Here is a 288,358-nt window from a genome sequence, read left to right as displayed (position 1 = left end):
CCCTGATGAATGAGATGGAGGGTGTGTAGGTGGAGAGAGTGGGACACAGCGATAGAGGACGGCAACGGTCGAGGGGTGGATAGGAAGGAGGACACCAGAGGGTGGGGGGATCAAGTCTGCAGAAAGTGTAAAGGATGCAGATATGTTGGACAGAAAGGAGGAGATGGGGAAAGGGGATGAGGTCGTACAGGAGCTGTGTGGGGAACAGAAGGTGTATATGCCAGGCAGGTGGTGCCATTAGCATACTGGAGGATTTGCACAGTGGATACATGCAAATATTTAACTGTACTGAAACAACCACACATATTCAGTAACCTTCTACATTAAACCTGAAAAGAAAGTATATCAATATATCAGATTACTAACAGCACACACGAATGTACATTACTAACCATTGCTATCATGCTTTATCCATGAGCGCATACACTGCTGAAATAAAAAATTACTACACCTGGAAAGTCGACATCGATTTTAATCTGATGACAGCATATGCCACCTGGAAAGTCGACATCGATTTTAATCTGATGACAGCATATGCCACCTGATGGATAGCAGATGTACTAATAATGGTTTCAACGTCGTCCATCAACAGATAGTGTAGTGGCACAACTACCAGAGCGCCATCTGTGTCTACCCTTTAATAGGGAACGCTCACAGCCAGAAGACTATGTGGTGCAAACGTGTGAAGCAAGTAGGCAACCATGCCATGGAGAGGCACTCGTGCTTCCTACAACCAACTGAGCGAGTTTGGAAGGGGTCAAAATGTGGCTTTCCGAGAGGTGGGATGGAGAATTGCCACACAATTGGAATTACTGCATGAGTTGTGCCACGATACTGGTATCAGTGATCACGTGAACATTCTCACACCTGTAGACGAGGTTCTGGACGTCCAAGCAGCACAGACACCCGCCAGAATCGTCGTATCATAAGGGCAGCAGTGGCAGATCGTAAAGCTATCATGTCACAGGTGTGGGAACATGTGATGCCAGATGTGTCAACACAAACTGTTGCGAACCAGTTGCTAGCAGAAGGACTATGGGCATGCAAACCTCTAACCTGTGTTCCACTCCCACCACAACAGCTCGACTGTTGCTGTCAGAGGATCACTTGGAAGATGGATTGGTGCGCACTGGTCTTCAGCGATGAAGTCAGACTCTGTATGCTCATGGGTGATGGTTGTTTGTGCGTATGACGTAGACCTGGTGAGAGCTGTCCCATAGAGTACAGCCATACAAGCATACAAGGTACACTGCAGCCCCCCCCCCCCCCCCCACTCTCCCCCAGGCCTTATGGCCAGGCGTGTGATAAGCTACAACTGTTGTTCACCTTTGGTGTTAGACATTTTATTTTGTCGTTCTTTCCACAGGATGACCTGCCAGGGTAGCCAAGAGTGCTAATGTGCTGCTTCCTGGACTCGGGTAGGCGCGTCGGTCCCGGATCGAATCCGCCTGACAGATTAACGATGAGAGCTGGTATGCCAGCCAGCCTGGATACGGTTTTTAAGCGGTTTTCCACATCCCGCTAGGTGAATATCAGGCTGGTCCCCACGTTCCGCCTCAGTTACATCACACACAGAAATCTGAAGACGTTTGCACTATTCCATGGCTTACACTCGATGCAGACAGCTGGGGTACACTAATTTGTCCTGGGGGGGGGGGGGGGCGGGGGCGGGGTTCAGGGGGGCGGCAGGAAGGACATCCAGCCACCCTCTGCAACTAACACTGTCAACATTCAGCCAACCCCACGATGCAGTGGGACAAAGGCCGCAAGAAAGAAATAAAAGTATAGAAAGCAGCTGGACAGTGCAATAGCAAGTTGTATTTGGCAAGTCCTTCAGAGAGACAGACAACACAATTTTAAACGCCATTCTCGACCGCCTATTGAGCATGCAATCGACTGAGCCTTACTTCAATTCTCTAGAACAGACCAGTAGTAGAGACGGCCAAGACTGGAAAAAAATTACGGTCCTCGACTTTCTACATCACGAATTCCTTACCGTAGAGAATTAAAGCCGTTTAAGAACCCTTTATTATCACTTTACAGCTTAGGTGATCACAATTTTGGAAAAAGCCCCCCTCCTGCCCAAAAAATATCATTGTATCTCGATTTTGAGGAGTTATACAGACAGAGTATTTTACTAGAAATAGTAGAAACTTCAGGAGCTAGTTGTAAGTTCCTATTGGGTTCATTTAAACGTATGCGCAATATCTGGATGAATTTCAGTGGCTATGAAGATATACGCACTCGAATTTTAGACGTACAGTTGCGATATACGCATAGAAGTCTGAAATAGATGACCAGCTCACTCTACACATTATGAATATTCCAATGTATGCCGACCTTGTTACGGAAATTGATCTTGATACTTGAGAAGGATATCGTTATTGGTTTCTCACCCACAAAATTGCAGATTCAAGACCATTTCGTCATATTTTAAACAAATCTCGCAAAATTGATTAACTCTAGAGCCGGACGCGGTGGTCTAGCGGTTCTAGGCGCTCAGTCCGGAACCGCGTGACTGCTACGGTCGCAGGTTCGAATCCTGCCCCGGGGTATGGATGTGTGTGATGTCGTTAGGTTAGTTAGGTTTAAGTAGTTCTAAGTTCTAGGGGACTGATGACCACAGATGTTAAGTCCCATAGCGCTCAGAGCCATTAACTGTAGATTTACCTAGTTCTTGCGAAGTTGTGCCGAATCAAACGACTATGAAGGTTAATTTAGTCTGCAGTCGATAGAACGAAGCCTCATAACATGCACGAGAATAGGAAGAAATGACGACTATTTCGTCACAATGCCTTTTAGCCTCTTAGTGGTCAGCGAGTGCAAAATCTTCATATATGGTATAAAGCTCAAAATTGGTATTTTAACAATAGAGAATTGCTAATTGCCGATAAATACCATTATTATCATTTACTAATGGAACCACTTTCGCTTGGGATGAATTGAACAACATCCGTAACTCACATCGATGGTGCAACGAAAGTCTGTATACTATTGTAGAGATTGATTTTACACATCTCTGCTATGTAAACATGTGATGTGTTGTAACAGGAATATGGTTATTTAGACCTGCTTTCCTACCAAATCGTCTTACAAGGATCGAAAACGGAGATTTTTTTACAAAATTGGTGGTCACTGTAACTGAATGATTTCCCTTTTTTTACAAGACTGGACGTGTTTTTGCAACCTAAAAAAGAAAAAGTTGACTGACTTACGGATCAGCTACAGTTGGCTCAGTTACATTACTGAAATAAAAATACTGGAGCCAGGCACATATCCGTTATTGTTTTGTCTGTATACAAACATTTTCCGCCTTTCCTGCTGATCGTCCGTTACAGTGGTTTCGGAACCATTTACCTTGCCGCGCTCCCCAAATTCAGTGTCCGGAGAAAAATGAGAGAAATACTAATAGAAAAGACACATAGAATTAAAGAAATATATTATATCAGACTCAGTTTATCTAAAGTTAGGTTGCACGAAAGAAATTTTATTTATTTTATTTTACTGGACGTTTCGTTACGGTAACAACTACTGTAAAAGGCTCACAACCTGCAATGGAAAACACAAGGAAATAGCTGACAAACTTCCATTACCTACTGATGCTACCTGGGTACGCTTTGGCTCGTCACAGAATATACGCAGTGTGTTTAAAGAATTCCAGCAAACATTTGAAGACTTCATAGACTGGACAATCTAGAGACAAGCGTTTGTGTTAATATGTATCCACTTATTCCTTAGGTTCGAAGTCCACAAGAGACGCAACTTCATGACAGACAATTTCAGCTTCTGAAGGGGTGGGAGGGGCTACGACGGAGAGGGGTGGTGAGTAGGTTCTTCGTGTTCAATTATGATGATGGCAGTATTGGCGGTAGTGTAGCTACTGACACGCTCGGCAGGGATGGAGGGGCCTTAATAGAGTAACCAAAGTTAATGCATTACGTTGTCAAGAACTCAGTGATCAATACAGTGACTGAACCGAATAAGAGGTAGATTATTTTCCACAGGCCTGTAAAGGCTATCATTCCAAAGGAAAAAGACCATCTTGAATAAGAAACACACTGGTCCTCCAAACTGTAATTTCTGGCGAGCCCCACTTCAGAGAAAGAAATTCTTTACCTAATATTCCCAAAAAAGCCTTGAATAAGGACGAATTAAGCCGGAAACAGACAGCACCTCACTAAAAGATTGAGATTTGGAACAACATCATCCAGGAACCTGCCACGAGAGCAGACGATGTATTAAGAGTGATCAAAACTTGAAATCTGGATACTCTAGGGTTGCCTGAAACGAAGAGAAACTGTAACATCACTGACAAGAATTGTGTATACACTATGCGATCAAAAGTATCCGGACACCGCCAAAAACGTACGTTTTTCACATTATGTGCATTTTGCAGTTACCTTCTGCCAGGTACTCCATGTCAGCGATCTCAGTAGTCATTAGACATCGTGAGAGAGCAGAATGGGCCATGGGCTTCGAACGTGGTCAGGTGACTGGGTAGCACTTGCGTCATACGTCAGTACGCGACATTTCCACACCCGTAAACATCCCTAGGTCCGCTATTTCCGATGTGATGGTGAAGTGGAAACGTGAAGTGACACATACAGCACAAAAAGCGTACAGGCCGACATCTTATGTTGACTGACAGACCGCGACAGTTCAAAAGGGTCATAATATGTAATAGGCAGACATCTGTCCAGACCATCAAACAGAAATTCCAAACTGCATCAGTATCCACTGAAAGTACTACGACAGTTAGGCGGGAGGTGAGAAAACTTGGATTTCATGGACGAGCGACTGCTCATAAGCCACACAAACGCCGGTAAATGCCAAACGACGCCTCGCTTGGTGTAAGGAGCGTAAACATTGGACGATTGAACAGCGGAAAAACGTTGTGTGGAGTGATGAATCACGGTACACAATGTGGCGATCCGATGGAAGGGTGTGGGTATTGTGAATGCTCGGTGAACGTCATCTGCCAGCGTGTGTAGTGTCACAGTAAAATTCTGAGGACCGGCCGCGGTGGTCTCGCGGTTCTAGGCGGTCAGTCCGGAACCGCGCGACTGCTACGGTCGCAGGTTCGAATCCTGCATTGGGCATGGATGTGTGTGATGTTCTTAGGTTAGTTAGGTTTAAGTAGTTCTAAGTTCTAGGAGACTGATGACCACAGATGTTAAGTCCCATAGTGCTCAGAGCCAAAATTCGGAGGCGGTGGTGTAATAACGTGGTCGTGTTTTTCATGGAGAGGTCTAGCAGCCGTTGTTGTTTTGCATGGCACATTCACAGCACAGGCCCGCATTGAAGTTTTAAGCACCTTCTTGCTTCCCACTGTTGAACACTGTTTCATAGAGAGGTCTAGAAGCCGTTGTTGTTTTGCATGGCACATTCACAGCACAGGCCCGCATTGAAGTTTTAAGCACCTTCTTGCTTCCCACTGTTGAACAGCAATTCGGGGATGGCGACTGCATCTTTCAACACGATCGAGCATATGTTCCTAATTCACGGCCTGTGGCGGAGTGGTTACACGGCAGTTACATCCCTGTAATGGACTGGCCTGCACAGAGTCCTGACCTGAATCCTATAGAACACCTTTGGGATGTTTTGGAACGTCGATTCGTGACATGCCTCACCGACCGATATCGATACCTCTCCTCAGTGCAGCACTCCGTGAAGTATGGGCTGCCATTCCCCAAGAAACCGTCCAGCACCTGATTGAATGTATTCCTGCGAGAGTGGAAGCTGTCATCAAGGCTAAGGGTGCGCCAATACCGTATTGAATTACCGATGGAGGGCGCCACGAACTTGTAAGTCATTTTCAGCCATGTGTCCGGATACTTTTGACACATAGTGTACATTCATATCTACTGTGGTGTAAAAAAGACGGGAAGGATCCGAAGCGCCTTATTAATGGCTATTCATAAAAACTATGTAACAGAGGCATAAACATTGCAGCTAAATAGGCAAAACAATTCTGTTGGTGCAATTGAAAATATGCACTCACACAGAAGTTGCTGAAAGTACTTTATACACCAGCTGACAACACAAAGACGCTTATGCTTATCCGTGAGAGGGTGACTTTTATACAGAGCTGACACGAGTACTAGAAAAATAAGTGCTGGAAATAAACAGATTTAATAGATGAATAACCGTATTAAATGGACGGTTGGCGTCTCAAGAATATTACGGTAAGGAGAAAGTGTGTTAAATAGTATTAGGGAAATACTGATGAAAATGTTCCTGTAACCGTCTCTAAGAATAGTGTATGAACGATGAAGACACAATGAACACACTAATATACGTAAATAAAGTCGAGATATAGCTTGCGGTCAGTTACCGGTTTCGTAATTATGGGACAAAGAACGAAATGCCAACTTGTGCGGGGTAACTGACTCACTAAACAGCAGTCCCAGAGACAGGGACGCGTCGGGGGACATGCTTGGCCTCCTGTCGCAGGGCGGCTGGAAATTATGTTAAGCTGGAATGCATCCGGCCAGAATCAACACGCAACGCCGCCCGTGGATAAAGCGAGGCCGCCCCACCCCGCCGTCCACGCTCGGCCGCCATCTTTAATCCAGCAACTTCGGTCACGGGAGCCCTTATAATGGGAATGTCAAACTGAGGAGGCGGATTAATTACATTTTAATGCCGCAGGGACGGCGTGGTGACGAGATTGTGAGATGCGAAGGGTTCGGAATGTGTTGGCTCTGTCACCCGTCTCCCTGACGGCATTGAAACGGTTTCTCATTGAGAGTGCTTTGTAGATTCTTCGCGCCTCGTCGTACCGTTTCCACGATTAAAATTTTCTTCTTTTCTTGCGTTCGTAAATTTCTACGTATAAGAAATTTGAGAGACGTTGAACGATAACAATGGTGATTGTACCATATTTCTGTGATATGCAGTTTTTAACAATTAGTGAAATTGAACAAAACAAGGAAATATAATTAAGAAAAAGAGGTAGCAAGGTTTTGAAAAGTAAGTTTTCACTATAATCATTTATAGCTCTCAGTGTTGCGTACCTACCATGTAACTACTGCTACGTACTTCCACTGAAATTCTCGCAAACTGGAGCGTTTAGCTATAAAATGTGGCATTGTAGCAACAGCCTCCGACCTATTCTCTGTGCAAGTATTCAAATATTTAAAAAAGAGATTTTATTATTGTATAACGTACAAGAAAGAAAATATTATCTGTGTCTGCTTGGTCCCGGCGGAGGTTCGAGTCCTCCCTCGGGCATGGGTGTGTGTTTTTGTCCTTAGGCTAATTTAGGTTAAGTAGCGTGTGAGGTTAGGGACTGATGACCTTAGCAATTTAGTCCCATAAGATTTCACACACATTTAACATTTGTGTCTGCTTGTCTATCCCATGTTGTCTTTTCTCTCATTTTAAAGAAGATGAGAACTAAAACTTTCATAACCATGCTCTTCTCACGTATCAAGTTTCGACGTCTGGAGAACGAATAATATGTTATCCTTGTGCAGTATTTTTGTTCAGTTTATATCTTTCAGCAAAGCTATTTTAGGTGAGTGTCCCTTGTATATATTGCAATAGTCATTCATATTTATGAAAAAAATGGCTCTGAGCACTATGGGACTTAACTTCTGAGGTCATCAGTCCCCTAGAACTTGGAACTACTTTAACCTAACTAACCTAAGGACATCACACACATCCATGCCCGAGGCAGGATTCGAACTTGCGACCGTAGCGGTCACGCGGTTCCAGACTGTAGTGCCTAGAACCGCTCGGCCACCACGGCCGGCCATATATTTACGAAGCCCACGATTCTTATTCCGCCCTGGGTCAAGTACTCGTCTTTGGTTTCGATGACTGAAAAGCTTTCAAGTCCCACCAGTTAGAAATGAGTACCTACAAGAAAATGCGAGATCTGTGATTCAGTTAGAGTTTTTCTGGGCTGAGGTATCCTACTGCTTCCTCTGATATGAAGAGGTTGTCACGGATCACATACTTTTCGCTCTCCGTCACAGCGTGGAATTCCACAGTCAATACACTGCGAAGCGTTAAATGAAGACCCTGGCATGTCGTATTTTGGTTCTTGGAGAGGAGCGCAGCCCATGAGATGCTACATCTATTTAACGTCACAAGCATAACTTGAGGGACGACGTATTGCATGGGGTTAAACCCCATATTTGGTGGGTTTTTTCATTATAGAGTACGAGGTATGAATATACAGCAAAGTGTATGAGAACATCTGTATAGTGAGTAACTCTCGAAAACGCTTCGTTTTGCGTACCCGTACTGTTTGTTATCATAAACTGAAAGCAACTACATATTGATAGTTAAAGGGTTCCTGAATTTGATGCTTTTAGCGTTATGTCTTGTGTGTTATGCAAGTATAACGTTTCAGTGCTACGGCACAGTGATGATCTATTAAAAACGCTTCGTTCTGGGTCAATCTGCCATAATTCAATACTAAATAAATTTTTTAGCTACGGCAGTATACAATGTATACGTATAACATATATCTGAGGATCATGAACTTTAAACAGAAAGCAAGTTCACGTCTAGCTATGTCCAAAACTTTTTTCAACTTTCGTTTTCTAAAAGATTCTACGTCTTCCTTAATAATTTATTAGAAATATTATTAGCAATAGGCCACGTTCTTTAATATAAAGAATGTACAGGGTGATCAAGAAGTCAGTATAAATTTGAAAACTGAATAAATCACAGAATAATGTAGATAGAGAGGTTCAAATTGACACATGCTTGGAATGACATGGGGTTTTATTAGAACTAAAAGGAATACTAAAGTTCAAACAATGTCTGACAGATGGCGCTTCATCTGAATAGAATAGCAATAATTAGCACAACAAAGTAAGACAAAGCAAAAATGATGTTATTTACAGGAAATGGTCAATATTTCCATCATCATTCCTCAACAACAGCTGTAGTCGAGGAATAATGTTGTGAACAGCACTGTAAAGCAGGTCCGGAGTTACGGTGAGGCAATGGCGTCGGATGTTGTCTTTCAGCATTCCTAGAGATGTCGGTCGATCACGATACACTTGCGACTTCAGGTAACCCCAAAGCCAATAGTCGCACGGACTGAGGTCTGGGAACCTGGGAGGCCAAGCATGACGAAAGTGGCGGCTGAGCACACGATCATCACCAAACAACCCCTGGTGGTCTCGCGGTTCTAGGCGCGCAGTACGGAACCGCGACACTGCTACGGTCGCAGGTTCGAATCCTGCCTCGTGCATGGATGTGTGTGATGTCCTTAGGTTAGTTAGGTTTAAGTACTTCTAGGGGACTAATGACCACAGCTGTTAAGACCCATAGTGCTCGGAGCCATTTGAACCATTTGAACTAGCTTTCTGTGTCTAGTATTATGTGAGCTCCACTGCCCGCGAGAGATCGTTCACGCGTCTAGCAATATGGGATGGTTCTAATAAAACCCCATTTCATTCCAAGCATGTGTGTCAAATTTTACCTATCTATCTACATTATTCTGTGGTTTATTAGGTTTTCAAATTTATACTGACTTTTTGATCACCCGGTATTTTCTGCCGTTCTCGTTGCATAGGCCAACGCCTGGAATGTTTCCCCAGTGGTGAGAAATCTTAATGTGACTTCCAGTCTATGTGGGAAAGTAAATACAAGGTAAACAATGGAAGTTTTAACAATTATGAAACAATGTATTAAAAATATATACCTCTCTCTGGATTTTATGACCTCCCTCGTGTTCATATCTTGCCCGTAAATATCTGTTTCAATGATGTAGAGCAGTTTCAAAAACATCACATTTTCCATTCGAATGAAATTACTATTGAAACTTACATTAACGACGTCACTTCAAGTGACGGTACTGAAAACAACGCCGAGAATGCGGATATTATGCACGTGCAAACTGATATTAGACGCAATACTCTAACTACACTCCAGGAAATTGAAATAAGAACACCGTGAATTCATTGTCCCAGGAAGGGGAAACTTTATTGACACATTCCTGGGGTCAGATACATCACATGATCACACTGACAGAACCACAGGCACATAGACACAGGCAATAGAGCATGCACAATGTCGGCACTACTACAGTGTATATCCACCTTTCGCAGCAATGCAGGCTGCTATTCTCCCATGGAGACGATCGTAGAGATGCTGGATGTAGTCCTGTGGAACGGCTTGCCATGCCATTTCCACCTGGCGCCTCAGTTGGACCAGCGTTCGTGCTGGACGTGCAGACCGCGTGAGACGACGCTTCATCCAGTCCCAAACATGCTCAATGGGGGACAGATCCGGAGATCTTGCTGGCCAGGGTAGTTGACTTACACCTTCTAGAACACGTTGGGTGGCACGGGATACATGCGGACGTGCATTGTCCTGTTGGAACAGCAAATTCCCTTGCCGGTCTAGGAATGGTAGAAAGATGGATTCGATGACGGTTTGGATGTACCGTGCACTATTCAGTGTCCCCTCGACGATCACCAGAGGTGTACGGCCAGTGTAGGAGATCGCTCCCCACACCATGATGCCGGGTGTTGGCCCTGTGTGCCTCGGTCGTATGCAGTCCTGATTGTGGCGCTCACCTGCACGGCGCCAAACACGCATACGACCATCATTGGCACCAAGGCAGAAGCGACTCTCATCGCTGAAGACGACATGTCTCCATTCGTCCCTCCATTCACGCCTGTCGCGACACCACTGGAGGCGGGCTGCACGATGTTGGGGCGTGAGCGGAAGACGGCCTAACGGTGTGCGGGACCGTAGCCCAGCTTCATGGAGACGGTTGCGAATGGTCCTCGCCGATACCCCAGGATCAACAGTGTCCCTAATTTGCTGGGAAGTGGCGGTGTGGTCCCCTACGGCACTGCGTAGGATCCTACGGTCTTGGCGTGCATCCGTGCGTCGCTGCGGTCCGGTCCCAGGTCGACGGGCACGTGCACCTTCCGCCGACCACTGGCGACAACATCGATGTACTGTGGAGACCTCACGCCCCACGTGTTGAGCAATTCGGCGGTACGTGCACCCGGCCTCCCGCATGCCCACTATACGCCCTCGCTCAAAGTCCGTCAACTGCACATACGGTTCACGTCCACGCTGTCGCGGCATGCTACCAGTGTTAAAGACTGCGATGGAGCTCCGTATGCCACAGCAAACTGGCTGACACTGACGGCGGCGGCGCACAAATGCTGCGCAGCTAGCGCCATTCGACGGCCAACACCGCGGTTCCTGGTGTGTCCGCTGTGCCGTGTGTGTGATCATTGCTTGTACAGCCCTCTCGCAGTGTCCGCAGCAAGTATGGTCGGTCTGACACACCGTTGTCAATGTGTTCTTTTTTCCATTTCCAGGAGTGTATATTAAATTTAAAACCGACAGTGAGGTGGCTACTCTAACGAGTTAGCACATAACTTCTGCTAGTATGTATCTCAGATCGTCTAATAGCATTATGAAGTTTTCTACCAGCAATTTGCTTTTCAAGCCACCGGCAAGTCCAGAAACTTGTACGCCATTTTCTCCGTTCTTCTTCGACAGTCGCTGACAGAGCTAACGCAGCTATTTTCGCCCGTCAATATCCGAAAAGAAACTGTCATCTGCGAGCCACATGCAGCCAAAAACGGCCGCTGGATAGTGCTGCGGTTGGAAATCACGATGAGGAGAACGTTCCGTCCAGTGAGACGTAAGTCGTATCAGACCGTGCAAGAAAGGAAGGAAGACTGGATTTAACGTCCCGTCGACATCGAGGTCGTTAGAGACGGAGCACAAGGGCGGATGGTGTCATGGATGGGGAAGGAAATCGGCCGTCCCCTTTCGAATGAACCGTCCTAGCATTTGCCTGGAGCGATTTCAGAGGATGCAGCAACCACGACGGACACCACATCTGCCGTGCTTCGCAATGAGAAATACGTCTAGTATGAGGGTGGCTAAAGCAGGGGGAAAGCAAGCTGGACCAGAAAAACGACCCTGTTGATCTATAATTGATCGGGACCGGAGCAAGTGGATAACTACTACTCTGCTACGAATTCTCATTTAAGTTGAGGCTCATGAGATGTGAACTCATTCAGATGCAGTTAGCGATTTTAAAGTTTTCTGTCCTAATTTTGTTTACTCTGTGCTTTTCGCGATCTTATTTTTCGTCAATTATGAATGTGCCTTCGGGTTTGCAAGCACGTATGGTCATATAAGGTCTACGATATCTGGCATTTCCCGACAGATTTTTGGAGTCCCCCCATACTCGATGTTTCTCTTATTCCTCGATCTACATTTTTGCTTTATAACTCAGTTACCTTTATGGTAAGAGTGCACGTGTGCTGCTTAGAGTCTTGCATAGTTTCAAGTCCTTAATTATTGCACCATGTTCTTCCCTCTTTTTAAATAATTTCCTGGTGCACACTACCTACCACATTCGGTCATTTTCATCCGTAAATTATTAAAATTAAACGCGTTTTGTGTGTAATGTGTTGCACGTGGCATACTGTAGCAGGCAAATCACTTAGGTTTCCATATAGATTCGCCACCGGTTCGTTGATGGTTTAAGATAATCAGTATTCCAAATTGAGTGGTTTCTAGAGATCGCTCCTCACTTTATTTTATATTTTAATGAGAATCCTTTGTCAAACTGGCACACGCGGTGCGAAGCAGATTTCCGAGTCGTGTTACTTATTGTTATCGAGTCATTAGTATTTGCTCATTTACAAATTTAGTAACGTTCGTAATAGCTCACTTGCGAGAAACTATTTTGTGGGTTTGCTCCTGAAAACTGAATGGTTGGCCGAATGAAGGAAGCTAGTAGGAGCACGTGCGGTAAAACACGTCGGTACTGCGATTAAAATTATAGATGTTTACTATAGGCAAAAACAAGTTAATAAATGGTTACGTACCCTTGCACATAGTTGCGAAGCCGTAGACCCGTAGCGATGTTTCTAGGCCGTCTGCTCTTGATGACATGGGAAGAATCTGGAACGGAGCTCGTAGAGCTCTGCCGCTCCGGCTAGAGTGCGCTGTCGTCGGTGTCTATCGTAGTGCCAACCTAGTAGAGCGCACCTATGTTGTGGCATCGTAGCTATCGATATCACAAACTACAAATGAGTGTCATACGTTTTTCATGATATTATCTTTATGTGACCACCCACATGGGACAAATGATGCCTACCACTTACTTCACCAGTAGTGTGCTTCTCATTTCTACCGAACGCTCATCCTCTTCTAACAGTCTGTTCAGTGCAGTTACTGCCGTAGAAATAAGTGAATAAGCAAGCCATACAACGCTCCTTTTTGTCATATGGAATCCAGTACCTCCTCAAGTTAATTACTGATATCTCTCGTTAAGTCTGATGAATTCTTGTGTGGCGAAGAAGTTAAATATGTATAACCTGCGCCCGAATAAATGGAAATTATTTGGAATCCCTTTCTTAGACAGTGATCCCGTTTCCTTTATTTAACAACAAAATGTGGTATTCTTGTACGAGGGCTTATAAAGTTGCGCAATTTTCTGATGATCACGTACTTGAATAGCAGGGAGCGATCTGGTTACTGCATTGCCCAAGCAGTCCCACATACAAAAGATGACATGCTAGAGCTTGCACAGCCTCTTGCAAATCCTGACCATCGATGTTTTAAACTATGGGGCGTTTATAGCTTGTACTATTTAATTGGGCATAAGAGGAACAAGATTCGGCGTCACATTCCCTAGGCCTGTTTTTAAGGTACATTGACACTGATTTTCAGACACTTCTTAAACGGAATGAAGGCAAAAAAACAGTCGTGACTGAAGAATTATAAGTAATGTTCAGTGGTTTACAAAACTAACTTAGCATGGAAATAATTGAAGGCGAACCAATTTTTTCCAAATATTTCCACTCTCCAGCAGCAGCTTCCCTGGATGTACTGACTATATAGTGCCTATATTCTCTAAGGTAATTTCTGTTCCCATCTTGATGAAAAATTTATGGGAAGTTCACTACTGGCCATTAAAATTGGTACACCAAGAAGAAATGGAGATGACAAACGGGTATTCATTGGACAAATATATTATACTGGAACTGACATGGGATTACATTTCACGCAATTTGGGTGCATAGATCCTGAGAAATCAGTACCTAGAACAACCACTTCAGGCCGTAATAACGGCCTTGATACGCCTGGGCATTGAGTCAAACAGAGCTTTGATGGCGTGTACAGGTAAAGCTGCCCATGCAGATGCAACACAATACCACATTTCATCAAGAGTAGAGACTGGCGTATGTGACGAGCCAGTTGCTCGGCAACCATTGACCAGATGTTTTCAGTTGGTGAGAGATCTTGAGAATGTGCAGGCCAGGGCAGCAGTCGAACATTTTCTGTATCCAGAAAGGCCCGTACAGGACCTGCAACATGTGGTCGTGCATTATCCTGCTGAAATGTAGGGTTTCGCAGTGATCGAATGAAGGGTAGAGCCACTGGTTGTAACACATCTGAAATCTAACGTCCACTGTTCAAAGCGCCGTCAATGCGAACAAGAGGTGACCGAGACGTGTAACCAATGGCACCCCATACCATCACGCCCTGTGATACGCCAGTATGGCGATGACGAATACACGCTTCCAATGTGCGTTCACCGCGATGTCGCCAAACACAGATGCGATCATCATGATGCTGTAAACATAACCTGGATTCATCCGAAAAAATGACGTTTTGCCATTCGTGCACCCAGGTTCGTCGTTGAGTACACCATCGCAGGCGCTCCTGTCTGTGATGCAGCGTCACGGGTAACCTCAGCCATGGTCTTCGAGCTGATACTCCACGCTGCTGCAAACGTCGTCGAATTGTTCGTGCATATGGTCGTTGTCTTACAAACGGCACCCTCTTTTGACTCAGGGATCGAGACGTGGCCGCACGATCTGTTACAGCCACGCGGATAAAATGCCTGTCATCTCCACTGCTAGTGATACGAGGACGTTGGGATCCAGCACGGCGTTCCGTATTACCCTCCTGAACCCACCGATGCCATATTCTGCTAACAGTCATTGGATCTCGACCAACGCGAGCAGCAATGTCGCGTTTGGATAAAACGCAATCGCGATAGGCTACAATCCGACCTTTATCAAAGTCGGAAACGTGATGGTACGCATTTCTCCTCCTTACACTAGGCATCACAACAACGTTTCACCAGGCTACGCCGGTCAATTGCTGTTTGTGTATGAGAAATCGGTTGGAAACTTTCCTCGTGTCAGCACGTTGTAGGTGTCACCACCGGCTCCAATTTTGTGTGAATGCTCTGAAAAGCTAATCATTTGCATATCACAGCATCTTCTTCCTGTCGGTTAAATTTCGCGTCTGTAGCACGTCACCTTCGTGGTGTAGCATTTTAATGGGCAGTAGTGTATATCCCCTGTAGCTAATACTGAGTCGTTTATGTTACTAGAGGAAAAAATTCGTGGTTTTTTACCTAACATGTGTTTACATAGTTTATTTTCTTGTAGCTAATGTGAATGTTTTGTGTATCTACGTTTCAAAAGGGAGTCATTTACGTGCACAACGAGTAGCTACCACGTGCGTAAGTCCATAACTTCCTGTTTGTACAGCTGCTAATGAAGTATTTCTCACTTAGTCTTACTTCCTGATTATATTAATCTTAAAAATGGCATTAGGAAACTTAAAGCCGACTAATGCAATAACATCTGCATGTATTAGCTGTAATACAAACAACTTAATTTAAAAGCAAATCCTCAGACTTCACTGTGTCAATCGGAAAATAAAAATAAAAGGAAGACCAACTCAGTACACCACTTCAGTTACATTCAGTATTAACTGAACAACATGTAAAAAAGTGGAAACTAATAAAAACTGAATAAAACTTCCTTAGCGCAAGACACTAATCGGCAATCCGTCCTCTACTTCATAATTTTAACAACATGTATTTAAATAAAATGATGGTTACTGTAGCAAGACACAGATAGAAAACTGGTTCGTAAAGAAATATATGCAAGTTCACGACAGCAACCACTATATTTTTTATGTCTTTCATTCTCAATACGCGAGAGCGATTACGCAATGCAAATACTATCGCCATTTCAAAGTGTGCTCGTTTACAAGGCTGCGAGAATCATATGTACGTATTGACGATACATCAAGAGCGTATTTCACACAGCAGTGGTTTAGCGTTCCAAAGGTTTCAGTTTATTTTCACATGATATGAAACTATAAAACCACATTCGCTGTACTTAATTCCCTGTAAAATTAATAAACCGTAATTCTTTGTGTTCTGCAGCATATACTTCAACACCAAATTAATGTTTATCTGCAAATAAAAAGTTCCACTAACAATACAAGCTGTAGGAATAGTAAAATGTCTGATGAATACAACATATATCAGCAAGTTGCCAAGGAACAATAAGTAGGACAGAGAAAAAGAACAGCTACTGAGCTGTAACACAATTCTTATCATCACAGAGCCTACTACAGGCCACATGCAACAATGGCCGAAAGCTTGGTTCATTTTATAACACGAGAATCAGAACACTTTTATGAGAAATTACTCAGGAAACGAAAGTCTGTGAACATACAAATGATATTCACTGTAGTAATACTTCAAGTAGCCATAACAATTAACAGTTTTAGTAGTAATTCGAAACCAATAATTCATTAAATCACTGTCATATGTAGATTCGGCTTTTGTTTTTCTTTAAGTAATGACCGCCGTTCGTCCTCTGCATAAAGTTTTCAACAGCGCCAACTTTAACTGTTGCTTATAGGCCTTTGGAGAGAAGAGAACCACGTGTATGAATATCAAGAGCTCAGATGGCAGCCCAGTTCTAAGCAAAGAAGGGAAGGCAGAAAGGTGGAAGGAGTATATAGAAGGCTTATACAAGGGCGATGTACTTGAGGACAATATTATGGAAATAGAAGAGGATGTAGATGAAGATGAAATGGGAGATACGATACTGCGTGAAGAGTTTGACAGAGCACTGAAAGACCTGAGTCGAAACAAGGCCCCCGGAGTAGACAACATTCCATTAGAACTACTGACGGCCTTGGGAGAGCCAGTCATGACAAAACTCTACCAGCTGGTGAGCAAGATGTATGAGACAGGCGAAATACCCTCAGACTTCAAGAAGAATATAATAATTCCAATCCCAAAGAAAGCAGGTGCTGACAGATGTGAAAATTACCGAACTATCAGTTTAATAAGCCACGGCTGCAAAATACTAACGCGAATTCTTTACAGACGAATGGAAAAACTGGTAGATGCAGACCTCGGGGAGGATCAGTTTGGATTCCGTCGAAATGTTGGAACACGTGAGGCAATACTGACCTTACGACTTATCTTAGAAGAAAGATTAAGAAAAGGCAAACCTACGTTTCTAGCATTTGTAGACTTAGAGAAAGCTTTTGACAATGTTGACTGGAATACTCTTTTTCAAATTCTAAAGGTGGCAGGGGTAAAATACAGGGAGCGAAAGGCTATTTATAATTTGTACAGAAACCAGATGGCAGTAATAAGAGTCGAGGGGCATGAAAGGGAAGCAGTGGTTGGGAAAGGAGTGAGACAGGGTTGTAGCCTCTCCCCGATGTTATTCAATCTGTATATTGAGCAAGCAGTAAAGGAAACAAAAGAAAAATTTGGAGTAGGTATTAAAATTCATGGAGACGAAGTAAAAACTTTGAGGTTCGCCGATGACATTGTAATTCTGTCAGAGACGGCAAAGGACTTGGAAGAGCAGTTGAACGGAATGGACAGTGTCTTGAAAGGAGGATATAAGATGAACATTAACAAAAGCAAAACGAGGATAATGGAATGTAGTCAAATTAAATCGCGTGATGCTGAGGGAATTAGATTAGGAAATGAGACACTTAAAGTAGTAAAGGAGTTTTGCTATTTAGGAAGTAAAATAACTGATGATGGTCGAAGTAGAGAGGATATAAAATGTAGACTGGCAATGGCAAGGAAAGCGTTTCTGAAGAAGAGAAATTTGTTAACATCGAATATAGATTTATGTATCAGGAAGTCGTTTCTGAAAGTATTTGTTTGGAGTGTAGCCATGTATGGAAGTGAAACATGGACGATAACTAGTTTGGACAAGAAGAGAATAGAAGCTTTCGAAATGTGGTGCTACAGAAGAATACTGAAGATAAGGTGGATAGATCACGTAACTAATGAGGAGGTATTGAATAGGATTGGGGAGAAGAGAAGTTTGTGGCACAACTTGACTAGAAGAAGGGATCGGTTGGTAGGACATGTTTTGAGGCATCAAGGGATCACAAATTTAGCATTGGAGGGCAGCGTGGAGGGTAAAAATCGTAGAGGGAGACCGAGAGATGAGTACACTAAGCAGATTCAGAAGGATGTAGGTTGCAGTAGGTACTGGGAGATGAAGCAGCTTGCACAGGATAGAGTAGCATGGAGAGCTGCATCAAACCAGTCTCAGGACTGAAGACAACAACAACAATATAGGACGATTCCTTTCTTACAGATAAATTTTGTCCAAATACTTGTGCTAAATTTGTAACTGAATCAATTAACGTCGGACTTAACGATATGAGGCTATCTGACGCTATTGAACTGTTGTAGACTGTCTACGACTTAACCCGCCCAGATCGGGTCGAATCCGCCCGACGTATCAATGACGAGGATCGGTTTGCCGGCAAGCAAGCTAAAGAAGAAAAAAGAAATATTTTACCAATTTATTTACATTACTTCACAATTATAGATGACATTCTGCCTTAGTTAAGCCTGCTTACCGTGCTATTTTCTTGCAGTGCTTAGTATCGTAAAAGTCGGCAACTTTGTGACACTTCCGGCACTTATTGCATTATGACACTATTACACAAATACAATGATCAGCCAGCACATTATGACCACCGACTTGCTATCAACATAAACCCGTCCAGGCGATAGCAGCTTCACCTGGCGAGGAATGACTGCTAGTCGCACATACGCATGGTGCATGTAGAATCTGTGAGCGTGCTGTCCGTGCCGAGTTTGACCGAGGGCAGATTGTGATGGCCCGGAGGCTCGGTACGGGCATTTCGGAAACGGTGTGACATGTCGGGTGTTCGAAGAGTGCTGTGCTGAGTGTGTTCAAGACGTAGCGAAACCAACTTGAAACCACGTCCAGACGTCGTGGGGTTGGGCGGCTACCCTTCATTACAGATGTCGGACGTCTTAGGCTGGGCAGACTGGTAAAACAGGACAGGATGCGAACTGTGCCAGAACTAACGCCAGACTTTAATTCTGGGCAGAGTAAAAGTGTGTCTGAACACACAGTGCACCGAACACTCCTAACGATGGGCCTCCGCAGCCAACGACCCGATGTGTGCCAATGTTAACACCACATCGACAACTACGACTCCAATGGGCACATGTCCATCGACACTGAAGGTTGGCGCAGCGGCAGAGCGTTGCAAGGTCTGACGAATTCCGATACCTTTTTCACCACGTCGATGGGAGGGCGCGAATCCGTCGTCTTCCAGAGGAACAACGCCTTGATAGCTGTACTGTGGGACAGTGACAAGCTGGCGGCGGCTCTATAATGTTCTGGGAAAGATTCACGTGAGCATCCATGGGTCCAGTGGAGCTCGTGCAAAGCACCATGACGTCCAGGGAGTACCGTACATTGGTTTCAGGTCACGTACACCCCTTCAGGACGATCATATTTCCTGACGGCAGTGGCATTTTTTAACTAGGAAAGCGCCGTGTCACAAGGCCAGGAGTGTGATGAAGTAATTCGAGGAACACAGTTGCAGTTGTTGTGCTACCCACCAAGTCACCAGATCTGAACCTGATCGAACACATCTGGAATGTGACTGAACGTGGCGTCAGAGCTCATCACTCCCCTCCCTGGAATTTACGGGAATTAGGTGACTTGTGTGTGCAGCGTAGTGCCAACTCCCTCCAGCGATCTACCAAGACGTCACTATTTCCATGCCATGATGCGTCGCCCCTGTTATCCATGTGGACATTCCACCTCTCAGTTATGTGCTCATAACGTTCTGTCTGATTAGTATATGCGCTGGGGTACATGGAAGGGGCCTCGCCGAAGGTCGCATCATGAGGAAGATACGACACACTATGTCATCACCAACGATCGGGCGTACCCTGACGAATGTTGGGAGCAATTCCAACGGCAAATTCTTCCACCACCAGAACATTACACCAGGTGTTACAATAATATCCATAAATACAGAAGGAATATGAGTATAGAAAGAAGTATTACTATCCAATATATGTAAGACAAAGAACTGTGATCTCCTACTCATCCAGGAAACCCATAGAGGTCCGAATGACATAAGGCCGAAGATAAGTGGAATAACCTCAATCACTGAGAGACCAAGCGCACAGTATGGCAGTGCAATATTTGGTAAACCAGGTCTGAATATCTCGTCCACAAATTTAACTGTACATAACGACACAGAAATACTGATTGTAGCAACAGAGTCGTATACAGTAACATCTGTTGTAAGCAGGCTGTTTAGGTTTTTTTATTGGTAACGCCACGTAGCGCTTTGTATTAAAATCACTGGCTGTGCTGTGTGCAGTCTGTGGCTAGTTTGCATTGTTGTCTGCCATTGTAGTGTTGGGCAGTTGGCTGTTAACAGCGCGTGGTGTTGCGCAGTTGGAGGCGAGCCGCCAGTAGTGGTGGATGTGGGGAGAGAAATGGAGGAGTTTTGAAATTTGTAAGACTGGATGTCATGAACTGCTATATATATTATGACTTTTGATGGTATTAAGGTAAATACATTGTTTGTTCTCTATTAAAATCTTTCATTTGCTAACTATCCCTATCAGTAGTTAGTGCCTTCCGTAGTTTGAATCTTTTATTTAGCTGGCAGTAGATTTTTGTGATGTAAGTGATTTGTGAAACGTATAGGTTAATGTTAGTCAGCGCCCTTCTTTTGTAGGGATTTTTGAAAGTCAGATTGCGTTGCGCTAAAAAATATTGTGTGTCAGTTTAAGCACAGTCATGTATAATTTTTCTAAGGGGACGTTTCATACTGTGTACAAACCACCAAATAACGTATTTGGTTTCAAAGAACCAGATAATTTCTACTCACAACCAGTGAAGTTGTTCATGGGAGACTTTAACTGCCACAGTGTACCATGGGGTTACAGAGAAACAGACCAAAGCGGAGAAGACCTTGAAAACTGGGTAGAACGTGCAGGCCTGAAACTAATACATGATCCAAAGCTACCATACTTCTTCAGGAGTGGAAGGTGGAGCCGTGGATATAACCCAGATAATATGTTTTCAAGTGAAAATGTTGCCCATCAGGTGAAGAAAGAAATGGGAGACACAGTCCCAAGGACACAACATCGACCAATTATTTGTACTATAGAAGCAGTCATCAAACCTAACTGTACCAACTCCAGGAGAAGGTTTAAATTTCAACGAGCACAATGGGATAAGCTTGCTGAGGAACTCCAAAATCGTTGAACTAAATCCTTCTCCATAGGAATACGATAGCTTTATAAAGCTGGTCAAAGCTATGTCACGTGGGTGCATACCATGTGGATGTACAACAACTCGGACCAGCAACCAAGAAGTGGATCCTAGATATGATGAAGATTGCAAATACCAAAGAGCTGGAGGAAAACCAAAGTTGTGGCCCTACTGAAACCTGGGAAACAGCCAAGAGATGCAAAAAATTTCCGACTGATATTACTCCTATGCCATCTATATAAAGTTTTAGAGAGAATGATGCTCAATCGAATCTCGGACCAAGTTGACCAAATACTGATCAGAGAACAGTCTGGTTTCCGCCCCAGGAGGTCGTGTTGTGCACAGATCTAGAACCTGGCACAACACATAGAGGATGGATATGAGCGTGGGCAGATCACCGGTGTCGCTTTTGTTGGTCTTACTGCAGCATAAGCCACTATCAGTCATAGGAAACTGTTCACAAAGATCTATGCCACCACAAAAGACTTCCACCTAACACAGTTTTATGAGACGTCTGCTACAAAACAGACGTTTCTTTGTTACTCAACAAAACAAGAGGAGTCGATGGAGGACACAGAGAAATGGTATCCCCCAAGGAAGTGTGGTAGCCCCATTTACACTAATTACCAGCCAGTTAGTCCTGTTACCAGATCGTTCTTTTACGCAGATGACACAGCACTTACTGCGCAAGGTAGAACTTTTTAGGAGGTGGAAGGAGAAACTACAACAGATCTTAAGGCACTATCTGACTATGGTAGCAACTACCTGAAGCCAAACCCTCCAAAAACACAAGTGTGTGTGTTCCACTTCCGGAACAGAGAGGTTGGAAGGAAACTGAGAATAACCTGGAGAGGTCAACAGCTAACACACTGTGACAGTAAAGTTGGACCATTCCCCCACCTTCAAAGACCACTGCACAGATACAAAAATGAAAGTCTGTGCTAGAAATAACATTATTAGGAAACTGACCGGCAACGACTGGGGAGCACATCCACATGTCCTCCGCACATCTGCCCTTTCTTTGTGATCCTCCGCTGCTGAATATACAGCACCTGCATGACAGAACTCCAGCCACGCCAAACCGGTAAATATTGCCCTATATGAAACAGGATAAATTGTAACCGGCTGCTTGTGGTCAACCCCTGTCAACAAAGTCTACTATCTCATGTGCGTAGCACCTCCAGACATCAGAAGGAGAACGGCAGCTGGAACAGAAAGAAAGAAGCATGAGACGGACCAAAGACACTCCCTGTTTGGAAGAGAACATCAACCACCAAGACTCAAATCGAGAAAAAATTTTCCTCCAAACAACGCAACCAATTCGGAAAACACCTGCAAACCGTAGGATACAACACTGGCATAGCTCATCATCAGAGAAATGTTGAGATAACCCCAAAGAAGAACTTGCTGCAGGTCATCACCTCCCCTACGAGACGTACAGGAGCCTCAGTAGACTGAGAACTGGAATATCTCGGTGTAAGGTGAATATGGGGAAATGGGGATACATCTCAGGGGACGAACTGTGTGAGTGTGGTGAACCTCAAGACGACCAGCACCTGCTCAACAGCACGAAACTATCAGAACCTGTTTTGATGGACGATCCGGTTGCCGCCAATGATAAGGCAGTCCGTGCAGCGGAATTCTGGGCAGCACATGAAATATAAATATGCACATATACTTTGTAGTATATATATATATATATATATATATATATATATATATATATATATATATATATATATATATATATATATTCTGTTCTGGACACGTATAAATAAATAAAAGTGTATGCGCTGCGTCATTTAATACATGGAATATTATGATCTTTAACCTTTAGTTTTCGCACCAATAAGATTTAATGTGCAACGGGATATATTAATGGAATATTAATTGTCACAGAACTGCCCCGAATTCAGGACAACGTTGTGATATACACAAAGAAAAATAGTTGCCATGAAGTTTGTCACTTTGGTGAGATTTATTTTTCTAATTTTCTTAACATCCTATTAATTATTGCCTGATCCGCATCCAAACTAAACAAGACTGAAAGAAACTGCATTAAGTAAGATAAAACAAAACTCTTATGCACTTATTTAGGCATATGTTCAATGGAACCTTATGAGAAAGAAACAGATCATAGCATAAAATCCTATGAGCAAGATAATCAGTTCAGTCTGTTAGACACAAGTTCTGGAATATGAGAAAAAATAAAGCCATGACACATTCAATAGAATATGCTGATGAACTGTATGTTATGTTTAGAAACAAAGTTGTAATGCATAATAAAACTGAGTTTTTTTATTAAAGCATTCTCTGATATCCTTAATTCCATTAATGAGACATGATTTCTATAATATCAATTGATACACCTGTTTCTACAGGTATGCGTAGAAATAGCTTTCACCGCTCTCCAATGGCTGAAGAGGTTTCTTCTTTCCGTTTTCAAAATGATCTGGAGATATAAGTTTCTTGTATCAACTTACCTTCCGCTAGTCATCTTTTCAAAGTTATCAGCACTAGCAGAACGTTTCCAAGAAATCTACTATCACGTTTTTCCATCTTACAACAAAATAGCTTTGTGACCAGTTCAGATACGATGTACGTATGTGTAGCTTCAATCGCTGATGGCATTGCTATACTAGGACACTTTCAATGTTGCTCCGAAGTAAATTATTTAAGAATAAAACACTGGAGCACGACGTTGTCACAAAATAATACCTCAGTCGCAAAATTATCCACTTTTACAGTACTTATAATATTACATAAACTGGATCACATAAATAAATTAAATCTTATAATACCCACAAACCGAACAAAAATTTTACAGTCACAGTTACAGAAGAATGGGAATCGGGCTTCGTTGTTCGTGAATCCGAATCCGTTATCTTAATCTAGTCCCTTCTCGCCCGATGGGACAATATGCTTATAAGCAAACGCAAGTGTGGGCCACCAGAGCGGTCTTCAGTTACTCTTCCTGTCGCCCTAGACTTCATTATGACAACGCGCAAGTGACGGGCAGCTAATCCCGCCCACGTAGCCGCTGTCATGTGTGCACATAGAGCTCAGACAATGAAGTGACTCAGTACCGCGAGCTGGTCAGGAGAGTTCTCTCATCGATGCGGGGGCGGTGGGGGTGGTCGGGCACAATGCGGGCGCAATAAGCGCGGGGAGCGAGGGCAGCGCTCTCGCCGAGCACAAAACTTGCCATTGTGGCGTGCGTGATTGATGCGCTATGAAGATGCGTCCTCCACCGGCTTCCTGCTCGCCTTTTTGTGATTTATGGCTTAACAGGAAGAACCTAATGGTGTGAGGAGAGCGTATAGAAACATCGCCGTCTCTAATGAAAGGTTGGCGAGGCGCCACCACACATATGCCGCTCGCTTATCGGAACGCCGCCCACTCCTCTCCTGCACACGCTATTATTTTCCCTACCGCTGGCCCAGACGAGAATTCCGTACGTATCAAATCTAGGCGTTCCAATGTTGTTGCTGTCTGTGCTGCGTTCATATTAGCGCTAATTTACTCGAGCCGCTAGATGCGAAAGACGCACACATTAAATGCACTGTTTTCCACAGGACAAATGTGTAAATAGGTTTGAATAGGTCGATTTATGACGTGGCTGCTAAGGAAATATATCTGGCCAGGTGGTGCAGTATCCAGGAGCAGCATGGTTCAGGTCCCAACACGGTCATCGAGTTTAACGGCTTCCCGTGGCTTCCCTTCAAGTAAATAGAGAAAGGGATCTTTCAAAAATGTCCCAGCCTGTTCTCGCTTCCACTCTTACCCAACGGTTTTAGTACATCTTCAGTGCTAAAAGAAAGGTGAATCAGTATTCTGTTCGGAGTGTGGCATACAGATAGATAAAACTTTTTTCTTGGTTAAGAGTGTCGAAAGCGAATCACTCACTCACGGGGACGTAAGTACAGACTTTAGGCATACGCACATAGGCCACGTAGATAGATGTACAAGAAACTTACTGACGGGAAACCTTACAGTACGTAACAGAAAACATATCACGAATCTGGAAGGCCACCAGAGACCGTTGAAAAAAGGACGAAACGCAGGGGTTCAAGGTCTCATCGACGGGGAGGAGTTTAGAGGTAGGATACAAGCTCAGACTGGATAAGGGTGCCAGCTGACTAATTCATCTGACTTCAACGAAGACATTCAGAATTCTGATACCGACATTGCCATCTTACGTGTATATGCATGTCTTTGGATCCATCATTACGGTGCGTTCCCACACTGCACATCTTCAAACGGACGCAGTGTCTTGTGCCTTATCAGCACTTGAGGTTGATCAACATTACTGTTTCTCATTCGGCTGAGGCCAAATATAGCTACGTCGAGTATCTGAGAATGTTTATCTCTGTTAGTGAGGTCGTGGATCTACAGTTGTGTGTAACACATTTTTCTGAATCGCGAATGAAAATGGCACAATAGCTAAAACACTGGACTTGTATTTGGAATTAGCGGGGACCAATTCCCTGTCTAGCCATTAACGCAAAACCCACTATGGTTGTTTTGGAAAAGGGCATTGCTGCTTTCCTTCGTCATCGTTGTCCTGTCGGAGCTTTTGCTTCGTCTCTAATGCTAACACTGTTGGCGGAATTTTGAATCCTCCTCTTCACCCCTTGCTTCCCCTTAACGTATCTTAAGAAAACCTTTGAAGCCATTTCTATTTCAGATTATCCTTAAAATTAAAGAGCATCCTTTAGGGATTATTACTGTCAGAAATCTAACGAAACATCGGTTCCTTTCTTTACGGATAGGTTCGTTGAATCGGGCTTGGTTATTTTAAAAGGAGATGAAAGATTGACCGTATTGGACGTATGCTTGTGTTCGCCTTCACTTCCTTTCCGTACATCTCCTGTTATCAGCTTGGATCGTCCTCTTAGCTCCATTCACGACAAATTTAGTAAAATGACATTCAAACGTGGACCACTTACATTAATTCATATTAATTTCCATTAGCGGCCTCGCTAATATTCGGAAGAAGCGCTTTACGGATTTCTCCATAAGAATGCTTTATTATAAGGTATATGACACATCACTCCCAAGGTAACTTAAAGTTTACCAAGTGAGAACGAAGGGCATTTATTCTGGATGTATTAGAACACCTTCGTTGATCCAGTTCAGTTAACCGGGGTTACATTTTTTGTTTCAATGTTAATGAAAAATTATGAAGCACGTTAACAGTATTATAAATATGTCAAATATTGTTAAACTTGTAATCATGGGCAATAGATGATGCTCGATAAGTCTGTTTTTACAGAGTTTCTTTAAAGATGTAATAGCGTACAGCTCAATGGCTGACGATAACGACTTACACAGAAGCTAAAAGAAAAGTCCGAGAAAGGAAGGTAACAAAAAAGTAGCAGTGTTGCCACCTTAAAACAACATTAACATCGTACTACTAACAATGTTGTCATTAGATAATCCAGTCAGCTCTTTTATTTATGACATTTACTCATATGATCGATTTCGCCGTTATACAATTTCATCTTCAGATGTGTTTATGGCAGCCCAAAACTTTTCGTTGGCCAAGCATGAGACTTCGGTTACTATATGTTTGGTTTTCATTTTGTGCACACACAATGAGTGCCATATTTTATGTCTACAGTAGCGCTACTAATTTTCACTGTGGTTGCGTTTTGGATCACTTTATGCAATTCAATGTTTCGGTTAAATTGGACTGCCACAGCCACATCTAGATATGAAAATGCATAATTTCGAGATCTATGATGTGAACTGAATACCATAAAGAAATCAGCTGAATGGATCACCCAGTGATACTATATTAATGAAATACAGCTGAATGCCCCTTCGATCCCACCCAGAAGATGAATTAGATATATATAGTCTTCAGCCCGGAAACGGGTTTCATACAGCAGCTCTCCACTCTAACCTATTCTGCACAAGTGCACAAGCTTCATCATTTCTGATATACAGGGTGGTCAACAACGGTCTGGAAAGCTTCTAAGAGTGTTGAAGGGTAGGTTGTGCTCAGAAATAACTGTTGAGAAAAAAATTCGATGACGTGCGCCGTTTCCGAGCTAATTAGCGTTGAAGTTAGGCAATCAGGCTCTTGCACGCGCAGTTTCAAACGGCCTGCCAGAGACGGTGTCGTCAGACGTGTTCTTCGTTTAGTTTCCAAAAATCGAGAAAGATAGAGACACAAAAATTGGAGATTAGATGTTAGCAGGGACCGAACACGACGCAAAGGTTGAGCAACATACATTTCGCGTAAGAACCACCAAGATGAAGATAAGAGAAATTAAAGCTCATACGGAGGCATTTAGACAGTCGTTTTTTGCTCGCTCTATTGGCGAGTGGAACACGGAAGGATATGACTGGTAGACCTAACGGTACAGGGCTCACCTCCCCCACGCACCGTACGGAGGCTTCCGGAGTATGTATGTAGATGTAGATTGCCCATTTTTGATAGAAGAGAGGTTCAAATCACCCCTTGTTCTCTATCAAATAACATGAAAATCTTTAAAAAACTAAGCCACTGCTGCTTCCTTCCCCATTTCTTTCTTGCTGTGCTCTTCGCCACTGCCTAAGAAGAAAATATGGTTCACCTTCCCTTCTTTTACGTACGTGCTGTCTTTGAAAATCCGTAGAGGGGTGAAATAAGGAATGTGGTCAAGGGTTCCGTAAAGGTTCTTCCAGTAAATTCTCCATAATCTCCAAAAAAAAAAATTTCACCTTGCTGCAGAATGTGCACTGACATGAAATATCCTATAAGGTTAAAACTGCGTGCTGGAGCGAGACCCCAACTCGAGACCTCTGCCTTTTGAGGGTAAATTCTCTACCAGCTGAGCACATACATCGCTGCAGAGCAGAAAATTCGTTCTGGAAACTTCCCCCAGGCTGTATCTAAACCATGTCTCCGAAATATCCATTTCTTTCTGGAGTGCTTGTCCCGGAATTTTCTCAAGAAAACTTCTTTGAAGTTTTGAAGGTAGGAGATGAGATACTGGCGGAAGTAAGTTGTGAGAATGGATTGCGAGTCGTGCTGGGGTAGCTCAGTTGGAGCGATGATAACGCGCAAATTGATGCAATTATTCGGCCATATAGGAAAGTCTCATTTTTCGACACCGCCATGAAATCGTACGGGGACCCGTCCCCTTGTAGGGTTGGGACTTCGCGATATAAAAGTAAGGCTTCAATATTGTTTATACGGCGTAACGTCTTAACATGTACTCGAGCTACTTATTCAATTACATCTCGCTTATTAACGTGTCTTCGACCGGCCAGTCTGACTCCCTTGCACATGTTTGCCGGATCAATTCTAAATTGCGCCACATAAGTGAATTTCATATTATAACACGTTTTCTGGGGGCCGACATTTTATCAGTGACATACCTTACTACCAGATCTTTGCTTTTCCATTGGGGAGAACAATCATCCCTCTCCCCTGTTGAAAAGACGGCGCCATTGATATGCTGGAAAGCAGAGTGTGGTTTCACGATAGTCTTCCTATTATTCCTATGGAAGTCGCCTCAGCGTAGTATAGGACCATTCACAATCTAATTCCAACCAACGGACACCTCCATCGCATTGATCTTCGTCCAACTTTGCGACACATGTTATCAATCTGATACATTACCACACAGGCTTGTCTCTTGCGGACGAGAACACTGGCCCTGGATTCGACGACAAATATCTTTCCTTACCCGATTAAGTGAAGCTGCTTTCTCGGTTGAACTTCTTCTCTGTCCGGACTTTTTTATTTTCTTCTAATAATTCCCGGGTATGCAGCCGGATCCCGTCGACATTCTGCCACGATATTTCGGCCCAGAGACGTCCGGCCATCATCAGGTGAGTACACAAGTACTGAAGAGCGCAGGTGCAGTCGCGGTATTTTTGCCGAGTCTCGCGCATGCGAAATATACTGGCATCCTACGGCGCATGCGTCAGGTGTTGACATGCGCTGCATAGCCGAATTGGCAGCCGGCACGGTAGCTCAGCGTGTCCTGTCACAGGGTTAACTGCCTCTGTAATAAAGACACTGAGTTCATCGGTCAACAACGAACTTAAGCGGAGGTCTTACGACGTTCGCCCCGAGCAGATGCAACGAACAAAAGCGAACAAAATGAGATTAGAAAAAAAAGTTGTTCGTGCTGTCCTCGGTGGTGAAAATAAAAGATCATCTAGTCATTGAGTATCGAATGACGTTGTCGATTCCGCTGTGACTGCATAATTTTAATAACAGGATTCCAATTTTTATCCAGCTGAAAGCCGTTGTCACGATTTATAAGATTGTCGGCAAGACGTATTTCCACTGATTCTTTGATTACGGAATCTCAAAATCCGGAAACCGGAGCTAAAATTTTTGTTTCATTGTATTCCATTGAATGTCCCAATGAAATACAGTGTTCTGCTACTGCCGAGCAGAATGCCAACGGGATCCGGCTGCATACCCGGAAATTATTAGAAGAAGAAATGCGGCGGGAAAATTTCAGAAGTCAAATCAAATACCTTTTTATTTTCTGTCGGAACAAGACTAATTCTATAGTATGGTTCCTCGGACACTACACCCTCTACGTAGTTGGGCGTGACAACGGTTCCGACCCCGTGTTCTTCGTCAGTATATGGTGAACGCGCATTGGAAATGGCAGAGGCTTCCACATTATCGTGCTTTATTTGCAAATACGTTGCACGCCGTCTTCAATCGTCAAGGTATTGCATAGTTTTCCTCCCTTGTTCTGGGGCCTTTCCTCTTTGCGTTCTTCCTAGCGAAAAAAATTATTTCTTTTGATTCCCGAAATTGTGTAATTTATGTCTCTCAAGTTTAATTTAAAAAAAACCAGGCCAGTGTCATGTGAGGGACCAGCGCAGTGACTGGGAGGGACGGGGGACGCGTCGTGGCCAGGTCTCGGGGTTCGTTTGGTTAGAAGCCCATCGGTTTGGCGGTCGATTGCGCCTTAAAAAAATTGGTTAACGTCGCGCAATGTAGATAATAAATTTGTGAGTTCGGGACCATTGGTTACCTTATTTTATAAACCGTATTTTGGGTGGCTGCTAAAGATTATCTCGAAGATAATTTTGCTTCACTTCCTAACCAACCAGAAAAAAAAATGTTTGTAGTGAACTTCTCCGCCAAAGGCAAAGGTCCCGAGTTCGAATCTCGGTGTGGCACACTGTTTTAATATGCCAAGAAGTTTCAGTCCATAATCTCAGTTGCAGGCTGTGATCATTTTATTCCAAGTTCTTTTCTCACAAGCTTTCTCGTTAGTGTGGCTAGAAATGCCATTCTACTTCTGTCATTGGTATGTGGCACTGTATTTTTTTCTATAACAAGTGTGAAAGAAAATACGGATAGTGTAGAAGTTACGAAGAGTAAGTTTAATAAAAGAATGAAGACATACGTATAACTAACATCGCTCCGTAACACATACTATTACAGACATTGTTTGAACAGATGTTGAAGATTTTTATCTTTTTTGTGGAACTCTGTAAAGGTGTACTAACTGCAGACCTACCTAACATGATAATAAATTTTGCCTCTATGAATGTTAAAATTACGAGGTACTGCGAAGAAAGGAGGAATGTAACCAGAAGTTTAACGTTCCCACATGGATAAGGTCATTAGACACAGAGACAAGCTCGAATAGGATAAATGTTAGGAAGAAAATCAGGCATGTATTTTGCAACGGGTATCAGGGCAAAATCTTAATCTGGGTGGCTGGACGGTGCTTTGAGTTCAGAAGCTCAGCCACAGAAACGTTCGCTCTGTCTACTAAAGATACCGTGATGTCGACGGTACCTCCTTTACCCACTAACAGGCCCTCAGTTATATTTCGTGAGTTGAACATTCCTCGCGGCGTAGGAAGATGTTACAGGAAGATGAAGACATCCTCTGCTTCTATGGGGAAGCATTAACGGAGAATACCTCACGAAGTCCTGCCATATATAAGATAACCGTAAAAGAGAAGATCATTTGTTAGCTGTGAAAAAAGCGATAGAAGTTGCTATTGCCAGGAAAATGACCTGACATATGACATGGAAATATAGAACTAAATAAATAAACAAGCAAGTAAATGACAAATAAGTCTTATCTGGTGTACGGCTCAGCGGTCTCGGTCGAGTGCGTGGTTAATCCGGTGCGCTGGAGCGAGATTGAAGCAAGACGAGCGTGGCGCCTGGCAGCCATCGCTCACTGTCCGGCACGCGGCCGCCTGAATTAATGTGGCCTCGACAGCACGCATAATCATGCGCCGCGGCGACAGGTGTAAATACACGACAGATATCGATCGCATCGATCCTACCGATAGGTCCTTACAGCCTCCTACGAGCATACGACCTAGCGATTACCGTCGAATAGTGTCATTTTGTCTAAGCAGTAAAAGCTTATAATAAGTTCTGAAAGAACACTGTTTGCACTCTAGTCTGAAGCAGATGTTGCTTGGCCCTTCAAAGACGAAAGTGTAGACGTTTCATTTGAAAGAAACGTATATTTTAACGTAAGTTCGTGTGATGCGATAGTTTATCAAGATGAAAGAACCTGAATTGTTTCACTAGACCACTCCGATTAATCAATGGAAACAGTCTGGGGCGATGTAAGGTGGCAGAGCGGAAACGTCCTTGGAACAAACTTTCTATGGGTATGGAAATGAGCGTTTGGCCCCTTACGGGGCAGGTCCGGCCGCCTTGATGCAGGTCTTATTACATAAGACGCCCCATTGGGCGACCTGCGCGCCGGATGGGGATGAAATGATGATGAAGACTACACAACCACCAGTCCCTGAGCGGAGAAAATCCCCGACCCAGCCGGGAATCGAACACGGGTCCCTTAGGATTATTCAGGTATCGGAGTCGACACTTTCTAGGGGTGATAGATCACGTCATGGGGAGCAAATTTTGTTCCTGACAAAATGTTCTGTGATGCTTCCTGTCGACACTTTGCTTCTTTTAGTATTCACTGGTCGGGTAATGATGAGATTTCACCCAACTAGCAGGGTCTATTAACCAAGTGTACAGCATACTACCTACCTCAGTAAATTCATAGAGTGATTTTCAACAAGAAAATCGTGAGAATGAGTGTCTCTAAGCGGAGAAATATATTTTAGAAGTGAACCAGGAACTTCAATTTTGCTAGGCCTACTGCCTTTGGATGACAGACAACACACATTGCATACGAACGCTGCAGAATGCTTACACCCTTCCACCCTCAGGGTAAAAACAGTCTTAAATGACACGTAATTTCAGAAAACTATTTGTCTCTAACAATCCCGATGTCCCCACGACACGGTCTATCGACCCTTGAAATTTGGCACAAAAACTTTGAAATCCGCTTTATAACGCAGTGTGAAAAAGAACACCGCCAACAAAATTTTGGAACTTGTTCAAGGATTTTCTCATAGCTCTTGTATTTTGGTTTAAGAGAACTGCCTCATTACTTAATTACTGTATTTCGTTTGAAGTGTTACCCCATTCATTTTTGTATCTGTATTGGCCTCCCTCAGGCTTACTTTCTGAGTAGATGTATAGAAGAAACAGGATCCTTCAGTTTATCGTGATTGCATATTAAAGGCTTTTTTGCACTGTTGTGAAGGCAGCTTACAGAAACAGAGGTAATTGTGGTAGCAAACAGAATAAATAATTTTGTCAACAAAGTTCAGAATCACCCTTTCGACGTGTGTGAAGCATATTGGAAGCTACATATCTTATCGCTGGTATCGGCGTGCAAGCCGTGGCAGTCGACACGTAGAGACGAAGAGTAGGAATCCTCTGTTAGAGAGTACCTATGAGCGGTTGCCTCACTTGTCGGAGCAATGGAGTGCAATGTGACACCAGAAACGTTCAGCTTTTTATTTAAAAGTAGTTATTGATGATGCATGTACGTATGTGTGCCACGTAATACCACCGACGGTACGGTGATGCAGAACTTAAGCCTAATCGTGCACGATATAAATTCACAACATCCGCGTACATCTACCGCGCCGCGTCGACGGAACCGTCACATTTTAATTATATTTACGTATAGACATACAGATTGGGTGGCTGACTGCGAAAATGACCCAGATTCCTTTGTAAAACCAGTGTGTGAACAGTGCAGTCTCAAAAGGAACTACTTGCTAATATAGTGTCACCTCAACTTGTACGAGGTTCATCCAGAAAGTGAAGAATGATTGCGTACCACACCCAGTGCCGATTCCCCACCACTGCGATCGTAAAGATGCCAGTTACTCTCTTCCCCAGTGTCAGTGTGAGCAGAGTTTTGTTGGCGAGCGACCATGTCTCTTTGTTCTGTAACCTTTCGAAATAGCGGCGCCCGTTAGAAATCCTACCAAATGCGGCGTTTTCTGATGGTGAAAATTTTGAGCCTAACAAAATTTATAGGCAAGTAAATGAAGTTTACAGTGATTGTGCACTGAACGAGTCTTCACTAGCGTGGAATGTTGTCGGCAAACGTGTTTTCGATTCATGATAATACGCGACCTCATGCATCAGCTCGAAAACTGCAAGAACTTCAACGTCTTTAGTGGAAATTTTTGAACATCCTCCTTATAACAGTGACTTGGCACTAAGTGATTTTCACTTATTCCTGAAACTAAGAGATATTTGGATGGAAATAAGATCGTAAACTACGAGGTCCTCAGGCAAGCAGTGACATCCTGGCTCATTATCCTTGGCCGTAGACCAGCATGACATGGGAAAAATTTAGGAAATTTGTGGTAAGGTCTTATGGGACCAAACTGCTGAGGTCATTGGTCCCTAAGCTTACGCACTACTTAATCTAACTTAAACTAACTTACATTAAGGACGACACGCACACCTATGCCCGAAGGAGGACTCGAACCTCCGACGGAGGCAGCCGCGCGGGCCGTGACAAGGCGCCTAAAGCCTTCGGCACACGGACTGTGCTGTCGAACGGTAACGTTGAGCGTGCCAAGTTCAATGCGCTCCTGAACGCTCATGAACGATGCGACTTGTGCATACGCCACGTGGGCCCCAACGTGGTATACGCGATCGCAACGCACTCCAGCGGCAGGTGAGGGATGTTTCTAGTTCGTAAATCACACTGTTTACTCAACGGGCGCGCGTAAAATTCCCACGTTAGCTGTACTGAAACGTACATTTCGTACATCGTCCACGAAAAGGAAAGTACCAAGGCCATTACAAATAGTGCGGTGCAAATTTGGAATACTTCTCCGCCTAAGGTAAACATTATTTCATCATTCCCACATTTTAGTAAAACCCCAAGGTCAGTGTTACTTGATCACTGTTCCTACCCAGTAGCAGATCTTTGCAACATGTGAACTACGAAGCGTGAAAGGAGCAAAATATCTTTATACAAGTAACGCAAGCTGTCCTGCTGATTAAGCCAATCGAACAAAGTCACCCCTCAAAAAAGATTAACTTATATTTACATAACATCAAATATTATAGTATATACCTATATTAAACTAATAATAAAGTATCAGAACCTCATAAAAACGCGAATGATAAGAAAAAACATTTAGCAGTGTCGAAACGCGAACCATTGCCTCGACGAACATTTCTACAAGACATTGACTCAACTCATTAAGCTAAACAAATGACACAACCCTCACGTGTATTCAAATTATGTTACGCCTTGCTGAAAACCTTAATCGTAGATACGTTACTAATTGAAATTTAATTATAACAAATTGTACCAAGAACAATGCGTTATGGGTGGATCTTAATTGTGTCGCTATCTTCAAATAGCCTACTCTCATAATACGCAAGTTACAATAATCTTTTGCCACGAATATGATGTTTCTCATTATTTTATTGGAACGAATTACACAGTTAACGAAAGGTTTTCCAGTGATTCTCAATTTGCTCGCGCTCAGAAACGGCATATATACATATACGCTTGAAGTGAATGCCAATATGGCGCCTCACAACTCTGTACTGAAGGGAGACGGCGTGCGTGTGACGTAGGTGGCGTTGTGCCATCTCATTGGTCAACGCTCAGGCGCACGCTCAGGATATCTGACATGCCAGATATTGCTCTGCACGTTCGGAAAGACTCCCGAACGTGCTATTCCACGCTATGACGTCAGAAACTCGGCACGTCAACGCTCAACGTTCGGATGCACGGTCCGTGTGTCGACGGCTTTAGACAACGCGGCTACCCAGCGTGGCTATGAATGGGAATTGAAAAGTTTGTCGCATGTTAAAATAAGTGTCTTGACAGTTATTTCGACTACATAGAAAAATAGAGTAAGGCACCGTAATTTAGTAAATAAAGTTTTGTGTTGATATCTTTCGTTTTTATTTAGTTGTGCCGAAACGTTCTTTACTTCCTAGACGATCCACGTATTACAGCTTCCGGTTATTCCCTCCATATTGCACCTTATATTGCAACATTTGAGTACAGCTATAGAGACGGTGCCACGGAGGAAATAGCAGCCTCTGCAGGTAGGTGGGAAAGACACATCAATACTCTTCCTACGTAATACTTCCATATAATGGAGCTGGGCCGCTTACGGTGTGTCACACATACACTTAGGAAGAATCCCAAGAAATCATAATTCATTCACGACAGACATCTCTCGAAAACCTCCCTCCTGATGAATTCTTGAGTAGTATCGCCCTGCCTGGAACACATATTATGTTCGAGTAACGGAAAAATATGTGGAGCGCCTTACAGGATCTCCGCGAAGTAATTTATGCTAATAAGACCCTCACATAGGAAATTAGTGGATTTGACACCATACAGTGTTATACTGACAACTGCTCTGCTCGTTCCCATTAGCTAGTGGAATAGAATGAAGCGTTAGGGCTTAAATGGTACTAGCACATTATATGCCAACCACCACACACTGTGCGGTGCTTTATGGAACAGTGATGTCGATGTAGAAAATTTACCAACAAATAAATACTTCTTCGGGACGACTTTAGATGAACCACTCAGCTGCATAGTATAAGACCAGAAAACTAATCTGATATTAACTGCAGTGAAACCAACAAATGTGTAGAACAATCCGCACTGCGCTGAAGAAACAGATACAACAGTAACACTGAACATATCATTTTTTTTACAGATGCTCTGAGGCCGGCATAGTAGGGAAGTTACTCTGGCGGTGAAATTTTCGGAAAAAAATGTGCTTTGAGACGATAGTTTTCAGTAATTGTGTTCTTCTTCTTTTGCCTTGTCCTGTGTCTCTATGGTGTCGGCATGCTGTATCGGTTTGCAACTTCAGTGTAGCTTGTTACTGGGTGCAATTCCTAACCCAATCCGGGTCAGAATTTGTGTATGTAGTCTGTTTGCGACTAGAGTATATCTCACATTGGGGGGGGGGGGGGGGGGGGCAAGACGTTAGGATCATGGTTTTACTTCAGACTTTGTACGCTTTTAGAAGCCAATTACGACAACATGATGTGCAAGTAGCACACGTACTGCTTAGGCGATTTCGAGAAAATCAGAAAAGAGGTTTTACGCGTCAGTCATGTACCGGTGCGCTGCAACACTGAGGACGACATGGCGGCGGTCATGTGCTGAGCGTTCAATCTCCGTAATCGGTGGATCGCTGGACCGAGTCCCACACATGTTTTTTCTTAATCTACATTTTTTTCTATACTAATCACATTAATCGACACTAGTCATAATATTTCATGTTTATTACGTTTGAAAGGTAATATGGTGAAAAGACACGGGTATTTGCATGAGCTTTTATTGAATTTCCAATGCTACTTGTTTCTTTGCAAGTTTCCATTATCACAACAAACGTTATGTTACAATTATCGATAAGTAAACGACCAAACGCATAATTTTTTCCTGAAAATATATGTCTGTTGTGATTTCCGAAATCCCTTAGACCTGCAATCTGTTAAGATACCGAGAACTGCTTTGCACCTGGACACTTACGACCTCCAGACACAGGTTTCAAGGACGAGGGACAGGCTTGGAAAACTGAAGTCAAACATCAATAAATAAGTGTGTAAATAACTTTATTCAATAATACAACGAGCTGCTATATGCCAGAATATGAGGGCAATGTACGTTGAGTAGTCGGATGTGCTTTTTTCATTACAAACTGCAGGATGATATTTTTTGTACAGGCACGGTAAAAGGAAATTAAAACGGCATCTACTACATTGAATGAATCCAGTTTTCCCGCATGCACAAAGAATCTTCAGAGTTTCTGCGGAAAAACAATATTCGCTGTCATTTTGAAAAATTTCTCTTTCTTTCGACAATTTGTATGCAAAATACGTGTAACGCAGCATTTTCGTTAAGTATCTGTGCCGACAATTGGCGATCTACGATTGAATGCATTTTAACAGAATCTTCATGACAAGTAATTTCTTGATCATTGTGAATCAAATATGGACAAGTTTGAACGCTCTTAATAAAGTTTTTAATTGTACACTCCTGGAAATAGAAAAAAGAACACATTGACACCGGTGTGTCAGACCCACCATACTTGCTCCGGACACTGCGAGAGGGCTGTACAAGCAATGATCACACGCACGGCACAGCGCACACACCAGGAACCGCGGTGTTGGCCGTCGAATGGCGCTAGCTGCGCAGCATTTGTGCACCGCCGCCGTCAGTGTCAGCCAGTTAGCTGTGGCATACGGAGCTCCATCGCAGTCTTTAACACTGGTAGCATGCCGCGACAGCGTGGACGTGAACCGTATGTGCAGTTGACGGACTTTGAGCGAGGGCGTATAGTGGGCATGCCGGAGGCCGGGTGGACGTACCGCCGAATTGCTCAACACGTGGGGCGTGAGGTCTCCACAGTACATCGATGTTGTCGCCAGTGGTCGGCGGAAGGTGCACGTGCCCGTCGACCTGGGACCGGACCGCAGCGACGCTCGGATGCACGCCAAGACCGTAGGATCCTACGCAGTGCCGTAGGAGACCGCACCGCCACTTCCCAGCAAATTAGGGACACTGTTGCTCCTGGCGTATCGGCGAGGACCATTCGCAACCGCCTCCATGAAGCTGGGCTACGGTCCCACACACCGTTAGGCCGTCTTCCGCTCACGCCCCAACATCGTGCAGCCCGCCTCCAGTGGTGTCGCGACAGGCGTGAATGGAGGGACGAATGGAGACGTGTCGTCTTCAGCGATGAGAGTAGCTTCTGCCTTGGTGCCAATGATGGTCGTATGCGTGTTTGGCGCCGTGCAAGTGAGCGCCACAATCACGACTGCATACGACCGAGGCACACAGGGCCAACACCCGGCATCATGGTGTGGGGAGCGATCTCCTACACTGGCCGTACACCTCTGGTGATCGTCGAGGGGACACTGAATAGTGCACGGTACATCCAAACCGTCATCGAACCCATCGTTCTACCATTCCTAGACCGGCAAGGGGACTTGCTGTTCCAACAGGACAATGCACGTCCGCATGTATCCCGTGCCACCCAACGTGCTCTAGAAGGTGTAAGTCAACTACCCTGGCCAGCAAGATCTCCGGATCTGTCCCCCATTGAGCATGTTTGGGACTGAATGAAGCGTCGTCTCACACGGTCTGCACGTCCAGCACAAACGCTGGTCCAACTGAGGCGCCAGGTGGAAATGGCATGGCAAGCCGTTCCACAGGACTACATCCAGCATCTCTACGATCGTCTCCATGGGAGAATAGCAGCCTGCATTGCTGCGAAAGGTGGATATACTCTGTACTAGTGCCGACATTGTGCATGCTCTGTTGCCTGTGCCTATGTGCCTGTGGTTCTGTCAGTGTGATCATGTGATGTATCTGACCCCAGGAATGTGTCAATAAAGTTTCCCCTTCCTGGGACAATGAATTCACGGTGTTCTTATTTCAATTTCCAGGAGTGTATATAGAAATAAAAGTCTCATAATATTTGTTGTAATATTACAAATTTGTAAACAGTGAAATGACACTGGAAATTCAATGAATGTTCATGCAAGTGTTTTCCGTCGTGTTACCTTTCAAATCTAATATGTACGAAATAAATTGATTAGTGTCGAAAAATATATAAATAAAAAAGATGAACGGGACTCGGCCTAGTGATCCTCCGAATACAAAGCTTGAATGGTAACCGCAATCCCGCTCACCGGTAGATCACTGACGCGTAAAAACGTGTCTCACGATTTTCTCGAAATTGTGTAAGTGGTACGACATACTACTTGCACACTATGTTGTCCAAATGGACTATTAAAGGTGTAGAAAGTCTGAAGTAAATCCGTGATCCGAACGTCTTTCCTCTTCTTGAGAGGTTTACTCTAGTTGTATTTTACTCTAGCGTACTTGCTTAATAACTGCCTCCATTTGAGGACTTCATTGGTCTTTGTCATTGCCATTGAGAATGGCAGGTTTCGCTTGGGGACAGAAGATGACGCTCTTTGGAGTCGAAACTGGTAGCATGTGTTGAGTAAAAGACGTTGGATTCGAATTCAGCTGTTGGTTTTAACTATATTTATTCTAGTACATCATGTACGGATGCTATTCCACTTTCGTTGATGGATTACTAGACACTTAGAAGAATCGATCGTAATTTTCATGGCTTCCCTGTGAAAGCTGATAGCTTTGAACGAGACTACTATAAAAGACATTTGTGTCTAAACTGTAATATGAATTTGTAAATGATTTTTGTATAACATTTTTGAAAACAATTTATTTCTGAGGAAGATAAATGTGTTAAAATAAATATTGTCAACTATAAAACTGAGTCATTCTGAGGATATTAGAGATGTGTAGCCGAAATTTAAAAGAGGTAAAAGTTCCCGTCTCAAACAGAATGGAAAGGCGAGAAAGAGAAAGGATGGAATGACTTTATGCTCAGCATGAGAGTGGCTTACAAATCAGTCATTGCTTAAGTAGTCTCGGATGGAAATTGCCCAAGTAGTCTCGAATGAACCAGTAATTTTTTTGTGCTTTTAGAAATACAATTTGTTGCTATCACACACTAGTTCAAAGAACGTCATTTGCCTAAGACATTACTTAGACCGGATCCTGGTGAAACTGATTCTGAGTATCCTAAAACTACAAAGAACTATAATTTCACGAACTTAATGTAGTAAAATATTTTCGTAGTGTTTATTATATAATCAGTAAGTGTTGTTTGTGGAGCACTAAATTTAAATTTTTCTGGAAGTTGCAATTTTCAGTGTTCCATATTCTGGTCATCTACATGTACATCTACATCTACATCCATACTCAGCAAGCCACCTGACGGTATAAAGAGTATACTGAAAGTGGTTACAGTAAAAGATGCAATACGTATGTATCTAGCAGCTTAAATCCATTGGTATAATCACTGTAGAACTTAATAAGTTAGATCTATCTTATTTTTCTAACAGTGTATGATGAAGATTTCATAAAATTGTAATTTTTTACCATTCTCACACAAAGTACAGCTAAAGGTCCATCATTTGGTTAATTGTTGAGCTGGACCATAAATGAAAGAATGATAATTCCAAAGTATGTGTTAATACTGAGTTAGTATCATAACGTAGCAATTTTGTTTAACTAACTTGGAATAATGACTAGTTCTTCAAATCTCAGTTATAGAGACCCCTCAATGCCGATTCTTCTTTGCCTACACTTGCGCGTCTACGCAAAGAATAGAGAAAGTCTTAATGTATCTGGGTGCTGTAGTATAATTCCTCCGGTGTTGACAAAGTAACAGTGAAAGTTAGTTGCTGTGCTGTACACGAGAAACTAGTTCTGCTTTCCTAAGTACAGTAAGGTATATACAGAATAGCAAATCACAATCACACTTCTGAATGACCCACTGGACGTAACTTTATGCCTAATTAGGCTAGCTCCCGTTCATAAATAGGCTTGATCACATAAAAGGCCTGAAACTAAAAGTACACTGGTTCCATCCCTGATTATCCGTAATATTACTCCAAACTGGAATCCCTTCAGGAGGGGAAATAGTCATGTGATACTTGTCTCTATTATATATACACTACATGATCAAACAGTTTTTTAAAATTCCTGTATAAAGGGGTAACTGTAGCTTAGGGAATGTTCCTTTGGGAGCAATTTTTACAGGAAGGTACGGCTTCGAACATTCCGAAAGAAGATCATGTTTAGAAGAGAAACATGTGAGTAGTGCTATACTTTCCAATGTGTGACAGGACATTTTAAAGTTAAACGTGCTGTTTTCCCTGGACAGTGCCAATAATACTAAAAGAGGTAAATGTTATAGGTCCAGATGCTTCGACAAATTTTAAAGTGGGAAACAGGTGCTTTATGTATCAAATGACTTCGTGTGACAGTACAGAAATAGGAAACAGGGATCATATCTCCACTGCAGGATCGCATTTCACTCACCTAAGTGTAAAAGTCGGTATCTGGTAGAAACTAAATAGAACTACTCGTCTTTTGATGAGTTTTGCAGAAAATCTGTCAAAATGAGGCAACACTGGAGGCACTTTATTGGAGTTACGTTTGCACGTTGTTTGATTAATATCCAGTCTGTTTTACTTTTGATGCTGTTATAATCGTCCGTAAAAAAGGTTTTTAACTTTTTATTTATACCACATTTGCTCTTGGCTCTACAGTATGTCAGCTATAGAGAATGATGTGAAGAACAGATTCCATCGGAATCTTGTGACTGTAAATATGAAATGTAGTACCCACGCAATAGCGAGATGCTTCATTACCTTTTACTGTGATGAGAATGTACCTTTTCATTTCTCGGGCTGAAATAGCAAGTCAGAGATTAGTTCAATATGCGCAGTGACGACTACTTTACACACATAATGTCCAAAGACGAATTTTTTGTGTTTTTCTGATTAAGACTGCACCCTCCCCCAAACGGTATTAATGGATGTAAATATGCGTCCAGTAAGTTCATCTAGCGTTGTTACTGGAGCTGTATGCAGAGAATCCGTCGAGTACCTGTACAGGAAATTATTCATGAAGGACACGCGGTGAAACAATTTTGTTCTATTAATTAGCTACTTGAAACTACTTATTTTTGAGGTTATCACGTATTGGATTTTGGAAACGGTGTCAAACTTATCGTATAATTCCACATTCTCTATAAAGTTCATGGCCCTCAACTAAAGTTAGTAATAAATGAATATGATAAATTTCGTTAGCTGCTCATTCGTTACCGTTTATTATGTAAAGACAATCACATTAAATTAGATCTATCACTTAGCATCTGTACCTGCTGACAATTGATAACCCGTACTGCTCAATGGATATTGTTGACAGACTCAGACTTGCTCATCATACAAAAGCTGCTGGAAAATGTATCAACAATTTAATCTTCGTTACATGAACGGTCACGGTGTAAAAGCGAAGGAAAGATCCAACTAACATGTAGATAGTGCTGAATGAACTTTTTGATTTTATTCTCGCTGTTCGTGTTGTTCTCTTCTCACAGGAGATAACTCCAATTAAAAGTGTATTTGTTAAATCAGTCGAAAACTTTTAAAATGTTTGTGAAAACGGGACTGAAAATGAATATCCGTATAGTTCTGAGGCCCATAGTGTTAATGATTCGAGTCTTTAATTAAAATCGTACATAATCTTAAACAAGATTACTACAGTGCATTGCACGTTTTAATAAAATAACCATTATAAACTACAGCAACAGCTCTTGTGTGTTCCCTGCATTAATAAACTAAATTTTACAGGGCCACGGGTAGTACATAAAGCCCAGGAAAAAGTGGACTGCAAGGCAAGTAGTAGGTTTCCCCAAAGGACAATCTGTACTACGTAGCTTCCGGAGTTATCATTTAGAGTAGTTCGCACGAAAGTTTCATCAGATTCTCATGAAATCATAATTTCTAAAGCAGTGTGGTTAAAACTCTTTCTAGATATTATGTCATGACTCAGGAACGTAAACGAAAGGTCTCTGAGGTTTCGTCTCATGTATCGTTACTTCTACAGGCGAATCAAGAGGGCAACAGAAAGACCCAAGTACAGTTTTTAGTATCTTCCTGATTCTTAATTTTATCAAATAGTTTCACTTGCAGTCTCTGTTTTTAAGTCTGTGTATTTACCTTTATGTATATGAGAGGCAAATTAGGTACGTACCCGTTGTCAGCATTTTAAAGACTCGATGTAACTTTCGTCTTTTAATATCCTACATATGAAAATGAAACGAGAAAATCCACATAAAGAATGTCATAAAACACGCAACATACATGGCAATCTGTTCGCTTGGCTGGCATATTGTTGCACTAAACGGTTCTAGGAATGGTGATCCGATGAGAACCACTGGAACATCAGTGTAATACGCCGAAATATAGAAAAAAAATGATGTTGACCACAGGTTTAAAATTAATCACTTCGTATCCAGTGTCCAGTAAAATTTATAACTAGTCATTTCATGTAAGATTCCAGCTGTTTAAGCTTTTGTAACGTTTGTTAGACACACTGATACATTCATTCAAATTGCTTCTCGCTTGGCCGCCACGATAGAAACTGTTGTGCTTAAAGAACCACTTCAAAAAAAAATACATTTCACACATTTGACGATTGAACAATCCCATTATCGGAACATTACTGATATGTGAAAAATGCGAGAGAGGAGATCGTTACAAAGCATGACGGCAGCAGTGACCGACACGTACCATTTCCGCTGTTTCGTTTTATTCCCGGCTTTTCATTTGCATTTGCGAGTGCTTTGTTTCGCAGTTCATGAGCGCAGGTCGGTAATAATTCATTATCACATTCCTACTTTTTACAGCGCATCTCGTAGTTACGAGCGAGCGAACCCCTCGCTACAAATATGTTTTTATGAATTCGTGGAGAGGGGTAGGAATCAAGCTGGTATTCGGCAGCGTCGGCCATTTGGCCGGAGTTATGTCGGAGCACTGCGTCACGGCCGCTGCTAGCCGCCTGGTGACTTGACTTCTATCCAAATGAAATGAATTGCCTTCTTGCTCGCACCGCAGCGAGGCTATGTTTACCGCATGATATCTCTTTACATCAATCTTTTCGCCTATTATTACACAGTCTTTTAACGATAAAGTTACAAACTTGAGCGGGGGACACAAACTACGTCGAAACTGCTTCTACACGGATATAGAGTAATATGAATGTTTTAACTTGGTTTCTGTGCCTATGAGAGGAGCAAATACTGATTGCCAATCAGAAAAGCAGTAATATTATACACCTTGGAGTCTATGAAATACCTTTAATTTAGAAGTTATGTTTGGAATACGAACTAAATACATTTACTACCCACAGCTTGATACAAACGTTCTAAAACTTCAGCGTGGAATACAGTCTTCAGCTATACTCATCTGTGTTTTCTAATGTCATCTATCCGCCTATCTTTACGTCGTCACATCAATCTTTTCTTAGCTCTTACAATACAACAAGATACTTTGATGATTCACCTACCATCCATTCACGTGCATGCAATGGCTCGTTGCCATACACACAAACTTGTAATATGCACTGACTTAACTCTCCGTTTCAGAAAGTTTAAAGACTTAATTTGAAAACTCTGTTTCGGTTGCCAAAAGCATTCCACATCAATGGTGCTCTTCTGTTTATTTCTTTTGCTATCCACCTAGTCGCTTTTTTCAACTACCCTAAATATAACTAGTTTTATGAACCCGCTCTTAATGTTTATTATTTTCTATTTGATATGTTGGTTATAGATTATTTTAGTCCTGTTACAAGATATTTTCAGATCTTCTTGTAAACTTTCTCTGTTAAGCTCGTAATCTGCTATTCCTTCTGAAACTACACACACGAGTGCCCACAAAAGGTCATGAGCAGATTTTAAGCCCTCAAATATATACCCCGCCATTAGCACCATTGAATAATGAAAACTGCGAACAACATACTACACAACTTGAAAGAACAATAAATCACACCTTGTAAGTACGATTTGTGCATAGACTTTTCTTTTTGTCGTCTGTTGACTATATAATCTAATAACTTTGACACACTGAGCACGTGTTTCGAATGCAATGATTTGCATTTACAAAATCTCAGCAGCAGATATCTCGGAGAACTACATCAGTGTCAGCTTATCTGGACTGCTGAAAATTTCTTACAAAAAATTAATACCAGCGGGGCACGCATGGGTAACGTTACCGCTAAGCAATTGCAATGTATGTGAAAGAAACATGTTTCCCCATGAAATCAAATTTAAAGATTCAAACTTCGAGGCAAGTATACGTATGATGGAGTTTGTAGTTCCAGGTTCAAATAGCTCTGAGCACTATGGGACTTAACATCTTAGATCATCAGTCCCCTAGAACTTAGAACTACTTAAACCTGATTAACATAAGGACATCACACACATCCATGCCCGAGGCAGGATTCGAACCTGCGACCGTAGCGGTCGCGCGGTTCCAGACTGAAGCGCCTAGAACCGCTTGGCCACCACAGCCGGCTGTAGGTCCAGGAAAAAGGTGTAAGATAATTAATCCGCGAAGTCAAAAGGCCTCAGAAACTGGACATAAGTTACAAGCAGGTTAGATATACAGTATGCTCCATTGATTGTGACCGGGCCATCATCTCACAAAATAAGCGTCAAACGGAAAAACTACAAAGAACGAAACTTGTCTAGCTTGAAGGGGGAAACCAGATAGTGCCATGGTTGGCCCGCTAGATGGCGATGCCATAGCTCAAACGGATATCAACTACGTTTTTTATATAGGAACACCCATTTTGTATTATATATTCGTGTAGTACGTAAAGAAATATGAATGTTTTAGTTGGACCACTTTTTTCGCTTTTTGTGATAGATGGCACTGTAATAGTCACAAACATATGACTCACAATTTTAGACGAACAGTTGGTAACAGGTATGTTTTTTAAATTAAAATACAGAACGTAGGTACGTTTGAACATTTATTTCGGTTGTTCCAATGTGATACATGTACCTTGGTGAACTTATCATTTCTGAGAACGCATGCTGTTACAGCGTGTTTACCTGTAAATACCACATTAATGCAATAAATGCTCAAAATTATGTCCGTCAACTTCAATGCATTTGGAAATACATGTAACGACATTCCTCTGAACATGCATCGACGCGTGTTGTCAGGCGTTGTCGGTGGATCACGATAGCAAATATCCTGCAACTTTCCCCACAGAAAGAAATCCGGGGATGTCAGATCCGGTGAACGTGCGGGCAATGGTATGGTGCTTCGACGGCCAATCCACCTGACATGAAATATGCTATTCAATACCGCTTCAACCGCACGCGAGCTATGTGCCGGACATCCATCATGTTGGAAGTACATCGCCATTCTGTCATGCAGTGAAACATCTTGTAGTAACATAGGTAGAACATTACGTAGGAAATCAGCATACATTGCAACATTTAGATTGCCATCGATAAAATGGGGGCCAATTACCCTTCCTTGTCGCAGCCGTCGTGGATTTTCCGTTGCCCAATAGTGCATATTATGCCGGTTTACGTTACCGCTGTTGGTGAAATACGCTTCGTCGCTAAATAGAATGCGTGCATAAAATCTGTCATAGTCCCGTAATTTCTCTTGTGCTCAATCGCAGTAATGTACACGACGTTCAAAGTCGCCGCCATGCAATTCCTGGTGCATAGGAATACGGTACGGGTGCAATCGATGTTGATGTAGCATTCTCAACACCGACGTTTTACAGATTCCCGATTCTCGCGCAATTTGTCTGTTACTGATGTGCGGATGAGCCGCGACAGCAGCTGAAACATCTACTTGGGCATCATCATTTGTTGCAGGTCGTGGGTGACGTTTCACATGTGGCTGAACACTTCCTGTTTTCTTAAATAACGTAACTATCCGGAGAACGGCCCGGACACTTAGATGATGTCGTCCAGGATACCGAGCAGCATACACAGAACACACCCGTTGGGCATTTTCATCATAATAGCCATAAATCAACACGATATCGACCTTTTCGGCAACTGGTAAACGGTCCATTTTAAGACGGGTAATGTACCACGAAGCAAATACCGTCCGCACTGGCGGAATGTTACGTGATACCACGTACTTATACGTTTGTGAGCAATACAGCGCCATCTATCACAAAGCGAAAAAAGCGGTTCAACTAAAACATTCATATTTCGTTACGTACTACACGAATATGTTATTAAAAGCCGGCCGCAGTGGTCTCGCGGTTCTAGGCGCGCAGTCCGGAACCGTGCGACTGCTACGGTCGCAGGTTCGAATCCGAACATCTGAGGTCATCAGTCCCCTAGAACTGAGAACTACTTAAACCTAACTAACCTAAGGACATCACACACATCCATGCCCGAGGCAGGATTCGAACCTGCGACCGTAGCGGTCGCGCTGTTCCAAAGTGAAGCGCCTAGAACCGCTCGGGCACAATAGCCGGCTGAACCATTAGTCACGAGCGTTGTGTAGAACCCGTTGCCAGCGATGTGGAAGGCGTAGTGTACCGTTAGCAGAGCCTGTTCTGTTGATGGTGCGAATGGAGCGGTCTACTGCCTATGAATCACTGGAACAGTTCTGAAGCGAATGCCACGAAGTGATTCCTTCATCTTTTTACTCTTGCTCTTATTAGTTTATGATCACGTGAAAATTACACTTTATTATCCTGTGCAAATTCCTTAGTGTTTAATGGAATACAGTTATTTTCTTTTTGAGTACATTTAAGTATATTTTATTAAACAGTAAGTAAATCACAGACTATAAAATATCACATGTATGAGAAAGGATAAAACAAATACAGATAAATAAATTTGGAGATATTCGTGCACGAGATTAGCCCAGTGCCAATGAGGGTTGTCGCATAGAATCTACGTGTATCGGAATGTTATTTGTACGATTTTTATCGGTCGGTTCGACATGGGCAAAGGAAAGAAGGAAGATTATAGTTAACGTCCCGTTGATTGTGAAATCATTAGAGGCAGAACAGAAGCTCTGATCTGGGAAAGAAATTGACTATGTTCTTTGCAGAGAAACCATGTCGGCATTCGCTTCAAAAGGTTTACAGAAGCTATATATGGACGGTGAGACGTGCAATTGAGCCGCCGCCCACCCGATTGGAAATGGAAACTAGTGCAGGTGAATGTGTAAAACCGCCTGAAGTGCGATCAGATTCCAATCACCACAAACCCGTAGATCCCGAACAAACTTGTAATGACTATTTGCTCTCACAATAGCGTAACATACAAATTTCCGCACTTGGATAATAATTAATTCTTTTTCCAGTTACACACGTAACCGAAGATCTCATCTAATAGCCTTTGCTGTGGAAGCCATACTATACGGGGTATTCAAATGAAACCCGGTCACTAGTGTAAAGTAACAAATTTATTAACTCAAATATGTAGTTATACACAGTACACATACTCAGCAATCGTCTCCAAGACTGTTGGCACATTTATCCCATTGCGACACTGACATGGAGATTCCATCGTTGAAGAAGCTAGTAGGCTGCTGTCGGATCCACATGATCGACAATGTACACATGATCAACAATGTACACATGATCGACAAAAGGGATTTGTAACAACTTTAGTTGAGGCTGTTCAACACATGGGTAGCTCCACTCACAGGGCGCTACAAGAGCGTCTCCCCATGTGAGGCTATCGGCCTACTCGTTCTCTCCAGAAATGGTTATGTGTTGATTTTTTGCACTGTTCCCCACCTGGTACATCATAGTAGAATTCATAGGAAAAAGTAAATCTTCATCAGTGATCAGAAGTCTAATTACGATACTGACGTGTAAACTGAAACCACCTTCGGAGACACAGCTTTGGAACAATGCCCATCGTTTTCCTACGGACTAATAAACGCAAGTGATCCGCTTACACATTTTTCAAACACAACTCTTATAGACCTCGAATTAATTATGAGAAGTGTCAATAATCTTGGCTCAAATTACCGATAGTCACCTATTTTCTAAAGTCGGGTGGTTCATCTCTAATATTCATGACAGCTTTAGGATCATTTTTTTTTTTTTTTTTTGCTCTACTTTGGAATTAGTTCTTAGACAAGGTACCGCATTACATCTGGCGGGCAGAGGACGGTTATGTTGAACTACCTAAGACCACAAGTCTGTTAAGTTCTGGATAAATTAATGGGAGATACTACCATAGAACTCTTAAGCTTACTGCATCTAAACAGTATTGTTAAACAGACGAGTTTCTTTTTTATTTGTGAAGCATCTTCTGTGGCCATTCCGGTAACATGGAAACATAATACGGCTCTGCATTTCGGTAACGTATATACGGAGTGGAAACAATATTTCCTTCTAAAATTGGTGTAAAATTTACACACAATGGTTTTGCCTCTTGTTTACACATTCTGCAATCCACTGCTTTTCCCTTCGTTATTAGCGCAATTTATGGTCGAAAGAAACTTGGTTGCACATTCACTTCTCAGAACTTTTCACGTTTTCTGAACCCACTTTTCTTACTTACATTGGTGGTTTTCTCACTTCATTTTACTTTTGTAAGACATCTAAAGTGAAATAGTACTGCAATTTTGCGTGTTCCGTACTCAACACAGAGTTTACAAACACACATACGCGGAGAAAAATATTAGAAAAAAATCCATTCACAGACTGGCAACACTCACAACCTACACGGATAACAAATGAATAAATATAAACACAGTTATGTGCGCGAAACACACGAAGCTACAGTATTACGTCTCTTGTGAAGTTTTACAAAAGTGCGAAAACAACTACCAATGCAGCGTAAGAAGAAGTAGGTTCGAATAAGGAGAAAAATTGTCAAAAGTTAGTGTGCAACCAAGTTTCTTTCGACCCCAACCTCCGCTAAAAACGAAGGAAAAATTAGTAGTTCGCATAATATGTAAACAAGATGCAAAAACACAGTGAGTAGATTGTACATCAATTTAATAACGAAAGAATGTTTTAAGGCATAAATACGGTACCAAAATGTAGATACTTATTATTTATCTATAATTCTGGAATGGCCACAGAAGATGCTTTATAAATAACAGCGAATCGCATCTAGCCCAAAATACTCTGTACCTGTAGTAAGGCTAGGACGGAAAAATCAATAACAATTGAGAATACAAAAAAAAAAAAAATGCCCCTGCAAATGCGTAACTAATGTCTTACGAGATCGTACTCTGCCAGGGAAAGACAAATGTAAAGCACAATCGTGTAAATGTTGCAACATTTTTTATTGTTAATTTCACCACCTCAGTCGGTGTACAGCGTTTGAATATGATATAGTTAGACAGACGCCTACACGGACGATCGATGAGCGCTGGAGGATTCTCACAGAAGCAACCGGTGGCCCGCTGGCCGGATTCTGGCAGAGATTGGCTCCAATCCGGCCCACGGAAGTAATTCGCAGGAGAGAGAGCGAGGCGCTCACACTTTACTTCGACCGGAACGCATTTCTGAATATTTTATCTGACGCTCTGTTCGCATTTGGTTTGCAGCTAATGGCGCAGTCCAGTGAAAGTTCGCATTTTTCCGTTTGCGTTCTGTGTAATACAGCCCACGTATGTAAAGTTCAAGCGACGTAGACTTTAAACTTTTTGCAATGAACAGATAAATGATGGATTAATTTATTCGGTGTTGCAGAAGCAACCCAGGCCTACGTGATAAGACATCAAAAAAATTGTTGGGCAGATGCTTAAAAATGCTTGCTAATACTGCTTCTGAATATTAACACACTAAATTTCAAACACTGGAATAACCTGCCTGTGCCCAAAAATGGCGCAGTTTTTCTTAAGTGCTTGTTGACTAGAATTGCCTGTCATATGCGTAATTTGTTTTTCTATTCCTTCTCGTAATGACATTAGTAAATAATTCTTCTCCGTTGTGGATGTAATAGAACACAGCAACTGTTGAAACTGGGGGTAATATATAAGGAATTGGTTGCAACCACTTGCTTTTAAAGGCTTCTGTTTTTATGTGGGGACATTTCGAGACGCTTGCTATTCGCTCTTCCGATGTTTACATTTATTTATTTGTTGCGAACATTGTTTCTTTAGTAATGGCGTTGCAAGTTTTGCAACAGAAGCTTTCAAGACAGCTATTGTAAAACGTACGTAAAGAAACAATGTTCACGACAGATAAATAAATGTAACCACGAGAAGATGGGCTGAACATAAAATTAATGTACTCTCAAAAACGCGTCCTTGAGGTAGCACTGCGGGAAAAGGGTGCCTTTGATATCTGTGCCTTGTTGTATAAACATTAACGTCACGGACGCTATAGTTTTGACTTCGGTAGGAGGGATGCTGTCACGTCACGTAACGAAACAGCCCGCGAGCTGAATTAAATCTCACAGTACAAAATATTATACACGGCTTGAAAGAGCACACTACTCGCTTTGGAGCACTAGAGATGATGCAAAGTATCAGCGGCCGCCGCGCGCGATTAGCCGAGCGGTCTCAGGCGCTGCAGTCATGGACTGTGCGGCAGATCCCGGCGGAGGTTCGAGTCCTCCCTTGGGCATGGATCTGTGTGTTTGTCCTTAGGATAATTTAGGTTAAGTAGTGTGTAAGCTTAGGGACTGATGTCCTTATCAGTTAAGTCCCATAAAATTTCACACACTGTACCAGCGGTCATCTAGCCCTCCATCATGGCAGCTAGCGCGTGTATATGTGCTAGCCGGTTGTATGCAAACAAGAAAGTAAGATGGGTCGGCTTGCGGACGTAACAGCATGGCAACATGAAACTATCAGTTTTGGACGTAGACCTAACCACATCGTGAATTAAGTTGCCCGATTTGTTAGCATATCTGCGTCGACTGTCCGATGTGTCTACAGTAATTGGTGTACCACTCGAAGCTATCTAACGTCACGTAATAACAGTGCTTAATAAGAGCCTCTACGGGCCGACCAAAGAGTTTCTGTTCGAGGGTATTGCTATATCCTATATGCAATGCAGCGCGACTAAAACGCAACTACACTCCTGGAAATGGAAAAAAGAACACATTGACACCGGTGTGTCAGACCCACCATACTTGCTCCGGACACTGCGAGAGGGCTGTACAAGCAATGATCACACGCACGGCACAGCGGACACACCAGGAACCGCGGTGTTGGCCGTCGAATGGCGCTAGCTGCGCAGCATTTGTGCACCGCCGCCGTCAGTGTCAGCCAGTTTGCCGTGGCATACGGAGCTCCATCGCAGTCTTTAACACTGGTAGCATGCCGCGACAGCGTGGACGTGAACCGTATGTGCAGTTGACGGACTTTGAGCGAGGGCGTATAGTGGGCACGCGGGAGGCCGGGTGGACGTACCGCCGAATTGCTCAACACGTGGGGCGTGAGGTCTCCACAGTACATTGATGTTGTCGCCAGTGGTCGGCGGAAGGTGCACGTGCCCGTCGACCTGGGACCGGACCGCAGCGACGCATGGATGCACGCCAAGACCGTAGGATCCTACGCAGTGCCGTAGGTGACCGCACCGCCACTTCCCAGCAAATTAGGGACACTGTTGCTCCTGGGGTATCGGCGAGGACCATTCGCAACCGTCTCCATGAATCTGGGCTACGGTCCCGCACACCGTTAGGCCGTCTTCCGCTCACGCCCCAACATCGTGCAGCCCGCCTCCAGTGGTGTCGCGACAGGCGTGAATGGAGGGACGAATGGAGACGTGTCGTCTTCAGCGATGAGAGTCGCTTCTACCTTGGTGCCAATGATGGTCGTATGCGTGTTTGGCGCCGTGCAGGTGAGCGCCACAATCTGGACTGCATACGACCGAGGCACACAGGGGCAACACCTGGCATCATGGTGTGGGGAGCGATCTCCTACACTGGCCGTACACCTCTGGTGATCGTCGAGGGGACACTGAATAGTGCACGGTACATCCAAACCGTCATCGAACCCATCGTTCTACCATTCCTAGACCGGCAAGGGAACTTGCTGTTCCAGCAGGACAATGCACGTCCGCATGTATCCCGTGCCACCCAACGTGCTCTAGAAGGTGTAAGTCAACTACCGTGGCCAGCAAGATCTCCGGATCTGTCCCCCATTGAGCATGTTTGGGACTGGATGAAGCGTCGTCTCACGCGGTCTGCACGTCCAGCACGAACGCTGGTCCAACTGAGGCGCCAGGTGGAAATGGCATGGCAAGCCGTTCCACAGGACTACATCCAGCATCTCTACGATCGTCTCCATGGGAGAATAGCAGCCTGCATTGCTGCGAAAGGTGTATATACACTGTACTAGTGCCGACATTGTGCATGCTCAGTTGCCTGTGTCTATGTGCCTGTGGTTCTGTCAGTGTGATCATGTGATGTATCTGACCCCAGGAATAAAGCAATAAAGTTTCCCCTTCCTGGGACAATGAGTTCACGGTGTTCTTATTTCAATTTCCAGGAGTGTACATACGCACTGACATGTAGGTAAGGAATTAGTCTAGAATTCGTGTCTTTCCGATGTGCATGCGGTAAATGCTGCAACATGACCTATGGCAATGTTATTACCAAATTCATCCAAACAAGACAAGACGTACGTGCTATTATTCTTTCTTGGCTGCCGAAGGACAAACACAGCTAGACATCAATCGGAGAATGAAGAAAGTGTACGGGGCAATATTTCTGTCGAAAGCCACCGCTGTGGAATGGTGTGCTGATCGCAATCCGACACAAGATGCCAGTCGATCTGGGAGCCCAGCCACATCTATTACACACGACACTCGAGACACTCGATCCTGATCTCTTCCCATGCCTTTATCATGCCTTCGGTCCCCTAACAATGTCTTGAAGGGTCGAAAATTGCAGTCGGACGGGGGTGCGCAACAAGATCTGGGAGGACCACCTTACCCATTACACTCGGCACTCGAGACACTCGGACAACTTTCCCATAGTCCTGATCTCTCCAATGCAATTATCATGCCTTTTGTTACGGCGTAAAGACAAGCGCCGGCACCCGTCGGGAACGACAAGGAAGAGATAGCTGTGAGAAGAAGTCAGCCAGTCGCACGCTGACCGACCTCTTTTCCAGGACGACAAAGCGACAGCAGTGGCCTCTATGTGAAGAGGACAGTGCCGCGCCCGACTGGTGGCGGCCCAGTTCGATAGCAGTTTCAATATTAGCGACTTGGATAGCAGTCTCAACGTTAGCGACTCTGATACGACTTCAGACAGACTTTCGTCAGTCAGAGGTCAGCAGTCACTGCAAAGACTGATTGTTTCGTATGACAAGAAGGCACAAACAACATACCGATTGCACCCAGTGTAAAGCACATGTGATCTGTAACAAATGTAATATAACAGGAATATAAATACACATCTTGAGGTGTGGCGACTTATATCGCTCCTGTATGAATTCTGTGTATCGGGAGAATGACTCATGTGTGCACAGTGACAGATGGACTGAAACGAGTTCAGTCGAGAAAGTACTTCTACATTTTATCTGCTAAAGGAGAGTTCAAATGGTTCAAATGGCTATGAGAACTATGGGACTTATCTGCTGAGGTCATCAGTCCCCTAGAACTTAGAACTACTTAAACCTAACTAACTTAAGGACATCACACACACCCAAGCCTGAAGCAGGATTCGAACCTGCGACCGTAGCGCACAGAACCGCTCGGCCATTCCGGCCGGCGCTAGAGGACAGTAGTGGAGAGGACTAAACAGCAAGAAATATAATGTAGTTAAGAATTTGGACCACCAGAGTCCAGTAGTGCACAGACACATTCAAGAAACAGGTGAGGAGAATGTTTTCGTGAATTATTCTGTTAATTTCTTGAAGGCTTTTTTGTTTATTTATGTCTGTACAGTTTTGTACACGCTTTTAGCAGTGTAAATGATGCGTGAATGTGGTCTAAAGTAAATATCTAGACCCTTGTTCTACTGATGAACAGCCGGCCGGAGTGGCCGAGCGGTTCTAGGTGCTTCAGTCAGGAACAGCGCGACCACTCCGGTCGCAGGTTCGAATCCTGCCTCGAGCATGGGTGTGTGTGATGTCCTTAGGTTGGTTCGGTTTAAATAGTTCTGATTTCTAGGGGACTGATGACCTCAGATGTTAAGTCCCATAGTGCTCAGAGCCATTTGAACTGATGAACGCTGTACGAAATAGTGTGAGAAAGTTTTAAGACAGTGTGAATGCAGACGACGGGGAATTTTGTATCATAATATGTTAAGTAACCTTATGGTAACAGGAAAGCTAATTCAAGTTCAAATGAAAATAGTTAATAACGTAAAGTATAAACAAAATATCAAAATGTTAAATATTTATTTGTGCAAAAAGTACAGTTCGAAAGTGTGTTATTTGTTGATTGGTTAGTCATGAAAAGCACGGACTGACGCGGAAGAATAATGTTTTCCTATTGGCCGTAAAGAAAACTGAGCAATCACAGCGGAGTATTCTTCGCACGTCTTTTCTCTTAAAGATACAGAATGCTCACTGCAGTCTAAGGGCGTAGGAGCCCAGTCTTTCAATGGTTCGGTCGTGTGTACTATGAAATGCGAAGTAAGCTATAATTTGCCAGTTTTAGTTTCGCTACATATTTCAAAAGTGTTTTAAAGTTATGGCATATTTATTCCGATGTGTTTTTTTGTATTAGACACCGATATACTTCCCCCCATGAACCATGGACCTTGCCGTTGGTGGGGAGGCTTGCGTGCCTCAGCGATACAGATGGCCGTACCGTAGGTGCAACCACAACGGAGGGGTATCTGTTGAGAGGCCAGACAAACGTGTGGTTCCTGAAGAGGGGCAGCAGCCTTTTCAGTAGTTGCAGGGGCAACAGTCTGGATGATTGACTGATCTGGCCTTGCAACATTAACCAAAACGGCGTTGCTGTGCTGGTACTGCGAACGGCTGAAAGCAAGGGGAAACTACAGCCGTAATTTTTCCCGAGGACATGCAGCTTTACTGTATGATTAAATGATGATGGCATCCTCTTGGGTAAAATATTCCGGAGGTAAAATAGTCCCCCATTCGGATCTCCGGGCGGGGACTACTCAGGAGGATGTCGTTATCAGGAGAAAGAAAACTGGCGTTCTACGGATCGGAGCGTGGAATGTCAGATCCCTTAATCGGGCAGGTAGGTTAGAAAATTTAAAAAGGGAAATGGATAGGTTAAAGTTAGATATAGTGGGAATTAGTGAAGTTCGGTGGCAGGAGGAACAAGACTTCTGGTCAGGTGATTACAGGGTTATAAACACAAAATCAAATAGGGGTAATGCAGGAGTAGGTTTAATAATGAATAGGAAAATAGGAATGCGGGTAAGCTACTACAAACAGCATAGTGAACGCATTATTGTGGCCAAGATAGATACGAAGCCCACACCTACTACAGTAGTACAAGTTTATATGCCAACTAGCTCTGCAGATGACGAAGAAATTGAAGAAATGTACGATGAAATAAAAGAAATTATTCAGATAGTGAAGGGAGACGAAAATTTAATAGTAATGGGTGACTGGAATTCGAGTGTAGGAAAAGGGAGAGAAGGAAACATAGTAGGTGAATATGGATTGGGGCTAAGAAATGAAAGAGGAAGCCGCCTAGTAGAATTTTGTACAGAGCACAACTTAGTCATAGGTAACACTTGGTTTAAGAATCATGAAAGAAGGTTGTATACGTGGAAGAACCCTGGAGATACTAAAAGGTATCAGATAGATTATATAATGGTAAGACAGAGATTTAGGAACCAGGTTTTAAGTTGTAAGACATTTCCAGCGGCAGATGTGGACTCTGACCACAATCTATTGGTTATGACCTGTAGATTAAAACTGAAGAAACTGCAAAAATGTGGGAAATTAAGGAGATGGGACCTGGATAAACTGAAAGAACCAGAGGTTGTACAGAGTTTCAGGGAGAGCATAAGGGAACAATTGACAGGAATAGGCGAAAGAAATACAGTAGAAGAAGAATGGGTAGCTCTGAGGGATGAAGTAGTGAAGGCAGCAGAGGATAAAGTAGGTAAAAAGACGAGGGCTGCTAGAAATCCTTGGGTAACAGAAGAAATATTGAATTTAATTGATGAAAGGAGAAAATATAAAAATGCAGTAAATGAAGCAGGCAAAAAGGAATACAAACGTCTCAAAAATGAGATCGAGAGGAAGTGCAAAATGGCTAAACAGGGATGGCTAGAGGATAAATGTAAGGATGTAGAGGCTTATCTCACTAGGGGTAAGATAGATACTGCCTACAGGAAAATTAAAGAGACCTTTGGAGAGAAGAGAACCACGTGTATGAATATCAAGAGCTCAGATGGCAACCCAGTTCTAAGCAAAGAAGGGAAGGCAGAAAGGTGGAAGGAGTATATAGAAGGTTTATACAAGGGTGATGTACTTGAGGACAATATTATGGAAATGGAAGAGGATGTAGATGAAGACGAAATGGGTGATACGATATTGCGTGAAGAGTTTGACAGAGCACTGAAAGACCTGAGTCGAAACAAGGCCCCCGGAGTAGACTACATTCCATTAGAACTGCTGATGGCCTTGGGAGAGCCAGTCATGACAAAACTCTACCAGCTGGTGAGCAAGATGTATGAGACAGGCCAAATACCCTCAGACTTCAAGAAGAATATAATAATTCCAATCCCAAAGAAAGCAGGTGCTGACAGATGTGAAAATTACCGAACTATCAGTTTAATAAGTCACAGCTGCAAAATACTAACGCGAATTCTTTACAGACGAATGGAAAAACTGATAGATGCGGACCTCGGGGAGGATCAGTTTGGATTCCGTCGAAATGTTGGAACACGTGAGGCAATACTGACCTTACGACTTATCTTAGAAGAAAGATTAAGAAAAGGCAAACCTACGTTTCTAGCATTTGTAGACTTAGAGAAAGCTTTTGACAATGTTGACTGGAATACTCTTTTTCAAATTCTAAAGGTGGCAGGGGTAAAATACAGGGAGCGAAAGGCTATTTACAATTTGTACAGAAACCAGATGGCAGTCATAAGAGTCGAGGGGCATGAAAGGGAAGCAGTGGTTGGGAAAGGAGTGAGACAGGGTTGTAGCCTCTCCCCGATGTTATTCAATCTGTATATTGAGCAAGCAGTAAAGGAAACAAAAGAAAAATTTGGAGTAGGTATTAAAATTCATGGAGACGAAGTAAAAACTTTGAGGTTCGCCGATGACATTGTAATTCTGTCAGAGACGGCAAAGGACTTGGAAGAGCAGTTGAACGGAATGGACAGTGTCTTGAAAGGAGGATATAAGATGGACATCAACAAAAGCAAAACGAGGATAATGGAATGTAGTCTAATTAAATCGGGTGATGCTGAGGGAATTAGATTAGGAAATGAGACACTTAAAGTAGTAAAGGAGTTTTGCTATTTAGGAAGTAAAATAACTGATGATGGTCGAAGTAGAGAGGATATAAAATGTAGACTGGCAATGGCAAGGAAAGCGTTTCTGAAGAAGAGAAATTTGTTAACATCGAATATAGATTTAAGTGTCAGGAAGTCATTTCTGAAAATATTTGTTTGGAGTGTAGCCATGTATGGAAGTGAAACATGGACGATAACTAGTTTGGACAAGAAGAGAATAGAAGCTTTCGAAATGTGGTGCTACAGAAGAATACTGAAGATAAGGTGGATAGATCACGTAACTAATGAGGAGGTATTGAATAGGATTGGGGAGAAGAGAAGTTTATGGCACAACTTGACTAGAAGAAGGGATCGGTTGGTAGGACATGTTTTGAGGCATCAAGGGATCACAAATTTAGCATTGGAGGGCAGTGTGGAGGGTAAAAATCGTAGAGGGAGACCGAGAGATGAGTACACTAAGCAGATTCAGAAGGATGTAGGTTGCAGTAGGTACTGGGAGATGAAGAAGCTTGCACAGGATAGAGTAGCATGGAGAGCTGCATCAAACCAGTCTCAGGACTGAAGACCACAACAACAACAACACCGATATACTTAATAGTTTGGCGAGATTTTTCATTTATGAACAATTCGTGCTTAGTAGCTGTTTAGATTTCGGGAAATACGTTACCATAAACTTGGTAACGTAAATGAAAGGGTTTGTGCATGACTGTGTTAAGATTACCTCGGGCTTGGCAGTGAACGTGTACGTTATCAAGGTTCAGAATAAACCGAAGTTTTGCCAGTATTTCCAACTTCTATTAAAAATTAAGCCCTTTTCCCGATTCTTGGAATAGTTACGTTGTATGCAGCCTGCTGCGGGTTGCAGTACGGTAGGTTTCTGCTCGGCTTTCCTACTGGCAATCTGTTGCAACGAGCTCACAGGTAGCTGCACGTAATGGACGAAAGTAACCGCGGCGCTGCAGTCTGTACACACAAATCCATCAAATGAATATTAAAGATATATTTTGTGCGCTACATCGAATGTGACAGGCTCGATAATTTGCCGAGCCCTCATATCCGAGAGAAAAAAATGGTTCAAATGGCTCTGAGCACTATGGGACTTAACATCTGAGGTCATCAGTCCCCTAGAACTTAGAACTACTTAAACCTAACTAACCTAAGGACATCACACACATCCATGCCCTAGGCAGGATTCGAACCTGTATTGCATTATAACCTGATATATTAATTTTAGGGCGCATGTGAAGATACCCTTCAATGAGATACCGGAATTGAGCAGTATAAAGTTCTTTAATTCACTTTTTAAAACTAAACCAAACTCCGACCCAACAGGTCAAGAAGGCCAAACGACACCGACCGGCCGCCGTGTCATCCTCAGACCACGGGCTTCACTGGATGCGGATATGGAGAGCATGTGGTCAACACACCGCTCTCCCGGCCGTATGTCAGTTTACGAGACCGGAGCCGCTACTTCTCAATCAAGTAGCTCCTCAGTTTGCCTGACAAGGTCTGAGTGCACCCCGGTTGCCAACAGCGCTCAGCAGACCCGATGGTCACCCATCCAAGTGGTTGCCCAGCGCTTAACTTCGGTGATCTGACGGGAACCGGTGTTACCTTTAATACACTTTCACATAGGACAAAATAATTTTGCTAACTAGTCTGACTAGAAATATTATTCTAAGAACCTTTGATCTTACGTAAGGCCAGTAAACAGACGGAAATCGTCTGTTCGGTAGGACAGTGATCATACTGGCATAGAAACGGAAACTGACACAGAAAATGCCGTAATATTGAATTCGGTATTTCTCTGCGGTACATCGTAATATAGCCCATCCTTCCAACCATTAAACGAACACGTCAATGGTAGATACTGAGGTACAATACTGAATAACAGAAAATCAACTAAAACTGCTGAATAAACAAACGACCTGGTGTGATTCCTGTAAGATTGTAAACGGATTACGCGAAAGGACTTTCTTCCCATCTAGCAGCGCTTAATTTTGGGTCTTGGAGCAACAAAGTGTACTAAGCGATCGAAAAAAAGGCGTAAGTCATTCAGATTTTCAATACGAATTGTCGGGCAAAAGCACGTAATTTCGTGCTTAAATCACTAACGCCAGTGTTTCGCAGCATTATGGATCATGTTTTATGATCACACATTATGATGTTTTTGATGCACGAAAATTTCCTCAGTAAAAATTAGCATGACTTCCACAAACAAGGGTCTTGCAAAACGCAGCTCGCTCTCTTCCTCCGGAGACTCTGAGAGTAGTGCACAACGGCGCCCAGGTAGATAAAAATATCCTTTGTTCCGGATGGCATTCGGTTTAGGGATTGTGTTCAGAGTACGAAATACCAGTTTATCAAGTATGAGACCAGTTTTGCGAGGTGACTCATTACTTTTCGCTATATACAACTCAACCTGTCGTTCTTATCGAGAAGAAGTCAACATGCAAAAGTAACTTCGCTGGTACTCTAAGGAAGCGTTATGGGGCCGTTAATGTTTACAGTAAAATAAAAGAAGTAGTGGATAACGCGAAAGCTTCTTGTTCCAGTCGGCAGGCGAAACTGTTTTCTACAGGTAGGTTACAACGCCATAAGACTAGCGAGATGGAGGAAGACATTCAGAGTACAAACGATTGGTGTAAAAACTGCCACTTGAACATGAACGTAAATAAACGTAATGTATTGTGCACGTATAGGCGAAATGGTCATTACTGTTAAATTATGCTATTTGTGATTTACCTATAGAAACAGTAACAACGGTAAAATACCTAGGAGTAACGGCACGAGGTCATCTTGAGTGGAGCGACCAAGCAAAAACAATTGAAGGCAACGCAGATACCAGGCTGCTATTCAATGAAGGAATCTTAATGAAGTTTAATACATCCACGTAATAAGTAGATTACAAAACCCACTTTCGGCAAGCAACTGAGTAATGCTCGCCAGTCTGGGAGCCTCACCAGGATGGATTAATAGGGGAGACATGGATGGTCCACAGAAGAAAGGCGTGTTTCGTGATGAGATCGTGTAGTAAGCGCGAGAACATTAAGGATATACTCAACAAATTTCAATGGAATATGGTACAAGGAAGGCATCTTTCACCACCGAGAGATCCGAGAGATTTATACACTGCCCAACCACATTAATGTGACCACTTGTCGAAAGCCTTTGCAACATGGACTTCTGTGAGACGTGCAGAAGGAGAGTAACTGAGGTTCTGGAAGGTCCCGACAGGGATTTGCAGCTATGCCGACTCCAGCGCTGTGGCTAGCAGCCCTAGGTTTCTCGGCTGAGGATCCATGGCAGGAACAGGCTGATCGAGTTGGTCCCATAGATTCGCGATTGGGTTCGAATGTGTTCAGTTTGGTGGCCAGGGGAGTCCTTTAAACCCATCTTGGTGCTCTTCGAATCACGGACGTAAACTGCGAACTGTGTGACACGTTGCATTGTTCTGCTGGTAAATGTCATCGTGACGAGGAAAAACAAACTATACGTAAGAATGGACTTAGTACAGAAGGATGTATATTTATGTTGAGCCAGTGTGCCTTCCAGAATCTACAGCTACATCTACACCTGACGGTGTGTGGCGGAGGCTACCTTGAGTACCTCTATCGGTTCTCCCTTCTATTCTAGTCTCGTATTGTTCGTGGAAAGAAGGATTGTCGGTATGCGTCTGTGTGGGCTCTAATCTCTCTGATTTTATCCTCATGGTCTCTTTGCGAGATATACGTATGAGGGAGAAATATACTGCTTGACTCTTCGGTGAAGGTATGTTCTCGAAACTTCAACAAAAGCCCGTACCGAGCAACTGAACGTCTCTCCTGGAGAGTCTTCCACTGGCGTTTCTCTATCAACTCCGTAACGCTTATGGTTGCATTTCCTTAGGATTCTTCCAATGAATCTCAGTCTGGCATCTGCTTTACCGACGATCAACTTTATATGATCATTCCATTTTAAATCACCCCTAATGCGTACTCCCAGATAATTTATGGAATTATCTGCTTCCAGTTGTTGACCTGCTATGTTGTAGCTGAATGATAAGGGATCTTTCTTTCTATGTATTCGCAGCACATTACACTTGTCTGCATTGAGATTCAATTGCCATTCCCTGCACCATGCGTCAATTCGCTGCAGACGCATTTGTGATGACACTTTGAAGTTGGTGTATTGTATGAGTTTATTCGCTACTGTTGTGTGTTTTGCTTATAACATCTCTGAAAATGAAATTGTATAATTTCGAAATCTATTGCGCGTGGTCTCGCGGTTCTAGGCGAGCAGTCCGGAACCGTGCGACTGCTACGGTCGCAGGTTCGAATCCTGCCTCGGGCATGGATGTGTGTGATGTCCATAGGTTAGTTAGGTTCAAGTAGTTCTAAGTTCTAGGGGACTGATGACCTAAGCAGTTGAGTCCCATAGTGCTCAGAGCCATTTGAACCATTGGAAATCCATTGCGTGAATCAAATATCATAAATAAAACAGCTGTATCCAGTATCGATGTACAGTATGTTAATAAATCGGTAAAGGCGAATCCTGGAATGGTTGGATAAAAGAGTACTCTGTCGATTTTCTTCCCCATCGTCATCCGATCAGGATCTTGTGTGCCATCTCTGATAACCTTGTCGTCGACTGACCGTTAAACCCTAATCTTCCTCCCTTTCCGTCCTACAGGAACCACCGTTCATCAAATTTCACAGACGCCGAGCTGTCGAGCTTTCTGGTAAATCTTCTGCCTCGCTACACGCATTGGCCTTTGGCCCGCTGTCCTGCTCTTTTTTGGCCTAACGCGCGCTTCAAACAAAGATGCCCTGGGGCAGTCACGGCCGTCGCTTCCCTCCGCACAGGGGCGTGTCCTCGCGGCCGTGCTGGCGTGCTCCCCAGCGCCACCAAACCACCGTGATTGATTAAGTACTTAAATCCCCCGGATTGGATACGCATATTTAATTTTCGTCCGTGGTGGCGGGGATCCTACTCTCGCCTAGCCTTCCGGGGCGATAAATCAAAAACCAAACTAATTACAAGTGGTGTCGCACGGCCGAAGACAATTCAGCACGGCATTCACACCCCGCTGCGGCTGTCTCCCGCCCAGATAACGACCCTCCTGTCACTGTGAACGACTGTGACGAATTTCACGCCGTTGTGCCTATTTCCCAAATGGGAGGCTCCGTGTGCGACAGTTTTCACTACACCACCTAACTAGAGATTAGTGTTCCTAGTTCTAAGAGACACTCCTCTGATGTCAAAGACGTGGTTAGCATTTATTTCCAAAGAACTCTACAATGTATTTCCAGCTGAAAATATCGGCTCGCAAAGTAGCAGATGTATCGAGTTGAGATGCGGCCACACATTGCATAATGCTGATGCTGTACTGCCTACGACGATCAGCGATTTCTTCCGCTGAAGGATTACAACGTTTTTTGTCATATAGACGGTAACGAACAGGAAAATCGGAACTCGTAAATGCGAAGTTTTCGTGCAGGGCCAGTTCTTGAACAAGCAAATGAGTTAAAAAAATTGAAAGAAATCTACCAAAAAGGCAGTAAAGGCATTTGACAGGAATCACACACACACACACACACACACACACACACACACTCACACATACACACGTACGCACACACAGAGACAGAGAGAGAGTGGCAGCGGAGGGGGGGGGGGGGGGCGGGGGGTGAGTGTGACAATGAGACGTTCAAATAAGGTAAATAGTAGGGGTTCATAAATTCGAGTGCCATAAAAAAAAGGTACGTGTGATTGTGTACGACTTTTTTTTCACGTGAGGACGATGTCAACGAAATGGAAGACGCCAACAAAAACCATTTAAAAATTGTTCAGAAAACATCGTTTCAAGCTCACTTTCTACAATTTCTAACTATTTTAATAAACAAAAAACGGTTGCAGATTACAGGCCATGCAGTCAAAACGAATGAAGTGTTCTGTAACAAGAAATAACGACTAAGGCACGAAATGGAAAACAAACAATGGTAACGTAGGAAAGAGCACGCCCAATTTTGCATTCAACTGATATTGTTCAAACTTTTTTTTCTGGTACATAATATTATGGTCACAGCCCACTGTGAGATTTAATGCCACCTAGCACCGTTGCGAGCGTGTCAAGTTGAAAAGAAAGTATAGAAGTGGATCAGAGGTGAATGGGAAATCATTCTACAGACGATACGTGCTGGAAATGGGGAAATCCTCCGACATAAGCGACTTCCGCAAAGGGCAGATTATTATGGACTGACGCGCGGTAACGGCGAAACTGGTCGGCTGTTTGCGTGCAACCGCTGTGGGCAATTATGGAAGGTGGTTGAAAGACTGCGAAACCAAGAGTAGGCGATAAGGTGTTTCACGTTCACACATTATCAAAGAATGAAGAGATCGAAGGCTTGCCGACTCTGTAGAGCAGGATAGGCGGTGATCTGCGGTAGATCTAACGACACAGTACAATGCTGGTGCGGGCACAAGTGTATCGCTAACACCCCACAGCGCGCATTGTTCAACACGAGCCTCCTCAGCAGATAAGCCGTACGTTACTCCACCTTCATCCAACTGAATTGTCAGATAGACTGCAGTGAAAACTTGCCGCCCGGTCGGATGAATCACGTGTCTTGTTGCACTATGTCGACAGTCGTGTTCGGATAAGCAGCCATCCGAGCACCGCATCACGGACGCAGGATGGTGGGGATATTATTATGCTGTGGGAGACATTCAACTGTTGTGATACCCTGTCAAAAGATGAAAACAGTGGAGCTCCTATGCAGCTTCACGATAAACGGCGTGCGGAAATATGTTCAGCAGCGACAGAGGAAAAAGCAGGCGGGTGTGACCTCAAATGAGTCCTTCCTCGATTGCGTCCATTGTTGACTGAACACATTCGAAAGTACACACATTTACCGTATCAGTCTCGTTTCCTTGTACCAGACCTCGTAAATGACGTTTATTGAGAGCTGTTCCTTAGTAGTGGAAACGGCCTCGATTCGTTGTTTTAAGAGCAGTAAAATTTGAGTGCTTCCCAACGATGTGGTACCCCGTACGAAAAGAACACTATAGGAGCTTCATATGTTGTAAACTGAACAATTTTCACGTTACTGTTCTAAACATTCATGGTGGTGTCTGATTATACTATATCGTGTCTCCCTACCACTTTCGCGCAACGACGCTCTGAGCGTGTTTTTTAGGGAATTGACTAGTTTGAACCTGGGGCTGTTGCTGGTAAGGAGACGCCAGACCACACATGACATGTAGAATTCAGAAGAGTTCAGTGAGACTAGCGATGATATAACCAAAGACTTAATGATTTCAGCGTCAGCTCCACTGCACTCCCTGTAAAATTATCTTAATACTAACTAAATTTAGTGGAAGGGGTTCAAGGCTTTCCTATTTTTAGTTAGCTGGTAAATTAACGTCGGAAAAGCACTTAAGTTTACCACTGGAAATTTTATTCCACTCACAAAACATTATTTATAAATTGCACTACTGATAAAAGTAATTGCACCTGTTTTAATACAGGATGGTAAAAACCAACTGCGTTCAACAAAAATGTAAATGAATATTCCCTGAATGGGTTTCCAAGTTCTACAATGGATCGAAGGATGACCTATGCCATATCACATCTATAACCTAGGTTTAAATTAAGTTCCACAAAAGAGAAAACTATCAAAATGGTCTACAGTGACCCTCAAATATCTTTAATTACTTATCTAACTTGTCGTAAATTACAGTGGCTGATGTGACTTCTCAATAATTATATAACAGAGAAATCATCGCGTTTCTGATTTTTACCTCAAGTGGCAAATGTGAACACCATGAGCTTTAATTGACGATCGACACTAGTATTACGCAAAAAGGGGGCGTAACAGATGAGACTTCTGCAGTTCTGTGTGAAGCCTTATGCGCTCAAAAATGCGGCATCGCGTGCGTTCATTACCTTGTCGGTGTTTAGGCAGGGTCAGGGCAGCGGCGGGCAGCACAGCTCCGCTCACCTCGCCATCTCGGAAGCAACTCTTCTCCTTACTACCATTTACCAAAGTTGGTTTAAAAAAAAAACTATCTGGATGTGTTTTCATCTGACCAATCAGGGTCTCAATGTTAACCTTAAGCTCCGCCTACAAAAATTCTGTCTATCCAATGAGAAACCTTATACTTTTCATGGTGGGGCAATGTTTTTAAAGTTTGCAACGTAACAGAGACGCGAAAAAGTCTCACGCTAAAACTTGCTGGTGTGGTACTTTTAGCGTTATCGTAAGATCTATACTGTTCTTCTGGAGGGCTCTATCTTTTAACATGGGCTGGGATGTGGTCCTTGACATAACAAGACGCGAAAATGTCTCACGCTAAAACTTGCGGGTGGTGCCGTACTTATGGTTAGCTGGCGACGTGGGTGTCCAGTCCGTCCCTTATCGTAGGGCCTTCTAGCTTAATACGGTTCTGCTCTCGGCTTCTCTTTTCTCGTTTCTCCCCTCGGAACTGCGTCTGTCTCACGGTGTGAAGGTACAACATGCATTTAGGCATTCTTGTGTTAGTCTGTGGTATTCCATTTGCTCACTCGTTACTCGTATTACTTTGGTTAATTTAATGTCACGATTTATTCGGAGCTATGTGACATACTACTGGATTTGCTTATTATGTCAGGGTTTTCATGGAAGGTGTTGGATTTGCCTGACACCTTACACTGTACTCACTAGGCTTCATTCTTTCCATGCATCTTAATTATATTTTGGCGAGGGAAATACTCGCTGAAAATTCTTTTTAGAAAATTACTCAGGTCGTATTTTATAATTTACATGAAAGTGGTGATCTTGAGTTGGTATCTCGTTGAGAAATTAGACGTGTTTTACTGATGATTATTTCGAATAAACTAAATTAAAGCTCTCTCGTAAATGTTGATGTTCGACAAAGACCATTACCGCTGCTTCATCCTCCACAGTATGTGTAATTCCGATATGATTTGTGGTAAGTTCCTATGGGGCCAAACCGCTGAGGTCATCGGTCCCTAGGCTTACACACTACTTAATATAACTTTCGCTAAGGACAAAACACACACACACACACACACAAACACACACACATGCACGAGAATCTCCGACTGGGGGAGCCTCGCGAACCGTGGCGAGATGCCCTTGTCCTCGCGGCTGTAAATCCGAGGCGTTAATGTCAGTTCCGAATATGAGCCTCTATTTTCACTTCAAGTAGCTACTCACCTGTCTTTGCGAGGCCAAGTGAGGCCATTCCAGTCGTTATACAGTGCTGTCAGCCCACCGGATGGCACTCAGGTCCCCATAAATCTGTCAGGCACGCCGGCCGCCAAGCTAAGGAATGAGCAAAAATTTGTAAAAATTTCACTACCTAAACTAACTTTTCACGTTAAACTACTTTGTATTCCCCTATTACTAACATTTATTGGTTGCAGTAATTTTAATTGCATTTTTTTACATATGCGACTGTGTCTGTCAAAGATCGGTATTTCAGTGAGAAAATGGCTCTGAGCACTATGGGACTTAACTTCTGAGGTCATCAGTCCCCTAGAACTTAGAACTACTTAAACCAAACTAACCTGAGGACATCATACACATCCATGCCCGAGGTTGGATTCGAACCTGCGCCGTAGCGGTCGCGCGGTCCAGACTGTAGCGCCTTGAAGCTTCGGCCATTCAGGCCGGCATTTCAGTGAGAGATGAGAAAATTTACATAGCAAAAGAAGAGGATCAGATTGTCATAGAACTCTCCGAAACAAAAGTTAAATAAATGTTGTGTCAGAACTTTTCCTCTCTACTTGAACTTTCCTACTGGGGCAATAAAACTCCTGAGCGCCAGCAAGACAGACAAACTGCGTCAGCGTAAAAGAGACGGGCCTTGGAAATTGAATCTCCCGGATCCGGTGACGTCATTCTTGGAGAAATTTCATTTGGTTGTGCAGCTGATCTAGTTGACACTCTGCAAATCGTTTTATACCGGGCGGTTGGCGGCGGGAAGCGGGAAGCGGCTCATGTAGCACTGTCGGCCACCCTCCTGCCGCCGGATGCAGATTGGGGTGGACGGCTGATGAAGCGTCGTCTATTGCTGCCTCTGGGGAAACTTCGCCTTTCAACAGTTCTTTTGTCGGATTTTCCTCAATAATTCTGTCCTGTCAAGTTACGACAGTGGAACTTGTCTTTTTTTCTAGAAGATTTAGCACTCTGCTTTAGGCTAATGACACACGAAATGTTCAAAATATTCCGGACTATTTTTCTCATTTAGCATTATGAAGACTACCTGTTAACCACTACAGGTACTTCATTGAACTCATAGTACAAAACCTACTCAAACACTCGTGAACAAATACAAGCGTACTGAGTATAGGATCAGATTTACGTTTAGATTCATAATTTACTTCCAAATAGAGCTCGACAAGTCGCTCTTAATGGAACAAATTCGATAGTTGTTGTTGTTGTGGTCTTCAGTCCTGAGACTGGTTTGTGGCAGCTGTCCATGCTACTCTATCCTGTGCAAGCTTCTTCATCTCCCAGTACCTACTGCAACCTACATCCTTCTGAATCTGCTTAGTATACTCCTCTCTTGTTCTCCCTCTACTATTTTTACCCTTCTTCTTTTCAAGTTGTGCCACAAACTCCTCTTCTCCCCAAATTTATTCATACCTCCTCATTAATTATATGATCTACCCATCTAATCGTCAGCATTCTGCTGTAGCACCACATTTCGAAAGCTTCTATTCTCTTCTTGTCTAAACTATTTATCGTCCATGTTTCATTTCCACACATTGCTACACTCCATACAAATACTTTCAGTAACGAGTTCCTGACACTTAAATCTATACTCGATGTCAACAAATTTCTCTTCTTCAGAAACGCTTTCCTTGCCATTGTTAGTCTATATTTTATGTCCTCTCTACTTCGACCATCGACAGTTATTTTGCTCCCCAAATAGCAAAACTTCTCTACTACTTTAAGTGTCTCATTTCCTAATGTAATTCCCTCAGCATCAATTCGACTACATTCCATTATTCTCGTTTTGCTTTTGTTGTTGTTCATCTTATTCGACAGATAGAATGGTAATTTCAATGAAGTGCGACAAAACTGTCACTGTTTACAATACACAATTAGTACATCTGGAGAAACGTCGCCGATTTTGATCCGATAACGGCATATGCGACGTGGAGGATAGTAGATGTACTGGTAATGATCTCAACGTCGCCCGCCAACAGATCGCGTAGTGTCATAGCTACCAGAGCGCCATCAGTGTCTATCAGCGCCATCTGTGTATACCCTTTAATAGGAAACATGGACAACCAGAAGGCGCAGTGTGGTGCAAATGTATGAAGCAAGCAGACAACTATGCCACGCGCTCATGCTTCCTATAGTGAACTGAGCGAGTTTGAAAGGTGTCAAATTTAGGCCTTTGGAGTGACGGCATGGTCCTTGCAGAGAACTGCCACACGAGTTGGACGTGCTGCGACAGTTGTGCAACATTCTCACACCTATAGACTAGGTTCTGAACGTCCATGCAGCACAGAAGCCCGCCACGATCGTCATATTGTAAAGGCAGCAGCTGCAAATCGTGCAGCTTCCACTGCACAGATAAGAGAACTTGTGAGCCCAAACGTGTCAACACGGACTGTTGCGAACCGGTTATTAGCAATGGGACTACGGGCACGCACACCACTAGCCTGTCTTCCACTCACGCCACAGAATCAACACGCACGGCTCGACCGGTCCCGCCAGATGGAATGATGAGCCGCGGTCTTCAGTGATGAAACCAGAGTCTGTCTGAACGCAAGTGATGGTCGTTTGAGCTTACGATGTAGACCTCGTGAGCGCTGTCTCGTAGAGCGCACTCCCCTAACACTGGCCCCTTCCCAGGACTTACGGTCTTACGTGCAATAAGCTACAGCAATCGTTCACCTTTGGTATTTCTGGATGGGACGCTAACCAGCGCTCGGTTCATACAGAATGTTGTTATACCGACTCTTTTGCCGTCCTTGCAACAGTAAGGTGATATGTTGTTCCAACAGGATAATGCTCGCCCACACACTGCCCGTGAAACTCAACGTGCTCTGCAAGACGTGTAGCAACTTTACTGGCCAGCACGATTCCCGGACGTGGCCCCAGTCGAGCGAGTGTGGGATATGAAGGGACAAGAAGTGACTCGTGCGAATCGTGTACCGACAACTCTTACAGTACTAAGTGAACATTTCGAATAGGCGTGGCATAACGTTTCACGGGACACTATTCTCCGTCTGTACGATCGACTGGATGCCAGGGTCAGCACCAGCATTACTGCCCGTGCAGGCTGCAGCACGTACTAATGTGTGTTTCAGCTTGTGTCGATACCTGGTACCTCAGAACCACTTGTGCAGTTGATCTGTAAACCTAGTCATTTCATGTACTCCATATGCACTGTTGAAGCAACATGCATTGTTGCAGCAATAAATCTTATGCTGAATTGTAAAGCTTTAAAAGAGTGTATTAACTTTTTCCGGCAGTATGTGAGGGGCAGTCAAATGAAAAATGAGACACACTATACTAAGTGGTCAGAAACAATCCGAAAAACTTGTAATGGGTTTGGAGGGCGGGTTGTACTGACAAATAATTGTTAAGAAAAAAATTGGATACGTTGCGCCGTTTGTGAGTCAATTAGCACTGAAGTCAACCAGTAAAGTCGTTGCGCTCGCAAATTCAAGCGGTCCGCCAGAAAGTGCGTCGCCAAACGTGTACTTCGTTTTGTTTCTTAAAACCGAACAAGAGAGAGGTACAAAAATTCGATGCTCGAACGGTACTAAGTAACGATAGCTGAGAATTCACGAGCGGTATCATCGAACATCGAACACTTACGCTATCTGTCGGGCCTCTTGAACTTGCACGCGCGAAGGCTGTAAGGTGTCAGGCAAATCCAACACCTTCCATGAAAACCCTGACATGATAACCAAATCAAGTAGTATGTCACATAGCTCCGAATAAATCGTGACATTAAATTAACCAAAGCAGTACGAGTAACAAGTGAACAAATGGAATACCACAGACTAACACAAGAGTGCCTAAATGCATGTCATACCTTCCCACTGTAAGACCCACGCAGATCCGAGGGGAGAAACGAGAACAGAAGCCGAGAGCAGAACCGTGTTAAGCTAGAAGGCCCTACGATAAGGGACGGACTGGACACCCACGTCGCCAGCTAACCACTAGGGCCACACAACCTGCAAGTTTTAGCGTGAGACTTTTTCGCGTCTTGTTACGTCAAGGACCAAACCCCCCACCCATGTTAAAAGCTAGAGCCCTCCAGAAAAACAGTATGTATCTTACAATAACACAAAAAGGGCCACGACCACCCGCAAGTTTTAGCGTGAGACTTTTTGGCGTCTCTGTTACATTAGGACCACCCCCTAGCACATGTTAAAAGATAGAGCCCTCCAGAAGAACAGTATAGATCTTACGATAACGCTAAAAGGACCACACCAGCAAGTTTTAGCGTCAGACTTTTTCACGTCTCTGTTATGTTGCAAACTTTAAAACATTGCCCCACCACGAAAAGTATAAGGTTTCTCATTGGATAGACAGAATTTTTGTAGGCGGAGCTTAAGGTTAACATTGAGACCCTGATTGGTCAGATGAAAACACAGTCAGATAGTTTTTTTTAAACCAACTTCGGTAAATTGTAGTAAGGAGAAGTTAGGAGAGAGTTTCTTCCGAGATGACGAGGTGAGCGGAGCTGTGCTGCCCGCCGCTGCCCTCACGCTGCCTAAACACCGACAAGGTAATAAAAGCATGCCATTCCGCATTTTTGAGTGCATAAGACTTCACTCAGAACTGCAGAAGTCTCGTCTATTACACCCCCTTTTTGCGTAATACTAGTGTCGATCGTCAATTAAAACTCATGGTGTTCACGTTTTCCACTTGAGGTAAAAATCAGAAACGCGATGATTTCTCTGTTATATAATTATTGAGAAGTCACATCAGCCACTGTAATTTACGACAAGTTAGATAAGTAATTAAAGATATTTGAGGGTCACTGTAGACCATTTTGATAGTTTTCTCTTTTGTGGAACATAATTTAAACCTAGATTATACATGTGATATGGCATAGGTCATCCTTCGATCCATTGTAGAACTTGGAAACGCATTCAGGAAATATTCGTTTACATTTTTGTCGAACGCAGTTGGTTTTTACCATCCTGTATTAAAACACTTCCTTTTATCAATAGTGCAATTTATAAACAATGTTTTGTGAGTAGAATAAAATTTCCAGTGAAAACTTAACTGCTTTTTCGACGTTATTTTACCAGATAACTCAAAATAGGAAAGCCTTGAACCCCTTCCACTAAATTTAGTTAGTATTAAGATAATTTTACAGGGGGTGCAGTGGAGCTGACACTGAAATCATTAAGTCTTTGGTTATATCATCGCTAGTCTCACTGAACTCTTCTGAATTCTACATGTCAAGTGTGGTCTGACGTCCCCTTACCAGCAACAGGTCCCACGTTCAAACTAGTCAATTCCCTAAAAAACACGCTCAGAGTGTCGTTGCGCAAAAGTGGTAGGGAGACCTGATACAGAACAAATAGACTCCACCATGAATGTTGAGAAGGCCTCATTGGCAAATTTCGATAGTATTTACCTTAATTAACTCGGAAACGGCACAATGTATCGATTTTTTCTTAACAATCATTTCTCGGAAGAACCAACACTGCAACACCATTACAACATTTTCAGACTGTTTCTGGGCACCTTGTAGAAGTAAGAGTCCTCTATTCCGAATCCGGAGGATACAGCGCGAACGCCACCGCTGTCCATTTGTCTGTTTGGCGCCTTCGACGTGAGGTCAATGAGTCGTGTGCGAGTCCGACTTTAGTATGGAGGCCGGAAGATAGGAAGGGGTAGTTGTAGTACGGTTTTTGATAGCGGAACGACTATCAGGACATGAAATTCTTTTACGAATGTCTGTTGTGTATGGTGAACAGATTAGGTTACGTGCACGTGGAATAAACGATTTCAAGAAGGTCGGTGTCATTGGAAGACAGTAGCCGGCCAGGACAGCATCATCGTGTCGTTACTTGTCGTTGCGGCGATGTATGCTGCCGACAGAAATGACCGATGGTGGTCTGTGGGACACATTAGGCTCATGATGCACATCAGTCACGGTACCGCTCACGCCATCGTGACAGAGCTTCTGAAGTTCCGGAAAACCTGTGCGCAGTGGATTCCCACTGATAGAAGAGCAGAAGCTGAGCAGAATGTCTGCATCAGAACAGCACCTGGGATGGTAGGCTGTCGCGACGAGGAATATCGTTTTGAAGCAAAGCAAGCGCTGTATCATGTATAAGATACAGAGGCGAGCGAGTGCACGGGACTTACCCTAGTTCACTGCTAGTAGCGTCACGTCATCGTAACGCGCCTGCATATAGTATTGCACCACATTTAACATAAAAGTAAAAATTAAGATTTGTGTGTAAAACTTTGTTAAAGTATAGTTCTATGTAATAATGTTTCAGGTAACAAATCTTAATGTTATAAAATTAGTAGTTTACGTAAAATTCACGTTTTGAAAGAAAAATAGGAGGCGCTAAATAATGACGCTAGGAAGCCAAAATTTGGTGAGAAGGTGCAGTAAGAAGTCATTAATGAGTGGTGCTGGTTTCCAAAACCATAAAACTAAAATTGACTCCAGAATCCGCGTTTTTCGGAAAAATCAGAGGCGCGAAATAATAGAGCTACAATATTGAAAATTGGTAGGATGCTTCAGTTCACCCTAATAATAGTAATGGAAATACCACAATCAGTTACCTCTTCTAGTTTTTTAGTAATTTAGTAAAAACTACTTTTGTGAGTAAAATGTACATAAGCATTATAGATTAAGTACTTTAAATTTTAATGATAAAACAAATTCTTTAAGACCAATGATCAGATAGGACAATTAACAAAGCTACACCAAGTTTTAGTCTTGTAGCATAATTAACAGCTGATACAAGTCTTGATAAAGCTATGGTTCAGAGGTAACAATCTACCGTTAGTTCCATTGTAAAAATTCTAGAGAGTAAAGTTTTAATTTTAGCGGGCTGAGATTTTCTACGTGCTTCTGTACTGCTCAGATGTATGTATACAAAAATTGAGAAGTTTGTAAAGCTATTATTAAATGTGATATTTAAGATTATGTGCCTGAGATAGCGATCATTTGGAGGCTGCAGGCATCTGCATAGGAACGGAAAGAACAGATGCTCTCTTGGCGGTACGCGCCGGAGCTATATAAAAAGAGCGGCAGAGGCAGTAGGAAGCTCACTCCGCATTAGACCAACGCCTACTCCACGCGAGCTTAACGTCCGATCGCGCCTCGCCTCGGGTGACGTCATAGCGGGCTGTGACATGCGCGTACTTAGCAATGTAAACGGACATTGAAAATCGCGAGGACTGTACACCGTCCTGGATCGTTTAGACTTCGGTAACAAACTGTTATTGTGCCGTCCGTGTGAAGTATAATTCCGCGTGGCAAGTGGTGACTAACTCCACTTTTAAGGCGAGCATTAATCTTTTTTTTAACATTATTGCGAACTATTAATAGAGCACCGTTAGTTAGAGTAATGAACTATTCGGGAGGAACTTGCTGTAGAAGTCGCCTCTGAACTATTAAACGATTGGCTGAATTAACAATATTTAATGTCTTTAACATTTTCAGAAGTTTCGAGTAATTTGTGTGAGCCTTTAAGATAATAAAATCTTGTTTGGAACTTTAAATTTTATTGAAGCAGCCCTAATCCCGTGAAGAACTATGGATATTTTTCGTTTAGCTGGGCTGTACAGGAATGTGGCCGTGCAGACTGGGAACTAAGGTCAGTAAGTTTCCCTTCGCTTTCTGACTGGCCACCAAATTAGTTGCCAGGCTCGCGTGATTTAAGGTGGCAATGTTCAACTTTCATTCAACATTAAACAACGACTTCTTCGCCGTCCCACATATGTTGCATCGGCAATAGTCTGTTACGTGAAATGAACATTCAAACAACTCATTCGACAACTTCTTCGCCGCCCCACATATGGTGCTTATCGGCCGGGAAAACTGAATTAAAAGCAAATAAAAGTGCTCGATGTGTGAAAGCGATTGGTATAAATTAATGAACTCGGTAGGCAATAACAGGACACTGAATTGAACTAGTGTGGGAACAGTGTTACCAGTAAAGGCGGTAAGTGTCTACCGCTGTACGTTGGTTAGTGACGATGGTGAGGAAGGCGACGATGCTGGATCGCGGCTGCCGACGGCGCTGAGACTAAAGGAAGACGATGCGTCATCGCGGAGCTGCGCTGATCTGCGAGACAGCTGCCGGCTGCGCCGAGCGTCAACGGTGCCTTGCTGCCCCCCCCCCCCCCCCCCCCCCTGGAGCTATTGCAGTAGGCGATTCCTGTGGCGGTACTCGACGCTACAGCTGCTGCTGCTGCCTTCAATACGTCGCGACGCGTCGCATCACGATTGCTGGTACACCGCGACGACATCATTCGTCGAAATCAAGCATTTAAGTTAAGTCAAAGACTTTTAAAATATTTATTAACTGCTGCTAACAAACTAAAAGATATGGAAAGTAGTGTACATTTCAGAAGGGAACCGGTCTCTGACCAAGAATCCTCAGGATCAGGAATTGAGTTTAATGAGGATGGTTCCATTAATCCGTCAAATATTGAACTAGAACGTAATTTGTCACCAGTAAATTATGACTTTAATTTAAATGAGAGTGCAGGGATGCAATCAATAAGTGAAATAGAAGTCAAAAGGGAGCCAGTAGAGTTGCTAACTTTGTCAGGTAGTGAAACTGAGCTCAATATATCTCCAGCTCAGTCAAGTCAAGAGATACAAAGTATCAAGGTAGAAGCTCCGGATTGGATGCAAATACTGTTTGCCAAACTCGAATCAAACCAAAATAAAATTGAGGCTAAAATTGAAAATAGTAATAAGGAACTAAAAGAAGAACTGCAATCAAAATGGAATAGTTTGAATTATAAGATAGATGCTATTCATCATGACATTCAAGTAAAAGTAGGGCAACAGTTAACTAAAATGCATAGTACTTTCAAATGTGAAATAGATCAAATTCAAAAAAATTATCAAGAGGCAGATGAACTTTTGGAAGTGAGGTTGTCCGAAAGATTGAGCAACGAGTCCAAACTTTGCTCTGACAAAGTTAAAGAGGTACAAATTAAAGTAGATACTTGTCAGAAAAACATTGAGAAAGTAAAAGAAACCTGTACCGAAATTCGTGGTGCAGTGGAACAAAGATGTTCTGCCAGGATAGAAGCAGTAGAGTCACAAGTAGAGGAATTAAATACTAACATTGCTAACCTAGAAAATAGAGTAACCTCTGTTAATTCTAGTCATTCTACTGTACAGCATGTGACTTCAGTTGACGCCGCTTTTATAGGGTGTCGACAGTTTTTGCGCTTTGATCCTGATAAGTACATTCACCCTCTTGAATTTTGGAATGACTTTGAGGATGTTCTCCCCAACACTTGGTCAGAAAGAGAAAAAATTTCATTTATAAGAAGTCATTTGTCAGGTGATGCTTTGCGATGGTCAGCGGATGTAATGATCAAATGTAAAACTTTATCTGAATTTAAGTCTGCATTTCTCAACGAATACTGGTCACATAACAAACAAAATGATGTGTTAAGGGAATTCTGGAGTGGTAAGAAGTTTTTCCCAGGGCGTGAATCAGTAAAGGATTTCGCTAGGAAGTGGGTTTCAAGACTGTCACATTTGACAGAAAAGATGAAGCCAGATATGATCATTATGGGTTTAGAAGGTAAGCTGCCGTGGTACTGGCAGAAGAGGATCATTTCCGCCCCTAGAGATAATATAGACAAATTTATTGAATATCTGGAAAGAGTGGAAAGAGTAGCTGCTGCTGAGGAGCAGGTGCAGCAGAATAACAAATCTTCTAACAATCACGTACAAAATAATGGAAACGTGAACGTTAGAAATATGGAAGTTAGGCACACCAAAACAAACTATCGAAACCAAAGCCGTGGCAGAGGAAGAGGGGGTAGATACTCACCACGCTTTCGTAACAACTACTATGACGAAAGTGGAGAAGTAAATACTATGCCATTAAGACAAGAAGGGAGTCATGATGCTACTATATCTAGTGGTGTCACAGATGAACACAACAGGCCGCGTGTGGGAAACTAAATCCCGTCTATGAGGAAACTGGCGCTCACCAGGCGGTAACAGTAACACAGCCAGTAACGGAAACACAGACAATCAGCCAACATACACAGACAGACAACATGGATGACGAAATAAATACAGATAATACCAGTGATGTGTTAAGCCACTCTCACAAAATAGTGGATAGTATTTTGGATACACTAGAAAAATGGGTCAAGGAGGAACAGGAACTCAAGGTAGATAATGGGGAAGAAATAGATAATGGGTTTGAGTCTGATGGGAATAATGATGAAGTAAAAGCTTACATCTTCGATGAAAATGGCAATCTAAAAGCTGAAGTAGAAGTAGCAGAAGTAGAATCAGTACTGCAAAACTTTAGAGAGGAGGAAATGATGAATGAAGGGGGTAGAAATAGTAACGAGGTGAAAGAATCTAGTAGCTGTGTAAACGTGCCACAAATGGTTGAAGGTGACGACATTCTTATGAACAGCAATATTGCGCAGGGACGCAGTTGCTCAGAGTTAGAGGATAGTTTGGCTGATGTGCAGCAAACAAAAGTAGAAAAAGTCGTCAGATGCTTCGATTTAAAGTTAGTGGACAGATTAGAGAAAGCAGCTAAGATTATAGAGCATGATGAGCCCCAGGATGTAAATGTAAATGTAATTGCAACTGATCAGAATTACTTTAGCTGGAAGAACATAGAACGAGATTTATTAGACGAGGTGTGTGAGCAACCTGTTCAATATAAAATAACTCACCCTGTTATCAAAGTAAACATATCAGGAGTCACTGTGCGTTGTCTGCTTGACAGTGGCAGTGAAGCAAGTGCTTTATCACAAACATTTTTTGACACCATACCCAATAAAGAGAAGTTAACAGTTATGAAAGTAAGTGGCTTAAAGATTGTAGGTGCTACTGGAAAAGTCTCTAGACCAGTTCAACACGAAGCTTTGATACCCATTGGTATAAATGACGTAGTAATAGATCATCCTTGTTTGATTGTGCTAGGCTTAAGTGTTGATATGTTGATTGGTACTGATTTCTTATCAAAGTACCAGGGAAAGATCAATTTTGATCAGAACAACTTAATTTTAACTTTACCTGACTCTAAAGTGATAAGAGAGTCTTTTATAGGAAGTCATATAGGCGGTAGTAATGAAACTTGGGAACTGCCTATTAGAGTAATAAAGAATAAAGGATACTTGCAGGAAAATTTGGTTTTCAGTGAGAATGAGGAAAGTGCTAAGGTTGAAGAGAGACACATCCTAAAGGAATTTAAAATTAACAGTAATTAATTACTGTAGGGAGTCTGCCACTCTTTGGCGGATACACGGTTTGGCGTACCGTGCAGTCCCAGCTGGGTTAAACTTTATTTCCTTTTCAAGTTTCATTCCCTTCTTCTGGTCTATCATAACAGGTAAGAATCACATATGTCTTCATGTTGTATATATGCTGTTAGGTTTTAAGTATTCTTAGTAAGGATCTACCTAGTGAATGGCAAAACAAAAGTCTGAGTACCAATAAGAGGCAAACATGGCTAAAATAAATAAATTAAAATATTTCATATAATTGTAAAGGGTTAGAAACTACAACTAAGAGAGACACTTTGCAGTATACGAAGTACGGTATGAATATGAATAATCCATGAGATTATGCAGAAGGTAGTATGTTGCTAGAAATAAGGTTGTCTGAAGGAAAACAGCGTAAGAAGGTAATGCTCATAGAGGCAAGCAATGGCGTTTTAGAATTAAATAAATGGAGATGTGTGGAAGTGGTGTGAGGATCGCACCAAATATATAGAAACAGGACGTCAATAGGCTGACAAAAGGAAAAGGGAGAAAGAAGTGGAGAAATGAAGTATTTTGAATCTGGAAGAGAAGGGAGAAAATGAATAAGGTGAAGAAGTGAAGTAAGTAAATTGAAGTAAATGATGTAGGATTAAAGAATAATTCCCTCACGTCTCGTGAAATGGTGAAAAACGCTAAATCTTGCTTGAGGCAAATAAATAGTTAAACAGACAACAGAAACACACAAATATTGGAAAATGCAGAAATTTGGAATCGGTATACTGAAAATAACTAATTTCTTTAGTAATTCATACAATAAAGCAAAGTGCTGGTCAGCAAATGACTTCTTTGATGAACTAATCCATACGATAATTAAGCCAGAGTACATTAAAACTAAAAGGTTACTCAATTTTCTAAGTTGAAGCAAGATCTTAATATATTAATTTGCTACAAGAATTTTCACTATTTAGGAACCTAAAAGATTATTTATGAAAGAAGAAAGTAGGAGCTATTGTATCAGATACGACTTAGTGCTAAATGTCTTTCTGACAACTTCACAATTAGTAAAATAATGCCAGAATATAAACTATAAAATGTACTTTGTCCTACCTTAGATATAAGTTGAAAACAGAAACTTAGACTGTATTGTCTGTTTCTCAGGGACATGCAGGCTGCATGAATGACTGACAACAAGCGGTAGGGAGATTGGAAGTAGAGACGCAAACCACAGTGAATACAATTTCCTCCCACAATTTTGTCAATCAGTGAAATTAAATGAGTGTTACAATAGGACACCCACCACAGTGCCGAGTATTATAGTAAAAGAAAAATGTGAGTGCGTTGCAGTGATAAAAGTCGTGTGTATTTTCTTTTTCAGGAAGAGACTGATTTTAAAGAAAAAAAATAACTATTTTGTAACCATTGAAAAATTTATATTTCCATGTAAATGTATGTAAATAATTTGTGAATGTCTTCTGTACTAGGTTTTCTATGTGTATATGAGTATGGTTATTTTGTGTATGTAGTAATAAGGAATTTCCTAAGAAGAAGCAACTTAAGTTGAAAGAGGTATACTAAAGTAATCCATCGCTTGTTTGTTCTTTTAGAAATTTAATTTTGTTCAAAAATAGATTTTCACGAAAATTAAAAAGGGGGTGATGAAGCAAAGCAAGCGCTGTATCATGTATAAGATACAGAGGCGAGCGAGTGCACGGGACTTACCCTAGTTCACTGCTAGTAGCGTCACGTCATCGTAACGCGCCTGCATATAGTATTGCACCACATTTAACATAAAAGTAAAAATTAAGATTTGTGTGTAAAACTTTGTTAAAGTATAGTTCTATGTAATAATGTTTCAGGTAACAAATCTTAATGTTATAAAATTAGTAGTTTACGTAAAATTCACGTTTTGAAAGAAAAATAGGAGGCGCTAAATAATGACGCTAGGAAGCCAAAATTTGGTGAGAAGGTGCAGTAAGAAGTCATTAATGAGTGGTGCTGGTTTCCAAAACCATAAAACTAAAATTGACTCCAGAATCCGCGTTTTTCGGAAAAATCAGAGGCGCGAAATAATAGAGCTACAATATTGAAAATTGGTAGGATGCTTCAGTTCACCCTAATAATAGTAATGGAAATACCACAATCAGTTACCTCTTCTAGTTTTTTAGTAATTTAGTAAAAACTACTTTTGTGAGTAAAATGTACATAAGCATTATAGATTAAGTACTTTAAATTTTAATGATAAAACAAATTCTTTAAGACCAATGATCAGATAGGACAATTAACAAAGCTACACCAAGTTTTAGTCTTGTAGCATAATTAACAGCTGATACAAGTCTTGATAAAGCTATGGTTCAGAGGTAACAATCTACCGTTAGTTCCATTGTAAAAATTCTAGAGAGTAAAGTTTTAATTTTAGCGGGCTGAGATTTTCTACGTGCTTCTGTACTGCTCAGATGTATGTATACAAAAATTGAGAAGTTTGTAAAGCTATTATTAAATGTGATATTTAAGATTATGTGCCTGAGATAGCGATCATTTGGAGGCTGCAGGCATCTGCATAGGAACGGAAAGAACAGATGCTCTCTTGGCGGTACGCGCCGGAGCTATATAAAAAGAGCGGCAGAGGCAGTAGGAAGCTCACTCCGCATTAGACCAACGCCTACTCCACGCGAGCTTAACGTCCGATCGCGCCTCGCCTCGGGTGACGTCATAGCGGGCTGTGACATGCGCGTACTTAGCAATGTAAACGGACATTGAAAATCGCGAGGACTGTACACCGTCCTGGATCGTTTAGACTTCGGTAACAAACTGTTATTGTGCCGTCCGTGTGAAGTACAATTCCGCGTGGCAAGTGGTGACTAACTCCACTTTTAAGGCGAGCGTTAATCTTTTTTTTTAACATTATTGCGAACTATTAATAGAGCACCGTTAGTTAGAGTAATGAACTATTCGGGAGGAACTTGCTGTAGAAGTCGCCTCTGAACTATTAAACGATTGGCTGAATTAACAATATTTAATGTCTTTAGCATTTTCAGAAGTTTCGAGTAATTTGTGTGAGCCTTTAAGATAATAAAATCTTGTTTGGAACTTTAAATTTTATTGAAGCAGCCCTAATCCCGTGAAGAACTATGGATATTTTTCGTTTAGCTGGGCTGTACAGGAATGTGGCCGTGCAGACTGGGAACTAAGGTCAGTAAGTTTCCCTTCGCTTTCTGACTGGCCACCAAATTAGTTGCCAGGCTCGCGTGATTTAAGGTGGCAATGTTCAACTTTCATTCAACATTAAACAACGACTTCTTCGCCGTCCCACATATGTTGCATCGGCAATAGTCTGTTACGTGAAATGAACATTCAAACAACTCATTCGACAACTTCTTCGCCGCCCCACAGTTTCCTGTTCCGTATTTTAGCGGGAGGTGCAACATTAGTGTCATTATTTTGAGTCGGAGAGCAAGTGTCAGAGCCAACAATGGAAACACATGGATTCGTCTCCTGTCCCACCGAAAGATCCAAAGCTTTACTCGCCACCTTGGAAAAGTCTTGATGACCTTTTTCTTTAACTACAATGGCCCGCTGCTCACTGACTTTGTGGAACACGGCGCCACAAATAACGCACAGTTGTACTTGGGCACAGGCAAAAATGGAAGCGAGCCGTCAAGGAATGTTGACAGACGGCATCATTATGTTGCAGGATAACACCTCCCCACGTGTTCGCAAGGTTGTTTCAACTAGGCTGAGGAAGTTTCGCTGGGAATCCCTTACACGTCCTCCATACAGTCCCGATCTCTCCCCATGCAATTTTCACACATTTGGAGCCGTGAAGGAAGACATCCGAGGCAATCGAATTGCTTCGGACAAGAGGTGGACGCCTGGGCACAATCCTCGTTCCGTAGGCAACGGCAAGCATTTTTCCATGAAGACACTCGCCGTTCTGTCTCACAGTGTGATAAATATATTCAGAGTTACGTCGATTATTTTGAAATAATTTATAATATATTACAATATAGTATAATAAGAATTTACTTACTTTTATGCCTGAGTCCCGTTTTCATTTGACTGTGATTTGCATATGAGCACTCTAGCGGATAACTTTGGAGGCTCGACTCCATGAGGCTGTTCACAGACCAATAATGTTCAGCCGATAACGGTCGTCTCCAAAGAAGCACTCACCTCAGTCCACACCCGTCTACATTCTTCCATGTTCGCTGTTGCAGGTATGTATAAGAAAGTAGCAACGCCAGAAGGCTCTAGCGAATTGCAGGAAGCCCTGCTAAGGATCGATGATTGGTACTGAGGCTGGCAGTTGCATCTGAACGGAAATAAATGTAACATACTGCACATAAATAGTGGAAGAAGTCGGCTATTGTACGATTACAGTATTGGTGATATCACTGTACATAATAAAGCGATTTGATCATCAACTAGCAGACTTCATTAAAATTTATGTTGCACTCCACTCGTTCTCGGACAGCTACGCGTCGACCTGGTGTCTACAGATCTTGTATAGTGAGACACCGCATGGAATAATGCTGAAAGATTGTCGAGGATTGATGTGCTGCTCCATGCCCCCCGAGTCGACGATGAAGGCTTTAGCCGGCCGTTGTGACCGAGCGGTTCTAGGCACTTCAGTCCTGAACCGCGCTGCTGCAACGGTCGCAGGTTCGAATCCTGCCTCGGGCATGGAAGTGTGTGATGTCCTTAGGTTACTTAGGTTTAAGTAGTTCTAAGTCTAGGGGACTGATGACCTCAGATGTTAAGTGCCATAGTGCTCAGAGCCATTTGAACCATTTTTGATGGAGGCGTTGTGGCCCGTCTACAGGAACTTCGTTGTACTGAACCTGGATACGTTTCACAGTTACCGCTCACGGGGTTCCAACATACATTTTTGTCAGCTGCTCCTTGCTTCAGTAGTCACTCGGTGTTGTGGGTTTTACAAAATAAACTGATAGCAATTAAAGCTTCCAAATAACCGAACTTTTATTAGACGTCCTTAGAGACGGAGAACAAGGTCAGATTGAACATTGTCATCCTGCGTGCCTTCAGTAAATTAGATAAGCATCGAAAATCTTAAATCTTGTTCACCGGACGGGAATCTATAACGCCCCCTTCTGAATGCGATCCCAAGGGCCATGGCGAGTCTTTGCAGGGTGATATGTAATTGCTACCGTTTTGTTATTCCACTTAAATAACGCCGTCTGCAGAACGATAGGCATTTTGTTGAGTATACTTATCATGCAGACGGCCACGAAGATGCTTCGGAGAGTCGCTCACTTTCGTAGGGAGAAGAGGCGCAGTGGTAAGTCACTAAACTCTCATTCGGAACGATTTGGATTCCACTCCCCGTTAAACCAACGGGATTTAGGTTCTCCGTGCTATTATTAAAGTAGTTCAGGCAAATTATGAGACGTATCCTTCAGTAAGGCTGACTTCCTTCCTTTTTTGTCTAAGTCACCATAGTGCCCCATGCCTAATCGAAGGGAAGTTAGACCCTAACTCTTGCAGAGAGACGTAGTGTTGACGCGCAGCTACTCGTGTCCAGTGAACAATCTCAACAGTCGCGACCGGGAGATAATCTCCAGATTGTTAATCATCACTGAGTAAGTGTCAGAAAAGAAATAAACAGACAGGCAGGTAAGCAACAACAACAGACACTAACGTATACAGTTCATTCCTGCAAGCCAGGAACGCATATACACATAGACATGCTTCATATAAAGCGCTAAACAACAAAGCCGATACATTGCCACTTAATACAGCTGACTACCAGGCGGAATACAACAGTCAGCAGTTTTGCTCACACATTTGTAGACAGCTTCATAAACGTAAAATTACCTGTAAAATGCCAACTGCGATACATACTACTACAAAGAAACACATTTCTAGGTGAGAAGTTGTGCTAAATTGTTGTAATATTCAGGCCAGAGAACATCAATATTCTTTCTTATGAAAAAAAGAAATGAAGAACACACGAGGTACACATACAGCAGATAAAACAACAGCCAGCAAATTGTAAATGAGTCCAAGGGAAAGAAGTGGAAATTCTTCACTGCTTCCCTGGGCAAGTTTATCATGTTGCTGGTATACGTTTTTTTTTTCCTCCGACCTCTTATCCATATCAAATGTGTACCTACATCGTGTGGATAACTGTAGTGATTGCTTCAGAGTTTTATTTGCGTTGCTACATATAAAAGGCAGAGAGGGGGTGGAATCCAGTACCCTACTCTTGTCAAGTAGTAGCAAGTCCGAAATCGAGCTTAACGTTTCCATTCGGAGGACGGATCACTGTAGACAAAATAACTTGCTGTCACTTCATTAGACACTGGAGAGGCATCTGATAGTTAACCATTTGCATGGTGATCTACTAGTGGACGCCACCATTTAATTTCCGCTCGCCGGCAAAATATTAGTGATCAATATATCTTTCATTACCAGAATTAAATGAGCTGTATTGGGCATAAACAGGTGGAAAGACCCATCACATCTGGCAACAAACAACAAAAAACAACAAATGTTGTAAATTATCTAGTAGTATCTGTCTTGAATGGCCTAAGTAATTAGTAAGTAAAAAGCTGAACCTGGCCTAAGATTCATTGGAAGAATCTTCAAAACATATTTCTTATTCGCGAACGAAGTGGTTTATAAAGTACTCATTCTATCGATAACTTGCAAGTACGGGACCCTTACCAGGTAGAATAAAGAAAGATGACAGAAAAGATCCGAGAAAGAGCGGCGAGTTTAGTGATGGATTCATCCGCCATGGGGATCTCTCTCTCTCTCTCTCTCTCTCTCTCTCTCTCTCTCTCTCTCTCTCTCTCTGTCACACACACACACGCGCGCACACGCACACGCTATGTCTTCAACTCAGCAGTTATCTCTAATTCCCTGATTCAGTTTCTCGTAAGTGTATGTGAGTGAGTGTTATTGGTGTAGTTTTCATCGTTCTTTCATTCATTATGACTGAAAAGCCGTAAAACTGCGTACTGGCCGCCATTCCAGTTGGTCTGGGAGTCAACAGCTGATGAACGAAGGGATAGCGTTGTTAAAAAAAAAGCTAGGACCTGCTTCGATTGTACGTGGAGTAGGATCCTTCCTACATGTCCGTCAGGGGACCGTTGTGAAACGCCGAAACTGGTGGCATAAGTAAACTAAAATTTGAAATATAGACAGCTGAAGGTGTTTTTGATTTGACATTTTGTACTGAACAGGCGAAGTTCCTCAGATAACCTGTATAAAGATGAACTTACAGAAGTTATAAACTGTGCCGCTGTGGTTAAAGTATATCGCGCACAGTAAAATGGCGCTATCCGAAACAGAAAACTAGGCAACTGTGGTGCGTCACAGGCCATAGATAACAGGGGTGAACGATGGCTTCGGAGAGGTGTTCAGGCAAATAGACGTGCAAATGCTGAACAAGTGACCGCCCAGGTGGACTAAAGGGGCTACCAACAGTGTCTCCTCAACGATCGTTCAGTGAACGCTGTTGCGTATGGTCCTCGCCGGTAGGCGTCTGGCTGATGCACCCATAGTGGCTGCCGTTCATCGGCGACTAAGGCTGGAATTTGCACGCCAATAGCGCAACTAGACGTCCAGTGAATGACGACAGGTGGCCTTTCCAGAGGAATCACGTTTTACGCTCCATCGAACAGACAGCCTTAAAACATCTGAATGAAGACACCTTGAATGCATTATGGTCCCGGTGAATGTTTTCGTGGAATTCTCTTGGTGATTGAGTCATTCTGGAAGGCACAATGGGTTAACGCAAGTATGCATCTATCCTCTGGGACCATATCCAGTCCTAGACGCCGTTTGTTTTTCCTCAGCACGATGGCCTCTACCAGCTGGACAATGCCACGTGTCACACAGCTTGCAGTTTACGCGCATGGTCCTAAGAACACCAAGATGGGTTTATAGCACTCCTCAGGCCACCAAATAGCCCTGATCTAAACCCAGTCGAGAATGTGTGAGACCATGGCTCTTCCCACCATGGATCCTCAACCGAGAACCCTAGTTCAGGTGGCTACAGCACTGGAGTTGACATGGTTCCACATCCCTGTCGTACCTTCCAGACCTCACTGACGCTATTCCTGCACGTCTCGCAGCAGTCCGCTGGTTACTCAGGCCTTTGGCATGTGGTCACATTAATGTACTGGACAGTATACGAGTATATGAGACGTCATTGAGCTCGATTCGCGTGCTTTGAACTAGTCTCTTAACAATCTCCATCAGAGGAGACCGTGGCCAATGGGTCACCTATCAGGACTATTCCTCTGTTCTCTCGGTGTCTCGATGTCCCGTGAATGTGATGCCACGACGCGTCGCTACCGTCGTCAGAACAAAGTGGGTGCTGCTACAAGCCACTAGGCAACAGCAATGCTGATCGTTGTAACGGAGACTGGTCAACCATGACCTCATTAAAACCATAGGGTATTTCATCAAATGAAAAAAAATCATGACGTGGATTCAAATGCAGCATTTCAGATCTTCATCAGTGACAAAACAGATGAGAATAAGATACCTAATGACAGCAGAACGTAACCTAGACGATTTTTACCAAATTATTTCTCTCGAATTCACTGCTTATTTCTTGAATTTCAAAATATTACTCTATATTTATCGCTGGTATAATGCACATATGTGTGCATAGTAATATCTGTGGAGATAGTGAAGCAGTATATCAATTTCTAATAAGTTTCAACCACTCGAACGTGATTACTCACATACAAAGCGTAAGCGGTAATTTTAGCTGTTAACGTACCAGGCACACCCAACAAAAGCATCAAGCATCAGAAGAGAATGCATCACACAGTACAACGTGGACAACATGCTGCTGGAACGAGTCTTGTCCAGTTACGTGGGTGAATAAAATTAAATGGAACAGGAACCGTGTGCAATTTTGTCAGTTTTGTTCGGTAGTATCTGACCTCGACTAACTCCATTGTGATGTGTTTTCGTGTAGCCTCGATAGCTGAGTGGTCAGCGTGGCAGAAGACCATACAAAAGGCCTGCGTTCGATTCCCCGCTGGGTTGAAGATTTTCTCAGTTCGGGGACTGGGTGGTGTCTCGTCTTCATCATCATATCATTTTCATCGACACAATGTCACCGAAGTGGCGTTAACTAAAAGACTTGCACCACCCAACCGGTCTAAGCGACGGGAGACCCCAACCACCCGACATTTCATTTCATTACTCTGCACTACTTTGTACCAATGAGATCTTCAAGGACTGTGCACGCCGATACAATTCTGTCTTGGTCAACAGTGTGCTCTGCTATCAATTACACAATTGATTGCCACTTATTCTGTTTTAAGCTAAAGACAAGTCGAAGTCAAGTGCTTTGTCGACCACTATTCATAGCAGTTGAACCATTACTTGCCTACCCTCAAGAGTTACTTATGAGGACAGTACATAAAGATCCGACGAGCTGCACCGATTTTGTGACACCCGTTCTGAGCCACAGAACCATCACTAGCTGCATTTGTCAAATTTACAACAAGGTTTCTCCCACTCTCTGTATACAGAACTGCCCGGATTATTTCTCTACCGCTGTTGGTGTTAATCCTGTTGCAGCCTTAACCTGTTGGACTTTACTAGAATTCTTAACTCTCATTTTTGTGTCGATTGAGTGCATGGTGCCGCTCCTGTGTTTCTGTCTTTATTTTCATATCCATAACATCTTGTGTTTTTTCCCACAGCTTTTTTGTGATTTCATCTCGTTGTTGTGTGTTTCCACACTTGCAAAGTGTCCGGTCTACTCGTATGTAGTTTGTCAGTCCAGTGCGCGCGTATCTTTACGTTTTAATAGGCGCTTTATATTTTGTAACCTTTTGATTATAATATTTCTCTTGTTTCAAGTTTCTGTATTCATAATTTCACACTCCGACACGGAAGGTAGGGCTGTCGGTGAAATTACTGCTCTTCAGTCTAACTTAACAAAAACTAATTTTCTAATAGATCAATGTGACATAGTTATCGGAACACTGGACTCGTTTTTGGGAACAAGACGATTCAAAACCCCGAACAGTCATCTAGGTTTAGGTGTTCTGTGATTTCTGAATACCGCTTGAGGTTTATGTTGGGATGGTTCCTTCGATAGCGCACAGATGATTTGCTTCCCCCTTCAGTCCGTAATCCGACCTAGTCTTCCTTCGTTCCTTTAGATTTTCTACAGTTACAAGGGTTAAAATGATTATAGTAATATACTGTACAGCAATATTTATTCAACATTTACGAAATTCGTGATAAATCATGAACTTAGATGATATGATAGGAGAGAATTGATTTGTATGGCACAACATGCCTAAAAGACTGGATAAGTTGATGAGGCATATTCAATTTTATTAATTATTGTCAGTTTGGTGACGGAGGGAAGTGTGTTTGTGTGTGTAGGGTGGGAGGTGGGGTGGGTTGGGGGGGGGGGGAGGGGGTACAATTTTAGAGGTAGGCCAGAGGTAGATTACAATGATCAGGTTCAGATGGACGTATGTTACAGCAGTTACGCAGAGATGAAGCGGTCTGCACAGGATACAACAGCGTGGATAGCTGCATCAGACTAGTCTCCGGACTGGGGACCACAACATAAAAGAAAATGGTGTGGGTGATTTTGCGATGTGAGAATATGATTATTGGTGGCGTTTGGGTGATGAATATCGTTATACATGATGATCTGTCCCTGGAAAGTGTGGGACGAAAGTTGGAGAGAGGTGAAAGAATTTAGGCAGTGTGACGCCTGGTGTATGTGAGTGTTGTTGAATATAGAGGGCAGCCTATATGAAAGCTGGAAGGAGAAATTTGATGGTGTAGATTGAAAGGATTGAACCGTTAAAACAGAAGGTGGGGTGGGGTAGTAGATCTATGATCTATGGAGAGAATAAAAGGGCTATAGCATTAGTTAGTTTAACCGGGACATATAGGCACGGCGTTCTGGGCCAAGAAGAGGTCGTATTTTGATGTTGATCTTGGAAAAGAATATAAAGAGCCTGAATATGAAGGGTAATAGAAAGAAATATGTTTATATAGCCATAGCATGTGCCCAGCGTTGGAAAATATTGAGGAAAAGACTTTTGGTCTTCGATTAAGTTCGAAGAATTGAGGAGAGGAGCGGTTGGTTGCCAGACAGAGTATGCAGATGGGATATATCTTTGTATATTCGACACCTGTCATACAACCCTTCTTCTCCGTCACATCTATCCTTACTGTTTGTTCAGTTCTGTGGGAGATAAACTGCTGTTATATTTTCCCTAACGAGCATAAGAAATGCATTTGATGGCAAATGTTCCAGACTTGCTTTGAAAGCAATTCACGAATTGTGTGCATCCACCGCGTAAGATATCTCAGCTGTGCGCTGCGAGTATGACTGATCGTATGCGTGGTATCGAGATGGCTTCCATTATCTAGGATCTAAAGTTCAGGCTGTCAGTAAAATTCAATGTTCTCAAACAAGTTCCACTTCTACTTTCCCTAAACTGATGACCTCGTACGTCTTACATGCTACTCTGGCCGCCGCCGTCCTTCATCATTTCTGAAACTCAATTACATACATTATCCGAACTTTCTTCCTAATAACTGAGAGCAGTGTGAACAGAAAGTGCCGTATCGGTGTCACTCTACAGCCAGAGGTACTGTCTCTGCTTAAGGCATAACAACAGGCTGTACACTGAGGTGAGAAAAGCCATGGGATACCTCTTAATATAGTGTCGGACCTTCTTTTGCCCAGTGTAGTGAAGCACCGGGAGGTGGCATGGCCTCAACACTTAGCTGGAGTCCCCTGAAGAAATATTGAGCCATGTTGCCTCTATAAGCGTCCATACTTACGAAAGATCTGGCGGTGCAGGATATTGTGTACTAATTGACCTCTCGATTATTTCCCATAAACGTTCTGTGGGGTTCATGACTAGCAATGTGGATGGCAAGATAATTAGCTTGAACTGTCCAGAAATGCGAAGACATATGGCCCGGTGACAGGGCGAAATGTCGTGCATGAAAATGAAGTGCATGAATGGGTGCAAATAGGCTCGAAGCAGCCGAACATAAACATTTCCAGTCGATGGACCCAGTCTGTTCCTTGTAAACACAGGCCACATCATTATGGAACCACCACTGGCTCGCACAGTGTCTTGTTGGCAACCTAGATCCATGTCTTCGTGGGGTCTGCGCCACACTCGAACACTACAATCAGCTCTTACCAACTAAAATTTCGGCTCGTCTGGCTAGGCCACTGTTTTCCTATCAAAATGGTTCAAATGGCTCTGAGCACTATGGGACTTAACATCGGAGGTCATCAGTCCCCTAGAACCTAGAACTACTTAAACCTAACTATCCTAAGGACATCACACACATCCATGCCCGAGGCAGGATTCGAACCTGCGACCGTAGCGGTCGCGCGGTCCAGACTGTAGCGCCTAGAACCGCTCGGCCACCCCGGCAGGTGCAATATCTGACTCTGCGATCATAATTGCAAACACACTGGCGTTAATCATCTGCTGCCACAGTGCATTAAGGCCAAATTTCACCGCACTGCCCTAATAGATTCGTTTGTCATACGTCCCACACTGATTTTTGAGGTTACTTCACACAGTTTTTCTTGTCTGTTAGCATCGACAACTCTACGCAAACGCCGCTGCAGTCTGTGAGATGACTAACAGGCAACTCGCTTCACACTCGTCTATCAATCATGCACTGGTGATGCAGAGTGCAATATCGTGCATAACGCATAGAGGGAAATTCCCTAAGAACATGTCCAGACCTTTTTTGATCCCATCCCGCGATATTTAGAGGCTCCGATTGCCGCACAGAGGCCGTTCTCACCATATTGAATTCTAATAATTAAATATTATGTGCAGTCCGTTATTCTTTTAATTTTTGTACTTGATCTTTCGTACAGCATATTTTTCATTTCAGTCACATATCTTCCTCTAAGTGTTATAATATTCAAAAAACATTGTATATTTTGGAAGATTATTGTGGCTGCATTGCAAAACGGTCTTTGTGCCCTTTGCCTGTTGTTCTACGTTGACTAGAAAATGAATTAGAGCACCCGATTGCACCGTTTTTCTGAAAAAAAAGAGCAGTTGTACTAGTACAAGAGACACTGCAGTAGCGAGAATCACTTAGTGCTCAAATAATTTGTTGTTATCCCAAATACGACTTCTACTTTGTCATTAATATTACGAAGTGCTTACACATTCAAGAAGACTTCATCAAAGCAACGGGAGATAACAGACACAGAAGCTGTCAGCAGTTAAATATGGTTCGCTGGCAGGAGGAAATTAGAAAGCAGGTCTCAGTGACAATAATTTATGGTGCCCGCTATCGCTCAATTAACGAGTTAGCTTATCGCAGCTGCGACTGATGAAGCGGTCCCGGGCATCCTTGACGGAGCCGCATCATCTCCACACCTCTTGTGCGTTTCCGCCTCGCTGTCTGCATTTCCGAGAGTTATTCGTATTTCCACTGCGGGGCGGCTCATCACCGCTGGCCATCGTCACAAGTGTTGCAAGCTTTTAATCTCTCTTATCAGTGCCGAGTCCTCTCAAGTTCTTCTGTTGCAAAATTTTTACTCCGCTACAGAAGAGTATGATGTGATTAATGGTGTATAAAATTTGCTCAAGTTAACTGAAGAAGTTTCCTGTATTAAAAGTTAGGCAAAAATTGTGGTCGTTGGGCAGGATATTTTTGTGACTTCACAGAGGCTTTCAACTTTAAATACCATACAATTCTGTCAAATAAATTGCAACGTTATTAAATTAAAGGATGGTCGTATAGTTGGTTTAACATTTATTTTGGCAGTAGGAAACTACGCTAAACGCTTAGAACGCATAGCTCAGATGAAGCTAATTTGTATCTGACTGGGGCTCTATGACTAGAGTCAAGGCCACTAGATTTCTGAAACTAGGAATGTTCTCCTAGTAGAAGCATACTCATGACCCGAAAAATTGGAGTGCGGCGAAAATCTGTGATCATAGTTTTCCTTAACATACTTCCACTGCATGTTGTTGTTGGGGATAATACACTGACAGGGGAAAAGTCACAATACCAAGAAGAATTTGTGCGACATAAAGGGAAGTTGGGAGGAGTTTTTCTACATCTGAAAGACGATGTCTATTAAAATTTAGCGTCAGTTATAGCTTCACTAAGAGGATACAAATCAGGTTTGCTTTAACTACACGCTGTAACGGACGTGAGCGTTAGTTACTTTTGAGATGGGACGAGGCGACTTGAGGTTAGTGAAAAATGCCTTTAAGACGAAGAAGACGCTGTTATCAACACTTCACCGAGTTTAAACCAGGACTTTTCTGGAGACTAGAAATCTACTCTGTAGGAATCAGCATGGGTTTAGAAGAAGGCGATCGTGTGAAACCCAGCTCGGGCTATTCGTCCACGAGACTCAGAGGGCCATAGACGCGGGTTCCCAGGTAGATGTCGTGTTTCTTGACTTCCGCAAGGCGTTTGATACAGTTCCCCACAGTCGTTTAATGAACAAAGTAAGAGTATGTGGACTATCAGACCAATTGTGTCATTGGATTGAAGAGTTCCTAGATAACAGAACGCAGCATGTCATTCTGAATGTAGTCTTCCGAAGTAAGAGTGATTTCAGGTGCGCCACAGGGGAGTGTCGTAGGACCGTTGCTATTCACAATATATACAAATGACCTTGTGGATAACATCGAAAGTTCACTGAGGCTTTTTGTGGATGATGTTGTAGTATATAGAGAGTTTGTAACAATGGAAAATTGTACTGACACGCAGGAGGATCTGCAACGAATTGACGCATAGTGCAGGGAATGGAAATTGAATCTCAATGTAGATAAGAATAGTGTGCTGCGAATATATAGAAAGAAAGATCCTTTATCATTTAGCTGCAATATAGCAGCTCAGCAACTGGAAGCAGTTAATTCCATAAAATTTCTGGGAGTAGGCATTTGGAGTGATTTAAAATGGAATGACCATATAAAGTTAATCGTAAGTAAGGCAGATGCCAGACTGAGATTCATTGGAAGAATCCTAAGGAAATGCAGACCGAAAACAATGGAAGTAGGTTACAGTACACTTGTTCCCCCAATACTTGAATACTGCTCACCAGTGTGGAATCCGTACGAGATAGGGTTGATGGAAGAGATAGAGAAGATCCAACGGAGAGCAGCGCGCTTCGATACAGGATCATTTTTTAATCGGTAAAGCGTTACGGAGATGATAGATAAACTCCAGTGGAAAACTCTGCAAGAGATACGCTCAGTAGATCGGTACGGGCTTTTGTTGAAGTTTCGAGAACGTACGTTCACCGAGGAGTCAAGCAGTATATTGCTCTCTCCTACGTATATCTCGTGAAGAGACCATGATGATAAAATCAGAGAGATTAGAGCCCACACAGAAGCATACCGACAATCTTTCTTTCCACGAACAATACGAGACTAGAATAGAAGGGAGAACCGATACCCTGTCAGGTGGCTTGCGGAGTATGGATGTAGATGTAGATGTAGATGTATAATAGGGCTACGAAAAGCTGGATGTTCTTTCTGCTATATTGTAGAAAGAATTTTTAGGAATGCAGCCTCTGTACATGATTCCCAGTAGCGGTACTCAAGAGAATGTAAGGTCTCAAGATATCCGGGCTCCGGACGGCCACGTGACGCTACTGAAAGGGTAAAAGGGAAGACCATCGTGTTCGGTGTGTGGCTCTGGCGCATCGTACTTCGTCTGCGGCAGCAATCAGAGCAGCAGTTGGCACCACAGTAACACAACGAATTGTTCTAAAACGATTACGTTTTTGGCGCATTCAGTGTATAGACAAAGTCCGGATGGCACTAGTTGGAGTCAGAGTTCACAATGAGAAATTTTCTAAGTTCGGCAAAGCCGAGTTAAACACAGTCACTGAAAGATTACAAGTTCGCTGGTCTGTCACCACGTCGGGGCAACTTCTTCTGCACTGAACGTTCCAGGACCCGGAGGCTGGCTGGGCCAGCAATGACGGCGTTGCGCTGACTGCAGAGTGAGCTCCCGATTGAAGAAAAGCATAACAAATGGTTCAAATGGCTCTGAGCACTATGGGACTCAACATCGGTCCCCTAGAACTTAGAGCTACTTAAACCTAAGGACATCACACACATCCATGCCCGAGGCAGGATTCGAACCTGCGACCGTAGCAATCGCGCGGTTCCAGACTGTAGCGCCTCGTTGAAGTAGTTACTTTCCTTTGTTCCACATTTAAGTCGAGTTCTGTAATTGGAATTCCGTTCGTCCAATTTACGAACAGTCCAAGCCCAACAGCAGCAATGTATGTCTTACAGATTAATCTGTATTGGTCGTGGTGTACAACACTCAACAAACTTTTACACACACTATGCAACAGTGACCCTCTCATATTTTTCTTATTATTTAAAAAGTTCCATAATACCCCACTGCCCATTTTGATCTGATGCAGAACATCTGACCTAATGGGTTCTTCATCTACCTTATCTTTAAGGAATAAAGTCGTCTCTGTCAAATGCTTTTGAAGTGCAACTAACCTAAGGACATCACGCACATCCATGCCCGAGGCAGGATTCGAACCTGCGACCGTATCGGTCGCGCGGTTCCAGACTGGAGCGCCTAGAACCGCTCGGCCACTCCTGCCAGCAAACGCATAACCAATCAGTGCGTGGTCTAGGAAGCCCACTCGAAATGAAATAATCTCTCAGGGCCTCGGCGCCAGGATGCGGTCAGCTGTGTTTTCTGTAACGTGACCAGTGTAGGAAAGAGATCTATGGGACCAGCGACCATAGCGCAAGTTTCCATCGCCGTCTGGTGGCCATGTATAGCATGCCAGCTCTCGAATGTCGTCTATAAGGAAGCTAACTGAGTACAAACTCAGATGTGATATGTGTTGCTGACAGAGTAGGCATAAGCCCACGATACAACATACCTCCACTCCCCCCTCAACGGGAGTGAGAGATTGGAGACCCATGCAAGTCCTGAGGCGGCGTCAGGCTTGTGGTGACTGCAGAGGGGGCAGAGGATGCAAAGTACACTTCCATGGGTGTCGGAGATGGCAGCGCATGTGTGTTCTCAGGGAACACTTCAGCTGCATGGGAGTAGGCCCCCGATACAGTATACCGTCTCGCTGCCCCCCACCCCCACCCCCGAGAAGGAAGGAGTGGTGGGGACCCATCTCAAGGTCCATGGAGAAATGGAATCCAAGCTGCCAGCAAGTGGAGCAGCTGAGAGCCTCCCTATCCCCCTCCCCCCTCCTCCCCCGCCACCCTCCGCAGTAGTCGGCAGACGAGAGCCAAGCCTGCTGGCGGTATCCAAGACGGCCAACCGCTGCCTCCTTGTGGCTCATGTGGGTGGACACGTAACAGCCGGTAATATTGACAGCAGCCGATGAATTGGTTGCCTGTTGGAGACTATACAACATAAACCAGAGACTGGACGGAGAGAGTAGAAAAATTTGGGACTGGAGATGGAAGAATCATTGTGAAGGAGCACTAACGATGAATTTGTATTGTTCTAATAGAGATGGCAATAAAAATTTATTTTGTAAAACCACATGGGATGAAAGTTTGTTGTACAGAAGGATGTAGGATGAAAAATGGTTGTGGGGATGCACTTTGAAGGGAAACTTTTTGTGCGGAAGCACTCGCGAGGGAAATTGCTTGCTCAAAAACACTGAGGATATAATACTGTTGTACGAAAGCACTGGGTATAAAAGCTTGTTATGCGAAAGCGTGTAGGATAAAAGAGTGTTGTGTCGAAGCAGTCGGGAGAGAAAGGGGTTATGCGGACGCACTTGGAAGGGGAATTTGACGTGTGAAAGCGCTGGGAATAGAATGTTGTTGTGCGAAAGCACTGGGGATAAATTAAGGTACTGAGTTCGTGAATGACTCAAGAAACGGGAAATTGGAAGACATGTGCAAGGATGAGACACCATAAGTAGCTAGTTTTAAATTTTTCAACTCAAGCAATAGCTGATATAAACTTTTAAACATTGGATTGCCGACCTCAGAGAGCTAACTAGATATTCTAGGTTTATGTGTCCTTGCCGACTCAGTTATGGCGATGTCTCGTTTCATGATGCAATCATTCATAATTTGTCACATGCACATATTTGCGCTGTTGTTCTCAAATTGCCAGAAAAAAATTCTGTCTACTGTACAAGTTCAAACTGTTGTGGATACAGCTGTAGTTGATTTGGAGGCTTCGTGAGTTCCTGAAGTTCAAAGTACATATGACACTCAATCTAAGATTAATGACCGAGAGAGGTGGTGTAGTGGTGAGCACACTGAACTCATATTCGGGAGGACGATGGTTCAGACCTGCGTCCGGCAATCCTGATTTAGGCTTTTCGTGATGTCCCTTAATGGCTTTAGGCAAACGCCGAAATGGTTCATTTGAAAGGGCGCAACCGATTTCCTTCCACATCCTTCTCTGCTCCGATGGGACCGATGACTATGCTGTTTGGTCTCCTCCCCTCAAATCAGCCAAGCAGTCGAGGTTAATGTTAATGTTAAAGTGAGTAAAAATAGGTCTCAGACAAACAATAAATGTAGAGATAATAACTTTGTCTCCTGGTACATGACATTTACTACGTGATACCGTAAGAAAGTCTTGACCTCAATGCTTTTCGAATCATGAGCGGAAAGCTGGTCATTGTCATGAAGTACAATTTGTCCAGTGTGGAAAGCAAGGTCATATACAAACAGCATGTTTACAAGGCAACCCAGGCGCAAGAAACAACCAACGCCGTGCGGTGCACGCCAGCGGCAAAACTGTCAACAAGGTCATTCTGTATTGGCAAAGACATTGATGCCAGGGCAAGTAACGGCTTGTACTTCCGCATTGTGTAACTCTAATGCTGCAGGAGAACAAACTTTTTGTTCAGTGAAAGGACAATTAAATTGCGGTTACACACAAATACATCTGTTTCCCATGTGACAGGATCGGTAGCCAACAACTTCAGCAGATTACTTTTTTTTTGTGTGGATACAACGTACACGAAATTCTAGTACTTGGGGTGTGCAGTTTGCCAGAAACTTTTCGTGGAATTACGAAATGTTTATCGTTTAATGTACTCCATTCTAGAAACAGTTTTGGGCTGGACTCATTTGGTTTGTTCAGCCTGCGTACACAAAGACGATGTGTTACAGATCAGTGTTTCAGTGCCTCACAATAATCTTTCTGACTTGTGTAACAAATGCAAGGACATTTTTGAAGGTTTACGAAGGGCTAAATACTGTGCAACGTACTTTACTGTTAAAGACAAATCACAACTGCGATTTTTCTGTAACAGCTGTCCCTCATGCAACATGTGAGCAAGCTGCTCAGGAACGGCAAAGATGTAAAGACAGTGGGTTAACCAGTCCGTTTCTGCAAGACAATAGGCATCGCGCTTGGTCATTTTCAAAATCCTTCGAGTGGTTTACATCTGTGTGCCGACTTTAAAGCAACAGTAAACCCACAAACCGTCAGGGATTCTTTCCCTCTCCCATGACTGGAGGAAGTAATGGATAGACTGAGACAGCGAAGATTCTTTTCCAACTCTGACTTATAAGAGACATATTTAGAGATACCGCTGGACTAACAGTCCAAGAAATTGAAACCTCCCCTTAGAAAAATTTATGGATTACTGTGCTGACAAACCTATTACATTATCTGAATTTCAAACAGCTGAGCAGAACTGAACGTACTCAGACATTTCGCTCTTTACTTATTCTGATCAACACTAAACTGACACACAATATGTTTAGCGCAACGCAATCTGACTTTCAATAATCTCTACAAAAGAATGGCCCTGACTAACAATAACCTATACCTTTCATGAAGCCGGCCGGAGTGGTCGAGTGGTTCTAGGCGCTTCAGTCTGGAACCGCGCGACCGCTACGGTCGTAGGTTCTAATCCTGCCTCGTGCAATGATGTGTGTGATGTCCTTAGGTTAGTTAGGTTTAAGTAGTTCTAGGGGCTGATGACCTCAGATGTTAAGTCCCATAGTGCTCAGAGCCATTATTGAAACTTTCATGAATCACTTACCTCAGAAAAATCGTCGTTACTCAAACTACTGCAATACAGCGTGCGCCAATACTGCCAGCTGATTAAAAGATTCTAGCTACTGAAGGCACTAACTACTGATAGGCATACTTAGTAAATGAAATATTTTGACAGTGAACAAACAATGTATTCACCTTAATAGTGTTCAAAAGTCATTATATATATATATATATATATTACTGAAGGCACTAACTACTGATAGGCATACTTAGTAAATGAAATATTTTGACAGTGAACAAACAATGTATTCACCTTAATAGTGTTCAAAAGTCATTATATATATATATATATATATATATATATATATATATATATATATATATATATATATAAGTTCATGTTCATGACATCCAGTCCTACAAAGTTACAGTCTCTGATGCTCTGATGTACTCACGTCCAGATCATCCGCTCTCAATCCTCTGCCATCTCTCTCCCTACATCCACCACTGCTGACGGCTCACCTCCAATTGCGCAACGCTACGAGCTGTTCACATCCAACTGCCCAACACTACAATAGCGAATATTACAACAATGCCAGTGATTTTCATACAGAGCGCTACGTGGCGTTTCCAATATACAGGTTGTTTCAAAAATGACCGGTATATTTGAAACGGCGATACAAACTAAACGAGCAGCAATATGCTTGGGACAACAGTACATTTTCAGGCAGACAAACTTTCGAAATTACAGTAGTTACAATTGTCAACAACAGATGGCGCAGCGGTCTGGGAAACACTATAGTACGATATTTTCCACATATCCACCATGCGTAGCAATAATATGGCGTAGTCTCTGAATGAAATTACCCGAAACCTTTGACAACGTGTCTGGCGGAATGGCTTCACATGCAGATGAGATGTACTGTTTCAGCTGTTCAATTGTTTCTGGATTCTGGCGGTACACCTGGTCTTTCAAGTGTCCCCACAGAAAGAAGTCACAGTGGTTCATGTCTGGCGAATAGGGAGGCCAATCCACGCCGCCTCCTGTATGTTTCGGATAGCCCAAAGCAATCACACGATCATCGAAATATTCATACAGGAAATTAAAGACGTCGGCCGTGCGATGTGGCCGGGCACCATCTTGCATAAACCACGAGGTGTTCTCAGTGTCGTCTAAGGCAGTTTGTACCGCCACAAATTCACAAAGAATGTCCAGATAGCGTGATGCAGTAATCGTTTCGGATCTGAAAAATGGGCCAATGATTCCTTTGGAAGAAATGGGGGCCCAGACTAGTACTTTTTGAGGATGCAGGGACGATGGGACTGCAAGATGGGGCCTTTCGGTTCTCCATATGCGCCAGTTCTGTTTATTGACGAAGCCGTCCAGGTAAAAATAAACTTCGTCAGTAAACCAAATGCTGCCCACATGCATATCGCCTTCATCAATCCTGTGCACTATATCGTTAGCGAATGTCTCTCGTGCAGCAATGGTAGCGGCGCTGAGGGATTGCCGCGTTTGAATTTTGTATGGATAGAGGTGTAAACTCTGGCGCATGAGACGATACGTGGACGTTGGCGTCATTTGGACCGCCAACACGGCGAACGGAAACCTGAGGCCGCTGTTGGATCACCTGCTGCACTAGCTGCGCGTTGCCCTCTGTGGTTGCCATACGCGGTCGCCCTACCTTTCCAGCACGTTCATCCGTCACGTTCCCAGTCCGTTGAAATTTTTCAAACAGATCCTTTATTGTATCGCTTTTCGGTCCATTGGTTACATTAAACCTCCGTTGAAAACTTCGCCTTGTTGCAACAACACTGTGTTCTAGGCAGTGGAATTCCAACACCAGAAAAATCCTCTGTTCTAAGGAATAAACCATGTTGTCCACAGCACACTTGCACGTTGTGAACAGCACACGCTTACAGCAGAAAGACGACGTACAGAATGGCACACCCACAGACTGCGTTGTCTTCTATATCTTTCACATCACTTGCAGCGCCATCTGTTGTTGAAAATTGTAACTACTGTAATTTCGAAAGTTTGTCCGCCTGAAAATGTACTGCTGTCCCAAGCATATTGCAACAAACGGTGTATTTCTATCGCTGCTCGTTTAGTTTTTATTGCCGTTTCAAATATACCGGTCATTTTTGAAACACCCTGTAAAAACCTAAACAGCCGACTTACAAAATATTTTGTGATAAATACTAACAATGGCTCTGAGCACTATGCGACTTAACAGATGAGGTCCTCATTCCCCTAGAACGTAGAACTACTTAAACCTAACTAACCTAAGGATATCACACACATCCATGGCCGAGGCAGGATTCGGACCTGCGACCGTAGCGGTCGCGCGGTTCCAGACTGAAGCGCCTAGAACCGCTCTGTCACCCCGGCCAACTGAGAAATCCTCATCAACGTTTGTTCTTGTTACAAAGACTACCGTTCAGAAGTGTTTCAGCTTGTGCTGTTTTCAGCAGTTCGTGGAACAAATAACAGCAAAAGTCCCCTCTTGTACAAACTATTTGAGAGATATTGTGGTTGCATGTCATATGCATTCTAAACATTTGGCAAATTTAGAGTGCTCGTTTCAAGTTCTTTCTGCGGCTGACTTCAAGTGCAACAAGGATAAGTGCTGTTTTTTCTAAGAAGAACTTGACTATTTAGGACACGTTATAAATTCACAGCGAATTCATCCTGCTACTTCGCACTTGTCTGTGATAAAAGGTCTGCCAGCACCGTTAATATAAATAATAAGGAGGTCCAAACTGTCATTAAGAAGCTTACCTGTTATATCTAATTAATTAAAAACGCTGCACAAATTGCTGCTCCGCTGAACCGGCTGCGCCAGAAAAATGTTCCCTTCGTGTGGTCCCTAAAATTTCAGCAATTAAATGATGCATTATTAAGTCATTGATGTTTCACTCATTTTGTACCAGCGAAACCTGTTTTATTAGCTGTGCATGCAACTTCTCATAGGATTGGATCAGTCCTCTCTTCGCTCCGCTGTCACTGTCGCCACCGCCACCGTTGCTAGTCTCACCGACGTCTACGCTCGTCCTGCAGCCTAAATCGATGTGTGTTGAGCCTTCGGTTGACCATAATGTCACCACAGAATATCCGTACCCAAAGACTGGAAAGTGGTACAAGGCACACCACTACCCAAGAAAGGAAATAAAAGTAATGTGCTAAATTACAGACCCATAGAACTAAAGTCGATTTGCAATAGGATTTTTGAACATATACTGTGCTTGAAAATCAAGAATCACCTCAAACAAAACGATTTATTGCCAAATAGCCAACACGGATTCAGAAAATATCATTCTTGTGAAACAGAAATAGCTCTTTATTCTCGCGAAATAATGAGTGCCATCGACAGCGTACGTCAAACTGATCCCACATTTTTAGGTTTCCAGATGGCTGCTTCGCCGTTCCTACAAGCGACTTCTAATTAAACTGCGTGTCTATAGTATATCGTCTCAGTTGTGTGACTGGGTTCGTGATTTGCTCCCAGAAAGCTCACAGTTCGTAGTAACTAACGGAAAGTAATCGAGTAAAACAGAAGTAATATCTGTTGTTCCCCAAGCAAGTGTCAGGTCATCTTTTGTTCCTGATCTACATGAACCATTTAGGAGACAATCTTAGCAGCCCTCTTAGAGTGTTTACAGATGATGCTGTCATTTATCGTTCTGTAAAGGCATCAGATGATCAAAATGAATTGTAAAATCATTTAAACAAGATCTCCGTATGGTGGAAAAAGTGGTAATTCACTATAATCATGTAAAGTGTGACGTAATTCATATGAGCACTAAAAAGAATCAGTGAAATAACAGTTACACGAGAAATCACACAAATCTAAATGCCGTAACTTTAACTAAATACTTAGGGATTACATTTACGAATAACTGAAATTGGAACAATCGCAAACCGAAGACTGCGATTCAGAGGCACAACACTTCGATAATGCAATATGTCTGCTACAGATACTGCTTACTCTACGCTAGCCTGCCTCTTCTTTGTGTGTGTGTGTGTGTATGTGTGTGTGTGTATGTGTGTGTGCGTCTGAGTGTCTTTGGAACTTGTAGGGCCGGCCGCTGTAGCGGAGCGGTTCTAGGCGCTTCAGCCCGCGTGACTGCTACGGTCGCTGGTTCGAATCCTGCCTCGGGCATGGATGTGTGTGATGTCCTTAGGTTAGTTAGGTTTAAGTAGTTCTAAGTTCTAGGGGACTAATGACCACAGCAGTTGAGTCCCATAGTGCTCAGAGCCATTTGAAGCATTTGAACCAATTGAACCATTTTTGAACTTGTAGGCTCTCAACCCAGAGGTTATCAGCGGCCTTACATATATTAAAAGACACGTATGTTTCTAAAGAGAACGAGGAGGAAACCTACAAAATGTCACTCGTTCTCTCAATCCCATCTCACTCGCGTTAACCACACATTCACTCTGTCTCATAGGACTTAATACAACGGAAAAAGGTGAAGGTGCTACACATGAGAGTAAAACATAAGTAAAACCACAGAAAAGCTAAAAAGAAGTCACAGGAAAATGTGACTGGCTGACCACTCAAAAAAAAAAAAAAAACATGGATGAGGCAGTCGCCGGTCTGCTGGAAAATCTGCTTCTGCCCTCTGGTCTGACAATAAACACAGGCTAGTAAAATGTGGCGCACAATGACCTGTACGCCACAAGCACCGCACACACACATTGGAGGGTCATTGCGCCCGAGTAAGAAGCCATGCTTTAGAGGACTGTGGCTTATGCGAAGACGAGTAAGAAGGAGGACCTCATCGCGTCCTCGTGGCTTTCCAAGGAGGTACGCCTACTTCCCTGCTACATCTGTCCTTTCGTTACCCGCAGTACCCTTGTGCTCTGGTACCCAAAAGACAGACACTTCCTTCCCCAGCCATTGTAGTTGGAGGAGTGTCCTGGATATTCTGATCTTCTGTATCTGATGGGTACAAGTGTTGTAGAGAGTGAAGTGTACTCAGAGAATCGATACAGACAAGGAATTTAGCATTTGAAGCACATCTCATCTGTTCCAGTGCCCGCAAGGTCGCATATAATTATGCGTCGAAACAGCAAAGTAGCAAGTCAGAGGGATAATGAGGACGTGATCAGGGAAAACAACACAGCAACCAGTGGGGTCCACCTGTTTCCACCCATCCGTAAAGACAGCTGTAGAGTAGTGGTACTGAGTTAAAATGTCATAAAATAATGTATTAGAAACGTATGTAGGAATAAATCTCTCGTGTACTGTCCCAAATCCAAAATTATTCTGGGCCTCTACAAAACCAAGGTTACAGGTGGTTAAAACCCTAGATTTGGGGCTGTAAGTGCTCCACACCAAGTGACTCCAGGAAACGTCATTGTTGCTCGTGGACGATTGGAGAAAAGGCATTAGAGAGGTAGATGAGCAACAGCCACCATGAGGAGTCGCCGCTGGATGGTGAATGGAGGTTCCCAAGCCTCAGAGCATATAATGGGCATTGGGCTGGTCCTGTAAGCACCCGTGACCAGCCATATTCCCTCATTGTTGATGGCGTCAATAATCTTCTGGTATGGAGTCCTCACTGACGCGTAAACGTGCACCCATAGCCTAGCTACGAAAGCCATATAAAAATGGAGCAGACGAGACTTGTCTGCGCCCCACGAACTGTGGCTGAGGCACTTTCTGATATTCAGTGCCTTCTGGGTTTCTGGCTCTCAGGTATCTCAGGTGTGGTAACCACGACAGTTTGGAGTCAAAAGTGAGGCCCACGAACTTCACTGAGTCTTTAAAATGTCAGGTAAATTAAGAATTCGACGAAAACGATTAAAATGAATACACCCACACACTCATCTGCAGAGAACTGAAAACCCGTCTTTGCAGCCCACTTCTCTAACCTCCACACTGTTAATTGCAACTGATGAGTCACAGTTATAACACTGGAGGAGGAACAGAAAACAGCAAAATCGTCCACAAATAAGGAGCATTGTACGGGACTCCTTTCCGTAGATGTGATACTGCTTATGGCTACGTCAAAGGGGGCAGCATTTAAAACACTGCCCTGAGGGGCACCACTCCCCTGCTCAAAACGATCTGACTATATGTCACCAATTCTACACCTAAGAAACCGCTGGAACAGGAAAGACCGTATTAAGATGGGGATGTGGACACGAAAGCCCCATTGACGGGTTTGCGGGAGAATGCTTTGTCTCCAAGTAAAATCGTATGCCTTACTGATATCAAAGAACACCCCGAGACAGTTATGTATACGTAGGAAAGCCTGCTGAATAGCTGCCTCCAGCAGGGTCAGGTTATCGACAGTGGACCAAAATCTCTGGAATCCACACTGAGAGCAGCTAACGAGTTGCCTGGTATCAACAAACCAGACCAGACGACGGTTAACCACTTGGTCCAGGGTCTTTCCTACACAGCTCGTTAAGGTGATACTCTGGTAGCCGCTGGGACATGTGCAGTCCTTTTCTGGTTTTAGGAGAGGTATCAAAATTGTCTCTCTTCACGAGTCGAGGAATTGATGTGACTGCCATATCATATTAAATCATTCGAGAAGGATTTCCTTTGACATTGGTAGCAAATATCGAAACATGGAAGGCAAGAAAGAACGAAGACTAAATTTAACGTCCTGTCAACATCGAGATCATTAGAGATGGAGCGCAAGCTCGGATAATGTCAAGAATTTTGGAGGAAATCGGTTGTGCCCTTTCAAAGGAACCATCCTAGCTATTGCCTGGAACAATTTACGAAAATCACGGTGAACCTAAATCTGGATGTCCAGACGCGAGTTTGAACTGTCGTCCTCCAGAATGCGAGTCAAATGTGGTACCCACTGGGCCATATTACTCGGTCGAAGCATGCAGTACCGGATTTGGTAGTGATTGTGTGTAGCATCACGAGTCTCAGACAGTGCTGATTCCATTTATCACACGGGGAAGAGTAGTTGTAAGACTGAGAATTGTTGGATCTGCAGTCCAACGTGGCCCTCTCTACAGTTCCACAGTAGTGACGAAAGGCCGGACCCTGGCTGGCATTGGCAGTAGTTTTCGCAAAATCCTCTGCCATCGTCTGAGTGATGTCTCCTGGCGTTGTTTGGAGGCACCCCTGCTTCAGAACTGCTGCTATTGATAAACGTCTATGTTTTCCAGAAGTCCTTCCCTTTCTTTTGTAGAACATGTGGAACAGTTGAGAGCATACAAGAACGCTTGCCCAGACATTTCTTTGCTCTCCTTAATTACCCATCGAGCCTTGAATCTCACGACCCAGAATGCTACGAGATTCTCTGCTGCTAGGCAGTACTTGACCCATTGAAGTGTCACACGCCTGTTCCATGTGGGAAGTGGTCACTGGAATCAATGTCGTCAATGACTTCCAACTGAACAGATTCTGTGAGGGCTGATGAGCGGAAAGAGAGTTCGATGGCTGAGAACAACCCAATAGCAGCACAGAAATGAGTGGAAGTACCTGTTTCAAGAATGCACAGCCTGTGAGAAATCACGAGGCTCTCCAAAACCCGACCCCGAGGGCAAGTAGGGGTCGAGACCAACGAGACATGATGAGTACTGAAGTGTTCCATTAGGAGAAACGAGCAGAGGCGTTGTTCCATAAGATCCGTAAGTGCCCATTGCATCTTGCGGAGGCAGATACAATGAATAAACAGTGATCTTCTAACACACGCGAATTTCAGTGGTAACTTCTTGCAGTTCAGTAGCCAAGGAGAGAGCACAGGAATGGTGCACACTATTGAGAAACACAGTGACCTTATTCTTGGCCCCATCCCCAGTCAGGTCATCGTTGTGATAAAGTATATAGCCTGTAGTACAGGGGCATCAGACACTTTACGTTTGTTGCAAACACAAGCAGAGGGTGCATTCCTGTTCGAGGAGTTTAAGTTTCTCCACACGTGTCCTGAACCCACTAATGTTCCACTGTAGTATGGGAGCCATCCATGGGGGTACCACTTTCATCCTGACTTTCTGCCAGGGAGAGGAGTCTTTAATGGGTGGAGGCTCACTCTTTAGGCGAGATAAGTATCCCAGTCCAATATCAAGGTCAATCGCCTCTGAAGGAGATTCGTGACAGACTTCAGAGAGGATGACAGGGACGTCGTCAGACTGTGTACTTCGAGTCTCTGTCAGTGGCCGATTCTTCGCCCTCAACTTCGATTTTGTTGTCTGAGGAGTCTTTCGATACACAACCGTGGAAGAAGTACTGACAGAGCTGGACGGTGGGCAAGAGTGCATCTTTGGAGGGGCAGGGAGTTCCACATCGTCAGCAACCATGGCCTTTTCTGAAGTTCTGGGGGGAGGGGCAGGCTTCGAGGTAACTGCAGCAACACAAGTGCAACAAGTTCATTGACAAACGCAGATACTTGTGCTGCCACTATCAACATCCGTTTGTGTAGAGGCATTTATTTTCTGGGTTGGCTGAGAACGGAAACAAAGGAGGCAGCGAACATGGGAGGCTGCATAGCCTTCTATAGCATTTTGGCTTCACCATACGAGGTGGACTTCGTCGTTTTTATCACCTGGGTCTTCCGTTCTTCAAGGAAGACACCACAGTCCCTTCTCCAGTCAAGGTGATCCCCAGAGCAGTCAACACATTTCGGAGGAGAGGAATAAGCAACTTTATCGTGGGCAGTTTTACCACATTTTCCGCAGGTGGCTTCTCTCTTACAGCAAGATTAGTGTGCCCGTAGTGCTGGCGCTTAAAACAGCTCGCTAGTTTGCGGAAATAAGGGCACAATCTTAGACAAAAGAAATGTGCCCTGAAATGCTCTGGAAGATTTGTGCTATTGAAAGTCAGTACAAATGAGTCTGAGTTCACTAGATCGCCACCCACCCTTTTCCTTACGTTTTGCACATCAACAATGCCTTCCCGGGACCACTCGGCTTTCAGTTATACTTGGAGAATGTTAACTAGATCGCTGCAAATCACAGCCAACACCTCTGCTGTAGTTCAAGGTGTTGTGCAGTTCAGTTTCTATTGCATACTCCCCGAGACTTTCCGGAGGTTCTTCATTTGCTGGGAACTAGACGTTTCAAACAACAGGATCGTATTTCGGACAAACCTGATAGCTTTTATAGCTCCAGAAGTGTCCTCTAAACATTTTTGTAGAATAGTGAAACCTTATCGAAGCTGCTTTCTTTTCTTTTAACCATTATAAACACATTCTGACAAACAGCTAGCATTCTGCTACCATTGACTGAAAACTAGCTACCCGAGTCCTCTTAAGAAGTACAGAACAAACATTTGTCTTGAACTTAGGGACTACAGCACAAGTACTTGTGTTTCCTGTCGCCGAATACTGGTCTCGAAACAGCAGTAATATACGAATGGATGAAACTCGAAAGATCCAGAGACTTACCAATTCATCAAACATTGCTTACCACGTACCCAATTAAAATCTAGGGAAAAAGTCTGGGAAAACAATGGTCAACACGCCCCAGAAAGCCATAATGTAGGAGATGAATTGAGAAATCAGTGGATGTCGTTCCCCGGTCATAATATGTTAGATAAACTAGACCGACCATCCAACCCCCAGGGGTGAACCAGCTGCGAAAAATATGCAGCTCCCTTAGCCACATCAGAACTGGCCTCGCGGTGATCAAAGCAACGCTACACAAGTGGAGAATTGCCGATAATGACGAACGTGACTGCAGAACATCGGAACAAACACTGAAACACTTTTTGCAGGACTGCCTGAAAAGATAATTCATTTTTACCTGAAAATGCTTCATAGACGCAATACCTGCAGCAATTAACTGGCTAGAGTCTTTGGATATCCAACAACGATGGAAAATGGGTATCTCAACTTCTTTCAAGTACTACCGATTCTGCAGCGTTCTGTATTACCTATACATGCATGTACACAGATGTATCTGTTTGTACTAATTCACATCATTAATCTTATCTAGTATCAACTTAACATAAGTACTTGTAACACATAATTGTACAAGTCTTACGCTGAATAAATACATGACATATTATGTTTCATTTTTTATACTTGTTTTTCCATTTATTAACAGTCCGCCAGTCATCTTTTCACCACGGCAAGTGAGGCACACAGTCTAAAGGTTACATTCAGTTTGCGCGACTAATAATTTTCCGATGTTTTCTGGAGACTGAACTCAGTCCTGTTGTGGTACACCTCGTCAAACAAAAGAACTCATGCCGTCACGCCACAAAAAGTACATATCTGATTTTTCAGTGTAAATTTTGCCGTTTTGCAGTTGTGGAACATTCGAAAGTAAAGGAACCAATGTTTTTTCCATTACATAATCATTCCATTATTATAATAGCATATACTACGTCTCAAAGATATTTAGAAATAGATATCAAATTATTAGGTTAGTGTGAGACATGTTTTCAGTGCTAAAACACTATACAATTTATGGATTTGTATTATCCGACAGAAACATATTTGTTATTCCACGTGTCACTATTTGTACCATGTTTTAATTTTTTTATTTTTGTTGAAATGTAGACACTTCATGTTAAGTAAACAGCATGTACATTTACAATTCAGATGATAGGGTTTTCTTGCGGTTTTACTCCTCTGTGGTGAGTGTTAGGGGTCAGTTCGATACCGCCGATTGCGTCAAGACCAGGCGCCCAGGGACACATAAAATAAAGATGCGACCTGTTTCCTCGGAGAAGTAAACGTCCGAATGATATATCTGACCCTCAGGACAGCGGGCTCGAGCCTCTCCAGGGCTTACGTGGATAAGGCTTTCAGATCGGAAATGGCTGCTGCTTCTCCGTTCCCCTATGGATCACCAACACATTATTTTCCCAACGTCTAGTAAGATTGTCTCCACAGATCACGTTTTATAAATACGTTATTACTCATCTGTTAAACTGTGTACCATCAAACGATATTCTGCCATGCTTTGAACAGGAACATTGAATTTTTTTTTTTTTTTTAAGTAATGCGTAAGGGAAAAATCTCAGGCTAAATGAAGGAAAGAACACCTCTGTGGTTTCAACATTAGACTCCATTTTACGAAAAGCTTACCACAGTAAATGTTTATTCTTAAATTCCCAAATAAGTAGTTTATATTTAAAATATAATTTGGGTGTCATCTTTTTACAGCGCCTTAACCGTAGAGTTACGATTATTTTGTGGTACTGTAACTGCTTTGTGCGCAACGTAATTTGTCACATTTGCTATTCTCGATTGAAATATGAATTAATTTCGATAGAAATACTAATTTTGTGCACTAGTGCTTATTTAATAGCACAGTAAAATGTTTATCGTTAGAAACTGGTGGAAACAGGACCACGCTTCCCGTAAAAACGACACGCGTTTCATCACACTTCTTGCTACAGTCGGTATTATGTACAAACAAAAGAACGCTTGCCGTCAAGCCACAAAAAGTTCATATCCGATTGAAGAGTGGACATGGAAAACCCTCTAAGTGCCATTTTTGTAAAAAACCATATTGTGTTCTCGGTACTCTGTTGCAAGTCCCTAAACTTGTCCCAGGTGTCAAATCATAGAAAAAATGTTTCAAACATTCATTACTAGAAGGTCCTTGTCTTTGTGCCAAACAGCGCTTGCTTCAGGAGTTCCGCCAACTAAAGCTAGGAACTCATTCCGTGTAATTCCAGTGCATCAATGACCTCTTTGATTTTAAAGATGTTGTTGTCAGTGCAGGCTTGTAGGATTTCAGGATGCAGTGCTGTCAAAGTGTCTCATGCTCATCCATTTCAAATGCTCGTAGCTACTAAAAGTTCGTACTCTGAAACATAAAAATGAAAAAAATGAATGTATTCAAAAGAGGAAAGACCGTGGTGGTTATATCTCATGCTGCAGTTCATCTGAGAGACCATTCATCAGCTGCAAAATCTAAAGACCTTCAACAGCACAAACAGTTTACAGAAAACTACACTACATCTGATCCCAAGTTGGGAGTTACGCACAAAACGGAAGTCAATATTGAGAGATGTTTTTTCATTACTTTAATGCTGTTATTCTGTTGTAAAAACGTGAAAGGAATGAGTTACAGTATTACTGCCGTATTTCTGTATTTCCATTATCACAAATAAAATGTAGTGAATCTGCATTAATGACACTTGAAATAAAAACATTCTTATTGGCACTCAGAACCTGTAAGTTTCCTGATATGGCACTTACAACGTTCTTAATAAATTAATTATTTTCTAATTTGTCTCATTACTTTTTGCTGTGATGAGATGGACAGCATAATTCTGTGGTACCAGGTTACCTTCTCAAATTTTTGGATAAAAATAAGTTATGTACAAAAAGAGAAACCATGTCTTTTGATGCTCCGGACAAATGTGAGATTTGGCACTTAGAACGTTTCCCACTTCCACTCTTCAATCTTTATCTTATTCCGGTGTGGAATTTATATTTCAAGTTTGAAACATGTTTACAGATAAGACTATAATAGCTCAAATCCAAAAGCAATCGTAATTGCAATGCATACTTATGAAAGTATTTGTGAGTAAACACACGTGTAATACACACTTCTGAATGTGTATGAAAGTAAACACTAAAGTAAATTGCTCCCATTTGTTTAATCGAAAATCACATAACAACAATAGCTCACGAAAACATAAAAGAATTGCCTTTAAAGGTGAGTATATTACTTAAGCCTTCACAGAGTTGCCACATGCAAACTAGCGACGCTGCAGACGTTTTCACCATCTGCTGGTAATAGTCAACTTCGAGTTTTAGAATAGAATGTCAGTTGGTACAGGTGTTGTGAATGGGCAGGGATGGGGTAGAGGCGGGATATGGGTTATATCGTCAACAACTTGTTGCGGTGTGCGATGCACTGTTTAAAATCTCCAGCGTTTTCTCGTCAACATTATCCAAAGACCTGTCCTTAAACATTTGTAATAATTAGCCGATGTGTCACGCTATGTCCTCTTGGTAACCCATTACTGTTCTCTCAACGCCGTGTATTTACGAAGTTAGAATTCGACTTTTTTATTAGTGATGGTCCTACTGGGGTGGCACAACCTGCCTTCCTCTAACCACTGATTCATATCCAGCAAAGTAAAGAGGGATGCACAATTAAATTAGAATGCGGATCGCTGTGAAACTTGGTACTTTAGACATGTCCAAAACATTACGACAAAAGTTACATTACTAATAAGAAAGATTCTTCTCGTAACCTGAACTTTCGTTTTGATACGCTACTACTTAACCTCTGAAGCATGAACCCGATTACTTCGACTAATAATGATCTGAAGTCGAAAGTAAGTGGCGAAGAATACGTCCACATTTACGTATTATAGGATACTCTCCTATGCTGCCGACTAGAAGCCTCAAATTAAAAAAAAAAAAAAAAAACAAAGAAAGAGGCGTATGGCATTGTTGGACAGCTTTATAATCGGAAAGAGTTTTCTTCCTCGGTGGTTATGAGAACTGTGTCACTAGTGTATCTGCTGCGTGTATCACACACTCTCACTACAAATGATACTGTGAAGTGGTTTCAGACCAGAACACTGGTGATCAGGAAAGTTACGCCGCCATCTCTTTTCCCATTTCCGGTCAAATACTGATGCTAAACATGTTTTCCACCACCAGGATTCGAAACGACTACCTCAGAGGCTACCGCTAACGCACAGTCGTGGGGTAACTACGACCGTGCCACTAAAGCGGACTTACTAAACACGGTTTCCTGAAATTCCCTCATTAAAGAAGACGAAGTAGGAAAGTAAGGGTCCGAGCAGGCACACAGGGGAAGAGGTTCACTAGTTACCGGGTGCTCCAACGTTAGGCGCATTATGGAGCCCCTTAGGCAGATAGCGTTCAGGGCTGGAAAAAAAGTCAGTATGCACTCGGTATGTCTGCACAGATTGGGGGGGGGGGGAGGGGGGAGGGCTCATTCGAAATGTGGAGACGGCCTTGCTTGCGGCTGTCAAGCGTGCAGGGTGCAGTCGTCTGCACGTTATGGCTTACGTTTCCAACTGGACATACGGCTTCGGCTTCGGCCCCCTTCAGCCAAAAATCCCAACCTTAACCAAACCTTCGGCTTCGGGCAAAATATGCCGAAGTGGTGGCCAAAGCCGATGGTTTCTAGCAAGCGCTGAAATCCAGCTAATTGTTAAAACTGGGCATGCGAGGTGGACACACGACAATTAAACTGTAACAGTCGCGAAGCTCTCACATACTCAGCGTGGACTGTTGTACAGTGTGTTGCGTTAGTACAGTGTGTTGCGTCGGTCTGTAGCCATCGCCAATAGATACAACTTCGCACGTGAATTAGATTATCTACTTTGGTGTTTTATCACACATTTTTATCTGACCGGGAAGTAGAGAAGACTGAGTTTGTGAAAATCACATAAAAACTAAAAAACGTAATATTGTTTTACAATATTTATTATGTTATTTATTCCTCAATAGTACTTCAAGCGTTATCCGTTGCTCTAGGCACTGCTGCCAACGAACGCGATTTGCAGTGTGCGACATTATAATGAACAGACGTTCGTGCGCAGTGGACGTGTAGTGATTGCGATTGACTTGTTAATGATTATATCCGTTCTGAGTATTAAAATAATTATGTACATGGTTTTCAGTGTCTCACTCCTTGGATAGTTGTGTCTCAGCAGGATTTACTTATTTCTACATTTCATATAATATAATATAAAATGTACCACATAATATATAATATGTACCACATCTTACGGTTCACGCTTTCAAGAAACCTGTTCTTAAAAAAAAAAAATACATTCGTCCTGTTTACACCACAGCAAGTGAAGACTTCGAAGTGCAAACGGCGCACGTGTTGGCAATACTGTGAGGAAGCAATTCTGATGTTAAACAGCATACTTTGCTTTTGCTACCCCTCAGCTCAGGGAACTAGAGAAACTTTAAAACGTATATTCGTTAGGTTTATGTATGTGCGATGTATCTCGAATTTGGAGACGTGATTTTGATTGTTTCAACTCATATTATATTCGCTCGTTACCGACAATAATGACAAAGAAAGATTTTTTTTACGTATTTTAGAAACAAATCTCAAAAAGTGTGCTGTTTGATCTTTACCAGGAAAAAATACATATTAATATTTATACACTTCCGATTTATCACACGGACGACACTCATTCCTCGCGCCAGGATAAGGCTGGATTATGCAAGTGTTTTGCCTGACTTTTTTTTATTTTCAGTTAAACTATCTCTAACAGAAAGTGTACAGATCAGTATTCTAAATGCTACGAATTTTCGCGTGGCCGGCGCTCGTTGTTTGCAATCGATAGTCACATGTATTCGAGATAACTCGTATGCATATGGGTGCGCACCGATGTTCAGGAAATCCACAATTACTCATTTTTACTTCCTTAGTTGTGTTTCAATTTAAGGTCAAAGTTATTTATGCCTTGCTGTTGGCCCTGACACTAAAGAAACAACGATGTTCGCCGCCTTTTGGAACCATAATTTTCGATTTATTGCTACGTATGTTCATCACTGTTCTGTAGTCGTCAGTAAGAACTATGTTCTATTTAATTTCTGAAAATAAATGCATTTTTATGTACGAGCTGCTCAAAATTTTCTTCTTGTGTCCCTTTACGTTTATGTATTGGAAGGTTAGGATCTTACGTCATTGTTCTCTTCAGGAATGAAGAGTTTTAAGTCCTAATACGACAAGCCATTTGCAAACTAACGAAAAAATTGTTAATTTTAAACCGAAGAACATTTATTTGGTTAGATCTGGGCTTGTATCTGACAAATATATGTCATTGCGTATTTTACTGCTCTATATACCTGAAGAACCAAACTACGAAGTTCTGTTTTTCTTCATCTTTGCATACTTGTCTGTTAATGACGGTAGTCTTTGGCATGTTACACACTTTTATTTAGTCAGAACTTTTGGCAGTATGTGAAATGGCGTATTTGTTCGCCTCACATGTTTTCTTTTTGAAAAAACAAGTGTATTTTTTTTTTCAACATCGTTGGCTGCTGTTTGTGAGAATTTAAGGATGCACAATAAATTTGCAAGGCATGCAGGCACTTCCTGGCACAGTGAGCAGTCCGAGAAAGCAATAATAATAATAAATGATATTAGTAAGAATAATAAATTAAATTTTCAAATTCCCAAGAAATTATAATTTTAGAGAAGCTGAAACAGCGCACAAGATTCCTGCTTTTTGTTTCAATAAAAATAATTTCGCCGTTACGAATGTTCTTGCCTTTATTAATCTGTATTTTAGTGTAAAACTTGCTAAAAAAACGTTGTGGAATATCCGTTTCGTAAACTACATTCACGGAAACCCGTGTTATCGACCAAGCACTGTGACCACCCAATCGGCCAACGATATCGGTCGACGTCTGTCGAAAACCATCTGACGGTTGCATTGTGACCGTACCCATATACGTGGACGGATTTTCTTCTTAACTAGTCAGAAGTTCGTATTCGCGACCTTCCTGGTCTAGTGGTTCACGCACCGAACTGCTAAGCCGAGGGGTTGCGGTTTACAATCACGCGGGTAAATGTGGGTGTGATGAGTGGGAGCATTTAGCAGTACTGTCTAGTCGCCATAGTACAAGCTTCGGCTTAGTTTGAGGCTAGAGATGGTTGGTGCGATTGTTGAAAGATTTATTTGTTGATTATCTTTTCTCTCAGGTACATAATGTGAGACTGAATCCCACCTGAGAATATTTTTGGAAAAACAATGATAAAGCAATTTATAAAGTATGTAGTAAATCACTGTCTCTTGGTAGTGCCTTACCAAAACAACAGACCATTACAAATATTAAATATCATTTGCCAAGACTTCATAAAAGAGAATGGGTGACTTATTATAAGACAAATGAGAAACACCAGAGCAGAGGTTGGAAATACCGCTTCTGTTGTAAATTTCTTTATTTTCACACACCCTGTTTCAGACTGTTATAAGCCTGTCGTCAGGTGTCGTAGCTGTGCTGTGGTCCCCGAGCGCAGCGTGTACCAGACGCTGTGTGCTGCCTAGGCAGCACACCACACTTGGTACACACGGTGCTCGGGGACCACAGCACAGAAACGACACTTGAAGATGAGCTTATTACAGTCTGAAACCGGTCGTGTAAAAACAAAGAAATTTACAACTGAAGTGGTATTTTTAACCTCTGCTATAATGCTCAGTTGCGGATGTCGACGTTCTTCCAACAGGACTATTTGTAGAAAACACCAGAATTTGAGCAAAACATAAAAAAAATAAAAGAGAGGCATCTAAATCTTCGCAAGACAAAGAAGTAGTCAAACAATTTTCCTAATTTTCTTTACAGGCTATAACCGAGAAAAAAGTAACTCCGCCGTGGTCTGATAATCATCTGATATCGTTGCCAGTCGATAAAATTATCACGGATCTCATTACCGTCGGTATGTGTCATACAACGTTGTTGAAGGAGATGAATTTCGTAGGCTCAGTTTGACTGACCCTGACACTCCATCCAGGTACAGGAAAAAGTCTCAGAAATACCTTAGAACCGAAAACTCAAAAGGAAAAGTCGTACTTCTTTTAGAAAAGGCTGAATGGGTCAGCTTTATCCTTGACATATGGAGAAATCCAGCAAGGACATATTCATTGCTGAGTTGGACAGACCACTTCATTAAAGACCCCGGAAGGGAAAAGGTTATACGGCCAGTGTCCTGGTACTAGATTATTCAGGGCAGCATATTTTAGAGAAACTTAACCAAATTATTGGCGAATTTAATTTAACAAATAAAATCCACATGTGTATCTGCGGCAATCCTTTAAATATGCAAGCAGCCATGTGCTGAGGAAAGTTTGCTTACATCGGATGGGTAGCTCATAAGCTGCAGGTAGTTATTCATGATGTATATACAACGACGCTGCTGCAGTGGATATAATAAGAAATGTCGCATAAGTGTAGGACATTTTCAACGAACTGGGCAAACTTCCTGATATTTAAACAAGTTTCAAGAAACATGCGACATACCCAAAGACGTTTTGATTGTTGATGTCGAAACCCGCTTGAACAGCACTTATTTAGTGTTGGAAAGACTCGTTGAACAGTGGTGCTATCAGTTAATACATGGCAGAACGCGGTAGGATAACAGTCCCAACTGCAGAAGAATGGGTAAAAATAAGTAACAGTATAAAATACTTAAGTGCTTTCATCAAGCACCACTTGAAATTTCAAGCGACTCTTCATTAGTATTCTTAATAATACCATTGATCGTCATGCTTAATTCAAAACCAACTACAAAAGATAAAGATCCCGAAACTGTAAAACTGCTCAAAACCCAATTGTGCGAGTCTGTTAACAGGAGATTTTCTTACGCAAGATATACGATTCATTTACTGATTCCAACTCTAATAGATCCCCGTTTGAAAACAAAGTACTTGACTAACGATGAAACAGAAAACACGAACACGAAGACTGAAATATTATGATTTCTACGCAGAATGAGTCTCGGTCAAGTCAAACAGCTCGTATGAACCCAGATGTTGATGAACCTACACCTTCCTGTTGAATGTCAGATGCAGATATCGAAAATGCATCCTCAACAAATGATGACAATTTATGTGATACACATAAGCTTGCATTACCTGTCAAAAGTGGTAACGAGTTTGATTTAAAACTTCACTATTCTCCTTTACAAGAACATCTGATATGTTTTTAGAAGAACCATTGCTTCTGAGGAATGCTGACATTTATGAATACTGGGCTTCTAGTCCATATACTTACCTACACCCATTTGCATTGAAATATTTATCTGCTCCCTCTACTAGTGTTCCTTGTGAACAACTGTTCAGCGCCGGTCGCTGTGGCGGAGCGGTTTTAGGCGCTTCAGTCCGGAACCGTGCTGCTGCTACGGTCGCAGGTTCGAATCCTTCCTCAGGCTTGGATGTGTGTGATGTCCTTAGGTTAGTTAGGTTTACGTAGTTCGATGTCCAGGGGACTGAAGACCTCAGACGTTAAGTCCCATAGTGCTTAGAACCATTTGGACTGCTCAGCGCAGTGGGACAGATGTACGCAGATCTAACTCGATTGGTGACGATGTGGACAAATTATTATTTTTAGCTTACAGCATATGACAATATGACTGTGATAATGACTTCTTTTTCATTGATAGATATCAAAATGCTAATGGAAATTTAGGATTTATTTGGCTTCTATTATGTGTTTTTCCAGTTGTCATTGTTGAAATACTTTTTTAAGTAAATTAATATTATAATTGAATTTATTTTGAAGTGCTGTTATTTCTGACAACTTGCAACATAATTTTAATCAACTCGTTCAACTGTTTATATTAAATATTTTTTAAAATCTTTATTTTGTCCACATTTTGCCAATCTTGAACGAAATTTCTCGGGGCTGTTACACCTTCGGCTTCGGCTTTGGCCGAAGGTTAGTGCGATAGCCGATTAATGGGCTTCGACCTCGTCTTCGCCCAGAAATCAACCTTCAGTCGGACACTAGTCGGCCCAACGACGCCTGTCTCATGGGTTCCGAGGCTATCCCCAGTTCATACAGGCGGCTCGCTGTAGTGGTGAAGATTTCTGACCTCACATGTGGGGTGAAAGCAGAGCTGACAATTTGCAGCATCATTTCCAAAGTTGACTGGAGTCTTTTGGTTTGGAGCTGAGTGGAGGGTCTCAAACAAAGAATTCGTCGAGTCTGTGACGGTCTTCTCTGTAGATTTCTAGACCTTGTAATGCTGTAGCATTAATTTGGTTAGTAAGCGGTGCTGATAGGCAACAAAAGCGGGTTGAAATCTGTGAGCTATCTCAGGAAGTAAACGTTGCATTACTGAGCAACTGTTTCACCAGGTATCCAGTCTAGCTTACCAAACTTCCAACCAGACTAACATTAATTATAATCTTTTAATAGTCATACGAAAACCGGTGATACATATATAAAAAAGAGAATTTAAATAAAAAGAAATAAATCAGTTTATATTTGGAAATTTATTTTAACATTGATCATTGAAATTTCAGCATATTAAACTTGAGTCATAATTAAGCTGGTGCCTTATTTAGGATTATGAAAATGTGAGTTTGTAATCTTACGGAACACATCAAATAGGGAGCCAAGATTGGGAGACTGCATACAACACTACATTCATAAAATAACACACGAAGAACATTGAAACATATGCAAGAGGAAGTTAACCACAACCAACCGATTCAATTTTCACCTAAAGAAGTTATATTCGTAGCGCAATCCTGTCCGTCATGTAATTACCACACACTGGTATACTAAATTCATACTAACTCTCTGTGAAATCTTCCCGAAAAGAATAGCTGAGGGCTACTTTGATGATTACATCACATGCTTGACGTGGTCAACTTGGCTTACACAAAGAGTGCCACTCCACAATAATTCTGATAATTAAAATAAATTACATCGAAAAACAATTTACAAAAGAAAAACCTTGAACTGGTTACTATCGTCTTACTATTAACCTGATGGGTCAAACAATTGTATAAGCACGTGGTACTGGTATCACAAAGTACACCCCACGTGGGTTGAACATAAAGAAAAGTTGATATATTGAAAAATATTGTTAAGACGAGACGTTATAATCTCACGCACATTTGTATTTATGATTGATGATCTTAGTTAGAGTTACTGATCAACACGTGGTTCCACTTTACTCACAAAGTAGTGACAAAGCAACTACTGGAAGATATTCTGAAGTTCACACTCGAAATACACTGCGTTCCAATTTAAGATAACGTTAGATATTTTTAGAGCTAAACCTGAAATAAAGATGATTAAATTTTCAGTTAGGCTGAACTTAAGAAATCCATTGTCCTGCGGACTTAGCAGACACGCGCTTAGCCGGAGATCTTACCACTTCAGACGCTCGCCGCGGACAGACTGACCTGCGCTCCTACCAAGGGTGCTTCCGTATACAAAACGGAAGTGACCAGAGGGGCAGCTTCCTATACCAACATGACAAGAGACGGACAGGACAGTACTAAGGATAGAAACCTCTTTGCTTCTAGAAAGCGTAGTTACCTGTTCCGACGTTGGTCCTACTGCTCTCTAGCAGACACGCTTGTCTGCTACCTTCAAGCATGCAACTAGAAATACATTTGCTCATTCATTCTTTCACACAGAAGGGAAGGGGGATGACAGTATCTTATCATATACAGTATATAAAAGAAAGCGGATGTAGATTCCGTATGAGACTGTGTGACATGAATTACATATATGAATTAGATATAAACTGTGCTTTAAAGTGTAGTAGTGTGACAGATCGTTCTTGTTTATGTGTGAAAGTAACACGTTCCACTGCTCAGTCTCCTCGAAGATGGAAACGCCACAGTAAATTTAGAAGAGGAATTTATGCCGTAAATGACAACAGATTCAAGAAATTAACATGAAAGGAATCCAACAGAGACCTTTCAACCTGCGTTATCGGTTGTGGATTAGCAGGACTCCCCTAGATAGGTCAGGGGTGGACTGCACAAAGGAAGAAGCTACTCGGGTACCGGAGTATTTGTGGAGAGCACATGGTTTTTTTTTTAAGGCTAAGCGGTAGTTTGTGGTACTCTTATGAACACTCGCCAGTCGATACACAGCAAGGGAAATCAGACTGCATTCAGCGTGAAGAAACTTCGACTGTAAAAATATTATCAGTAAACTGTCTAAGTATTCGTAACAAAGTTCCCGAATTTACTGCCCTCCGCGAAATTTCTCGCGTTCAATTTATTCTTGGACCAAGAGCTGGCTCAAATCCAAAGTGGAAATCTCTGAGATATTTAGCGAGTCATGTAAAGCATACCAGACAAACAGATTAGAGGGTCCAGGATGGAGAGTGTTCATTGCAGTTGACAAAAATAGAGTCTCTAATGAGCTCAAAGTTGAGTGTAAATTGGAAATTTCTGATAAGCTCTTATGGGACCAAACTGTTGAGGTCATCGGTCACTAAATCTACGCACTACTTAATCTAACTTAAACTAACTTACGCTATGGACAGCACACACCTCCATGCCCGAGGAAGGACTCGAACCTCCGACGGGGGGAGCCTCACGGACCGTCACAAGGAGCCCCAGATCGCGCCGCTACCCCGCGCGGCAAAGTTGATTGTGACAGTGGAGTTATCTGGCCGCGTATAATTGGTCTAGGTGAAACCAACTTAATTACTGGGTGTTTTTACCGGCCACTCGATTCTGCTATGACAATTCCAAAGTCATTCAAAGAAAGTCTACGGTCAGTAGTGTATAAACACCAAGATCATGCAATACAAGTTGGAGGCGACTTTAACCCACAGCGTATAGACTGGGATATCTATGGATTCATTGTCGTGGATACAGACAGACAGTCGTGTGAAGTACTTCTAAACATTTTTTCTGAAAAATGTCTTAACAGCTAGTTCTGCAGCCCACACACAGTGGAAATATCTTAGGCCTTTCAGTTACAAATAGGCTGGAGCTTATTGACAATGTCAGTATAGAAACGAGCATTGACCATCATGATGTCATTATAGCAACTATGGTTACAAAAGTTAATAAATCAGATAAGAAGATTAGGAAAGTGTTTCTGCTAGAAGGAACAGATAAGCAGCTGTTAAAATCGTACTTAGACAGCGAACTGGGACCACTTAGTTCCAGTAAGATTGATATAGAGCAATTGTGTGGACAACTGAAGCAGATTGTAAATCGTGGTCTGAAGAATTATGTACCTAGTAAGTGGATTAAGGACGGAAAAGACCTACCATTGTTTAATAATGACATTCGGAAAATACTGAGGAAGATCAGGTTGTGGTACTCTCGGTTCAAAAGACAACGCGCAACTGACGTCAAGCAAAGGTGCGTCTGCGAAAAGGTCTATTGGCGAAGCGTACAACACTTACCAACGTCATACCTTAGCAAAAGATCTGACAGATAACCTCGAGCAATTAAACAGAGAACCTACTCTTGGTGATAACATTTTGGACCTACTGATAACAAACAGACCCGAACTTTTCGACTCTGTAACTGCAGAACAGGGACTCAGTGATCATAAGGCCGTTGCAGGATCCCTGAATATGGAAGTTAATAGGAATATAAAAAAAGGGAGGAAGGTTTATCTGTTTAGCAAGAGTAATAGAAGGCAGATTTAAGACTACCTAACAGATCAAAACGAAAATTTCTCGTCCGACACTGACAATGTTGAGTGTTTATGGAAAAAGTTCAAGGCAATCGTAAAATGCGTTTTAGACAGGTACGTGCCGAGTAAAACTGTGAGGGACGGGAAAAGCCCACAGTGGTTCAACAACAAAGTTAGGACTCAAATAGTTCATATGGCTCTGAGCACTATGGGACTCAACTGCTGTAGTAATTAGTCCCCTAGAACTTAGAACTACTTAAACCTAACTAACCTAAGGACATCACACACATCCATGCCCGAGGCGGGATTCGAACCTGCGACCGTAGCAGTCGCACGGTTCCGGACTGCGCGAACAAAGTTAGGAAACTACTGCGAAAGCAAAGAGAACTTCACTGCAAATTTAAATGCAGCCAAAACCTCTCAGACAAACGGAAGCTAAACGATTTCAAATTTAGCGTAAGGAGGGCTATGCGTGAAGCGTTCAGTGAATTCGAAAGTAAAATTCTATGTACTGATTTGACAGAAAATCCTAGGAAGTTCTGGCCTTACGTTAAATCAGTAAGTGGCTCGAAACAGCTTATCCAGACACTCCGGGATGGTGATGGCACTGAAACAGAGGATGACACGCGTAAAGCTGAAATACTAAGCACCCTTTTCCAAAGCTGTTTCACAGAGGAAGACCGCACTGCAGTTCCTTCTCTAAATCCTCGTACAAACGAAAAAATGGCTGACCTCGAAATGAGTGTCGAAGGAATAGAAAAGCAACTGGAATCACTCAACAAAAGGAAAGTCCATTGGACCTGACGAGATACCAATTCGATTCTACACAGAGTACGCGAAAGAACTTGCCCCCTTTCTAACAGCTGTCTACCGCAAGTCTCTAGAGGAACGGAAGGTTCCAAATGATTGGAAAAGAGCACAGGTAGTGTCAATCTTCGATAAGGGTCGTCGAGCAGATGCGCAAAACTATAGACCTATGTCTCTGACGTCGATCTGTTATTGTTTTTGTTCGAGTATCATGTCGTTTTTGGAAACCCAGAATCTACTCTGTAGGAATCAACATGGATTCCGGAAACAGAGATCGTGTGAGACCCAACTTGCTTTATTTGTTCATGAGACCCAGAAAATATTAGCTACAGGCTCCCAGGTAGATGCTATTTTCCTTGACTTCCGGAAGGCGTTCGATACAGTTCCACACTGTCGCCTGATAAACAAAGTAAGAACCTACGAAATATCAGACCAGCTGTGCGGCTGGATTGAAGAGTTTTTAGCAAACAGAACACAGCATGTTGTTATCAATGGAGAGACGTCTACAGACGTTAAAGTAACCTCTGGCGTGCCACAGGGGAGTGTTATGGGACCATTGCTTTTCACAATATATATAAATGACCTAGTAGATAGTGTCAGAAGTTCCATGCGGCTTTTCGCGGATGATGCTGTAGTATACAGAGAAGTTGCAGCATTAGAGAATTGTAGCGAAATGCAGGAAGATCTGCAGCGGATAGGCACTTGGTGCAGGGAGTGGCAACTGACCCTTAACATAGACAAATGTAATGTATTGCGAATACATAGAAAGAAGGATCCTTTATTGGATGATTATATGATACCGGAACAAACACTGGTAGCAGTTACTTCTGTAAAATGTCGGGGAGTATGCTTGCGGAACGATTTGAAGTGGAATCATCATATAAAATTAATTGTTGGTAAGGCGGGTACCTGGTTGAGATTCATTAGGAGAGTCCTTAGAAAATGTAGTCCATCAACAAAGGAGGTGGTTTACAAAACACTCGTTCGACCTATACTTGAGTATTGCTCATCAGTGTGGGATCCGTACCAGATCGGGTTGACGGAGGAGATAGAGAAGAACCGAAGAAGAGCGTAGAGTTTCGTCACAGGGTTATTTGGTAACCGTGATAGCGTTACGGAGATGTTTAGCAAACTCAAGTGGCAGACTCTGCAAGACAGGCGCTCCGCATCGCGGTGTAGCTTGCTCGCCAGGTTTCGAGAGGGTGCGTGTCTGGATGAGGTATCGAATATATTGCTTCCCCCTACTTATACCTCCCGAGGAGATCACGAATGTAAAATTGGAGAGATTGGAGCGCGCATGGAGACTTTCAGACAGTCGTTCTTCCCGCGAACCATACGCGACTGGAACAGAAAAGGGAGGTAATGACAGTGGCACGTAAAGTGTCCCTCCGCCACAAACCGTTGGGTGGCTTGCGGAGTATAAATGTAGATGTAGATATATTCTGGTCTTATGTAAAATCGCTAAGAGTGTCTAAGGCTTCCATCCAATCACTTGCTGCCCAGTCTGGTGAGGCAACTGACGACAGGCAAACGAAAGCCGAAGTTTTAAACATCACGTTTATGCAGGAGAATCGTACAAACATACCATCGTTTGACCATCGAACACTTTCCCGTGCGGACGACATAGTAATAAGCATCCCTGTTCTAGACAGACAACTGAAAGAGCTGAAAACAAATAAGTCACCAGATGCGGATGGCATCCCAATTCGGTTTTTCAAACAGTACTCTGCAGCAATGGCCTCTTGGCTAGCTTGCATTTATAGTGAATCTCTCACCCATAACAAAGTCCCAAATGACTGGAAAAAAACTCAGGCAAAAGAACGGAGCTGCAAAATTAGAGACCAATATTTCTAGAATAGGTTTGTGCAGAATACTTGAACACATTCTCAGTTCGAATATAACAATATTTTTTTGACACCGAAGATCTTATGTCCACGAATCAGTATTGTTTTGGAAAGCAACACTCGTATGAAACTCAGCTTGCCCTTTTCTCACATGATATACTGCGAACTGTGGATGAAGGGCAACAGGCAGCTTCAATGTTTCTAGAGTTCCGGTAAGCGTTTGACGTGGTACCCCATTGCAGGCTGTTAAAGAAAGTACGAGTATATGGAATAGTTTCACAGATACGTTAGTGGCCGGAAGAGTTTTTCAGTTATGGAACCCAGTATGTTGTCCTCGTCAAAAAGTTTTCATCAGTGACAAGGGTGTCGTCAGGCGTGCCCCAGAGAAGTGTGATAGTACCACTATTATTCTCTATATACATAAATGATTTGGCGCACAGGGTGCGCAGCGATCTGCAGTTGTTTGCTGATGATGCTGTGGTGTAGGTAAGGTGTCGAAGTTGAGTGACTGTAGGAGGACACAAGATACTTTAGATAAATTTTCTAGTTGGTGTGATGAATTGCAGCTAGCTCTAAATGTAGAAATATTTAAGTTAATGTGGACTCGTAGGAACAACGAACCCTTAATGTTCGGATACAACGTTAGTAATGTCGATTAAATATCTGGGCGTAACGTTGCAAAGCAATATGAAATGGAACGAGCATGTAAGGAGTGTGGGTAGGGAAGGTGGATGGTTGATTTCAGTTTATTGGAAGAATTCTAGGAAAGTGTGGTTCATCTGTAAAAGAGACTGCTCATAGGACGGTAGAGCAACTTATTCTTCAATACGGCTCGAGCGTTTGAGTTCCGTATCAGGTCAGATTAAAGGAAGACATAGAACCAGATCAGAGGTGGGATGCTAGATTTGTTACTGGCAGACTCGCACAATACTCATAAAATTTAGAGAATCGTCATTTGAGGCTAATTGCAGAACGATTCTACTGTCTCCAACATAAAATGCGTGTAAGGAGGACGAAGATACGAGAAATTGGGACTCATACAGTGGCATATAGGCAGTCTTTTTCCCTCGCACCATCTGCAGGTGGAACAGGAAAGGAAATGACTATTAGTAGTATAGAGTACCCACTGCCGGCCCGCCCGGCTAGCCGTGCAGTCTAATGTACTGCTTTCCGGGCGAGAAGGCATGCCGGTCCCCACCACGAATGCGCTCGGCAGTCCGATGTGCCGGCCCGGCCAGTCTGTGGATGATTTTCAAGGTGGTTTTCCATCTGCCTCGGCGAATGCGGGCTGGTTCCCTTTACTCCGCCTCAGTTACACTATGTCGGCGATTGCTGCTCAAACACTGTCTCCACGTACGCGTACACCATAATTACTATACCACGCAAACATTCGGGGTTACACCCGTCTGATGTGAGACGTTCCCAGGGGGTCCACTGGGGCCGGAACCGCACAATAACCCTGGCTTCGGTGTGGAGCGGAGGTGGGGTGAGTGGACTGATGTAGCCCTTTGTGGGGTTGTGAACCATTGAAGACTACGGCGGGGACGAAGCGTCTCCGTCATTTCTAGGTCCCCAGTTCCATACAATACAATTCAATACAATACCCTCTTCCACGCGCCGTTCGGTGGATTGCGGAGTATCGATGTAGATATAGATAATGTATTACTATCTGATGGAAATTAACTATACTACCTGTTCAGAAATATCTTGACACCTATTAATGGATTGCAATATAGGATGTGCCACACTTTCACGTTTATGACGGCTTGAATTCTGTTGGGGACACTTCCAGTTAAGTGCCTGAGTACCTTTGGAGGAATGGAACTCCAATCTTCCTCAGGAGCTGAAACTAGAGAACGCAGTATCGTTGGACTCGGGGGTCTAGCGGGAAGTCGTTGTTCTAACTCATCCAAAAGGTGTCCCGTTAGTCCATTAAATTTTTGGCATGCAGCCACGCAAATAAAATTGCTTCCACTGGTATTTCGGACGCGTATGGTCCGGCCATCCTCAGAGTGAGTCTTGACTTCGGGCTGAGGATGGCGACACGATACTCGGCCAAAATATCAGCGGAAGAAATTTTATTTGCGCGGCTGTATGCCCGCAATTGAATGGACTAGTTTTACGCCACGAAAAGTTGAAAGTGTGTAAAATTAGTTCATGTTCTCTCGCATTCAGCGTTCTCTTAATCGCCGTAAGCGGACCACACGAAAAACACCACCTCCTCCACACATCACTGTTGGCACTACACAAGATGGCAAGTAACGTTCTCAAAGAATTTGCAAAATCCAGACTCTTGATTGCCGTAGGGTACAGCGTGATTCGTAGCTCGAAATGGCTCGTTTCCAGTGATCCACTACCCAGTGGCGTCGCTCTTTACAGCAACTCAGCGTCGCTTAGCCTTGACTACAGAAATGTGAGGCTTATGAGGAACTAGTCGACTATTTTAACTGCCTACACACATTCGTCGTGCTAGCTGGACTGCTGGTAGCACCTTGGGATTCACAATTGATTTCTTCTGCTGATATCATGTAATTTTTTGCAACCACTCTTTGCAACGCTCGATGGTGCCTGTCAAGCAGTTCATGAGATCTGTCTGTTCTTGGTTTAGCAATGGGTATTCCTTTGGGTTTTCACTTTACGATCACATCATCACCAAAGTCGACTCGGGCAACTTTTTAATGGTCCCAGTGTCCATCATTGACTAGTTACTCAAGTTAAATCCAAAGACTACTCGACGATCCAAGTCACTGAGTTCTCCTGACAGAGCCATTCTGCTGTTATTGCTTCTCTATTGACAAAACAATACTCCTACATCTTTTTACACTGGGGTGTGCGTCTCTCATGACATATAGTTGTCAGTTCCGCCTTACATAGAGGTATCTGAATTTTTTGATCAGATAGTGAACTGTAACTGAAAAGTGTTTGCTTGTTTCTATAGGTTACAGAAAGAAATCACGACAGGTCCTACTCAGAACATTCGGGCGATGTGGCGCACCGGTTCAGACACTGGACTTGTATTCGGGAGAAGTAGAGGTCAAATCTCCTTCTGACCATACCGATTCAGGTTTTGCATGATTTTGAAACATGAATTGGGTGGTCTGTTTCATGATGTCCCATTCGCTGCACAATCCAACTCATGGTTTATGCATGAGGGTGCCCCTGCATATTTCAGTTGGGTGGCAAGAGAGTATCTCAATGTTGCTTATCCCGATAAGTGAATAGGTCATGCACGACTAGATGGTTGGCCCACCAGATCTCCATATCTTAACCCCTTGGACTTCTACATTTGGGGTCGTCTGAAGGAGCTCGTGTATGGCGTTGCAATTGAGAATGTAGCACAAATACAGGAGCGAATTGAAAACAGCTGTGCAGCTGTGGAGAATGAGACGAACAGAGCCTGCAACAGTGGTAAGAAATCCAGCACATCACTGCCTTCGTCTAAATGGATGTAATTTTAAACGAGTCCTGGGGAGATATTCAGTACATAGCTGTGTTGGATTTCTGGTACCTTTGTGTCATTGCTTTCTCAGATGAATTAATTTTGTGTTCTTTTTGTTTCACTTTTGATCCCTACTGTACTGCGTAACTCTGAAACAAAGCAATTTCAGACCAAACTTTGACATTTTTCTCTGGTTTGGTTCATACATTACATCCATGAACTACATAGCGTTGCTTTTCAATCACCCTCTATAATGAACTCGACATCCATGAGAAGTTAACTCTGCTTCTACTTACGGAAGGAGATTTGTATCCCATTTCTCCTGAATACCAGGAGCCCTCCCCAGCATTATGACATTTAAAACGATTTTTGTCACTTTATTAATATCTTTGCCATAATTTAGAAAAGAAATACCGGTGGTTTGGGAAACCTGCCAGTAACAACGGTCACATGTGGAAACTATAGAAAATTATAGGCATTAGATGGGATCAGGATTCTAATGACAGTATGACAAGAAGCTCAGGATTTGAAAAGTTCGTTCAACAGAAAAGGTTACTGATCTCAAATAAAGTACAAGACGTTGGCTGTTTGTAGTGTACATGCCTTTCTTATTCAAAATAGTCTCCTTCTCAGTCAATACACAACTGGCACCGTTGAAAAAATCATTCAAAACAATTGTGATTGCCAGCAAATGGAATTGCCTTCAGGACTGTTGTCGTAGTCTTCTGGATATTGGAAATCATGTCGAAACGCCGTCCTTTCATCCTCTTTTTAAGTTTGGGAAAAAGCAAGAAGTCGCACGGAGCCAAATCCTGAGAATAATTATGGTGGGCAAGCAACGATACCGTTTTTGAGCCAAGAAACGGCATACGATCTTGCTTTTGTACACCGGAGAATTGTTGTGCAACGAACACCGTGTTACTTGATTGCAGTATTCAGGTCTCACCAGAACAGTCCTCATCCATAAATGAGTTAGAACACCCAAGTAATAAAATACATTCACCATTTCACCTTTATGGATAATTCCTTTGGAATCAAAGAAAACTGTGGGCATTGTCTCGACACCACTTTTCTGCATTCGCACTTTTTTTCGGTTTCTTAAGAGGCTCGTATGGAAAACACCATGTTTTTTCACTTATTACAATGCATGACAAGAAATCTGGGTCCCCATTGGGCGACTGTTTCATGTCTCTGCGGTGTTCCACTCTTCAATATTTTTGATAGTCCGTGAGTGAGTGAGGTACACAGCGACAACAGATCCTTTTACCCAAAATTTCAGTAACAATGCGATGCACAGTTGTTTTAGGAATTCCAGTGAGCTCCTTAGTTACCCTAGTAGGTGCACAACGATCATTTCGAGGAATTTGAGCCGCTTTTAGAACATTTTCTTCGACTCGAACTGTTACTGATGCCGCTGGATGTCGATCGTTTTCAATGCTCTCTCTGCCATCACGAAATCTTGCAAACCACTTAAAAACGTTTTTATGAGTCACTGCTTCACTACCATAAGCACATTATATCATTTCAAAAATGTCTATGGCACTCTTACACACTTACGCACGTTGCTCCATTGCTCTTTTCACAACCGATGTTCAAGACAAACTGTTACAAATTTGTTTACTAAGAGGAGTCTCTGATGCTTGCGCGTTAAAACGGCAGGTAGTCGAAACAACACGCTACTTAATTAGTGCATCAGATCACAGATGGCAGTAGTGGTTCAGTGAATACAAAACCAGTCACTTTTTCTCTGGGACGTATTGTGTATAATCCTCTACACACATCAGTCCTGTTCGTGTCTTCTCCATCAACGTAACAGACGTCACAATCATTGACAAAATATTAATTATGGTTGAAAGTGTAGCTGTGTGAGGCAGTATTGTACACTTTTCCCCCTTTTAAGTGTAACAATGCTAAAGGAACTAGAAGCAGATAGGAATGTGTTACGTTCTACCGTCTGCGTCAGCAGGCCCTCACGACAAACCTATTAATTATTGGAGAACAAGAAAACAATAGTTTAAGGGAATGTCTTCCCGTGATTTTCAGCTCCATCTACCCTAAAAATAATCTTCGTAGCGATCCTTTAACCTAGGACTTACGAGTTGTGATTTAAAAAGAGCAGTCAGAACAAATGGCGACGCGTTACGCCGTCTCCCGGGGAAGTGCTGCTTAATCGTGCAGAGGGACTTGCATAAAGATAATTACCTGCTTTCTGCGAGACTAATTGCGAGTTAAGACGAGAGTAATTGGCCGTGAGGCGGCCGGCGCCACACACTGCAGCTGCGATTACACTAATGCACCGACTCCCCGCCTCAGACTCGAGTCGCAGGCTAGTCATTACCAGTGCCGTCACGTCGCCGCTAGCGAATTTCTGTGGTTCTACAACTCTCAGTCAACACCAAATTGCGATTCTCGAGCAAATGCTTCGCACTGAAACCTTGTAAATAATCGATAAAAACAGAGTAGTCATTTTGTAGTACTGAAAGACAGAGCAAGATGGGGTAATGTCAAAGCATTAGGGTCGTGTTCAACAGAAGCTGCTTACAAAATCCTGTCTCACAATTTCGAGCTAGGTGTTCTGTGCATGCGTTATTGGTTGAACATGTGAGCGGAGTAGAAACGAGACTCCCTAGAAATTACACGTTGGATTTTTATTCGTATTTACATTGTGAAACGAAGAGTGGGAAATGGACAAAAGATGTGTCAAACTGACTAGCGAAAGGCCTAGTTTTGCAACAAAATATTTCATTTCTTCAAAGTAATCAGAGTAATCGAAAAAAACTTAGTTGTGATTTTAGGAAAACTGAAACCTTTCACGAAGAGTTGTTGTTAGCTACATAAATGAACTGTCAAAAAGTTCATCTCTTAAAGGCTTTGCTATCTTGCGCATAAAAAGTTACCTTGGTTTGTGATTTAACAGTCAACAAAAATTTGAAAGAAAAAAATTTCAAAAAAATGTGACATACTTTCCAAACGATTTATGTAAAAGCAAGAAATAAATTAAATTATAGAAACATTTCATTGGCCTTTGGATGATGTTCGAAACCATGAACCAGTACAGGAAATGGGGTGACGATAGAGAATTTAAAGCTCAATGTTTAACTTAAAACCTTCGAATTCTAGAGAGTAGCGTATTTGGAGGATTATGTAGACTGCGCAGCTTCATTTGCTGCAGATGAGTTCGGGTGCCAATCAAAAGCGCTTCAGATATTTTTCTAATTTATTTGTTTATTACTTTCAAACAAATCATTTCGCAAAACATTTGGCCGTTTTTTTTTCAATTTTAACGGTTCCATACCTTAGTCGGTAAAAACGGAACCCTTGCAGGATCACTACACTGTCTGTCTGCCCGTCTGTTAAGACCCCTTTTTCTCTAGAATGCGCAGAGATATCGAGTTGAAATTTTCGCCAAATACTACGGTCTACTGTCCCTTGGCGGAGTAAAAAATATAAGCTTGTCAGTCAAAGCACTCAAAGGATACGGCCACTTATGTCACATATTTAGATACTCACAAACTCCCTCACCAAAACCTGTAGATTAACTATCTGTACACATAACTAAGTTTGTACTAAACCCTCAGAGTGTGAGTCCTACTGGCACGCATATGGGTTTTTTATATCGTATATTAGATTTCACTGCATCCTCCAACCTCGTCAGAACTGTCTTATTACGTCGTTTGTCTCTTTCTCAGTTCACGAATGATCGTTCCCACTATCAAGACTAAGCACGAAAACTGGCCCTCCCGTCATGTTTTGGAACAATTAAGTACACCATCTTTCCAGTAACTTCCGTTTTTCATTCGTACATGCATTAATCTTATCTGATTTCCTGTGTGTGATCATATTTGTAAAATTCTTATGCATTGTGGTCTCTAGTTCTACATCGGTAGAAGTCGGAAAGGCAGAGTATTTTGCGTCCAGTCAATGACGGTATTACCCACTTACTATTACAGAGAACACAATGATTCAGCTAAGCCATTCGCCTCAATTTTTTCCGAAATACTTTAAGATACTGTATTTTGGTTTTCATCCCGATGAACTGTACACTGATGCGCCAAAACATTATGACCACCTGTTTAATAACGTTTTGTACCACTGTTCAAACACTGCACAACAAAGATTATGCTTAGCATGGATTCAACAGATTCTTAACAGGATGCCAGAAGTATGCTCACATAGGACAAGGAATCAATGTGAGTTCACTATAACGCCCCTCAAACCACTGTAGCAAGATTCTGATCTTGTCATATGGACAATTATCCTGCTGGAAGCTGTCATCGCCATAGGGGGGATTCAAGCATAAAGCGTTGCAGTTGTTCCGCAATAATGTTCGTGTAGTTCACTGTTCTCATGATGCCTTCGATTACCATCCAAGATCCCATGGAAGCCCAAATCAGTGTACCCCAGAGCATAATTTTGCCCTCACCGACCCCCATCTGTGGCACAGTGCATGTTTGATTCAGCCATTCGCGTGGATGATGGCGTTTAAGAATCCAACAATCGACCTGTTTTAACTAGAAATGCGATTCATTCGACAGGCGACATGTTTCTATTGATCCATAGTGAAACTTAAGTGACACAGTGCCCACTGCAATCTTAACTGACGATGTCGTTTGCTCAACGCTGGACCACACAGTGGAGGTCCATGTTCAACAATGGCCTTTAAACGGTGTGCAGTGGAAAACTTGTGCCTGCACCAGCATTGTAATTTTGTTGTCAGATCTGATAAAGAATGCTGCCTATCCTGGATAACACAGCAGGGGTCCTCTGACCTCTACGTTTGGTGACGAGACATGGTCGTCCAGTAGCATTCGATTAACTCGTTATTTCACCACCCATCAATCACTTTCTGTAGGTGCCCACAACAGTAGTACCCCAACAGGCAAACAGCTTTGTCATTTCAGAGATTTTAGTTACTAGCCACACCGCCACAACAATTTGCCCTTTGTCAAAACAGCTTATCTCACTGGATTTCCGCATTAGCGACAATATGTTTGCTATAATGACTGTTCATTCATCTCTTTCCCACTTACAGTCTATCCTTGCTGTATCACGTGTCTGCAACAACAACCAGGAGGCACTGAACCTCCCAGTGGGCAGTGGTCACAATGTTTTACCTCATCAGTATAAGGAACTCCACAGTAAACAATGTAAGTAGCGCGATTAAGCCGATAGCAGCGCATTTTATTTGTGAGGGTTGCATACATTCAGGGGTAAAAGTAATTGATTTGTGCCCCGTTCCTCTCTCCTTAACCTATTGTTCTGCTAAGTGGTACATGACTGCTTGGCGATTGATTTATGACCCCCTGAGGATAATATATCGTTCTGTGAAACCACCCTCCCCCCTCCTCTCCGCCTTCCTCCCTCAATTCAATTGTCATCCCTCCCATCGCCGAAATACCTGTAAGTATACTTTCAGGCCTGAGTTATTTGAGTAGTTCTCTCCCACTCTATCAGTTTGACTGACTAATAAATTAATCGATAAATTAATTAACCCCTCCCCCTCTGGTAAATCCCCCAGCCCTTCCCTCGCACCCCCAACCCTCACCAAGAAATTAGTGGGTCCCTGGTTGAGAGCAAGGATCTCATCGGGAAATTAAATCACACAGCAAAGGACATAAGTTTATTTATAAAATTAAGTTTGCTGAGGTTGGATCCATCTTAATCATAATTCCCTCTTGTATTGAAAGATGCAGATCCTGTAAAATTCATCAAAAGGAAGTATTTCAATAGATCGTTTTTTTTTATTCTGATCATGCTAGGAATACTGTCATAAAGCATTTATCACACGAAATTACACATTTAAAAATCTTTTGCACAGCGAGTAGGGCATTGTGCTCCCGCACTGGCCAGTTCACCAGGACAGCCGATTTGCGTATACCTGAACCCCAGTCTGCACTAAGCCTACTTGGGCCCTGCACCATTGTAGGCTGTTGCATGCCCAACTGACCCATGCGGCGTACAAACCATATGTTGCGCTAATCCCCGAACAAAACATCACGTGACGGCAATCCTTTGATACTGATACCTGAAAATTTCCTGTCCAAACACCTGCTCTCTCTCTCTTCCTCTCTCTCTCAAGCGGATGCTTCCTATTTGTGTGAACTATCATATGCAAACATCCACAGACCAATATGTAATCCCCTCACCACTCGGCCCTTACATACCCCTCCCCTGGCCCTCTTGGAGGCAGCTGAACATTTCAAATTTGAGCTCATTTGCATGCTATGTCCTTAACCAATTTTCGGGAGGGGCTGGACAGATGCGTGTTCGCCGTAAAACTACCAGAAACAATAAATTTAGCAATGGGGAATTTGATTTTGCAGTTGAGTTTTTAAAGCACTGTAGAATTCCTAAATTTGTTCTCTCTTATACATTCAGAGGGAGAAGGAGGAAGCGCATACTGCATGATAGGAGAGAGGCAACAGCAAATACCACTGCAAAACAGAGTCCCCCACAATGTATTGAAACCACTAAACATAACACAATTAAATTGCAACCCAGTCGGTAGCAGTAGGTGTCATGGCTATATGTCGGAAATCACTGAAAAACTCGCACATCCCGCACGCTTATGTCCCTATGTCTGCAGTGAATCTTCTCAATTTTCCATGGAGAATACTCACAGTACATGCTATCGCGACCCAATGCATACTGAGTATTACTTCGTTCTTCAGCTATCCAGAGGGCGCTACCACCGGGACTTGACCGTGCAGCTGCTGGCAAGAACCAACTACACTCCTGGAAATTGAAATAAGAACACCGTGAATTCATTGTCCCAGGAAGGGGAAACTTTATTGACACATTCCTGGGGTCAGATACATCACATGATCACACTGACAGAACCACAGGCACATAGACACAGGCAACAGAGCATGCACAATGTCGGCACTACTACAGAGTATATCCACCTTTCGCAGCAATGCAGGCTGCTATTCTCCCATGGAGACGATCGTAGAGATGCTGGATGTAGTCCTGTGGAACGGCTTGCCATGCCATTTCCACCTGGCGCCTCAGTTGGACCAGCGTTTGTGCTGGACGTGCAGACCGTGTGAGACGACGCTTCATCCAGTCCCAAACATGCTCAATGGGGGACAGATCCGGAGATCTTGCTGGCCAGGGTAGTTGACTTACACCTTCTAGAGCACGTTGGGTGGCACGGGATACATGCGGACGTGCATTGTCCTGTTGGAACAGCAAGTTCCCTGGCCGGTCTAGGAATGGTAGAACGATGGGTTCAATGACGGTTTGGATGTACCGTGCACTATTCAGTGTCCCCTCGATGATCACCAGAGGTGTACGGCCAGTGTAGGAGATCGCTCCCCACACCATGATGCCGGGTGTTGGCCCTGTGTGCCTCTGTCGTATGCAGTCCTGATTGTGGCGCTCACCTGCACGGCGCCAAACACGCATACGACCATTATTGGCACCAAGGCAGAAGCGACTCTCATCGCTGAAGACGACACATCTCCATTCGTCCCTCCATTCACGCCTTTCGCGACACCACTGGAGGCGGGCTGCACGATGTTGGGGCGTGAGCGGAAGACGGCCTAACGGTGTGCGGGACCGTAGCCCAGCTTCATGGAGACGGTTGCGAATGGTCCTCGCCGATACCCCAGGAGCAACAGTGTCCCTAATTTGCTGGGAAGTGGCGGTGCGGTCCCCTACGGCACTGCATAGGATCCTACGGTCTTGGCGTGCATCCGTGAGTCGCTGCGGTCCGGTCCCAGGTCGACGGGCACGTGCACCTTCCGCCGACCACTGGTGACAACATCGATGTACTGTGGAGACCTCACGCCCCACGTGTTGAGCAATTCGGCGGTACGTGCACCCGGCCTCCCGCATGCCCACAATACGCCCTCGCTCAAAGTCCATCAACTGCACATACGGTTCACGTTCACGCTGTCGCGGCATACTACCAGTGCTAAAGACTGCGATGGAGCTCCGTATGCCACGGCAAACTGGCTGACACTGACGGCGGCGGTGCACAAATGCTGCGCAGCTAGCGCCATTCGACGGCCAACACCGCGGTTCCTGGTGTGTCCGCTGTGGCGTTCGTGTGATCATTGCTTGTACAGCCCTCTCGCAGTGTCCGGAGCAGGTATGGTGGGTCTGACACACCGGTGTCAATGTTTTCTTTTTTCCATTTCCAGGAGTGTAGCAGTCTGGCCATAACTTTTCTTTGCACTCGCTACTCGCGAGACCCTTAAGCTGGAAATGTCCATTCATTCTAGCCACAGGCTACCCCCGCCATGCGGCCTGCATGCCAAATGGTGTAATCCTAGGAGACCATCCACATATGTATCACTGTAATTCCAATTAAACATTACGATTGGAGCCACAATCTGGTGACATTCGACAATGAGCGAAGTACGGAAATTCATCCTCATTACTGATGTGGCTCTGGAAATATCAATAGCTATACCCCTCTTACACTGAAGCACTAAAGAAACTGGTATAGACATGCATATTCCAATACAGAGATATACAAACAGGTAGAGTACCGCGCTGTGGTTAGCAACGCCTATTTAAGACAACAAGTGTCTGGCGCAGTTGTTGATAAGTTACTCTTGCTAAAATGGCAGGTTATCAAGATTTAAGTGAGTGAACGCGCAGTTAGTGTCGCCGCACGAACAATAGGACACAGCATATCCGAGGTAGCAATGAAATGGCGATTTTCCTGTACGGCCATTTCACGACTGTACCGTGAATATCAGGAATTCGGTAAAACATCAAATTTCCGACATCGCTGCGGCCGCAAAAAGATGCTGCAAGAAAAGGGCCAACGACGACTGAAAAGAATCGTTCAAATTGACAGAAGTGCAACCCTTCCGCAAATTTCTGCAGATTTCAATGCTGGGATACCAACAAGTGCCAGCGTGCGAACCGTTCAACGAAACATCATCGATATGGGCTTTCAGAACGGAAGGCCCACTCGTGTACCCTTGATGACTGCACGACACAAGGATTTATGCCTCGCCTGGATCCGTCCACATCGACATTGGACTGTTGATGACTGGAAACACGTTGCCTGGGCGGGCGAGTCTCGTTTCAGATCTATCGAACAGATGGCCGTATACTGGTACGGAGACAACCTCGTGAATCCAAGGAACCCGCATGTCAGCAGGGGCTGTTCAAGCTGAAGGACGCTCTGTATTAGTGTTGGGCTTGTGCAGTTGGGGTGATAGGAACCCCTGATACGACTCTAACAGGTGACACGTACGTAAGCATCCTGTCTGATCACCTGCATACCTGCATCCATTCATATCCATTGTGCATTCCGACGGACTTGGGCAATTCCAGCAGGACAATACGACAACCCCCACACTTCCAGAGTTGCTACAGAGAGGCTCCAGGAACACTCTTCTGAGTTTAAACACTTTCGTTGCCTACCAGACTCGCCAGACATGAACATAATTGAGCATAGCTGGGATGCCTTGCAACGCGCTGTTCAGATGAGATCTCCACCCTCTCGTACTCCTTAGGATTGATGGACAGCCCTGCAGGATTCATGGTGTCAAGTCCTTGCAGAACTACTTCAGACATTAGTCGAGTCCAAACCACGTCGTCTTACGGCACTTCTGCGTGCTCGCGGGGCGCTACACGATGTTAGGCAGGTGTACCAGTTTCTTTGGCTCTTCAGTCTATCCCTCGACATAATTTTCCACTTAAAATCCTTCATCCTCCTTACGGTTACCGGTGCACCGAAACTGCAGTCTCACCCATCAATTGCATACCTCCCTCACGACCCGACAGTCATTTTCTTTGCACCCGTTGGATCAATGACCACAGTAATCTTACACTCTAACACGAATTTCATATGCCTGCTGGTCACAGAGAACCTCTCACACATCCCCTACTAAGTATAATACTTCGCCAATATCTGAATGCTGCTGTCACTAAACAATATTGAGCAAAAACCCATAATGGATGGACATTTCTCATTTGTTTCTCTTGCAAGTGGTACGAGTGGGTCTTAGGAAGAAAAACTTAATCGTGACGAGATGGTAAAAACACGATCGCAGCGAACCTATTACTGTAATCCTGCATAAAAACCGGTCTTGGTTCTACAGGCACACACAAGTACTGTTAACGATATTCATGTTAAAAACTACACATGCTTTAGAAATCGAGGTATGGTATAGTTTCCGAATGAAGTGATCATCCACACAAATACCGCAACATCGAATGTAGACGGGCACCGCAGGTTGTGTATCAACAGGCCGAAAGTGCGTGTGCACATCGCCAGTGATGTGAGCTCGTAATAAATTTACCCTTATCACCGATTTAAGAAAGTGATTCGGTTAAGGAACGTGGTTGTTGTTGTTATGGTCTTCAGTCTAGAGACTGGTTTGATGCTACTCTCCATGCTACTCTATCCTGTGCAAGGTTCTTCATCTCCCAGTACCTACTGCAACCTACATCCTTCTGAATCTGTTTAGTGTATTCATCTCTTGGTCTCCCTCTGCGGTTATTACCCTCCACGCTGCCCTCCAATACTAAATTGGTGATCCCTTGATGGCTCAGAATATGCCCTACCAACCGATCCCTTCTTCTAGTCAAGTTGTGACACAAACTTCTCTTCTGCCCAATTCTATTCAATACCTCCTCATTAGTTACGTTATCTATCCACCTTATCTTCAGCATTCTTCTGTAGCACCACATTTCGAAAGCTTCTATTCTCTTCTTGTCTAAACTATTTATCGTCCATGTTTCACTTCCATACATGGCTACACTCCATACAAAATTTTCAGAAACGACTTCCTGACACTTAAATCTATACTCAATGTTAACAAATTTCTCTTCTTCAGAAATGCTTTCCTTGCCATTGCCAGTCTACATTTTATATCCTCTCTGCTTCGACCATCATCAGTTATTTTGCTCTCCAAATAGCAATACTCATTTACTACTTTAAGTGTCTCATTTCCTAATCTGCATCACCCGATTTAATTCGACTATATTCCATTATTGTCGTTTGGCTTTTGTTGATGTTCATCTTACATCCTTCTTTCAAGACCATGTTCATTCCGTTCAGCTGCTCTTCCAGGTCCTTTTCTGTCTCTGACAGAATTACATTGTCATCGGCGAACCTCAAAGTTTTTATTTCTTCTCCGTGGATTTTAATCCCTACTCCGAATTTTTCTTTTGTTTCCTTTAATGCTTGCTCAATATACAGACTGAATAACATCTGGGAGAGGCTACAATCCTGTCTCACTCCCTTCCCAACCACTGCTTCCCTTTCATGCCCCTCGACTCTTATAACTGCCATCTGGTTTCTGTACAAATTGTAAATAGCCTTTCACTCCCTATATTTTACCCCCGCCCCCTTCAGAATTTGAAAGACAGTATTTCAGTCAACAGTGTCAAAAGCTTTCTCCAAGTCTACAAATGCTAGAAACGTAGGTTTGCCTTTCCTTAATCTTTCTTTTAAGATAATTCGTAGGGTCAGTATTGCTTCACGTGTTCCAACATTTCTACGGAATCCAAACTGATCTTCCCCGAGGTTGGCTTCTCCCAGTTTCTCCATTCGTCTGTAAAGATTTCACGTTAGTATTTTGCAGCTGTGACTTATTAAACTGATAGTTCTGTAATTTTCACGTCTGTCAACACCTGCTTTCTTTGGGATTGGAATTATTGTATTCTTCTTGAAGTCTGAGGGTGTTTCGCCTGTCTCATACATCTTGCTCACCAGATGGTAGAGTTTTGTCAGGACTGGCTCTCCCAAGGCTGTCAGTAGTTCTAATGGAATGTTGTCTACTCCCGGGGCCTTGTTTCGACTTAGGTTTTTGAGTGCTCTGTCAAACTCTTCACGCAGTATCATAGTTCCAATTTCATCTTAATCTACATTCTCTTCCATTTCTATAATATTGTCCTTAAGAACATCGCCCTTTTATAGACCCTCTATATACTCCTTCCACCTTTCTGCTTTCCCTTCTTTGCTTAGAACTGGGTTTCCATCTGAGCTTTTGATATTCATGCAAGTGGTTCTCTTTTCTCCAAACGTCTCTTTAATTTTCCTGTAGGCAGTATCTATCTTACTCCTAGTGAGATAAGCCTCTACATCCCTACATTTGTTCTCTAGCCATCCCTGCTTAGCAATTTTGCACTTCCTGTCGATCTAATTTTTGAGACCTTTGCATTCCTTTTTGCCTGCTTCATTTACCACATTTATGTATTTTCTCCTTTCATCAATTAAATTCAATGTCTCTTCTGTTACCCAAGGATTTCCACTAGCCCTCGTCTTTTTACCTACTTGATCCTCAGCTACCTTCACTATTTCGTCTCTCAAAGCTACCCATTCTTCTTCTACTGTATTTCTTTCCCTCAGTCCTGTCAATTGTTCACTGATGCTCTTCCTGAAATCTTTACAACCTCTGGTTTAGTCAGTTTATCCAGGTCCCATCTCCTCAAGTTCCCAACTATTTGCAGTTTCTTCAGTTTTAATCTACAGTTCATAACCAATACATTGTGGTCAGAGTCCACATCTGGCCCTGGAAAAGTCTTACAATTTAAAACCTGGTTTCTGAATCTCTGTCTTACCATTATATAATCTATCTGAATCTGTCAGTGTCTCCAGGCATCTTCCATGTATACAACCTTCTTTTGTGATTCTTGAACCAAGTTCAAGAATCAGAAAAGTTATGCTCCGTGCAAAATTCTACCAGGCGGCTTCCTCTTTCATTTCTTCCCCCCAATCCATATTCACCTACTACGTTTCCTTCTCTCCCTTTTCCTACTATCGCATTCCAGTCACCCATTACTATTAAATTTTCGTCTCCCTTAACTATCTGAATAATTTCTTTTATCTCATCATACATTTCATCAATCTCTTCGTCACCTGCGGAGCTAGTTGGCATATAAACTTGTACTACTGTGGTAGGCGTGGACTTCGTCTCTATCTTGGCCACAAACTATATAGGTGCTAATCGGATATTTCCAACTCCCTCTTGCCTTTGCTAGATATTTTCCATGCTAACAAACAGTATTTGTAAGGTATTTTATCTCGATACTATGTGTTCAGTGTAAGAGGCTAATGCTACAACATCTAAACGAACGAAATAGGCATCTCACACTGATAACAGCTTTACACTAAATTCACACCTTGTTGTGCTAAACTGATGAAAAAAATGGTCTGGTTGTCGTACGTAATGTCAAATACCAAATCCAAAAACACTGATCATCAACATTTCGCCGACAGCCTGGAGGAAGTATGGCAAGCAGACGCGGCTTGTTGTGTACAGTGAAGCGCTCAGACAGAGCCGCTCCAGACCGGGGTAAACACAATATTTTGCCTCTGTTGAGTGCGATATCTGATGGCTCAGAGCACTATGGGACTTAACCTCTGAGGTCATCAGTCCCCTAGATCTTAGAACTACTTAAACCTAACTAACCTAAGGGCATCACACACATCCATGCCCGAGGCAGAATTCGAACCTGCGACCGTAGCGGTCACGCGGTTCCAGACTGTAGAGCCTAGAACCGCTCGGCCACCTCGGCAGGCGCAATATTTGACTCTGCGATCATAATTGCTACAAGCAATGACAAAACCTAGAGTACTGAATTGAACTAAAGAGAGGACACCTAATCCTAATAACTGAAAAATAGAACCGATCAAAATTAATCAAACAGTCGCTCAATATCATGGGAACTGGTGACAGTGCTTAGAGCAAACTACATTGCCATTTGACAGCTATTCCCAGAATAAGTGAATAATTACAATATACAGTTTCATAAATAATTACAGTATGAGGTAATTATGATCTCAGAGAACGATTATAAGTCATTAATAACGTATTTACAAAGGATCCAGTGTCTTTGAAAACTTACGAGAGCTAAAGCAACGAAACTGGTGTTTATAGTATGATGCTGATATTTCAGGCGAGCTGTGTTAAACTAGTTGTGACTATTTACAATGGAATTCATAGCTTTAGCAACGCACAACTATCCAGTTCAGTTAATTTTAGTTCTTTTATACATTCAATAACAAGACCACGTTTGTTGTAACTGATTTTATTTTGTAGTCGTGATCACTTTACATGATCAGGCTTAAGTGTTTTGTTGTATTATATATAATTACTTCACAGTCACCGGTTGGTGTGGCCGAGCGGTTCTAGGCGCTACTGTCTGGAACCTCCGACCGCTACGGTAGCAGGTTCGAATCCTGCCTCAGAGATGGATATGTGTGATGTCCTTAGGTTAGTTAGGTTTAAATAGTTCTAAGTTCTAGGGGACTGATGACCTCAGAAGGTAAGTCCCATAGTGCTCAGAGCCATTTGAACCATTTGAACTTTACAGTCGATGTATAATAAATCGTATGGCGTTATCAACGTAATGATGATACAGCTATGTGTAACCACTTCTATATGTTCTCTTCCACTGTAAATAATTTAAGCTAATTCAACATATCTCGCTTGCGGAACGTGACGGCCGGGAGGAGGTGGTGCAGTGGTTACTCGTATATTTTGAGCGGTGTCCATAAATCACAATAGGTAAACGCTGAAACTGTTTCTTTCAAAAGGAAAATGCCGATTTATTTTCCTGACCGGGACGTTCAGCTGTAACACACCTTCAGAGTTTTACGAAAAAAAGTGCGTCAGTCTACAGTTAGTCCAAATGATTTGTCACTGTTAAAAAGCAGTCGTAATTACAGTGTTTTTTTAGTCCGGTGCGTTATGATCGTGTTTGCTTAGTAATAAAATACAATACATTTAAAACAGATTTATCGGATTTCTCAGTATTGTACTTCTATATGAATAGACACAAATTTTAACTGACGCATGGAACTACGAAGTTCATATTTTAAAAAGAATCATCCGATTTTACAATAGTATATCTTTTACACGTATGCACATACATCCACAACGTACTTTTCATAATTATGTATAGTATCAAAATTTTCATTTACCTTTCACAAATGTTCACGGAACACACTACAAATATCCTGATGATAGTCCAGCTCGTCCCACAAGCATATATGGAGCTGCTGCATTCACGTTTTTTGTTATGCGGGATTAGAGTTCACCCAGAGTTGTTGAAGGGAAGGCACATAGACAGAGTCTTTCACAAACACTCAGAAAGTAACCCACAGACCATGAGATCAGGCGAGCTTGTTGGTCAATGACGCAATTCGAGATCTGCATGCCTTTTATTTTCGACGCATCACTGAGACCACTCAGTGTTAAGAAATGCTCTTACATGTAGTTGCCAGTATAGTGGTGATATGTGTTATTGAAAACTGAATTTTTCGGAATTTTCTCGCAGCTGTAGAAAAAGTCAAATGTCCAATATCTCCAAGTACATGTACGACTAATGAACGAGCGATGTGGCTGCACCAGAGAACACAACCGATAATCCCATGAAGAGGCAAGATACAGCTGACGCTGAGGCAAAATTTTACTTTCAGTGAGTAAGTAAATCTTCATTGATGTAAAAAACAGTTTATCAAATTGGATGAATTGTTTTAATAGACCATGTATTTAGAGTTCATCACTTTGAGTATTTTTATCTAGATATGTCCTGGTGCTGGTGCACCATTTTCAGTTACTTAGTTTATTGTTGTCAGAGCTGTTTGCATATGTTGAAACAAGACTATATTGATGTGAATATAGCCATCAAAGCTTTTGTGCTGAAATATTTGTAAAACTCGCAACTTATTTTTGGATTTATCAACTTACGTTTCTCTCTGCCTCACCTAAAAATGTTTCTTTTATCTACAGTTTGTCACCAGGAGCTACTTTTCACACATTGCCCTATGATTATTTGAATCGGTGCATAATGAGTGCCGTGATTTTTTTACTTACTATTTGTTCAATCAAACTGCTTTTCAGTTTCGTGTGATCAGTTTCTCTCTCGTACGTGAACACGCAAATCTGTGTTTTTACAAAGGGAAAATCGCTCGCCCGAGTGTCCGTGCTTTGAGTTAAAAAAAAAGAAGGAATTTACGGCTGAATTGGTGTGCTCTGCAAGTTAGAAACACATTCTTAGGTTTTGCTTCATTTTACTTTCACTGGTGTGCGTTGTCTGGGATTGCGGAGGTCGCTGTTTCGGGTTTCGTTTCGGGCAACGATGCGAGTATTCTACACTGCTAAAATGGAATTATAAAAAGATGAGCGTGTATGTACCGGATGCATTCCAGTGAAAGAATTGTTTGAGATAACATTTTATAGAATACATTGTAAAATACTTTGGATCCAAACTTCACTTGTCGACATTGGTAGAGGAGATGAAACTGAAGACTAAATTTCACAACAGATAACAGTTATAATAATCGTATTCGGAAAATATATTGTTTTTAGTTCTGTTTTTAAGGTGATAAGTTGATACAGTTTACTGTGCATTAACACTACACTCATAATTGTCAAACACGTATTTATGAATTGTTGAAATTTGTACATACATGCAAGTAAAGTTTTCAACCTTCAACAATACTACTTCTGTACCAATAATAAGATTGTAAAATCGTCGTGTCAGCCTGTTTGTCTTTTTGAACACGCTAATCTCCAAAACTACTACACGAATTTTCATGGGGTTTTAACAGGTAACTTGAGCGTAGATTGCGGCAACATACAGGCAAGATGTTGCAATTTAAAGTTTTATCTAAAAGTGTCTGCTCAGATTAGTCGTTCGGATGTTTAATCATCACTGCGTAATACACCAAAGAACCGAGAGAATAAACGGAGAGCGCTGTTAGCTTTTTAAATCACAGGGGAAACTCCCCACCGCAACACCCTCAGATTTATCTGAAATGGTTCAGTTCACAGCCCGTCGAAAACTGAGCACAGATAAAGCATGAAAACGGAAGACGGTGAACTAAAGTGTGTAAAAAGCAAAATAGAAACAGAACGGACCATGTTCAAGATGTTCAACTTAGAGCGAATTGCAAGAACCATGGCGTCGTGGTTGTGTGGTCACCGTATTGGAATGAAAAGCAGGAGATCCGTTTTTAAATCTCCCAGGCGTCCCATTTTTTTCACAAATTCATGAACTCTCTGTCCGGTCATTGACATGTGTGTTCTCCTCCTGTAGTCTTGGCAGTTGTCATACTATACATTGGTTATAGAACACAAGTCATCCGGTAAGAATATATTACCACCAGCAAGTCAATGTGATGAATAGTGAGAGCATTCGAGATGGCGCATAGGCCTTTCACAACAAATAAACAGGTGTCGCCTATGTTACAACAAAGGAATTAGATGGCCAAAACTTCGAAAACGGAACGCAAAAGTAATAACATGTGGTACTTGACTAGAACAAATGGAAGGTGCGTACGTCTGGAGGTCCTTACACCTCGCTGTGGCAAACGGACCATACTCCACGACACAGAGACAAATCTGAATTCAGCGAACAGGCACGTCAATGACCGGACGGACAGTTCATAATTGTGTGTATGAGGGAGATTTGAACACGAATCTCCCCCTTCGCAGTCCAACACCGCGACCACATAACCACGACGCCGGGCTATCCAAATTCGTTCGATGTTGCGCATCTTGAGCTTGGACCGTTCACTTTCTATTTTGCTTCTTTTTTCACAGTTCAGTACATTTTCTTCCTATTTTCAAGCTTGGTCTGTATTCAGTTTTTGCGGGGTTATGCACTGGACCACCTTACGACTAACGCTGAGGGGGCTGCGATGGGGAGTTTCCCTTTTTAGTAACAGATGTATTTTCGAAAGTTTAAGTTAGTGACAGAATCAAAGAGTGTAGTCTAATTTTACGAATACAAATAGCGAATTTACTTGGCTGGAACATAAAGATTTACTGATTTCGCTTTGGTATTAAAAAATTAACTACATTGTTTTGCTTCTCTGATGAGTTTTATTTATATTCTCTGCTAAGAAAAACTAATTTATTAAGTTTGCTTTGTGATTTCGGCGCCTACTCATTACATTTGTATTTCGTTTTGTTTACGTATCAAATTACCTAGAAAACGCTTAAGTTTTTCTGAATACACGAGAATGGCTAAAAGAATGCAGAGTATGCAGTCTCCACAACCCAATGAAAATCTTGAAGCGAGACTCTCTACAACTTGAGAATATTAGGGTATAACTCACTTTTTGTGAACTCCTCCAAAAACCGAGGCACGACGTGACTGTTATCGAGAGCGTCGTGCATTATATCGCTCTTCAGAACCCTTCACTCACGAAGGTCTTCAGTTACTTTTCTCCAACGTAATATCGTTGATGCCCAAATTTTGATTGGACGTCACAGTAATTTGCCATTTCGCTTTAAGTCTGTACAATTCTCGGTGAGCTTATGTTATGCTGTGACCATAAAAAACCACAAGGCCAGACGCTGTGTGTCCGTTGCTTTGCACGCGACCAGCTCACAGTTGTTGAACATAGTATCAATGTCACGGTGTGTTGGTCTGTGATTCATGCTAATAAGGTGCTCTGCAATTGTTGAGTGCAAATTTTCACATTAAAAAATAAAAGAAGAAGAAGATTGCGAGTATGTTATCGACAGGTATGTCTTTGGAGATGGTCATAAGCTAACATTCGAAGAGGATGACGACGGAGGACAATGAAACCGTTCCAATATTCTTCTTAACTGATTTGGGGAAACCGCCGGAAATGTCGATGGCCGGCCAAGGATTTAAATCCGTCATCGTCCTACTGCGAACCTAGCATCTTAATTACATCACTAGGTAGCTGGGATCTTCAAATTTCTGCTCTTATGGTAGGTTCTGATCCGCAGTTTTGGCAGGTGCGTCGATAATTGGCAATTTACTGTATTTCTCTATGGCGAGATGCCATATTTTCAGTTTTCTTGTATTAAGTTGTTAGTTTAGCAAGCTACCAACAAATTTTCAGTCCAGTTTTTTGTGCCTGAAAAATAAACATATCACGAACCACTGAAACGATACGAGTACGGCGAAGAATATAGCAGGCTCAGTCGGCTGGAGGGAGATCACTCGTGCTTCATGTTTCTTGTGTGGAAATCCTCAGCTGTATATTTCACGTTTATTTACGACAGCATCAGTGTAAAGGTTTCCTCTTGGACGTAACAAACGTAGCCCAGTAGCGAAGACCGTCATGATATCCTGAGGGAAACTCAAAGCCCGCCTACGACGAGAAGCTGCGACGCGTCTCCGGTAGGCGCCAGGACCCAAAGTGGCTAATTCAGCGGAAATGTAAGAAACCCGCATAGAATGAGCGTCCTTTGTGCGTTCCGCACGCACTCCAGCAGTGCGTAACACCATGCGTCCCTGCTGCCTCTGAGCGCAAGCATCTTGCTCCGCCTTCCGTAAATTATCCAGCTACACAGCCTAAGCAGGTACAAAGTTGTGGAACGCCACTGAGAGCGCCTCACACTCCATTATCACTGCTAGTGTTGCCGCAAAATTAACCACCACACCTATTCCGCAATGCAACGTGTAATCTCAGATTTCCAATTCTGTCAACAAAACGACTGCTACCCTCTGCAGTTTAGTACTTGCAGGTCTGTAGTAACACTGCAGTAGAATACAAATGAAATATTTCCGTTGCAGTTGTTTTACTGGTACTTGTCTTCTCTTTCTCTCTCTCTCTCTCTCTCTCTCTCTCTCTCTCCCATTAGTATTTTTATTTTATTTTATTATTACAATCTGACCAACTCAGGACCACGTGATCAGCGTATTTAGGTCATCATATTCTTTCTTTTTTCTTCGTCTCCCCATATATCTTCATTTTTACCCTCTGTTGATCTCTTATTTCTTTTTTCCATGTCCCTCTTCTCTTCTTGTGCGTTTTCTTCTGGAAACGCTTGACTTTTTCTATCCTTTCTCCTAAATCTATGTCTGTTATTCACAGCTTCTGTTGATCCTTTTTAACTTCTGTAAACCATGAACTTCGGGTTTTTGGATTTTTATCAAAGACGTTGAACATTTTTTTGTCAGCCTCTTGTTATCTATTCTTTTTAAGTGGCCACAGCATGTGATCTTCCGCTTTCTCCTTGTCTGTTTTACATTCAAAGTTTTTTCATACAGCTACTTCTTGCTTCCCAGCTTGAAAAATCCTATTTTGAAACTTTGGACCCAAACTTTTTGTATTAGTCTACTTTCTTTCTTCTTAAATTATTTAACTTTTGGATGTGTTTATGGCGAGGTATTCTGAACTCTAAAAACGTCTTGTTTTAATCGCCACATTGTAATGCCTCAATCTGGTATTAATAGATAAACATTTTTATTGTGCATGTTTTTTATTAAATGGAATGCCAGTTCCATTTTCCTGGCTCTATTTATGTAAGCTGGCTTGTCCATAACTCTTGGTTGAATTATTCCTCACAAGTATTTATACTCAGAAGCTTTACTATTATTATCATTATTATTATTATTATTTTCTCTCTCCCTCCCTCTTTCTTTGTGTGTGTGTGTGTGTGTGTGTGTGTGTGTGTGTGTGTGTGTGTGTGTGATTATGTGTGTGCGCCCGTGCTTGCTTCTTAGAACTGATAATACACGCTATTTATCTAACACTCGATCATTATTCATGAAGCCAGTGGCTCTAATGCTGGACGTGATAGTTTAATGGTGCTCTTTCATATGCTCAACTGATTTGATTCCATTTTTTGCACCATATTTCAAAGACTGACGAAGTCGTTATCTTCAGGTATTGAGAGCTTTCTTATTACGCCTACTCTCTGCCTGGACTCCAACCAATTAGGCTTTAGTGTAAAATGTTTGACTTAGTCCACATCTTTCAGGACAATTCGACTTAGGATCTGTGGATGGGAAATCAAGAGACGAGGAGGTGCTGAAACGCAGTGTCTACGAATTTCATACGTGAAAACTCTGAAAAATGAAACAACATTATTAACATTTTTGTGGTCTACATATTTGCAGCCCTTTGCCACTAGAGGGCTCCGAGTTGTAGCTTGTAACATACTGGTGTGAACTGTAACTACTTCGGTACATGAGAGTCAGCATGCTGTAATCGACTTTCGAATTCGAAGATTTTGTTCTCACACGGAGCACGCTCTCCTTCAGCATGACAATTCCAGACCGCACACTTTCGAGGACTTCTCTTTGATATTGATGAAGCGATGCATGCAGAGAGGTGAGGCTGTGGTCCCATCTACAAAGTGGAACATTGCACATTTCACATAAAATATTCGGGGGCGATACTTTTCCGCACGCCCTCGTGTTACCTTCTTTCGAAAATATGTAGTATATATTTTTGTTTTTCATACACATTTGAAATTCTCGAGGATTTCCTGTCACGGATCTAATTTAACATGTGGTGTAGAACACTCTCTGGGTGCACTTCTCTCAGCAGTCCTGAGAAAGGAAATGAAAACGGAGCTCACTAGAAATCGTACCTAAAACAGTGATGGGGAATTCTCGCATTATGCCCAATGCTCATTATGGAAATGCCTCGGACTTGATATTTTTGTTCTCAGAAATGATTTTTCACGAAGTTTTTGTCAGCGACAAGAAAGTACTATAAATCTTCGGATTCAAGTGCATGCTAAGCTACAGTGTTATTGTATACAGTTAGTAAAGTTGAAAGATACTTCAAAGTTTGATCGATATCGAGGCCATTAGAAGGAAGGAGCGAAGATTATAGTTTAACACTCGTTGACGAGGTCTAATGACGGGCAATAGCTGGGATAGGACAAGGATGAGGAAGAAAATAGGCAGTGGCCTTTCGCAAGAAATCATCCAGGCATTTGCTCTGAGTGGTTAAATGAAATCATGGGAAGTCTAAATCTGGGTGGAATGATGGGGGTTCGAACCACCGTCCTTCTAAATCACCATTATGCCACCTCGTTTGGTCTACCTTATTACATATAGAGCATTAGCTAACTTTTACAATAATGGAGAAAAAGTCGTCGTAGCTTCAATGAAAGCTTCAGCGTGACACTTGAGTGAAATGAGTTCCCAGTATATGTAAACGAGGATTACTTGGTAGGGTTTAAACCTCGCTTTCGCAAAGGACAAGGCATGTGATTTAACTTGCTGGGCCAACTCGCTCGCTATGCGTCAGTACTCATCCTAAGGAACGAGCTGTAGCACTACTACCGGTCTTGTTCAAATGTTCAAATGTGTGTGAAATCTTATGGGACTTAACTGCTAAGGTCATCAGTCCCTAAGCTTACACGCTACTTAACCTAAATTATCCTAATGACAAACACACACACCCATGCCCGAGGGAGGACTCGAACCTCCGACGGGACCAGCCGCACAGTCCACGACCGGTCTTCAATGAAGTTATAAAACAGAAAAGAGAGACTATCGTGCACCATGGACTCGCCTCTTTCCCTTTCTTCGACGAAGCGTGCGTAATTTATGGAATAATGTACCGTTGGGAGCTTCTCATATCAGACACATGCATTATGTATACCTCCTGCATGGAAACACAATACTCTGGAACAAACGTGAGCACAATTCTTGCTAATATAATACGTCCGCAGTAGCACTGGAAACGTCTTTCGTACTAAATATTTTACATATATAAGTCAATGGTTTGTCATATTTGTAACTGGAATACTATAATATGTAACACTTGCTGCATGAAGTTCAGTTATTGCAGAAGACGGATAGGTGAAGTATAAAGAACTGAATTCTTCTCTGGTAATACCTTAAAAACACAGACATATAGCTAGAGTTTTTAGGTTTGGAAGCTGGATCGGTTGTTTGGATTAAGGTTTTCGTAATCCATAAAGAGCTTTGAGCGAATACACTATAATATTTCTTGACGCCAATGACTGCTGCTTTGTTGATGCACACATTTTCCAACCACAGTTCACAGTCACAAATACTTCACAGCTTTTGTTGATGATGTATGGTTTGTGGGGCGCTCAACTGCGCGGTTGTCAGCGCCCGTACAAATTCCCAACCGTTGCTCAGTCCAATCTCGCCACTTTCATGAATGATGATGAAGTGATGAGGACAACACTAACACCCAGTCACCTCGAGGCAGGTGAAAGTCCCTGATCCCGCCGGGAATCGAACCTCCGCTTTTGAGACTGTAGCTCAAAACATATGATATTCGTAACTTAAAACTACTTTTATCGTACAACAATACACGAATGAAAAATTCTGTGTATGGTGGTCACAGACGTCCGTTATGTGCTTTGTGTCACGAAAACATTGTGCAGCCCTAAACTGACTATTTTGTTTCAATAGTGCGTCCAACGTAAAACCATTGTAATGTTATGCAGCCTTGTCTAAATTAAGGAGACTTTTAATTCCCTTATGAGGCTCTAAGTAAAAGTATCACTTAATTAACAGTAATATGCGTCGCTATGAATGGTAGTGGACGAAGTCACATCGTTAGATGGGTGCAGTACAGATACGAACATCAGATTCGCCTGTAAACGAATTTTATATAACAGAACTAGAAAGTAACATAGAGTCCAGTGCTATAAAGAGGTTACACCGGAATAAATATATAGCTAACGTTCCTCTATTATAAAGTGGTCAGTTTTATGGAACACTGAGTAAATAAATGATATTGTAGCCCGAAATTTTAATTCAGTCACATGTCTGTACGCTTTCCATCATCACCGACAAAATCACAAAATGTTGCAGTTTAAATCCTCAGTGGGACATTACACACACGTAAGAAGATGTCACCGCGTTCACACAAAGCGTAAATACGTAGATAACACAACGCCGCTGCAAGGAAAAACGCTCCAAGTTTTTACGCAGTGTGTCACTCATAGATATACAGTTACGATAATCGTGTTTACGACTGTAGGATACATAATTATAATAAGCATAAAACGTATATAAACATTTTTAAGGGCCACTCTAATTAACCAATGAACAATAGATCATAATTAACAGTGTGAGATTTACAAATAATAAATATAAACTGCAAAACCTCGGGAAATAATGTAGCTCCTTCCAGTATCGCGAGAAAAACCGCCAGAAAAGGCTGCACGTATGCTGTTTCACCAACACAAGCCACAAGTAAATCGAGCGAATGGACACAGGAATTTTCTCGTAAAAACAACTCTGAGGTGATTTCTCATACACCTTACCTTAACTGGCTGTCAGACATTTTTAGCTTTCTCCAACGCTGAAAGGCACACTCCGTGGCCGCTTTTCCATCAGCGATTGTCCAGTGGTCAAAGCGGACTGCAACGAATCGTTTACAGCAACCACGAAACGACAGTTCGGCGCTGTGAAAAAGTATTTACGGCTGCAGGGAGATTACATTGAGAAATGACAGAAGGTTCAAACTTACTGTGAGCCTATGAAAAATGAAGTCGGTAAACTTAGAAGTTCTATACACATACTCGTAGTAAGTGGCAAGTTATAAAATGTGTGGCAAATCCGGACTTGAATAAACGACTACGATTCACATCTGTCTCAGAGGTCATAGAAAAATTAAACTCCTTCCAGAGCATAGCTGTGGGTATAGGAAGAAATGGGAAGAAACCTGTCGCAGTTGGTCTGAGTAGTACTTTTTCCTGGGGCATCAATCAACGCAATGCAAGTCCCTGGATTCTAATCCAGGACCAGTTCTCAATTTTAACTTATCGTATGTAATCTAACTAGTATCACAATAACATTCGAGTACCAATATGAATGTATGTGACAGGTTAGCTATGGGAGAAAGCACAACAGGTGGAACTACAGAATTGCACATTATATCTGTCATTGAGAATCCAGTAGGGTTTGAGCCTCCAAATACTGAAATCAGATCCTCTAAATGTCACGCTATGGACTCAGAGACCCTCTGTCATTTCCCGGGTAATGTCTCTCCACACGGTTTGTATGTGAGATTTCTAAATATCTACATTGTTTCCTGAAGAACAGTGACTAACCAATTTCCGACCAACCTTATATCCGACACGTTCGATGGTCGATAAGCCTGGTGGATGTGTAGGATAGGCAACCAGTGGTACGTGCCGGCCGTCAAAGAACTAAGGATGATTATGGTTTAACATCCCGTCGACGACAAGGTTACTATAAACGGAGCACAAAGTCGGATTAAGAAGTGACAGGAGAAGAGAATCGGTCACGTTCTTCTCGAAGGAACTGTCCCTCATATTCTATGAGCGATTTAGGAAAACCAAATCTGGACGCTGGATCTCAAGCGCAGTCATCCCGAATGACAGTCTTGTATTTTAACAGTGAGCTCCTCGCTCTGTTTCTTCAAAGAAGGCTGCCAAGTATTCTACTACCAAAATATTGGTACCTATATCTGCACTAACGTGAGGGAAGTGGAAGATCTTGAGTTCTGGAACCTCACTGTTTGTTACTGTTCAGATTGCCTTGGAAAAGTCGAAATCTCATGTTGTATCCAATGGTGCCCCAAACCACCACACTTGTAATTTCTCCATTAGGCTGCTAAACGGTGCGGGCTTCCAGACGGCGCTCACCGAGACAGAACATTACACGTATGCGACCATCGCTGTAGAGCAGGTTAAAGAGGGACTCGTCCGAAAATTCTACCATTTGGGCAGTTAGCACCCCAGCAATGGCAGTGCAGTACTTTCTGAAGTATTTGTTCTATCCGTAAAATTCAAGCAGATACAATTGTACTGAACCACCAGCCCAGTCCGCAACAGACAGCGTTGAACAGTAGACTCTGGTGACTGCACACCCACTGCAGGGATCCAGCGTAGACCCAACAGCTTTACTGTCTATCCGTACATGTGGATGGGATACCATGCTTTGGTTACACTACATCGACCTGTATCTGCTCCATTATTCCTTATCATCTGCTTGCAAACATGCATCAATGCTTTTATATGAGAGACTCTCTAGGAAAGACGAAAAAAAGAAACATTACAGTTTACTGTCTCGTCTAAGACGAAGTGATTTGAGATTGGCCTCTTGTAACCCGTTCCTTCCGAATGCGTGCCAAATGTGCAAACCACTGCGCCACCTCTTTAAGTATGGCTACAAATTTTACCTCAGTAAGATGTGGCGGTGATGTGGAGTGAGCATTATCTGGGGTTTCTTCTATCGACTACAAATTTTTCTTTAGCTCTCTCGAATGCATCTCAGTAAGGGCGAGACTACACTGAGGTGACAAAAGTCGTGGAATAGCGATATGCAAATATACACACGGTAGCATCGCCAACACAGGGTATAAAAGGGCAGTGGATATGCGGAACTGTCATTCGTACTCAATGAAAAGGCTTCCGAAAGTGATTATGGCCGCATGTTGGAAATTAACAGACTTTAAGCACGGAATGGTAGTTGGAACTAGACGAATGGGACATTCCATTTCGGAAATCGTTAGTGTATTAAATAATCCTCGATCCACAGTCTCAAGAGTGTGCCGAGAATACCAAATTTCAGGCATTACCTCTCACCACGCACAACGCTCTGGCCGACGGCCTTCAATTAACGACGGAGAGCAGCGGCGTTTGTGTGGAGTTGTCAGTGCTAACAGACAACAACACAGAGTGAAATAACCGTATAAATCGATGTCGGACATAAGAAGAACGTATCAGTTACGACAGTGTGGCGAATTTAGCGTTAATGGGCTATGGCATCGGACGAAAGACGCCGAGTGCCTTTGTTAACAGTACGAAATCGCCTGCAGCCTCTCTCTTGGGATCGTGACCATATCAGTTGGACGCTAGGCGCCTGGAAAAGCATGGCCTGGTTAGACAAGTTGGTAAGAGCTGATGGTAGCGTTCGAGTGAGACGTAGACCCCACGAAGCCATGGACTCAAATTGTCAACAAGGCACTGTGCAAGCTGGTAATGACTCTATAATGGAGTTGGCTCTGTTTACATGGAATGTACTGGGTTCTCTGATCCAATTGAATCCATAATTGACTGGATATGGTTATGTCCGGCTACTTGGGGAAAATTTGCTGCCATTCATGGACTTCATGTTCCCAAACCACTATGGAGTTTTCATGGATGACAATTCGCCTAGTCACCAGGCCACAGTTATTCGCTATTGGTTTGAAGAACATTCTGGACCGTTCGAGTGAATGATTTGGCCACCCAGATTGCCGACATGAATTCCATCGAACATAACTTTTGTCCCCTCCGTGTACAACTGTTATAATTTTAATAAAATGGCATGGTTGTCTGCAAGGGCACAAGAGGCAGGTTCAGGCACCTAATTGGAGTAGCTTTTCCTATCCTTCATGCATATTGGCACCTTCTCTTCACGAAGTGTCATATTCGTCTGATGAGTGTATCTAGTATGTGCAGCGGACAGTAATGGATGTTCGTCTAGCGTGGTGTCGTTTATGATGATGAGAGAAGAGAGAGGGTGAAGGACTATGCCGGCTCATAGCCTACTCTTCGCAAATAGTTCTAAGGCGGCCGCTAAGCTTAACGTCCCCGACCGACGGACGCATCACCAATTACAGTGTCACATGCCCTCACTCCATGAGACACTGGGGATAGGTTTGGAATTTAGTCCAGGACATTGGTGCTAAGGCTAGCGCGCAGGAACTTAACCTCTCTACCCCATCCCCACCCACTCCCTTTGCCGTAAAGGTAAAGGAAAAATTGCTAACAGCACGTGAAGTAAGAATATTTGCATTTACATAAACTCAGTAAACGGATTAGACGCATCTATCTACTCGCTCAGTGATCATACCGATACTGCAACGAAAAATGATTGAGGATGCTGAAATACTCAATTCGATCTCACGAAATAGTTTCTAAGGGAAAGATCGTATATGGTACCTTCTTTCAGGCGCAACACGAATGCATATGTAGCAGATACTAAGGTACGTGATCACTAAATAGAAAGTCACCTAAAATCTCTGAACAGAAGAAAGACATCTGTACCTAATGAGATATTTGTACAATTCCATACAAATCTTGCAAAAGAAAGTGTTTCCTTCTTGTGACAGGGCTCCAACCTTATAGAGAAAAAAGTGCAGCTCAGTCCTATTCTCATGAAGGATCATCGGACAGATAAATCGAATTATAAGCCTTACAGCGTTGACATCAAGATGTTGTAGAATTATGGAGTTTGTTTCATTTTCGGCAGACGTTACCCTTTTGGAAAACGAGAATTTGCTCCAAAGGAATCAATATGGATTTCGGAAACAGAGATTGTATGAAACAGCTTACTGTGTAGGTCCACGAGATCCCAAGGGCCGTAAGTAACGGAGGTGCAGTGTATGTTGTGTGCCTCGATTTGCCAAAGGCATTCGACACATTTTCACACTGCCGCTTAGTAAGCCAAATACGAGCTATGGAGTACCATCTTTGTAAGATACGTAACTTCCTGGGAGATAGAACTCAACATGTCATTTTAACAGCATACAGTCATCAGAAGGTCGAAAGAACAGGAACACGCTTCGTCTTGGGTCTGTTCGGAAAGCTGGAGAGCGTTGTGGGAAAGCATCGAGCACCAGTAGCAGACGCTGAAAGGGAGGCTCAGAGGATCACTGTTGCAGTCTGGGAGCCTTCGTTCTAGGAAATATCACGTAGCGTGTTATTTAGTCCCACATACGTCAAGAGAAGTAATCACGACGAGGAAATCAAAGAAATTACAACTTATTCGGAGACTTTCCGACAACCGTTGTTCCCGCTCACCTTACGTGAACAGAGGAGGAAACTACAGTTGTACCAGAAGAACCCTTCGCTACAGACCGTAACGGCGTTTAGCGGAGTATTTATGTTGATATAGCTCGATTTTTGCAGTAATCGTGTTCATTCCCTAACAATAAAAGGAAAATAAATAGCGCTCCATAGTAAAACGTGAAACGTGACGTCAGGGTAGATAAAAATCTGGTGGAAAGTATAGATGTATGTAATTGTAAAGAACGGAATAGATATGCAAGCAAAGAATGCCTTTCACACTGATATTACTTTCACTTCTATTCTTCTCGTCCGTTGCCTCACGGCTGCACAGCCATCAACAATCCAACAGCATATGGAGAGTAACAAGAAATGTAATTTGCGCCTGAGGGATGGCTTGTTAGTGAAATATATGTTTGTTGATCGTACAATGTCAACACCATAGAGTGGAAACCTGTACCGCTATATAAACGTATCAGACGGGACAGATAAATTTAACAACGCTGCCGTAAAAATACCATAATCACCAATCACCTCGTGTTTAAATATGTCGCGGGTTCAAAATAATGTCGAGTACTAAACTACAATATAACAGGAAATAGCAAAAAAAAAAAAAAAAAAACTTGGCTCTGAACACTACGGGGCTTAACTTCTGAGGTCATCAGTCTCCTAGAACTTACAACTACTTAAACCTAACTAACCTAAGGACATCACACACATCCATGCCCGAGGCAGGATTCGAACCTGTAACCGTAGCGGTCGCGAGGTTCCAGACTGTAGCGCTTAGAACCGCTCGGCCACCCCAGCCGGCAGGAAACAGCAATTCCATTACTCTCAATAAATCATTGTAGACTAGAGTGTAGCGTTTCATAACGTTTGCGCAATATTTGCATCGTCTTTGTAAGGTTCCCCATTTTAACATCAAATTTTAGATTTCTGGGAGGCAACTTTGTTACGATGACGACAGCCAGGTTCTTTATCAAAATGTAGTAGACTAGGACGACAGAAGTAAAAATATAACAATGAACTGTTACTAAAAACCTCTGAAACAATGCATTAAATCTTTTTTAAATCACATAGGTTTTTTGTCATACGTCAGTAAATGTTAGAACGTGTTGATCTGTGCAGCACGGCAACGAGAGTTCAAATTTTTCTCGATATTTCGACTACACATTGAACCTTTCTCACAGACTTATTTCATACTTTTCTTCACCTTAATGTATAGGTGTGCTTAAAAATTTAAATTTTTTAAGAGGTTACAGTTTATAGAAAATTTTAATTTTGTCACTTCAATGTAGACCTTTTACAGAGGAACAAATTTAAGCGAGCTGTATTCCAAGCACTTTAGGTATGCAGGGACCGCAATTAACAAACGAATTACTACCAAATTTTATTATATTACGTATCAGTAATGCCTAATGATGATCTTCTCGTGTTTTTCTCCTCCTATGGAAAGGTTTTTCTTTTGCACTTGAAGAATATGACATTTGTGAAAGAAATGATTCATGAGTAATCACTTACGGAAGAATAGTGGACATACCAGTTGACATCACTTTATATTTCGATATTCTAAAATCAACAATCTTTTACAATGATGATATACCAGTGACACTGCTCTTCGTACGAGTCTTATTATGTAAATCATAATGAGCTCATTTCAGCATATTACCATCGTCAGGTGTTCTATAAATGTGTTAATAGGTGATAGTGTTGACATTGTAAACTGCAACGAAGATCGTAAAGGCATTATACATTCGATTGGTGCTTTTACCTTACGTGTAATATCGATGCTGCGATATGCTGTCTTTGTTTGAATTTGTATTTAGGCGTTACTTGAACGTACTGTTAATTCTGAGGTTCAGATCTGGAATAATAATCCTTCTGTCTAACAGTGTGCAGTACCGCATATTATTGCAACCTGGACTTCTTCAGCTCCTATCAACTCGGCCTCCTACTTATTTGCATTTAGTAACGAGCTGAAAATACCCACGCGTTTTGTGCCTCTAAACAGTGAGACACAATATTTTCATCCCTATAACTACCTACGTCAAACGACTACATGGCGATCGTGATTTGAGATTATGTTAATGAACTCCATTTCATGTCCCAGTGCTCATTATCTGCGAGTATCAACCGTAACACAAATATCGGGGCATGTAATTAAACGCCACCTTAACACTAACGTACCACTTCCTTCGTATCCAACGGGAATTGCAACACATGTCCTAAGACATCTGAGCCGGCCGCGGTGGTTCTAGGCGCTCAGTCCGGAACCGCGCGACTGCTCCGGTCGCAGGTTCGAATCCTGCCTCGGGCATGGATGTGTGTGATGTCCTTAGGTTAGTTAGGTTTAAGTAGTTCTAAGTTCTAGGGGACTGATGACCACAGATGTTAAGTCCCATAGTGCTCAGAGCCATTTGAACCATTAAGACATCTGATGCCATGATAAGAATTAAGGACGTGGAATGCCAGAAGATACAGTTAGTTAAGGCGGTTCCGAGCAGCCGTTCGCCTTAATGGCTGTTAATTTCTATCTTTAAAGGAAAAATGTAATTATAAGATGCGTTTTTCGAGCTCTAAGTACATTCATTGTGTTACGTCTTGATTAAAATAGTGATTACATTTTTACCACGCAAATATTACACAAACTTGGCTACAAATTAACCTACTCTGTTTATAGTGCTTATTTTACAACACTGAAAAATGAAGCGAATATCTGAGAACAGTTCCATTGTTTTTGTTTAAAAAATTACACTCCTCAATCAGTAATCGATGAATATGTTTTAGAAACTCTCCCACCTGCGGTTTTAAAGCGGATATTGATGACGAACCGGCACTAGAAGCTAAAAAGCAAGCACGCCATCTCGAAAGTCGTCAAGAGGCCGCGGCGCACGCGAATCGATAGTTGACGTTTATTTCAGTAGTATAGCGAGGAGGTGGCGTAAAGCACGAATCCGTCTCGGTTTTACTACCAGCCTTTATTTATCATTTTATACGCCTCCCTTTCAGGGAGAAATGCAGATAAAGCGCTTATGTTTGTTCGCCTGGAAGACTACTTTTTAATTCTCTCACATAAAGAGAAGTCTAAGGCTTGCGTGAACAGCCATTCTCTAGCTCGAATAGATCCGTAAAATAAATAACGCCCCCGGAAATAGCATTCCTTTGTGTCTTCTGACGCTGCCTACCTATTCTAACTTCTCTCTCCGAATGGTATCTGACGCTTCAGAATCTCAACGTAAGTTAATCGTACGTGTAGAAGCAGTATATATGGAAACGGTATTCACACCAGTGATAATTTACCGGAAATGTAATGAGACTCTCATGGCGACAAAAAACCATTCGACAACATTCCGAGCAGTGCTAATCCGAAACTCAGAACTTGAGGGGCATTTCCTCAAACTCATGAACGTCGTTATCGCTACACTTAATAGGTAAAATTTTAATTTGCGAATATTAAAAATAAAATTCACGTATTTAATAAAATATACAAATAATTGTGGACTCCGACTTATTCGTTGAATTATAGAGTAACAGAAAATCTTACAAAAAGAGAGTTGCGCCTGTGTAATAATGGTACAAAAGAGAGCACACCACATATAAACGTTCTGCTTTTGTTTTAGGGAGAAGCACATGTTTCTCTTCCGCACTTAACATTCATTTGCTGACGCTTACGGGCTAACATTTGGCAAACCATTTAAATTTACCTTGCGTTGTTTGAGATATCTAACCCAGACAATATGATCAGCACTACAGTGTAATTCGTGTAACCACGGTGCTCACATGTTCCTCTTTTGAAATCGTATGTTTGGGAGATATTCGTAATAACAAGATATGTGGTTCCATATATGGCTGAGAGAAACAGTTATACATAAATGACCAGCCTGCTAGAAGATGACCGAGTGGATGACGCTGTCATTCCTGAGAGTCTGATCTCGAGCGTTTGTCTATCGTCTGTCATGGTGCTATGGTTGCTTCCTTGACTTTTCATTTATCGCCAACGTAATAAAGAAGATTTTTGAAACTATTGCCAACAGCTAAACCTTGATTTCCCACAAAAACGTAGCATTAACTTTCACTTGGCTGCTACTTAGTATTAATGTGAATGCTAAGGGCAATAACAAGAGAAGTAGGTTACTGACCATGAGAGTGAAGAAATTAAAACTATTACAGCAGACACCAGGATCTGTTTTAATGCAGGCTTAGACTTACGCAAACGATCCCTAGCAATACTCTAAGCCATTAAATCTAAATGAAAAAAAAATTGCATTTTCCAAAGATATCGTTTTTTTTTTCTCTTATTTTAAAAGTGGTAAGTTGAACTCCACATATTCACTGTGCCTATGATAACATATTTTACACGTTGTCAGCTGCTCTTCAACCGGCGTTAAATCCTCTTTCACAAAAATGAAAGGCAAACACGTAGAGTATTCATCTCTTTCCGTTGTATGACATGGTGAACTGGAAGAAAGAGAAAAAAGTTACTTGCAGTCACTCTTAAATGAAAACCAACCCAATGTCTTTTCTTCCTTTACTCTCCAGTGTATTGCTAATATTGCTGTTAACTATTAACGAGCCGCCAGCAGGGGTGGCCGAGCGGTTCTAGGCGCTACAGCCTGGAACCGCGCGATCGCTACCGTCGCAGGTTCGAATCCTGCCTCGGGCATGGGTGTATGTGATGTCCTTAGATTAGTTAGGTTTAAGTAATTCTAAGTCCTAGGGGACTGATGACCTCAGAAGTTAAGTCCTATAGTGCTCAGAGCCATTTGAACCATTAGCGAGCCAATCACAAAGCAGAGTGTAAGATACCAAATAAAAAGTGTTACAATCCATTGGCAAATATAAATGTTAGATCTGTGGTGTTTAATACTGGGGTTGTTGTTGGTGGAGGGGTTTGGGGAAGGAGACCAAACAGCGAGGTCATCGGTCTCATCGGATTAGGGAAGGAAGTCGGCCGTGCCCTTTTCAAAGGAACCATCCCGGCATGTTCTCAATAAAGTCAGGCGGGTACCACCGTGGATGTTCCCACATTGGGATCCTTACAGGGACCCTTTGCCGTTTTATTCAGGCATGTGTCAATATTGCAGCCCCTCGTTATAATTACGCCACAAGAGGGGGCGAAAGAGGAAGGCTATAGTTGTATATGCAGTCATAGCTGCTTGGGATCACGTTCAAATGTCGACTGATAGTTCTGAATGGTTTCTAGTCGTTACAGTCTGTACACGAGAGCAAAAACTGCGGTGGAACTGCACTCCAAACGGATGCGATCATGCTGAATTGGGGACGCAGCGCCACAATGTCCTCAGAGAAGGGCTGAAACGTTCGGGGGTGTCAACAGTGTCAAAGGTTATCAGAAACGTTGTCCTGGTGCCCATTGCACTGCAAACTGTCGTTTTTTTATGGCGAAATGTATGGGAATCATTCTCCAAGAAAAGGGCTGGTTTCATTGAAGTCCTTTATGCAATCCCCTGAGCCCTTTCCGAGTACATTCTAAGCGGCGGCGCGTTCTCGGCTACCTATAAAAAATATCCGTCACTTCAACGCTGGCCATCGAAGTTCTGACCTTCATCGCGGACGCGTCAGAAAGAAGGGGTGAAATGTGGGTAAGACGGGGTGGAACAACCTTCCCATCGTGTGACAGATCCACGGTGGCGCTGGGTAGAATTGTGATGAAATTTGGTGTCAATGTGATATCATTAACGCACCTCATACGTCACGTGAACGTCAGCGCTCTGGCCTTTTTCTTCGTATGTGTCGACAGCTTGCTGTATGCAGCGTCGCCGAGCCCGAGGGTGATGTCGAATGGCGCCTTGCTTTTGTTCCTTTACAGAGGAAGGTTTTAGTTTTCTCTGAGACAGATTTCAAACTTCTGTCTCACAGTGGGAGGCTATTACAGGTTTACGAAAAATTGGTCCTTTAATTGTGTTACACAATGTAAATACGAGTAATGCAACACAATTTCCATTGCCCACCGCGAAGATGAATGCTTTCTGGTGGTATTGCGAGCACGTGACGCAGTAAGGAAAGAATGTAAGCGGAACAGAAACGAAAGGGCAGTCATCATAGCCAAGATACGGGTCGCAAATGCGAAAATTCACTGTTTAAGCCGTTTTCACAAAAAGGGTACATTGCTGTGTCGCTGTGGCTGGAAACGAGAATCTCTGAAACGTCGTGGTGTAGTCAACGACGGACCTGGGTGCACGAATGGCAAAAGTCATTTTTTCGGATGAATCCAGGTTCTGTTTACATCATCATGATGGTCGCACCCGTGTTTGGCGACATCGCGGTGAACGCACATTGGAAGCGTGTATTCGTCATCACCATATTGGCGTATCACCCGGCGTGATGGTATGGGGTGCAATTGGTTACACGTCTCGGTCACCTCTTGTTCGCACTGACGTCACTTTGAACAGTGGACGTTACATTTCAGATGTGTTACGGCCCATTGCTTTACCCTTCATTCGATCCCTGTGAAACCCTACATTTCAGCAGGATAATGCACGACTGCATGTTGCAGGTCCTGTTCGGGCCTTTCTGGATACAAAAAATGTTCGACTGCTGCCATGGCCAGCGTATTCTCCAGATCTCTCAACAATTGAAAACGTCTGGTCACAGTACGCCAGTCACTACTCTTGATGAACTGTGGTATCGTGTTGAAGCTGCATGGACAGCTGTACCTGTACACGCCATCCAAGCTCTGTTTGGCTCAATGCCCAGGCGTATCAAGGCCGTTATTGCGGCCAGAGGTGGTTGTTCTGGGTGATCATTTCTCAGGATCTACGCACCCAAAATGCGTGATAATGTAATCGTATGTCAGTTCTAGTATAATATATTTGTCCAATGAATAGCTGGCCGGTGTGGTCGTGCGGTTCTAGGCGCTTCAGTCTGAAACCGCGTGACCACTACGGTCGCAGGTTCGAATCTTGCCTCGGGCATGGATGTGTGTGATGTCCTTAGGTTAGTTAGGTTTAAGTAGTTCTACGTTCTAGGGGACTGATGACCACAGATGTTAAGTCCCATAGAGCTCAGAGCCATTTGAACCATTTTTTTGTCCAATGAATACCCGTTTGTCATCTGAATTTCTCCTTGGTGTAGCAATTTTAATAGCCAGTAGTGTATATGGAACAGGTGAAATGGCTTCAGACATAAAGTGGAGAGAATTTATTGCAGTTCCAAAGAAGGCAGGTACTTAAAAATGTGAAACTGCCGAGCCATCAGTTTATTTACAGACGAATGACTAAGGTGGTACAGGCTGATCTCGGTGAAGATAAGTTTGGCTTCCGGAAAAAATGTAGCAACACTACGACTTATCTAGTGGGATGAATCGAAGACAGGGTACCCGCTTAGGTTTATAGCACTTGTGTGTTTAGAGGAATATTTACACAATGTTGATTGGAATACATTCTTTGAAATTGTGGTGATAGCAGTTATAAAATATAGGGAGCGAAAAGTTATCTACAGTCTATACAGAAACCAAATGGTAGTTATAAGACTCGAAGAGCATGAAAAGGAATTCAAGGTGATAAGGGGTGAGACAGGTTTGTAGCCTAGCTCCAATGTCATTAGCTAAGTACATTCAGCAAGCTGTAAAAGAAACTAAGAAGAAATAACAGAAAGGTAAATAAAACTCAGAGAAAAGAAATAAAATGATTGAGATTTGTAGATGGAATCATAACACAGAGAAATAAGAGCTTGGGAGTTCAGTTGAACGGAACGGATAGTGTCTTGCAAAGAGGATAAGAGGTTGTAAGATGAACATTGGGAAAAGTAAAACAAGGGTAATGGAATGCAGTCGAATTAAATCAGGCTATCCTCAGGGAATTAGATTAGGAAATGGGACACTAAAAGTAGTAGATGAATTTTGTCTTTTCAACAGCAAGGTAACTGACAAATAGCGAAATAAAGAGGATACGAAATCCAGGTTGGTAATAGCGAGAAAAGCGTTTCTGAAAACGAGAAATTTTCTAAGGTCGAAAATAAATTTACTTGTTAGGAAGTCTTTTTTGAAGGTATTTGCCTGTCGTGTAACTTTGTACGGAAGTAAAATGTGGACGACATACAGTTCACAGAAAAAGAAAATAGAAGCTTTTGAAAGGTGGCGCTACAAGAGAAAGCTGAAAGTTGAAGGTCCATTACATAGATCGAATGACTAATGAGGAGGTACTGAATCGAACTGGAAAGAAAAGAATGTTATGGTAGAACTTAACCAATGAAAAGGATCTGTTAACAGAACACACCCTGAGGGATGAAGGAGTAGTTAGTTTGCTAACGTAGGTAAGTGGGAGAGGGGGCGTAAAATAGTTGGCAGAGAATAAGACTTGACTGAAATAAGCAGCTTCGAACAGATATAAGCGCCAGTACTTAACGCAGACATGAAGAGTCTGAACACGGGATAGACTGTAGTAGAGATCTTTGGACTGAAAAACACAACATGTTCCAGGTAAGTGACATGTAAGAAAAGACATGTTTGTAGTTAAATTCTGTATACATATTTCAAAAAAGGCGTTAATGTAGGAACGCGATCACCGGGCAACACCATTTTTATGGTGTTTTATGACGTTTACTAGTTGTAGCAGATGTGTACCGATACCCAAGATGCTTAAGTGACCACGAAGTCTCACTTTAAAGGCAGCGACGTAATCAACGTCTTCGTGTCCACCACTCACAGGACGTTATATAGAGCAAATAAATTCTCCGGAAAGACACATTAAGGTAACAGATTCTTGTAAATATAATAGTAAGCTCGTGACTAAATTCATTACGTCTGTTAGGATTTTGTGGACATGTTCTGCAGATCTCGAATTCTTCTACATCTACATCGAAACTCTGCAAACCACTGTGAACTACATGGAAGGGGCTACTTCACATTGTAGTAGTTACCGGGAGTTTTTTCCTTTCCATTCACGTACGGAACGCGGGAAGAAACGTTTATTTATAAGTCCCTGTGCACTCTGTAACTAGTCTAATTTTGACCTCGTGATACTTACGGGAGCGACACATAGGGGTTGTTGTGTAACCATACATTTATCATTTAAACCTGGTCCCTGAAACGTTGTAAGTAGGATTTCTCGGGATGCTTAACGTCCGTCTTCAAGTGTCTGCCAGTCCAGTTTCTTCAGCGTCTTCGTGATGCTCTCCAACGAGACAGACAAGTCTGTGGCAATTCGTTCTACCCTTCTCCGTACATGTTCAGTGTCCCTTGTTAGTACTATTTGGTATGCGTACCATACACTTGAACAAAATTATAGAATGGATCATACGACTGTTTTGTAATCCATCTCCTTTGTCGACTGATCTCAGTTTCCTAGTATTCCACCAATGAATCGAAGCCTGCCACCTTCTTTACATATAACGAGCCTATATGATCGTTCCTTTCCATATCCCTACTAACTGTTCCATCTAGGTGGTCATTGTTGGTTTAACATTTCGGAACATTTAAAGCAAGTTGCCCGTCTTTGCACCGCTTTGAAATGTTATCAGAATCACACTGAATACAGTTTTCTCAAAGATGACTTCAATACAAATAACTGCATAATTTGTAAAAGTCGGAGGATACTATTAACATTTGTGATTTGTCGTTTTCGGAATCCAAGCTGGTTGACATGGAGGAGGTCATCTTGTTCGAAATACCTCATTACATTTCAGGTCGCAATATGTTCTAAGATTCTACACCAAATGGATGTCGAGGGTAATGGGCGGTAGTTTTGTGGATCACTTCTGCCAATCTTCTTGTAGACGGAATGACCTGAACTTTCTTCCAAATACGTGGCGCCGCTATTTGTTCGAGGGCGCTACCGTAGACATAGTTAAAAGAAAGGTTAAATTATCCACAAATTCTGTACAGCTTCTGGCCATGGAGCTTTATTCAATTTTAACCATTTGAGACGTTTCTCAACATCCTTGACATTAATATTTATTTCACTAATCATTGCACTGGTGCGAGAACTAAATTATGGCAAGACACAGGAACATTTAAAACGGAGTTCAGCGTTTCTGCTTTTACGTTGCCACCCTCGTCTATGATTGGCTGGACCTTAACTTTGCCGGCCGTGGTGGCCGAGCGGTTCTATGCGCTCCAGTCCGGAACCGCGCTGCTGCTACGGTCGCAGGTTCGAATCCTGCCTCGGGCATAGATGTTGGTGTTGTCCTTAGGTTTGAGTAGTTCTGAGTCTAGGGGACTGCTGACCTCAGATGTTGAGTCCCATAGTGCTCAGAGCCATTTGAACCATTTTTTGAACCTTAACTTTGGTTGTTGTTTGTTGTTGTGTTGGGGCTTATGGGCGCTCAACATCGAGGTCATCAGCGCCCTGACACACATTAAAAGGAACGAACGTGGACAGACCTAAGAAAACTAAAGCACACACTCAAAGAAAGCAGGAAAAGAAGGAAAATGTTACATAAGAAAGTAAAACCTAAGGAAAGGGGAAACATAGCAACAAGAATGTCACAGGAAATTGTTATTGGCTGCCCACTTACATAAAATATGGGCTAGCTTGTCACACACTGAGCAAATTAAAATCCTCTCCCTAAAATCTTTGTAAAAACATTTGACATGTCACAGAACTTTAAAACTTGAGCCACATTCGTCCGAGTGTTGCCTAAAAGAGATGGCAGGTCCGCTGGCAAGTCAGCTGCGGCCCGCTGGTCAGAAAATAAAACGCAATCCAATAAAACGTGGCGCACAGTGACCTAGACGCCGCAAGCACCACACATTGGAGGGTCCTCTCGCCGGAGCAGGTAGTCATGCGTCATAGGGCTGTGGCCTATTCGAAGCCGAGTGAGGAGAACCTCGTCCCGTCGATGGGGCTGAAAGGAAGTACACCACACACGCTTTGTGGGCTTGACTATACGAAGCTTATTGTCAGTCACTTCCAGCCACTCATCCTCCCACCGACGCATAACCCGTCAGCTCAACAGCGAGGTGAGTGCGTGCAAGGGGATAGCACACTGAGATACTTGTGGGGCGAGACACGCCTCCTTGGCTGCGAGATCTGCCCTTTCATTCCCAGCAATGCCGACATGCCCCGGAACCCAGCAGAAAGCTACAACCTTCCCCAGTCGCTGTAGTCGGAGTAGGGCATCCTGGATGGTCTGGACAGTTTTGTCTGCCGGATACAAACGTTGCAATAAGTGAAGGGCACTGAGTGAATCGGAACAGACAAGAAATTTAGGAGAGGAAAAATGTCTCATGTGCTCCAATGTCCGCAAGATCGCAGACAATTCTGCATCAATGACAGCGAAAGTCTGAGGCAGGCGGACCTTGAAGACACTACCTGGAAAAACAACTGAGCAACCAACAGAATCCACTTGTTTCGACCCATCCATAAAAACAGCTACATAGTCGTGGTGCTCAGATAAAATGGCAGAAAATGCTGCATTAAAAACGGTGGCAGGAGTGCAACCTCTCTTGTACTGCAATAAATCTAAAATCACTCCGGGCCTCTTCAGTAGCCAGGGTGGCAGGCGGTTAAAACCCTGGATTTGGGGTTGTACCGACTCCACACCGAGAGACCCTAGTACACGTTGCACACGGATCCCAAACGGCAACGTAGCCCGGGGACGGCGGGAAAAAAGGCGGTCCAGAGGTGGATGGGCAACAAGATGGTGAGCAGGCGAGCTGGGAGCTGCAAGAAACTTACAAGCCTGGCGCACTAGCAGGAGCTGCCGCCGGACGGTAAGTGGCGGTTCCCCAGCCTCAGCACAGAGGCTGGGTATGGGACTGGTCCGATAAGCACCCGTGGCCAGTCGAATCCCAGCATAGTGAACAGCGTCAAGGATCTGCAAATAAGAAGGCCTCGCTGACCCATATAGTGTGCACCCATAGTCCAACCGTGAACGCACGAAAGCTATGTAAAACTGAAGGAGACGCGCCCTGTCCGCTCCCCAAGACCTGTGGCTGAGGCACTTGAGGATGTTGATTGCCTTCAGGGTTCTGGCTTTCAAGTCACGTAGGTGTGGCAGCCATGACAACCTGGAGTCAAAAATTAGGCCCAGAAACCGCACTGTGTCTCTAAAATGTAGGACAGTATCCCCCATATGCAAGGCAGGCAAAGTAAAAAGACGACGAGAACGATTAAAATGAACACAAACACACTTATCGGCAGAGAACCGAAAACCCGTCTTTGCAGCCCACTCCTCTAACCGCCGCACTGTTAGCTGCAACTGACGGCTCGCGGTTGCAACACTGGAGGAGGAACAGAAAACAGCAAAGTCGTCCACAAATAAGGAGCACTGTACTGGACTCCTCACTGTAGACGTTATACTGTAGATGGCTATGGCAAAGAGGGTAACGCTTAAAACGCTGCCCTGGGGGACACAGTTCTCTTGCTCAAAGCGATCAGACAGTGTGTTACCAACGCGGGTCCGAAAAAACCGCTGAGACAGGAAAGACCGAATGAAAATCTGGAGGCGGCCACGAAAGCCCCATTGATGCAGTTGTGCAAGAATACAGTATCTCCACGTAGTATCATATGCCTTACTGATATCAAAGAAGATACCAATACAGTGATGCTGACGGAGAAAAGTCTGCTGAATAGCCGTCTCTAGGAGGGTCAGGTTGTCGACCGTGGACCGAAATTTTCGGAATCCACACTGAAAGCGGCTAAGGAGCTGTCTGGTCTCTAACAGCCAGACCAGACGCCTGTTAACCATCCGTTCCAGGGTCTTTCCGACACAGCTTGTCAAGGAGATACTACGATAACTACTGGGACATGTGCGGTCCTTTCCTGGTTTGAGGAGAGGGATGAGGATTGCCTCCCGCCACGAGGTGGGGAACACTCCTGTCTGCCATATGAGATTAAAACATTCGAGGAGGATTTCCTTTGACGCCGCTGGCAGATGTCGAAGCATGGAGTACCGGACGCGGTCGTAACCCGATGCAGTGTCAGATGTCTCACTAAGAGCCGATTCAAGTTCCCACATGGAGAAAGGGGAGTTGTACGCCTCAGAACTGTTCGACCGAAAGTCCAAGTTCGCTCTTTCGACAGTCGCCCGGTAGCGACGAAACGCTGGATCCTGATTTGCAGTGGCAGTACTTTGTGCAAAATGCTCTGCCAGCGTCTGAGCAATGGCTCTGGGTGTCGTTTGGAGGCATCATTGTTTCAGGACAGCAGCTATCGGTAAACGGCTATGTTTACCGGAAATCCTCCGGATGGCTTCCCATACTTTTGTGGAACAAGTGGAACGGTTGATGGAGTCCAGGGACGCCTGCCATGACCTTTTCTTGCTCTCTTTAATGACACGGCGTGCCCTGGCTCTCGCGATTCCAAAAGCGGTAAGACTGACCGCTGTTGGACGGCATTTAAATCGGCGAAGAGCCGCACGCCTGTCCCGGATGGTTGAACGGCACTCTTCTGTCCACCAAGGCACAAGGTGCCGCTTAAGAGTGCCAGAAAACTGTGGTATGGACAGATCAGCAGCATGATGGATCACAAGCGTGATGTGATCCACCCATTCTTGGATGCTATTGTGGCGCTCAAAGACAGCCAACAGAGTGAACAGTGGCCAGTTAGCCCTGCCAATTATCCACGATGGTGGCCGCTGCTCCAGCAATACACCATCCAGGAGATGAATGCGAATAGGGAAGTGATCGCTGGAATGAAGGTCGTCAATGACCTCCCAGTGAACAGAGTCGGTGAGGGTTGGAGAGCAGAAAGATAGGTCAATGGCTGAGAATGACCCTGTAGCAGGAGAGAAATGAGTCGGAGTACCTGTGTTGAGGATGCACAACATTTGAGATGTTAGGAGGCTCTCTAAAATTCGACCTCGAGCGCAAAGAGAAGTGGAGCCCCACAGGACATTATGGGCACTGAAGTCTCCCAGGAGGAGAAATGGGCGGGGGAGTTGGGCGATAAGATCTGTGAGAGCGTCTAAGGTCATTGCATCCAGAGGGGGTAAATAAAGGGAGCAAACGGTAAGCCTCCGAGGTGAATAAATGTCAACTGCAACTGCTTGCAGGTCAGTATCCAGGGGGAGAGCAGAGGAGTGGTGGTCATTATTGACAAACACAGCGACTCCGCCTTTGGCCCTTTGTCCAGTCAGGTCATCTTTGCGATATGACGTATAGCCCCTTAGTACAGGAGCATCAGATGGTTTTAAATGCGTTTCCTGTAAACACAAGCACAGGGGGCGTTGCCGTGCGAGGAGGTGCAGTTCCTCCACATGTGCCCGGAATCCATTCATGTTCCACTGTATAATGGGAGCCATCTATAAGGGTGGGAGTACCTTCATTCTCACTTTCTGTCGGGGAGGAGAGCCCACAACAGACGGAGGCTCAGTTTTGGGGCGAGATGAGTGCCCCAGTCTGACATCAACCTCCATCGCCTCTGAAGAGGAGTCGAGCGAGACGTCAGAGAGAAAGACATCCACATCAGCAGACTGTAGAATGTCGGTCTCCTTTAGCGGGCGAGTCTTCACCTTTGTCTTTGGCTTCGATTTTCTGGCCTGAGGCGGCATTGGTGCCAAAACCTCAGAAGCAGTAGGGTGTGTAGCAGCGCTGGGCAATGCACAAGACTGGACCCGGGAAGGGGCAGGAAGTTCCATGACGTCAGCTACCACGGCCTGGTCAGAAGGCCGGGGGAGAGCAGCAGGCTTCACAGGAACGGCAGCAGCACACGTACATTTACAAACGCAGGTGCTAGTGCTGACAGTAGCAACCTCCGTTTGTGTAGTGGCATCGGATTTCAACACTGGCTGTTTGAGAACGGAAGAAAAGGAAGCAGCGAACGTTGGCGGCTGCATAGACTTGTAAATTTTCTTCGCCTCACCATTCGAGAGGCGTTTTGTAGTTTTAAGTTCCTGGATCTTCCGTTCCTCAAGGAAAACTCTGCAGTCCCTACTCCACACAGGGTGATCCCCAGAGCAGTTGACACACTTGGGAGGAGAGGACCAGCCAACTCCCTCATGGGCGGCTTTACCACGTTTCCCGCAAGTGGCTTCCCCTCTACAGCCGAGAGCAGTGTGTCCAAAGTGTTGGCATTTAAAACACCGCATGGGGTTGAGGTAATAAGGCTGTACACTGAGACGAAGGAAACCGGCCTTCACATGCTCTGGCAATTTGGTGGTGTTAAATGTAAGGATAAACGAGTCAGTCTTTACGAGAGTACCATCCACCCGTTTCATAATGTGTTGTACGTCAACAATTCCTTCCCAGGACCATTCAGCCTTCAGTTAGTCTTGTTGGAATGTCAACGAGATCTCTGCAAGTCACAACACCCTTGCTGTAGTTCAAGGTGTTGTGAAATTCAGTCTCTATCGCAGACTCCCCAAGAAATTGCACCTTCTGAAGGTTCTGGGCTTGCTGGAAGCTAGATGTTTCAACCAACAAGGTGCCATTTCGCAAGCGCTTTACAGATTTTAGAGTTCCAGCAATGCCTTCTAAGCCCTTCTGGATATATAATGGTGAAACTTTCGCGAAACTCCCATCTTTTCTTTTAATTACAAGAAACACATTCGGCGAAGCAGCATGCGTTCTGTTACGACTACCTGAATCAGGAGGACTGGCTACACGAGCTCTCTTGTTAGATTGGGTGTTAGAACCTACCAGCGGCCCACCCTCTCCGCTGGGAGGAGAAGAAGAATAGTTCGAGGGTTCCATCTCGGTCCCACGAGCAGCTAGGGAACTAAGAGTCTACCTAGACAGAGCCCCGCGTGCCTAGGTAATCCTTATACAACTGAGGTGCGGCAGGTTCCCCAGAGGTTGCCCGCTAACGACTGTTCCACCTCAACAGCCATGCATCTCATCGGCGCGCAGCACACCTTGAGATTGAGGGGTTGTTTATAGAGGTTTATTCCATCCTCGCGACCCGGGCGGCCAAGCCAAGATCCCCACTCCCTGAGACACACAACATTCCACTGCCGCGCCGAACGGTGGTCGTTGAAGCATGCCCAGAGCTTACTGTGACAGGGGACTGGCGGCGCTTACCAGTCCCCAGTTCAGGAACCACGGCGTCACCAAGCCCGTACCCACCAAATGAATGCTGAGCCCCTGGGGGCCCTTAACTTTGGTACCAGTAACCACCTTTTCAGATGACATTTATTTCTTGGGGTATTGTGGGAGATGTTTCAATAAAGTTCAATTACTATAGTCGTTGAAGGCTTCACTCACTATGCTCTTGACAGCCAAACGCGTTTCATTCAGCTTCACTCTTTTTACACTCCTGGAAATTGAAATAAGAACACCGTGAATTCATTGTCCCAGGAAGGGGAAACTTTATTGACACATTCCTGGGGTCAGATACATCACATGATCACACTGACAGAACCACAGCCACATAGACACAGGCAACAGAGCATGCACAATGTCGGCACTAGTACAGTGTATATCCACCTTTCGCAGCAATGCAGGCTGCTATTCTCCCATGGAGACGATCGTAGAGATGCTGGATGTAGTCCTGTGGAACGGGTTGCCATGCCATTTGCACCTGGCGCCTCAGTTGGACCAGCGTTCGTGCTGGACGTGCAGACCGCGTGAGTCAACGCTTCATCCAGTCCCAAACATGCTCAATTGGGGGACAGATCCGGAGATCTTGCTGGCCAGGGTAGTTGACTTACACCTTCTAGAGCACGTTGGGTGGCACGGGATACATGCGGACGTGCATTGTCCTGTTGGAACAGCAAGTTCCCTTGCCGGTCTAGGAATGGTAGAACGATGGGTTCAATGACGGTTTGGATGTACCGTGCACTATTCAGTGTCCCCTCGACGATCACCAGAGGTGTACGGCCAGTGTAGGAGATCGCTCCCCACACCATGATGCCGGGTGTTGCCCCTGTGTGCCTCGGTCGTATGCAGTCCTGATTGTGGCGCTCACCTGCACGGCGCCAAACACGCATACGACGATCATTGGCACCAAGGCAGAAGCGACTCTCATCGCTGAAGACGACACATCTCCATTCGTCCCTCCATTCACGCCTGTCGCGACACCACTGGAGGCGGGCTGCACGATGTTGGGGCGTGAACGGAAGACGGCCTAACGGTGTGCGGGACCGTAGCCCAGCTTCATGGAGACGGTTGCGAATGGTCCTCGCCGATACCCCAGGAGCAACAGTGTCCCTAATTTGCTGGGAAGTGGCGGTGCGGTCCCCTACGGCACTGCGTAGGATCCTACGGTCTTGGCGTGCATCAGTGCGTCGCTGCGGTCCGGTCCCAGGTCGACGGGCACGTGCACCTTCCGCCGACCACTGGCGACAACATCGATGTACTGTGGAGACCTCACGCCCCACGTGTTGAGCAATTCGGTGGTACGTCAACCGGACTCCCGCATGCCCACTGTACGCCCTCGCTCCAAGTCCGTCAACTGCACATACGTTCACGTCCACGCTGTCGCGGCATGCTACCAGTGTTAAAGACTGCGATGGAGCTCCGTATGCCACGGCAAACTGGCTGACACTGACGGCGGCGGTGCACAAACGCTGCTCAGCTAGCGCCATTCGACGGCCGCTTTGTTTCTTTAGAGGTTTCTTTACAGTGACTGTGTGTCACGAAGGTTCCTGCCTATGATATACTCTTTTGCTACGCAAATGCATATCAGCTGTTTCTCAACACCATCGACACTGATATTCATTTCACTCATCTTCGCAGTAGTGCGAGAACTACATTATGGCAACACCCATGGATTTTCCTTCGTAAAGGAAGATCTATACGGGAGTTCTTCTACATGCCCCTCTCCCGAGCTAAATATTTCGAGTTTCTTATTGAGCCGGCCGGGTGGCCGAGTGGTTCTAGGTGCTACAGTCTGGAACCGCGCTACCGCTACGGTCGCAGGTTCGAATGCTGCCTGGGGCATGGATGTGTGTGATGTTCTTAGGTTAGTTAGGTTTAAGTAGTTCTAAGTTCTAGGGGACTGATGACCTCAGAAGTTAAGTCCCATAGTGCTCAGAGCCATTTGAACCATTTGAACTAGCTTTCTGTGCCTAGTATTATGTGGGCTCCACTAGTTTTCTGGAGCTCCTGGCACTTTGTTGCGAATGATTCATCAGTTGATCTACTTATACTGACAGATAGTTACCTAATTCTAAAAAAATCTAAAGAACTTTCTTTTACTACGTCCTGTACTATCTTTGTACGATCTCAAAGTACCGGTTGATGTTAGTAATTTGGATATTTTGTGCGAGCATTTATGAAGCTAGAATATATGCACGTTCCACTATGTGGATTTCGAATATTCACTGGTCTGTCCAATATGCCATTTGTCTCAGTTATTGGACATAATTCTATTGACTTCTGAATTAAGGAACTTATTTCTCAAGTGTTGAAATCTTATACTGACCTCAAAATCTTGAGCTGTCATTAGTTTTTTTTTTCAGAAGTAACGTCCAATTTTATCAAACGCATTTGCATTGTACCTCCTGCTGACGTATTTTACACCATTACTGACTATATGATGTGGAATACACATTAATACATTTGCTGTGTCTTTGAGAATTTTAACGTTGATTAAAAAGCTTTGTATGATTCCATATAGTTCTCAAATTGGAATGGAAAATAAACCGATATCAGCAATCAAGAAAGTCTGATCGACAGTAAATATTTCGTTCAGCTGCTGTAAATTACACAGGAATTCAGAGCATGGTGAGACACCACTAATGGTCAGCGGTTATACCATGTTGCAGTGCATCATAATAGTCGTAGATCAGCAATACCAATCTCTAAACCACATTCATTTTGTTGTCTAAGGAAAACAGCTTTCTGTATTTCTTTTTTTTTTTAAAAAAAATACGAAGTTCTGAATACATCTCCAAGTACACAGAAACATTACTTTCTCCTCAGTGGAAGGACTGTTGCCGTATTAGATCAGGATCTAGTTTGGAGACTGAAAGATATTTCTCGCTTTTCAAGAACTAAGTATGAAAGGTATTCACACAGAGATGAACTGATGAGTCGTTGATGCGCTGTCAGGGTAGCTTTAAGTTAGTAGAGTCCGGCTTCAGTACTATTTTGCCTATCCAGTGACAAACAGCTTGAGGATTTCTTAAATGGTGTATTTAGTTGCCGTTATATTTTCTACTATGGCTTTCAGATAAAATTTCAAGAACTAAGTATGAAAGGTATTCACACAGAGATGAACTGATGAGTCGTTGATGCGCTGTCAGGGTAGCTTTGAGTTAGTAGAGTCCGGCTTCAGTACTGTTTTGCCGATCCAGTGACAAACAGCTTGAGGATTTCTTAAATGGTGTATTTAGTTGCCGTTATATTTTCTACTATGGCTTTCAGATAAAATTTAAGATCGTCCGCATGTAGACAGTAAGTAGCGTGAGAGTATCGAATATGAGCAATTCATGTACATGAAACAAATCATTCGATCCAACACTGTTCATTGAGGGGCATTATATGTTATGTCTCTTAACTGCGCCTTTTGCGTTCCCTTCTTTAGTTTCTGGTCGTTCTTGTAAGGTATGGTTACAAAAATTATGACAAGATTAAACTTTTGCAGGTGTTCACAATTTCGTCTGAAGTTCCATCCTGACTGAGTAAAATGAAAATAGTTAGCGCATGATGTGAAGGTACTATGCTATGCTTCGGTTAGGTATGGGGAAATAATTAACTCTATGGCTCTACTGATCCTATAAGATATTGCCTAACAGACCACTTGCTACGTCCTTTGGCTAGGAAATCATTGCACGATATTAGTGGAGGGGCATTTGGTCAGGAAATCATTTTCCCGATCATTAATGTCGGCTTTCAATACCGAGGCCGCAACATATTCTTCAAATGACTTGTAAATACTGCTCGCGAGGCAATGTGTGTTAGGTTTCCAGCTTTTCCACTAACAACAGAAGTACCCCTGCTAGAACGTCTAAATCTGACTGACCCTTCAGTTGAATAAATCTTTGTACCAGTGCTAGTCAACTGTAAAACTACGTCCTCGGCCGCTAATGCCACCTGAAGATCAGTGTACTGATTTACCCTACTTTTATTTTGTTAATCTAATAGTCATTGTTTCATTTAAAACAGTGTAAGTCTGCACAAAAATACGCTTCCTAGATATTATTACAATCTCTTTATTGGGTAAAAATACGAGCTGTTGACTTTCGATCCATTCTGTGAAAACCGCACACCAGTAGTACTTTTCATTTCTGTAATACTCGAATTTGCGGTGCAGGTCTTAGGTGATTCACCCTGTATTCAGACGGCACAATCATCTAATGAAGACTTCAGAACATTGCAAAAATGTCGAAATAAATACATCACCTGCATTTTGTTTCAACGTGTCAGACTTTAAAATCTTCCTACATGTATACACGTCATCGTCAAAAATAAGCCTTTTCACTGTACAAATACACTAACATCAAACGGATGCAAAGCTCTGTACATCGTGAAATGATTTAAATTTCGTGAACTGTTAGGAATGTTGACATCCTTCACATAAAACGCTTCAAATCAATGTTCTAACACACTGTGTACATGTGAATTGAGGCCGTTGGCGCGAAAAATACGTTGGCAAGACAGACTGTCTGTGCACTTATTAGAGTTAGTATATTCCAGCGATAACATCTTTTTACATCTATTAACAACATATAGCTTTCTAGAAGTTAATCACATTTACAATAGTCATAAATCAGGTGCTATTTGGCGAAAATCTGAACCATTGCTTGGCACAGTACATTTTAACAAGTGCACTACGTCTAGAGTCATTTTCTTTTGTTATTTGCGCCCGAAGTAAAAAAAGTGCCGTGTTTTTATGAAGTAACTGAAACATAGTGGAATGGAACAGTGTGTACACCTGAAACTTCCTGGCAGATTAAAACTGTGTGCCGGACCGAGACTCGAACTCGGGACTTTTGCATTTCGCGGGCAAGTGCTCTACCAACTGAGCTACCCAAGCCCGACTCACGCCCTGTCCTCACAGCTTTACTTCTGCCAGTATCTCGTCTCCCACCTTCGAAACTTTACAGAAGCTCTTCTGCGGACCCTGCAGAACTAGCACTCCTGAAAGTTGGTAGAGCACTTGCCCGCGAAAGGCAATGGTCCCGCGTACGAGTCTCGGTCCGGCACACAGTTTTAATCTGCCAGGAAGTTACATATCAGCGCACACTCCGCTGCAGACTGAAAATCTCATTCTAGTATGTACACTTGACAAACGTAACTGTGGACACGACACATCATTTTCGGTGTATCATCACTACAGGAGTCCAACATCAAAAGCCACTGTTAATGTATTATAAAAAGCTGCAACAGGGATATCAACTTCATAATCAGATCTTTGGCAAGTCTTTGTTTAAACATCTCTGTAGCTCGGTGACGGAAATTGGTTGTACATAACAGAGAGATTTAAGAAGAAATATTGGTTATAAAACATGACCCGTTGTTCTTCATTTTCCGAGCGTACAAAGCTAACATTACTTCGGACATGAAGTCTGCACTGTCTAGAATTATACATTCGGTGGCTGGCAATATTTAACTGTCCTTCGTTCCTTTTTAACATTATATCTTTGGTGGGAACATATTTTTCAATAAGACTGTAGTCTTTGTTTCCTTACAAGTAATCGCAAAGTGATAGACGTCTCTGACTAACTTGCTCACAACCGACCGAATATAAATAAAAAGCTTTTCATGCGCTCTGTAGTCATTTTTCCACTTTTACTCGCTTCAGTATGGATGTTCCTTGGATACAAAGCCGCTTGTTTCTTTATAACTTGCGCCTCCTGCAAACAAATGTAAAGCTTATTCCCTGGTCTACAGCCATGGACTCTCCATACCGGTGTAAATATGTGTAGACCTATGAACTGACTGTACCACGCTTTCTGTTGCTTTCTGCTCTCTTTGTGATAGTGTTGAAAGATACAACACTTCATAAAAAGTTATCTCTGTTCGGTACTCAACGCTTTTGCATTATAATACGGTCGTCTTCCATCTCTTTGCCAGCCATGTCTATAGTAGCATTCTAGAAGAAACGTTGCAATCTTCTTTGGAGGCCCTGAATAAATGGAAAGAAGTTATAAAATTCTCCAGAGCAACAGCTCTATCAGTTTTCAGGGCCCATGTTTGGATGTGCCAATAGTGGACTCTTAATTCATTGTGTCCGCTTCTGTCAAACTTGAAGTTCTGGTTCTTGTCTTTTACGAGTTGCACAGTCGAAAATTACCTTGCAGTTGGGTTTCGAAAGTATTCAGCTACAACCTTTCTTTACTTTCTTATAAGAACTGTTTAAACGGTTATGTTGATCCTCTATAAATATTATTAAATCTTGAGTGACGAATATTGCGTAGCACACTTGCTGCTGATATTTTGGAGCGAAGGTGTGTATTTCCTTTTATTTGTGGTTCCTTCAGTCGTTGGACATGATGTTTTAGAACTACTGTTAAGTCCAGTACGTCATTGTGTATTTCTGCTAAATCCCCACAGTTTTTTGGTATAATGGTACGCAACATGCTTATAAAGAGCTCATTGTTGTCTCCAATTATATCCTCATTATCTCGTATGTAGATTCAACCTATCTTTTCGCGCAGTTTACACAGCATTTACTAGCTGCTGCCTGATACTGCCTACCGATAGTGCTTGCACTTCACTACCAAACACAGCAAAAATCTCACTCATACTTTGTGAAAAGCAACGACGCAGACATACACTGTTTTAAATGAAACAATGACTATTAGATTAACAAAATAAAAGTAGGGTAAATCAGAACGTCAGTAGTGTTTCTTGTTGGACTCTGGTGCGAGTCATTTAGTAGATAAGAAATGGTTCAAACGGCTCTAAGCACTATGGGACTTGACATCTGAGGTCATCAGTCCCCTAGACTTAGAACTACTGAAACCTAACTAACCTAAGGACATCACAGACATCCATGACCGAGGCAGGATTTTAACTTGCGACCGTAGCACCCGCGTGGTTCCGGACTGAAGCGCCTAGAAACGCTCGACCACAGCTGCCGGCTTTACCCGATATATCCTGAAACGTTTCCACACCGATACTTGTACAATCCTTATGGACTCACACAATAAAAAACAACACAAGTGCATACACTAGTAATGTGGATTATGACCGGTAACATGGCAATTGATCATCACAGGTTGTGTTCAAAATGACCACCGGCAACGGCAATACACGCTTTCAGTCTGGTATCGAACGACTGCTGCACATGTTGTAGCATTTCAGAGGAGATATCCGAGCAGGCTGCAGTAATACTTTGTTGTATATCATCGGCTGTAGTTTATATGTCCTTGTAGGCAGCGTCTTTGAGCTGTCTACAGGAGTCAAATCTGGTTAACAGGCCGGCCGAGGTACAGGTCCTTTGCGTCCAATCCAACAATGTGGAAACAATTAGTGGAGGCATGTTGTAGTACTTGTGGGATGGACACTTCCCTCCTAGTCTGCAGAAGAACGTCTTCTAGATGGTCCGTTAGGAGGCTGCGAAACTTGTGAGCGCTCACTGTTCCGTCTATGAAACACAGGCCTGTGGGCTGCTGATTCACTATCCCACGCCACACGTTTATACTCCACTGACGCTGATGTTCCACCTGACGAAGCCAACGGGGATTGTTAACTGAGCAACAGTACATGTTTCGGCGGTTTACCTAGCCATAATTAGTAAGTGTGGCTTCATCACTAAACAAGATACATGACACATATGGAGTATTCTGTCTTAATGGCCAGGTATAGAAGTTAACACGATTATCATAATCGTTTCCATGCAGCTCTAGATGGAGAGAGATGCGATAGGATTGGAACATATGTCAATGGAGAATGCGTGGAACACTTGTCTGAATCATGCCACTTCCTTGTTCGATACCGCGGGAGCTTGCGTGCAGATCATCTGCAACAGCAGCCAGTACATTAATTTCCCTCTCATCACTTCTTTCCTTATGTTACGTTTTGTAGGCGTTACACTACCACTTTCACTTAATTGGTGGAAGGGGTTGATAAATATTTGCCCAGATAATTGATGTCTATTGGGATATATTGCCGCATACACCATACGAGAACGAACTGCATTCTTCCTACACCATCCATACACGATGAGCATGTCGGCTTTCTCTGCACTGATAAATCTCATCGTCCACTCACGACCTACTGGTTGGATTATCACACACTAACTGACTAGCAAGTCGCAATGCACTCAACAAACGCACAAGCACACTGTAAGTAAACATAAAAACATCGTTTCTAGCAACTACGCAGGTTGAATGGCACAAACAATTGTCGGAGTGTAAACTTTTCAAAATACGATACCTCGTAAATATGGCGCACACGAATCATGCAACAAATGCCACTGACATTCTAGCTTATCCTAATTTTAGTCCGTTAATGTTAATAGACGTTGTTCCATTTAACACAGTGAATGTTTGCACAGAAAATACGATTTCTAGGAACTATTACAATCTTTTCATTGGCTAACAATACGATCCCCTGATTATCAATCCATTTTGTGAAAGCCGCACAGCAGTAGCACTTCCAAGTTTTAAGTAATTCGCCCTGTATAAATTCTGTGCTTCATTTTTGTATTTTTTAGCTTTTGCAGTACCACTTGAAAATTACTCGAAGGCTGATATTGCAGTTATGAAATAAATAATTTATTCAACCAACACCGAATACGTTGCCCTTTACCCGCGGTGGACTCGCGGTTCTAGGCGCGCAGTCCGGAACCGTGGGACTGCTACGGCCGCAGGTTCGAATCCTGCCTCGGGCATGGATGTGTGTGATGTCCTTAGGTTAGTTAGGTTTAAGTAGTTCTAAGTCCTAGGGGTCATGATACTATGCATTGCAAGGTGTTGTTTCTGGGCGAATTGTTCCTCTATTGTTTTTAGATCTTTTATCCTTCAAACCTCGATTGTACACAAATGCACAGTTATACAAATAAATGAGCTAGACAAATAGTAGAAATTACACATGTCCGTGTCATTTTTGTTCGGTTTTAGCCGTTTGACCGTCGTATTTGATTACGAGGGCGTGTTGAAAAGTAATGCCGCCGAATTTTTCATGTGAAAACTCTTAAAGCGTTTTAAATAAAACAAACGTCATTAACATTCTACATTTTTATTCTTCATGTCTACATATTTGAAGCCTTCTTTCGAGTATGGGAATTGTAAATGACTGATTACTTGGAAGGAAAAAGGAAAGGAACCAAAAGAAATGGACCACAAGCTCCTGTGGACAAAAACCATCCCTGGCTCTGCTGAAGTATGGCACAGAATTCGCGGAGAACGATTAAAATGAGTAACACAAAATTAAAATGACGACGTTCGGCTGGAAATTTTGATGCTGCACTTCTATAATGCAAACTGATGGAATAACGCAAATCAAAGTGTTGTGGAATAACGCAAAGCAGTTCCGTGTCTATGAGTTTCGCCAGGACGCAGTAGTCGAATACACCTTGAATACAACGAACAAATGGTGCAAAATTGAGAACTATTCACCTCTGGTACTTTTGCATTTAGTCGATCTATGCACAATGCCAATCATTTGGTTAGGAATCCCCTTTCGTTCTTAGACACGTACGACCGGCAATCGAAATTATGCTGCGAAGCTACGTAGCTGTAAGAAACTACTGGATATAACGTCTACCAGAAATTGCGGCTTTCACGCTCGACAATCAACTTCAAACAGAACGGCCTCTAAAACTGGAGGCGAATGTAACGCAACCAAATAGCACTGGCCAGTTTCACCTCTTAATAGCTCATCACATTTCCTGCCGACGCCCGCATAACAGGTTTTCATTTGTGTTATACGCGGCTGTTACGGGTCGGGAAATGACGCTTCTGGAGGCTTGCTGTTTTTATAGGCGGATTTCTTTCCGCTGACAACTGGATGCGCTGCAATGAAGCGCTAGAGCCAACCTTACCCGCAACAAAGCTGACGTCTTTGTCTCTTCGGGCAGTGCCGTTTCTTCGAAGACTATTTATTATAACTTTTAACCCCGTTTTTGATATTCCGCTCTTTGATTCTTTGGGAATTACGTCAAGCCTGTGTTTTGTATCAATATATAGACGCAAAATGTCACATACCTTTGAAAAACAACCTTTGCACACCCATGTACTCTTTGTGATGTAGTATGGACTATCCGTCCTGTTCATAACCAACTATTAAATAAATATTATTAGTTCAGTTTTAATAATGCATCTGTCATGATTAATCACATATGCATCTTGGCTTCCAAATATGGATAAACTCAGTAGTGGAAACTGCAAAATGAAAACATCTATGTGTGGCTGGTCCCGGTGGAGTTTCGAGTCCTCCTCGGGCATGGGTGTGTGTGTTTGTCCTAAGGATAATTTAGGTTAAGTAGTGTGTAAGGTTAGGGACTGATGACATTAACAGGTAAGTCCCATAAGATTTCACACACATTTGAACATTTTTTCGAAAACTTATAAACACTTCATGTATAAGCGCTAATTTGCATGGAATACAGATCTTTCGTGAGAGAACGAGCAGCACCTCGAAGGGAGGAGCGTAATACGTCGAGTATAGTAAGTAGTGATCCTGCAAACAGTCGCGATGCCTTTCCTAGAATCTTCTCCGGCACCAAAAATTGTGGTGAGTAGTGTGGCGCCACGGGAACGTGCTGTGGCACATTCCAGAACACATATAATTATGCACACATAACTTTATGGAGTTTTCTCTGTAATTTTCGTTTAAACACTTAACCCGTATGTGTTTATCTGCGTTTATAATCTTTATTATGATAATTTTTTCTGTTCACCATAAATTTATTTTTTTAATTTTCATTTTCTTTACTTTTAGTTGTACACACTGACAGAGAAAGTGAAGCATCCGGAAGGGAGGAGGAAACGAAATGAATCTTCCGGAATTGACAGGATATATGATGTTTTTTCAGCCATTACAAAATGGTTCAAATGGCTCTGAGCACTATGGGACTTAACTTCTGAGGTCATCAGTCCCCTAGAACTTACAACTACTTAAACCTAACTAACCTAAGGACGTCACACACGCCCATTCCCGACGTAGGAATCGAACCTGCGACCGTAGCGGTCGCGCGGGTCCAGACTGTAGCGCCTACAACCGCTCGGCCACCCCGGCCGGCTCAGCCATTACAAAATAGAGTCATCTTTTCAAATAAGTTGGCAGTTTCAGCCCACTTATCAGTATGACGTTGCACCCATTCTGGCCTCGGTGCATTCAGTTAGGAAAGCTGTCAGAAAGCCGTAGTAGTATCTCCTGAGGCAAGCTGGCCACAGCCGTCTTTGATATCACGGATTCTGGCATTGAGGCGGAGTTGACATCCGAGCTGATCCAGCGTGTATCCTGTCGGAGACAGATCAGGAGATCTGGCGGGTCACGGAACTACCTCAGCGTCACCAGACAGTTCATAGAGACACGTGTCGTGCACGAACGAGCATTGTGGGGTTTAAAAATGGAACCACTCTACTGTAACATGAGAGGCAACACGTGTGGACACAGTACATCTACATCTACATAGACACTCCGCAAGGCACCGTAAGGAGCGTGGCGGAGGGTACCCTGTGTACTTGTAATTTCGTTTCCTGTTCCACTCGCAAACAGAGCGAGAGAAAACGACTGTCTATCTGATTCTGTATGAGCCCTGATTTCTCGTATCTTATCTTCGTGGTCCTTACGCGAAATGAATGTTGGCGGCAGTAGAATCGTTAGGTAGTCAGATTCAAATACTGGTTCTCTAAATTTTCTCAATAGCGTTTCCCGAAAAGATCGTCGCCTCCCTCTAGCGTTTCCCATTTGAATTCCAGAAGCATCTCCATAACATTTACATGTTGTTCGAGTCTACCGATATCAAATCTAGCAGCCGCCTCTGAATTGCTTCGATGTATTCCGTCAATCCTGGTACGGATCCCAAATACTCGAGCGTCCTATATGCGGTCTCCTTTACAGGTGAACAACTCTTTCCTAAAATTCTCCCAATAAACCAAAGACGACCATTCGGCTTCCCTACGACAGTTCTCACACTCTCCTTTCATCTCATATCGCTTTTCAACATTACACCCATACTCGACTGTGTCTAGCAGGACACTGGTAATACAGTATCCGAAAATTGCAGATTTGATCTTACAACTCATCCTCATTAACTTACATTTTTCCACATTAAGGGTTAGCTGCCATTTATCACACCTACTGGAAATTTTGTCTAAGTCATCTTGTATCTTCCTAAAGTCACTCAACTTCTACATCTTACCGCACAGCACGGTATCACCAGCAGAGAACAGCAGATTGCTGTGCACCCTGTCCGCCAAATCACTTACGTATATGGAGAACAAAGTGGACCTGTCACACTTTCTGGGGCACTCCAGATGATACCCTTACCGCTGATGAACACTCGCTGTCTAACACAACATACTTGGTTCTATTATTTAAGAAGGCTTCGAACCACTCACATATCTGTGAACTTATTCCATACGCTCGTACCTTCGTTAAGAGCCTGCAATGGGGTACCCAGTCAAATGCTTTCCGGAAATCTAGATATATGGAATCTGTCTGTTGCCCTTCATCCAGAGTTCGCAGTGTATGATGCGAGAAAAGCGAAACCTGAGTTTCACACGAGCGATGCTTTCTAAAACCACACTGATTCGTGGACATAAGCTCTTCAGTCTCAAGAAAATTTATTTATTATATTATTTATTATATTAGAACTGAGAACGGTCCGTTTTCTGAAATTCCGTACTGCACTGGCGCACATACGCTGATCTGACAGAACATTATGATCAACGATCTACTATCGATATAAACACGTCTAGCCGATAGCAGCGTCACCTGCCGAGGAATGACTGCTGCTCAGACACACGCACGGTGGATGTAGTATCAGCAAGCGTGCTGTCCGTGTATAGAATGGGGAAGGCGCGGTATCTCTCTGTTTGACCGAGGGCAGAGTGTGGTGGCCAGGAGGCTCGGTACGAGCATTTCGAAAACTGTATGACTTGTCGAGTGTTCGAAGAGTGCTGTAGTGAGCGTCTTCAACACGAGGCGCAACCAAGGTGAAACCACGTCGGGACGTCGTGGGTTTGGACCACCACCCCCCATTACAGATGTCGGAAGTCATAGACTGGGCAAACTGATAAAACAGGACAGGCGGCGAACTATCGCGGAACTAACATTAGACTTCAATGCTGTACAGAGTACAAGTGTGTCTGAACCCACAGTGCTCCGAGCACTCCTAACGATGGGCCTCCGCTACTGACAACTCATGCCTGTGCCAATGTTAACTCAACAACATCGGCAACTGCGACTGAAATGGGCATGTGATCATCGGCAATGGACTTTTGCACAGTGACAGAGTCTTGAATGATCTTATGAATCTCGATACCTTCTTCATCAAGTCGATGGGAGGGCGCGAATCCGTGTCTTCCAGGGGTACAGCTGAGTGACACCTGTACTTCGGGAGGGAGATAAGGTGGTGGCGGCTCCATTATGCTCTGGGGAACATTCACGTGCACATCCAGGGGCCCAGTGGAGCTTGTTCAACGCACCTTGACGGCCAAAGAGTATCTTACAGTGGTTGTAGACACGTACACCCCTTCATGTCAATCATGTTTCCTCATCAGCGGCACTTTTTAAGAAGATAATGCGCCACGTCACAAGACCAAGTGTGTGCTGGAGTGGTTCGAGGAACACAGTGGCGAGATCCAATTCATGTGCTGGCCCCCCAACTCGCCAGATCTGAACCAGTTCTATCTGGGATGTGATTGAGCGTCGCGTTAGAGCTCATCGCCCCACTCCCCAAAATTTACCGAAATCACGTGACTTGTGTGTTCAGATTTGGTGCCACCTCCCTCCAGCAACCTACCAAGGCCTCACTGCTTCAATGCCACGATGTGTCTTTGCTGTTGTTCGTGCCATAGGTGGACATACCGGCTATTAGGTGGGTGGTCGTAATATCGATCACGCCAGGTCAGCGTCGACGAGTAGAATCCGCGTAATTAACTGACGCTTTAACAATGACGTCACAAGCCATCATATCAAAAGAAGCTGCGTCAACTGAAAGCAGACAACGTATGGCAAACAGTGTCAAGGGGACCTTCGCTCGAAATGATTTTATTTTGGCCATGCTTACGTCAGTCGTCTTATAATATTTAACCAATGCGCGTACGAGTCACTCGTATATTTTTATTGAGTTGCACGTGTAAGATGAGCAAGTTTAACACAGAGTTATGTTCGATACTCGTTGGTAACATTAAAATAACCTCAAACATCAACAGAAGCCATGGGCTGTACCTCTGGATAAAAAAAGCAACATCAAAACGATAAGTAGACTATATCCACGGCAGCTGTGAAACTGGTAATCTAGAAAATATTTGCCTCAAGGAGAAAAGCTAAGTTACAATTAAAAGTGGGTAACGCTCACCTACACACCGCTGTTTTAACTCAAGATGCTCTACGGAATATCGACACGTTGCTCGATCACCAGGGCTGTCTCTAGTCGAGCACATGTGGGACATCATCGGACGACGGCTCCAGAGTCATTCACAAACAACAGTAACCGTTCGTGAACTGAGCGACCAAGTGCAACGGGCATGTCCAGCCCACAAACACATCCGATTCCCGTGCAACGTAATGCATGCATGTTTACATGCTTGCATTCAACATTCGAACGATTACACCGGTTACTAATGTACCAGCATTTCACATTTGCAATGGCTTATCTCGTGCTGACATTAACCTGCGATCTTGCAATGTTAATCATTTAAATATCTTACCTAGATGAATGTATTCCCAAAAGTTCATTACTGCACATTATTTTTTGGTGTTGCGATTTTTTCTGTCAGTGTATATTACACGAGACGAAATGCATTTCAGGTTAAACAGGTAAGGCAGGAAGTCAGAGTATAAACAGGGATAATCTGTGATGTTGTGGTATGCAGTTACAAGTGACAACGCGGTGCACTTGAAAATGTTTAATATGTGAAAGACTAATAACACATAAAACAATAGGCCTTAGTGTGACGTAACAGAAACAATATTGCCATTTGCAACTCCTCCCACAACACTCATAGAACATTATCTTTCGTTTTCTTAACATTAATCACTATTGTTATTAAATTTCGAAGTCAGCATATCGTAAAACTCTTTTGAGACGTGAGGTACATTTTACATTTTTTATTCATTCTTTAATGAAAGGCAGTTCGCAAATTTTTTTTTCCAACTTCCTTCTTTTACTCGGAATCCTAGGCATATTTCTAACGATCCCTCCATACAACGTGACCCTTGCTGCACAGTCCCTCCCCACTGACATTCAACACGATCTCCGTATATCGTAAATATTATGCCACCGTAACGCCGGCGCTCTCCATGAAAAATACTTCCGAAGTTAGCACAACGCAGCTAACGCGTCTCTAGAGCTGAATGCTGGAAGATAAAGCTACACATTTCCCGTATGAAGTCGACGGCTGCGGGCCCCGCGTAATCCCCGTTACAAATGGAATCTGATGATCCTTGCCACCACTATGCAAATACATGCTAATGTCGGCGCTCTCTAAACAGATAAAAAAAACTCACCTGTCTGTGTGGCCACGATTGATACCGAGCTTACCGAGCTGATGACGCAGCCAGATCCGGACACTGATTGGTCGCCTCAATATCCGTTGTCCCTTCAGCGAAATCATGGTGAAAAATGAGCGGACATTAGAGAGGGCGTCCTGTTGAGCGGGCAACGGGCGCCGTTATCCTCGTGCTGACAGCACAACGCGGAGCGGACAAAGCGCCACTGCTCTCTGCTTTTTACGCACGACGACGCTGCATTCTGTCGGATACCAACTCTTTACAATTTTTCCTGAAACAACAGGAAACGATTTTCGTTCCTGAATTATTTCAACCGAGCAGTTCTCTCTTACGTCCAAAACAAACAATTTTTGGTTTACCAACATTGAAAAACTACATACGCAATCTCCATCCCACTGACATCTTAAAAAAAGGTCATATTTTCAATATGTTAGAAAATAAATTTTATGTTTAATAGACAAGTATTCCGATATCTCCCTTTTTTGTGGAACGTGTAAACGATTTAAAAAAAAAGAAATAAATTTCCCTACAGAATACGTTAGTGTTTGTATTTAGAATTGCATTATAATCAGCCTGTGACGAAACTGAGTTACTGAAGCATACACACATTGTCTGTTATAAAATTCCTCTATGGCACAGAAGATATTAACAGTTAAAAAACGGCACGAATTAGCTTCAAAAAACGTTTTATTGCCTATGCGCATTTTTAAATCACTGGCTATCGACACTTATATTTTTGTAGCTGAATAATACTTCAGTTTCTTGGGGCGGAGTGCTCTGACTGAAAACTTTCTTAAGCAAATAAACCTGTTCTGAGACTACTCTTCATTAAATTAGTCACATTTACTGTTGTCTACAGAACATTTGTGGATCTAAACTACATGCAACAGTTACTACCGTACACTTTTTTTTTTGCTATGGCTTCCTTGTGCCTAAGTGTGGTGCCAAAATTTAATTTCATATTATGTGAATGAAACTACACAAAGCAGATTAAATTTAAGACATTTATGTCACCAAAATTAGCAACTAAACGAAGAATAAAAGTTGTGGAAATCAAATGTGTAAGAACATCTATAATATGTGATTTCTGACTCAAGTTTTTATTAGTATGTTCGCCTAGAACTGCTTAACAGTGTCTTTTCCTACTTTCTAATGTTATTAATATTCTTGCCTTATGCCAAGTAGTATCAACTATGCTTTTCCTAAGTTTAGAGACAGTTCATTAGAAAAAATCAAATCAATCATTTCAGTGGGAATTTTATACATCGCTCCTGTTGCTGTAACTCCATTGGTATTTAAGATAATGTGTTAATCACCGAAGATAATGTACTTAATTTTTCAATATCAGATGGGATAACGTTTGTATAAACAAAATTCAATACAGAAATCTCGGACACTTTGGCATAACGGTAGTTGTTGGTTCACAGTTGGAGGGTTATTTTTACACAAACTGGTGTAGCTTCTTAAGAAATCTCCACTTTCTTTTTATTAAATATAAAGTAAACGAATTACTACCTTCAGTGCTATAATATTAAAGTTAAACCAAGAGGTCTATAGCTTTGTGTATGGATCCTGAGTCAAAAATTTCGCTGATGGCTGTTTATTTAGCGTTAATTTGCGCTGCATCTTTTTACAATATTTTTTTGTGCGGAAACACATAGTGCACAGCTTTAATCGTCTTCAACAAATGAGAATTTACATACATAAAATTAAAGAATACAAATTTATATTCAAAATCCAAACATATTGTTTTCAGCCACAGTTACATATGTGATTTTAAGGACCTGCACTGATGTTTTCTTCTTAGACCTACGTTGCACATACAGTACTTTTATGCGCCCTATTATGACTTCCATCCTAATATCTGAAAAATGGGAGATATACCCCCAACCGAATCCTATGTCATACTGTCTTTCACATTACAAGTGACGGGATGAGCACGCTTGCAGATTTGAGGAATGCGAGGGGATACCAGGTCGAACTGCATCATCCTTAGTAAAGCAATGTGCTATTCATACCAGCATTGGGATTAATGAGAGCTTTATTCTTTTTCTCAAGGATTAATGACAGTATATTAAATAAACAGAATAATTTCGCATAGGCTGGTGGTGTGAAGTCAGAAGATGGTGAGAAGATGACTGAACCTCTGTTAACATAAGAACGAAGTAAGAAGTGTAGCCAGCGGCCTTGCAGCATTGGTAACACTGGTGCCCGTCTGATCACTTAGTTAAGCGCTGTCCGGTTTGACCAGCACTTGGATGGATGACAGTCCGGATCTGCCGAGCGCCGTTGTCGAGAGGAGTGCACTCAGCATTTGTGAGGCCAGTTGAGGAGCTACTTGATTTAGAAGTAGAGGCTTTGGTCACGAAAACTGATAGCGGCCGAGAGAGCGATGTGCTCACCACATGCCCCTCCATATCCGCATCCAGTGAGGCCTATCGGCTGAGGACGACACGGCGATCGGTCGGAACCGTTGGGTCTTCCAAGGCCGGAGTTAAAAAGAGTAGACTTACGGAACAAAAATTATGAGTAGACATGAAACAAATACACGCAGTCCTGTCTAAGATTAAATGAATATCCTTCTGCTGGAGCGTATGTAACCCTGTAACCCGGATGCTAATACCGAAGTAATTCTTGTCGCCGGCCGCGGTGGCCGAGAGGTTCCAGGCACTTCAGTCCGGAACTGCGCTACTGCTAAGGTCGCAAGTTCGAATCCTGCCTCGGGCATAGATGTGTGTGATGTCCTTAGGTTAGTTAGGTTTAAGTAGTTCTAAGTTCTAGGGGACTGATGACCTCAGATGTGAAGTCCCGTAGTGCTCAAAGCCATTTGAACCATTTGAAGTCTTGTCTCAAAACCAAAATGTGCTTTGTAAAACTGAGTAAGGGCTAACAGAATAGTACCTAAATTATGAAAATAGTCTGCTGCGGAAGAAAATCGCTTTTCCTCACAAATAGTCTTAAGCCACTGTGTTTGACGTGTACATACGATTTTGTGAATAAAATGAAACGCCTACTACATTTTGTGTAACGGCTCTGAAACTGTGGGTACTTTAAAACAGAAGCGTGTCTTTACAAGAAAGTAGCTGTCTGCTAGTTACTAATTTGTTATATTACGGGAATAGGACTACTGAGGTACAGAAGCCCATGACGAAGAAATAGACCCATTATCTTTGGAATGCATGTCAAAGTCCGTGTCATATTTGGAGTAAGAGTTTTAGAGCAGCTGTATCCGTTCTCATTTTTATAAACGGAAAAGGAGGTACTACACGGAATAATGCACGTACTGAAGTACTATATTGCCTCTTTTACAGTCATAACCAATGGATAACTCGTGTGTAAAACCTTCCAGTAATAAATCAAAGTGTCTTTCCCTGAACTGAAATTTGTCGTATTATCCCAAATTTCTGCATTACTGGTTTCCATAAGGGATTCCCATACAACGATATTATTAGTTCGCAGATAGCTGTTAGTGTATTTGAACTTTTAAAAAGCCCGTTGTCGTTATCTCATTTGTGACATCGTTAAGAAACCAATGTGCTTGAAACTTGCATGCATGAAAGAATTATACATAAAAATTAATTAATTAAATCACTAATTCACGACTAATATGAGGCATTACGCAGCCGTGTTCCTGCTTATAATCAGTGTGGAGGATATATTCAAGCATAGGGAAAGTCAAAGGGAGTAGAATTACTATGGTAGTATAACTGATATGTGCTCCTGCTTGACTAATAGGGGGGGGGGGGGGTTGTTTCGGGGAAGAGACCAAACTGCGAGGTCATCGGCCTCAACGGATTAGGGAAGGATAGAGAAGAAAGTCGGCCGTGCCATTTCAAAGGAACCATCCAGGCATTTGTCTGGAGCGATTTAGGAAAACCTAAATCAGGATGGCCGGACGCGGGATTGAACCGTCGCCCTCCCGAATGCGAGTATAGTGTGCTAACCACTGCGCCACCTCGCTCGGTGCTTGACTAATAAATCAAAACTCGTAAGTCGTGCATTTCATGACTAGAGGCTGGATTTTTATGCAGAAATAGTACCTTAAGAATATATTCGTTATGAACCAAATACTCAATAATATGGACTTTAAGTAACACACAAAATTCATATAAAAGGACCTCTACCTCTTTGCGTTCAACGTACAGTCGACTGCGAGATCATTAGAGACAGATAAGACAAGGAAATTTGGGATGGAAAGAGGACATATTGTTTTCAAAGGAACCGTCCCAGAATCTCCCTCTGAAGGTTTAGAGAAAACAAGAAATATATAAATATGAATGTTCTGACTAGGATTTCTATACCATGCCTCCAGAATGCGAGTCCAGTCTCTTAATTACGGCAACATCTCTGTAGGTAGTAATCCCCGTGGACCACCTAAAAATATTTTTTTGATCTTAGTAACTTACGGAAAGTTATTGTAATCATATTTTGTTACCTATTCCCCTTTGCTGCAGTTCATGACTTTTAAACGGTACCCGTGTTTCAAAGTAACTCAGTACTTAATCTCTGGTAAAATGAATAACAGGATGAAAATAACTTCTCTATACTTCTCGGGAATATAGGTGTAGATTTAAAAACGCAGCAGCGCAAATTTGCTTGTATCTAAAGTCTTTTGGAAGAATGGTTTGTTTTTTTTTTTTTTTTCTTGACCGACTGTATGTGTGACAGAGATTAATTTAGAAATAGCAATTCCAGTGAAATGGTATCAGTTGTGTGACCGCGTGAATTATTGTTTTGCAGACAAGCGTTTCGGGCACACTGATCTACAAAACCTCATGAATACACGGTTACACAGCAGAAATAGGTTTATTGAAGCTGATAACGGCAACGGAAGCCTACGCTCTCACTTAGAGATGGTAGGTTTCCACACTGTTAATAAATCACGCAAGTAAAATTTCCTGTCTCCAATGAAGTAATCGCAGCAGGAAAATGACAGAAATTAGTATAAACGAAGGAAATAATAGCATCTTCTTCTGTGTTTCTCAGCACGTTTTGGACAATCCGAAATAAGGAGGCACTCTGAAGAGTAGATGTATTCAAAACGCCCAGAAGAGATTTTGCGTATTTCATACGGAAAAAAAGCTTCATGCACTCATCTGGACGAGAATTCTAATTAATTGTAGTGAGTTCTGCTTTGGAGACCTGTTTTTTTACATACAGATTTAAGAAACGCCTTCATCACAAAAGATCTGCATTGATCATCAGGCTAAATGTTTACACTAATAGAATCCGCCACGTGATGCAGCGCATGGGCCAGTCGGGTACTTCTTTCACTCATGGAATTATAACTTCGAAAGCTCTACCGACTCTGAACGTGCAGTTTGCAGCGCCTGTTACAAAAAGAAGAAAGCACACTCTTACTCAATCTCATTCAGCCGTAGTAAATCTAAACTAAATGGGGACACTACGTAGCTATGTCGTCTGAGACAATTTTACTAAAAGTAGGTGCGGCGTGGACTCTTCATTCTTCTGTGAAGGCTTAATTGCAGTATTTGTAATACTGTACAAACTCACTTTTCGTTTATTAAGATTTGCTAACTCATACCAGTTAGATACAACACTCTAGCGCTTTTCGCACGCAGTATACGCACAGGCGATTTGTTCGTTCCAGTCGCCAGAGGTCATACAGTATATTTACTTGTATACTATCACCTCTTAACGTATGATTGTTTGCAAGTTTATTCACTTACCGCGAATTCCTCGACAGAAGCTGCTACTCAACAGACGTGTGAAATTTGGCACGGACTTCAATGCGAGATGCCTGTAATAGGTTCCACAACGAAACATTGTCTCGAAATTTGGTAGAAAATCCTAAGAAATTCTGGTCGTATGTAAAGTACACAAGCGGTAAGACGCAGTCAATACCTTCACTGCGCAGTGCCGATGGTACTGTTACCGACGACTGTGTCGCTAAAGCGTAGCTATTGAACGCAGTTTTCCGAAATTCCTTCACCAGGAACTCAAATCGCTTGATACGGGCAAGTCTTCAGGTCCAGATTGTATACCGATTAGGTTCCTTTCAGATTAGGCTGACACAAAAGCTCCGTACTTAGCAATCATATTCAACCTCTCGCTCACCGATAGATCTGTACCTGCAGATTGGAAAATTGCGCAGGTCGCACCAGTGTTTAAGAAGGGTAGTAGGAGTAGTCCATCGAACTACAGACCTATATCCTTGACGTCGGTTTGCAGTAGGGATTTGGAGCATATACTGTATTCTAACATTATGAATCACCTCGAAGGGAACGATCTATTGATACGTAATCAGCATGGTTTCAGGAAACATCGTTCTTGTGCAACGCAGCTGGCTCTTTATTCGCACGAAGTAATGGCCGCTATCGATAGGGGATCTCAAGTTGATTCAGTATTTCTAGATTTCCGGAAAGCTTTTGACTCTGTTCCTCTCAAGCGACTTCTAATCAAGCTGCGGACCTATGGGGTATCGTCACAGTTGTGCGACTGGATTCGTGATTTCCTGTCAGGAAGGTCGCAGTTTGTAGCAATAGACGGCAAATCATCGATTAAAACTGAAGTGATGTCAGGTGTTCCCCAGGGAATCGACCTGGGACCTCTGCTGTTCCTGATCTATATAAATGACCTGGGTGACAATCTAAGAAGTTCTCTTAGGTTGTTCGCAGATGATGCTGTAATTTACCGTCTAGTCAGGTCATCCGAAGACCAGTATCAGTTGCAAAGCGATTTAGAAAAGATTGCTGTATGGTGTGGCAGGTGGCAGTTGATACTAAATAACGAAAAGTGTGAGGTGATCCACATGAGTTCCAAAAGAAATCCGTTGGAATTAGATTACTCGATAAATAGTACAATTCTCAAGACTGTCAATTCAACTAAGTACCTGGGTGTAAAAATTACGAACAACTTCAGTTGGAAAAACCACATAGATAATATTGTGGGGAAGGCGAGCCAAAGGTTGCGTTTCATTGGCAGGACTCTTAGAAGATGCAACAAGTCCACTAAAGAGACAGCATACACTACACTCGTTCGTCCTCTGTTAGAATATTGCTGCGCGGTGTGGGATCCTTAGTAGGTGGGATTGACGGAGGACATCGAAAGGGTGCAAAAAAGGGCAGCTCGTTTTGTATTATCACGTAATAGGGGAGAGAGTGTGGCAGATATGATACGCGAGTTGGGATGGAAGTCATTAAAGCAAAGACGTTTTTCGTCGCGATGAGATCTATTTACGAAATTTCAGTCACTAACTTTCTCTTCCGAATGCGAATATATTTTGTTCAGCCCAACCTACATAGGTAGGAATGATCATCAAAATAAAATAAGAGAAATCCGAGCTCTAACAGAAAGGTTTAGGTGTTCGTTTTCCCGCGCGCTGTTCGGGAGTGGGATGGTAGGGAAATAGTATGATTGTGGTTCGATGAACGCTCTGCCAAGCACTTAAATGTGAATTGGAGAGTAATCATGTAGATGTATATGTAGATATGAAAATCTGTGCCAGACCCGGACTCGAACCCTCATTTCCCGCTTATCGTGAATGGTCATCTGAAATACTTCGGCTATCCTTGTACGCTACCCATACTTCCACATGTCATACTGTCTGCATTCTTATATCGTAGTTCCCTATATTCGTCACCTAATGCTCGCAACATTACTTGGATTCCCTCAGTGTTGAAATGAGACAACGAGGAATCGAGATTAATGTTGTTATCATCGTATGCCTGGCTAGGCTTGTAATACTTACACGCTTGTGCGAAAGATCAGACACTGTTGATGATCCATATCCGTACAAAATACTTAAAAATTTATTGTCGGACTGCGAATCCCTTGGCGTTAGATATACTAGGTACACATCTACTACCCAACAGTGGCACATCGGAATATGTGCAAGTAAGTATTGCAAGCCTAGGCGGGAATACCACGATAACAGCATTAGTCTCAGTTCCTCGTTATCTCATTCCCCTGTTGCGGGAATCCAGGAAATGTTACGAGCATTGGTTGATGAATAAAGTGGACTACGATACAACTATGCAGACAGCGCAACATGAGGAAGTTAGGGTCTTTTCAGTAGGCCCGCACGAAAAGCCATATAACCAAAGTGGTTAAGGGGACCGCTTGAGATAAACGGGGTTCCAGTCCTGGTCCGGCACAGATTTTCATATGTCCCGTTTGGCTAGTACATCTGTACCTAATTCAACTTATCTCAAGAAATTCGCAGTCAACGAATAAATGTCCAAGTATTTCGTTCAGTTGTGGATTGTCAACAGTGTCTGTTTTTTCAGACATGCATTTAAGTATGTTTGTTTCCAGTTTGTTGTGGTGATAATGTTAAAATATCTGTCTTATCACAAGAATTTGCTGCTAATTGGCAGATGAAAGCCTATCAGTATTTGCATAAAGGCTAGTAACTAGATGCTTTGACGTGCATCCGTGTACAGCCTACTCTCCTTATTAAGCATTGTAATCAATTTTTCAGGTACATTAATCACGTTGAACCGAAACAATGCATCGATAATTAAAGCAGAGTGTGAAGTAGGCTGCAGAACTGCAGTAGTAGGTCTTCCGCAGCTCTTCAAGCCGGATTGTTACAGCCCTTGAAGATATTTAGGATCCTGAACGCCGTCACCTATAAATCCTTTAAGTGTGTCTGTTAAGACAATTTTCTCTGTAAATAAGGACAGTTTGAAATTCAGAATATCATCACGTATTTAGAATCATGTCAAGCTAAAAATAAAATGCGAAACGCTCAAATTAACAGAAAGCACATTACAGCAACACAAATCTGTTACCTGTTGTCGAGCCGTTTCACCAGTATAAAATGTTGCTCGTACCACAACACCTAAATTCAGGACTATATTTTCAACTCCACTACCGAAAGCCTTACATATGTAGTTCCATATAATATCCTTCGAGATCACTAGTATAACTATATTCCGACATCAATTAGTGTTTCCAAGACTGTTTTTCTTATCATTTCTATCTTATCTTTGAAATAAACATTTCAGGTTACGTAAGAGTTGTTGATAAGAGAAACATTGGTACTAGCTAGTGCACATCTGAAGTTTAGAGCTTAACATTGTAAGCAGTTGTGCAAAAGAGATGAGTACGAAGTTCGCCAAGGTGGACGTTGGCCCGACAACGAGGAACCGGTAGCTGGAGGGGAGATCTGCTTGCATCTGAATTAGCCCTGATTAGAGACATTCTGTGTTTGCGCGGCCGACGTCCTGTAGGGCCATCTACATGTTAAGGACCTCGTCGAGGGCAGCCGTCGGTTAAGCGAGATACCCTGACACGTGAACAAACAGAACCAAGTACAGCTGCCCTTAATGCATCTGGCTAAATAGGCCAGTCCTTATGCAAATCCGGAAGGCATATTTCTGCCGTAAATTAAGGAGCCTGTTCGCTCTCGTACTGCCTCGAGCGGCAGACTCAGGGTAAGTTTCACGCCACTGCGAACCCCATCAATTCGTATTAGTCCCATTGTGAAAGTGCTTTGTACCACACGAGGTATTCTCAAAAATACGTTGCATAAACGTCTGCACGACATCCGAGGGTTGGAAGTCTCAGGAGAGTATGAGTCAGTGGTTTGACGAGCAATTTTCTAAACTAGATTGCAAATCACACAGTTGTTCCGACAATGACAGGAGATTCTAGCATTCAGCAGCAGCAGAGCGACAGCGGAATTACAGTGTTTTGCTCCATACCTCCGTTACTTCTTCGTGGGAAAGCTTATATATGTTCAAATGATATGTATTTCTAGTTTCATTGTGACGGCCTCTCCTCCACGCAACCAATCCCAGCTCGAATTCAACCAACGGCAGTCCGCCTCGGTAGCCGCTCAATCAACGCGACAGATTGCTAACCGAAGGGACCCCAGTTCGATTACCGGCCGAGTCGGAGAGTTATCCGCTCGTAGACTGGGTCGTGTGTTGCCCTTACGTTCATATCGCCGTAACTGGCTTTACAGTATTGAAATGGCACGTCCCAAAACCCAAAAATTAAAATAAGATCAGTGGCAGCCATCGTGGTGCAGGAACCGAATGAGATAGCTCTGTGATAAAGAAGAAAGTGGTTCAAATGGCTCTGAGCACTATGGGACTTAACATCTGAGGTCATCAGTCCCCTAGAACTTAGAACTACTTAAACCTAACTATCCTAAGGACATCACACACATCCATGGCCGAGGCAGGATTTTAACTTGCGACCGTAGACTGAAGCGCCTAGAACCGCACGGCCACAACGGCCGGCTCTGTGGTAAAGACCCTGGACACTTATTCTACGGGGCTTCAACTAAGTCATGCACGGTTTTCTTCAGTGCTCTTTTCTCTAACACGAGGAATGACCATTTAATTTCCAGCTCCTCTGCAACAGATATATGGCGCAGTATGTAATAAGAATAGCCTCGACGATTCGCTGTACTATAATCTGCCTTCCTACCTTCTTTAGTCGTACGTTAAGCAACAAAACATATTACGATCCTATTACACCTTCAATGACAACATATAGGCAGTTAAAGAGGCAAAAGTCACACATAGCTTCATTACACTGTTTGTAAAACGGGCTCCTCGCCAAGCCGTGAATGCCTAAGAGATATCTATCAGCAGCCGTGTCATTCTTTTGCCGTTTGATCTGATATTTTCTGAAATAGCCACTCTCTCTGCGAAAATAACAGAACAGTGCTTCTCCAGCGTCCTATCAAATAGTCAATATACGGACAGTTACCACTCGCATGGTGTACCCGCGTCCTCCAACTGTCAGTAGCTACAGTTAACTGCAAAATAGTTTGCCAGGATTTACTATAACTATAATTTATTGTACCGTCACAGTTGCACAGTTTTAATTAGATTACTTGTTTCGATCACTCTGGATCTTTTTAGAATCTAAGTAGTTTCTTCAGCCGCGTATCAGAGCACTATGACGTATGGCTCTGAGTAGGCAAGACGTGTTTTGGGGGCTTTGAGCAGACAAGACGTGTTGCTGACGCAACTACTTAGAGCCTAACAAGATCAGAGAGATCGTAACATGCAATGTAATTAAAATGCGCAATTGAGAAAACAATAATGAGAATTAGCATAATATTAGTACAGCTGCTGAATCTGTCAAAATGATTGTCGGCTATAGTGAAATATTCGTAATTAGCAGCCTGGCAGCCACAAATTTTGTGGGCTTCTCATTAACCTGACAATTAATAACAAAAAAATAATGTAAATAATCACTATTTCATAAAACGGCCATTTTGTGCCTCCCACATAGTTTCGTTGAACTAAAACGTAATTCTATAACCGCGTAATTATTTAACCTATCTCGAATAAACTTGAAGCCTATTCGGTTGTTTCACCTTGCTATAGCATTTCTGCCGCTAAAAAAGTTAGTTTGTATGAAAGAAGTATACTCTAAGCCTGCAGGGAAACAACATTTTTGACTGAATCTCAGTTCCTGTTCAAAATAGAAAAAGGGAAAAAGTCGTACACTGCTTGACAGTTTCTATGAGACACAGCGATTTTTATGTATGTAGCTGCGTGCTATATATATGTGCTCTTGGAGGTCTGTTATCAGCCTGTTACGATCATTCTGTAGGCCGCGGTACCAGGAGACTCGCCGACGGAATCTATCACTTGTAGTGCGCTATTGATTCACACAGCACAAAATCTTTATTGATGGTGACTGCAGTCACCATCTGAGAGATTATAATCAAAGCTGGACAATTCTTCCGCTTGAGGAGAATCAAAGTAACATAACCGTCACGAGTGTGAGGGCAGCCGGCCGCGGTGGTCTAGCGGTTCTAGGCGCTCAGTCCGGAACCGCGCGACTGCTACGTCGCAGGTTCGAATCCTGCCTCGGGCATGGATGAGTGTGATGTCCTTAGGTTAGTTAGGTTTAAGTAGTTCTACGTTCTAGGGGACTGATGACCACAGATGTTAAGTCCCATCGTGCTCAGAGCCATTTGAACCATTTTAGTGTGAGCGCAGAAAGCATGCAAGAACGTTGCTGCAGATCTTCAAATGATTCGAATGGCTCTAAGCACTATGGGACTTAACTTCTGAGGCCATCAGTCCCCAGACTTAGAACTAATTAAACCTAACAAATCTAAGGACATCACACACATCCATGCCCGAGGCAGGATTCGAATCTGCGACCGTAGCAGCAGCGCAGCTCCGGACTGCCGATCTTTACATGACGGTACTTGACTGGGAAATTGCATTCTTCATATTCAGTAATGGAGCTGAACTTAACTTGTTTTGCAAACAATGCATACTTTTGAGGCCATGGAATTTATAGAAGTACGAGTACGTGCTGAAAAATAATGATTCCGAATATTTAGTGTGAAAAATCATTAAGCGTTTTAAATAAGAAGACCTTGTTAACTTTCTACGTATTAAGAAACTTCCTGGCAGATTAAAACTGTGTGCCGGACTGAGACTCGAATTCGGGACCTTTTCCTTTCGCGGGCAAGTGCTCTCCCATCTGAGCTACACAATCACGACTCACGCCCCGTTCTCACAGCTTTACTTCTGCCAGTATCTCGTCTCCTACCTTCCAAACTTTATAGAAGCTCTCCTGCGAACCTTGCAGAACTTGCACTCCTGAAAGAAAAAATATTGCGGAGATATAGCTTAGCCACAGCCTGCAGGATGTTTCCAGAATTAGACTTTCACTTTGCAGCAGAGTGTGCGCTGATATGAATGCCTTTGCCTTTGCCGAAGGGCAAAGGTCCCGAGTTCGAGTCTTGGTTCGGCACACAGTTTTAATCTGCCAGGAAGTTTCTATCAGCGCACACTCCGCTGCAGGGTGAAAATCTCATTATGTATTCTACATATTTATTCTTCATGTCTGCATATTTGCAGCCCTGTATTGCTAGACGGCTCCGAACTGCAGCGTGTAACATAGTGGTGTGTAACGTAGCTACCGTTGGTGTGTGAGAAACAGCGTGCTGTAATCGAGTTTCGAATTCGTAGAGGTAGTTCACACACGGAGCACGCCCTCCTTCAGCTTGACAGTGACAGACAACACACTAACGCAGCGACATCTGCAACAATCCGTTGCCTTGGGTACATTGTCGTTGATCATCCTCCATACAGTCCCTAATTGGCCCCATCTGATTTTCATCTGCTTCCATATATTAAAAAACAATGCCGAGGACTTCACTTTGATAATGGCGATGCTGTGCGAAGAATAAAGATGTAGAATGTTAATAACATTTATATATTTAAAAAGTTTTGAGAGTTAGCACAATTAAAATTCTGAGGCATTACTTTTCATCACGCCCTCGTATTAGTTACCGAAAAGATATATAAACCGCACAGACAAGCACCACGAGTTCAACCCGTCGTCAAAATCATGGAGATTGGTGATGGCACAAAGTAAATGTGAAGCACCCTGGAGACTGAGTGCCCCCAGGCCGCTACGGTAGCTGTGAATCCCGGAAAGTGGCAGCTAAGGGCTCTTGTGCAGACATGAACGGCGGCGACAGCGGATAAGCTGATCTTCAATATGATGGCGGTCACGGAGGAAGCGGCCTAAGACTGCCTTGTCTATATCGACATTTATGCTCCGCAGACCACCTTATGGTGTGTGGCGGAGGGTATGTCTGGTACATTCATTACACCAAGCCAATCCCCCTCCCCCCACCCTCCCCCTTTTACCTTTTCCATTCGTGAATGGTGTCTGGAAAGAATGAAGAATGATTGTTGGTAAACCTCTGTACCACCTCAGATTTTTCTGATTTTCTCAGTAGGCCAGAATCAGTCTTACAAGTGTTCTGTAAGTCGCTTTCTTCATGGAAAAATTACTCTTCCTTAAGAATCACTCAATGAATCTCACCTTAGCGTCTGCTTTTGCTACACTTGGTTGTATGTCATTCCACTTCTGATCGCTCCGGGTTGTTATTCCTACGCATTTAACGGTTGTTACTGTATTCAGCGATATATCGCCAATAGACTGGGAAAGAGGGCCATTAAAAGGCTAATGGAGGCAACCCTCATACAAAATCTGGCATATCGGGAGAATTGACGTGGCAGCTCCACCATCTAAATTCCCAGCATCACATCTGTATCGACCTGTGAGGACGTAAACTGACGAAAATAGGCGGTTCGATCTTACGACAAAACTCGCAGATACGCTTCCATCCTTTCAACCTCGTTTCTACTGTTTACAAAAAGGAAGCAACATTATAGTTGAAATATCTAATTAAGATTATAATTGAGAAAGGAATAACTAATTGGAGGAAGCTAGTGGTAAAAGGCTCTCATGGTCTTAATAAACAATGCAGGCATTCGATTATACAATTCAGGCTTACACAGCTGGTGTTTGCATTCTTGATCTAAGGCATGCTTTTGTGCCTAACGTTTCGTATCATAATGCTGGCGTCATCACCAGATAATATAAAGACTTAGGTAGTAGTTTCAAATTTAAACAAGTTCAGCAAGCCGGAACTGAGGTTGTTTCAGTTTGAAGCTACTACCCGAATCTTTAGAGCCTCTGAGGATGTTCCCAACATCAGGAAACGAAACGTCGGGCACTGTAACATGCCTTAGTAGACGGTTTAATGCCTATAAAAAAAACACGAAGAATCCAGGCGCTCCTCTGTAACGATATAAAAAAAACCCGAGACAAACAAAAATTTTAGCAGCAGAATGAAGATTTAATTTGGCATTACGAGTACATTGAAGCACTGCGCAACCTCGCCTCGTACGCATTGTGCACACCTCGGCAAGGCGTCCCACGGTGCTCTGCGACAGCGATGGGGATTTGCAGACTGCGCCCCCAGAGAGTCGCTTCTCCCTCTCGCATTTTGCTAGCAGAGTTCCAGTCTAACAGGATTTGCTGGACGCCATTTCTAAATGAGTGCAGCTCTCGCCAATGCGATTTACTGCCCCTCGCTGACATCATTAAGCAGTATCATTTAGATGCTCGTATTTCACGGCAGCGAGAAGAGCCCAGCTTTTGACAACGCGTTCTATTGTCCGCACGCGCTCCGCTTTAGAAAGCTGGCGCGCATCCTGCAGAGATGTAAGCACTCGACTATTTCCTCCGCGCGAAACGTTCCACAATATGTCATCTCAGTATGATAAGCGTCTCTTCTAATTTTATACGAGTTTACCGGATAAAAATTTAAGGCAGGATTGAGTTGGATCCATTTGTTATAAGACAACGCTTGTAGAACCTGCAAAAAAGTCTTAACTACCCTGCAAATCAAATAAGTTATCTGTAAGATCAAAACGTAGTGAAAATACTTTCAAATTCCAATACATGTGTGGCACCGTAAACACAACTGCAAAAAATTAAGTAAGGATAGAACCCAAAATTAAATTTTATTCAACTACATTACTCTGTAATGCATTGATATCTATACACAGAGAAATAAAATTCAAGCGACTGAAATGATATTCCTAAGAAGTGTGCAAGAATGTACAACATTAAAAATGATGGTATTATAAAACAGTTAAAAGTGAAACCTATATACTATATAACAGGTGAATATAGAGATAAACAGAAGTAGTATGCCGGCTCGAGTGAGCGAGCGGTTCTAGGCGCTACAGTCTGGAACGGCGCGACCGCTCCGGACGCTGGTTCGAATCCTGCCTCGGGCATAGATGTCTCTGATGTCCTTAGGTTAGTTAGATTTAAGTAGTTCTAAGTTCTAGGGGACTGATGACCTCAGAAGTTAAGTCCCATAGTGCTCAGAGCCATTTGACCCATTCGAAGTAGTAGTATACGAAATTAATGTTTACCGATACAAGCCATGAAATATGTGTCGTAAACATTAAATAATTTGAAATGTTTCTTATGAATTGAAGGAAGTTTATAGTTTAGCGTCCTCTCGTCATCGAAGTCTTCAGAGACGCTCAGTTGGACTAGGATGCATGGAACTCTGCTTGTAGTCTTATTCAAAGATTCATCCCATAATCGGCCACGGTATATGTAGGCCTAAACAACCATTGAAAACCTAAATCGGTATCAACTGACTATAATTTGGAAACCATTTCTTTCAAATACAATTTTTGTTACAGCATCAAGTCACGAGCGTTTTCTCGTTAGTGAGGAGATACATGCTGCAACAAAAACTATAATGCGGCCCTGCAGAGAAACTTGTAATACAAGTAAAGCAATTCACATTAAAAGTATTTAATATATGTTAAACTTTGTAATTTTAGATTTTCTTATTTTATTTTATATACTCGTTGTTGTTGTTGAGACTGGTTTCTTGGAGCTCTCCATGCTACTCTATCCTGTGCAAGCCTCTTCATCTCCGAGTAACTACTGTAACCTACATCCCTCTGAATCTGCTTACTGTATTCATCTCTTGATCCCCCTCTACGATTTTAAAGCCCTCCACGCTTCACTCCAGTACTAAACTGGTGATCCTTCGATGCCTCAGAATGTGTCCTGCAAACCGATCCCTTCCTTTAGCTAGGTTGTCGCACAAATTTCTCTTCTTTCAATTCTATTCGGCACCTCCTGATCAGTTATGCGATCTACCCATCTAATCTTCAGCATTCTCTTGTACCACCACACTTCAATAGCTTCTATTCTCTTCTTGTCTAAACAGTTTTCACTTCCATACGTGGCTACACTCCGTACTTCCTGACACTTTAATCCATGCTTGATGTTAACAAATTTCTGTTCTTAAGAAAAGGTTCCTTGCCATTGCAAGTCTACTTTTTATATACCTATTCAAAAAAGCAGATAAAAATTCACTTGACACCTTCCTGAGAGACAATCTCCACTCATTCCAAATTAATAATGGAAGTGTAGACCAGATTTGGCTTAAATGCAAAGAAATAGTATCGGCAGCAAATGAAAAATTTATACCAAATAAATTAACAAACGACGGAGCTGATCCTCATTCGCAAACAAAATGGGTTAGAACACTGTTTCAGAAACAACGAAACAAACATTTCAATTTTAAACAGACGCAAAATCCCGTAGATTGACGATCTTTTTACACAAGCTCGAAATTTAGCGCGGACTTTAATGCGAAATGCTTGTAACAGTTTCCACAACGGAACTTTGTCTCGAAACCTGGCAGAAAAACAAAAGATATTCAGGTCATATGTGAAGTATGTTAGCGGCAAGAAACAATCAATGCATTCTCTGCGCGATAGCAATGGAGATACTATCGAAGACAGTGCTGCCAAAGTACAGTTCCTAAACACAGCCTTCCGAAATGCCTTCACAAAAGAAGACGAAGTAAATATTCCAGAATTCGAATCGAGAACACCTGCCAACATGAGTAACGTAGAAGTAAATATCCTGTGAGTAGTGAAACAACTTAAATCACTTAATAAAAGAAAGTTTTCTGGTCCAGACTACATAACAATTAGGTTCCTTTCGGAGTATGCTGATGCATTAGCTCCATACGTAACAATCATATACAACCGTTCACTCGAGGAAAGATCCGTACCAAATGACTGTTAAGTAGCACAGGTCACACCAATATTCAAGAAAGGTAGTAGGAGTAATCCACTAAATTACAGGTCCATATCGTTAACGTCGATATGCAGCGGCATTTTGGAACATACACTCCTGGAAATGGAAAAAAGAACACATTGACACCGGTGTGTCAGACCCACCATACTTGCTCCGGACACTGCGAGACGGCTGTACAAGCAATAATCACACGCACGGCACAGCGGACACACCAGGAACCGCGGTGTTGGCCGTCGAATGGCGCTAGCTGCGCAGCATTTGTGCACCGCCGCCGTCAGTGTCAGCCAGTTAGCTGTGGCATACGGAGCTCCATCGCAGTCTTTAACACTGGTAGCATGCCGCGACAGCGTGGACGTGAACCGTATGTGCAGTTGACGGACTTTGAGCGAGGGCGTATAGTGGGCATGCGGGAGGCCGGGTGGACGTACCGCCGAATTGCTCAACACGTGGGGCGTGAGGTCTCCACAGTACATCGATGTTGTCGCCAGTGGTCGGCGGAACGTGCACGTGCCCGTCGACCTGGGACCGGACCGCAGCGACGCACGGATGCACGCCAAGACCGTAGGATCCTACGCAGTGCCGTAGGGGACCGCACTGCCACTTCCCAGCAAATTAGGGACACTGTTGCTCCTGGGGTATCGGCGAGGACCATTCGCAACCGTCTCCATGAAGCTGGGCTACGGTCCCGCACACCGTTAGGCCGTCTTCCGCTCACGCCCCAACATCGTGCAGCCCGCCTCCAGTGGTGTCGCGACAGGCATGAATGGAGGGACGAATGGAGATGTGTCGTCTTCAGCGATGAGAGTCGCTTCTGCCTTGGTGCCAATGATGGTCGTATGCGTGTTTGGCGCCGTGCAGGTGAGCGCCACAATCAGGACTGCATACGACCGAGGCACACAGGGCCAACACCCGGCATCATGGTGTGGGGAGCGATCTCCTACACTGGCCGTACACCTCTGGTGATCGTCGAGGGGACACTGAATAGTGCACGGTACATCCAAACCGTCATCGAACCCATCGTTCTACCATTCCTAGACCGGCAAGGGAACTTGCTGTTCCAACAGGACAATGCACGTCCGCATGTATCCCGTGCCACCCAACGTGCTCTAGAAGGTGTAAGTCAACTACCCTGGCCAGCAAGATTTCCGGATCTGTCCCCCATTGAGCATGTTTGGGACTGGATGAAGCGTTGTCTCACGCGGTCTGCACGTCCAGCACGAACGCCGGTCCAACTGAGGCGCCAGGTGGAAATGGCATGGCAAGCCTTTCCACAGGACTACATCCAGCATCTCTACGATCGTCTCCATGGGAGAATAGCAGCCTGCATTGCTGCGAAAGGTGGATATACACTGTACTAGTGCCGACATTGTGCATGCTCTGTTGCCTGTGTCTATGTGCCTGTCGTTCTGTCAGTGTGATCATGTGATGTATCTGACCCCAGGAATGTGTCAATAAAGTTTCCCCTTCCTGGGACAATGAATTCACGGTGTTCTTATTTCAATTTCCAGGAGTGTACCTCTAGTGCAATTAAAAAAGACAAAACGTAGAAAAACATGTATAGACATGCAAATGAGCGCGCGGGCACACACACACACACACACACAAATTTGTGGCTGGAGGCCAGACATATCAAAAACTTCAAAATGTTGTGTACCTTGATTTCCATGTCACAGGCAACACAGGGCATCCTCTCGCTGGAGTGGACGCCATGTGTGAAGGGACAGTGCCCAGTTTAGGGGCGGGTCAGGGCTACTTGATCCTGCCGGTGTGACCGGCAAGAGAAACAAATGCCACTGCCGGATAGCTGACTTCACAAACCCCAGCTTATTGTCCACTGCTGCCAGCCACCCGTCCTCTCACAAATGCACAGACCTCTGCAGAATAGCACATCGAGTCAAGTCATGTTATCCGCAGGTCTCCTTGGTGGTGTGGTCTGCGTGTTACTTTCCACATACACAGCAGAATGATACCTGCGTCTCCCGCTTTTGAAGCAAGTACAGTTACTCGTGTACGAACTGGGCCAATTAAAATTACTTCTCGCTACGAGTCATGAAAGTGACCTCATGCAAAGATTAGGTTAAAAACGCCGAGGATGATTTCTTTGCTTTGCCCTGTTAGGTGCCTTAACATTATATAATGGACACTACCGCTACCAGATGAAGTGTTACGAGCTGCAGATAACGCATAATCTAGCACCCACATGCAGGAGGGGGAGGTATTCAGCAGCCACTCCGTATCGTTGGAAAGCTGGATTCTGACTGGCAGTGGCGGTAACTGTGGCAAAATAGACCGCCAGTCTGGGAAATGTCTGATGGATTCGTCACTACAACAGCCACATGGCATCGCCCTTCTCTCCCAGAAATCCTCCTAATTATCCTTCATACGATTGTACTCTTAGCCGACCCGTTTATGTTGGTCAGGAACTGTTGCCACGATCTCTTTTTGCTTTCTCTGCTAATTTGTAGGCATTTCTTCCTCGCCATCCGAAAGGTTACGAGGTTTCTGCTGTTGGTCGTCGCTTGAACCTACGCAGAGCCGTCAGTCTGGTACTAATTGCAGAGCGGCGGGGACAGGCTGCCTTTTCAACAGGCCTGGAGACTACGGAACTGATGCTTCGCCGGCGTGGTGGATCATTTGGGTAGTATGTCCCATACCTTTGTGTGTGTGTGAGTGAGTGTTTTGAGCATACTGGCGCTCAACGGCCGGGTTATCAGCGCCCTTGCACATATTAAAAGAAATGAATATGAAGAAAATAACTAAAATTGTTGTCCCACCGTGAGGAGGTAATATAAAAAATGACACTTATTCACTCATTCTCACCTCACTCACTTTCGCCCACACGATCGATCACTCTACCTCGCACGCCTTATGACAATGGAGAAGGGTTAAAGGTGCTATACGTGGAATTAAAACAGAAGTAAAACCACAGAGGACCTAAAGGAAAGGCACAGAGAAATGTGACTGGTTGACTACTTACAACAACAAAAAATTCATGGTTGAGCGATCAGTCTGTTAACACTTTAAGAACATCTCAAATGTTCAAATGTGTGTGAATTCCTAAGGGACCAAACTCCTGAGGTCATCGGTTCCTATACTTACACACTACTTAAACCAACTTAACGCTAAAGACAACACTCACACCCATGCCCGAGGGAGGACTCGAACCTCCGGCAAGAGGGTAAGAACGTCTCTCTAACATTTTAGGAAACAAGTTGGACAAATCACAAAACTTAAAAACTGTCACCACATTTGTTTGAACGTTACTTAAAACAGAGGACAGATGTGTCGGCAAATCTACTGCTGCCCTCTGGTCGGGAAATAAACATAGTCTAACAAAATGTGGCGCACGGTGATCTGTTCACCATAAGCACCGTACATTGGAGGTCTTCTTTCCGAAGCAAGAAGCAATGTGGCCTAGATGATGACGAGTAAAGAGAACTTCGTCCCGTCTGTGTGGCTTGAAGGAGTTATCCCACAGCCACGTTGTAAGCTTATTGTCTGTGACATCTAGCCACTCATCTTCCCAACGACGCATGATTTTGTACCTCAACTCCAAGACGATAGCATACAGGGAGATGGCACACGAAACTAACCGATGATGATGACACGCCTCCTTGGCAGCTAAAGCCTCACTTTCATTCCAGGCAATACCCAAGTGCTCTGGCACCCAGCAGAAGAACATCTCCTTCCCCAGTCTTTGTAGTCGGAAGAGGGAATACTGGATACCATCGACTATTTTATCAATTGAATACAAGCGTCGCAGAGGCTGAAAGGCACTCAGGGAGTCGGAACAGACGAGGACTTCAGCAGGCAGAGCATATCGCGTCTGCTCCTGCACCCTCAAGATCGCGTATAGTTCGACATCGAATACAGTGAACCCCGTAGGAAACTCAATCTTGAGGATACTATCTGGGAAAACAACAGAGCAACCAACAGAGTATCTCTGTTTAGACCCATCCATAAATACTGCTACATAGTGCTCATTTAGAATGTCGGAAAATATAGAATTAAAAACAGAATCTCCTGTACTGTACTAAACCTAAAAGTACTCTGGGCCTCTGCAGCAGCCAGGGTGGCAGACCGATAAAACTCCAGATTTAAGAGTATATGTGGCCCCCACCAAGGGACTCCAACACATACTTTGCATGGATCCAAAATGTCCTCGTTGCCGTTGGGCGATTGGTAAGGAGACATTCCATAGGTCGGCGAGCAGCAGTCTGTCATGCTGGGGAAGTGAGAGTAGCAAGAAACTGACACGCCTGACGCACCACGAGAAACTACCAGGTGGATGGTAAGTGGTGATTCACCAGCATCAGCACAAACGCTGGGAATAAGGCTGGTCTTGTAAGCGCCTGTGGCCAGGCTCATCCCCTCATGGTGTACAGCGTCGAAAATCATCAGGTACAAAGGCCCCAATCGGACGAAAGCCCTATAAAACTGGAGCTGACGCGCACTGTGCGCTTCCCGAGCCCTATGGCTAAGACACTTCAAAACGTTCAGTGCCTTCTGTGCCCTTGCCTTCAGGTCCTTCAGCTGTGGTAACCACGGCAGTTTGGAGTCAAAACTGAATCCCAAAAACCACACAGAGTCTTTAAAAGGAAGAATGGTGTTCCATATACATAATTCAGGTAAATCAAAATTACGACAAGAATGATTAAAATGAACATACATATACTTCTCTGCATAAAGCGTAATACCAGTCTTTGCAACTCACTCCTCCAGCCTCTTAACCGTAAGCTGTAACTGCCGAGTGGCTGTTGCTACACTGGAGGAGGAACAGAAAACGACAAAATCTTCCACACATAAAGAACACTGTACAGGACTCCTTACCAAAGACGTGATTCTGCTTATGGCTATGGCAAAGAGGGTGACACTTAAAACATTGCCGTATGGAACACCATTCTCCTCCTCGAAACTATTCGACAACACGTCACCAACTCGGTACTGAAAAAAACACTTTGATGAAAAAGACCAAATGAGGAAGGGGAAATGACGACGGAGGTCCCATTTTTTGACCTGCCCTAGAATACTGTGACTCCAAGTAGTGTCGTACATAAATGTAAATACAAAAGAGTCTGATCTGATAAATCGCCATCCTCGCTTTTTATGATGTTTTGCATGTCAAAAATACCTTCTTTAGCCCATGCAGCTTTCAGTTCCTCTTTGCGAATATCGAGCAGAACTCTGCAGGTCACAACAATTTTGCTATTTTTCAGGATGTTGTTCAGTTCAGTTTGGATTGCATACTCCCCGAGGCACTGAGCATCCTGGAGGTTCTTTACTTATGGTGAACTAGACCTTTCTACCAGCAGGGTTCTATTTCTCAAGCAACAGTTAGATTGTAATGTCCTAGCAATGCCCTCTCAACTTTTTTATATGTAGAATGGTGAAACTTTATAAAAGCTGTGCTTTCCGTTTAACTGTTAGAAAGACGTTCTGACATCGAGTATGCGTTCTGTTACTATTAACTGAGTCTGGAGGACTGGATACACAAGCTGTCTTGTTAGAATGGGTGCTGGTACCTACCAGCAGCACACCCATTCTGCTAAGAGGAGGAAGAGAAAATTGTGAGGTATCCATCTCCGTACAACGAGCAGCTAGGGAAATAAAAGTCCATCTAGACAGAGCCCCACGTGCCTGAGGTGTGGCAGGTTCTCCAGAGATTACCCACTAACAACTGTTCCACTTCAACAGCCATGCACCTCATCAGTGTACTGCACACCTTGACATTAAGGTTTTTTTTATAGAGGTATTTACCATCCTCGCGATTCAGGCGATCAAACCACGCTCTCCGTCCCGTGTAACACACAAGGTTCCACCGCCGTACAACACGGTCATCACTGAAGCATGGTCAGAGTATGTGGTGACAGAGGACTGTCTGCTCTTACCAGTCCCCAGTTCAGGAAACGTGTGGTCGCCAAGCGCTTACACAGCAAAGGCATGTTGAGTCCCTGCGGGTCCATCCTCACCTGGAGACTGTCACGGCATTCAAACACAGCAAGTTCGCTGTAAAGCGTCAAATTGCCCTACTTAGCACCCATGATTTTTGCGTTCTTTCAGGCACCACTCTGTCTATCAGGTGAATCCAAATCAAAAAGTGATCATCGACCACTTCCCACTGAACAGTGTGTGCAAGGGCTGGAGAGCACACTGGCAGATCAATAACAGAGAATGACCCTAATGGCATGCTGAAGTGCGCGCTCTGACTCATATTTAACAAATATGCATATCAGGACATGAGAAGACCCGCAGTTGCTCTACCCCTGGGACAGGTGGTTGCAGAGCTCAAAAGCACACTGTGTTAAAACAGAACAGATGATGAAGATGTGGGTCAGCTGAGTAAGAAGGCCATGGTGAGCCTCTTCATCTAATACCTCAAGTGGGTGCAGGTAGAGTGAACAGATTGTCAGTCTATGACGCGCATGCACTGTTACAGTGACTGCTTGTAGGCTGGTTGCGAGGGAGAGAAGCGAAGAGTGGTAAGCATTGTTTATGAAAATAGCCACTTTTGCCTTAGCTGTCTCACTCTCTCCTCTAAGGTTGCCCTTTTCGTGGGAAACACAGCAAAGTAGCTCAGGAGTGTGAGAGGATTTAAAATGTGTCTCTTGAAGGCAGATACACACTGGTCTATCCTGGGCCAACTGACATAGTTCTTACACATGTCTCCTGAACCCGACTAAGTTCTACTGAAGTATGGAAGGCATCTTAAAGGCGAGGTCTTCACCTGTCTCTTCCCCTGTCGGTTATTCATGGTAGGGATAATGCAGCAGAGAGCAGAGGGAACGAAGGAGTGTTATTTGAGGGACTCTCGATAGATTTAAATAGTTCTGCAAGTCCTTCTAGAGCTTTATGGATGTAGAAAGGTAACAGTTTTTCAGAGGTATCTTCTATGCTTTTAACAACAATGACTGCATTATCTACCACAGGATATGATAAGTTACCATTACTGTTTTCTCTTATATTGGCAGACGTCTCAGGTGATTAACCACATGAGGTTCTTTTGGAGTTTGCGTGTTAATACTGTCCAACGGACCACCCGAACTGTTGGGAGGAATTTAAGCTTCATGGTAGTCCCACGAGGGCTAGGGAAGTAAGCGTCGGTCCAGGTAGAACCTCGCTTTCCTGGGTAATTCTTATACAAATGAGGTGCAAGGAATTCCCCAGAGGTTGCCCACTAATGATTGTTCTGCCTCAACAGCCACGCACCTCATCGGCACGCAGAACACCCTGAATCTGAGAAGTTTTTTATACAGGTTTCTGCCATCCTCGCGAACGGGCTGGATAAACCGAGATCCCGGTTCCCTGTGACATACAACGTTCCACGTCCGCGTCGCTCGATGGTTACGGAAGCATGTCCAGAGCTAACGGTTACAGAGGACTGGCGGTGATCACCAGTCCCCAGCTCAGGAAATCTGGGTTCGCCAAGCTCTTACCCAGCAAACGAGTGCTGATCTCTCTGGGATACTCGCCACTAAAAACGACCCGAGGGCAGCGTGTGGCTTATCGGGTGCCACGGACATGACGAGCATTTCTCCCCCCCCCCTTCCCCCTCCCCCTCCCCCCTCCTCCCTCCCCCCTCCCTCCCCCCTCAAGGAGTCAGAAATCAGTCGGCAACAACTCCTCGTAATTTATAAACAAACATCCAAAATCATCAGAGTAGAAAACCTAAATATGAGACTAACCTACTGACTGGAACTGACCGGTACTACACACAGAGTAACTTGGGAAATTTTTACAAGAAATTTAAAGGTGAATGTCGAAATTATCATGCTCACAGTTCCGGCTGCAGCCGTGCAGGTGAAACACGGGAAACGTAGTAGAAAACACTGAAAACTCTTTGCAGTCTATATCCAAAATTTACTAACATTTTAACGTTAAATTGACAAACTCATTTTTGGAAAACAAAAATCGAATCCGGAGTGAGAAGCACCTACACTAGAAGAAGTCAAAGAAAATAATCTTTTGTTTGAGAAACAAAAACTGTGAAGGATATTGCTTTATGCCTTTGGTTCTGAATAACTATAGTTTTTTCCATGTGAGTACAATTATAAAATGGCAAAAGTTGTAACTGAGATTAGCGCTTCTGTATAGCAATGAAATATAAATCCTACTCAGCTATGTAGGATGGCGCTAATGTAATCTGCCGATATTCAGATATCAACGCCATAGTAAGAAGTGCACAGACAGTTAGGGATTACTTCCCTTTGATATAGGTACTACAGCTGCAACTTCAAAAATTACTGGCGGGACATATTGACAGTCTCGTGTGTCGGCTTCCGTTGGCCTTAATTTGTACTCCAGTACGCCACAATAAGTAGCCTCAGGCCTGCAATTCGCAGTAAGAAGAGGAAACCAAGATGAAACTCAGTAATGCACCCGCATCCCTAATCCTGAATCAGTCACGGCATCCATTAGCATGTTACGGCTGATTGCCTACTTTGCAAGTGTAATTCTTCACGGTAGACACAATGCGACGCGCTTCTATCAGATGTCCTTGCATTAACTGCTAAGTCCAGCGGGTAGCCTTAATTGTTGAGCATTTGTCTGCACCTGACTAACTGTGTTAGTCAGATATAAGGCCAATGATCCTTAGCAGATAAATTTCACAGTCGAGTATCGACAGCGAACAAGTGTATGAATAAAATACTTTTTTTAAAAAAGAGGTGAAGTCGAATACAGATGACCAAAGTTATGTTATTTTTTTGTCAATGGAAGGAAAAATCAACACCACTTTATCTGCAAAGCCTTCCATATCCGCAAAGGCAAATACCGGTACCTAAGACGAAAAAGGTGTATTTATTCTTCCCTATCCACTTCCTGACACGCTTTCAGTACATGGATTTTTTAAATATATATGGTTAATATACATGTTTCTTCTTTTGCTCACTAAGTATAAAGCAGAAGCAGGGAAATGAGATGTTTAACGAAACGTTGTATCAGGTTAAAACTGTCAGTCGGACTGGGACATGATTTGACTGTTATCGTTTTCGGTAAACAGTCTTACGACCTGAGCAGCAGAGCATTCCCGATGCAATGTTTTGATTTCACAGTACCTCTAACCAATTCCAGAAAAATCCTGGTAGGAATGTTGCCTGCAATAGAAAAGACTTGGTCTAGGTACCAGTCTGACTCACAATTATATTCCGATGGCAAGTTTGCCTGCAGCAGGTCTGCACATTCGTCAATTTCGATAACGCAGTTGTAAGACACACCCAACGTAAGTCAGAACTAAACAGCAGCAAATGCAAAGTGATCGCTGTCTCGTTTGATTCAACTTTTCATTTAAACACACCATTTTTTATGTGGCATCACCGACTGATATTATAATCAGAAATCAGCTGTATGAGAAAGTGTCTCAGTTTCCCGCACATTCATAACTGATCCCAAACAATTATCACTGCAAGTGCTCTACCATCTGAGCTACCGAAGCACGACTCACGCCCGGTACTCACAGCTTTACTTCTGCCAGTATCCGTCTCCTACATTCCAAACTTTACAGAAGCTCTCCTGCGAACTTTGCAGAACTAGCACTTCTGAAAGAAAGGATATTGCGGAGACATGGCTTAGCCACAGCCTGGGGGATGTTTCCAGAATGAGATTTTCACTCTGCAGCGGAGTGTGCGCTGATATGAAACTTCCTGGCAGATTAAAACTGTGTGCCCGACCGAGACTCGAACTCGGGACCTTTGCCTTTCACGGGCATCCGTCGCTCCACACTGTAGTTACGTTCCTTTGTTCCACATTTAAGTCGAGTTCGTCCAATTTAGGAAAAGTCCAAGCGCAACAGCATCACTGTACGTCTTACAGATTAATCTGTATTGGTCGTGGTGTACAACACTGAAAAAAGTTTTACACACACTATGAAACAGTGACCCTCTCAAATTTTTCTTATTATTTAAAAAGTTCCATAATACACCACTGCCCATTTTGATCTGACCTAATCCGTTATTCATATACCTTATCTTTAATGGATAAGGCCGTCTCTTGTCAGATGCTTTTGAAGTGCTTGAACTGCCGGAAGGTAAATTGTTATATACGTGTTTGTGGTTGGAATAGAGGAGCTCAAAAAAACGTTCAAATGTGTGTGAAATCTTATGGGACTTAACTGCTAAGGTCATCAGTCCCTAAGCTTACGCACTACTTAACCTAAATTATCCTAAGGACAAACACACACACACATGCCCGAGGGAGGACTCGAACCTCCACTAGGACCAGCCGAATAGAGGAATGAAAGTTGGATTACACACAAATATGTGGGCAATGACATTTCAGACCAGGATCTGCTCCAGTCTGAGAACCCACCGAAACTTACTGACAGATAAAAACTGTAACCCGGACTGGGACTTCGCCTTCCGCGAGCAAGTACTCTACAGGCTTCTTTTTTATGGGCAACCCATCTCCCCTTATAGCCCACCTTGTCTCTTTCCGAATATGCCTTCCTGGATAGCTTCTCACGCAATACTCTAGAACCTGCCTTTTCCTCTTTTCTCCTCTTCTTTTTATTTTTTTAATCTTAATTCTCGAAATAAAATTTCTTCATTTTTGAAGTGGAGAAAAGAAAAAAGCTTCTTTCTTCAAGGCTATGATATTCTCTCTGGCCCAGGAAGGACCATTAGCACGCCAAGAGCGTCGTCGGTCGTCGTTGAAGTATAAGTTTCATTACTCTTCAATACAAACGAAGAGAGATATTATCCATTACTACTGTTGCTGATGACAGATGCCTGGAGTAGCTGTGGTCATAGAGTAGTGAGAGAAATAAGCCATATTGCAAGTGCACGACGGGTGTTTTGTCTCTGGGAACATGTGCCAGTTCAAATGGTTCAAATGGCTCTGAGCACTATGCTACTTAACATCTGAGGTCATCAGTCCCTTGAACTTAGAACTACTTAAAGCTAACTAACCTAAGGACATCACACACATCCATGCCCGAGGCAGGATTCGAACCTGCGACCATAGCGCTCTCGCGGTTCCAGACTGAAGCTCCTAGAACCGCTCGTCCACAGCGGCCGGCCATGCGCCAGTCCGGTTGGAAAGTGACGTTCAAGTCGATAGTGGTAGGACTCCTGCTGGTAATTAAGGCCAATTTCTTCCTTGTTCACTACCAAACTGCATTATGACCTGAACAAATGAATCTATGTACGAGGCTATCCTATAACTGACACTTCCTGCAGAGAGGATTTGGTGTTAGACTGACATTATGTAACTTCACTCTAGTTGGAACCTCCCATTGATTACATCCATCCAAGTTGATTTTAAATGGTAGTAACTTTTGATTAACATTTCATCAAACTGCTCCAGTTAGTCGACGGGTTACTTCTGTAAAGTTTGTGTGCTGGTGGATGCCGAAATGCTAGTTGGTATAAAGACGCTGAGGAACCGTGCAGGGATTCCTCTCCCATGTAACTCTCCATACCGAAATAGGACTACACATAACGCTGCGGGGGCTCTGTTTCAGGCCTCAATATTGGAGGAAACATGTCGACTGCCTACAGGTGTTGAACGAGGTTTTAGTTACTAATTACTGGTAGCTGATAAGAAACTGGAAACAGGTCTGGTGTAAATAATAATAAAGTAGAGGAATGTGCAAATCAAACACGATTCGGAAATAAGTGTGGCTGTCATTAGAAAAAAAATTGAGACGTTAGACGACGTGATTGCCCAAGCAGGGACTGCCAGAATTATTTTTTCTACGTTGACCAGGATGGGGTAAACTGAAGCGACGTGATGGAGATGGATGGAGCGCAGACGTTAATGAAATGGGCCATTTGCAATCTGTCAAAATGCCGCAGTCGGTGCTCTTTTAAAGTTATCCAAAAAGGATCGCATCTTGTTCATACAGGTCCCTAATTTTTTGTGTTTTCTGTTCTGTCCTCTGGAAAAATCTCTTGTTGTGTAGCTCTCGACTGTCTCTAGTGTGCATCCGGGTGAGAGAGAGACGTAGCTTTCTACTATTGTCCAATGACTTCGTTTTATGTATTGGCGGGATTGCACCCTTTTGAGTTTCTGTGGTTAGCGTAAATTTATCATCGGTTGGCGATTCAGTGTGAATCACATCTGTCTTTGGAAGTGAAGTTACTTCCGTCATTTACTGAAATTCTACCGGCTGCGATTACGGTTGCAAATGCAACAAAGATTGTTGTGTCCGTGATTGGTACGCCTGCGTGTTAACTGATTCGACTGTGGGCCTTGTGGGGTGTCCTAAATTTTCTGCTCTTGTGTGTCTTTGTGTTTTGTCTGTGTTCTGTTGTTGTAATGTGCTGTTAGCCGGTTTTACCAGTTGGACAGCTGGACTGGTAGTAGCGGCAGCATGTATTGAGTCCGTCGTAATTTTGCGAATGTCTTGCATGTTTCTGTCTGATGGTAGTTGAACGCGAATACATTGTGCTCGTAAATAACCAACTTGTCCACATACATCACATATTTTCGGTAGACCTTCAGGCACGGTAAGGGTCCGAAAACCTTTCACATGAACTCAATGCGGGCTACTAGAACACCATTAAAAGCGTTTAAGTGAATTTTCGTTGTCCATTTCTCTTGTTTTATTTGAAGAACCCTGCTATAAGCCGTCAATACCGACTGAATGTGTTCGTCCGGGATTTCAAAGAGAACGTTATGTACTATAACGGTGCCTAAACCCAATCCAGCCAATGATGTCGCTCTCTTGATAATTTCGCTCGAGGGGTCATAAAACCAATCTTTCTTTAGTCTTGTCCATGAATTGGCATATTAGTTCTGAGATGGCTTTAACTAAAACTGCGTTCTGAAATAAATCAAACTGAAATCCATACATATGTTTTACAGGCAAACCTAGCAGCTCCCGAGACCGCTCGGCTAATCCCGCGCGGCTGAGGTGAACATCCGAACTTCTATGCTGAGCAGACTCTTAAAGCTTTAAATTAAGACACTTTCTCAGTGATCCGAGTTTGATGAAATAAAGGCTGTATGGTGCTCCAGGATTCGTTCAAGTTACCTGTGAAAACCCCATGACAATTCGTCATACAGTTTTACAGATTAGCGTGTTCAAACAGACCAACACAACCGTTTCACAATTTTATTATTAGTTCAGATTCTACTGCCTTCGGTAGCAATCCCCTTCCATTACGACATTTCTTCCATTAACGTTACGTGTAGCCTTGGAAACACCGTATGTACTGGGGCACTGTAGCCATTTGTTCCGAGAAGTACGAAGAGCTCGGATAGGGTCTCTCAGATCAATAAATTGTAGTATGGAGTTGAATTTTGTATCTTATGCAGTTATTGCCTGTTGTTTGGAAATTAGATTACAAATTGAATTTTATATTTTTAATATTGAGTTTTAAATTTTTAATATTGTATTGCGTGCTATGTTGTAGTGACGAGGAGAAGACACCGTATACAGTTTGAGAGTTTTCGATAAAAACTCCAGGGGTTTGCAGATAGCAAAATATATCTGGCAAGCTCAGAGTCTCCCAGCTGTTCATGGCATTTCTTCCTTTTCGTTTTCGCGTCATGGTAATTCTATTTTCATTCTTCTTTCCTATAAGCATTATTTCTATGTCCTCTGATGAAAGTAGGTTCATTGTGCTTGCTCACAGATGTGAGTACTTCACGGGTTCTGTAACCCCCAGTGCCCCCACACCACGTCTGCAAGGTTTTCGAAATCGTTGGCGCACTAAATCATTTGAACCTTGATGGGAGTGTGTTTTTATTGAAAGAACAGGCACAGACTCGAAATCAGCGCCTACACCTTGTAAGAAATGCGGAAGACCATTAGATTCTGATCATCCTGTGATTGTTTATCAGACTATCTGTGGAACTAAGCGACTCGCCCAAAGTGCGTACACAGCTGTAATTACACGATTAGAACTTGTGTTGCCGAAACAACTAGGACGCTGTGTGACTTTCCGGATTGCGGAACGAAAGGAATGTATTTTTTCCATCTTCTCTTTCTCTTCTTTCTACAGCTGTCTACATTTTGCCGGCCGGTGTGGCCGTGCGGTTCTAGGCTCTCAGTCCGGAACCGCGTGACTGCTACGGTCGCAGGTTCGAATCCTGACTCGGGCATGGATGTGTGTGATGTCCTTAGGTTAGTTAGGTTTAAGTATTTCTAAGTTATAGGGGACTGATGAGCATAGATGTTAAGTCACATAGTGCTCAGAGCCATTTTTATCTGCATTTTCTCTCCTCATCTTGAAGTCTTTCTCAGCCCATGCCTTATAGGATTGCCAACTTTAACTGGGACCAAAATAGCACAATTCAAAAATGTATTATTATTATTATTATTATTATTATTATATTACTGTTATTATTATTATTCTTTCTTTCCTCAGACGTTATGTCTGGTCAAAAATGGAAAGTGACGCGGACCTTGATCAAGCGTGACTTCCTTATAACTGTACGGTATATGTTACATTGCATTTGGGAACTTTCGGGTAACTGAACATGTATCAATAATTACAGATTTCTGTAGTTGTATATATAAGTTTGGATGTAGCTGTATTGTGTTGATGTACTGGTGGATATTGTGTGGTATGACTCCTGTAGTTGATAGTATAATTGGTATAATGTTAACTTTATCCTGATGCCACATGTCCTTGACTTCCTCAGCCAGTTGGATGTAGTTTTCAATTTTTTCTCTTGTTTTCTTCTGTATATTTGTTGTATTTGGGTATGGATATTTCGATTAGTTGTGTTATTTTCTTCTTTTTATTGGTGAGTATGATGTCAGGTTTGTCATGTGGTGTGGTTTTATCTGTTATAATGGTTCTGTTCCAGTATAATTTGTATTCATCAATGTCCAGTGCATTTTGTGGTGCGTACTTGTATATGGGAACATGTTGTTTTATTAGTTTATGTTGTATTGCAAGTTGTTGATGTATTATTTTTGCTACATTGTTATGTCTTCTGGGGTATTCTGTATTTGATAGTATTGTACATCCGCTTGTGATGTGATCTACTGTTTCTATTTGTTGTTTGCAAAGTCTGCATTTATCTGTTGTGGTATTGGAATCTTAAATAATATGCTTGCTGTAATATGTGGAGTTTATTGTTTGATCCTATATTGCAATCATGAATCCTTCCGTCTCACTGTATATATTGCCTCTTCTTAGCCATGTGTTGGACGCGTCTTCATCGATGTGTGGCTGTGTTAGATGATACGGGTGTTTGCCACGTAGCGTTTTCTTTTTCCAATTTACTTTCTTCGTATCTGTTGATGTTATGTGATCTAAAGGGTTGTAGAAGTGGTTATGAAATTGCAGTGGTGTAGCCGATCTGTTTATATGAGTGATTGCTTTGTGTATTTTGCTAGTTTCTGCTCGTTCTAGAAAGAATTTTCTTAAATTGTCTACCTGTCCATAATGTAGGATTTTTATGTCGATAAATCCCCTTCCTTCTTCCTTTCTGCTTAATGTGAATCTTTCTGTTGCTGAATGTTTGTGATGTATTCTATATTTGTGGCATTGTGATCGTGTAAGTGTATTGAGTGCTTCTAGGTCTGTGTTACTCCATTTCACTACTCCAAATGAGTAGGTCAATATTGGTACAGCATAAGTATTTATAGCTTTTGTCTTGTTTCTTGCTGTCAATTCTGTTTTCAGTATTTTTGTTAGCCTTTGTCTAGATTTTTCTTTTAGTTCTTCTTTAATATTTGTATTATCTATTCCTATTTTTTGTCTGTATCCTAGATATTTAGAGGTATCTGTTTTTTCCATCGTTTCTATGCAGTCGCTGTGGTTATCCAATATGTAATCTTCTTGTTAGTGTGCTTTCCCTTGACTGTGCTATTTTTCTTACATTTGTCTGTTCCAAAAGCCATATTTATATCATTGCTGAATACTTCTGTTATCTATAGTAATTGGTTGAGTTGGTGATTTGTTGCTGCCAGTAGTTTTAGATCATCCACGTATAGCAAATGTGTGATTTTGTGTTGCTATGTTCCAGTAATATTGTATCCATAATTTGTGGGTTCAGAGCAAGGCAGAACCAGAAAGGACTTAAAGAGTCTCCTTGGTATATTCCACGCTTAATCTGTATAGGCTGTGATGTGATATTATTTGAATTTGTTTGGATATTAAGTGTGGTTTTCCAATTTTTCATTACTATGTTTAGGAACTGTATCAGTTTAGGATCTACTTTGTATATTTCCAATATTTGTAGTAACCATGAGTGAGATACACTATCAAAAGCTTTTTATTAATCAATGTATGCGTAGTGTAGCGATCTTTGTTTAGTTTTAGCTTGATATGTCACCTCTGCATCTATTATCAGTTGCTCTTCACATCCTCGTGCTCCTTTGCAACAGCCTTTTTGTCCTTCATTTATAATTTTGTTCTGTGTTGTATGTGTCATTAATTTCTGTGTAATGACTAAAGTTAATATTTTGTATATATTTTGTATATCTTCAAAATGTCACCCATTTGTTTGGAATCTTTGACTCTCCTATGTTGTTGCAACGATTAGAAAATACTATATACAGTTTAAGAGTTTTCGATTAATCTCCAGGGGTTTGCAGATAGCAAAATACAGTATATTCGCTAGCTCAGGGTCTTCCAGCCGTTCATGGTATTTCTTCCGTTTCGTTTTCGCGTCATGATAATTCTATTTGCTTTCTTCTTTCCTATAAACATCATTTCTATGTCCTCTGATGAAAGTAGATTCATTGTGCTTGCTCACAGACGTGAGCACTTCAAGGGCTCTGTAACCCCCTGTGCCCAAACACCACGTCTGCAAAGTTTTCGAAATCGTTGGCGCACTAAATCATTTGAACATTGATGGGAGTGTGTTTTTATTGAAAGACCAGGCACAGACGCGAAATCAGCGTCTACACCTTGTAAGAAATGCGGAAGACCATTAGATTCTGATCATCCTGTGATTGTTTATCAGACTGTCTGTGGAACTAAGCGACTCGCCCAAAGTGCGTACACAGCTGTAATTACACGATTAGAACTTGTGTTGCAGAAACAACTAGGACGCTGTGTGACTTTCCGGATTGCGGAATGAAAGGAATGTACTTTTTCCATCTACTCTTTCTCTTCTTTCCACATCTGTCTACATTTTCTCTCCTCATCTTGAAGTCTTTCTCAGCCCGTGCCTTACAGGATTGCCAAATTTAACTGGGACCGAAACCGCACAATTCAAAAATGTATTAGTTTTATTATTATATTACTGTTATTATTATTATTATTATTATCATTATTACTATTATAATCATTATTATTATTATTATCCACAACACATTACACAATACGTACAGTATAGCTGCTACAACAGGAAACACTCATCTTTTTAACACGATACTCACTGTTAACACTGTGAATCCAGCCATTTCTGCGACGAGCCTCTAGTTAATTTGTTAGTTATATTTTGAAGTTATCCTTCATTTCTAACTTCACAGCTGCAACAAGTTCTTTCCCGATGTCGGATGCGACAAACCTATCAAATTAAGAACATTTCATACAGCAATAGAGATTCACAATTAGTGCTGCTCTCACCTTTTCACTTTCAGTCTGTTTCTTTCATTGCTCTAGATATTTTGCACCACACTGAAAATCTCCTCTCCAAACGCATTGGACGGTGGAATTGCTAGCACATGTTGAACAACGCTGAGCCAATTAGGTGCTTTGCATCTCTTAAAAAAGTCATTCATTTCTTAGAAACATTTGACTCTGGTGAGCCCTTAAATCCCGATGCAATTTCTGTGATTCATCGTCAATGTGAAGGTCCGAGGTTTACAGTAAACCTGGAGTGGTGCATCAAAAACTACTACTGGACTCCCAGGAAAGGTTCAAAGCAAAGACCGTTAGAAGCGTTACTCCCCTGGACATAAGACGGCATGATGCTTGTTGCATTCAATCCCGTTGCAATTTCTGTGTTTCATCGTCAATGTGAAGGCCCAAGAGTTACAGTAAACCTGCAGTGGTACGTCGGAAATTACTAATGGACTCCCACCAAAGGTTCCAAGCACATACCGTTAGAACCGTTACTCAACTGAATGGAAGTCGGCAAGATGCCTGTTGAATTGCATCCAGATGAAATTTCTGTGTTTCATTGTCAATGTGAAGGTAAAACGGTTACAGTAAACCTGCAGTAGTGCATCGGAAACTACCATTGGACACCCAGGAATGGTTCCAAGCAAAGACCGTTTGGAGCGTTACTCGCCCGGACACAAGTCGGCATATTGACTGTTGTATTCAATCCCGCTGCAAATTTCCGCGTTTCATCGTCAATGTGGAGGTCCAAGGGTTACAGTAAACCAGCAGTGGGGCATCGGAAACTACTACTGGACTCCCAGGAAATATTCCAAGCACAGACAGTTTGAAGCGTTACTCAATCAGACAAAAGGCGGCATGGTGCCTGCTTTATTCAATCCAGATGCAATATCTGTGTTTCATCGTCAAAGTGAAGGTCCAAGGGTTACAGTAAACTTGCAGTCGTGCATCGGAAACTACTACTGGACTCACAGGAAATGTTCCAAGCACAGACAGTTTGAAGCGTAACTCGCTCGAACACAAGGCTACATGGTGTCAATTGTATTTAATCCCGATGCAATATCTGTGTTTCGTCGTCAATGCGAAGGACCAAGGGTTACTTTAAACCTGCAGTGGTGCATCGGAAACTACAACTGGACTCCCAGGAAAGGTGCCAGGCACATACCATAGAGTGGTGTTACTTGCCTGGAAGAAGGTGGCAATATGCCTGTTGTGTGCTATCCCGATGCAGTTTCTGTGTTTCATCGTCAATGTGAATGTCCAATGGTTACAGTAAACCTGCAGTGGTGCATCGGAAACTATTACTGGATTTCCAAGAATGGTTCCAAGCTAAGTCCGTTTCAAGCTTTACTCGCCTAGACAGAAGTCTGCATGGTGCCTGTTGTATTTAATCCCGATTCAATTTCGGTGTTTAATCGACAATGTGAAGATCCAAGGGTTACATTAAACCTGCAGTGGTGCATCATAAATTAATAAAGGGCTCCTAGGAAAGGTTCCAATGACAGACTGAATGTAGCGTAACTCGCTCGGACAGAAGTCGGCAAGGCGTCAGGTGTATGCAATCCCGATGCAATTTCTATGTTTCATTGTCAATGTGAAGGTCCTAGGGTTACTGTGAACCTGTAGTTGTGCATCGGAAACTACTACTGGACTCTCAGGAAATGTTCCAACCACAGACAGTTTGAACCGTTACTCGATCGGACAGAAGTCGGCGTGGTGCCTCTTTTATTCTATCCCGATGCTATCCCGATGCTATTTCATCAGCAATGTGAAGGTCCAAGGGTCACTGTAAACCTGTAGTTGTGCATCGGAAACTACTACTGGACTCCTAGGAAAGGTTCAAAGCACAGCCGGTTTGAAGCGTTACTCCAAGGGCGTACCCAGGATCTGAACTAAGGGGGGAGGGGGCAGGTGATACTAGTCTTAGTCTCAAGAAACAAGGAATCTAGACAACATGCAGAACTTCGTATTAAATAAAACAGTAAACCAGTGAAAAACTGCTTTCAATAACCGTTTTAAATACAGAAAATGCACTTGTACAATACGAGAAGACATGCAGCATTTCTTATTAAATAAAACAGTAAACTAGTGAAAAACTGCTTTCAATAAACATTTTAAATAGAAGAATGCACTTGTTTAAAAATACAACTTTTTCATTCAGTAATAAACTTCTAACATTTGCTGCAAATTTCTCAATTACTTTCTTCTCTAACATCTCTCAGTTTTCTTTTACATAATTGCGGTGTACGCTCATCAGGCACAATCCTGTGAACCTTTCTTCTCCCGTAGTGCTTCTGAGCCACGTCTTCACTCTTCGAAGTGTGCTGAAGGATCGTTCCACAGTCGCTGTTGTGCATGGAGTAGTGCTCAAAATGTTTAGTGCTTTTTTCATGCCAGGGAAAAAAATAGTGGACTCGTTAAACAGGTAAACGACTTCCATATCCTTTAATTTAGCTTCAGTTATATTCTTTTTCCTCCACAAATTGTACCATAGTTCCAGTTCTCCGGAAATATCATCCAATCCATAAAATGTTACACTAGAATTGCTCATATTTGAGGTATGTAGCTTATTTAAAACTAAAGCTGGTGTATATTATGGTGAAAATCGTATATTTAATGATGACATGAATGATTCGATGTATGGTATTACCAGCGAACGTCACCAGTATTTCTTGTCATTTTGAGATGGTGGATTGTTTCTGAATTTTAGCTTGCAAGCAAAACGTGGAACAGTAATTTCTATTTCCAGTTCCTCTGCTATAATCTGCGCTTTTGCAAGTAATTCGCTGTTACTCTGTCTGCTTCCTTTCGATCATTACTGAGCACGAGAAGGATTCCTCTGATGTGTTCCCTCACCGCGATCATATCTACATACTTAGACTGCAGGGCATTAGCTAGTGGTTCCAAAACTGCTGAGTATTTGGCTATTGTTTGTAAAGATAAGATGAACTCTGGTTTGGTAATGGCTGAATGCAACTGATACGCAAATTTCCTCGTTGCATAATTTCCCTCAGTGGACAATTTTTATAGAGCTCTCACAACCCCTGGGAAATTTTGAGAAAATAGTCTGATGGATTTATATTTTTAAGACCGTCTCGTCTCACACATTCTTGTTAAATTGGGAGCGTATTTCCGACGTGTATTCGATTCTCTAAAAACGTTTATAGTGTCTTTAACAGTGGCAACATTATTCCTAAATTCCGGCACTGCGTTTGCATCGTTCACCACAAGGTTGAGTTTGTGGCTTGAGCAATGAACGTATGTTGTTGTTGTTGTGGTCTTCAGTCCTGAGACAGGTTTGAAGCAGCTCTCCATGTTACTCTATCCTGTACAAGCTTCTTCATCTCCCAGTACATACTGCAACCTACATCCTTCTGAATCTGCTTAGTGTAGTCATCTCTTGGTCTCCCTCTACGATTTTTACCCTCCACGCTGCCCTCCAATACTAAATTGGTGATCCCTTGATGCCTCAGAATATGTCCTACCAACCGATCCCTTCTTCTGGTCAAGTTGTGCCACAAACTTTCTCTTCTCCCCAATCCTATTCAATACTTCCTCATTAGTTATGTGATCTGCCCATCTAATCTTCAGCATTCTTCTGTAGCACCACATTTCGAAAGCTTCTATTCTCTTCTTGTCCAAACTATTTATCGTCCATGTTTCACTTCCATACATGGCTACACTCCATACAAATACTTTCAGAAATGTCTTCCTGACACTTCAATCTATACTCGATGTTAACAAATTTCTCTTCTTCCTTGCCATTGCCAGTCTACATTTTATATCCTCTCTACTTCGACCATCATCAGTTATTTTGCTCCCCAAATAGCAAAACTCCTTTACTACTTCAAGTGTCTCATTTCCTAATCTAATTCCCTCAGCATCACCCGACTTAATTCGACTATGAACGTATAATTCTCGATAATATTTCTTTATTAAAATGGCTTGTACACCACTCTCTCTACCAGCCATTGTAGAACAGCCATCAAATCCTAATCCTACACCGTCTTCTGCTGGAAGATAATTACTGATCAAGAAACTGTCAACTGCTTCGGTGATTGAAGAGGCATTTTGTGACTTCAGTTCTATAAAACGTACAAATTCTTCCTGGATTTTCACTTTTCTTCCGTCGTAGAACCGCACGTCTATTGATAGTTGTTCCTCCCCAGCTATGTCAGCTGTTTCATCAGCCAAGACTGCATAAAACGTCGCTTTTTTAATGTCAGTGATTATATTCTCCTTAATAACATTGCCACACAAATTTATGAATTCAGTTTGTGTTTTTGGCGATGTGTAAACAGCATTGCGGCGACCTTTTTTGCAGATAACTCCTTAACTTGTCGTCGCCAGAATCGATTCTTAAGTTCAGTAAATCTAATAAAACACTTTCATCTGTCTGTTTTCCTCTAAGAGGCATATCATGTGTGCCGCAAAACACTATACAAGATAGAATGGATGACAATATTTGACTATTTTCATCAATAACTCTATGGTGCACATTCTGCAATTGGACGTCCACAGGTACATTTTCAAGAAGAGATTTTGCTGCAGCTGACGCTGGTAAGTGAATGTGGGTTTTAACCTGCTTACGAGAGTCTTCATGCATATTCTTGAATTTTGTGAATGGCCTAATGATAAATGATCCAAAAACGCCTCTAACAGTGCCAGTGACAGGAGGGAACCAAACACAGTGCTTGCATAGGGCGACTTTCACAAACTTGGAGTATACTAGCCATTGTGCATATTGATCTATCCATGAATGATTAAATTTTCTTTGCAAATGGCTTGCATCACTTTCAAAATCACAATTATTTGAAGGGATCCAAGAATTTAGTTAGAGATCCTTCTTCTTGTCCACTGGTAGCTGGGTAGTTAGCCCAATAAGCCGACCCAGATGATTTTCATTGCAGTAACTATTAATTACAATTTCCGAATCGTCTTTGGACACACAAGCTAGTTGGGCTGTTGAGTGAGAATAGTGAACAGGGCCTGCTATAGTTACAGGTGCTGCTGATGAATTTTATTGTTGTTCAGCGTCACTTTTCATTTTTCTTATGATCTTCATCGCTTCCACAGCTTCTATTCCGACTCCTTTTCCTTTCGTGAGCGGTAGTCCCTACAAAATAAATACATGTAATTTATTTTCCTACTACATAGCCATAGAAAGAAAACAGGGTTAAGAGAAATAAAGGGAAGACTTACAGGAAATGGAGGACGGTTGCCTACATTGGACCACCTTTAGAATTTGTCACCCCAAGTCTTGAATATGTATTTAATTGAAACAAAATATACTGAACAATAATGTACAAGCTATACACTTCCATCAAATAATATTAGATGTAGAGTGAAATCAAAAAGCAAAAACCAGTCTAAATAGAAAATTTCATCCAAATCGTTAGAACTGTTTCCGAGATATGCGAAATGTTGTACAGTATGTACAAGAATTGCTCGTTTAAATATATGTAAACTGTATAAAGAACGTGCGTTTGTCTTGCATTGCATCTGGAACAAATTAGATGTACATATTTATTCATCATACTTTGATTTCTTGATTTTAATCGTGTGTATTGGCAACTATGTATTCGCTGTATTTCGTTTCTGTTATCAGTATCTCGTGTATTTAAAAAAAAATCCATTTTGGTACAGCAACCAGGGGTGAATTGACAGAAAACAAAACAAGACTGTTTTGTTTTCTGCCTCGTGTATTTGGTCAACGGCCCACGATATTCGTTCCGTGCTTCGTTTGTTCACATGAGTTCCCACCTTGACTGCTCTCTGTCGTTCGTAATCATTGGGCAAGATTCGGCAGTTGCCATCGATGCATAGCGTTCTAATGAATCGTTGAAACTTGGAATCGTCACGAGACAGAAATACGCAATCGTTCTTACGATTCTTTTGAACGACGATTCGTCCCTACCACGATTCGACTCTTACGATTCTTTATTTGTATTCATTCAAATGAACGATTCGTTCTCAAATCGCCACTAGCACCAAGCTATGTGGACACGGTGGATAGCGCAGCTGCAGGAGCTACCCTAGCACGCTCCTAGATAGAAACAAATTTTCAGCTTTTATCCTTCACTACTATCGTAGTCCAGAATGAAATTTTCACTCCGCAGTGGAGTGTGCGCTGCTATGAAACTTCCTGGCAGATTAAAGCTATGTGGCGGACCGAGACTCGAAATTGGGACCTTTGCCTCTATAAAAATAGCCTTCTTCCTCAAGGAATTCAAATATACAACACAAATAAGGCAACAATTTTCCTTTGGGCTAGAACAGTATACTTTTAAGTGCTTTCTGGAGGTATTTTATGACTAATATATAAATGTAATCGTAGGATTCGTGATGTACAAGTTTAAAAGGTAGCTTTATTCAGAACTGTTAACAGAGATATATTAAAAGTAACATGGTTATACACGTCCGTCTCGTTTCCCAATTGTAACTGCAAGTTACACCAAAAATTATGCCTTTTGACAGATCTTTGAAGCATCAGGGTTGTAAGCGTGGCATTTTCTTAGTGCGGCAATATTATAGAACGGCCAAGCACGGTATATTAGTTTTGGAACGATGGAATGCAGCAGGCCGTAGAAACAAATTGAGGGTTGACAACTAGCACTACAAGTGACCAAGGAACGAAATTCCAAACAGAATTGTAATAAGAAGCGTATGAGCACAGCAAACACCAAGCACGGGTTTTTACGTCATCGTAGCTGCTCATGAGCGGAAACGCGTTTTCTAGCGTTCGAAAGTAGCTCTTTGGCAGCCGCTTGAACGAACATGATAATGCTATGGGAACATACAAAATTAAATTCTAATTTTCGATGTCTAGTTATTGACTAATGAAAGGCACTTACGAACTATACTGCCTATACAGAAGTTTGATTTGAAACACAATGTTTATAACAAAGACGAAGAGAATACAACAATGGCAGGTATTCTTGCTTCACTGGGTAGGTCAATTAACCTCTGGGCCACACGATATTGACAGCATTTCTCACCAGTATAACCAACTTGAACGTTTTAAGTTGTCGACACATAGCGAAATACGAATGTGGTCCAATAAGGTAACAGCGCTCCCAGGGGCAGCAAAAAGCAACACCGGCCGCTATTTTTTGAGACGTCTACATGTCAGTATATTTACATTTGGTGTATAGTACTGGCGTTAGAAAATCATTGTTTTCCGGTTGTAATTTGTTTTAAAAGTCTTATTGAGCGATGGCGAATCATGCCCAGTGTATGTGCAGTGTACAGTTGCGCTAACAGAAGTGATAAAACAACTGGAATATCATATTTCAGATGCGTATCTAAATGCGTGTTGTGCATAGCGTCTTGTGCATCATTTTCGTGTTTAAGCTGTATACAAAATGAAAATAGGCTACTGTATACACGTCTCTTTGTTTTTGTTAAGTCGGTGGGTAGCCAATATGAGGCGAGATAAGTGGCAGCCAAGTCAGTATAAATGGCTCTGAGCACTATGGGACTCAACTGCTGTGGTCATCAGTCCCCTAGAACTTAGAACTACTTAAACCTAACTAACCTAAGGACATCACACACATCCATGCCCGAGGCAGGATTCGAACCTGCGACCGTAGCAGCAGCAGCGGCTCCGTACTGGAGAGCCTAGAACCGCACGACCTTCGCTGCCGGCCAACTCAGTATAGCTACATATGCTCATTTCACTTTGAAGATAGATACATGTATAGCACAAACGAGAAAAGGCGACTTCTGGCAAACGCAGTACCGATAATATTTACGTTTCCTGACCATCTGCAGAAAACAACTATAGTATAGACACAACCAAGGAAACTGCCAGTCAGTGGAGAATGGGCTTCCTTATCAAATGAACCACGTAAAATAGTTTGCTGTTATTTATTTGCTATATAGGTTATGTGTGAATTTTACTATTAATCAACTTATGTTTAAAGAAAAATAAATCTTAATGATAATACTTCATTTTTGTAGGTGAAAGAGTGAATCAGAATGATCATACAGATCATTCTTATTGTTTGCCTAGCCCCAAAGAAATTGAAACAGAATTATGAGGCACAACAGAAAAGGACCGAGAAGTTGAGGAAGCAAGCGAAACATGCAAGGCAAAGTGTTTCAAGAAAGAAGAAACAAATTGTGACATATAAAACAGTGGTTTTAGGCCTAAATAAGAGACTTCAAGACTGTGCTTCTGAAGTGATAGGATCTGACAAAAATAGTGATATTCTGAAGCAACTTTTTGCAATGCAAAACAAATGTTCAGTTCCTGAATATCGTAAAGAAATAAGACAGTTTGCCCTTACACTCAATTTTTTACTCCTCCAAAGCTTATAATTATTTGAGGAAGTTTGTTAAATTACCCCATCCTCGAACACTCCGCAGGTGGGCAACTACAGTAAATGGCAGTCCTAGATTTACAGAAGAAAGCTTTAAAAAATTAGCAGATGAGGTTCAACGTAGTTCAAGACCTATTTTAGCTGCACTTACGTTCTTTGAGGTTGCTCTTAAAGAAGACTTAATATGGGATGGTAATAAGGTCTGGTGTTATGTTGACTTAGGGCAAGAATGTGAGGAAAGTGATGATAGCCAAATAGCAAAAGAGGCACTAGTGTTTATGCTCAGTGGGATTAATAAGAGTTGGGAAATTCCTGTTTGCTTTCGTTTTCTTAATGCTTTAACAGCAAGTGTGGAACTTAATTTACTGCAGCAGTGCCTCCGTAAATTGGAGGAAATTGACGGAAAACAGGTTTCATTGCAATAAAATGTATCAAAAATAGTTTTTATACTGCTTAAAGGGGAGTATTCAAATTGTTAACCGAGGCAGAAAGAGTTTTCAGGGACTGTCAAATCTTAATATGGAAGAAGAACTTCCTTCTGTAGTTGGGCGTGGAAACGTTCAGAATGTTGGTTGACAGGCCGAATTTATTTACTCGATTTTGACCATCTAATGGTTCCAGCTGACTTTGGAGAAGAGTTACATTACTCTTTTCTAGTCAGGATGCTGTTAAAATAGTATTTTAATTGTAGGTTACATCATTTGTGCAAAAACAAGGCCAATGGAAGAAAGACGGAAACATATTCGGCAAATATATAGAAACTTATATCATTTAAGGGACAATGAAAGGTCCTGCGCTGTCAATCGATCGTTTTTGGACCTACTGAACTATTTATAATTGTTTTTGCCATAATCTATATGGCACTGCAGCGAAATGAGCAGCAACATTTCGTAATAAACTTTTCAATTAATCGATGTCAGAAGTGTGTTTCATTTCTTTTAGCCTTTATCACTGTATGTTTTACAGTCGAGATATCAGATTGTCAGTGCAGATTGGCTTTTTTTTTACGCCATGCGCAGTAAACAATAACAACATTCAGTATTAGCAGACGACGTGTAGCCTGCACCTTGACGTTACAAGACATGGCGGCTCAGTTTTCAAGTTGTTTCAAAGATGGCGGTGCCATAGCCAGTCTATGTTGTTTATATAGGTCGTTGCGCGTCACCATCTGTCACTATCCAGCTCTGAGACACGTCTCCCACTTAACCGCCTCTAAGGCAGGATGGGTATACGGCACTACGCCTCAACCTGGCCGTGAGCCATGAGATATTATTGTTATTTGTGAACTTGTTAATATATTCATATCATTTACACTTCTATGATTTTTAATAAATGCCACACGAAGCACACAGAATTGTAATTGAAGCAACAATCAGTTTATGTCTGGAACGAAAGTAATTTGATGTTGTAACACTCTCAAGATATTTCGAGTCAAATTTCATTATACATTACTTGTTGAGCATGTCAGTAGAGCTGTTCCAGGATAAATAGCATGAATTTGCTTATGCACCATATTGCAGTTTGTATAGAGAACATCGAATACTAATAACCACAATTATTGCTTCACAGATTAGAGTATAATAAAATAATATCCGCACAAAAAATAAAATGAAGTTAAACATCCTGCCTCTTTAAAAATGCGAGCAAAGAAGTAGGTAATATGGAACAATAAAAAAAATTGATAGCTTAGTTTAAATTTACACTGCTCCCCCGATGACATACAATGCGATGTCGAGCCGAACCGAGAATTGACAATGGAATGGAAGCTGAAATCATGTAATGAGTTAGTGGGGGGGAGGGGGGGGGGAAAGCTTGGTTTCAACAGTAGCATAACGAGGTGCCCATTTTGACTGCGGGCTGAGCAGAGCGATGCAGAACAGCGCAGCATAGTAGCTCCGAGTTTTGTTTCGTGCGATCGTTGGATGCGATTTCTTGCCATGGACATGGAAATTCCTATATGTACGTCAACATCCCGTGTTGTGGGATCAGAAAAACAAACACTGCCACGACAGAGGTTTGGTATGCCAAGCTTGGAATGAACTGTATAAGTACACAAAATTAAAATAAATAACTACAAAAAATACTACAGACAAGAAACGCATAAACTCTGGTATATTATCATATTTGAGTTACGTACAAATTTTATAATTTTAATAAAGAAATGATAGCCCCAATAGTTACAGTATTCAATCAACGATTCATGAAGTAAATCTGCAATAATGACAGTTGACAGGTTTTGAACACCTCTCCTCCGCTTCTCATCCTTCTTGAAGCTCCACTGTTTGCTTCTGAAAGCATGCTTCAAAACGCTGTTTTCGATTGTGTCCTGGTAAAAACTCAACTGAAGGGAGATTTTGGGTCTACCTTTATCGATTAATATGTTGTGAAAGAAGGAGATGTACTGAATAACAATGTCTTCGTGTTCTAAAGCAGTTTTTTTTTCTTTGGGAGAATATGCAACTTCTCTGTCAAAAGTCAGAACGTGCGTTCTACTAGCACTCTAGCCGCCGATAATTTCTTGGTAAATAATCTTTCTTCGTCACTTAGTAACAATGCAGAAAATGGACTCATGAAATTATGCAAGTGGGCAAGGCTTCAGGCAGCCCTAAGGTGCCTTTTACTGAAGTGCCCGCAAGTTTCTTCGGTGATGGCCAGTTTTGTAGAACGTTCTAAAAATTATTTTATAAATCACTTGCACTAAATGACTCACCGTATACTGTTTGTCATAACCTCCACGTCAACTGCTATTAATACACAGCGTCAGCTGTAGCTACAAAATTAATAATTTAGGAGCAGAAAACCATTTTACATTTAAATATGGTAGGAGAAACGATGTTGTTCGTTATAAACTTCACATAGTCATGATCCCTTACTGCCTAAAAGTAAATACGCTGTTCCTTGGCGTGTAACATGCCTGCGAATAGCAGAACGGATTTCTAGTAGCTAAATTAATTATTTCTATAAACTTCCCTGCCGACAATAACGCGCCGATGACGAAAATATTACTCCCGGAAAGGCGCGAACGACTTAGAACATTTTCTGGGGAGGCGGTGGGGGGCATGTGCCCCCCCTCCCCTTCACAACACAGGGTACACAAATGCGTTACTCGCCTCTACAGAAGTAAGCATGATGTCTGTTGTATTTAATCCCGATGCAATTCTTGTGTTACATTGTCAATGTGAAGGTCCAAGGGTTACAGTAAACCTGCAATGGTGCAGCGGAAACTATTACTGGACTCCCATGAAAGGTTCCAACCACAGATTGTATAAAGCTTTACTCGCTCGTACAGAACGCTGCATGGTGTCAGTTGTATTTAATTCCGAAGCAATTTCTATGATTCATCATCAACGTGAAGACCCCAGGGTTACTGTAAACCTGCAGTGGTGGATCTGAAACTAGTACTGGACTCCCAGGAAAGGTTCCAACCACAGACTCTATGAAGTGCTACTCGCTCGGACAGAAGGCTGCATGGTCTCATTTGTATATATCGTCGTCAATGTAAAGGTCCTAGGGTTACTTTAGTTCTGGTGGTGCATCGGAAACTACTACTTGTTTCCCAGGAAATATACAAAGCACAGACAGTTTGAAGCGGTACTGAGTCGGACAGAAGTCGGCATGGAGTCTGTTTTATTCGATTCCGATGCAATTTCTGTGTTTTATCATCAATGTGAAGGTCCAAGGGTTACTGTAAACTTGCAGTGGTACATCGGAAACTACTACTGGACTCCCAAGAAAGGCTCAAACCACAGACCGTATGAAGCGTTGCTCTCCTCGACGAAAGTCAGCATGGTGACTGTTGTATTCAATCCCGATGCAATTTCTGTGTTTCATTGTCATTGTGAAGGTCCTATTGTTACAGTAAACCTGCAGTGGCGCATCGGTATCTACTACTGGACTCTAAGGAAAGGTTCCAACCACAGACTGTATGTAGCGTTACTGGCGCGGACAGAAGGCTGCATGGTCTCATTTGTAAATAATCAAAATGCAATTTCTGTGTTTTGTACATCGTCGTCAATGTGAAGGTCCTAGGGTTACTGTAATTCTTCAGTGGTGCATAAGAAACTACTACTGGATTCCCAGGAAATATACCAAGCACAGACAGTTTGAAGCATTACTCAATCGGACAGAAGTCGTCATTGTGCCATTTTTATTGGATCCCGGTTCCATTTTCTGTGTTTTATCATCAATGTGAAGGTCCATGGGTTACTGTAAACTTGCAGTGGTGCATCAGGAATTACTCCTGCACTCCCAGGATATGTTCCAAGAACAGCCAGTTTGAAGCGTTACTCAATCGGACACCGGACGGCATCGTGTCTGTTTTATTCAATCCCGATGCAATTTCTGTGTTTCATTGTCAATGTGAAGGTCCGCGGGCTACAGTAAATCGTCATTGGCGCTTACGAACTTACTGCTGGGCTATCTGGAAACGTAAAAAGCTCTGATAGTTTGAAGCGAAACTCAATAGGACAGAAGTCGGCATGGTGCCAGTTTTATTCCATCCCGATGCGATTTGTGTGTTTTATCATCAATGTGAAGGTCCAAGGGTTACTGCTTACTTGCAGTGGTGCATCGGAAACAAGTACTCTACTCCCAGTAAATTTTCCAAACACAGACAGTTTGAAGCGTTACTCAATCGGATTGAAGTTGGCATGGTGCCTGTTTTATTCAATACCGATGCAATTTCTGTACTTCACTGTTAATGTGGAGGTCCTAGCATTACAGGAAACCTTCACTGGTGCATCGGAAATTACTACAGGAATCTCAGGAAAGGTTCTACCCACAGACTGTATGAATCGTTACTCTCTCGGACAGAAGGCTGCATGGCATTGTTTGTAATTAATCCCAATGTAGTTTCTGTATTTCGTCGTCAATTTGTAGGTCGTAGGGTTACAGTAATTCTGCATTGGTGCATCGCAAACTACTACTGGGCTTCCAGGAAATGATCCAAGCACAGACAGTTTGGAGCACTATCAAATCGGACAGAAGTCGGCATGGTGCATGTTTTACTTAATCCCGATGCAATTTCTGTGTTTCATCATCAATATGAAGGTCCTACGATTACTGCAAACCTGCAGTGGTGTATCGGAAATAACTACTAAACTCCCAGGAAAGGTACCAAGCACAGACAGTTTGAAGCATTTCTCGCCTCGAAGGAAGTCAGCATGGTGCCTGTTTGATTCAATCCCGATGCAATTTCTGTGTTTCATTGTCAGTGTGAAGGTTCTACAGTTACAGTGAACCTGCAGTAGTGCATCGGAACCTACTAGTGGACTCCCAGAAAATGCTCCAAGCACAGACAGATTGAAGCGTTAAATGATCGGAGAGAAGTCGGCATAGTGCCTGTTTTATTCAATACCGATGGAATTTCTATGATTCGTTGCCAATGCGAGGGTTTTGGGCTACAGTAATGCAGTAGTTGTCCATCGGAATTACTACTGGCCTCCCAAGAAATGCTCCAAGCACAGACAGTTTGAAGCGTTACTCAATCGGACAGAAGTAGGCATGGTGCCTGTTTGATTCAATCCCGATGCAATTTCTGTGTTTCATTGTCAATGTGAAGGTAACTGGGTTGCAGTAAAGCTGCAGTGGTCCATCGGAAACTACTACTGGACTCCCAGAAAGGTTCAATGCTCAGAGTGTATAAAGCGCAACTCGCTCGGACAGATGGTGGCATGGTTTCTGTCATAATTAATCCCGATGCAATGTCTCTGTTTGGTTGTCAATGCGAAGGTCATAGGGTTACTGTAAATCTGCGGTGCAGCATCGGAAACTAGTACTGGACTACCAGCAAATGTTCCAAGCACAGACACTTTGAATCGTCACTCAAGAGGACAGAAATCTGCATGGTGCCGGTTTTATTCAATCCCAATGCATTTTCTGTGTTTCATCATCAATATGAAGGTAAGAGGATTACTGTAAAACTGCACTGTTGCATCGGAAACTGCAACTGGACTCCCAGGAAATGTTCCAACTATATGAACAGTAACTCGGTCGGAAAGAAGGTTGATGGTGTCTATTTTAATTAATCCCGATGCTATCTCTCGGTTTCTTCGACAACGTGAAGGCCATAGGGTTACTGTAAACCTGCAGGGGTACATCGGGAGCTACTACTGGACTCACAGCAAATCTTCCAAGCACAGACACTTTCAATTGTCACTCAAGCAGACAGAATTCGGCATGGTGCCTGTTTTATCGAACCCGATGCAATTTCTGTGTTTCATCATTAATGTGAAAGTCCTCGGCTAACTGTAAATCTGCACTGGTACATCGAAAAATACTATGGACTCAAAGGAAAGGTTGCAACCACAGACTGTATAAAGCGTTACTCGCTTGGCTGCATGGTGTCTGTTGTAATAAATCCCGATGCAATTTCTGTGTTTCGTCGTCAATGTGCAGCTGCAAGGGTTACTGTAAACCCGCAGTGGTGCATTTACAACTACTACTGGACTTCCAGGACATGTTCCAAGCACAGATAGTTTAAAGCCGTACCCAATCGATAGAGGTCGGCATGGTGACTGTTATATTCGATCCCGATGAAATTTTTGTGTTTCAACATAAATGAGAAGGACAAAGGGTTACTGTAAACATGCTGTCGTGTATCGGAAACTACTACTGCACAGCCAGGAAATGTTCCAAGCACACATAGTTTGAAGCGTTACATAATCGACAGAATTCACCATGGTGCCTGTTTTATTCCATCCCGATGCAATTTCTGTGTTTCATCATCTATGTAAAGGTCCAAGGGTTACTGTCAACCTGCAGTGCTGCATCGGAAACTACTACTGGACTCCCAGGAAATGTTGGAAGCACAAACAAATTGAATCATTACTCAATCGGACAGAAGTTGACATGGTGCCTGTTTTATTCAATCCCGATACATTTTATGTGTTTCATCATATATGTAAAGGTCCAAGGGTTACTGTCAACCTGCATTGGTGCAATGGAAACTACTACTGGGCCCCCAAAAAATGTTCAAAGCAGAGATAGTTTCAAGCGTTACAAAGTCGACAAAAGTGGGCATGCTACCTGTTTTATTCGATCCCGATACAATTTCTGTATTTCATTATCAATGTGAAGGTCCAAGGTTTACTGTAAACGTGCAGTGATGCATTGGAAACTACTACTGGACTCCCAGGAAATGTTCAAAGCAGAGATAGTTTCAAGCGTTACAAAGTCGACAAAAGTCGGCATGCTGCATGTTTTAATCCATCCCGATGCAATTTTTGTGTTCCATTGTCAATGCGAAGGTCTAAGGGTTACTGTAATCTTGCAGTGGAACATCGGAAACTACTACTGCACTCCCTGAACATCTTCCAACACAGATAATTTCAAGTGTTACTCAATCAACAGATGGAGGCATGCTGCCCGTTTTATTCGACGCCGATGCAATTTCTGCTTTTCATTATCAATGTGAAGGTCCAAGGTTTATTGTAAACGTGCAGTACTGCCTTGGAAACTACTACTGGACTCCCAGGAAATGTTCGAAGCACGCACAATTTGAATAATTACTCAATCGGACAGAAGTTGACATGGTGCCTGTTTTATTCAATCCCGATACAATTTCTGTGTTTCATCATCTATGTAACGGGCCAAGGATAACTGTCAACCTGCAGTGGTGCATCGGAAACTACTACTGAGCCCCCAGGAAATGTTCAAAGCAGAGATAGTTTCAGCGTTACAAAGTCGACAAAAGTCGCGTGCTGCCTGTTTTATTCGATCCCGATGCAATTTCTGTATTTCAATATCAATGTGAAGGTCCAACGTTTACTGTAAACGTGCAGTGATGCATTGGAAACCACTACTGGACTCCCAGGAAATGTTCGAAGCACACACAATTTGAATTATTACTCAATGGACAGAAGTTGACTTGGTGCCTGTTTTATTCAATCCCGATACAATTTCTGTGTTTCATCACCTATGTAAATGTCCAAGGGTTACTGTCAACCTGCAGTGGTGCATCGGAAACTACTAATGGGCCCCCAGGAAATGTTCAACACAGAGATAGTTTCTAGCGTTACAAAGTCCACAAAAGTCTTCATGCAGCCTGTTTTATTCGATCCCGATGCAATTCCTGTGTTCCATCGTCAATGTGAAGGTCCAAGGGTTACTTTAATCTTGCAGTGGAGCAATGGTAACTACTACTGGACTCCCAGGAAATGTTCGAAGCACACACAATTTGAATCATTACTCAATCGGACAGAAGTTGACATGGTGCCTGTTTTATTCAATCCCGATACAATTTCTGTGTTTCATCATCTATGTAACGGGCCAAGGATAACTGTCAACCTGCAGTGGTGCATCGGAAACTACTACTGAGCCCCCAGGAAATGTTCAAAGCAGAGATAGTTTCAAGCGTTACAAAGTCGACAAAAGTCGCGTGCTGCCTGTTTTATTCGATCCCGATGCAATTTCTGTATTTCATTATCAATGTGAAGGTCCAACGTTTACTGTAAACGTGCAGTGATGCATTGGAAACCACTACTGGACTCCCAGGAAATGTTCGAAGCACACACAATTTGAATTATTACTCAATGGACAGAAGTTGACTTGGTGCCTGTTTTATTCAATCCTGATACAATTTCTGTGTTTCATCACCTATGTAAATGTCCAAGGGTTACTGTCAAACTGCAGTGGTTCATCGGAAACTACTACTTAGCCCCCAGGAAATGTTCAAAGCAGAGATAATTTCAAGCGTTACGAAGTCGACAAAAGTCGTCATGCTGCCTGTTTTATTCGATACCGATGCAATTTCTGTATTTCATTGTCAATGTGAAGGTCCAAGGTTTACTGTAAACCTGCAGCGATGCATTGGAAACTACTACTGGACTCCCAGGACCAGTTCGGTGCACACACAATGTGAATCATTATTCATTCGGACAGAAGTAGACATGGTGCCTGTTTTATTCAATCCCGATACAATTTCTGTGTTTCATCATCTATGTAAAGGTCTACAGCCTACTGTAGACCTGCAGTGGTGCATCGGAAACTACTGCTGGGCAAACACGAAATGTTCAAAGCAGAGATAGTTTCAAGCGTTACAAGGTCGACAAAAGTCGGCGTGCTGCCTGTTTTATTCGATCCCAATGCAATTTTTGTATTTCACTATCAATGTGAACTTCCAAGGTTTACTGTCAACGTGCTGTGTTGCTTCTGAATCTACTCCATGACTCCCAGGAAATGTTCGAAGCACAAACAATTTGAATCATTACTATATCGGACAGCAGTTGACATGGTGCATGTTTTATTCAATCGAGATACAATTTCTGTGTTTCATCATCTATGTAAAGGTCCAAGGGTTACTGTCAACCTGCAGTGGTGCATCGGAAACTACTACTGGGCCCCCAGAAAAAGTTCAAAACAGAGATAGTCTCAAGCGTTACAAAGTCGACAAAAGTCGGCATGCTGCCTGTATTATTCGATCCCGATGCATTTTCTGTATTTCATTATCAATGTGAAGGTCCAATATTTATTACAAACTTGCAGTGAAGCATTGGAAACTACTACTGGGCTCCCCGGAAAATGTTTGAAGCACACACAATTTGAATCATTAGTCAATCTGACAGAAGTCGGCATGCTGCCTGTTTTATTCGATCCCGATGCAATTTCTGTGTTTCATCATCTATGTAAAATTCCAAGGGTTACTGTCAACCTGCAGTGGTTCATCGGAAACTACTACTGGGCCCCCAGGAATTATTCAAAGCAGAGATAGTTTCAAGCTTTGCAAAGTTGACAAAAGTTGGCATGCTGCCTGTTTTATTATATCCCGATGCAATTTCTGTATTTCATTATCAATTTGCACGTCCAAGGTATACTGTAAACGTGCAGTGATGCATTGAAACTACTACTGGACTCCCAGGAAATGTTCCAAGCACACACAATTTGAATCATTACTCAATCGGACAGAAGTTGACATGCTGCCTGTTCTATTTAATCCCGATACAATTTCTGTGTTTCATCATCTATGTAAAGGTCCAAGGGTTACTGTCAACCTGCAGTGGTGCATCGGAAGCTATTACTGGGCCCCCTGGTAATGTTCAAAGCAGAGATAGTTGGGAGCGTTACATAGTCGACAAATGTCAGCGTGCTGCCTGTTTTATTCGATCCCGATGCAATTTCTGTATTTCATTACCAATGTGAAGGTCCAAGGTTTACTGTAAACGTGCAGTGTTGCTTCGGAAACTACTACTGGACTCCATTGAAATGTTCGAAGCACACACAATTTGAATCATTACTCAATCGGACAGAAGTTGACATGGTGCCCGTTTTATTCAATCCCGATACAATTTCTGTGTTTCATCATCTATGTAAAGGTCCAAGGGTTACTGTCAACCTGCAGTGGTGCATCGGAAACTACTACTGGAACCCCAGGAACTGTTCAGAGCAGAGATAGTTTGAAGCGTTACAAGGACGACAAAAGTCGGCATGGAGCCTGTTTTATTCTATACCGATGCAATTACCGTGTTCCATCGTCGATGTGAAGGTCCAAGGGTTACTGTAATCTTGCAGTGGAGCATGGGAAACTACTACTGCAATCCCAGAAAATATTCCAACACAGAAAATTTCAAGCGTGACTCAATCGACAAAAGTTGGCATGCTGCCTGTTTTATTCGATCTCGATGCAATTTCTGTATTTCATTATCAATGTGAAAGTCCATGGTTTATTGTAAACGTGCAGTGCTGCATTGGAAACTACTACTGGACTCCCAGGAAGTGTTCGAAGCACACACAATTTGAATCATTACTCAATCGGACAGAAGTTGACATGGTGAATGTTTTATTCAATCCCGATACAATTTCTGTGCTTCATCATCTATTTAAAGGTCCAAGGGTTTCTGTCAACCTGCAGTGGTGCGTCGGAAACGACTACTGGGCCCCCAAGAATGTTCAAAGCAGAGATAGTTTCAAGAGTTACAAAGTCGACAAAAGTCGGCATGCTGCCTGTTTTATTCGATCCCGATGAAATTTCTCTATTTCATTATCAATGTGAAGGTCCAAGGTTTATTGCAAACGTGCAGTGCTGCATTGGAAACTACTACTGGACTCCCAGGAAGTGTTCGAAGCACACACAATTTGAATCATTACTCAATCGGACAGAAGTTGACATGATGCCTCTTCTATTCAATCCCGATACAATTTCTGTGTTTCATCATCTATGTACAGGTCCAAGGGTTACTGTCAACCTGCAGTGGTGCAACGGAAACTACTACTGGGCCCCCTGGAAATGTTCAAAGCAGAGATAGTTTCAAGCGTTACAAAGTCGACAAAAGTCGGCATGGTGCCTGTTTTAATCGATCCCGATGCAATTTCTGTGTTTCATTATCAGCGTGAAGGTCCAACGTTTACTGTAAACGTGCAGTGATGCATTCGAAACTACTACTGGACTCCCAGGAAATGTTCGAAACACACACTATTTGAATCTTTACTCAATCGGACAGAAGTTGACATGGCGCCTGTTTTATTTCATCCCGATACAATTTTTGCAAATCATCATCTATGTAAAGGTCAAAGGGTTACTGTCATCCTGCAGTGGTGCATCAGAAACTACTACTGAGACCCCAGGAAATGTTCAAAGCAGAGATAGTTTCAAGCGTTACAAAGTCGACAAAAGTCGGCATGCTGCCTGTTTTATTCGATCCCGATGCAATTTCTGTATTTCATTGTCAATGTGAAGGTCCAAGGTTTACTGTAAACCTGCAGTGATGCATTGGAAACTACTACTGGACTCCCAGGACCAGTTCGGAGCACACACAATGTGAATCATTATTCATTCGGACAGAAGTAGACATGGTGCCTGTTTTATTCAATCCCGATACAATTTCTGTGTTTCATTATCAATATGAAGGACCAAGGTTTACTGTAAACGTGCAGTGAAGCATTGGAAACTGCTACTAGACTCGCAGGAAATGTTCGAAGCCCACACAATCTGAATCATTACTCAAACGGACAGAAGTTGATATGGTAGCTGTTTTATTCAATCCTGATACAATTTCTGTGTTTCATCATCTATGTAATGGTCCAAGGGTTACTGTCAAACTGCAGTGGTTCATCGGAAACTACTACTTGGCCCCCAGGAAATGTTCAAAGCAGAGATAATTTCAAGCGTTACGAAGTCGACAAAACTCGTCATGCTGCCTGTTTTATTCGATACCGATGCAATTTCTGTATTTCATTGTCAATGTGAAGGTCCAAGGTTTACTGTAAACCTGCAGCGATGCATTGGAAACTACTACTGGACTCCCAGGACCAGTTCGGTGCACACACAATGTGAATCATTATTCATTCGGACACAAGTAGACATGGTGCCTGTTTTATTCAATCCCGATACAATTTCTGTGTTTCATCATCTATGTAAAGGTCCAAGGGTTACTGTCAACCTGCATTGGTGCAATGGAAACTACTACTGGGCCCCCAGGAAATGTTCAAAGGAGAGATAATTTCAAGCGTTACAAAGTCGACAAAAGTCGGCATGCTGCCTGTTTTATTCGATCCCGATGCAATTTCTGTATTTCATTGTCAATGTGAAGGTCCAAGGTTTACTGTAAACCTGCAGTGATGCATTGGAAACTACTACTGGACTCCCAGGACCAGTTCGGAGCACACACAATGTGAATCATTATTCATTCGGACAGAAGTAGACATGGTGCCTGTTTTATTCAATCCCGATACAATTTCTGTGTTTCATTATCAATATGAAGGACCAAGGTTTACTGTAAACGTGCAGTGAAGCATTGGAAACTGCTACTAGACTCGCAGGAAATGTTCGAAGCCCACACAATTTGAATCATTACTCAAACGGACAGAAGTTGATATGGTAGCTGTTTTATTCAATCCTGATACAATTTCTGTGTTTCATCATCTATGTAATGGTCCAAGGGTTACTGTCAAACTGCAGTGGTTCATCGGAAACTACTACTTGGCCCCCAGGAAATGTTCAAAGCAGAGATAATTTCAATCGTTACGAAGTCGACAAAAGTCGTCATGCTGCCTGTTTTATTCGATACCGATGCAATTTCTGTATTTCATTGTCAATGTGAAGGTCCAAGGTTTACTGTAAACCTGCAGCGATGCATTGGAAACTACTACTGGACTCCCAGGACCAGTTCGGTGCACACACAATGTGAATCATTATTCATTCGGACACAAGTAGACATGGTGCCTGTTTTATTCAATCCCGATACAATTTCTGTGTTTCATCATCTATGTAAAGGTCCAAGGGTTACTGTCAACCTGCATTGGTGCAATGGAAACTACTACTGGGCCCCCAGGAAATGTTCAAAGGAGAGATAATTTCAAGCGTTACAAAGTCGACAAAAGTCGGCATGCTGCCTGTTTTATTCGATCCCGATGCAATTTCTGTATTTCATTGTCAATGTGAAGGTCCAAGGTTTACTGTAAACCTGCAGTGATGCATTGGAATCTACTACTGGACTCCCAGGACCAGTTCGGAGCACACACAATGTGAATCATTATTCATTCGGACAGAAGTAGACATGGTGCCTGTTTTATTCAATCCCGATACAATTTCTGTATTTCATTATCAATATGAAGGACCAAGGTTTACTGTAAACGTGCAGTGAAGCATTGGAAACTGCTACTAGACTCGCAGGAAATGTTCGAAGCCCACACAATTTGAATCATTACTCAAACGGACAGAAGTTGATATGGTAGCTGTTTTATTCAATCCTGATACAATTTCAGTGTTTCATCATCTATGTAATGGTCCAAGGGTTACTGTCAAACTGCAGTGGTTCATCGGAAACTACTACTTGGCCCCCAGGAAATGTTCAAAGCAGAGATAATTTCAATCGTTACGAAGTCGACAAAAGTCGTCATGCTGCCTGTTTTATTCGATACCGATGCAATTTCTGTATTTCATTGTCAATGTGAAGGTCCAAGGTTTACTGTAAACCTGCAGCGATGCATTGGAAACTACTACTGGACTCCCAGGACCAGTTCGGTGCACACACAATGTGAATCATTATTCATTCGGACAGAAGTAGACATGGTGCCTGTTTTATTCAATCCCGATACAATTTCTGTGTTTCATCATCTATGTAAAGGTCCAAGGGTTACTGTCAACCTGCATTGGTGCAATGGAAACTACTACTGGGCCCCCAGGAAATGTTCAAAGGAGAGATAATTTCAAGCGTTACAAAGTCGACAAAAGTCGGCATGCTGCCTGTTTTATTCGATCCCGATGCTATATCTGTATTTCATAATGAATGTGAAGGTCCAAGGTTTACTGTAAACGTACAGTGATGCATTTCAAACTACTACTGGACTCCCAGGAATTATTCGAAGCACACACCATTTGAATCATTACTCAATCCGACAGAAGTTGAGATGGTGCCTCTTTTATTCAATCTCGATACAATTTCTGTGTTTCATCATCTATGTAAAGGTCCAAGGGTTACTGTCAACCTGCAATGGTGCATCGGAAACTACTACTGGGCCCACAGGAAATGTTCAAAGGAGAGATAGTTTCAAGCGTTACAAAGTCGACAAAAGTCGGCATGCTGCCTGTTTTATTCGATCCCGATGCAATTTCTGTATTGCATTATCAATGTGAAGCTCAAAGGTTTACTGTATGCGTGCAGTGATGCATTGGAAACAACTACTGGACTCCCAGGAAATGTTCGAAGCACACACAATTTGAATCATTACTTAATTGGACAGAAGTTGACCTGTTACCTGTTTTATTCAATCCCGATACAATTTCTGTGCTTCATCATCTATGTAAAGGTCTACAGCCTACTGTAGACCTGCAGTGGTGCATCGGAAACTACTGCTGGGCAAACACGAAATGCTCAAAGCAGAGATAGTTTCAAGCGTTACAAGGTCGACAAAAGTCGGCGTGCTGCCTGTTTTATTCGATCCCAATGCAATTTTTGTATTTCACTATCAATGTGAACTTCCAAGGTTTACTGTCAACGTGCAGTGTTGCTTCTGAATCTACTCCATGACTCCCAGGAAATGTTCGAAGCACAAACAATTTGAATCATTACTCAATCGGACAGCAGTTGACATGGTGCATGTTTTATTCAATCGAGATACAATTTCTGTGTTTCATCATCTATGTAAAGGTCCAAGGGTTACTGTCAACCTGCAGTGGTGCATCGGAAACTACTACTGGGCCCCCAGGAATTATTCAAAGCAGAGATAGTTTCAAGCTTTGCAAAGTCGACAAAATTTGGCATGCTGCCTGTTTTATTATATCCCGATGCAATTTCTGTATTTCATTATCAATGTGCACGTCCAAGGTTTACTGTAAACGTGCAGTGATGCATTGGAAAGTACTACTGGACTCCCAGGAAATGTTCGAAGCACACACAATTTGAATCTTTACTCAATCGGTCAGAAGTTGACATGGTGCCTGTTTTATTCAATCCCGATACAATTTCTGTCTTTTATCATCTATGTAAAGGTCCAAGGGCTACTGTCAACCTGCAGTGGTGCATCGGAAACTACAACTGGGCCCCCAGGATAAGTTCCAAACAGAGATACTTTCAAGCGTTACGTTGCGACAAAAGACGGCATACTGCCTGTATTATTCGATCCCGATGCATTTTCTGCATTTCATTATCATTGTGAAGCTCCAAGATTTACAGTAAACGTGCAGTGATGCATTGGAAACTACTACTGGACTCCCAGGAAATGTTCGAAGTACACACAATTTGAATCTTTACTCAATCGTACAGAAATTGACATGTTACCAGTTTTATTCAGTCCCGATACAATTTCTGTGCTTCATCATCTATGTAAAGGTCTAAGGCTTACTGTCAACCTGCAGTGGTGCATCGGAAACTACTGCTGAGCCCCCACGAAATGTTCAATGCAGAGATAGTTTCAAGCGTTACAAGGTCGACAAAAGTCGGCTTGCTGCCTGTTTTATTCGATCCCAATGCAATTTCTGTATTTCATTATCAATGTGAAGGTCCAGTATTTATTATAAACTTGCAGTGATGTATTGGAAACTACTACTGGACTACCCCGGAAATGTTTGAAGCACACACAATATGAATCATTACTCAATCTGTCAGAAGTTGTCATGGTGCCTGTTCTATTCAATCCTGATACAGTTTCTGTGTTTCATCATCTATGTAAAGGTCCAAGGGTTACTGTCAACCTGCAGTGGTGCATCGGAAACTACTACTGGGCCCCCAGGAAATGTTCAAAGCAGAGATAGTTTCAAGCGTTATAAAGTAAACAAAAGTCGGCATGCTGCCTGTTTTATTCGATCCCGATGCTATTTCTGTATTTCAATGTCAATGTGAAGGACCAAGGTTTACTGTAAGCGTGCAGTGATGCATTGTAAACTACTACTGGACTCCCAGGAAATGTTCGAAGCACACACAATTTTATTCATTACTCAATCGGACAGAAGTTGACATGGTGCCTGTTTTATTCAATCCCGATACAATTTTTGTTTTTCATCACCTATGTAAAGGTCCAAGGGTTACTGTCAACCTGCAGTGGTGCATCGGAAACTACTACTGAGCCCCCAGATAATGTTCAAGTCAAAGATAGTTTCAAGCGTTACAAAAACGACAAAAGTCGGCATGCTGCCCGTTTTATTCGATCACGATGCAATTTCTGTACTTCATTATCAATGTCAAGGTCCAAGGTTTACTGTATACGTGCAGTGATGCATTGGAAACTACTACTGGACTCCAAGGAAATGTTCGAAGCACACACAATTTGACTCATTACTCAATCGGACAGAAGTTGACATGGTGCCTGTTTTATTCAATCCCGATACAATTTCTGTGTTTTATCATCTATGTAAAGGTCCAAGGGCTACTGTCAACCTGCAGTGGTGCATCGGAAACTACTACTGGGCCCCCAGGGAATTTTCAAAGCAGAGATAGTTTCAAGCGTTACAAAGTCGACAAAAGTCGGCATGCTACATGTTTTGTTCGATCCCGATACAATTTCTGTATTTCATTATCAATGTGAAGCTCCAGGGTTTACTGTAAACGTGCAGTGTTGCATTGGAAACTACTACTGGACTCCCAGGAAATGTTCGAAGCACACAGAATTTGAATCATTACTCAAACGGAGAGAAGTTGACATGGTGCCTGTTTTATTCAATCCCGATACAATTTCTGTGTTTCATCATATATGTAAAGGTCAAACGGTTACTGTCAACCTGCAATGGTGCATCGGAAACTACTACCGGGCCCCCAGGAATTATTCAAAGCAGAGATAGTTTCAAGCGTTACAAAGTCGACAAAAGTCGGCATGCTGCCTGTTTTATTCGATCCCGTTGCAATTTCTGTATTTCCTTATCAATGTGAAGTTCCAAGGTTTACTGTATACGTGAAATGATGCATTGGGAACTACTACTGGACTCCCAGGAAATGTTCGAAGCACACACAATTTGAATCATTACTCAATCGGACAGAAGTTGACATGGTGCCTGTTTTATTCAATCCCGATACAATTTCTGTGTTTCATCGTCTATGTAAGATTCCTAGGGTTACTGTCAACCTGCATTGGTGCAATGGAAACTACTACTGGGCCCCCAAAAAATGTTCAAAGCACAGATAGTTTCAAGCGTTACAAAGTCGTCAAAAGTGGGCATGCTACCTGTTTTATTCGATCCCGATACAATTTCTGTATTTCATTATCAATGTGAAGGTCCAAGGTTTACTGTAAACGTGCAGTGATGCATTGGAAACTACTACTGGACTCCCAGGAAATGTTCGAAGCACACACAATTTGAATCATTACTCAATCGGACAGAAGTTGACATGATGCCTCTTCTATTCAATCCCGATACAATTTCTGTGTTTCATCATCTATGTACAGGTCCAAGGGTTACTGTCAACCTGCAGTGGTGCAACGGAAACTACTACTGGGCCCCCTGGAAATGTTCAAAGCAGAGATAGTTTCAAGCGTTACAAAGTCGACAAAAGTCGGCATGGTGCCTGTTTTAATCGATCCCGATGCAATTTCTGTGTTTCATTATCAGCGTGAAGGTCCAACGTTTACTGTAAACGTGCAGTGATGCATTCGAAACTACTACTGGACTCCCAGGAAATGTTCGAAACACACACTATTTGAATCTTTACTCAATCGGACAGAAGTTGACATGGCGCCTGTTTTATTTCATTCCGATACAATTTTTGCAAATCATCATCTATGTAAAGGTCAAAGGGTTACTGTCATCCTGCAGTGGTGCATCAGAAACTACTACTGAGACCCCAGGAAATGTTCAAAGCAGAGATAGTTTCAAGCGTTACAAAGTCGACAAAAGTCGGCATGCTGCCTGTTTTATTCGATCCCGATGCAATTTCTGTATTTCATTGTCAATGTGAAGGTCCAAGGTTTACTGTAAACCTGCAGTGATGCATTGGAAACTACTACTGGACTCCCAGGACCAGTTCGGAGCACACACAATGTGAATCATTATTCATTCGGACAGAAGTAGACATGGTGCCTGTTTTATTCAATCCCGATACAATTTCTGTGTTTCATTATCAATATGAAGGACCAAGGTTTACTGTAAACGTGCAGTGAAGCATTGGAAACTGCTACTAGACTCGCAGGAAATGTTCGAAGCCCACACAATTTGAATCATTACTCAAACGGACAGAAGTTGATATGGTAGCTGTTTTATTCAATCCTGATACAATTTCTGTGTTTCATCATCTATGTAATGGTCCAAGGGTTACTGTCAAACTGCAGTGGTTCATCGGAAACTACTACTTGGCCCCCAGGAAATGTTCAAAGCAGAGATAATTTCAAGCGTTACGAAGTCGACAAAAGTCGTCATGCTGCCTGTTTTATTCGATACCGATGCAATTTCTGTATTTCATTGTCAATGTGAAGGTCCAAGGTTTACTGTAAACCTGCAGCGATGCATTGGAAACTACTACTGGACTCCCAGGACCAGTTCGGTGCACACACAATGTGAATCATTATTCATTCGGACACAAGTAGACATGGTGCCTGTTTTGTTCAATCCCGATACAATTTCTGTGTTTCATCATCTATGTAAAGGTCCAAGGGTTACTGTCAACCTGCATTGGTGCAATGGAAACTACTACTGGGCCCCCAGGAAATGTTCAAAGGAGAGATAATTTCAAGCGTTACAAAGTCGACAAAAGTCGGCATGCTGCCTGTTTTATTCGATCCCGATGCAATTTCTGTATTTCATTGTCAATGTGAAGGTCCAAGGGTTACTGTAAACCTGCAGTGATGCATTGGAAACTACTACTGGACTCCCAGGACCAGTTCGGAGCACACACAATGTGAATCATTATTCATTCGGACAGAAGTAGACATGGTGCCTGTTTTATTCAATCCCGATACAATTTCTGTGTTTCATTATCAATATGAAGGACCAAGGTTTACTGTAAACGTGCAGTGAAGCATTGGAAACTGCTACTAGACTCGCAGGAAATGTTCGAAGCCCACACAATTTGAATCATTACTCAAACGGACAGAAGTTGATATGGTAGCTGTTTTATTCAATCCAGATACAATTTCTGTGTTTCATCATCTATGTAATGGTCCAAGGGTTACTGTCAAACTGCAGTGGTTCATCGGAAACTACTACTTGGCCCCCAGGAAATGTTCAAAGCAGAGATAATTTCAATCGTTACGAAGTCGACAAAAGTCGTCATGCTGCCTGTTTTATTCGATACCGATGCAATTTCTGTATTTCATTGTCAATGTGAAGGTCCAAGGTTTACTGTAAACCTGCAGCGATGCATTGGAAACTACTACTGGACTCCCAGGACCAGTTCGGTGCACACACAATGTGAATCATTATTCATTCGGACAGAAGTAGACATGGTGCCTGTTTTATTCAATCCCGATACAATTTCTGTGTTTCATCATCTATGTAAAGGTCCAAGGGTTACTGTCAACCTGCATTGGTGCAATGGAAACTACTACTGGGCCCCCAGGAAATGTTCAAAGGAGAGATAATTTCAAGCGTTACAAGGTCGACAAAAGTCGGCATGCTGCCTGTTTTATTCGATCCCGATGCTATATCTGTATTTCATAATCAATGTGAAGGTCCAAGGTTTACTGTAAACGTACAGTGATGCATTTCAAACTACTACTGGACTCCCAGGAATTATTCGAAGCACACACCATTTGAATCATTACTCAATCCGACAGAAGTTGAGATGGTGCCTCTTTTATTCAATCTCGATACAATTTCTGTGTTTCATCATCTATGTAAAGGTCCAAGGGCTACTGTCAACCTGCAATGGTGCATCGGAAACTACTACTGGGCCCACAGGAAATGTTCAAAGGAGAGATAGTTTCAAGCGTTACAAAGTCGACAAAAGTCGGCATGCTGCCTGTTTTATTCGATCCCGATGCAATTTCTGTATTGCATTATCAATGTGAAGCTCAAAGGTTTACTGTATGCGTGCAGTGATGCATTGGAAACAACTACTGGACTCCCAGGAAATGTTCGAAGCACACACAATTTGAATCATTACTTAATTGGACAGAAGTTGACCTGTTACCTGTTTTATTCAATCCCGATACAATTTCTGTGCTTCATCATCTATGTAAAGGTCTACAGCCTACTGTAGACCTGCAGTGGTGCATCGGAAACTACTGCTGGGCAAACACGAAATGCTCAAAGCAGAGATAGTTTCAAGCGTTACAAGGTCGACAAAAGTCGGCGTGCTGCCTGTTTTATTCGATCCCAATGCAATTTTTGTATTTCACTATCAATGTGAACTTCCAAGGTTTACTGTCAACGTGCAGTGTTGCTTCTGAATCTACTCCATGACTCCCAGGAAATGTTCGAAGCACAAACAATTTGAATCATTACTCAATCGGACAGCAGTTGACATGGTGCATGTTTTATTCAATCGAGATACAATTTCTGTGTTTCATCATCTATGTAAAGGTCCAAGGGTTACTGTCAACCTGCAGTGGTGCATCGGAAACTACTACTGGGCCCCCAGGAATTATTCAAAGCAGAGATAGTTTCAAGCTTTGCAAAGTCGACAAAAGTTGGCATGCTGCCTGTTTTATTATATCCCGATGCAATTTCTGTATTTCATTATCAATGTGCACGTCCAAGGTTTACTGTAAACGTGCAGTGATGCATTGGAAAGTACTACTGGACTCCCAGGAAATGTTCGAAGCACACACAATTTGAATCTTTACTCAATCGGTCAGAAGTTGACATGGTGCCTGTTTTATTCAATCCCGATACAATTTCTGTCTTTTATCATCTATGTAAAGGTCCAAGGGCTACTGTCAACCTGCAGTGGTGCATCGGAAACTACAACTGGGCCCCCAGGATATGTTCCAAACAGAGATACTTTCAAGCGTTACGTTGCGACAAAAGACGGCATACTGCCTGTATTATTCGATCCCGATGCATTTTCTGCATTTCATTATCATTGTGAAGCTCCAAGATTTACAGTAAACGTGCAGTGATGCATTGGAAACTACTACTGGACTCCCAGGAAATGTTCGAAGTACACACAATTTGAATCTTTACTCAATCGGACAGAAATTGACATGTTACCAGTTTTATTCAGTCCCGATACAATTTCTGTGCTTCATCATCTATGTAAAGGTCTAAGGCTTACTGTCAACCTGCAGTGGTGCATCGGAAACTACTGCTGAGCCCCCACGAAATGTTCAATGCAGAGATAGTTTCAAGCGTTACAAGGTCGACAAAAGTCGGCTTGCTGCCTGTTTTATTCGATCCCAATGCAATTTCTGTATTTCATTATCAATGTGAAGGTCCAGTATTTATTATAAACTTGCAGTGATGTATTGGAAACTACTACTGGACTACCCCGGAAATGTTTGAAGCACACACAATATGAATCATTACTCAATCTGTCAGAAGTTGTCATGGTGCCTGTTCTATTCAATCCTGATACAGTTTCTGTGTTTCATCATCTATGTAAAGGTCCAAGGGTTACTGTCAACCTGCAGTGGTGCATCGGAAACTACTACTGGGCCCCCAGGAAATGTTCAAAGCAGAGATAGTTTCAAGCGTTATAAAGTAAACAAAAGTCGGCATGCTGCCTGTTTTATTCGATCCCGATGCTATTTCTGTATTTCAATGTCAATGTGAAGGACCAAGGTTTACTGTAAACGTGCAGTGATGCATTGGAAACTACTACTGGACTCCCAGGAAATGTTCGAAGCACACACAATTTTATTCATTACTCAATCGGACAGAAGTTGACATGGTGCCTGTTTTATTCAATCCCGATACAATTTCTGTTTTTCATCACCTATGTAAAGGTCCAAGGGTTACTGTCAACCTGCAGTGATGCATCGGAAACTACTACTGAGCCCCCAGATAATGTTCAAGGCAAAGATAGTTTCAAGCGTTACAAAAACGACAAAAGTCGGCATGCTGCCCGTTTTATTCGATCACGATGCAATTTCTGTACTTCATTATCAATGTGAAGGACCAAGGTTTACTGTAAACGTGCAGTGATGCATTGGAAACTACTACTGGACTCCAAGGAAATGTTCGAAGCACACACAATTTGACTCATTACTCAATCGGACAGAAGTTGACATGGTGCCTGTTTTATTCAATCCCGATACAATTTCTGTGTTTTATCATCTATGTAAAGGTCCAAGGGCTACTGTCAACCTGCAGTGGTGCATCGGAAACTACTACTGGGCCCCCAGGGAATTTTCAAAGCAGAGATAGTTTCAAGCGTTACAAAGTCGACAAAAGTCGGCATGCTGCCTGTTTTATTCGATCCCGATACAATTTCTGTATTTCCTTATCAATGTGAAGTTCCAAGGTTTACTGTATACGTGAAATGATGCATTGGGAACTACTACTGGACTCCCAGGAAATGTTCGAAGCACACACAATTTGAATCATTACTCAATCGGACAGAAGTTGACATGGTGCCTGTTTTATTCAATCCCGATACAATTTCTGTGTTTCATCGTCTATGTAAGATTCCTAGGGTTACTGTCAACCTGCATTGGTGCAATGGAAACTACTACTGGGCCCCCAAAAAATGTTCAAAGCACAGATAGTTTCAAGCGTTACAAAGTCGTCAAAAGTGGGCATGCTACCTGTTTTATTCGATCCCGATACAATTTCTGTATTTCATTATCAATGTGAAGGTCCAAGGTTTACTGTAAACGTGCAGTGATGCATTGGAAACTACTACTGGACTCCCAGGAAATGTTCAAAGCACACACAATTTGAATCATTACTCAATCGGACAGAAGTTGACATGGTGCCTGTTTTATTCAATCCCGATACAATTTCTGTAATTCATCATCTATGTGAAGGTCCAAGGGTTACTGTAACCGTGCAGTGATGCATTGGAAACTACTACTGGACTCCCAGGAAATGTTCGAAGCACACACAATTTGAATCATTACTCAAACGGACAGAAGTTGACATGGTGCCTGTTTTATTCAATCCCGATACAATTTCTGTGTTTCATCATATATGTAAAGGTCAAAGGGTTACTGTGAACCTGTAATGGTGCATCGGAAACTACTACCGGGCCCCCAGGAATTATTCAAAGCAGAGATAGGTTCAAGCGTTACAAAGTCGACAAAAGTCGGCATGCTGCCTGTTTTATTCGATCCCGTTGCAATTTCTGTATTTCCTTATCAATGTGAAGTTCCAAGGTTTACTGTATACGTGAAATGATGCATTGGGAACTACTACTGGACTCCCAGGAAATGTTCGAAGCACACACAATTTGAATCATTACTCAATCGGACAGAAGTTGACATGGTGCCTGTTTTATTCAATCCCGATACAATTTCGTTGTTTAATCATCTATGTAAAGGTCCAAGGGTTACTTTCAACCTGCAGTGGTGCATCGGAAACTACTGCTGGGCCCCCAGGAATTATTCAAAGCAGAGATAGTTTCAAGCGTTACAATGTCGACCAAAGTCGGCATGCTGCCTGTTTTAATATATCCCGATGCATTTTCTGTATTTCATTATCAATGTCAAGGTCCAAGGTTTACTGTAAACGTGCAGTGATGCATTGGAAACTACTACTGGACTCCCAGGAATGTTCGAGGCACACACAATTTGCATCATTACTCAATCGGACAGCAGTTGACATGGTGCATGTTTTATTCAATCGAGATACAATTTCTGTGTTTCATCATCTATGTAAAGGTCCAAGGGTTACTGTCAACCTGCAGTGGTGCATCGGAAACTACTACTGGGCGCCCAGGAATTATTCAAAGCAGAGATAGTTTCAAGCTTTGCAAAGTCGACAAAAGTTGGCATGCTGCCTGTTTTATTGTATCCCGATGCAATTTCTGTATTTCATTATCAATGTGCACGTCCAAGGTTTACTGTAAACGTGCACTGATGCATTGGAAAGTACTACTGGACTCCCAGGAAATGTTCGAAGCACACACAATTTGAATCTTTACTCAATCGGTCAGAAGTTGACATGGTGCCTGTTTTATTCAATCTCGATACAATTTCTGTCTTTTATCATCTATGTAAAGGTCCAAGGGCTACTGTCAACCTGCAGTGGTGCATCGGAAACTACAACTGGGCCCCCAGGATATGTTCCAAACAGAGATACTTTCAAGCGTTACCTTGCGACAAAAGACGGCATACTGCCTGTTTTATTCGATCCCGATGCATTTTCTGCATTTCATTATCATTGTGAAGCCCCAAGATTTACAGTAAACGTGCAGTGATGCATTGGAAACTACTACTGGACTCCCAGGAAATGTTCGAAGTACACACAATTTGAATCTTTACTCAATCGGACAGAAATTGACATGTTACCAGTTTTATTCAATCCCGATACAATTTCTGTGCTTCATCATCTATGTAAAGGTCTAAGGCTTACTGTCAACCTGCAGTGGTGCATCGGAAACTACTGCTGAGCCCCCACGAAATGTTCAAAGCAGAGATAGTTTCAAGCGTTACAAAGTCGACAAAAGTCGGCATGCTGCCTGTTTTATTATATCCCGATGCAATTTCTGTATTTCACGATTAATGTGAAGGTCCAATGTTTACTGTGATCGTGCCGTGATCCATTGGAAACTACTACTTGACTCCCAGGAAATGTTCGAAGCACACACAATTTGAATCATTTCTCAATCGGTCAGAAGTTGACTTGGTGCCTGTTTCATTCAATCCCGATACAATTTCTGTAATTCTTCATCTATGTGAAGGTCCAAGGGTTACTTTCAACCTGCAGTGGTGGATCGGAAACTAATACTGGGCCCCCAGGAATTATTCAAAGCAGAGATAGTTTCAAGCGTTACAAAGTCGACAAAAGTCGGCATGCTGCCTGTTTTATTCGATCCCGTTGAAATTTCTGTATTTCATTATCAATGTGAAGTTCCAAGGTTTACTGTATACGTGAAATGATGCATTGGGAACTACTACTGGACTCCCAGGAAATGTTCGAAGCACACACAATTTGAATCATTACTCAATAGGACAGAAGTTGACATGGTGCCTGTTTTATTCAATCCCGATACAATTCGTTGTTTAATCATCTATGTAAAGGTCCAAGGGTTACTTTCAACCTGCAGTGGTGCATCGGAAACTACTGCTGGGCCCCCAGGAATTATTCAAAGCAGAGATAGTTTCAAGCGTTACAATGTCGACCAAAGTCGGCATGCTGCCTGTTTGAATATATCCCGATGCATTTTCTGTATTTCATTATCAATGTCAAGGTCCAAGGTTTACTGTAAACGTGCAGTGATGCATTGGAAACTACTACTGGACTCCCAGGAAATGTTCGAGGCACACACAATTTGAATCATTACTCAAACGGACAGAAGTTGACATGGTGCCTGTTTTATTCAATCCCGATACAATTTCTGTGTTTCATCATCTATGTAAAGGTCAAAGGGTTACTGTCAACCTGCAGTGGTGCATCGGAACCTACTACTGGGCCCCCAGGAAATATTCATAGGATAGATAGTTTCAAGTGTTACAAAGTCGACAAAAGTCGGCATGCTGTCTGTTTTTTTCGATCCCGATGCAATTTCTGTATTTCATTATCAATGTGAAGGTCCTAGGTTTACTGTAAACGTGCCGTGATCCATTGGAATCTATAACTGGACTCCCAGGAAATGTTCGAAGCACACACAATTTGAATCATTACTCAATCGGCCAGAAGTTGACATGGTGCCTGTTTTATTCAATCCCGATACAATTTCGTTGTTTAATCATCTATGTAAAGGTCCAAGGGTTACTTTCAACCTGCAGTGGTGCATCGGAAACTACTGCTGGGCCCCCAGGAATTAATCAAAGCAGAGTTAGTTTCAAGCGTTACAATGTCGACCAAAGTCGGCATGCTGCCTGTTTTAATATATCCCGATGCATTTTCTGTATTTCATTATCAATGTGAAGGTCCAAGGTTTACTGTAAACGTGCAGTGATTCATTGGAAACTACTACTGGACTCCCAGGAAATGTTCGAAGCACGCACAATTTGAATCATTACTCAATCGGTCAGAAGTTGACATGGTGCCTGTTTTATTCAATCCCGATACAATTTCTGTAATTCTTCATCTATGTGAAGGTCCAAGGGTTACTTTCAACGTGCAGTGGTGCATCGGAAACTAATACTGGGCTCCCAGGAAATGTTCAAAGCAGAGATAGTTTCAAGCGTTACAAATTCGACAAAAGTGGGCATGCTGCCTGTTTTATTCGATCCCGATGCAATTCCTGTATTTCGTTATCAATGTGAAGGTCCAAGATTTACTGTAAACGTGCAGTGATGCCTTGGAAACTACTACTGGACTCTCAGGAAATGTTTGAAGCACACTCAATTTGAATCATTACTCATCGGACAAAAGTTGACATGGTACCTGTTTTATTCAATCCTGATACAATTCCTGTGTTACATCACCTATGTAAATTTCCAAGGGTTACTGTCAACCTGCAGTGCTGCATCGGAAACTACTACTGAGCCCCCAGGAAATGTTCTAAGCAGAGATAGATTCAAGCGTTACAAAGTCGACAAAAGTCGGCATGCTGCCTGATTTATTCGATCCCGATACAACTTCTGTATTTCATTATCAGTGTGAAGGTCCAAGGTTTACCGTAAACGTACAGTGATGCATTGGAAACTACTACTGGACTCCCAGGAAATGTTCGAAACACACAATATTTGAAACATTACTCAATCGGACAGAAGTTGACATGGTGCCCATTTTATTCAATCCCGATACAATTTCTGTAATTCTTCATCTATGTGAAGGTCCAAGGGTTACTTTCAACGTGCAGTGGTGCATTGGAAACTACTACTGGGCCCCCAGGAAATGTTCAAAGCAGAGATAGTTTCAAGCGTTAAAAAGTCGACCAAAAAACGACGCGCTGTCTGTTTTATTCAATCCCGATGCAATTTCTGTATTTCGTTATCAATGTGGAGGTCCAAGATTTACTGTAAACGTGCAGTGATGCCTTGGAAACTACTACTGGACTCCCCGGAAGTGTTTGAAGCACACACAATTTCAATCATTACTCAATCGGACAGAAGTTGAAATGGTACCTGTTTTGTTCAATCCTGATACAATTTCTGTGTTTCACCACCTATGTAAAGGTCCAAGGGTTACTGTCAACCTCCAGTGGTACATCGAAATCTACTACTCGGTTCACAGGAAATGTTCAAAACAGAGATAGATTTAAGCGTTGCAAAGCCGACAAAAGTCGGCATGCAGCCTGATTTATTCGATCCCGATGCAATTTCTGTATTTCTTTATCAGTGTGAAGGTCCAAGGGTTACTGTAAACGTGCAGTGATGCATTGGAATCTACTACTGGACTCCCAGGAAATGTTCGAAGCACACACAATTTGAATCATTACTCAATCGGTCAGAAGTTGACATGGTGCCTGTTTTATTCAATCCCGATACAATTTCTGTAATTCTTCATCTATGTGAAGGTCCAAGGGTTACTTTCAACCTGCAGTGGTGCATCGGAAACTAATACTGGGCCCCCAGGAATTATTCAAAGCAGAGATAGTTTCAAGCGTTACAAAGTCGACAAAAGTCGGCATGCTGCCTGTTTTATTCGATCCCGATGCAATTTCTGTATATCAGTATCAATGTGAAGGTTCAAGGTTTACTGTAAACGTGCAGTGATGCATTGGAAACTACTACTGGACTCCCAGGAAATGTTTAAAGCAGAGATAGATTCAAGCGTTACAAAGTCGACAAAAGTCGGCATGCTGCCTGATTTATTCGATCCCGATACAACTTCTGTATTTCATTATCAGTGTGAAGGTCCAAAGTTTACCGTAAACGTACAGTGATGCATTGGAAACTACTACTGGACTCCCAGGAAATGTTCGAAGTACACACAATTTGAATCATTACTCAATCGGACAGAAGTTGATATGGTGGTTGTTTATTTCAATCCCGATACAATTTCTGTGTTTCATCATCTATGTAAAGTTCCAAGGGTTACTGTCAACCTGCAGTGTTGCATCGGAAACTACTACTGGCCCCCCAGGAAATGTTCAAAGCAGAGATAGATTCAAGCGTTACAAAGTCGACAAAAGTCGGCATGCTGCCTGATTTATTCGATCCCGATACAACTTCTGTATTTCATTATCAGTGTGAAGGTCCAAGGTTTACCGTAAACGTACAGTGATGCATTGGAAACTACTACTGGACTCCCAGGAAATGTTCGAAGTACACACAATTTGAATCATTACTCAATCGGACAGAAGTTGAAATGGTGGTTGTTTAATTCAATCCCGATAGAATTTCTGTGTTTCATCATCTATGTAAAGTTCCAAGGGTTACTGTCAACCTGCAGTGTTGCATCGGAAACTACTACTGGCCCCCCAGGAAATATTCAAAGCAGAGATAGATTCAAGCGTTACAAAGTCGACAAAAGTCGGCGTGCTGCCGGTTTTATTATATCCCGATGCAATTTCTGTATTTCATTATCAATGTGAAGGTTCAAGGTTTACTGTAAACGTGCATTGATGCATTGGAAACTACTACTGGACTCCCAGGAAATGTTCGAAGCACACAATATTTGAAACATTACTCAATCGGACAGAAGTTGACATGGTGCCCGTTTTATACAATCCCGATACAATTTCTGTAATTCATCATCTATGTGAAGATCCAAGGGTTACTGTCGACTTGCAGTGGTGCATCGGAAACTAATATTGGGCCCCCAGGAAATATTCAAAGCAGAGGTAATTTCAAGCGTTACAATGTCGACAAAAGTCGGCATGCTGCCTGTTTCATTATATCCCGATGCAATTTCTGTATTTCATTATCAATGTGAAGGTCCAAGGTTTACTGTGACCGTGCCGTGATCCATTGGAAACTACTAGTGGACTCCCAGGAAATGTTCGATGCACACACAATTTGAATCAGTACTCAATAGGTCAGAAGTTGACATGGTGCCTGTTTTATCCAATCCTGATACAATTTCTGTGTTTAATCATCTATGTAAAGGTCCAAGGGTTACTGTCAACCTGCAGTGGTGAATCGGAAACTAGTACTGGGCCACCAGGAAATGTTCAAAGCAGAGATAATTTCAAGCGTTACAAAGTCGACAAAAGCCGGCATGCTACCTCTTTTATTCGATCCCGATACAATTTCTGTATTTCATTATCAATGTGAAGATCCAAGGTCTACTCTAGACGTGCAGTGATGCATTGGAAACTACTACTGGGCCCCCAGGAAATGTTCAAAGCAGAGATAGTTTCAAGCGTTAAAAAGTCGACCAAAAAACGACGCGCTGTCTGTTTTATTCAATCCCGATGCAATTTCTGTATTTCGTTATCAATGTGAAGGTTCAAGTTTTACTGTAAACGTGCAGTGATGCCTTGGAAACTACTACTGGACTCCCCGGAAATGTTTGAAGCACACACAATTTCAATCATTACTCAATCGGACAGAAGTTGAAATGATACCTGTTTTGTTCAATCCTGATACAATTTCTGTGTTTCACCACCTATGTAAAGGTCCAAGGGTTACTGTCAACCTCCAGTGGTACATCAAAATCTACTACTGGGTTCACAGGAAATGTTCAAAACAGAGATAGATTTAAGCGTTGCAAAGCCGACAAAAGTCGGCATGCTGCCTGTTTTATTCGATCCCGATGCAATTTCTGTACTTCATTATCAATGTGAAGGTCCAAGGTTTACCGTAAACGTACAAAGATGCATTGGAAACTACTACTGGACTCCCAGGAAATGTTCAAAGCAGAGATAGTTTCAAGCGTTACAAAGTCGACAATAGTCGACATGCTGCCGGTTTTATTCGATCCCGATGCAATTTCTGTAATTCATTATCAATGTGAAGGTTCATGGTTAACTGTAAACATGCAGTGATGCATTGGAAACTGCTACTGGACTCCCAGGAAATGTTTGAAGCACACACAATTTGAATCATTACTCAATTGGACAGAAGTTGACATGGTGGTTGTTTTTTCAATCCCGATACAATTTCTGTGTTTCATCATCTATGTAAAGGTCCAAGGATAACTGTCAACCTGCAGTGGTGCATCGGAAACTACTACTGGCCCCCCAGGAAATGTTCAAAGCAGAGATAGTTTCAAGTGTTACAAAGTCGACAAAAGTCGGCATGCTGCCTGTTTTATTCGATCCCGAAGCAATTTCTGTATTTCATTATCAATGTGAAGGTTCAAGGTTTACTGTAAACGTGCAGTGATGCATTGGAATTTACTACTAGACTCCCAGGAAATGTTCGAAGCACACACAATTTGAATCATTACTCAATTGGACAGATGTTGATATGTTGCCTGTTTTATTCAATCCCGATACAACGTCTGTGTTTCATCATCTATGTAAAGGTCCAAGAGTTACTGTCAACCTGCAGTGGTGCATCTGAAACTACTATATGGGCCCCCACGTAATGTTCAATGCAGAGATAGTTTCAAGCGTTACAAAGTCGACAAACGTCGGCATGCTGCCGGTTTTTTTCGATCCCGATGCAATTTCTGTATTTCATTATCAATGTGAAGATTCAAGGTTTACTGTAAACGTGCAGTGATGCATTGGAAACTACTACTGGACTCCCAGGATATGTTTGAAGCACACACAATTTGAATCATTACTCAATCGGACAGAAGTTGACATGGTGGTTGTTTAGTTCATTCCTGATACAATTTCTGTGTTTCACCACCTATGTAAAGGTCCAAGGGTTACTGTCAACCTCCAGTGGTTCATCGAAATCTACTACTGGGTTCACAGGAAATGTTCAAAGCAGAGATGGCATTAAGCGTTACAAGGTCGACAAAAGTCGGCATGCTGCCTGATTTATTCGATCCCGATACAATTTCTGTATTTCTTTATTAGTGCGGGGGTCCAAGGGTTACTGTAAACGTGCAGTGATGCATTGGAAACTATTACTGGACTCCCAGGAAATGTTTGAAGCACACACAATTTGAATCATTACTCAATCCAACAGAAGTTGACATGGTGCCTGTTTTATTCAATCCCGATACAACTTCTGTGTTTCATCATCTATGTAAAGGTCCAAGAGTTACTGTCAACCTGCAGTGGTGCATCTGAAACTACTATATGGGCCCCCACGTAATGTTCAATGCAGAGATAGTTTCAAGCGTTACAAAGTCGACAAAAGTCGGCATGCTGCCGGTTTTTTTCGATCCCGATGCAATTTCTGTATTTCATTATCAATTTGAAGATTCAAGGTTTACTGTAATCGTGCAGTGATGCATTGGAAACTACTACTGCACTCCCAGGAAATGTTCGAAGCAAACACAATTTGAATCATTACTCAATCGGACAGAAGTTGACATGGTGGTTGTTTTTTTCAATCACGATACAATTTCTGTATTTCATTATCAATGTGAAGATTCAAGGTTTACTGTAAACGTGCAGTGATGCATTGGAAACTACTACTGGACTCCCAGGAAATGTTCGAAGCAAACACAATTTGAATCATTACTCAATCAGACAGAAGTTGACATGGTGGTTGTTTTTTCAATCCCGATACAATTTCTGTGTTTCATCATCTATGGAAAGGTATAAGGATTACTGTCAACCTGCAGTGGTGCATCGGAAACTACTACTGGCCCCCCAGGAAATGTTGAAAGCAGAGATAGTTTCAAGTGTTAAAAAGTCGACAACAGTCGGAATGCTGCCTGTTTTATTCGATCCCGAAGCAATTTCTGTATTTCATTAACAATGTGAAGGACCAAGGTTTACTGTAAACGTGCAGTGATGCATTGGAAACTACTACTGGACTCCCAGGAAATGTTCGAAGCACACACAATTTGAATCATTACTCAATCGGACAGAAGTTGACATGGTGGTTGTTTTTTCAATCCCGATACAGTTTCTGTGTTTCATCATCTATGTAAAGGTCCAAGGATTACTGCCAACCTGCAGTGGTGCATCGGAAACTACTACTGGCCCCCCAGAAAATGTTAAAAGCAGAGATAGTTTCAAGTGTTACAAAGTCGACAAAAGTCGGCATGCAGCCTGTTTTATTCGATTCCGATCCAATTTCTGTACTTCATTATGAATGGGAAGGTCCAAGGTTTACCATAAACGTACAGTGATGCATTTGAAACTACTACTGGACTCCCAGGAAATGTTCGAAGCACACACAATTTGAATCATTACTCAATCGGACAGAAGTTGACATGGTACCTGTTTAGTTCAATCCTGATACAATTTCTGTGTTTCATCATCTGTGTAAAGGTCCAAGGATTACTGTCAACCTGCAGTGGTGCATCGGAAACTACTACTGGCCCCCCAGGAAATGTTCAAAGCAGAGATAGTTTCAAGTGTTAAAAAGTCGACAACAGTCGGCATGCTGCCTGTTTTATTCGATCCCGAAGCAATTTCTGTATTTCATTAACAATGTGAAGGACCAAGGTTTACTGTAAACGTGCAGTGATGCATTGGAAACTACTACTGGACTCCCAGGAAATGTTCGAAGCACACAAAATTTGAATCATTACTCAATCGGACAGAAGTTGATATGGTGGTTGTTTTTTCAATCCCGATACAGTTTTTGTGTTTCATCATCTATGTAAAGGTCCAAGGATTACTGTCAACCTGCAGTGGTGCATCGGAAACTACTACTGGCCCCCCAGAAAATGTTAAAAGCAGAGATAGTTTCAAGTGTTACAAAGTCGACAAAAGTCGGCATGCTGCCTGTTTTATTCGATTCCGATGCAATTTCTGTACTTCATTATCAATGGGAAGGTCCAAGGTTTACCGTTAACGTACAGTGATGCATTGGAAACTACTACTGGACTCCCAGGAAATGTTCGAAGCACACACAATTTGAATCATTACTCAATCGGACAGAAGTTACATGGTGGTTGTTTTTTCAATCCCGATACAGTTTCTGTGTTTCATCATCTATGTAAAGGTCCAAAGGTTACTTTCAACCTGCAGTGGTGCATCGGAAACTACTACTGGGCCCCCAGGATAAGTTCAAAGCAGAGATAGTTTCAAGCGTTACAAAGTCGACAAAAGTCGTCATGCTGCAGGTTTTATTAGATCCCGATGCAATTTCTGAATTTCATTATCAATGTGAAGGTTCAAGGTTAACTGTAAACGTGCAGTGATGCATTGGAGACTACTACTGGACTCCCAGGAAATGTTCGAAGCACACACAATTTGAATCATTACTCAATTGGACAGAAGTTGACATGTTGCCAGTTTTATTCAATCCCGATACAATTTCTGTGCTTCATCATCTATATAAAAGGTCTAAGGCTTACTGTCAACCTGCACTGGTGCATCGGAAACTACTATTGGGCCCCCACGTAATGTTCAAAACAGAGATAGTTTCAAGCGTTACAAAGTCGACAAAAGTCGGCATGCTGCCTGTTTTATTCGATACCGATGCAATTTCTGTACTTCATTATCAATGGGAAGGTCCAAGGTTTACCGAAACGTACAGTGATGCATTGGAAACTACTACTGGACTCCCAGGAAATGTTAGAAGCACATACAATTTGAATCATTACTCAATCGGACAGAAGTTGACATAGAAGTTGTTTTATTGAATCCCGTTACAATTTCTGTGTTTCTTCATCTATGTAAAGGTCCAAGGGTTACTGTCAACCTGCAATGGTGCATCGGAAACTACTACTGGGCCCCCAGAAAATGTTCAAAGCAGATATAGTTTCAAGCGTTACAAAGTCGACAAAAGTCGTCATTCTGCCTGTTTTATTCGATCCCGATGCAATTTCTGTATTTTATTATCAATGTGAAGGTTCAAGGTTTATTATAAACGTGCAGTGATGCCTTGGAAACTACTACTGGACTCCCAGGAAATGTTCAGAGCACACACAATTTGAATCATTACACAATCAGTTAGAAGTCTACATGGTACTTGTTTTATTCAATCCTGATACAATTTCTGTGTTTCATCATCAATGTAAAGGTCCAAGGGTTACTGTCAACCTGCAGTGGCGCATCGGAAACTACTACTGGGCCCCCAGGAAATGTTCAAAGCAGAGATAGTTTCAAGCGTTACAAAGTCGACAAAAGTCGGCATGCTGCCTGTTTTATTCGATCCCGATGCAATTTCTGTATTTCATTATCAATGTGAAGGACCAAGGTTTACTGCAAACGTGCCGTTATGCAATGGAAACTACTACTGGACTCCCAGGAAATGGTCGAAGCACTCACAATTTGAATCTTTACTCAATCGGACACAAGTTGACATGGTGCCTGTTTTATTCAATCCCGATACAATTTCTGTACTTCATTATCAATGGGAAGGTCTACGGCTTACCGTAAACCTACAGTGATGCATTGGAAACTACTACTGGACTCCCAGGAAATGTTCGAAGCACACACAATTTGAATCATTACTCAATCGGACAGAAGTTGACATGGTGGTTGTTTTTTCAATCTCGATACAGTTTCTGTGTTTCATCATCAATGTAAAGCTCCAAGGATTACTGTCAACCTGCAGTAGTGCATCGGAAACTACTACTGGCCCCCCAGAAAATGTTCAAAGCAGAGATAGTTTCCAGTGTTACAAAGTCGACAAAAGTCGGCATGCTGCCTGTTTTATTCGATTCCGAAGCAATTTCTGTACTTCATTATCAATGGGAAGGTCCAAGGTTTACTGTAAACTTGCAGTTATGCATTGGAAACTACTACAGGACTCCCAGGAAATTTTCGAAGCACTCACAATTTGAATCTTTACTCAATCGGACAGAAGTTGACATGGTGCCTGTTTTATTCAATCCCGATACAATTTCTGTGTTTCATCATCTATGTAAAGGTCCAAAGGTTACATTCAACGTGCAGTGGTGCATCGGAAACTACTACTGGGCCCCCAGGATATGTTCAAAGCAGAGATAGTTTCAAGCGTTACAAAGTCGACAAAAGTCGTCATGCTGCAGGTTTTATTAGATCCCGATGCAATTTCTGTATTTCATTATCAATGTGAAGGTTCAAGGTTAACTGTAAACGTGCAGTGATGCATTGGAAACTACTACTGGACTCCCTGGAAATGTTCGAAGCACACACAATTTGAATCATTACTCAATTGGACAGAAGTTGACATGTTGCCAGTTTTATTCAATCCGGATACAATTTCTGAGTTTCATCATCTATGTACAGGCCCAAGGGTTACTGTCAACCTGCAGTGGTGCATTGGAAACTACTACTGGGCCCCCAGGAAATGTTCAAAGCAGAGATAGTTTCAAGCGTTACAATGTTGGGGAAAGTCGGCATGTTGCCTGTTTTATTCGATCCCGATGCAATTTCTGTTTTTCATTATCAATTTGAAGGTCCAAGGTTTACTGTAAACGAGCAGTGATGCATTGGAAACTACCTCTGGACTGACAGGAATTGTACCAAGCACACACAATTTGAATCATTACTCAATCGGACAGAGGTTGAGATGGTGCCTGTTTTATTCAATCCCGATGTAATTTCTGTGTTTCATCATCTATGTAAAGGTTCAAGAGTTACTGTCAAACTGCAGTGGTGCATTGGAAACTACTACTGGGCCCCCAGGAAATGTTCTAAGCAGAGGTAGTTTCAAGCGTTACAAAGTCGACAAAAGTCGGAGCGCTGCCTGTTTTATTCGATCCCGATGCAATTTCTGTATTTCGTTTTCAATGTGAAGGTCCAAGATTTACTGTAAACGTGCAGTGATGCATTGGAAACTACTACTGGACTCCCAGGAAATGTTTGAAGCACACACAATTTGAATCATTACACAATCAGATAGAAGTTGTCATGGTACTTGTTTTATTCAATCCTGATACAGTTTCTGTGTTTCATCATCTATGTAAAGGTCCAAGGGTTACTGTCAACCTGCAGTGGTGCATCGGAAACTACTACTGGGCCCCCAGGAAATGTTCAAAGCAGAGATAGTTTCAAGAGTTACAAAGTCGACAAAAGTCGGCATGCTGCCTGTTTTATTCGATCCCGTTGCAATTTCTGTATTTCACTATCAATGTGAGATACCAATGTTTACTGTAAACGTGCAGTGATGCATTGGAAACTACTACTGGACTCCAGGGAAATGTTTGAAACACACACAATTTTAATCATTACTCAATCGGACAGAAGTTGACATGGTGCATGTTTTATTCAATCCCGATACAATTTCTGTGTTTCATCATCTATGTAAAGGTCCAAGAGTTACTGTCAACCTGCAGTGGTGCATCGGAAACTACTACTGGCCCCCCAGGAAATGTTGAAAGCAGAGATAGTTTCAAGTGTTAAAAAGTCGACAACAGTCGGAATGCTGCCTGTTTTATTCGATCCCGAAGCAATTTCTGTATTTCACTATCAATGTGAGATACCAATGTTTACTGTAAACGTGCAGTGATGCATTGGAAACTACTACTGGACTCCCAGGAAATGTTCGAAGCACACACAATTTGAATCATTACTCAATCGGACAGAAGTTGACATGGTGGTTGTTTTTTCAATCCCGATACAGTTTCTGTGTTTCATCATCTATATAAAGGTCCAAGGATTACTGCCAACCTGCAGTGGTGCATCGGAAACTACTACTGGCCCCCCAGAAAATGTTAAAAGCAGAGATAGTTTCAAGTGTTACAAAGTCGACAAAAGTCGGCATGCAGCCTGTTTTATTCGATTCCGATCCAATTTCTGTACTTCATTATGAATGGGAAGGTCCAAGGTTTACCATAAACGTACAGTGATGCATTTGAAACTACTACTGGACTCCCAGGAAATGTTCGAAGCACACACAATTTGAATCATTACTCAATCGGACAGAAGTTGACATGGTACCTGTTTAGTTCAATCCTGATACAATTTCTGTGTTTCATCATCTGTGTAAAGGTCCAAGGATTACTGTCAACCTGCAGTGGTGCATCGGAAACTACTACTGGCCCCCCAGGAAATGTTCAAAGCAGAGATAGTTTCAAGTGTTAAAAAGTCGACAACAGTCGGCATGCTGCCTGTTTTATTCGATCCCGAAGCAATTTCTGTATTTCATTAACAATGTGAAGGACCAAGGTTTACTGTAAACGTGCAGTGATGCATTGGAAACTACTACTGGACTCCCAGGAAATGTTCGAAGCACACAAAATTTGAATCATTACTCAATCGGACAGAAGTTGATATGGTGGTTGTTTTTTCAATCCCGATACAGTTTTTGTGTTTCATCATCTATGTAAAGGTCCAAGGATTACTGTCAACCTGCAGTGGTGCATCGGAAACTACTACTGGCCCCCCAGAAAATGTTAAAAGCAGAGATAGTTTCAAGTGTTACAAAGTCGACAAAAGTCGGCATGCTGCCTGTTTTATTCGATTCCGATGCAATTTCTGTACTTCATTATCAATGGGAAGGTCCAAGGTTTACCGTTAACGTACAGTGATGCATTGGAAACTACTACTGGACTCCCAGGAAATGTTCGAAGCACACACAATTTGAATCATTACTCAATCGGACAGAAGTTACATGGTGGTTGTTTTTTCAATCCCGATACAGTTTCTGTGTTTCATCATCTATGTAAAGGTCCAAAGGTTACTTTCAACCTGCAGTGGTGCATCGGAAACTACTACTGGGCCCCCAGGATAAGTTCAAAGCAGAGATAGTTTCAAGCGTTACAAAGTCGACAAAAGTCGTCATGCTGCAGGTTTTATTAGATCCCGATGCAATTTCTGAATTTCATTATCAATGTGAAGGTTCAAGGTTAACTGTAAACGTGCAGTGATGCATTGGAGACTACTACTGGACTCCCAGGAAATGTTCGAAGCACACACAATTTGAATCATTACTCAATTGGACAGAAGTTGACATGTTGCCAGTTTTATTCAATCCCGATACAATTTCTGTGCTTCATCATCTATATAAAAGGTCTAAGGCTTACTGTCAACCTGCACTGGTGCATCGGAAACTACTATTGGGCCCCCACGTAATGTTCAAAACAGAGATAGTTTCAAGCGTTACAAAGTCGACAAAAGTCGGCATGCTGCCTGTTTTATTCGATACCGATGCAATTTCTGTACTTCATTATCAATGGGAAGGTCCAAGGTTTACCGAAACGTACAGTGATGCATTGGAAACTACTACTGGACTCCCAGGAAATGTTAGAAGCACATACAATTTGAATCATTACTCAATCGGACAGAAGTTGACATAGAAGTTGTTTTATTGAATCCCGTTACAATTTCTGTGTTTCTTCATCTATGTAAAGGTCCAAGGGTTACTGTCAACCTGCAATGGTGCATCGGAAACTACTACTGGGCCCCCAGAAAATGTTCAAAGCAGATATAGTTTCAAGCGTTACAAAGTCGACAAAAGTCGTCATTCTGCCTGTTTTATTCGATCCCGATGCAATTTCTGTATTTTATTATCAATGTGAAGGTTCAAGGTTTATTATAAACGTGCAGTGATGCCTTGGAAACTACTACTGGACTCCCAGGAAATGTTCAGAGCACACACAATTTGAATCATTACACAATCAGTTAGAAGTCTACATGGTACTTGTTTTATTCAATCCTGATACAATTTCTGTGTTTCATCATCAATGTAAAGGTCCAAGGGTTACTGTCAACCTGCAGTGGCGCATCGGAAACTACTACTGGGCCCCCAGGAAATGTTCAAAGCAGAGATAGTTTCAAGCGTTACAAAGTCGACAAAAGTCGGCATGCTGCCTGTTTTATTCGATCCCGATGCAATTTCTGTATTTCATTATCAATGTGAAGGACCAAGGTTTACTGCAAACGTGCCGTTATGCAATGGAAACTACTACTGGACTCCCAGGAAATGGTCGAAGCACTCACAATTTGAATCTTTACTCAATCGGACACAAGTTGACATGGTGCCTGTTTTATTCAATCCCGATACAATTTCTGTACTTCATTATCAATGGGAAGGTCTAAGGCTTACCGTAAACCTACAGTGATGCATTGGAAACTACTACTGGACTCCCAGGAAATGTTCGAAGCACACACAATTTGAATCATTACTCAATCGGACAGAAGTTGACATGGTGGTTGTTTTTTCAATCTCGATACAGTTTCTGTGTTTCATCATCAATGTAAAGCTCCAAGGATTACTGTCAACCTGCAGTAGTGCATCGGAAACTACTACTGGCCCTCCAGAAAATGTTCAAAGCAGAGATAGTTTCCAGTGTTACAAAGTCGACAAAAGTCGGCATGCTGCCTGTTTTATTCGATTCCGAAGCAATTTCTGTACTTCATTATCAATGGGAAGGTCCAAGGTTTACTGTAAACTTGCAGTTATGCATTGGAAACTACTACAGGACTCCCAGGAAATTTTCGAAGCACTCACAATTTGAATCTTTACTCAATCGGACAGAAGTTGACATGGTGCCTGTTTTATTCAATCCCGATACAATTTCTGTGTTTCATCATCTATGTAAAGGTCCAAAGGTTACATTCAACGTGCAGTGGTGCATCGGAAACTACTACTGGGCCCCCAGGATATGTTCAAAGCAGAGATAGTTTCAAGCGTTACAAAGTCGACAAAAGTCGTCATGCTGCAGGTTTTATTAGATCCCGATGCAATTTCTGTATTTCATTATCAATGTGAAGGTTCAAGGTTAACTGTAAACGTGCAGTGATGCATTGGAAACTACTACTGGACTCCCTGGAAATGTTCGAAGCACACACAATTTGAATCATTACTCAATTGGACAGAAGTTGACATGTTGCCAGTTTTATTCAATCCGGATACAATTTCTGAGTTTCATCATCTATGTACAGGCCCAAGGGTTACTGTCAACCTGCAGTGGTGCATTGGAAACTACTACTGGGCCCCCAGGAAATGTTCAAAGCAGAGATAGTTTCAAGCGTTACAATGTTGGGGAAAGTCGGCATGTTGCCTGTTTTATTCGATCCCGATGCAATTTCTGTTTTTCATTATCAATTTGAAGGTCCAAGGTTTACTGTAAACGAGCAGTGATGCATTGGAAACTACCTCTGGACTGACAGGAATTGTACCAAGCACACACAATTTGAATCATTACTCAATCGGACAGAGGTTGAGATGGTGCCTGTTTTATTCAATCCCGATGTAATTTCTGTGTTTCATCATCTATGTAAAGGTTCAAGAGTTACTGTCAAACTGCAGTGGTGCATTGGAAACTACTACTGGGCCCCCAGGAAATGTTCTAAGCAGAGGTAGTTTCAAGCGTTACAAAGTCGACAAAAGTCGGAGCGCTGCCTGTTTTATTCGATCCCGATGCAATTTCTGTATTTCGTTTTCAATGTGAAGGTCCAAGATTTACTGTAAACGTGCAGTGATGCATTGGAAACTACTACTGGACTCCCAGGAAATGTTTGAAGCACACACAATTTGAATCATTACACAATCAGATAGAAGTTGTCATGGTACTTGTTTTATTCAATCCTGATACAGTTTCTGTGTTTCATCATCTATGTAAAGGTCCAAGGGTTACTGTCAACCTGCAGTGGTGCATCGGAAACTACTACTGGGCCCCCAGGAAATGTTCAAAGCAGAGATAGTTTCAAGCGTTACAAAGTCGACAATAGTCGGCATGCTGTCGGTTTTATTCGATCCCGATGTTATTTCTGTATTTCATTATCAATGTGAAGTTTCAAGATTTACTGTAAACGTGCATTGATGCAAGGGAAACTACTACTGGACTCCCAGGAAATTTTCGAAGCACACACAATTTGAATCATTACTCAATCGGACAGAAGTTGACATGTTGCCTGTTTTATTCAATCCCGATACAATTTCTGAGCTTCATCATCTATGTAAAAGGTCCAAGGATTACTGTCAACCTGCAGTGTTGCATCGGAAACTACTACTGGGCCCCCAGGAAATGTTCAAAGCAGATATAGTTTCAAGCGTTACAAAGTCGACAAAAGTCGGAGCTCTGCCTGTTTTATTCGATCCCGATGCAATTTCTGTATTTCTTTTTCAATGTGAAGGTCCAAGATTTACTGTAAACGTGCAGTGATGCCTTGGAAGCTACTACTGGACTCCCAGGAAATGTTTGAAGCACACACAATTTGAATCATTACTCAATCAGACAGAAGTCGACATGGTACCTGTTTTATTCAATCCCGATACAATTTCTGTGTTTCATCATCTATGTAAAGGTCCAAAGGTTACTCTCAACCTGCAATGGTGCATCGGAAACTACTACTGGGCCCGAAGGAAATGTTCAAAGCAGAGATAGTTTCAAGCGTTACAAAGTCGACAAAAGTTTGCATGCTGCCTGTTTTATTCCATTCCGATGCAATTTCTGTATTTCATTATCAATGTGAAGGTCCACGGTTTACTGTAAACGTGCAGTGATGCATTGGAAACTACTATTGGACCCCCAGGAAATGTTTGAAAGACACACAATTTGAATCATTACTCAATCGGACAGAAGTTGACATGGTGTCTGTTTGTTTCAATCCTGATACAATTTCCGTGTTTCATCATTTATGTAAAGGTCGAAGAGTTACTGTCAACCTGCAATGGTGCATCGGAAACTACTACTGGGCCCCCAGAAAATGTTCAAAGCAGATATAGTTTCAAGCGTTACAAAGTCGACAAAAGTCGGCATGCTGCCTGTTTTATTCGATCCCGACGCAATTTCTGTATTTCATTATCAGTGTGAAGGTCCAAGGTTTACTGTAAACGTGCAGTGATGCATTGGAAACTACTATTGGACTCCCAGGAAATAATTGAAGGACACACAATTTGAATCATTACTCATTCGTACAAGAAAGTTGACATGGTGCCTGTTTTATTTAAACCCGATACAATTATTGTGCTTCATCATGTATGTAAAGGTCAAAGGGTTACAGCCAACCTGCAGTGGTGCATCGGAAACTACTACTGGGCCCCCAGGAAATGTTCAAAGCAGAAATAGTTTCAAGCGTTACAAAGTCGACAAAAGTCGGCATGTTGCCCGTTTTATTCGATCCCGATGCAATATCTGTATTTCATTATCAGTGTGAATGTCCAAGATTTACTGTAAAGGTGCAGTGATGCATTGGAAACTACTATTGGACTCCCAGGAAATGTTTGAAGGACACACAATTTGAATTATTACTCAATCGGACAGAAGTTGACATGTTGCCTGTTTTATTCAATCCCGATACAATTTCTGTGCTTCATCATCTATGTAAAGGTCCAAGAGTTACTGTCAACCTGCAGTGGTGCATCTGAAACTACTATATGGGCCCCCACGTAATGTTCAATGCAGAGATAGTTTCAAGCGTTACAAAGTCGACAAACGTCGGCATGCTGCCGGTTTTTTTCGATCCCGATGCAATTTCTGTATTTCATTATCAATGTGAAGATTCAAGGTTTACTGTAAACGTGCAGTGATGCATTGGAAACTACTACTGGACTCCCAGGATATGTTTGAAGCACACACAATTTGAATCATTACTCAATCGGACAGAAGTTGACATGGTGGTTGTTTAGTTCATTCCTGATACAATTTCTGTGTTTCACCACCTATGTAAAGGTCCAAGGGTTACTGTCAACCTCCAGTGGTTCATCGAAATCTACTACTGGGTTCACAGGAAATGTTCAAAGCAGAGATGGCATTAAGCGTTACAAGGTCGACAAAAGTCGGCATGCTGCCTGATTTATTCGATCCCGATACAATTTCTGTATTTCTTTATTAGTGCGGGGGTCCAAGGGTTACTGTAAACGTGCAGTGATGCATTGGAAACTATTACTGGACTCCCAGGAAATGTTTGAAGCACACACAATTTGAATCATTACTCAATCCAACAGAAGTTGACATGGTGCCTGTTTTATTCAATCCCGATACAACTTCTGTGTTTCATCATCTATGTAAAGGTCCAAGAGTTACTGTCAACCTGCAGTGGTGCATCTGAAACTACTATATGGGCCCCCACGTAATGTTCAATGCAGAGATAGTTTCAAGCGTTACAAAGTCGACAAAAGTCGGCATGCTGCCGGTTTTTTTCGATCCCGATGCAATTTCTGTATTTCATTATCAATTTGAAGATTCAAGGTTTACTGTAATCGTGCAGTGATGCATTGGAAACTACTACTGCACTCCCAGGAAATGTTCGAAGCAAACACAATTTGAATCATTACTCAATCGGACAGAAGTTGACATGGTGGTTGTTTTTTTCAATCACGATACAATTTCTGTATTTCATTATCAATGTGAAGATTCAAGGTTTACTGTAAACGTGCAGTGATGCATTGGAAACTACTACTGGACTCCCAGGAAATGTTCGAAGCACACACAATTTGAATCATTACTCAATCGGACTGAAGTTGACATGGTGGTTGTTTTTTCAATCCCGATACAGTTTCTGTGTTTCATCATCTATATAAAGGTCCAAGGATTACTGCCAACCTGCAGTGGTGCATCGGAAACTACTACTGGCCCCCCAGAAAATGTTAAAAGCAGAGATAGTTTCAAGTGTTACAAAGTCGACAAAAGTAGGCATGCAGCCTGTTTTATTCGATTCCGATCCAATTTCTGTACTTCATTATGAATGGGAAGGTCCAAGGTTTACCATAACCGTACAGTGATGCATTTGAAACTACTACTGGACTCCCAGGAAATGTTCGAAGCACACAAAATTTGAATCATTACTCAATCGGACAGAAGTTGATATGGTGGTTGTTTTTTCAATCCCGATACAGTTTTTGTGTTTCATCATCTATGTAAAGGTCCAAGGATTACTGTCAACCTGCAGTGGTGCATCGGAAACTACTACTGGCCCCCCAGAAAATGTTAAAAGCTGAGATAGTTTCAAGTGTTAAAAAGTCGACAAAAGTGGCATGCTGCCTGTTTTATTCGATTCCGATGCAATTTCTGTACTTCATTATCAATGGGAAGGTCCAAGGTTTACCGTTAACGTACAGTGATGCATTGGAAACTACTACTGGACTCCCAGGAAATGTTCGAAGCACACACAATTTGAATCATTACTCAATCGGACAGAAGTTACATGGTGGTTGTTTTTTCAATCCCGATACAGTTTCTGTGTTTCATCATCTATGTAAAGGTCCAAAGGTTACTTTCAACCTGCAGTGGTGCATCGGAAACTACTACTGGGCCCCCAGGATAAGTTCAAAGCAGAGATAGTTTCAAGCGTTACAAAGTCGACAAAAGTCGTCATGCTGCAGGTTTTATTAGATCCCGATGCAATTTCTGTATTTCATTATCAATGTGAAGGTTCAAGGTTAACTGTAAACGTGCAGTGATGCATTGGAAACTACTACTGGACTCCCAGGAAATGTTCGAAGCACACACAATTTGAATCATTACTCAATTGAACAGAAGTTGACATGTTGCCAGTTTTATTCAATCCCGATACAATTTCTGTGCTTCATCATCTATATAAAAGGTCTAAGGCTTACTGTCAACCTGCACTGGTGCATCGGAAAATACTATTGGGCCCCCACGTAATGTTCAAAACAGAGATAGTTTCAAGCGTTACAAAGTCGACAAAAGTCGGCATGCTGCCTGTTTTATTCGATACCGATGCAATTTCTGTACTTCATTATCAATGGGAAGGTCCAAGGTTTACCGAAACGTACAGTGATGCATTGGAAACTACTACTGGACTCCCAGGAAATGTTAGAAGCACATACAATTTGAATCATTACTCAATCGGACAGAAGTTGACATAGAAGTTGTTTTATTGAATACCGTTACAATTTCTGTGTTTCTTCATCTATGTAAAGGTCCAAGGGTTACTGTCAACCTGCAATGGTGCATCGGAAACTACTACTGGGCCCCCAGAAAATGTTCAAAGCAGATATAGTTTCAAGCGTTACAAAGTCGACAAAAGTCGTCATTCTGCCTGTTTTATTCGATCCCGATGCAATTTCTGTATTTTATTATCAATGTGAAGGTTCAAGGTTTATTATAAACGTGCAGTGATGCCTTGGAAACTACTACTGGACTCCCAGGAAATGTTCAGAGCACACACAATTTGAATCATTACACAATCAGTTAGAAGTCTACATGGTACTTGTTTTATTCAATCCTGATACAATTTCTGTGTTTCATCATCAATGTAAAGGTCCAAGGGTTACTGTCAACCTGCAGTGGCGCATCGGAAACTACTACTGGGCCCCCAGGAAATGTTCAAAGCAGAGATAGTTTCAAGCGTTACAAAGTCGACAAAAGTCGGCATGCTGCCTGTTTTATTCGATCCCGATGCAATTTCTGTATTTCATTATCAATGTGAAGGACCAAGGTTTACTGCAAACGTGCCGTTATGCAATGGAAACTACTACTGGACTCCCAGGAAATGGTCGAAGCACTCACAATTTGAATCTTTACTCAATCGGACACAAGTTGACATGGTGCCTGTTTTATTCAATCCCGATACAATTTCTGTACTTCATTATCAATGGGAAGGTCCAAGGCTTACCGTAAACCCACAGTGATGCATTGGAAACTACTACTGGACTCCCTGGAAATGTTCGAAGCACACACAATTTGAATCATTACTCAATTGGACAGAAGTTGACATGTTGCCAGTTTTATTCAATCCGGATACAATTTCTGAGTTTCATCATCTATGTACAGGTCCAAGGGTTACTGTCAACCTGCAGTGGTGCATTGGAAACTACTACTGGGCCCCCAGGAAATGTTCAAAGCAGAGATAGTTTCAAGCGTTACAAAGTTGGGGAAAGTCGGCATGTTGCCTGTTTTATTCGATCCCGATGCAATTTCTGTTTTTCATTATCAATTTGAAGGTCCAAGGTTTACTGTAAACGAGCAGTGATGCATTGGAAACTACCTCTGGACTGACAGGAATTGTACCAAGCACACACAATTTGAATCATTACTCAATCGGACAGAGGTTGAGATGGTGCCTGTTTTATTCAATCCCGATGTAATTTCTGTGTTTCATCATCTATGTAAAGGTTCAAGAGTTACTGTCAAACTGCAGTGGTGCATTGGAAACTACTACTGGGCCCCCAGGAAATGTTCTAAGCAGAGGTAGTTTCAAGCGTTACAAAGTCGACAAAAGTCGGAGCGCTGCCTGTGTTATTCGATCCCGATGCAATTTCTGTATTTCGTTTTCAATGTGAAGGTCCAAGATTTACTGTAAACGTGCAGTGATGCATTGGAAACTACTACTGGACTCCCTGGAAATGTTCGAAGCACACACAATTTGAATCATTACTCAATTGGACAGAAGTTGACATGTTGCCAGTTTTATTCAATCCGGATACAATTTCTGAGTTTCATCATCTATGTACAGGTCCAAGGGTTACTGTCAACCTGCAGTGGTGCATCGGAAACTACTACTGGCCCCCAGGAAATGTTCAAAGCAGAGATAGTTTCAAGAGTTACAAAGTCGACAAAAGTCGGCATGCTGCCTGTTTTATTCGATCCCGTTGCAATTTCTGTATTTCACTATCAATGTGAGATACCAATGTTTACTGTAAACGTGCAGTGATGCATTGGAAACTACTACTGGACTCCAGGGAAATGTTTGAAACACACACAATTTTAATCATTACTCAATCGGACAGAAGTTGACATGGTGCATGTTTTATTCAATCCCGATACAATTTCTGTGCTTCATCATCTATATAAAGGTCTAAGGCTTACTGTCAACCTGCAGTGGTGCATCAGAAACTACTACTGGGCCCCCAGGAAATGTTCAAAGCAGAGATAGTTTCAAGCGTTACAAAGTCAACAAAAGTCGGCATGCTGCCTGTTTTATTCGATCCCCATGCAAATTCTGTATTTCATTATCAATGTGAAGGTTCAAGATTTACTGTAAACGTGCAGTGATGCATTGGAAACTACTACTGGACTCCCAGGAAATGTTCAAAGCACACACTATTTGAATCATTACTCAATAGGACAGAAGTTGACATGGTGCATGTTTTATTCAATCGAGATACAATTTCTGTGTTTCATCATCTATGTAAAGGTCCAAGGGTTACTGTCAACCTGCAGTGGTGCATCGGAAACTACTACTGGGCCCCCAGGAAATGTTCAAAGCAGAGATAGTTTCAAGAGTTACAAAGTCGACAAAAGTCGGCATGCTGCCTGTTTTATTCGATCCCGTTGCAATTTCTGTATTTCATTATCAATGTGAGATACCAACGTTTACTATAAACGTGCAGTGATGCATTGGAAACTACTACTGGACTCCAGGGAAATGTTTGAAACACACACAATTTTAATCATTACTCAATCGGACATAAGTTGCCATGGTGCATGTTTTATTCAATCCCGATACAATTTCTGTGTTTTATCATCTATGTAAAGGTCTAAGGGTTACTGTCAACCTGCAGTGGTGCACCGCAAACTATTACTGGGCCCCCAGGAAATGTTCAAAGCAGAGATAGTTTCAAGCGTTACAAAGTCGACAAAAGTCGGCGTGCTGCCTGTTTTATTCGATCCCGATGCAATTTCTGTATTTCATTATCAATGTGAAGGTCCAAGGTCTACCGTAAACGTGCAGTAATGGACTGAAAACTACTACTGGACTCCCAGGAAATGTTCGAAGCACACACAACTTGAATTATTACTCAATCGGGCAGAAGTTGACATGGTGCCTGTTTTATTCAATCCCGATACAATTTCAGTGTTTCACCAGCTATGTAAAGGTCCAAGGGTTACTGTCAACATGCAGTGGTGCATCGGAAACTATTACTGGGCCCGAAGGAAATGTTCAAAGCAGAGATAGTTTCAAGCGTTACAAAGTCGACAATAGTTTGCATGCTGCCTGTTTTATTCCGTTCCGATGCAATTTCTGAATTTCGTTATCAATGTGAAGGTCAAAGGTTTACTGTAAACGTGCAGTGATGCATTGGAAACTACTGTTGGACCCCCAGGAAATGTTTGAAAGACATACAATTTGAATCATTACTCAATCGGACAGAAGTTGACATGGAAGTTGTTTCATTGAATCCCGTTACAATTTCTGTGTTTCTTCATCTATGTAAAGGTCCAAGGGTTACTGTCAACCTGCAATGGTGCATCGGAAACTACTACTGGGCCCCCAGAAAATGTTCAAAGCAGATATAGTTTCAAGCGTTACAAAGTCGACAAAAGTCGTCATTCTGCCTGTTTTATTCGATCCCGATGCAATTTCTGTATTTTATTATCAATGTGAAGGTTCAAGGTTTATTATAAACGTGCAGTGATGCATTGGTAACTACTACTGGACTCCCAGGAAATGTTTGAAGCACACACAATCTGAATCATTACTCAATTGGAAAGAAGTTGACATGGTGTCTGTTCTATTTAATCCTGATACAATTTCTGTGTTTCATCATCTATGTAAAGGTCCAAGGGTTACTGTCAACCTGCAGTGGTGAATCGGAAACTACTACTGGGACCCAAGGAAATGTTCAAAGCAGATATAGTTTCAAGCGTTACAAAGTCGACAAAAGTCGGAGCTCTGCCTGTTTTATTCGATCCCGATGCAATTTCTGTATTTCTTTTTCAATGTGAATGTCCAAGATTTACTGTAAAGGTGCAGTGATGCCTTGGAAACTACTACTGGACTCCCAGGAAATGTTTGAAGCACACACAATTTGAATCATTACTCAATCAGACAGAAGTCGACATGGTACCTGTTTTATTCAATCCCGATACAATTTCTGTGTTTCATCATCTATGTAAAGGTCCAAGGGTTACTGTCAACCTGCAATGGTGCATCGGAAACTACTACTGGGCCCGAAGGAAATGTTCAAAGCAGAGATAGTTTCAAGCGTTACAAAGTCGACAAAAGTTTGCATGCTGCCTGTTTTATTCCATTCCGATGCAATTTCTGTATTTCATTATCAATGTGAAGGTCCACGGTTTACTGTAAACGTGCAGTGATGCATTGGAAACTACTATTGGACCCCCAGGAAATGTTTGAAGCACACACAATCTGAATCATTACTCAATTGGTAAGAAGTTGACATGGTGTCTGTTCTATTTAATCCTGATACAATTTCTGTGTTTCATCATCTATGTAAAGGTCCAAGGGTTACTGTCAACCTGCGGTGGTGCATCGGAAACTACTACTGGCCCTCACTAAATGTTCAAAGCAGAGATAGTTTTAAGTGTTACAACGTCGACAAATATCAGCATGCTGCCTGTTTTATTCGATCCCGATGCAATTTCTGTATTTCATTATCAATGTGAAGGACCAAGGTTTACTGTAAACGTGCAGTTATTCATTGGAAACTACTACTGGACTCCCAGGAAATGGTCGAAGCACTCACAATTTGAATCTTTACTCAATCGGACAGATGTTTACATGATGCCTGTTTTACTCAATCCCGATACAATTTCTGTGTTTCATCATCTATTTAAAGGTCCAAGGGTTACTTTCAACCTGCAGTGATGCATCGGAAATTACTACTGGGCCCCCACGATGTGTTCAAATAAGAGATAGTTTCAAGCGTTACAAAGTCGACAATAGTCGGCATGCTGTCGGTTTTATTCGATCCCGATGTTATTTCTGTATTTCATTATCAATGTGAAGTTTCAAGATTTACTGTAAACGTGCATTGATGCAAGGGAAACTACTACTGGACTCCCAGGAAATGTTTGAAGCACACACAATTTGAATCATTACTCAATCAGACAGAAGTCGACATGGTACCTGTTTTATTCAATCCCGATACAATTTCTGTGTTTCATCATCTATGTAAAGGTCCAAGGGTTACTCTCAACCTGCAATGGTGCATCGGAAACTACTACTGGGCCCGAAGGAAATGTTCAAAGCAGATATAGTTTCAAGCGTTACAAAGTCGACAAAAGTTTGCATGCTGCCTGTTTTATTCCATTCCGATGCAATTTCTGTATTTCATTATCAATGTGAAGGTCCACGGTTTACTGTAAACGTGCAGTGATGCATTGGAAACTACTATTGGACCCCCAGGAAATGTATGAAAGACACACAATTTGAATCATTACTCAATCGGACAGAAGTTGACATGGTGTCTGTTTGTTTCAATCCTGATACAATTTCCGTGTTTCATCATTTATGTAAAGGTCGAAGAGTTACTGTCAACCTGCAATGGTGCATCGGAAACTACTACTGGGCCCCCAGAAAATGTTCAAAGCAGATATAGTTTCAAGCGTTACAAAGTCGACAAAAGTCGGCATGCTGCCTGTTTTATTCGATCCCGACGCAATTTCTGTATTTCATTATCAGTGTGAAGGTCCAAGGTTTACTGTAAACGTGCAGTGATGCATTGGAAACTACTATTCGACTCCCAGGAAATATTTGAAGGACACACAATTTGAATCATTACTCATTCGTACAAGAAAGTTGACATGGTGCCTGTTTTATTTAAACCCGATACAATTATTGTGCTTCATCATGTATGTAAAGGTCAAAGGGTTACAGCCAACCTGCAGTGGTGCATCGGAAACTACTACTGGGCCCCCAGGAAATGTTCAAAGCAGAAATAGTTTCAAGCGTTACAAAGTCGACAAAAGTCGGCATGTTGCCCGTTTTATTCGATCCCGATGCAATATCTGTATTTCATTATCAGTGTGAATGTCCAAGATTTACTGTAAAGGTGCAGTGATGCATTGGAAACTACTATTGGACTCCCAGGAAATGTTTGAAGGACACACAATTTGAATTATTACTCAATCGGACAGAAGTTGACATGTTGCCTGTTTTATTCAATCCCGATACAATTTCTGTGCTTCATCATCTATGTAAAGGTCCAAGGGTTACTGTCAACCTGCAGTGCTGCATCGGAAACTATTACTGGGCCCCCAGGAAATGTTCAAACCAGAGATAGTTTCAAGCGTTACAAAGTCGACAAAAGTCGGCATTCTGCCTTTTTTATTCGATCCTGATAAAATTTCTGTACTTCATTATCAAGGTGAAGGTCCAAGGTTTACTGAAACGTGCAGTGATGCATTGGACACTACTACTGGATTCCGAGGAAATGTTCAAAGCACACACAATTTGAATCATTACTCAATCGGACAGAAGTTGACATGGTGCCTGTTTCATTCAATCCTAATACAATTCCTATGTTTCATCATCTATGTAAAGGTCCAAGGTTTATTGTAAACGTGCAGTGCTGCATTGGATACTACTATTGGATTCCCAGGAAATGTTCGAAGCACACACAAATTGATTCATTACTCATTCGGACAGAAGTTGACATGGTGTCTGTTTGATTCAATCCTGATACAATTTCTGTGTTTCGTCATCTGTGTAAAGGTCCAAGGGTTACTGTCAATCTGTAGAGGTGCATCGGAAACTACTACTGGGCCCCCAGGATATGTTCAAAGCAGAGATAGATTCAAGCGTTACAAAGTCGACAATAGTCGGCATGCTGCCTGATTTATTCGATCCCATTACAATTTCTGTATTTCGTTATCAGTGTGAAGGTCCAAGATTTACTGTAAACGTGCAGTGATGCATTGGAAACTACCACTGGACTTCCAGGAAATGTTTGAAGCACACACAATTTGAATCATTACTCAATCGGACAGAAGTTTACATGGTGCCTGTTTTATTCAACCCCGATACAATTTCTGTGTTTCATCACGTATGTAGAGGTCCAAGGGTTACTGTCAACCTGCAGTGGCGCATCGGAAACTACTACTGGGCCCATAGGAAGTGTTCAAAGCAGAGATAGTTTTAAGCGTTACAAAGTCGACAAAAATCGGCAAGCTGAATGTTTTATTCGAACCCGATAGAATTTCTGTATTTCATTACCAATGTGAAGGTCCAAGGCTTACTGTAAACGTGCAGTGATGGATTGTAAACTACTACTGGATTCCCAGGAAATGTTCTAAAGACACAAAATTTGAATCATTACTCAATCGGACAGAAGTTGACATGGTGCCTGTTTTATTCAATCCCGATACGATTTCTGTGTTGCATCATCTATGTAAAGGTCCAAGGGTTACAGTCAACCTGCAGTGGTGCATCGGAAACTGCTACTGGTCCCCCAGGATATGTTCAAAGCAGATATAGTTTCAAGCGTTACAAAGTCGACAAAAGTCGGATTGCTCCCTGCTTCGATCCCGATGCAATTTCTGTATTTCATTATAAATTTAAAGGTCCAATGTTTACTGTAAACGTGTAGTGATCCATTGCAAACTACTACTGGACTCCCAGGAAATGTTTGAAGCACACACAATTTGAATCATTACTCAATTTATACAGAAGTTGACATGGTGCCTGTTTTATTCAATCCCGATACAATTTCTGTGTTTCATCATTTATGTAAAGGTCCAAGGTTTACTGTCAACCTGCAGTGGTGCATCGGAAACTACCACTTGGACCCCAGGATATGTTCAAAGCAGAGATACACTCCTGGAAATGGAAAAAAGAACACATTGACACCGGTGTGTCAGACCCACCATACTTGCTCCGGACACTGCGAGACGGCTGTACAAGCAATGATCACACGCACGGCACAGCGGACACACCAGGAACCGTGGTGTTGGCCGTCGAATGGCGCTAGCTGCGCAGCATTTGTGCACCGCCACCGTCAGTGTCAGCCAATTTGCCGTGGCATACGGAGCTCCATCGCAGTCTTTAACACTGGTAGCATGCCGCGCCAGCGTGGACGTGAAGCGTATGTGCAGTTGACGGACTTTGAGCGAGGGCGTATAGTGGGCATGCGGGAGGCCGGGTGGACGTACCGCCGAATTGCTCAACACGTGGGGCGTCAGGTCTCCACAATACATCGATGTTGTCGCCAGTGGTCGGCGGTAGGTGCACGTGCCCGTCGACCTGGGACCGGACCGCAGCGACGCACGGATGCACGCCAAGACCGTAGGATTCTACGCAGTGCCGTAGGGGACCGCACCGCCACTTCCCAGCAAATTAGGGACACTGTTGCTCCTGGGGTATCGGCGAGGACCATTCGCAACCGTCTCCATGAAGCTGGGCTACGGTCCCGCACACCGTTAGGCCGTCTTCAGCTCACGACCCAACATCGTGCAGCCCGCCTCCAGTGGTGTCGCGACAGGCGTGAATGGAGGGACGAATGGAGACGTGTCGTCTTCAGCGATGAGAGTCGCTTCTGCCTTGGTGCCAATGATGGTCGTATGCGTGTTTGGCGCCGTGCAGGTGAGCGCCACAATCAGGACTGCATACGACCGAGGCACAAAGGGCCAACACCCGGCATCATGGTGTGGGGAGCGATCTCCTACACTGGCCGTACACCTCTGGTGATCGTCGAGGGGACACTGAATAGTGCACGGTAGATCCAAACCGTCATCGAACCCATCGTTCTACCATTGCTAGACCGGCAAGGGATCTTACTGTTCCAACAGGACAATGCACGTCCGCATGTATCACGTGCCACCCAACGTGCTCTAGAAGGTGTAAGTCAACTACCCTGGCCAGCAAGATCTCCGGATCTGTCCCCCATTGAGCATGTTTGAGACTGGATGAAGCGTCGTCTCACGCGGTCTGCACGTCCGGAACGAACGCTGGTCCAACTGAGGCGCCAGGTAGAAATGGCATGGCAAGCCGTTCCACAGGACTACATCCATCATCTCTACGATCGTCTCCATGGGAGAATAGCAGCCTGCATTGCTGCGAAAGGTGGATATACACTGTACTAATGCCGACATTGTGAATGCTCTGTTGCCTGTGTCTATGTGCCTGTGGTTCTGTCAGTGTGATCATCTGATGTATCTGACCCCAGGAATGTGTCAATAAAGTTTCCGCTTCCTGGAACAATCAATTCCGGTGTTCTTATTTCAATTTCCAGGAGTGTAGTTTCAAGCGTTACAAAGTCGAAAAAAGTCAGCATGCTGCCTCTTTTATACGATCCCGTTGCTATTTCTGTATTTCATTAGCAATGTGAAGGTCCAAGGTTTACTGTAAACGTGCAGTGATGCATTGGAAACTACTACTGAACTCCCAGGAAATGTTCGAAGCACACACAATCTGAATCATTACTCAATCGGACAGAAGTTGACATGGTGCCTGTTTTATTCAATCCCGATACAATTTCTCTGTTTCATCATCTATGAAAAGGTCCAAGGGTTACTGTCAACCTGCAGTGGTGCATCGGAAACTTCTACTGGGCGCCCAGGAAATGTTCAAAGCAGAGATAGTTTCAAGTGTTACAAAGTCGAAAAAAGTCAACATGCTGCCTGTTTTATTCGATCCCGAGGCAATTTCTGTATTTCATTATCAATGTGAAGTCCCAGAGTTTACTGTAAACTTGCAGTGATGCATTGGAAACTACTACTGAACTCCCAGGAAATGTTAGAAAGACACACAATTTGAATCATTACTCAATCGGACAGAAGTTGACATGGTGCCTGTTTTATTCAATCCCGATACAATTTCTGTGTTTCATCATCTATGTAAAGGTCCATGTGTTACTGTAAACCGGCAGTGGTGCATCGGAAACTATTACTGGGCCAGCAAGGAAATCTTCAAAGCAGATATAGTTTCAAGCGTTACAAAGTCGACAAAAGTTGGCATGCTGCCTGTTTCATTCGATCCCGATGCAATTTATGCAATTCATTATCAATGTGAAGGTCCAAGGTTTACTGTAAAAGCGCAGTGATGCATTCGAAACTACTACTGGACTCCCATTAAATGATCGAAGCACATACAATTTGAATCATTACTCAATCGGACAGAAGTTTACATGGTGAATGTTTTATTCAATCCCGATACAATTTCTATGTTTCACCAGCTATGTAAAGGTCCAAGGGTTACTGTCAACCTGCAGTGGTGCATCAGAAACTACTACTGGGCCCCCAGGAAATGTTCAAAGCAGAGATAGTTTCAAGCGTTACAAAGTCGACAAAAGTCGGAATGGTGCCTGTTTTATTCGATCCCGATGAATATTCTGCATTTCATTATCAATGTGTAGGTCCAAGGTTTACTGTAAACGTGCAATGATGTATTGGAAAGTACTACTGAACTCCCAGGAAATGCTCGAAGCAAAAACAATTTGAATCATTACTCAATCGGACTGAAGTTGACATGGTGCATGTTTTATTCAATACCGATACAATTTCTGTGTTTCATCATCTATGTAAAGGTCCAAGGGTTACTGTCAACCTGCAGAGGTGCATCGGAAACTACTACTGGGTCACCACGAAATGTTCAAAACAGAGATAGTTTCAAGCGTTACAAAGTCGACAAAAGTCGGAATGCTGCCTGTTTTATTCGATCCCGATGAAATTTCTGTATTTCATTATAATTGTGAAGGTCCAAGTTTCACTGTAAACGTGCAGTGATGCATTAGAAACTACTACTGGACTCCCAGGAAACGTTTGAAGCAAACACAATTTGAATCATTTCTCAATCGGACAGAAGTTGACATGGTGCCTGTTTTATTCAATCCCGACACAATTTCTGGGTTTCATCATCTATGTAAAGTTACAAAGGTTACTGTCAACCTGCAGTGGTGTATCGGAAACTTCTAGTTGGCCCCCAGGAAATGTTCAAAGCAGAGATAGTTTCAAGCGTTATAAAGTCAAAAAAGTCAACATGCTGCCTGTTTTATTCGATCCCGATGCAATTTCTGTATTTCATTATAAATGTGAAGGTCCAAGGTTTACTGCAAACGTGCAGTGATGCATTGGAAACTACTACTGGACTCCCAGAAAATTCTCGAAGCACACACAATTTGAATCATTACTCAATCGGACAGAAGTTGACATGGTGCCTGTTTTATTCAATCCCCATACAATTTCTGTGTTTTATCATCTATGTAAAGGTCCAAGGGTTACTGTCAACATGTAGTGGTGCATCGGAAACTACTACAGGGCCCCCAGGTAATGTTCAAAGCAGGGATATTTTCAACGTTACAAAGTCGAAAGAAGTCGGCATGGTGCCTGCTTTATTGGATCCCGATGCAATTTCTGCATTTCATTATCAATGTGAAGGTCCAAAGTTTACTGTAAACGTGCAGTGATGCATTGGAAACTACTACTGAACTCCCAGGAAATGTTCGAATCACATAAAATTTGAATCATTACTCAATCGGACAGAAGTTAACATGGTGCCTGTTTCATTCAATCCCGATACAAGTTCTATGTTTCATCATCTATGCAAAGGTCCAAGGGTTACTGTTAACCGGAACTGGTGCATCGGAAACTTCTACTGGGCCCCAGGAAATGTTCAAAGCAGAGATAGTTTCAAGCGTTGCAAAGTCCACAAAAGTCCTCATGCTGCCTGTTTTATTCGATCCAGATGCAATTTCTGTATTTCATTATCAATGTGAAAGTCCAAGGCTTACTGTAAACGTGCAGTGATGCATTGTAAAGTACTACTGGACTCCCAGGAAATGTTCGAAGCATACACAATTTGAATCATTACTCAATCGGACAGAACTTGACATGGTGCATGTTTTATTCAATCCCGATAAACTTTCTGTGCTTCATCATCTATGTAAATGTCCAAGGGTTACTGTCAACCTTCAGTGGTGCATCGGAATATACTACAGGGCCCCCAGGAAGTGTTCGAAGCAGAGATAGTTTCAAGCGTTACAAAATCGACAAAAGTCGGCATGCTGCCTGTTTTATTCGATCCCGATGCTATTTCTGTATTTCATTACAAATTTGAAGGTCCAATGTTTACTGTAAACGAGCAGTGATGCATTGGAAAGTACTACTGGCCTCCCAGGAAATGTTCGAAGAACACACAATTTGAATCATTACTCAATCGGACAGAAGTTGACATGGTGCCTGTTTTATTCAATCCCAATACAATTTTTGTGTTTCATCATCTATGTAAAGGGCCAAGGGTTACTGTCAACCTGCAGTGGTGCATCGGAAACTACTACTGGTCCCCCAAGGAAATCATCAAAGCAGAGATAGTTTCAAGCGTTACAAAGTCGACAAAAGTCGGCATGCTGCCTGTTTTATTCAATCCCGATGTAATTTGTGCATTTCATTATCAATGTGAAGGTCCAAGGTTAACTGTAAACGTGCAGTGATGCATTGGAAACTACTAATGGACTCCCATTAAGTGATAGAACCACACACAATTTGAATCATCGGACAGAAGTTGACATGGTGCCTGTTTTATTCAATCCTGA

This window comes from Schistocerca gregaria, chromosome X, assembly GCF_023897955.1.
Source record: "Schistocerca gregaria isolate iqSchGreg1 chromosome X, iqSchGreg1.2, whole genome shotgun sequence".
NCBI classification, from domain to species: domain Eukaryota; kingdom Metazoa; phylum Arthropoda; class Insecta; order Orthoptera; family Acrididae; genus Schistocerca; species Schistocerca gregaria.
The sequence above is the reverse complement of the archived record's forward strand: the minus strand, read 5'-3'. Positions refer to the sequence as shown.